General features: G+C 37.4%; 1 protein-coding gene across 2 annotated transcripts; it reads right to left on the reverse strand.

The window, feature by feature from the left end:
* Window positions 1–7,252: 7,252 nt before the first annotated feature.
* COL15A1 (collagen type XV alpha 1 chain) lies at window positions 7,253–201,089 on the reverse strand. Of its 2 annotated transcripts, XM_072604714.1 has the most exons (39): window positions 200,742–201,089; window positions 200,569–200,651; window positions 136,558–137,105; window positions 129,587–129,661; window positions 127,281–127,361; window positions 123,022–123,277; window positions 118,728–118,840; window positions 116,358–116,495; window positions 105,948–106,001; window positions 102,902–102,979; window positions 101,092–101,202; window positions 99,220–99,345; window positions 95,732–95,794; window positions 93,651–93,686; window positions 93,019–93,150; window positions 88,100–88,168; window positions 83,941–83,976; window positions 83,732–83,824; window positions 77,539–77,604; window positions 73,855–73,890; window positions 71,654–71,707; window positions 69,120–69,188; window positions 67,201–67,236; window positions 62,617–62,670; window positions 62,454–62,513; window positions 51,302–51,370; window positions 51,147–51,188; window positions 40,731–40,776; window positions 38,285–38,374; window positions 38,013–38,062; window positions 37,787–37,888; window positions 29,867–30,011; window positions 25,237–25,301; window positions 17,922–18,050; window positions 17,453–17,512; window positions 14,341–14,400; window positions 13,704–13,889; window positions 9,315–9,430; window positions 7,253–8,457 (listed from the first exon to the last, which is right to left on the reverse strand). In XM_072604714.1, exons 1-39 carry the CDS (start codon window positions 200,750–200,752, stop codon window positions 8,244–8,246), a joined length of 3,852 nt encoding a protein of 1,283 aa, XP_072460815.1. In that variant the 5' UTR covers window positions 200,753–201,089; the 3' UTR covers window positions 7,253–8,243. The 2 variants fall into 2 exon arrangements, with proteins under 2 accessions (XP_072460815.1, XP_072460824.1); XM_072604723.1 differs by lacking the exon at window positions 105,948–106,001.
* Between the last annotated feature and the right edge of the window lie 63,236 nt (window positions 201,090–264,325).

The raw sequence follows: 264,325 nt of genomic DNA on the forward strand, positions 1-264,325 counted from the left end.
TTTTTTGTGAGACAATTAGGGTTAAGTGATTTGTTCAAGATCACACAGCTAGTAAGTGCCAAGTCTCTGAGGCTAGATTTGAACTTAGGTCCTGACTCCAAGGCTGGTGCTCTATCTAGTGTCACCTAGCTGTTCCTAAGGTTAATTTTTTTTTTCTTTGGTGGAGGGGGAGGTGAAGAGAAAAAGGAAATGTCACATTTCTTTAGTTTGAGCTTCCAATGAGAAACCTGGGGGGAGAAGATACCAAAAACCTTTAATTGGATGACCTAGTTATAGCAGCACCAATTCCATACTTGCAAACACATTGGCAATACTATGCATTTTTTTTTGTAAGTGCCATCTGTATAACTTAAAACACAAATAGCTTCAACTGGAAAAAATATATGTATGTATAAAATAAAAACCCTAAACCTATCTGCCTGTTATATAAAACTATGTCTGTTGTTGAGAGAGGAAATTGGAGAACATAAGATAAATGACCCTAGAGTGTGACAGAATCCTTCACGGAAAAATTTGAAATGGTTCTGGCCTCTCAGGAAGACTGAGTAACTAGTGATCAAAGATCAATGGGAAATAACTATCCTGTCACCCAAGAACTAAGGAATGGCCTTGCAAAGACTAGAATTTCTTTCTGAAACTGTTCTGTTCTCTAGTTTAAGGTAAGTGGCCAGTATGAAATTCCTTTCTTTCTCCTCAAAGCATTAATATTTGCTTTTCTGCCACACCCTAAGAATCATGAAACTTTTCCATCTGAATTTAAACCGAAACCTTCCATATGGTGTTATCTTCCCCATTAGAATGTGAACTTCTTGAAAGCAAGGACTATCTTTTCTCTTACTATCCCCAGTGCTTAGCAGAGTTTTTTGTACATATAAAGTAAATACTTGATAAATGCTGTATTCATTTAATCTCAATTTCAATCTTCCTCTTTCTCTGTTTTTGTTTTTTTCTCTGCTACTCTGGTGTCTGTCTTTTCTTCTCTCCATCTCTTAGGCAAGATAACATTTGTGTAGATCTTTGCATAGTGCCTGGCATATATATAAAAGCTAACTATTATTATTGTTATTATTATCCACTTCTATTTCTCATTGTCTCTTTGACTCTCAGTTAAACAAGTTAATATTTTATTGCTTTAATTAATCTTTCAAAAAAATAACTCAATCAATTTTCTTTGTGCCTTTAGTTCTGCTCATTTCTCCTTTGATTTTATCAATTTCTTCTTTTGAGCTAATTTAATTTGATTTTCTACATTTCAACTGTAAACCCAAATTATTACTTTTTTCTTTGTTATTATTTTTGTTGTTGTTAGGTAACTAGGTGGCATGATGGATAGAGCTCTGGATCTGGAGTCAGAACATCCTGAGTTCAAATATGAGCACAGAGTCTTATGAGTTAGGTGACTCTGGGCAAATCACTTTGCCTCTTTTTTGCCTCAGTTTCTTCAACTTTAAAATGGGGATTATAATAGCACTTATCTTGCAGGATTGTGAAGATTGAATGAGATATTTGTAAAAAGTATTAGCACAATAACTGGTACATAGTAAGCACTATATAAATGATTATTTCCTTCCCTTCCCCCTATTATAAGCAGTTAGCAAATAAATTTGCCTCTAAGAGTTGCTTTAGCTGCATCCCATAAATGTTGATATATTGTCATACTATTGACATTTTTAATATCATTTTTGTTATTTCCATCATTTAGAGTTTGAGTCATATTTTAGCAAATAATGTCTTAATCTGCATTAAGGCATACTTTTTTTTGGACGCAATCAGGGTTAAGTGATTTGCTCAGGATCACGTAGCTAGTAAGTAAGTGTGTGAGGCTAAATTTGAACTTAGATCTTCCTGACCACCCATCTAGCACTAGATTCAGTATGTCACCAACTGGCTCTAGGGAGGCTTTCACAAATGATATTCTATAGTAGACCACATGTTAAGCCACATATAAATGTCCAAAAGGTACTGAACAGTGTATTTATTATTTGCTGCCTGTAGAAAGGATTTGATTTAATAGAATATAAGTCTGCTTTAAGGATTCTCCTAAAACAAGGTGTTTACCAGGAATATTAAGTACATGCAAAAAAATTTTCATAGATACAAAAATAAATATAGCTTTATTCAACTACCCTTTAGTTAGTAACATAATCAATTGAGAGTTGATCCTTAGTTCTTTGGAATTATGGTTTGATCAATATTATTTTCTGAGATCACATTGAGATTCTCATTCTGTTTTGTTAATATGAGCATTTTATGTTCTTTTGTAAATAGTCATTCATTTCATTAAATTTTCAATTTTATTGACATATAATTGATACAGTAATTTCTGATCACTTCAATTTTTTCATCTCCATTTGTTCTGAATTGTTTTTCTTTTCAAAAGTCTGATTTTTCTTTCCCTTTAAGCAAAACTTATATTATCTAATGGTTGACCAATTTTGGGGGGCTTTTATAAAACTATTGGTTAGTTTTATTTTTTAAACTGAGTAGTCTTTTTGTTTCAAATGTCATTTATCTCTAATTTAAAATGTCAACTTTTAAAAAACCAGTTTGGGGATTAATTATTCATTGATTTTCTAGGGTTTTATAGCTGTATATTCAATTAAATGAATATAAATTTCAGGGTCAGACATTTTCCTCTAAGAATTGCATTAACTGTCCTTTAGCTTTAGCGTACTACATATTTTGGTATGCTATTTCATTGTCACAATTTCTTTAATATAATTATTATTTCTATTATTTTTCTTTGACTCATTCATTCAGAACAGTATTATTTATTCTCCATTGAGCCTTGTGTCCCTTGTTCTCATTTGTCTCTTGATTACACTCTTTTTGTATAAAGGTCTTGAAAAGATGCATTTCATATCACTACCTTTCTTAATATATTTCTAAATTCTTTATGCAAGCATATCATGCTAAGATAGTTATAATCCCCCAAAGTCCCATTTATTAATTTTAAAAGACCTACTATAAAATGATAAAAATTATATTTAGAACCCTAATGTGTTATTTATCTTTCTGTTAGATTATAATTCCAAAAAAGTTATTCTGAGGTCACCAAAAACTCTTACCTTACTTTCTAGGTCTTCTTATATTTCAGTTAGCTTTTCCTTTAAGAACACTGATCAGAGGTTCCCAAACTGGGATACGTGTACTCCTCATGAGGTATAAAAAGCTTGTCAAAGAGAGCATAGGGAATATTTCATAAATAACTTTTATCCTTTTGAAATATTCCAAGAGTAGCAGTTTTACTGAAAAAAATCTTTTTGGATTCTAGAGAGAATTTTGAGGAGAAGGAAACAGAGTAGGAAAGGGAGAGAACATTATAGTGCATTTGAAAATGTTGAAAGAGACAAAAGAGTAATTTCTACTGATCAAAACCAAATGGATGGTGAGAATATAAAACTCTTAATAGTAAGTCAGAAAAAAATTAGCAATGATTGCTTAGTGAAAAATTGAGGTCTACAATAATCAGAAATTCCAAATTGATTTCCAGCTAATGAAGTTACACAATTGTTGGTGTATCCTTAGAGAAGTATATCCCATTATTTAAGTGCTCTTAAGGGTCAAATTCTGTTTATAACAACTTATCTCTGTGAATCAGATTTCTTAGTCCCAATCTCAATAAAATATAAAGAAATAAACCAGAGACTGAATATGAAACGCTGCTATCTGTTTTAAAAAGAAAACTGTTAGATGATAAGAAACAAAATCAAGGGTCTCACTAATTTATTTGACTGCATTAAAATAAATATTTACAGATTTATGAAACTAAAATGTTATTATGTACCAAATAAAAAAATTTTTAATGATTTTTTTTCTATGTGCATATACATGGTAAGCTCTGAAATTTATTTCCTTTCATATTGAAGAAAGGATATGGAAAGATTTACTGAAAGTCAAAGGGTGTATTGGAAAAAACATGTTGACTCAACTTTGAGACTATGCTGTTTAGTGCATATATTTTTAATACTGATATTGTTTCACTATCTATGGTTCCTTTAAGCATAATATAATTTTCCTATTTGTCTATTTTGACTATATATGTGATATGTATATATGTATGTATTTTGTTGAGTCTAAGACTATTGATTTAGCTGAGGCATGATAAATTGTACTCAAACCCTTCACTGAACTATGAATCTTTATATTTTAAATATATTTCTTATACACAACATGTTGGTGGGTTTTGCTTTCTAGTACATTGCACAACTTTCTTGTTTCATGTTAGATAGCTGCAATCAAAAGCAACTAACTTGGGGGCAAAGGCTTGAAAAAGCAATCTATGATTCATTGATCTCCCCCCCAAAATTATTTTAAAAACCCTGAAATCCATATTTCAGGAAATAATCAAATAAAATTAATAGAAATCATCAGATCCAGATGGAGAAAATACAAATCAGTAGAATTCAAAGGTTACCACTAGGGAGGAATTCTAAATTTAAGTTACCCACAAATTTTATTGTCAAGCTCAAACTCAGAATTAAGAAAAAGATATTAAAAGTGACCAGGAAGAGACAGTTTGCCAAGGAAAAGTCAAGATTATACTCTTCAATAATGAGAAAAATGAATTACTGGAATATAATATACTAAAAAACAGAAGGCAAACTCTCAATAATAAATTGCCTTACCAAGTTGAGCATAGTCTCACAGAGGGGAATGCAAACTGTGAGATAAAATAAAATACATGTAATTCCTTTTGAGAAAACCAAAATTGGACAGAATCTCCGAAATTCAAATGCAGAAAATTGAGGTAATTTTAAAAAATTCAAAAGGTCTAGGTAATTAACAGAGTTTAGATAATGAAAGAGGGAGAAAGGGCCATAGTTTCCCTCTACTCCTATCTAAGAGTGATCAAGGTAAAAAAAAAAAAAAGGCAAGATCTAGCCTAGGTTTTCAAAGGCAAAACTAGTCCTTCTTGTAATTTGGGCACTATAAGTAAAGGTCATTCAATCATAAAAATGAGGGGAGGAAAAGAAAGGGAAACTCATCTTTTCCTGGGCCAAAAAAGGAATAGCTAAAAAAAGAAAAAAAATAGCAACAGAAATACAATAAAGTAAGTAAAGGAATGGAATGTGATAGAAAAGGAAAGGAAAAAGAAATAGAACGTTAAATTGAAGTGGGGACTTTCATTGAAGAAAATGAAACTGATTACAGGGCTGATTAGAAAGTGAAAACAGGTGTGGGTTGAAGCAAGACTTGGTGATTTGGCTTTATATTGGAAAGTGAAGGGGAATTGGAAGGATAAAGACTGGGATCAGATGGTTCCATGCAATGAAAACTACAGATACCTAGTGCTGTTTGGTTGTTGTTTTGTTTTAGAAGAAATATAAAAGGATTTGATAGAAGGAAAAGTAAACATAGCAATAAAAATAAACATGAATGGGATGAACTAGCCTATGAAACAAGGTGGTTGCACAATGTACTAGAAAGCAAAACCCACCAATTTGATGTAGATTAGGTGGGAAATTGACATACATACTTCAAATATCCAGAATGAGTCCAGAAGATGAAATGTAGAAAGTGGAGCAAGTAGTAGACTGACAGTCAACATATGTACCTTGTCTTTAAAAGACAACCAGACACATGGTCACATCTCCCGCAATAAGCTTTCATCGTAGTTATTATTCTGAAAGCTTTTTCTTTTGATGTCCATAACCAATCATGACCAAATACACGAAATATCTAATACACCTTCCTCTTTGTCACTTGTAACACCTAACACAGTACTAGGCATATAGTAGGAACTCAGTACTATTTGCTCATTGATTTTAGGTAGACAATGGAGTGAAAGAGAATATGAAGAGACATTATTGGAGAAAGGCATAAAGAAATGGACAGGAGGCACATTATAGGTAGAATCCACCTCCTAGAAGAAGTGGAAATCAACCAATAAGACGAGCTAGAAAGAATATAGGGAGTAAAATGGTAATGAAAAAGATGGATTTTGAAGGAGTCTTTGCAAAACTAATTCAATTTGCTCAAATATGGGTCAAGCTCAGCAGAAAGTAAGAGTTTATGATATGAATAATAGGAAAACAAGATAAAGAGAAACAATTTTAAGAGACATACTAAGAAAAGGATTAGATATTACAATGTAATGGTTAGGGTTTTGAATTTGGAATCAGGAAGATGTGGATTTAAATCCTGATTCTCACACTTTTTAGCCACATGTTCATGGGCATTCACTGGGTCTCAGTTTTTTCATCTGTAAAATGGAAATGATAATAGTAACAGCTGTAGAAACTACTTCACAGAATTATTGTGAGACTGAAATAATGTAATTTACGTAAGGCATTTTGCAAATTTTAAAGTGCTATAAAAAGGTTAAAAAAAATTGCAATGTTAGAGGAGGATATGAGGTTTAATTAAAACAAGGGCTTCTTCTTTCAAAATGTTACCAGGAAGGATTCTTTGATGGCTCACTAACACCCTATGTGAATTAGTCTATCAGATGTTTTATTCTGGGCAGCCTAAGTGAAATGGGTACCGTGTTGACTGACTGATTGTTTGGATGGAGAAGGGGAGGTACTGAAGTGAAGAAAAGGAAGTAAAAAGAGGAAACGTGGGGTGCCTAGGTAACGTTCTTCATCATTTCACTTTTCTACACAGTGCCTGTGAAGGAAGCTGGCATTGAGAGGTCTACGAATATGTGGGTAGTTAGTTGCAAAGACATTTTCTAGGAAGACAAGTTAGAGTAGAATTTTCAGGAGTTTTTCTTCCTCCTTCATCGTTCTCTCTTGCTTTACAAACTGACCTTTGTTTAGCAGAAAACCATCAGAATTGGAGATATCTTTTTCATCTCAGTGAGTCCTAAGAAGGGGAAATTCCAAGAGATTTGGAGAAATGAAATATGGCTAAAGGTCATGAGATATTAGAGTCCAAAAAATTATAATGTTTACCAGCATAGGGTGGGTATAGCACATAAGAAAATTGGAAGTATCAGTAAGAACTGGAGTAAATATATAATCAAAACAGATGATGGACTAGTCACACTGTGAGAATAGGGAATAAGTGATAGGCAATCCATGTGTTCCATTGGTATAATTGTGATATTGGGAGAAATGCTCCCAGTATGTTGGGGAGTCCTCACAGGCAGAACTTATGGGACAACATGGATAGGACTCACAAAGGACAGGTGGGCATGGATGGGTTGTGAGCTGCATAGATGAAAGGAATATGCACCTGGCGAAGATAACAGATCTATTTGTTTTTGTCCTGTGGGATTCTTGAGCTCTACAAGTACACAGTTCCATGTGGTTTGAAAGCCCCTTGAAAATTTATTTCCATATCATAATAATGAAAATATGATATTTGGAGAGAACATAGGATAATCTTGGAAAATGTTTTTATGTTAATTCAGATGGAAAAATAAAACAATATTTTATATATCTATATGTGTATGTATGTTTACCAGCAAAGTAATTTGCATGAAAATTCTCATTTCGCTAAAAGTATTACAATTCAAGAGTTGTCAAATACAAGTCACAAAATCATTTTTTAAAAGGAGGCAGGCAACATCTATTTATAGTCACATTTCTCATTCAAGATGCTTTGGAATTTCAACTTTTCCAGCAAGTCAGTTCGGTTATGGTACATGAACAAATGCCACACTAAGCTATGATTATTTTAAAAAGTAAGCCTGCTAAAATATGATGGCAAATTGGTAAATCTGCTGAAGAAAATGAACATTTACTGATAGCATTTAAGAATAAAAGTTAATTTTTAGGGTTTTTTCCCCTTTTTGTGAACAATGACAATTATAAATGATGGATGTATGATAAGGAATGAAGCATTTGGTTCACATATAACTTAAAATGGGATAATGTTTCTAAAATTTTGTTAAAGAAAACATGAAGAGTATCTGACACTCAGCGGAGATAGTTACAATGAGAAAACAACTTTCTTGAGGAGATAGTGGCATGAAAGCAGCTGTGATATTGCATGGGCGCATTTCTGTGCTTACATTGATTTGCACACTTATTGATGTGTGCAAGGATGTTTTCTTGTCACACCACTTGGGGAATCCTTGCAGATCCTAGCACCAAAGTATAAATCAGATTTTGTCTTTTATCTGAGTTCTTTCTATATTTTTAGTACTGAGTGTACTGAGGTATGTTTTCTTTGGTTACTTTAGTTATAAATGTGCAATTAAAAACACAATATATACATCATTAAAAATCAAATTTCAGTGTCCACTTTTTAGGTAATAAAATTGTAGATTTCTTCAGTAGGGTAGATGGTCATCATTTTCTTACATCAGTCATAAAGCTGTTTTCAATACATAAAACAATGAGCTTATTAGCACAACTATAGGTTTTTTGATCCAAGATTCTTCCTGTGCTCAGTGGCGATGCATTTCCTGTTACAGCTACATCTGCCGTTCTCCATGCTTCACAGTAATTGCTTACCAGTCGAATTCCATTTGTGTTGGAGCCATGCCATATTACCTTCTGAGGCCTACAGGAGAATTTTGTATGGTTATTTCTAGAAATGGTGCTTTATCAGTGAATTGACATCTTGAAGGCTACAGCAAAGCTATATTAAGTTCTCTACTATCCATATGTATGTATGTATATGTATACTCTATACATGTACATATATAATGGATTTATATGAGGATTAGCAATTTTCAAAAGGGTAGCATTTCATCAAATACACAGAACTAAAACCATGTTGAATACACTACATTTTGTTCATCTGAATATAGGCTTCCCAAGAAGAAAGACTGCCTTAAATAAAGAGAAAATAGTTTTATACAAAAAATTAAATCATTATTAAAAATATTTAATGTGAAACATTGTAAAAACATTTTTATCAATTTATTTTAAGATGTTTCAGACATTTTTAACATCATGGTGCTCTTTGTGTCACTTAGTTACTGTCATCTATGGTAGTAAGATTATAGACCCACTTGAATAAAAATTATGAATAAAATGTAATCTACATTAGGACCAACATGGTGATTTTTTTTTTTTCCTTTTAATCGAGTTACTTTGAGATCTTGCAGTATTTAGCACGGTGCAGAGAAAAGATATTTAAGTTGGTAACTGAGGGTTTGTGTTCAAATACTAATTCTACTATTTACTATTCCAAGTAAGCCATTGAATCTCTGGTTCTCAGTTTCCTCATCTGTAAAATGAGGAAGACCTTCAACCCTACAGTTCAAAATCTATGACTGTCTTTATCAGCATCACTTGTCCTTGTACCAGACAAACTCCAAAGTGCTAACTGATAGATCTGTCCAATTGATTGAATGCCAGATAAAATAGCATTTAATGTATTTGTTAGGGCTTCTCAGTATAAAAAGCACTTACCATGATGGGTCTGTCATAACATTCCGGCCATCAAAGGAATATATTGGAACGTGGTTATTGAATTGACCTCCATGGCCAGAAAAAATGGACTCCCAGTTATTGAAAAGTACTTCTCCCTACGGAAATCAAAACAATATTTTAACATCTGGAGCTTAACTTTGAGTTTTAATAGCATGGTATAAGGATTGAATAAATTTTCAGAAGCTCTCAAGGTACTCAGAATTACAGTATAGAAGTAAACTATGATCTGTTTCTAATAAGATTTGGAGTTATTTAGATCTGAAGGATGCTAGAGGGTCCTGTTTGTCTAAAGTTGTTTCTTTCGCCAACTTGTCATGATGTGGCTTCGATTGCTCCCTGGAAGGCTTACCTGTTTTGCTCTGATAGAGCCTGGAGTGACTCTGAAATGCTCTCCCTCCTCAGCTCTGCCTACTGGTTTCCCAGGATTCCTTCAAGATTCAGCTCAAATCCTATTTTCTGCAAGGAGTCTTCCCCTCAGCCTTCCCATCCTCATTGTTTTCTCTCTTGAGATTACCTTCTTGTACTCCAAATATCTCTTGGAGGTATACAGTATTTCTATGCTGCAACTTTCATTAGAATGTGGCCTTTTTGAGAGTGGGGGCTGGGCATTTGCCTTTCCTAGTATCTCTAAGTGCTTACTGGGCACATAATAAGTGTTTCATAGATGTTTATTTACTGACTGACTAAAAATACATACCTTGTTAGCCACTAACTGTTCATACACAGTATATCCTCAGGCAAGAGAATAAAGAATTCTCCTACTCCTCCCCACTTCCCGCACTTACTCCTTATTTGTGCTAATTTGTAATTTGTGTTAATTGCTAAACTCTATCTGGTCACTGTTTGGGCCTGGATGGCTTAGAGTGTATGGAAATAGAAACTGTTTCTATTTTGGCCAGAAATCCTGAGAGTCTTCCTCTCCCAGATTGATTTTTTATTTTTGACTAAGTAAGAGAGATCAACCTTTGCCTCATTTCTTACCTAGCCTTAATCCCTGATTGGGCTTTTCCTCAGTCAAAATTAGACCTATTAAAGCCCTTTAGCTTAAAAAGGCCCAGGTCTCCCACTGCTTCTGGGGACATCACCAGTCATTCTGATTGATCTGGCCACTGGACCCAGATGGGTCTGGAGGACAAAGTGAGGCTGGTAACTTTGTACATCCCTCCCTCACTTAAATCTAATTCATTTGTGTGTCATGGCATCACCTCCCTCATCTCAGGGTCCTCAGGACAAAGAACATCGACAGGAACATCTTCAGGGAAAAGAATAAAGATTTCTCCTACCCACCCATTTCTTCCCTCTCTGTGCTAATTTCCTGGACTTTGCTTCTCCATCTGAACTTGATGGGTTTTGAACTCTTTTCCTACAGTACTCAATAATAACAACCCACATAGATAGAATTTTAAAATTAACAATGAACTTTCCTTATAACAGCTTCTTGAGGTAAATAGTTTGTGTTCTCATCCTCAGTTTACAGATGAAGAATCAAAGACTCATAGAAATTAAGGGACATGCCCAGTGTCACATGCTAATAAATATTATATCTGAGACTTGAACTTGAGTTACCTAATCCCATTATATTCCACATTCCCTCACCATCTAGGCCTCTTGGCTATTCAGATGCTTGAGATCAATATGATACCATGGTCTAAAGAAACTCTCTAAACTCCCTTAACCTGTCCCATCTTGCCCTGGACCTGCTATGACCACAGACTTTCATTTCTACCTGAAATCCCCACAACTGAAATCATTCCTTTAGGCTGGTTTTCTTCTGCAGCTCACTGTTAAAATGATCTTACTAGATTACTAGGTTACTAGAGATAGGAGTGAGGGGGAAGGACTCTGAGTATCTCTCCTGATTTTCAACTACAAATGAGATACATTTTAGTATAGGCTATTTTTAAAAATCACATTAGCATTATTTTGGTAGGCACAGAGATGATGCGGTATAGGAGAACATTCCAAAACAATTACTTTGCAGTAAGTGGCGCGGCCCATGAGCCAAAGGTTTGGACCTGGTATGTGGACTTGTGGGCAATAGAAGGTGGTGAATGCCAAAGGCCAATTTGGTCTTTTTTGTTGTTTGGCTTAGGACAGGAAGGAAGGATGAAAGAAAGAAAGGAAGGAAGGAAATATTTATAAAATAATATGTGCTAGGCAGTCTGCAAAATACTTTACAATTTTTACCTCATTTGATCCTCACAACCCTGTGATAGTGATGCTATTATTATTCCCATTTTACAGTTGAGGAAATTAAGACAGGCAGAGGTAAAGTGACTCACCCAGGGTCATATAGCTAGTAAGTATATGAGGCCAGATTGGGCCACTGCACCAGCTAACTGCCTCTTGTGCCTGACCCCAGAATTCAATAGTGAATTTGGAAAGGGAATTTCAGGTCATTCCTAAGATTATTTTTTGCATAACTCCGAGGTGGGGACTGTCTTATTAAGAGTTATATAACCTATATATTTTTGTGCCACCAAATGCAGGCAAATTTGCTATTAAAACTGGAGCTTACTGGCCTCCTTGCTCCTACACAAAATGGTTAACATTTTAAGTAGAGAATTTTGTTGCAAATTAGTCCATTTAAAAATGTTTTTTGTTTATCTGAATTTAAAGTTGATTATTGTTAAATGATTTAAAAAAATAAAACTAGAAATTTAAAAAAAACTGTCTGAGGGGCCACAAATATCTTTTTGATGACAGAATGGCTTCTTCTACCCTTATGTAACCTAATTTAGAGTCAACTTTTACCCTCATATTGATTGAACCCACAGAATGGAATACAGTATGCATGGGAAGTACTTTCTGGCAAAAAAAATGAGTACTATTGTTCATAAGATCATAGATTTAGAGCAAGAGGGGACCTCAGAGATTTTTGAACCCTATTTTAAATGTAACCAGGGCTCAATCCCATTTGCGTAAGACTCTTCTAATGGAGAGGATGGAGGATTCTCTACTCTCAAGGCCTGCCTGAAAGTTGCCTCTAAGGTGACTTCTTCAGGATTCTGTCTCTTCTCTCAGAATTTGGAATCTCTGTCCTGTCTCAAAGCTAGAAGTTTTATGATATCTCCTTTCTCAAGCTCTTACCAATTCTTCCCTTTGTAGCATCAGTCATCATTCTTTACCAATGAGGAGAGTCTTAGGTAAATAGGCTTGAACACCAAGTTGTAAACAGATGAGGAAACTGAGTCTGAAATAGCTTTAATGATTTGCCTGGTATCATATAGCTAACGAGTGTTTGAGAGGGATTTGAACTCAGGCTTTCTGATTCCATGTTCAGGGCTCTGCCCACTATACTTTACTACCTAGCTTCTTGGTTTCTTTGGGAAGTTCTTGAAAAAATGCCTTTTCACTGGTGTTTCTCTTTCTTGTGAAACATCTCCACCCACCTGGGCTGTAGCACCTAGGTCACAAGGCTGGGGCTAGTCCTCAGAAAAACTCAAGGGGATAGAGGTGTTGTTGCATTTGTTGCTTTTTTTATTTTGGTGTGCCACCCCCAAAGGGAGTCAGGGTGTCTGTGATCATGCTTGGAGTGTGAATTTACCCCTTTAAAGATTTTTTTTTTTTAACAGTTCTTTTGCACTGCTCAAAGAGCTCTGAATTCCCACTCACTCTCCTACTGAGGCGTAAGGGGCCAGAAAGGGGACTGGCCAGCTTCCTCAGACAAGGTCCCAAGAAACACAAAGCCCATCACTAAATTTATATAAACTCTACCATCTTAAGCACTGTGGCTTACTTTGACCTATTTTACTCTTTCCATTCATTCCTTTGTCCTGAGTTGAAGTAAGGAAGGAAGACTGGCTGAAATACCAGCCAAACTGGACTCTCAGCTATTCTCCGATTCCGTCCTCCATCATTCCACCTCTGTCTGTACATGTTGTCCAGACTCCATGCCTGCCTTTCATCTCCTCTCATATCAAATCCTCTTTCTTTCAAGGGCTTACTCAGGTGTCCCCTCCTCTACAAAATCTTTTCTGATTCCCTGAGGAAAATGATTTCTCCCTTTTCGGATTTTCTTATAGCACCCTACCTAGATAGTACTAACCTATTATATTCTACCTTGCATCACACTTATGTATGTGTCACATTCTTCTCTTCCCCATTTTCTAATAGATTATGAACTCCTTGAGGACAGGGACTGTAATTTTTTTCCTATCTTCATATTTCCAGCATCTGGCACAAACAAGGTGCTTGGTCAATGTTGAATTGAATTGTCCAATTAAATTTGGGATTTGGGTACAGGTTGAGTCGGGGGGGGGGTAGTGCAAGAGAAAAAAGAGAAGAAACTCTTTGGGACAGAGGCTTTAGGGTTTAGCGGCAAAAGATTTCACAGAAACAACAGGCAAAAAACAAGTTCACTCTTACCTTAAGGTTAACTATTGGTAGGCTGTAGCTGTCTGCTTTTCTCACAACTGTGAACAGATCTTGTAAATGGGATGATAAGAAGGCTCTATAAGTGGACAGTAAACCGGCAGCCTGGGCCTGCTGGAAGCACTGGAAATCAGCTCTAATGTCTCCAGAAAATGGCATATTCAAAGCAACTAGGCGGAGCTGAAAACCCAAAAAGAAATTCGAGTTTAGAATACACACACCTGGGCTCTGGTACTTCCAATCACATTTTTAATTCGTTTCAAAATGCAGGTCAAGTTTTTGCTCTTGATTGTGAGATGCGGAATTGACAGAATGGGCTATGGAATCATCAAGCTAGATTTCCTTTCAGAGTCCTCCCTCTTCACAGCATTTCAGTTCTGACTTACAATATCTTCATTATTTATTCCAGGCTCTTCATGGCCAAGCCTGGCATTTGCATACAACCAGGGGTGACACTATTGAACTGATTTCATTTATGTTTTAGCAGAGGTGTAAAAGGGGAGCCATGCTGAATTGCTCATTACATTTCTTCTATTGTTGGAAAAGGAATGGAGCTATTTCAAGATGGCAGTGGGAGAAAAGCTATGTCATGGATATACCAAACTGACAGTTCTTAAACACACATACTTACGGCTGGTTTCTCATAATTGGCATTTGAAGCTGGAATTGGTGGAGGTAGAGGTTGCTGAAACTGCCATTTAAAAGACAGAAATAAATGCTTTTGTATCATCATTTTGTCTTAAATATCTTTTAAAAGTTTTATTGATTTTTAAAACAATTTTATATTAATCATTTCCCCTTTATTCTGCTTCTCCATTCCCATTAAGTCAACAGATAATGCTTGACTACATCTGATAGGTTCCTCCACATTCTATATTATTTATAGGAACAGGTATATCACTTGCCTAAGACCCTCAGATGGAGGTGAGATTTGAACTCATATTTGAACTATGGAGTTCACATACTTCATGTGATGGCCACACTGCCTCTACTGTCTTTATCTTTGTACTCCTAGTGCTGAACAATAGTATGCATTGGAACCCAGTGGCAAGACATAGGTCAGGACAGCTGGTGATGGTCCTGGATGCAATGGGAGACAGTCTCCTTTTTAAGCCAAAGTCTTTCCCAGGTCTCAAGTTGTCTGAGGCAACACCCACTCAGTGATTAAAGTCAGTAAGAATTGAGGCAAGTCTTGCTACTGGATTCCACTGATTCTGGAGGAGACAGTGAGGCTGATGATTTTGCACAGCTCTGCCTCCATTAAAGCCAATTCACTTGTGAGTCAAGACATCACCCTCCTGATATCATTAGTCCTCTTTGAGAATGAAGAATGAACAATGACAAATAAGCATGCACATAACAAATATGTGTTTAATTGAATCAAATAATGCTGTATCAATACTAGTTTCTCTTCTCTAGATTTGCTCTGGTTTGGCACTGACTCCCTTAAAATGTAGTTTACAGAACTGAGTATAGCAGATGCGAGTTGATAAATACTTAAGTAAATGAATGAGTGGCCATATAATATAAATGTTCCTTTGGGACATAGTGCTCTCTGGACTTAGCAATTCATATTAAACAATAATAATAGGGTAGGGGTGGTTGTAGAAATTTAAGATAATATAAAATTGGATATATCATAGTAGTGCCAATAAACACTGGATAGACAGATTTATAACCATCTCAAACCCATCTCCAAATAGAACTCATCAGCTTTTCCTAAAAAACCTTCTCCCACTTCCTAATTTCCCTATTACTGTTATGCGGATATAAAGAAAGACAAAAAACATGGTATGTGCCCTCAAGAAACTTGTAGCCTAATAAGGGGACCACTACCCTTCCAGTCAACCAGGCTCGCAAACTTGGTGCCATCTCCAACCCTTGACTCACACTCCCTCCACATATCTAATCTGTTGTAAAATCTTGTCATTTCTGCCTTTAAAGCATCTCCCATAGATGTTCTCTGCTCATACAACTCCCACCACAGTAGCACCTTTCACGGGACTATTGTAATAGCCTTCTGATCGGTGAACTCCCGTAAGTTTCTTCCCTTTCCATTCTATCCTTTACTCAGCTGCCAAAGGGATTTTTCTAAAACACAGGTTAGACCATGACATCTTTCCCTACTCAATAAACTCCAATAATTCCCTGTTATTCCTAGGATCAAATAAAAAATATTGTTTGACACAAGTTGGTCCCTTCTTATCTGTCCACTCCTTCATTTTACAGCCTTCTATAAACTCTGCAATACAATTATGCTGGCTATTCGCTGCTCCTTACACACAATTTCATATCTTGACTCCATGCCTTTGCATTAACTGTTCTCCATGCCTGGAATGCTATCCTTCCTCACCTTCCATTTCTTCGCTTCCCTGGTTTCCTTTATAACTTAGCTCAAATAGCACCTTCTTCAGAAAGCTTTTCCTAGTCCCCTCTATACCCGCTCCCTTCCCTCCCCCCCAAACACTCTTCCCCCTGAGATTATCTTCTATTTTTACTTATGTATGTTATGTACTTACTTTATCTATCTATCTATCTATCTATCTATCTATCTATCTATCTATCTATTCATTTACTTTATGTACATAGTCATCTGAATATCATCTTCCTTGTTAGATTCTAAGCTTCTTGAAGGCACAAACATCTTTTTTATTGCCTTTCCTCACAATTAATATAATATCTAGTACCCATTAAGTGCTTAGTTAATGCTTTAATATCAATGAAAAGAGATGATGCATATAAATCATTTTGTAAACCAAAGCACTACATGAATATGAGTTATCAGGGAGATGAAGAGGAATATAAAACTTCCCCTGTGTGGAAGGAGTATAGTGCACTAGGATGAGGTGATGAGAGGCAGCACTGGTGTAGAGGTTAAAGGGCCAATCCTACAGGCAAAAAGACTTGCATTCAAGCCCTGCCTCTGACACATATTTGCTGTGTAACCATGGCAATTAACTTAATTTTTCAGAGTCCCAAGCAGTACAGTAAGTTACAGACAGCTTGCTGCTTTACATTGGTAGAGTGAGGTTTCTGTGCCAGAAGTTCTCTATACCAGTAAAATGACAAATTCTGATACTGCCCCTCCCCCAAACAAACAAGTAACTAGTTATAGTGGAAAGAACTGTAGATTTGGAGTCAGAAATTCTTGTTGTTGTTCAGTCATTTTCAGTCATGACTTTTCATGACTCCATTTGGGGTCTTCTTCACAAAGATAGCTAGGGTAGCATGCCATTTCCTTCACCAACTCATTTTACAGATGAGGAAACCGAGGCAAGCAAGGTTAAGTGACTTGCCTGGGATCATACATCTAGAAAATGTCTAAGGCCACATTTGAACTCAGAAGAAGAATCTTCCTGCTTTTAGGCTTGGCTATCCATCCACTGCACCACCTAACTTGGGCTCTTTTCTCTATTGCCGTTCTCTCTATTACCTTGGGAAAATAATTTTTATTTTTTTGTCTCAACTGTCTTATCTGTAAAATGAAGGGACTGGATTTGATCATCTCTTAGGTCCCTTCCAGTTCTAATATTATTTCTTCAAAGTTCCAGTTCTAGGTGATTTGATGGACATCAACTGTCCATGGCACATCTAATTCAATTATTTTTAGCTATATTCATATCCACATTTTGCATAATCAAATAAGCCATAAAGTAACTAGAAAGACTGCAATTGGGTGACTCAGTGTTTATCTACCTATAACTACATTTATATCTATATTATTACCAACTATTTAAACTTACATTGCTGGAAAATGCAGGAGGTGGTGGGCTATCAGCAGGAATGGGAATAAGCTCTCCAAGCTGAAAGAGAAATGATGAAGAAAATAAAATACAAAATGAAAACTATACATACACATGCACTCATATGACAGTGATAGGGAACTGTGATTTCACTGGTATAGGGAAATCCTAGGAGAGGAAATCCTTCCAACTAGACAAATCAGCCCTTTCTCTTCAATGGACAGCCTTGGTGCATTGTCTAGGGTACTAAAATATCAAATCATTTGCATCACATAGCTATTATGTGTCAGAGGCAGGATGTGAATTCAGTTCCTCTTGACTTCAAGGCTAGTTCTCTATTCGTAAGACTATGCTACCATTCTATTAAAAAGGTTATACATAAAATTCACAGGAACAAGCTTTTCCTTTTAAATGATAGGTATTATAACTACTTCATTGAACAGAAAAGGGCAAGTATAAAAATAATTACCTGCAATTTTTTCCATCCATTTCTTACACGTATAAAAAATTCCGCACTTTCACTTAAATAGATTAGTGTGCCTTCTATCACCAAATGAGCATTTTGCATCATACTTTCAATGTTTCCGAATGTTGTTACCTGTAAGACATTGAAAGAAAATGTATTCAACAATAACAACCGCATTCATCTATAAAATTTGAGATTATATGTGAATGAATAAATGAAACAAACATTTATTAAGCAATTACTATGTTGGAATTCATGTTGTAATGTGGGAGATAGCACATATGGAGGGTTTAAGCTGCAAGGCAGATGGAAAGGTCCTATATTCCTTTGGGTGCAGCAGCGAAGGAGGTGTTAGTGCCTTTTCCTTAATGTCATTTCCACTGATAAAATCTCATCAATTTCTGATATTATATATAAAAGTACTGGACTTTAGTAGTAGATTTTTATTTCTGCTCCAGAGATAGTGAGGTACTATATACTTATTAAGTTCTATGAACAAAGTTACTACTGAACATTTGTAAACATGTTAAAGTTGAAATTAGCGAGGATAGTGAAATGATCAGGGAAATGCAACAGAGGTGAAAAACACGAAGAAATAGGAAAAGAAAAATATATTTAGGGATATAAGCCTAAAAATGGCCTATAATAGGGAAGAGAGCAGAAGGTATTTAAATATTAATTCTCAAAGACCTAGAAACTGTTGCTATCCTGGAGGAAGCAGTTTAAAGTCAGTTATTATGCTTTCCAGGCCTATTATATATAATTATATGCCATTCAGTATTTTTCTGACCTAAGCCTACAATGGGAGGTAAAGGAAGATAAGGGACTCTTAGTAAAACTTTTCACCCTGTACAGTAATTATGATACCTATTATAGGATCTCTTTCCTGAGTCACTCATTTGGTAGGTAGTGTTTTCTCTCTCTTTCTCTTAAAATAATTTGTATTAATTTATCTCTACATGTGTACATGTTAACCAACTACTCCCTTACCCCCGCCCCCATGTGAATTCTTTGAGAGAAGAGACTGGTTTTTCCAGGGTCAGTGTATGTATGGGGGGGTTGGCTTCATCTCCTTAGCAGTAGAAGAATAGTTTGCGCCTAGTAGGTGATTAGTAAATGCTAAATTGAACTGAAGTTTTGGAAAGGACATTTAAGTTTTTAAATTCAGCTCCACTGATAGCTCATTAAGTATATGATTTAATTTCCCTTTCTATTTATTCATATGCAAAATGGTGACAGAATTGCCTACTTTTCCTACTTCACAAGACTATTTATTATATGGATCAAAGGAGATATTATAGCACTACAAAAATACGAGATATGATGATGATAATGATGAGGAGGATGTTTCATAGAAACAGGTTTGGGTGGAAGAGCAAGCAGTTTTGGCATTTTATTGAGTGGGAGATGAAAACAAAGCAAGCCCTGGAAAGGTGGGGCTAGGATATAGAGTATTGTGGAAAGTTAGAAGATCGTGACCTATAGATAGCTCTCCCTTACTCTTTCTGTCCTTAAAACAAAAGGAGAAGAACACTTAGACTAAATTAATAGAAATATAATGTCTGCATTACATTAGACTATGTATTGGGCAGATGCCATTTCTGAGTTACTGTTTCCACTTTAAGATACTAAATTATAAGCAGGACGTTGGATTGGATCCAGAGAATGTATGCTATATGATAGATAGCTTAAAGAAGTAGGAGCATGGAGCCTGGAGAAGAAAAGATGTAGGAGAAATATGACTGCTGTCTTATTTTAGGGAGAAGCTTTATCCTTTTTTGCTACAGAGAACAGAATTAGGACCAACAAATATAAGTTACATTGAAACAAATTTCAGTTCAATATGAGGAAAAACTGTCCAGCAATAGCACTGTCTGCCTTTTGAAACTAATAATGAACCTGTTACTGGAAGACTTTAAGCAGAAGATGTTATCAAGAGGATTGTGCATCTGGTAGAAGGTTAGACTACGTGGATAAGGACATTTCCAACTTTGCCATTTTATGATTCTAAAATCGTAAAATTTATGATTTGCCTCTTTTTCCATTCAATGTTTTTCTTTCCCTGTCTCTTTGTTGATCTGGTTGCCAAGCCCTTTTTTTCCCTCTATTTCCTCATGACGTGACGTTTTAATAGGATTCAAGTGTACTTTTTCATATTATTTTACATATTGGATGAAGTTCATATTTCCTTTTCTAAATTTAGAAAAGTCAATAAGCTTTTCTATTTTTCTCCAAATGTGTCTTCTGCTCCCTCCAAAATATCCGTGAGCAAATTAAACTGTAAGGTACTTATTACATTTTTCTATGGGACAATGATTATTCATCAAACAAATTTATACAGAAAGTATAGGATAGATGTATTTAAACTTAGATATCAAGTTTTGGATCATAGAATCACAGTTTTGGAGCAGAAAGGGAGCTCAGAATTCACTTTATCCAACCCTCTCATCTTATTGATGAGGCCTATACAGGAGAAATGATTGTGCTCCAGTTAACACAGGTAGCAAGTTAGCAGAACTGGCATTTAAATTCCAGGTCTCTGATTCCAAATGCAGGGTTTTTTCCATGCTGTCTCTCAAGACTTAAGCTCACAGAATAGCAGTGATTCAAAAGTTTTAAAAAAAAAAGCCATCATCTCTGGCAGCAAAGAAAGTATGCCTGAGCAGCAAGGCAACTTGAAACTAGTTAAGAAGAGCCAAAGACCTGATGAATTCATCTGCTATTTTGTTTGTTGACCTCAAGGGAGGATGCATCACTACAGCGATGGCTGCTCTGCAAAAGTCAAGCCTCTGACTCCAAAAAAACCCCAAATCAAACCAAAACAACAACAGAAACCTGGCCGCCCTTCCAGAAAAATATAGGAGAAGGAACCAAAAATGAAAAAAAGGAGATAGAAAAGTCAAGCAAGAAGAAAAATAGGAAATCAGAGAGGAAATTGTGCGCCAAATACCAGAAGCCCTACACAGCAGAAGCCTGGGCAAAGATTAGAAATGGGAATTGAGGCAGCAGGCGTTCTGACAGAAGAGGAAAGAGGAAGCTGTGAGATAGAATTTTTTTTTTTAAGCCAGAACAGCTCGGCAGTATATGTATGGGCATACCTGAATACACCTAAGTAATCTCTAAAGATATCACTAAAGAGTTCTTCAGTATCTAGGGATGGAGGTTTTTAGTGAAGGACACTACAATCTTATTCAGTACTATAGTTTCAGAGAACAAACATCATTCCATTCTGGTGGCACCTTGCTGAAGTCATGCCAAACAGCCTAGTACAATGATTTTCAAGGGTTCAAGGGCATTCACTGAAATGAAGAAATAGACTAGACCAAAGCAGATTATATTTGTGAAGCTTTTTAAAATGTATGTACACAAAATAAATGACACAATGTATGTACAAACAGAAGATCTGACTCGTGTTAATTAGCGGAGGCTATGTAACTCTAATCTAGTGAAAGGCAAAAGAGTAGCAGGTTGAGTTTTTTCCAAAACTACAAAAGAAAATGGAGCTTCAAAAGGGCAAACATAAAAGAATCGTTAAGGGATCAGTACAATATTGCTTCATTTATTCTATGGCATCATAGGATAGTAGGATTAGAACTGAAATGGAACCTTGGAGAACACTGAGTCCAACCCTGCTCATTTTACGGATGAGGAAACTGAGGAGGTTGAGAACATTTAAGTGATTTTCCTAAGGACATAGTGTCTAAGGTAGGATTTGAATTTGGGTCTTACTGACTGCAAGCCCAACACTGGTGTTCCAATCAACCATCTGGCTGGTTCTTATAAGAATTCTTGGACAAATTCTCTACTGATTCTGCTGGGTAGGGAAGTGATCTAATTTAGGATACCTAGACCAGATTTTATTTGCATTGTTCTATCAAAAGATCTGAGGGCAAGTCTATGGCCAGCCCCATCCGAACTGAGAAATCAAAAGGCAGCAATAAGGAAATGTAGGACTGAGCCATGTATATTTTTGGAAGGGTGGTTTTGCCACTTCAAAGTGAGATGGCGCTGGAAAGCAATCAACCAATCCCCAAACTTCAGGATAATGCTGTGGCTTTTTAAAGAGAACTCATTTGTGAACAAAGTTTATCTCTGAAAACTTTCATAATGCTGATGAAACTGGTCTCATCTGGAAATGTTTCTCCCATTACAAGTGCTCCTCCTGAGTTTAATAAACCGAGTGAGAACAAATCAGCTGTTCTGTATGCAACAGATGTTCCTAAAGTGATTAGAAAGTTTCAACGTCCTAGAGCTTTTAAAGTTGTACACATTTTCTTCTGGCTCTTACAATGTAAGTCAACAAATGCATAGATGAACCAAGATTTCTTTCCTGCTCCTCCTTCTCTTCCTCCTCCATAGTTTTTTGGAGGTCTCTAGTTCATGATCATTTCAGGCTTATATGAATGATCCCATCTGTAGAAGGCAGAATGGCTGGTAATTAACAGTAGGGAAGCTAGGGGGTGCAGTGGATAGAATGCCAGGTCTGGAGTCAAGAAACCTTATCTTCCTCAGTTCAAATCAGATCTTGGACTCTTACTAGCTGTGTGATCCTGGGCAAGTCACTCAACCCTGTTTGCCCCAGTTTTCCTCATCTATAAAATGAGCTGGAGAAGGAAATGGCAAGCCACTCCAGTGTCTTTGCCAAGAAAACACCACATGGGGTTTGGACACAATTAAATAACAAACTAGTAGTAAGAGGCAGTGTGGTAGAATGAAAAGATTGACTCCAGTCTCAGAGCAGCTGAGTTCAAAGTCTGCCCCTGATGCTGCCTCTGTGACTTTAGACAAGTCACTGAATCTCCCCAAGTCTTAGTTGCCTGGCATAAACAATGAGGATTCAGACTCAATGACATCTGAGGTATTTTCCAGCTCTCGAGTGATGGGTGTATTTTTGCTGTCTTCCCATCTCCCAGTGTTACAGAGCTCCTTTAGGCAGGGATTGTTCTCACCTTTCTTTGTCTCCCTGGCACCTAGCAAGCCCTTAATAAATGCTTGTTGACTGATTGACTGAGTGTTTCTACTTATGGTCCAGAGTGTTACGCGAAATGTCATTAACAGAAATTGGTTCTTTAGGAAATTGATTTATTACACAGACACTATTCAAAAATATTAATCTCATTGTAGCATTTAAGATATAATTTTTGATGTTTGTGCCTGGAGTTAAAAATAGAACATTAAAGAGAGCTTGTGTAAATTGAGATCTGGTGTCATACCCAGAGAAGTACCTTAAAGAATACATAGGTTTAGAACTATGTTCTCCTTATGAACCTCAGTACAAATTCTTGAAATAGTGAGTCATATCCCTTCAGAACCAGTCAGCAAAGTTAACACAGGGGAGGTATAAGGGTGGACGTAAACTGATAAGAAGAATGTTGACGATGTAGAAATCATAATGTTTTGTTTGTTGACACTAAACTGAAGGATGTTGATAGCAACATGAAAGGAGAAGCTTTTCTGCAGAGAGAGAAGATTGCTGGGGAAAGGCTGCTGCAGCCCGGGAGCCTGTCAAAAGGCAGAAGAACCTTGAGAAGCAGTGTAGCAGTTAGAACAAAAAACTAGGAGTCAGAAGACCCAGATTCACCTTCTGGACTCATTTACTAGCTTTATACCTTTGGACAGGTCACTCAACGGCAATGATCCTTACTCTCAATATCCGAGAAATGGAAAGAGCAATATTTTTCCTGTCTTCTTCATAGAATCAAATGAAATAATCTATACAAACTTATGTGGTAATTGCAAAGATCTATTAAAATTATTATTCATTATGGATATAAGACCAAATCCTTCTTTGTGTTATTCAGTTTAATGTCATTTTTTTCACAGGCTATTTCAGGGTAGGTCTGTTTTAATTTTTTATTTATACTGTGCTTAAATGGAAATTCCAGCAATTTATTAATTGAAATAATATTCTACTAAGACATAACAATGTGTAAGCCTCATGGTCTTATAGCAACAGAGTGATACCATGGTACATGGTTCAGTGCAAAGAATATTGGTTTTAGAGTCAAAGACTTGGGTTCCAATCCTGTCTTTGACACATACTACTTGTGTTACTCTGGGAAAATCAATTCATCCCATTTTTCTTATCTTTAAGATGGGGGGGGGAGGACTCAGTGGCTTCTAATGTCCATTTCAGCTCTAAATCTGTGGCCTTATGACCTTCTTGGACCTTAGCTTTCTCATGTGTAAAATGAGGGCGTTGGTCCATAAAAGGATTTGTTCTATGAATTTAGATTTAGTGAAAGGACCACACTTGAGGACCTAGAGGGCCACATGTGGCTTCAAGGCCATAGTTTCCCCACCCCTGACTAGACAGATCACCTTTAAGCTCTAAATCTTTGATCCTGTTTGCCACCAGGATCCTGTGGATCTCTCTCTCTCTTTTTAGAAGTCCATTATCTTCTTTGTCTCTACCTCTCTGCCACTTCCGGTCCGTGATATAAAGATGGCTAAGTTTAAGAACCATTACCATAACCAACTGCAAAAATGAAACAGAAATGGCAGTAAGAAACCTACATCACAGAGATATGCATCTCTGAGAGGGGTGGACCTCAGGTTTCTGAGATACATGCACATTGCCAAGAAACACAACAAGAAGGAGCTAATGAAGATGTAGGTCAGCAATGTCAAAGCCATCAAGGCTCAAGAAGACACCATCAAGTCTCTGAGCACCAAGGCCTCCAAGGCCAAATTCCTTAGGACCAAGATCCCCAAGGTCAATGTCTGGCACACCAGCCCCAAGATAGCCACCAAATGTCTAGGCTCTAGGTTTGGCACCAAACACCCTGACCCTAGTATCACAACCCCAAGGTTGCCAAGCCCACTGACTCCAAGGTCATGAAGTCTGATACCAAGGTCACGAGTTTGATTCTAAAGTCATGAAGCCCAGAGATTCCAAGGCTGCTAAGCCTATTGACCTCATCAAACCTGCTGAGCCCTCCAGCCCTAAGGGTGTAAACCCAAAGATGCTCTAGTTCCAAATCTTCAAAATAGATTCTTCAGGACAGAATGATTTGTTTAAGCCTCAAACCAACCTTTTTTCTCAGGCAGGGTATGATTATCCACTATTTTCTACAAATAAAGGATATGGTGAGTCACTAAAAAAATGAAATCTATTATCTCCAGAAATCGATGAGATAGCCAGGAAATAAGTCACAGTCACGAAAAGACAACTTTAGAACTGTGGGAACTTAATTTTCTCATCAAGTAGAGGCATATTCTTGACATTCTTCAATATAAATCAGTCTCAATATAGATTCATTGATTAAAAAAATTCAAAACACAGTTTTTCTCTTTGATTGCATAAATATTAACTGACCAGGTTTCTGGATCCTGGAAGTCCTGGTTGGCCTGGTGGGCCAGGTGGGCCTGGAAGTGCCACAGCTGAAATAAAACAGAAAGTTTATATTACATTTCTGTCTGTCTGTCTCTCTTTTCCCCTTCCCTTCTCTGCCCCCACCCCAAGTATTTAATGAAAATTAAATTGACTGGGCCAATAAATTAAATAAATTAATAAATGAATTAAAATTAAAATTGGCTGGGCCTCATGGGATTGACATTTGTCACGTTCTAACTGAGCATGCTCCGTAAGATGTAACTATCCCACCAACATTTTGCCAGTTTTTTCTCTTGGAGGGAAACATGAACAGTACACAGAAAAATATCTTAATGGCCCACCCCGAATTAAATTGCAAACATTCAGAAAAGATTATTTTCTGGATAATTGTCAACGAAACTTTGAGAAAACAACTTGCCAGTACTATTAAAACTTATTTCCACATCATGCTGATGGGCCTGTTAAATCTGTAATGAGTAAATGTAATGACTTGAAGCCAGGTCAAATAAACCATCTGAAGGAACTGGGAATGTTTAGTCTGAAGGAGAGAACACCAGCAGGAAGAATGACTACTGTCTTCAAATTTCTGAAGGGTTTGTACATGGAAGAAGGATTAAAGCCAGCAAACTTTCATTAACTCATTACTTATGGGCCAGGCATGGGACTAAACACCAAGATACAAAGAAAGGCAAAAACATGGTTCCTGTCCTCAAGGAGCTCATATTCTAACGAGGAGAATACATTTGAACAATTTTATGCCTACAAGGTATACCAAGGGGAAAGGACTTTTTTTACCTGCTTGTTTGTCTGGTGAGTTCTTCCTCAAAACGTCCATTTGAGGAAGTCCCCTGCCTCATGTTTACTTCTAACCTGACTCAGACCCTGACTCTGCAGAATACTTCTCCATCTTGTTCACCTATTTCCCCTCCTTGTATTTCTCTATTTGAATGTAAAGCTCTTGAAAGCAGAGACCATTTTTATTGCTTGTGCCTAGAACGTATGAAATATTTAATGGATGATCTCTAGCTCTCTCAATCTCTCTTTCTCTGTCTGTCTGCTCTCTGTATTTCACTCTGTCTCTGTTTCTCTATCCATCCAGAAGAACCAGTGGATAGAAGTTTCAGCAGCAGCGACAGAATACAAGAAAAAAAAATTCCTTGCAGTTAGAGTTAGTGAAAAAAAAAAAAGACCAGATTGCCTTGGGAGGCAAAGAGTTCCCTGTCACTAGTAGTTTTCAACTGGAGGCTGGAGGATAAGTTATTGGGGATATGTATGTGTCAAATAGTCATATAATATAAATACAAAATGAATTAGGGGAGAGAGGCAATAGTAGCTGGGGTGGGGATCAGGAAAGGCTTGATGTATAAGGCATCATTTCAACTGAATTCTGGAGAAAGAGGGTTCTAAGAGTCAGAGGTGAAGAGGGAATGCACCCCAGGTGTGGAGGAGGAAAGCCAGTATGCAAGCATGGAGAGAGGAGAGGGTGGATCATACGTGAGGACAGCAAGGAGAGCGGCTGGCTGGGGATGGTGTAGAGGAGATTCTGAGCGCCCACCGAATGGCCCATGCCATGACTACTTCTTTTTTTTTTTTTCTCTATCATTCTCTCCCAGAAACACATGGAAAAGACCTGCAGTTTCCTTCCTGTTATTAATGAGACATCTATACAGCAAGGGAAGGTAAAAGGATGGAGAAGTGTGGTTATCATGGAAAGGCTGTCAGATTGCTTTCTTTACACTTCTCTGGCTCTTGCCTTCTGTTCCTTTTTGGGGAAAAAAAGGTGAAGTAGGGTTTAGGACATCAAAAGCTCCTAGTTTGATTAGTTAGGGGGATAGACAGAGCATTTCCAACTGAGGGGACACACCCAGATGTGAGTAGTTGCAACAGAGGTAAGGAAAACTCACATTTAGGGCAGATGCCATTTTTTAAAAGGTGTGGTTTGTTTGCATTTTTTTTTTTGTTTTATAAATAAGCACTGGTCTCTTGGCAGGAACTCTTTCATACATATTTTCCTAGGCTAACATTGCTTGAGCCTAATACTGAAGACTGTCACGGATACGAAAAGGGGAACTGGGTGTTGAGGAAGAGAAGGGAAAGACAGTAAACACAGTCTAGTGGCACCCTGCATTTTGCCTGGTGTTTGGGTTCAGGGAAAAATAGTAGTGTAAACAAAGCCCAGCGCATGAACTCATCTTTTTCTCAAGGAGCTGTGGTCTAATCTCCTGGGATTATTTCTGTCAAGGGCATCGCCATCCTGCTAGTCCCCCAAATTCATGACGTTTCCCTGGACTTGCCACTTTCCCTTCACCTCACATATCCAATCAACTACCAAGTATTGTTGTCTATCTCTACAACATCCCTTGCATCTGCCCCTTTCTCTCCACTCATTCGGTCACTATGCTAACTCAGGTTCTCACCTAGATTATTATGGCAGCCTTCTAATTGGCCTCTCAGCTTCAAATCTTTCTTTGCTCTAATACATCCTCCATCCAATTGCTAACATGATTTTTCTAAACTATAGGTCATTGCACTGCTCAGTAAACTCCAGAAGCTTTTGAGTATCTACAGCATCAAATATTCTCTTATGGGCTTGACTTTTAAAGCCCTTCACAATGTGACCTCAACCTACCTTACTAGCTTTACCATACAGATCATTCCCCTTCTCGAACTCTATAGTCCAGCTAGACTCTTCGATTTCCATACTTTCTCACTAGCTTTCCTCCTCCATGCCTGGAGTGCATCCCATCCTCACTTCTGACTCTTAGAACCCTTTGTCTCCTTCAGAATTCAGTTTAAACACCACCTTCACCTCAAGCCTTTCCTAATCTTCCCATCTGTTAGTGTCCCTTTCCTTGAACTCCTTTTGAATTTATTTTATATATCCATATGACCCTGGACAAGAAACCTAGACCTCCTTCATACTTAGTTTTCTTATAGGCAAAATAGATATAAGAGCACGTACCCCACAGGATTGTTGTGAGAATTAAGTGAGATAACATATATAAAGCACTTTGAAAACATTAACATGCTAGATAAATGCTACTTATAATTATTATTATTTTAATATATGTGTATGTTATCTCCCCCAATAGATGAAGCACTTTGAGGGCAAGGACTATTTAATTTTTGTCTTTTATCCCCAGCACCTAGCATAGTGCTAGCAGATAGTAGGGTCTTTTACTCTGTTCTTGGAGACAGTTGGGGTTAGGTGACTTGCCCAGCGTCACACAGCTCGTAAGTGTCTGAGGTCAGATTTGAACTTGAGTCCTTCAGATTCTAGATTCAGTATTCCATTCACTGTACCACCTAACTGCCCATAATACTCTTAATAAGTGACTGATGGGTAGATATTAGAAATTAGACAAGAAATTTGTTCTTTAAGTTCCCTTCTAACTCTAAGATTCCCTTAGCTTATGAAGTTAGGGAAGTGTTCATTGAGCATCTACTCTGTGTAGGACACTGTTCTGTGAGGATATGCAAGGAAATAACACAAACAACCTTTACTTTGTGAGAAGTTAATAGGAGAGCCTGGGTAAAGTAGTAAATAGAGAGCTGGCCTGGAAGTCAGAAAGAACACAGATTCAAGTCATTGCTCTCATACATATTGTGTGACTCTGCAGAAGTCCTCCCAGCGCTCCTCGGGCAACATTCTAAAGCAGAGAAGTTCCCCTTACAGAGAATAACCAATACCAAAGAAATCAAAGGCTGGTCCCTGGCCTCCCTACCAATAAAAATTGTCTGATTCGGGTAAAAAAGTCCTAAGCGCTAAACAATTAGATGATAAGTAAATATGTAATAACTCAAATGATGTATAGACAAATTCAACAGGAATTTGAAAAAAAATCCAAAAAATTGTATTTGCATAGTACTTTACAAAACCCCCTGCTTTTCTCAAAATAGAAGGAGCTGAGCAGTATATAATTATGTTGTTTAGAAAGTCCTAGTGCAAACTGCACTTCAGCCTTGAGCTCTGAGCCACAGTTTGCTGAAGAGGAAGTGACTGGGTCATCCTTGTGGGTTACTTAATGGTTGCTGTTACTTTTGTTTATTATTTTCATTTTCATTTTTCTTGCTGTAACTTAAAGAAGGGTTATCTAGATACAAAGGAAGTCTAGGACATCTGTAAGCTGCTAAAAAAAGTGGAAAGTTAAGAGGATGTTCTACATTTGCTGATGTGTGTATTCACATATATGTATATGTATGTGTGTATACACACATTTGGAGAGAAAAAATAGGCAAAAGATTATATGTTGTCAGTGGATCCATGCTATACTAATGTTTTTCACTCTAAACCAACTCGAATCTGAAAATTAATTGAAATAGCCAGGGAAGATGTAAATTTTATTGCCAATATTGGCATAAAAATATGAAATTATTCTAAGCTTTATGTATCTGAAAGTCCTTGGAGAAACTTTTTCTCACAAAAATATGACTGTCCATGATAGAATGGACTATTTAATCCACCTGTAACTATAAGAGTGACATTAACAAAGACAAGATAGGCAGAACATCCATTTACTACAACACGCATTTATTAAATACCTATTGTGTGCCAGGCACTGGAGATACGAAGACCAAATGAACCATGTAAGAAAAGATTACTTTTACTAACCTGATCCCAATATTGCCGGAGGTCCTGGTGGCCCTGGGGGTCCTGGAGGTCCTGGGGGTCCATGAGCTCCATAACCAGGGGGCCCAGGCAAACCTGGTGCCCCAGGAGGGCCTCTGGGCCCAATGACAGAATCACCTTTCTGGCCCTAATAAGGCAAACCCATAGAGACAGAGGAAAGGATACAATTAATCACCTTGACATTTTGACTTTTGAGTAACTGTTAAGGAAACGGTTTTGAATTTCTCACTTAAAAACCTACCTTTCCCACAAGAAACATGATATTAAACATTCATTAATGACCTCATGAAATTATTTTTTCTCCACACTGACAGTGGTCAAGCACCATCCCAGGTACTTGTATTAATTAGTGCTTAACATGACTGTTCAGAGAGTCTGAAGTAACAGGAGGGATAGCACATGTTAGCAAGGAAATCCAGTTAAGCTGTTATGTTTGCAAAAGAACAGGATCACCTAACATGGAGGCTCCTTGCTTCCCCATGTTTCCTCTAAGACATGGCGGGGTGAGTAACCTCCTTTGGTTGGCTACGTAGCAGGAACTGACTAGATTGAAGCAGTTGCTCTCTTTCTTGGGCATTTCTTTCTGCTACATCCAAGGAGTGAACATCCCAGTTTACCCTTGGGTATCACTGTGAACTGAAGTAGGAGGAGGGAGGAACCTTCCCCTTTCTTCACTTTTACCCGGGTTCTGAGAAATGGGCTGGGTGTTTGTTTTGCTTTTATTTGGTTTATCCTTCGTTTTAGAATGAATCCCACCAGACTGGGAAGTTCAAGCTCTAATGACCCTGGGGCCAGAGTTGCAGTCCAGGTGGTACAGGCAGATGGGCCAGTAGGGAAGCCCTAAGAAGTCAGAGTGCCTGAGATTGGAACCCAAGTTGGTTTGGGGGCTTAGAACTAGGAAATGAGCTATGCTATTTCTATACATTTTTATTATGCCTTTTGAAGTAAACATTCCTTTGTAAAAGCTAATCAGACAGTGGCTACATGAAACCAGGCTACAGGGGACCACCCAAACCCTTAGGGGAATGGCCAGTAGTAAGGGCTGAAGTGATTTTCAGAGAACCTCCACACCCTCAGTCCCCCTTAAGGGTATCAGAGAACCAGGAAGAGGGGGGAAATGTAACACACCTGGCTTCCAGGCAGTGGAGACCCAAGTGGTCAGTGTTGCATGTTATGGAAAGAAAACAGTAAAGAAAGAGGAACAGAAAGCAGTCCATACACACTAATTCTAACTTGGCAAGTGAAAGCAGCAACATTTGACAAGAACTGAGACTCACATTCAATAGTTAGGGGTTTTTTTGGTCTACACTTGCGATTTCATCGGTATAAGAAATGCCAGACAAAGAAATTCTCTCTCTCCCACACTCACTGGTTTGTGATTTAGAACTTTGGAAGTTTGCTGGAATCACTGGAAGGTTAAGTGATATGTCCAAGGTCTCCCAGACAGTACGTGTCAAAGGTAGAACTTGTCCCAAGCCTTCTGATTTGGAGGTCAGCTTGCAATCCATTATGCCACATTATTGCATTCCACTGTTTCTACATTATTAAATGAACATTCGTAGCTTTTGTTTCATATAACATTGGGGAATAATGGATGTATTTGGTTTCACATATAATTACAATCACTTTTGCATATTACTTCGCTTGTTTTCATTTTTCGTATAAGCTTTATTTTGTTCTTGTTCAAATCTATGAGTGTTTACACACTTGTCGCTAGAAGTTAAAACAATTAATTAAAAAAGAAACTGTAGCATTCCCTTAACCCCATCAGAGAATGATGGATAGATTTTTTTTAAAACTTAAAAGTTCACTGCTGTACAATAGAAGCTCTTGATTTAAGAGTCTCCTTAAAAATAATTGGCTTAAGAAGGGATAATCATATCCCACTTTAGGGCTAAGCAAAAGAAGAAATACTTGTAATCTTTAGATTTTGATTCCTACCCAGGAAGAGGCATTTCTCATATGAAACTGTTAAAAAAGGAAGCTTGGGGAAAACTTTCTCCAGGTAATTTATGTACCAGTTAAAAACCTGAAGCATCCACAAGAGTAAACAATTACATGATCCTTAACCTGACAGCAAAGAGAGGAATGAGTCAGCTTCTTCCCCCTCCCCAACTTCTTTTCATTCTCTGTGAAATCAAAAGGAGCTATTGGGAGAAACCATCCCAGTTATCAGCCTGTTTGCCTATTTATAAAAGAGGTAATAATTTATCTGTCAAATTACATGAGTTGCAGACTCTTATGAACATTTTATTTACTTATCAGCAATATTAGATGTCAAAAATAATGGCACGAAATGAGAATGTGTAGCAATGCATCTATTTAATAATATACTCTTCAGTCTTTACTAAATTTAAAATAGAAACAGGGACAGGATTTTGAATACTATTGGAAATAAGTATGTTCTTTTCAATCTGTAATTAGATAATGCATACAAATACAATGGAATCGTGGAAAGATCTTTGCTTCCATCAATGTAGGGATCTTTTGGGGTGGAAAATTCCAGGCAGATACAGAATGCAATCCATCTTTGACTTCATAGATAAATCCTAGGAAGTTACCAGAGGCACATCAAGGTTAACTAGCTTGCCTAGGGTCTTGTATCCATTAAATGTCTGAGGCATGATTTGAACCCGGGTCTTTGTGACTTCAAGCCCAGAACTCTATCCATTGTGTCACACTACTTTGATAGATGATAGATAACTATGCAAAATTATTTTATAGAATTTTAAAGACCAGTCATTCTGGTCATCTCTCCAGATATCATGGTTTGCACAGACTTGAAGAGTCAAGACGCTTACATTGCCTATGAAAGGAATGAAGTGACTAGAGAGATGGTCATGAAGTCTTGAGTTCAGGACCTACTTCTGCCTTGTTTTGGCAAAGTAACCCTTGGCAAGTCATTGGACACCTCTGAGCTCTAAGCAACTGTCCAAGGCAACAAGTTTCAGAAAAGGCGCTAACCAGTGCTGATAGGAGCTTCCTCATCTACGAGTTTGTTAGACCAATAAAATCACAAGTCAAGACTCCATCCCCGATACTGTCCATGATTTCTTAAGATATAACACGAGAACCACCAAAATACATATTATGTAATTTACAAGAAATTACAGTTTTATGTGAAGCAACCAAATATCACTGAATTTCGTGAGAAGCAATCCCACTAAGGGGATTGTAAACCTCACACATTACACATTTTCATTATGCTAACCATACACGAGCTATCTTAAGATGGCTAAAAGGAGGTAGTGTGTTTAATTGGGCAGCTAGGGAAGCTCACAAGCAAGTGGTTTTCTGCTGCAAGGAATCAGTATGGCAACACAAAAGGAAAGGCACAGTTGGATAATGTTAAATTCATTTCACACATCTATACTAAATGTTTGGTCCTCATAAACTCAGTTCTCAACTAGCTAGAAGTGTAGAGGAAATTCATGTTTCAGATTTGGGTTGGATTAACTGACTTCTGAAATAATTTTTAGCCTTAAAATTCCATCAGCTCTCTCAGTGGGGGTCTTGATTACTCCTTAGAACTCCTGGACCCAGAACCAAAAAAAGGCTGTGAATATGTGGTATTGTTCATCTGGCAGCTTGCTCAGTGACAGGTTTAATAAAGAATCCACTTTAAAGCAATTGACAGAGAAAGCTTCTGCCTGGAGGTCCATATAATTTTGGATAGACTGGGGAACTGGGCATCCCCTCTGTCCTGCCTTTGAATTTGTGCAGAAGACCTAGGCCCAGGTGAAGTAAAGAAAGCGCAGGCTTTCACTCGCCTGAACTCTTATTGAAGAGTTGAATTTTCTATTGGAGAATTCAGCCTGGACCTACAGGGTGCCATTTTTCTTAGTTAATTGCTGGCAGCTAGTTGCTATTAATTATATTTAATTGTTAGCAGGTCATATGGGCAAGATGGAAATTTTCTCATAAGGTTTTCAGCCTGAAAGTCATGTTAAGAGGCCATAATACTCTCTATGTATGCAAGGATTGTTCTTTTAGTCCAAATTGTAGCATATTGAAATTACCTGAGATGCTAATATTGGGGCTTTCAGAAATGGTCCCACATCTGACGCCCAGTTAGAGGTGGTAGAAATGGAAGTAATAAATCTTCTATAATTTAGATAGAGATCACATGGAGTTGCCAATGAGTCAACTTATTTCTCATTAGCGATGTAAGTAAAGTGAGAGGCGATAGGAGGATAACTAAGCTGTGGAGAAGATCCAAGGTGGGAGGAAGACCAAAAAAGTCATTTAGGGTCTAGCAGAGAATGAGTTGTCTCAAAGGCAATGATAATAATAACACAAATAACTAATACATGTGCTTTAAAGTTTGTAAATCACTTTACATATGTTAGCTCATTTTTCTTTTTTGATCATGTGGTGCAAAGAAATCAGAGAGACAGATGGAGATGGATATTCCTTGGCAGGTTCAACTGCCTTTTAACAACCCTAGGCAGCTCTTGAATCCTGTCTGCTTGGTGCTTAAAGGGACATGAGCCTTAGTACCTGGCTGGATTTTGATGACTCTGCCCTAGTGCTGATCTGATCTGCTTAGTGAGTGAGTATAGCTCACTCTAGTCAGTGGCTGAGAAGACTGTGTTTCCAATTCCAATCTATGCCAGTCATTTTCTTGCTAACTACCCTGCTGCCCTGTATGTATGTACCCTTTTGGTATTGTGGAAAGAACCCTGGCTTTGAAGTCGAAGTAGCTTGGTTTCCCTTATTAATCGTGCCTCTGAAACTTGTTGCCCTTGTGATCTTGGGCAAGTTAATCTTACAAAGGCATGGTTTCCTCATCTATAAAATGAGGTGATTGGACTATATGGCCTCTGAGGTCCTTCCTAGCTCTAGCTGTAGGATTTTACGATCAATCCCCTGGTCTGAGGACAGTAAGAAAATCAATAAGAACTTTGCATATGGAAAGAGCATGTTAATCAACTACCCTATGCCTCCATTGTGACTTCCCAGTCATTTTCCTTGGTCATCACTCCCTCTATATGTTTTTCCTTCTTTTATATTGTAAACTTCTTGAGAGTAGGGACTATGTTTTTTTTTATATTTGAACCCCTACATTTAACTCAGTGTTTAACATATTAAATTTAGCACTTATTAAATGAATTTCATCCACTCATTCCTGCCAGCTGCTGCAGCAGTAATTGGGCATGCCACTTATTTGGGGCTTAACATATACCACCTAGTATTGCCATATTCTTTATCTATGAGGCCTATAAACTTGTTGTGGACAGAGACCCATCTTATCTATTTTTCCAGAAAATAGCATGATATCTTGTGTGTTGCAGATATTCAAATGAATATTTGATGATCATGATTATATCTTGAATTGTAAGTAACTGTAAAAGTTCCTAAGCTATGTGACTCATCCTAAATTATATATGCACAAATTTTGTGAATACTTTTACAATGTTAATGTTGACATTTTGAAACTAAAAAGGTAAACCACTAACTTGATTGTTTTATATCCTCCCAATCCTGTTTTCTGCTAGATTTGGTAACGTGGACCCAGTGTTTGGAAAATGATTGCTCCTTTTCAGTTACCCTCATTGACTGGGCACCCCTCAACTTTTCTATCAAGTTCCAGTCCATACCCAAGCAGGGATCTTCTGTATATAATCCACAACAGCATATTGTCCATTCTCTATTTGGTAACCAATTTGTGGGACCGTGCTGGGTGACACACAGACAAGGTAAACTACCATTCTAAGGAGAGTAGGAGGAAGGAACTCAACAACTTTTTAAATGTTAACATATAGTATGGTATTTATGTGTTGCTCCCTTTAAAATGGGAAGGGATAGCAACATTTTCAGCAATTTGGATCCTGTTCCATTGCCATCCACAAATCAACCTATATTTGTTGAATTCTAATTAAGCTTAGCACTGTGTTGGGTCATCTCTTGCTTTTGCTACATAATTGGCCCACTTCCTGTTAAGACATACTGTGGAATGTGTTTTTTAGGCTGTGAAATAAGTCATTACCGACAATATGCTACAGTCAGTCTTCTTATACCCACTGTGTATCTTTTCATTGTTCGTTGTATCATCTTTAGCTTGGGCTCTTCTGAAGCCAATGTACTACATGATTTATGACTATGGGCATCATTAAGGAAAATCCCGATACTCAAAATATGGACTTTTTAAAGTTGATGAGCACCTTGAAGCACTGAGATTCTGTGCAGCTTCTTTGATATGATCCTGCCCTGTCTCCTCCTATTCACTTCTGGACTCATTTTATTGTCTATACGCAGTATCTGTCCAGTTCATAACAGAAAACCATAGATTCACTCGTTGGGGTATCTATCTATTCAATTGCATCTCATTATCTGAGAAATATGTATTTCTTATCTACTTTTTCTTTTTAATGTGGATTTATGCTATCAGTAGCAGTAAATTTGAGTATTTGCCTGCACCTACAGATAATTGCCACCATTCCTTTCTAGAGCAAGTGAATGGCATTCTAAAAATATTATTTGACGGTTAATCTTTTGCAAGTTTCCCACATTCAGAATTTTGCTTCAGACTCTACGGATCTGACGGAGACTTTTGGATGGCCCAGAAAATAGCAATAAGAATAGAAACCAGCTAGCAAACCTTGGTGACTAAAGGACTGGATAAAGTTAGAGGCAATGATAAGGCCTAGTAAATTACATAGTAAGTAGTCAAAAAGAGGAAGCCTATGAGTTTTGGTCTAGACTCTGCTGTCTAGTTTCAGTTTGACGCAGTTATTTAGCCCAGTTCCTTTTGGGAAAATGATTCATGTTTTATATCTAGAAATTCTATTTAACTATGAAATAGTTACTTATATGGTATTGAGTGCTCTTACCCCCACTTTTTCTGCAACTAGTCTGACATTATATTTGAATCTTTTTTAATCCTAATTCACTTTCTTTGGGTTAAGGTGTTTTGTTTTATTGTATAGAGTTCTGATTTGGGGTTTATTGGTTCCCTCAAATTCAATAATCCTAAACCATTTGCCCTTTTTTCTTAAACCACCATTTTTCTCAGGGTCATGGTACATTGTTGGAAATCAGGGAACACCACAACTTCAGAAGAAGAAAAATTTCACAGGACACAAAAGGCAATGGAGAAATATGGATAAAAGAGCCATAGCATATTACCAGGCCTTGGTTTGTATGCTGGAAGTGATCCAAAACATATCACTGAAGACATGTGTGACCAGAAGAGGAGGTAAACTAGTCAAGTGATGAAACTGAGGGATAGAAAACATTGCACTGAGTCCATAAAATAGTCAAATGAGGATTGGATTCAGAATTAGAGGGTGTAGGTTTGAAAGTTGACTCTGCAAGTTATCTGTATGACCTTGGTCAAGTCATATAGGCTGTTCTGTGCTGCTCAGTTGTTTTTCAGTCATGTCCGACTCTTTGTGACCATATTTGGGGTTTTCTTGCAAAGATACTGGAGTGGTTTGCCATTTCTCTCTCCAGCTCATTTTTCATGTGAGGAAACTGAGGCAGACAGGGTTAAGTGACTTGCCCAGGGTCACACAGCTAGCTAGTAAAATGTTTGAGAGCTGGATTTGAACTCAGGAAGAGTTTAAGTCATGTAACCATCTATAAAACGAGGGGACAGTCTCTAATATTCCTTCCAGCTCTAGATCTATTATCCTATAATTCTATGATATTAAGAGAACTGTGGTGAAATTTCTAGGCATTAGGTAAATCCTCTATAGAAGATTTACAGACAGACAAGGACACGGAACAAAACAGCAGGGACTGTTATCTGCACAGACAGAGAAAATACTTCACACTGAAGAGATTGTGAATCTATTTAGGTCTTGACCTAATTTCTAATTATTGCTAATGCAATATATAACTTCCAATGAGAAAATTGACTTCATCATGGGAATATGATCTTTAAGGGATATTACTTACCATTTGTCCAGGACTTCCTGGCAGTCCAGGGGGCCCAGGCATAAAAAATCCACCATTGGAGTCTCCCTTTTCACCTTTGATCCCTTTGTTTCCAGACTCCCCCTCAAAGAAAACACCATGAGAAATTTAAGGATAAAGAACACAATGAGCCAAAACTCATAAGCCCAGTAACCCTTAAGTAATGGTAGTTAGGTAGAGGACAAATATTAAATGAAGAACTAAGTACCTTCATTCTATCCATAAAGTGTTTCAAGTATGTAACAGGAATTGGGGGACCTGAAAGAGAACATTGAAAAAGGTTAATTTCTATTTCAGAAATACTTTAAAAAATCTCCCAGTAGGTAAACATTTTAATTTTTTTAGTTGTATGTCACTAGAATGTAATGTCAACCTTGACATTAAGGGTTAATAGTGATTGCAATCGCAACCCTACCTCAGTTGCATTTCTCAGAATATAAGAGGAAAATAATATAGTCTAAAAGAGAACACGTAAAATACCTGGTGGTCCTGGTTCACCGTCATCTCCTTTTTCACCCTTTGGGCCTGGTTGCCCAGGTAGGCCCCAGGAGCCTTTTTCTCCTTTAACGCCTGACATTTTAAAACATACAGAAAATGATTTTAATTCTTTATGAAATGGTTACAGAATATGGTGATGTTTTCAAAAAGGACATCCTAAGCAGGTGCCCATGGATTGAGAGATGGCTTAAAAATTGCATTGCATGAATTTCATGGGTTATTACTTTGACATTAGAAATGACAAATATGAAGAATTCAGAAGCTAAGCCAAGAAATCAATATAAAATGACTCTAACAATACAAATGAAAAGGATAAAGAGACTGAACAATGATAAGAATAACAGAATGACCAAGTTTATCCTGCTTCCTCTTACATACCCCCAGATTAGAAAATTCACTGCCCTCCCTTCTTTGCCATGGGAGGGGGGGGCGTAGGAGGGAGAGAGAGAGGTCATAGTTATGGAACATTGCATAGGTGGATTTTCTGATTTGATTGATAGTGTTGCTAAGTTTTGTTGAGCTACCTTTTTTTTCTACTCTATTTACATTTTTTTGGTTTTTGTTATAAAAGATGGTCCGTTAGGCTGGGGAAAGGTGGGCGGAGAGAAGGAGAGGATATATTTGGAAATTTAGATGACATGAAAACAAAAGACACCAATAAGAAAAAACCAAATACATATGTATATGTATGAATATATATATTTGGTTTTTTATTGGTATATGCATATACACACACATATATGACATACAACCATATATATATCATATATATGATATATGTGTAATATATATATAAACAAAGATTTCCTTGTATGTGAAAGTCTGGATTTACAAAAATAACTCCCCCCCCCCAAAAAAAAGATTGAGTGTGATTTAGTGGGGAAAAGCACTAGAAAAATTCTGAATTCTTAGTTTTGAATTCTAGCTCTATCACTTGCTATGTGAGCTTGGCCCTGTTACGTTACCACTAAAAGTTTTAGTTTCTTCATCTAATTTGCAGAGTTGTTACAATTCATGAAGTAATGAATGTGTGCAAAATGTTATTATTATTGTTGTTGTTACAAGTAAGTCTTCTCTTTACAGAATAATTCTCTAGGGGATCCTTTGCTATAGTCAGCGTTCGTAATGCATAATATGAAGAATTACAAAAGTTCGGTGTCCGTAAAACTTTTCAAGCACACTATAGAGACAGGTAGGGAGACTATAAAGACATAGGAAGGACTACTTAGAGGTCATCTTGACTTTGCAGATAAGGAAACTGAGGTTGGAAGAGATGAAATGACTTGCCCAAGGTCACAGAAAATGATTTGTCACAGAGCTGGTTTATGAATCCTGGTCTTAGGACTCCAGCTCCTATATTTCTGTAAATGGAATTCTCAGTCATAGTTTCCATTTTCATTAAAATTTTTAGTTGTTCAGAGAATGATTTATTTTAGGTCATAGATCCATATAAGTGTTTATCCATGTACAGAGCACAAAAAGGAGGAAAATATTACAATTTGCATTGAACAGTGTAATTTCAATACTTCATTTGGTTGAACACTAATGTGAGTTGACTTGCAATGGAATTCTTTTGGAGGAAATATTCATGCTTTAGTTTTGAGGTAAAGAATTTTGCTTTTGAAAATATTCAACCATTTAAAAATTTTGATGAGTTAATGGAGTACACTTATGTCTAGATAAACTTAAATGAGTTCATTCTGCTTTATATTCCGAGATGTTGCCACCCGATGAGTAAATGCCCATTGTGCCACTTTACCTGATGGGGAAAGAATAGACTTGGTCCCTTGGACCCTTTTAATTGTAGGTTGCATGACAACACTTAGTTTATTTTCCTTAATATTTGTTGCTGGTATATTTTCAATTGTCATTATCTCCCATCTCCCTATTATCTCTGTGCCTTTGCAAAGACTGTTTCCTCCATGCCTAGAATGTACTCCTTCATTTTTCACTTCTGCCTTCTATAACCCTTAGCTTCTTTCAAAACTTAGTCCTACAACCAGTTCCTATGTGAGGGCTTTTCCTGATCTTACCAGCTGTTACTTCCAACTTCTCCCATCATACATGTACTCTCACACATGTGTATATACACACAATGTTTAGAGAATCTATACAAATATATACAAGGGTAGTTCAATACAAAGAAATTTGGAAACAAGAGCACTTGGAGGGGGGGAATCAGGAAAGGTTTTCTGTAGAAGGTAGAGCTTGAACTGTGTTTGAAAGAAGAGAGGAATGTGTTGTAATTGCTTGGAAATGTTATGTGGTTCCCTCCCCCACCCCCACCCCCACCAAGGAGACCTTTGAAATACATAGCCATTCATTGAATTCCTTCTAGGTGCATCGAACAATTAGAAACGCTTTTTCTCTTGGCTATTGAAGGCAAAAACATACATGATAAATATAAAATGAATCAAAGAGTGAGTACCATGGAAAGTTATTAGTTCTGAATTCCCAGGATGAGTAGGATTGACCTAAAGAGAGAAAAGAAGGAAGCACTTTACATTCAAGATAGATTAATTTAGCATACGGTTATTGTACATCTGATCTCATGTAGAGGAGTAGATTAAGTTCGACAAACATTTAAAACTTCATTCATGTCAAACTAAATGCCATTTACATGCACAGCCAACTTCCTAGTTTGGGTTCCTGTGCTAGATGAATCCTCAGGGACTCATCCAGAAGCCTGCAGTCTCAGTCACATGCAATGCTTTCGGTAAAAGGACATATCATGCAACCTGGCTCCCTGTGGCATCCAGGCTTATTGCTAAAGGGTTTGAGAAAAGGGGAAACTGGAAGCTTTTAGATAATAGATATTTTTTTAAAAAATCAAATCTCATCATTTCTTTTCTTTTTTAAATGAACTGGATATAGCTGAGACTTCTGTCAATCCTTAAGAATTATTCATCAAATTATTTAGCACTGTCTTCTTCATCTTGACAAAGAAAGAAACATTTGGAGATAGCTATAACTTATCTTCTTGATTGAGCCCATGGTTTTCTGTTTAGATAGCTTTCCACTCCTTTTTTTTCAGAGTAACCTATATACTATGGATTGGTTCTGGACCAATGAAAAGCAACCAGTCTGTGGAGTGGGAATATATCCAGAAATGCCAGTACGCGAGGCAAACCTCTTTTCTTCCTTTCTGCATTATATTTTAAACCTCCATAAAATTCTCATTCTCTCATTGTCAAAAATCTTATATCATTCCTAGACTGCAGTGAGTTTCTAAGATGAGACTTTTCTGAGTCAATCAGCATCTACAAATAACAATGCCATCTTTTCCTTCAAGAAACATTTTACTATTGCCTTTTTATTATTTACTGTATTTATTTAATGTACTTCAAGTATTCAATGGCATTTACTTCTCCTGTACGAGTCTTGAAGGGAGAAGTAATCTATGATATTTGCACCATCACAAAATGCCTATCTAAGTAGTTATATTGGATATTATATCAAAGTCCATTAAATATATCTCCTCCCACTCATCCTCTTCCATAAAAGCCCTAGTGGCTATATTCAGCTCCCTCCTAAATTTGGATTGCATGGTTAAACTCAGAGAGGACCCTCAGCCCTCAGTTCTCAGGGACTCCCATACTCCCTTTGATCTTCTTTGTCAGTCAAACCAAAGTCAAGTCAAGTCCTGCTTGATTCCTGTGTACAGAAGAAAGCAATGGAAGCAAGAAGGGGAACACCTATTCTGATCCTACTTCATACCAACTAGGAGATATGGTTGATAAAGTAGACGCAATGGGAACCATGTGGAAAAGTTACCATGTTACTTTAGAATTTGTGGTAATCAAAAAGGAACCATTGGGCATAGATATACATATTACCCTGGACTTAAGGGATTTTTTTTTAACTTCAGAAAAATAATAGGAATGATTCCACATCCTGAGAGTCTAAAAGGAAAGCTAGTATAAGGAATATAGGAAGCTCTCAGAAAAAAAATATGAAAGTAGAAGCAGAAATGACCACAATAAGAAACAAAGAAAAGGAAGAATTATCTCATGAATGTAAGGACTGAACATCTCATCCAATGATTTGGATTATAAAAAGGATCTTTCTGTGTTCGTCCTTCATTTTCGAAGCAGTCCGTAACATCAGAGAAATGATGACATGACTTGCACTTGACTTTGTTTTGAGTGAGTGAGGGTTGTGCAAGGTCACTAGCCTTACTTTCCCCTCCTGAGCCTTCTGGATCCAGTGATCAAATATTCATCAGGATGACTGGAGAAGACCCAGGATGCAATGGGAGACCTTGGCCTAATCAGGTACTCACTTAGAGTGAGGTTAGGCCACTCAGTGAATAAGCCTCTCTAACAAGTAAATAGGGAATAGCCCCTTTAACGAGCAAAAGAAAAAAATAAGTAAATCAAACTGGGAGGGAAATGGGTTTTACTGGCTAGATTTTTGCTTGAACCTAAAATAATTTTACCTAGACTAATAATATTTAGAAAGTGACTAGATATAATTCTATCTCAGTACCTCCTTTCAGAGGAGAGCAGATTGATCAGCCTTATAGCCTCCATCATCTGTTTCCTTTCTTGGCAGGAATTAAAGCCTTCCTTGGAAAAAAGAATGAAAGAGACTCTAGGGACATCTATTCACACCTCCCTGCATGTTCTATCTCAATAGACTCATATGCGTACATATAACCTATACAGACAACACACAGACACACAGACATGCATGCGTACACGTGACATCAGAAAGAAATTTAAATTCATTTTTAAGTTGCAAATGGACAGCTGTCCTCTTTCTTTCCTTTCTCTTCTGTAGAACACTATTCCACTCTGTAGCATCCCAATAAGGGTTGGTCACATTTTCCCTTCTCTATCTTGGATTTTGTGAGTTTTCTGTTTTGCTTTTCTTTTCACTGAAACTTTGTTTTGGATTCCTTTAGGAACACTTCTCATTGGCCCCTAACTACCTGGATTGTGGAAAGGTATTCAAGTCTTTTCACCTTCTTCTTCAGGAGACCAGTCTACACTTGGAACACAGAAAATAGTAATTTAGCTGTGGTAGAAAGGCAAATATCAGAGGTAGCTAAGTGGTACAGTGAAAAGAGTATGGGCCTGGATTCAGGAGGATCTGAGTTCAAATCTGCGCTCAGACACTTCTTAGGTGTGTGACCCGTGGGTAAGGCATTTAACCCCTTTACCTCCAAAAAAGGGAAAAGAAATGCAATTATTTAATTGATTTAAATAATTGTATCAATTTCCCCCTGTGCTCCAAATTCACTTACTGAAATCTGACCCCTTTTACTTCTAACTTTTGGGTTCAATGTTCTCTAGAGCTACAAAAAAGAAAAATAAAATCCCCTTTTGATATAACTTTGGTTCATCTCTCTCCCCACCTTCATAGCAAAGTCCCTAGTATTCATTCTTGTTGGGTCAGGGTGAATAAAGCCATCTGCCTCTTCTCTGCTCCAGAATGCAGATAATATGTCCCTACAGAGTCCACAATTCTTACTGTGTATTCCTAGGTCTGGAGATAAACATAGGAACTGTGTTTCATTTTTATTTTCAACTCCCAACAGGCCCCCAGGCAGCTAGCATCTAGTTCAGGCTAATTGCATTAAACCTTGAAATTTGGGCCTCTTTCAGGCACTTAAAAACACTGTAGGAGGAAGGTTGGAGTAGGTGACTATTGTCCTGCATTTCTGCCATCAGGACAAAATTTCCTGGCCTCATTTTATATAATTTGAAGTATTTGCCTCCTCCCTTTTGAAAATCAGGACAAATCTGTGACCATCTGCAATCTTCTGCTATCTCTCTCATTCTCGATGTTTTCTCATTAAATTTCTGATGCTGGTTCAGTAATCACATCTTCATATTTTTTCAGTATGTAATTCATCTAGGTCAAGTGACTGGAATTTATTTAAAGCAAACAGGTCTTCTATTTTCCCTAATCTTATGTTTCAATTTCTTTATAATCATCTTTCATTTGACTTTTTAAGTATGAAGATTATTCTTCCAGACAGGAAAAGGTAAAAGCAAAGTAGATGTGTTTCTACTTTATTAATATCATCCACCCAACCTCAAGCAGTGAACCTATCAACAACTTCATTAGATTTAGCTCTGAATGGCTTTTGAGTATTTAAAAATTCAAATGTATTCTCAAATAATTGAAGTATACCAACCAATCAATAACAGATCAATAAGCATTTATTAAGCCATGAAAGAGATATGACAGATTTCCAAAATTTCTGAGAAAATTCTGACTAACAGCAGTTATCACTTGTGTGTGTGTGTTCGTCCTTCACTGCCAAAGAAGACCATGCCATAAGAGAAATAACGACATGACTTGCACTTGACTTTGTTTTGAGTGAGGGAGGGCTGTGCAGGTCACCAGCCTCACTTCTCCTCCAGAGCCATCAGAATCCAGTGACCTGGTCTGCCCCCCAGAAGACCTGAGTTTAAATTCTGTTTCAGAAGCTTACTAGCTATGTGATTCTAGGCAAGTCACTCAACCTCTATTTGCCTCAACTGTTTCAACTGTAAAGTGGGGATAATAATAACACATACCTTGCAGGGTTCTTGCAAGGCTCAAGTAAGATACTATTTGTAAAGCACCCAGCATAGTGCCTAGCATGCAGTAAGCACTATATAAATGCTTTTTCCTTTTCTTCCCACCCCACCTCTGCTGGAGTGACTGTGTAAGAATCTTCATGGGTGAATAACTCAAAGCAATAGAACTCATTTGAATATGAGCTGTGATTTGTTTCTGGAAGGCAGGTTATAACTATGCTTTTATAAAGGCAACTTGTATTTCCTATCTCTGATGTGCTCTTTGTTTTTCTGACAGCACATATGTAACTAGGTACACTAAATAAAGACTGACATTTAGTTGTTTATAACATCTTGAGATTGTCTTTGATGGAGATGGCCTGATGGTAAAGAAAACCAGATGTTCTGAAATATCAGCTAAAAATTGCCAGAGATGTTAGATGTCTGCTTGCTTATCTAGCCTCAGAAACAGCATTATTATCAACTGGCACCTTTAAAGAATCACCGAATCTCAGAATTGGAAAGGATTTCAGAGGCCATGTAGTAAAGTTCAAAGTGCAACAAAAATCCACTCCATAATATGCTAGATATATTTATATATCTCTTGGTATGTATGTGTATATCTACATCTATCTCTAATACATTTATATATCCTATACACACATATACATACATACATATCCAGTACTGATTTGTATCCTAGATATAAATCTAGTACATAGTAAACATATATCTATCTTCAGTATATTTATATATATCCAATATATTTCTAGATATCAAGTATATTTGTATGCATTCAGGATATTTGTATATTTTATATATGTAAATCATTATATTTACATACCCAATATATTTCTACATCTTCAGAATATTTATACATATATCCTATATATACCCAGCATATTTATACATATGCATACTAAAGTTACATATATATCTAAGTATATTTAGATATACATAAGTATACAATCTACATCTATATATATATATATATATGTCCAGCATTTTTATATTATTGTTTAGTCATTTTTCAGTCATGTCTGACTCTTCGTGCCTCTTTCTGGGACTTCTTGGTAAAGATATGAAGCAATTTGCCATTTCCTTCTCTGTGCATTTTATGCATACACAATATACTTATGTATATCTTATATACACATACATATGCATACATATATATCCACTACATAATACTGAATATTCCTCCATAATATACTGGAGTGGGGGAGGGGGCACTAGCTCCCTAGGCAGCCAGTTCTAATTTTGGGTGGCTCTGGTTGTTAGGAATTTTTTCATTACATTGGGCTGAAGTCTGTCACTTTGCAATTCCATCACTGCTCCTAGTTCTGCCCTCTGGCACTGAAGAGTTCAAATCTCATCTCCCTTCTGCATAGCATGCCTTTAAATATAGCTATTATTGCAATTCTATCTTCTTTTTTCTAGGTTAATACTCTTGATTCCTTCAACCAGTTGTCATATGGCATGAACTAGCAGTTTTTTTAAACTACATTTGTCACATGACTGTATATTCGCCTACTTATTATCAATATCCTTCCCAAAATATAGTACCCAGAACTGAATACAATACTCCAAAAGTGGCAAAAGGGCAAAGTTCAGTGGGATCATCTCTTCCCTTTATTAACCCAGATTGGACTGATTAGTTCTCTATGCAAACACATAGGTCTCCTTAGCCCATTTTCCCCTTTCTTTTCCTTATGAATAATGTGTCTTCAGAATTTGATTCTTGAGAGACGACTTCCACATAGAATTTTTCCTCACACAATCTTCTCAATCTTTTCTCAGTATCCTTTGAAATCTGTTGTCTCAAAATATGGAATACGTGACAATTCTTGGCTCTTCTCTCACAAATTCTACGATGAAGTGGTCACTTCCCTGCAATATTCCAGTCATCTCCAGCCTAGCAGATAGTTTTTGCTTGCCAATGAGAATCAATCCAGAATAGTACTTCTCCCCATTTCTTTCTTCACTTTTTGAAGGATAAATCATTTTTAAGGCAAGCCAAGAAATCATTAGCTGCTATGCTCTTGAAAAAGAGAGCTTCTAGTAGGTTCCAGTGAGTCCTCAATCATCACTCTATCATGCCTCCATTTCAAGATTATGATCTATTTCCCCAACTCTTCATTTCTTATTTCAGACCAAGTGATCTGTAATACCTTCTGATGACAATATTGCATTGGTTTCTGCCTCCTTTGTTTTTTCACCCAAATGCTTTCTACTCACTTTCCCTTCTAATTTCTAGATTTCTCATGTGGGAATATATTCTTAAAATACAATTCCACTTCTCACCCTCCTCACCCTTGCCCCATCTACTCTATTGAATAAGGTATACCTGTCTGAGTCACATTGTAGGCACATGTCCTAGTAGGTCTCAGTGCTACCCACGAAATAAATTTATGTTAGACTCTCTAGTTTACTTTGTTATCCATACTTTGTGCATTTAAAAAAATTATTGCTTATCAATTTTTAGATGCCATTTTCTATGAATTTCCAGGCATCTCTACTGTTAATCTCCTTATATCACTGCTACTCTGTATGATGAGTGATACATAGGCAATTTCCTTCCTCCCTCTTCATTTTTAGTTTCAATTTGATTTTCAAGACTCCAAATAACTACTTTTTTTTTAGCCAACACTTGTTAAATGCACTCCATCCCTGTCTAAGAACCTATCATCTTATTTTAAGCCATAGTCCAGAAATACAAAATCTGTTCTCAGATAGAATCTTCTTAACCAACTGTTCACTTCCCAAATCTGCCTTTCTGTTCTGAAGCATTTGGTCTTCAATGGGTAGCAAGGATGAAAATGCCACCTATGTGCTTAAAGTCTTCAGTTTTTTATGCAATACTTCGTAATCCTTAGCTATGCATTCTAAATTCCTTCTGGTAGTATTGCTTGTACCTAAGTAAATTGTAGAAATGGACAGTAGTTGTCAGATGTGACAAGCCTGGGGATGTCTTTTGTTACATCCTGGATTTACATGGTGGAAAGCTAGTAAACCTCTCAGTGTAAGGTTACCTTGTTATCTTTTAGCTTTTGGGGATAATCATATAATAATCTGTGCCTCAATTCTAGTCACAGAATTAGGTGTCAGGTAAATGGGCAACAAAGAACCATGTGACTGAATTGAAATGATGACTTTTTATTGTAAACCTGGGTAGACGTCTTTTTTTCAACATCAACCTTCAATATCTCCCTAATGCATTTGAATAAGTAGCTACAAATTCCTTTAACTAAGAACCCATAAAATTGTTCCACAGTGTCAGAGAGTGCCTCAGGAGAGAGAACATTCTTCATCGCTGGTGGTCTTTAAGCAGACTCTAGACACAGTGGTGTCAGGCTCAAAATATGGATCCCTGTGGGCCACATTATTGACTTAGAAAATCACTAATGAACATTATCTACGTGGCATTACATTTGTATTTATTTTGTTAAACATTTCCCAATTACATTTTGATGAAGTACAGGATAGATTTGGGAACTCTGGTCTAGATTATCATTTGTCAAAATATTCTAGAAGAGATTTCTGTTCATATCTAGTTTGAACTAGATATCATGTAATATCCCTTCTATTCTGAGATTCGGTTATTCTATGCAGTTAAAATAAACTGCACCAGAGGTGTCTGACTCATGTCCTGTGGGTTGCAAAACTCTTTACTATGGCTTGAACCAGATTAAAATTAATTGAGAAATGTTTAACAAAATAAATAAAAATATAGCACAAATTATATTAATTTGTACTTTGCTTAGTCAATGTTCTGCTACAGAAATCTGTTTGTTTCTGAGTTTGACACCACTGAACTATATTCTTCTTGACTTGCTATCTATGAAAAAAAGAATCTAATTGGCTATATTTCTCTCTTCTAGACAAGAGCCAAAAAAAAAAATGAAGATGGGTAAACTTTGCTTTTTATAAGAAGCCTGAATTCTAACCATCTGAGTTGAGATCTATTTTTGGGTAAGAAAAGTTCATGTTGTAATTCACAAATCCCATCTCTTACCTCTTAAAATCAATCTGTACTGATGTCATCAAATACATTTTCTAGCTTTGATAAACACTTCAGTTTTCCCAAAACATCTCTTTTCCACTTCCTGACCCTAAACTCTACTTTCAGGGAATCTCCTTAAGTAGAACTTCAATGGTTTACTAGATTTCAAGCTCCTTACTCATTCATATCCTGTAAGGGAGGGAGGAAGGAAAGGAATCTGGATCCTAGTACGTAATGGATTATAATTTTCCCTTTCTACCATGACCAGCCTTGACAATAATCATTCTTTAAAAAGTCATAAAAATAACTGATTTCAACAATATTATGAGATAGCTGATTCAAATAATGTCATCCTCATTTTACAAATGAGGAAACTGAGGTAGAAAAAGGTAAAAGTGACTTACTCAGGATCATACAACTAGGAAATGCCTCCAAGCTGAGATATAAACTAAGTTCTCCTCATTCCCAGATCAGCATGTTTTCCATGCTATGTTAAGTGATACCATTAGATTCAGGAGAGAATGGTAGTATTAGGGAAAACATAGGATGGTGTTGTGGTTAGGCAAGCGTGGCAATAACCCAATATCTAGTTTTGACCTAAATATAGTGATAATGTAAACAATACACAAAATGTTTATTAAGTACCTATCAGGCACAGAGCTTATTGTCTTGCTAAGGCATGGTCTAAAACATTAGTGGGGTATCCAAAACTTAAGTTTGGATCAGGACCTAGAGGGCTACATATGGCTTTGAGGCCACAGGTTCCCCACCCCTGGAAAATTTATATATGGAGAATTGTATAGCTTGAAACAGAAGGATTTGTTGTTCAGTCATTTGGGGTTTTCTTGGCAAAGATACTGGAGAGGTTTACCATTTCCTTCTCTAGCCTATTTCATAGATAAGGAAACTGAGGCAAACAGGGTTAAGTGACTTGCCCAGGATCATATAGCTAGTAAGTATTTGAGGCCAGATTTGACCTCGTGAAGGTGAGTCTTCCTGACTCTAGGCCTGGTCCTCTATCCACTGTGCCATCTAGCTTCCCTCACTGAAGGACGTGTGCTCTGACAAAGCAATATACCTTGTAGAAATTCATTTTCCAGAATAATTTGCTGTGAGCATCTATGTTACTATGAACAGGAAAACATGCGTGTATGTTTAAGAAGACCCAGGTTGTTAATCTACCCATATTTATTGTGAAAACCTATCTATCATTTGCTCACTGTTCTTCATTTAGACAGGGTTTGGGAGAGGTGGTCACCTCAATGGAAGCCCAAGGAAGTAGAGCTACTTGCCATAGGTTGAGTCAAGGAGAGAGAGAAAGAAAGAGTGAGAGAGAGAGACAGACAGACAGAGAGAGAGACAGAGACAGAAAGACAGAGAGAGACAGAAACAGACAGAGAGACAGAGAGAGAGAGACAGAAAGAGAGAGACAGAGAGAGAGAGACAGAAAGAGAGAGACAGAGAGAGAGACTGGAGTCACTCCCTTTCTAAGATCCACTGACTGCTCTTTTAGCACAAATCCTTTAGCACTGAGCAATACAGACCTAAACCTACACAGTTCTGGCCTCTAATGGAAAAGAATTTCTTCCATTTATTAAACAACCCTTGGTGGTATATATTTCCCCACTGAGGAAGTCATGGATTGTTGCATTACGGAAGTATTGAGGACTCAAAATGGCCCCTTAAGCCCTGTGTCCTTTCCTAAATTGTTTGGAATTTTAAGAAGTATATGCCTGTGACAAGGCCATTCATTCAAATCACTGACTAGTCTGTAAAATCAAACAAGCACTTTGCTATTTGATATATAGACAATCTTTACTATTTAACTGGTTTATAGATTTTTATAAATTCAAAGCAATGAGATAGAACCACATAGCCAAGGTTTTTGTCTTATTTTAATAGGGAAAATGCTCCAAATTTGTGACCATCCTCCCTAATCATTTGATTTGGCTTTCTTCATGATGGAAAGTAAAAGGAGGCAGTACAATGAACTGTGAGATTTTCCTTTAAAGCCCCTGATGTAAAATATATCTGCTAAGATTTTTTTTTTCTGTTGGTTTTAAAACCTTTTTTTGGCAGTACTTGCACATATATAAAATTATATATGCATAAATGCCATTTTATATTATCTTAAAAGCTTCCTGCTGCTTAAAGATACATAGTGGATGCAAAACATTTTTGAGGTAGACTCCAAATCAGAAAAGACGGTGAAATAAAACGTAAGAGGACTGGGCTATAAGCATGGAGCATGCCATTTCTACATTCTTTGAGGGGGGGATGCAATTCATGCATGATCAATGCCTGTGATTAAACAAGGCACTCCACTTACTGGTGTTTTGCAGTGAGGTCTGGGAGAAATTGGGAAAACCGTCTGTTTGAGATGGAGAGGAAAGATAATTCAATCAATGCATTTAAATACATAATGTATGTCCTGCTATGATAAAAGCCAACGGAGAAGTCAAGTGATGTCCTGGAGGTACTCACTCCTTTGATGTTAATTACAGCTCCAGGTGGTCCAGGAGGCCCTGGAGGTCCAGGCAAACCAGGTGGGCCCTAAGAGATAAAACAAAAGGAAGATGGTTATTCAAAAATCTCTGGGAAGGGAGGGGGTTTGCTAAAAAAAGAAAAATAACAAACAAAAGGAGAGACTTTGCTTAAGAAGGATCAATGAATATTCCTATGACTACAGTTTTAGAAGACCTGAGGAACTGACCTTGGACTATGGCCATAACCTTTGAACTGGTTTCTCTGCCTCCTGTCCTCCATACAGCTGAAAAACTGACAATCCTAAAGAAAAAGTCTGGCTATGGCATTCCTTGATTTAAGAAGTATCCATGACTCATTGTTCTCTCTAAGAAAGGATCATAGAATTACAGACCGAGAAAGAAACCTCAGGGGACATTCAGTCCATCCCCCTCATTTTACAGATGAAGAAAGACTCAGAGCCTTTCCAAAGGTCACACAGGTAATAAGTGGCAGACGTGAGATTTAATCACAAACATTTGATTTGAAATCTACTGATTTATTGAACATGTTGGATAGAATACAAACTCCTTTTCTGATATTTAAAGCTTTCACCATCTGTCCACAAGCTATGGCTTTCAAAGCCTTCATCATCTATCTCCAACCTTGCTTTGTAGATTGATTTCATGGTAAACACTCATCTAGCTGAGTTAGTCTAATCCGTGCTCCCTGTATGTCACTTTCAATCTCCCTCCCTTTACTATACCTTTGCACAGATTATCTTGTCCTCAGTGTCTGGAATGAATTCCCTCTTCACTTATGCCTTCTGGAATTTTTCGTTCAATTCAATTCAAAAGAAAGCATTTAATTAAGACTCAACTCAAGTGCTACCACCTCCAAAAGACCTTTCTTGAGCCTCAGTTTTTTTGTACTCTTTCCTCACTATGAAATTTATTTGTATTTACTTTGTATTTATTTTGCAAAGATTTATCTGAGTCCAAATTGTTTCCTTCCTGTAGAATGTAAACTTCTTGAGGGCAGGGACATAAAAAAAATGCATTTGTATCTCTAGTACAGTTCCTGTTAACAAATGCTTTTTGAATGTCTAACATGGAAATATGTTTCGCATAACATCACCTGCTTGCCTTCTCAATGAATGGGGGAGGAGCTGGAGGGAGAAAGAGAATTTGGAACTCAAAATTTTAAAAAATGAATGTTAATAAATGAGTGAATGAAGGCTTGTTGAATGAATAATTAAATGATCGAGAAATGAAGGTCCCTTGGGAACAATTCAAATTGTTAGGCTTGGGTTGGTCCAAACTTGGCTAGCTGAAATGTTTTCGGTTGTGTGTTAAATGTGTATTAAATGTGAACAGTTACAAATCTGCCCAGAACAAAATTACGAATTGTAGGTTTTCATTTTGGAAAAAAAATAGGCATTTGAAATATAAAATCTATGTTCAACAAATTTCACTGAAATCTGTTAAAATAACTAAAATATGGAGTAAACTTCACTGAAACCTGTTAAACATGATCGAAAATATGGCTATTGCACAGCTTTTATCAGTTTTCATTTTGTTACAAAATGTTCAGAAATTATTTGTTTCTTAAGCTCCATTGATATTTCCCCCCAACCCCAACTATTTATTTGCCTCAAATCTTGAATTCTTGGCAAATATATGGTATTATTTCTAATATCTATCCATTTCCTTGACATGTATAGTGGAAATTATTTTGATAAGGTCCACGTTTATTCTGTTTCTTTATAACTGCACAAGAGGATTGCACTGACAAGAATAAATGAAGAAAAGATTAAAGGAAACAATTCATTCTCTAATAAAAAAAACAGGAAAATTCAGTTAATTTTTTTAAGTGATTGGTTTTTGGAATCAAAATCAATTTTAAAAGGAATTTAGTGCAAGAGAATTTTTGTTTAAAGACAACTTACATCATCTATCTATCTATCTATATAGATAGAGACGTCTTTATCTATCTATCTGTATCTATCTATCTATCTATCTATATATATATATATATATATATATATATATATATATATATATAGATATAGATATAGATATAGATATAGATATATGTTTAGAGAGGACATAGAGGTAACTTCCGGTTTAGGATACCCCAAAGGTCAATGAGACTTTTACCTAATGGTTTCTGGGGAAACCTCGCTTTTCAGACCAGGGTGTGGGTGTGTCTGGAGAGGGGAAGATGAAAAAGGCATTGAGCAACAGTGGCCTTGGGCTCCTGGAAACACAGCCTAGTGACCCAGCATCATGGGAATTTCTGGAGTTGTGTGTGGGAGTGTTTTCACATGCATAGGATGAGGGGGAGGGCAGAGGAGGGAAATAAGGGAACAGGAGAGAACAGCAGTGACCCACCAACACAGGAAAAACTGTTTAGTACCTTGGCATCGTGGGAATTTTGAGTGGTTTTTTTTTTTTTGTTCATTTTATTTGTTCTGTTTGTTTTTGCAGTGCCTGCCTCTAATTATTTCTTATCTAAAGATCATAGGGGAAGACAATAAAAATTCGTGTAAACAATTTAGTCAAATTTATGAGAAATATTTTTTGCAGATGAATTAACCTGAAGAAACTGATACAGACTCTAACACATAGGGTTCCTTAGGGAAGTAAGCTGACCTTGTAAGTGACTAGTTAGCTAGTGCTCACCAAGGTCAGTCTGATAAAGAGTAAGAATAACTAAGCATTTAAATAATGCTTGTCTGAGATAGAATTCAAACTCAGATCTTCCTGATTCCAAGTCTACACTATCCACTGCACCCATATGGCTTTCTAGGTAGGAGAAAGTAGTAAGAAGGGATTTCTATAAGTGTTTAGGGCCTCTAGGTGTTTTACTCTCTGCTGTTGGTTTGCTGGAGCAGTGGTCTCTAAGGTGGGAGATGAGCCATACCATACAGGGGGCCATAGTTTGATCCAGAGGGGTGGGTTATCAGAGAGGGGAAAGATGAGTCACATCCTCCTTCCTTCCCCCCAAACCCTCCACCCAGTTGTGGAATTGTCTCCAACATTAAGTATACTACTTCCTTCAACCCAATCATTCACCTACCATATTTGGCTTTCCATGGCTACATTGAGCAAGGGCACCTAAGGACAGGAAGCCTGCCTATGTTGCTGCCCAGACATAAACAGACCCTTTATAAGTAGTATAACTAAATAATGAAGTCCAAGGCAGGAAGTGTTGGATGGTGGAAAAAGTCAGGAGATGTGAGTTCTAGTTCCAGCTCTGGAACTACCTGTATAACCTTGGGCAAGTCAATGAACTGTTGGGGGTCTTAGCATATTCGTCTTTATAATGAAGGTGATAACCATATTACTAATTAAACTCACTTGAATGCCAATGTCTATGAAATTAATAAGTATATTTTGTTATCCAATCATTTTTATTTAAATTTAATTTTATTCTAGAAACAGAGAAATATGACCCCCCCAATAAGATCCAGTAAATCCCAATTTCAGGGGATCCATAGATATACCAACAGAAGTTTCAGTCAATGTATCACCTTTGGTATATGAAATTAATACAGACTCCCATACTACATCCCACCCTGTGGTCATTTTAAGGGGGTAAAATTCTGAATGTATGCAACTTAAAACAGTGTATAGATCTTCTACCAATTTATTCTTTATAAATATAAATGTTTTCTAATTTTGATGACATTAGGCAGAAATTAAAGGACAATAGACTTTTAAAAAAAGCTACAAATCAGTATTACTTCATGAGAATCCTTCTCTAATGCTTCATTATGCCATATATAACATACATACATATGCACATATGTATATGTACACATATACATATATACATACATACACATATGTGTGTATATATATGCGTATATGTACATATATATATATGAAACAGAGCATAAACAAAATCAAGCAAAATCAAGTATTATGAAATTGGAAAGATTTCATTGGGCTTACCAATGGACTGCTTATCTGTTATCTGAAGACCAACTCAAGGCAAGTCAACAAGTATTTATTAATTATTGATTAATAAGGCCTAGTCTCATCAAATTCAGACACTGGGTTGACAGTGATGGAGTTTTGGGTTACAAAAATTTTCAAAGATTGTCTACTAAGTTGGGAAGGAATTGAGATTTCTATTAGTGGAGGTTGGGGAGTGGGAGATAGGAGCAAGGGAAGGGGTAGGATAGAAGGGAGAATCCCTGAGCAGAATTCCTTGAAATACAAATCAGCACCATCAATGTGTTCTTCTTCACATTTAGAAATCTGCCTTGATGTGTCCACCTGTCTACAAAGGTCAGATGGCACTACTAACATTATGAGACCTATGTAAAACCATTCTAAACCACTAGGATTATTATGATCTGAACTAAGCAGAATAAATAAACATATTCAAAGAAGAATTAGCTTGTTGCCTTTCCAAGCCATTATAGAATCATAGGATCATAGATTTAGTGCAGCAAGGAGCCTTAGAAGCTATCATGTCTAATCACTTCATTTAACAAATGAAGAAACTGAAGCACAAAGAGGTTAAGAGATTTACCCAGACTTACTCACCTATTAAGTATCTGAGGTAGGATTTGAACTCATGACTCCCTGAGTCCTATAGGGTCTTATCCATTATGCCATATTGCCTTCCAAAATGGAGTCCTTAAAGTTTAGGTTCTTTCTAATGGGTTCATTGGTTTATTTATTCTATCTAGAAAAATTGAAAAGTAAATTGACATTCTCACTCTGAATCATACCACTTCAGAGTGGGCTGACTATTCAGTAAGTTTCTAATTCGTTCATCCAACAGCCACTTATGTGCAAAGCACTAGAAAAGGCATTAAAGACGAGATGCATAGAAAATGAAGCCTTTGTTGAGCTTATAATCTAGCATGGAAGATGTAAGACATGAACCAAGATGTGTTATTACAGAGGCAGTGTGATACCATGGAAGGGACACTGGTTTTGGAGCTTAAACCCAGAATTCCAACCCTATCCCTGGTATTCTCTAGTAGTGTGGCCTTGAAAAAAATACTTCCTTTTTCTGGGCCTCATTTTCCTGATTTGTAAAAGGAGAGTGTTAGACTAAATGATTGCTAAGGTAGGGTTTAATGAGGGTCTTCGATAGGGTGATGGCAGTAGCAGTAGAGATGGGAGTGGGATGGTGGTAGACATATGTGAATTTCTCTTTTGGGCATATTAAATGATCTTAGATTCTTTAACAACAACAACAATGATAATATAAAATATTATAATGATATAATAAGGAATTATTATTACTACATAATTACTATATAATGATAACAATGAATAATTATTATAGAATTATAGAGATATAAATATATTGCCATTATAATAACATTCTTATAATTATCTAGCAATATGCCATATTAATGGACATTAAATATTATAACTGCTATAACAATATAATTGTTTTGCTCTATCTATATTATGTGATTATAATATCTATTATTATTATTAAAAAATCTAAGGTCACTTAATGTGTCCAAAGGAGAAATTCTCATCTATCTACCCCCTTATTTCCACCTGTATTCCCCCTGCCAACACCCTATTCAAAATAACAATAATAATTTTTAAAATTTATATAGTTCTTATTATGTGCTAGGCATTCTACAAATAGTACCTCATTTGATCCTGAGAACAACCCTGGGAGGTAGGTGCTATTACTATTCACATTTCGCCAATGAGGAAACTGAGGAAAACAGGGTTAAATAACTTTACCCAGGGTCACACAGCTAATGAGTTTCTGAAGCTGAATTTGAACTCAAATTTTCCTGACTCTAGACCCAGCATTCTATCCATATAGCAAGAAAAAAAGGGTTGAAAGTTAGCATGGTGGAGATCATTCAATGTATTAATCCTGAACTAGTGTTATCACTGAGTGTATTATCAAGTAAATTTGACACAACATTAAGAACCTTGAGGTCTGAATTCTTATTAAAGAAGCATAACCTATGAAACATGTTTAAAATAAAACTTCAAAACTTGCTGAACAATTATCCAGCTATAATGAAAGCTGTTAACCGGGTTCTTGAACTTGAAGTAGAATTCAGTTAATATATGTTAACTAGGTAATGGGAACCTAATGAGCATTACCTTATTTTAAGTGAGTACCTGAAAAGGCCTTAGCCTAAAAGGCCAAGGTCTCCCATTTCATCCTGGGCTATCTCCAGTCATCCTGATGAATATCTGGTCACTAAATCCAGATGGCTCAGGAGGAGAAAGTGAGGCTGGTGACCTTGCACAGCCTTCTCTCATTCAAAACAAAGTGCAAATCATGTCATCATTTCTCTGATGTCATGGTCCTCATCAAAAATGAAGGACAAACACAACTAGGTAATGAAGGTATTTAGCAAGGTATATGACAATTTCAATGACTTCCTGGGTGGACTTTAAAAATGAAAAAGCATCTTAGGATAATGGGAAGCTCTTTGGGTTTGAAGTTTGATGACCTGACTCTGTGACATCCTGGCTGTATGACCTAGAGTAAAGCACTTAAGCTCTGTAATTCTCACTTTCCTCCCCTGTAAAATGAGAGTTGGTTTAGATAATTTCTGAGCTCTTTTCTGCTCCTGGGTTTATATTCTATGAAAGTAGGAAAGAACAAATGAATTCAGACTATTAAAATCATCCTTTGAAAGTTAAACCTAATGTAAGATAACAGATTTAGAACCAGAGGGAACCAGAGAGATCATCAAGATCAACCCCCTTTATTTCAGAGATGAGAAAAGAGGCCCAGAGAAATTAATTGGCTTGTCCTAGGTCATATAAGTAATAAGTAGGAGACCTGGAATTTGAACCTATATCCTTTGACTTCCATCCAGTACTCTTTCTAGTAGACTATTAAACCTTACATACTTTATAGAGTTGCTGGAGTAACTGAAATCTTCAGACACCACCTGGGATCAAAACGTTGGTTTACTATTTGCACTGTTACTCGAGTACTTTTTGGCACAAAATTTACTGGAGAAGAATCATAGAATACTAGAACTATAAAAGATCCTGGAACTTGTTGTGATTAATAATCTCAGTTTTGGTTGGGATTTATGAAATCAGAGGTACTTTCCAATTTATACATCAATAATCAAACATTTATTAAGTGCCTCCTGCAAGCCAGGTACTGTGTGCTAGGCACTGGGGAGAAAAATCAAAAATGAGATTGTCTTGCCTTCAAGGAGTTTACATTGTACTGAGGAGAGGTTAAATATACACCCAGTAAGCAGAAAAGTAAATGTAGTATGTATGCAAAATAAAATAATGATGAAGTTGGGAGGCAGAGGATTGAAATAATTCACCAGATGTCACTGGTCCATTAAGGACAGTTAGGACTCAGATGAACACTTATGATTTGAGTTGCTAAATCCTCTCAAAAGTTGCCAAATACGTTGTAGTAACTTAGAAAAGAGTGAAATTTACTTTTAAGGGAATTGACTACTGTTTTAAATTGGCTCAGGGGGTTATAATATGCTGCATGTTATCCCAGTTAGAGCTAATTCCCTGAATGGGAATGTTGTAACCTCAGGGAACCTGAGCATAGAGTCATGACAGAGTCAGGAGGGCAAAGAACCGGTGATTTTTTTTCTACCAGAACCAGCAGAGGGCAGCAGAGAGCTGCCTGAGTCAGGGTATAAATGAAGGCCAACCTTGTTCTTACTGTGGACAAACTCTTGACTCCAGTCATGGTAAAGCAGAAATCAGTAGCCTAGGGATGCTGGGGATCTGGATAGCTGGCAAGAGATGGGGTATTGCTCTGAGTCAGCAAATCCAATGGGAAGGTCCAAAGAGTGAAATCTGGCCCAGGCACAGGCAGAAGCAGTGACAGTAAGTTATCAAGTGGCCAACAGGATTAGAACTGACGAAATTCCTGCAGGTGGTCTCTTGGCACCAACTACTCTGCTCTTTAAAAAAGGATGTCTCTCAGCTGGCTCCTGATACACAGCCAGGTTCTGACAGGTAGTAAATAAGGCCCTTTCCACTGACCTAGAATAACTAGATTATTTATGTTTAGAATGCAATCCAAGGAGAAGAATGCCAAAAACCAAACCAGTGAGTTGCAGCAAAAGAATAAAAAATAGCGATCTGGCAAAACTAACCTATAAACCATCAAAGGGAAATTAGGCATTGGAGTCTGGTGACCACTTTAATGCAGACATCATGGTTTTAAGGAAGGTAAAGAATCAGATTATCAAAATATAACTGGGAACATGGGAATCAAGAGGAGGTGGGGAATTACTGAGGTTCAAGAACTACTAACCTGGAATTGGGTAACAAATTTAAGTCAGGCCACCAGTAGATAGGAGAATACCTGGAAGCACTTATTCCTTGATTGTACCTGGGGATACATTGTATATACCTAGGATAACTAATCTTTACTCAGTATCCCTAACAACTGAAACATCCAAGCAGTCAGTTCATATTGCAAATAAATACACACTCTGAAAGCAGAGGGAAGATTTTCTAGGGTTTTTTTGTTTTTGTTTTTTTACTGTGTTATACCCAATAGGTGAGGCAAAGGGGGCTTTGCTATTAGAAAGTTCTTCTGTCAACCTTTGGGTAATGTCATTCCTTCTACTCCCTCCAAAGAAATACAGAACCATGGGCTTCTCTGTTCTGTGTTTGGGAAGTAGGTTCAATAGATCCATTTTCTTCAGACACTAATATGTGACCCTGGGCAAGTCATTTATCCCTGTTGACCTCAGTTTCTTCATCTGTGAAATGAGCTGGAGAAGGAAATGACAAACCACTCTAGTATCTTTGCTAAGACAGGGTCATGAAGAGTCAGGCATGACTGGAAATTGAATGAATTTCGTGAGCATGTGTGGAGTTATTTGAAGGTCACGGACAAGGGTTTCTGAACTTTGACAGCTTTCATAAGACATCAAGGAGAAGGGAGTTAACTTTATTTTACTGGTGCTCACTCTGAAGTTTATCTACATTTTGATCCAAGAAGAACTTGACTTTTGTAAAGAATAGGATCTTTTAAGTTCTCATGTTATTCATCGGCAAGTTCTTCTACTAGACTACGTTCCTTGAGGGGAAGGGCTGAGTTAAAAAAAAACAAAACAAAACACTGTTCTTATCCCAAGAGAAGGGCTGGGTTAAAAAGCAAATCACTGTTCTTATCCTTAGAATCACTTAGTAGACAGAAGTATGGCCTTGGATTATGGAAGACATGGATACAAGTCTTGCCTCGGACATGTACATATTTTGTTGCCATAAGTAAGTCACTTAACCTCTCAATGTCCCAGGGAACTTTCAAAGATTTTTAAGTTGTAGATGAGTTGTCTACCTGTATCATGTGGAAAAAGTTTTGGCATTCACAGTCCTCCCCACAACCTTCCTTCCTGCACGGTATAAACCCATGACTGTGTTAAGTTTGAGGGGACAAATATGTGAATACAAATGCATATATATGTATACACCCACATATCCCTTTAAACCTAACACAATATACTGCACATACTAGGCATTTAATGTAGGTTTGTTGAATTAATCAGACTCATTGAGCACATCCAATTTGTAAATCATTGGACTAGAGTCCAGTGGGTATAGTGGGAATACAAAGAAGAAATGCTTAATCCCTGACCTCAAGGATCTTAGAGTGTTGATGGGAAGAAAGGGCATATGTTCCTTCAAATGCCTTCTTTACCACAACCTTGCCTAAACCCTGGCCCATCTGACCAAGTTTTTTGCTGAAATCACCCCTCAAACTCGCCCTACCACCATTATATGGGGAGAGGGCATTGGAGATCTATTATGGGGTCGTGGAGGTGGCATGGTGATAGGGTGGTAGGGCTGGACTTAGGAGACCTGAGTTTGAATCCAGCCTCATTCACTTACTAGCTGCACAAGTTCCTTAACCTCTGACTGCCTCAGGGTCCTGATCTGAAAAGTGGAGGTCATAATAACACCTACTTCCCAGAGTTGTGAGGATGAAACGAGATCGTATTTGTAAAGCATTTTGTGAATCTTAAAGGGGCTACACAAATGCTAGTTATTATAATCACTTTGAACAAGACAGTCCCAGAAATATGTTGAGAATAAAAAACAGAATGCTGGGGGGTTGGGGAGGAGTAAGAAAAATCAGGAGACAGACACAAGCTAATGTAGACCACTGGCTTAAAAAGTTTGACAGCTAAAGGGATGAGAGGTAAGAAACAGTTTGAGAGCATTATAGTGTTGAGTGAAGGATTTTTCAAGATAGGGGAGATCAGAGCATATTTGAAGATAGAGGAATAAGAGTCAGTTTTGGGGGGTTGTTCAGTCATTTCAGTCATGTCTGAATAGGGTCTTCTTGATTCCATTTGGGGTTTTCTTGGCAAAGATACTGGAGTGGTTTGCCATTTCCTTCTCCAACTTACTTTATAGATGAGAAAATTGAGGGAAACAGGGTGAAATGACTTGCCCAGGGTCACACAGCTAGTTAGTGTCTGAGGCCAGATTTGAACTCAGGAAGACAATTTCAAGTTCAGTGTTCTGTCCACTGAGCCACTTAGAATTCAAAGGGACTGTATAGAGAGGGGGTATTTGATGAAATACAATTTTGGAGGGAAGGGTATGAAAACAAGGGGAAGATCATTGATTTAAAATTGGAACATACCTCAAAAATCATCTGAAGTACAATTCTCCCTTTTTACAGATGAGGAAACTGAGACCCAGAGAAAGCAAATGATTTATCAAAGTTTACACAGAAAGTAAATGGCCCAGTTGCTATTAAAACCCAGATTCTCCAACTCTAAATCTAGTACTTTTCCACTTCTCTGTTTTAGAAAGTAAAGATACATCTTTTCTGAGACAGGAAGAAATAAAGACAGGCTTGATGTAGCTGTAGAGATATTCTGAAGTGGAATAGAAGGCCAGTGGGGGAAATTGATCTCTTAAAACTTTAATCTTCTAGGTAGGGTAGCAAGAGGAGTTGTCTGTGAAAGGTGAGGCAAGAAGGAGGAATTAGTGCTTGAGGAGTACAGAATAGGTTTGGAAAAATCTCTGTGGAGGAATAAGCTGACGAATGAGCAGGGGATGGATAAAGGCATTGACAGGCAGCAGTGAGGGACTAGTTGAACTGACATATCATGTCTTTGAGACAGAGTCCTTATTCCTTAATGACTGGCTCAATGAGGTAAAGTCTCATCATGTAAGAAATAGCACCCACAGGTACTTACTAATAAAACTACTCCACGTTCTCCTTTGGCACCTTTTAGTCCATTTAGACCAGGCCTTCCCTGAAATTTAGAAAATAGTGTTTCAGCATATAGTTTAATTTTAATTATATCTACATTCACAATAATTTTCACAGACTTCAGTTTGTGAAATACTAATACTTACTGGTCGCCCTGGGAAGCCTAACTCTCCCTTATGTCCAGGTGGTCCTTTGGGCCCCTGTGGTCAAAGTAAAAAGTATTGTTGGTTAAGAACAGAACTTACGTTTTGTGACACATTACTCACCTACAGAAACTAAGGCTGACACTTCACATTTACTAAGAAAGAAAAAACCCACTAGACTCTAAGAAGTTAGTTATAAAAAATGGAAAGGATAGAGGATTGTCTTCGAGGGTAAAGAAGAGAAAGGGAGCTAAAGAGAAAAGAGGTAATGAATTGAAAATGGAAAATGTGAGGATACCCTCTTGGGACATGAAATCCATTCCAACACACACACACACACACACACACACACACACACACACACAAACACAACGTTATTGACTGGGTTCTCAGGATCAGTAAGTTTGACCTCTGGTCCCAAAAATAGTACAGGGCATGAGATGCTAATATCCACAATTCTCAGCTAATTTAAAAGTTGTAAGTAGTTGAATAAAAAATATAATTGTTTCTGATCTGTGGTTTCATTAATATAAGGAACTTTTGTGTATGGAAACCCCCTTCATTGATAGGTTCATGAAGTCATCTATAACTTTCAATTTTAGACAGTTGCCTGGTACCCAGAAAGTTTAAATGACTTGCCTTTAGTCATATGGTTAGAATATATTGGTGGTAGAAATTACACCCAGGGCTTCCTGATTCCAAAGCTAGTCTTCCATTTACTATGCCATGCTGCCTCCGTGAGATGGAAATTACCCAGTACCTATTCTGAGATAACACTGATTTAGACTATTCATAAATTTATTACATTGAAAAATCATACATAATTCATGAAAGATGAACTAGTCTACCCATGATCAATGCTCAGAATACAAATCACAATTATATAAAAAGCTAGTTTAGATAGACATTCAATCTGAGGAAAATTTCCAAGACAAAACAAGCAGTTACTGGATAAATGTGGAGGCCAAGAGTTTCCTTGGGCAAAAAATTCTTTGCTCTAGGAAGCACAAGCAAAATCTCAGAACCATGTTGAAGCTTCTCATGATGGTTGGAATCATGGCACATGGTCTAAATCATGATGGAATGGCGAAGGCGGGTTAGTTTTTAGTTTGTTATAGTTTGAGCAGCTGAGGAACTTTTCACCTTATGAAAGATTTACCGGGGTCAAAGACTTGGGCTAGACTAAGAGAAAGAAAATCATGTGGTGAATGTTACCTCCGCCAAGTTCCAATAAAATGAAGATATACCAGCATTTGGAATACAAGCATGTGGATAATTTTTTTTAAAAAAGCTATTTCTAGCTTGGATCTATTTCCTTGGATGTTTTGTCATCAATGCAAAAGGTATCTAAATTCAAAATCTGCCTCTCTATCCCATTTGGTGCCTCCAATTTGACACTCCCCTCCCCTACAAGTCACTTTCCTATTTCTATTAGACAAAAGGTAAAAAGGTAGTATATACTCCTTATCTCCCCTATTAGATTAGAAACTCCTAGAAGGCTAGCACCACTCTTATTTCTCTTTTTATCTCCCTCAGAGCCTAGCTCAGTGCTTTGAGTAGTGCTTACTGTGTTATGATTTGATTTGGTTTGAATTACCTTGAGATAAGGTAGGAGAGGTCAAGAGTATCAGTTGGGAAATAACCAAAACTTTGGCAATTCCATGTTGGTATCAAGGTCTCTTGGCCTCTCCATTCCTCCAGTGAGGAGAAATCTTTTCTGACTGCTCTTTCTGCTTCAAGGCCTGAGGATGGGTGAGTAGCCTCAGAACACGCTCTCAGAAATTTGGCTGTAGACCAAAGTGAAACCAGCTCCCATCAGTAGCCACTAAACCCTTGCTCAAATGATCATCTTAGAGTATGCCTCCCATTCCCTTTAGCTACACAGAAGTTCATGCAAACAAACATGAAACTATAAAGATGGCCTGCTCTCTAAGGGGAAAAAAAAGGACTGACCATCTTAGAGCATGCCTCTCATTCCCTTTAGACACATAGAATTTCATGCAAATCTATAAAAATGACCTGCTCTCCAATGGGGGAGAAAAAGGACCAGACCTATCTGGTTCTGATGGGAACTGAAAGCATCAGCACACAAAACAACATATTCACAATAAAAGGAAAGAGCAGACCCAGCCACCAGACCCTGCAGAATGGCCTTCTGTATAGAATGTATTTAGCTGTGGAGATAGAACTCTGCACTTTCTACCAGACGGCGGTCTAGTTTCTTTCTAATTGCCACTAAGATATGGCAGATGGCCTATAGTGTAGCTTCCTCACTTGAAGACTAGAAGGACTTTCCCGCTTTGTTTAGTTTCTACATATCATCTTAAGTCTCAGTAGCCCCTGTGATAAGTTACCATTCCCCCAAATCCACGAGGTGACCTTCCCTGCTTCCTGGTACACGTATCTTTTCACAGACAAATGTGGGCATAATTGTTTCTATTGGAAAGTAGCTGTCATGATGAGATTGTACGTCCGAGTACTCAGCCAATGGGGAAATGGATGGAGAGGGGTTAGGGAACTTGGGTTAGGGCTATAAAAATCTGCTTCCTGTGACCAGTGAGGGTACTCCCTGACTACTGATGATTGAGCAATAAGGGCTGTGCCCTTTCTCATGAGAAAGAATAAAGATCTTTCCTGATCTCCGATTCAGACTTCGACATTTATTGAGGTGGTGATCTCTGCCCCACACATGAGAGCTTATGTTGATTCCTCTAGAAAGGAGCCCTGAGACCAAGAAGTTTGAGAACTTCTTATGTATTGCAGCCATAGTATCCACAATGCTTAGCACTGTGACTGGCACAAAATAAACACTTAGTAAATGCTCTACGTGTCTGCCTGCCTATCCATAGGTGATAGTCATGTGTTGGCTTTTAATACGGTGAGACAATGTCTCTTTCTCTCTCTCTTTTCCTCCAACAGTCATCATTTAAATCCTTTAAGGAAGCTAGCGGACTCTGATCCCAATACTGGCATTGAGACTCAGGCCAGACTAAAGGTCCATAAAGCAGAGGTCAAAGTGTCCACCCCTTTTACCTCTGAGACCTGAGACCTCAAATCCATTCTTGAGTAATTCAATCAATGTCATCTATGAATATGACTAAAGGATTGGAAAGAAAGGCTCATTTGGAGGGAGGCACAGGAACATAGTCAGTCTACTCTCATAGAAGAGAGTTCATCGAAGTATAACACCCCTCCTCCACCCTTACTGCCCCCCCCCCCCCCCCCGGCTGGACACACACAGATATGGATGACAGTAGGGGATCAAAGTGGCTATAGAGCAGCAAGCAGAGAGAAACAGAGAGAGAGAGAGAGAGAGAGAGAGAGAGAGAGAGAGAGAGAGAGAGACAGAGACAGAGACAGAGACAGAGACAGAGACAGAGACAGAGAGACAGAGAGAGACAGAGAGAGAGACAGAGAGAGACAGAGAGAGACAGAGAGAGACAGAGACACAGAGACAGAGAGAGAGACAGAGAAAGAGAGAGAGAGAGAGAGAGGGAAAGAGAGACAGAGAGAGAGGGAAAGAGAGAGAGAGAGAGAGAGAGAGACAGACAGAGAGAGAGACAGAGAGACAGACAGAGAGAGAGACAGAGAGAGAGAGACAGAGAGAGAGGGAAAGAGAGAGAGAGACAGAGAGAGAGAGAGACAGAGAGAGAGAGGTTGGAAGCAGAGAGAACAGATAAACTCACTGGAGTGAAGCTTCAAGCAATGCAGTAGAGCAGAGGCTGGCTGACAAATCAGCCCAGGGGATGGCAAGAAGGCATGGGGTGATGGTTTGCAAGCAAAGGCTTCCATTGGGCTCTGAATCTCAGGAACTGAGGGAAAACACAGCGACAGTCCACACTGCCATAGCTGAAAATCAAAGGGCAGTGTTTAATGTAGAAAGGCCTGGTTGGTTTTTGCTCTTTCTCTTTTTCTCCCTCTCTTTTCCTCCTCCTCCTTCTCCTCCTTCTTCTTTCTCTCTCTGTTTCTCTCTCTCTTTTTTCCTCCACTCTCTTTCTCCCTTTCTTTTCCTCATCCTCTCTCCCTCTCTTCTCCTGCTCTCTCTCTCCCCCTCTCTTTTTCCCCCTCTCCCTCTCTGTCTCTCTCCCCCCTCTCTCTGTCTCTTTCTGTCTCTCTCTCTCTCTCTCTCTCTCACACACACACACATACACATACACACTCACTCTTTTCAGCCCCCATACATACAGACAGTGATCACTAGCAGAAATGTTATCTCTGAATAAGAAGGACAGCATTTTCTAAGTTAATATTCAATCCCAGCAAAAGGCTGATATTTAAAAGGAATTGCCTAGCTTCTTATTCCACTGGCCTTCTGCATGGGCCTAGAAGAATTATTTACAAAACACATCAGCTTTAGGAGATGCTAGTCCTCACTGGGGATGTTTGCATAACACAAGCATTTATGATGGAAACAAAAGTAAAGACCAGTGAAATTTAGCACCTGCTTGAAGTATTAACACTCCTGATGAACATTTAGGTTGCAACAAACATATTCTTGGGTCATTGTGAATAATAAAAGGTCATAAACAATTCAGCTACATGGAGCATGACGTTTGAAATACTGTCATACGGAATGTTTTCTCATACCATTGGCCCTGGTGGTCCCTGCATTCCAAATTCACCCTGAAAAAAAATTTTTGCGTTAATCATTCCACTTCATTCAGCCGGCATATATTAGGCATATATGATGAGTGAGGTACTGGCCTAGGTAGGTGCTAGGAATACAAAGAGAAACCAAAAAAGGCCTTGTCCTGAAGGAGCTTACATTTCACTAGGGGAATACAGTATATGTTCAGATAAGTATGTGCAAAATAGCTGTATCAAGGTGAGAGGAAATGCAAAGTAATGGGCATAGGGCAAGGTAGGGAGATCAGGAGAGGTCTACTGGAAAAGGTGGCATTTGAAGGAAGCCAGGGATTCCACAAAGAGCAGGCAGAGATCCAGGAGATGGAACATCATTGGCCTTTTGCGTCATGAACCATCAAATGGGCACATTTGGCAGGACAGTAGAGTGAATGAAGGGGAGTGAAGTGTGATCAGTCTAAAGGCTAGAGCCAGATGATGAAAGACTTTGAAGGCCAAACAGAGGAGCTTGAGTTTCATCCTAGCATCAATAGGGAGCCATTAAGGTTTCTTAAACAGGTGCAGAAGACTGTTGTACCTCCATATTATAATTTTTGCAGGATATCGATTTTGTAGAAGGGGGGATACATTGGATAAGAGAAATACTGAAGACTAGGAGTCAGATGAAGAGGATATTATAATAGTCCAAATAAAAGGTGATTAGGCTTTGACCCAGCCATACCACTTCTAGGTCTGTATTCCAAAGAGATCATATAAATGGGAAAAAAGACCCAATGTACAAATATATTTATAGCAGTTCTTTTTGTGGTGTCCAAGAACTGGAAATTGTTGGGATGCCCATCCATTGGGGAATGGCTGAACAAGTTGTGGTATATGAATGTAATGGAATACTGTTTTATAAGAAATCATGAGCAGACAGATTTCAGAAAAACCTGGAAGACTTATATGAACTGATACTGAGTGAAGTGAGTAGAACCAGGAGAACTTTGTACACAGTAGCAGCGACAGTGTGCAATGGCCAATGCAAGGTTCTAAGACAACTCCAAAAGCTTCATGATGGAAAATGCTGCCCACATTCAAAGAAAGAGTTATGGAGTTTGCAGATAGAAACATACTATTTGCTCTCTCTCTTTTTTTTGTTTTGTTTTGTTTCTTCTTTCTCATGGTTCATTTTATTGGTTATAATTCTTCTTTACACATGACTAATATGAAAATATATTTAATATGAATGTATATATAGAGCCCATATCAGATTGCATGCCATCTTGGGGAGGGGGGAGGAGAGAGAGGGGAGAAAATTTAAAACTCAAAAGCTCGTGGAACTGAATGTTGTAAACTAAAAATAAATAAATTTAAATTAAAAAAAAAGATGATTAGGGCCTGAACTGGAATGGTGATCTAAGAGTGGGGGAGAAGGGATGGATTCCACAGATGTTGAGGAAGTTAAATCAATGAGAATTGGAAAGATGGGAAAGGGGTAGAAAGGGTAAGAAAGAAGAGATGATGATGACTATGAGGCTCTGAATTTGGGTGATGCCCTTAACAGAAATAGAGAAGTCAAGAAAAGGGGGTAGGTGGGGTGGTTTGGGGCTAAGATAATGAGGAATGTTTGGAACACTTTGAATTTGAGATGCCTAGGTGACATCTAGGTGGAGATGTCCAGCAGGAAGCTGAGGATGTGGAATTGTTGCTCAGGAAACAGATGAGAATGGATGTGCAAATTTAGGAGACATCTTCATAAAGATGATACTTGAACTCTGATGAAATCATCAAAAGACATGAGGGCCCAGGACAGACATCAAAAGGGATGTGGCACTAAAAGAGACTGGGCAAAATTTTCTTCAGAGAAACTTTAAGGTACCAATGAAGGACAGTCAACGCAAATGCCCATAAAAAGTCAATAAATCTGGTGAGACCTTTACCTTTATCCACATCGACTTGTCAAAGGGAATATCTCCAGCAAGAATGGTTCCTGGTTCACCCTTCTCACCCTGAAATGCAGAGAACTTTCTGAGGAAGCCATTTTGGTCATTTTAAAAAATATTTACCCTCACACAGTTCACTGAACCAGTGGCAGCCTCCAATATGCTTAGCATCTTTTCTTTTTAATTTTATTGATGTGTTTTGCTTCTACATTACAAACATTTACCTCCATGAGAGGTCTCCTGAAACAAAACAACACAATTATGCAAAACCAGTAAGATAATGACTTCATCTGTAATGAATACTCCACATCTGTAATCACCCCACCTCTGTATTTTAAAAATTGTTTAAGAAAAAAAAAACTTGACAGAAATTTATTTTCTCTCCCTCTCACCCTCTAACAAATTGAAAGAAGAAAGAAAAAATTCCTTGTAGCAAACATGCATAATGTATGATGCTATTTTGATTTTAAAAAATTAAAAAAATTTCTCCCAGAGAGCCTTTAATCTCATGTTCATTTGAGGAAGTTGGTTTTTTCCACTTGGCTGCATAGAAATGGAGGAAAAGACATTTAAGAGTGGCCTTGCTTTCTGCTTCATTTTCTTCCTTTCTACCTTTCTCTCCTACTTAGCATTAGTCTTCAATTTGATTTTAGGCAAATTTGATAATGGTGATTTTAAATGTCTACCATTTCCCTCCTGCTCTATTTATTGTTTGTTTGAAAATACCCGACTTAGCAAACAATACTTCAGATTCTGTTTTCTTCTGGGATCATAGATCTAGAGCTAAAAGGAGGCTTATAGTCCATTAAGTCTATCCCCTACATTTTACAGAAGAGGCGATTGAGGCATGGAGAGGTAGATAATTTGCCCAGGGTCACACATCTTGTCAAAGTCAAGTAGAATTGGAACCTAGTTCTCCCTGATATAAAGATTAAGACTCAATCCACTCTGCCGCTTGTCTTTCCTAAGAATTAGTGTTTTGACTCACCAGAGTTGATTATGCAATAGATGATATCACAAGAATTTATGCCACCTAGGGGTATTGTTCAGAGAGAAAATTATGCAAGTTTTTCTCCAGAACCTCTTAAATAACCTGTTTACGGTCTTTTTTATTCTGTTTTACTTCCCGACTCTCCTTCCCAGGTGTGCATGGCTTTCATAGGTTTCTCTTTTCTCGTCCTTCTCAAAACTTAATAAATAATAACAATAAATGTTTAATAAATTTATTATATTTGATAACTTTCATTATAATAAATATTATATTATTAATAAATATTAATTGATTCAAAACCATTGTCATGAAGGGATTTATTACTAGTCATACTAAGATATAAATGGAAAATAAAGCATAATGTATTGTTCCTTTCAGGGGTATTTGCATTTCAGTTAAATATGATACAAATCAATAAAGATTATGGAATTTAAGTAACCAATTGATGTTGAAAGGCAGCGTAGTACAGCAGATAGACAAAGCAAGGGAGATCTGAATTAAAATTCCACCTCTGACATATACTAGCTGTGTGACCCTGGACACCTCTCTGTGCTCTAGGTAGTTTTATAAGTTTCAGAGAAGGTGCCAGCCTGCATAAATAGAAGGAGATTTTTCATTTGAGAGTTCCTGATACAAATGAAATCAGAGAACCAGTTAAAATCACTAAATTAATGACAAAATTGGTAGGGGAGGCTTTGGGGGTCAAGGTACATACATTCTTTTTATAACTATAATCATACCATGACTTCTTCTAAGGTTGACTCTTCTGCTATCCCATAGAATAACAGTCATACCTTCCTTCCTTAGATGCTAACTCCCTCCTTTCTTCTCCCTCTTTTTCCTTTTGGCTTTCAGAAGAATGAAACTAGCAAGGAAGGAGGGCACCTCTATGCATTCTGGGCATTGAGAGTATTTGAAAGCATGGTAGATGCTTGCCCAGGGCTGCTTCAGAAGCTAGCAAATTCCCTGTCCCTGTAGGAGGCTATGGGACCATTTTGCAATGATACTTAAGAAAAATTTGTGCTTCAACTTGACTAACGTGGAAGTATGTTTTGCATGACTGCACATATATCAGATTGTTTGCCTTCACAATGAACAAGGGAAGGGAAAAATCTGGAGCTCAAAATTTTAGAAAAATGAATGTTAAAAATCATTTTTACACATAATGGGGAAAATAAAATATTAAATCACTGTGGGGGGAAAAAGGAAAACAAAGAAGAAAGATTTGCCCATAAAGTAGGAACTGGACTAAATGATTTCAGGAATCTCAATGCCACTCTTCTATGAATTTATAACCACAGTGCTATCAAATTCTAGACAGGGCTATAGTAAATGAACATTAACATTCAAGGTAATAATATCTGGGTAAATGACTTCATATTTTGTTACTCATTTTATTATTCATTTGCTTTCAAAACTGTAAGACCATTAGCATGGTAAGATTGGAAAAATGGAAAATAATAGATGATTTCAACTAATTTTGGATTATTTCACAAATTCTTGAGAACAGTCATAACTTCTACCTCTATTTCCCTCTTACCTTTTCTCCTGGTAACCCTGGAAATCCAGTGTCACCTTTTGGTCCCTTTGGGCCCTATAAAAATATAATAAAAGAAAATTAATATCCTTTATTTAGAATTAATTTGTCAAAAGCAAAAAAAAAAAAAGATTGCTAGCCATACGGAAAGTCTGGGAAAATTATACTATTATATTGATTTTAAAATGGATTTTGGAGGAAAGAGGTCTAGACTAGGAATTGGGAGGGACTTCAATATATATTTGATATTCCTTCAAATACCCAATCTATTCAACTTCCATGATCAGTTCCTCTCTTCTTGCCATCACCCATAAATGTTTCACTTCCCTATTCAAGAACTCTGAAATTCCTTTATTCAAACATAATCTTTTATTATTCCATCACTATCCATATTTTATTGTCCCTAAACCTGGTCTCTTAATCCCTTAGGACTTTCCTAGGCTATCACCCCTGGTCTGGCTACATTCCGTTCCCCATCTTAACCCTTTGGTGAATTATTTCAACTTTATATTACCCTCTATTATTAAATCACTTGCCCCCTTGTTCTATTTTCAAACACAGAGCTACAGAAAGTTAGGAAACTAGACTTAGTGGACTGGAGCCTACTACAAATTTATGTTATGCAAGCTCAACTGAGCCTTCACCCAATGGAGGAGATTCTTTTAACTCCTCCCTTTGCAATTCTCTATCACTCTAACTACAGAGGCTGTTCTAAATCTTCTCTTCTCAATCCTCCCACACCACCCTCTCCTGCCTTCCCACTCACCCATCATAGGCTCTGATGAAGAGGCAGTCTTCTCCTGGTCAAGGCCAACCCCTCTACCTAATCCCATCCCCTTCAGCAGATTGTCTTCATGACTGTCCTCATTCTCTCGTTCATCTTCAATTTATCCCTTCAGTTTCCCTCCTGCTTCACTCTACTCTCATCATCTCCCTCCCACCCTTTTGCTTATCAACATGAACCTCACTATTGAGGAGATGACTTCAGCTTGGATACTCACACTCCTTTTTGGGGGGCACCTAACCCTTCTTTGGTCCCCTTCTGTTCCTAAAACCTCTCCAAGAGCTCCATCCCTTTCTCCAACTTTTCGTTTCCTTTCAAATAAACATTTGCTCATTCATTCTAAACCTCAGCTTTCATGACATTTTTATAGAACACTGCCACTTTGTTGTTTTCATATCATTAGAACGTAATCATGTCACAAACTTAACTGGAAAGTACCTTAAAGTACTTTGGTGCTACCTTAAAGAACTTTAGTACTTAAAGTACCTTAAACTAGTCAGACCCCTATCTGAATTATCTTTCATGTTCTCTTGCCATTTCTATGCTTGTCTTGGATTTCAATTACATGGTAACCTGAGTCCCACTTTCTTCATTTGTAAAATGGAACTTTCTTCATCTGTAGTGCCTGTCTCGTAGCGTTGTTGTGAGGCTCAAAGGAGCTAATATAGGATGCCCCCAAAGACTTAGGGCATATTTAAGCTTTGATAAGCTTATTAGTTGAATAATCCAAATAATAAATATAATCAAATCACATAACTTAATAATAATTTGATAATATCATTAAAGCTTAAATTTGCCCTAAGACTCTTGGGACATCGTACTTATGTAAATCACTTTATAAATCTTAAAACATTAGGTTGAATAAATGCCTGTCCGTATAGCTATCATTATTAATGGCACAGTTGATAATGTATATAAAACATTGAAAATCTTAAAACCCTAGAAAAATATGATTAATCCTAAAATATTATATAATAAATACACATATAGTATGTTAATTATGTATGTAAAATGCATGTAATGTGTGTAAAGCACTTTGCAAAGCTTAGAACACTGTATAAACATTGTTATTAACCTTTAAAATTATACAATAAAATGTGTTATTAAATAGTTAATAAAACATGCAAAATATAATGTATAAAACACCGTGTAACGCTTAAAATCTATGTGTTAATATTAGCCTTTAAACAGTATATAATAAATATAGATTGTATAGCTCATGATGCATGTAAAAGACATATTGTAGCACTTTGCAAATCTGAAAACATTATGTAAAACATTATTAGCCCTTAATATTATAAAAACATTATTACATAGTTAATATTATGTGTGAAGTATTTCCTAAACTGTAAAATATAAGATGAAAGCTATTGTTATTTTAGTTAATTATTAGTTCCAATTTAAGGACCATAATGCTTACTGGGAATCCTGGCAGACCGGGCTTGCCCTCTGGCCCCTGTAATACATCAAATCAACAGATATATCTTGCAGAATTTTTATGGACTAAGCTGCAAAGTCATTCTCATTCTGTTCATACACTTGATTATATCTTAAAAAAAAACAAACTATTACATTATTGCCATACTCAGAAATGTAAACAGTAATCTTGTCAACAGAAGCTAAAAGAAAAGTAGTCCGGGGGGTGCAACATGAGTACAGAGGATAATACAATTATATGCACAGTTTACATCAGAAGGGATGGGTTATCTTTTACTGAGTGCTGGCCATGACCCCAAAGAAGCCTTAGGAATGGGGTTCCCTGGTAATAAGACCTCAGAGGTGGGAGTGTATGAAGATAGGGAGTCACACTAGACTGAAGAGGCTTAGGGAGGAAGCACATGGTTAGAAATTCGTAGCCTTAAATCAACTATACAGGACTCATGAAGGAAGATGCTATCTACCTCCAGAGAAAGAACTGATAAGTAAATGTATGTATAGTATGATTTTACATACATACATATGTCTATGTGTAAGTATGTATGTATATACATGCATATATATGTATATATATGTGTATGTGTGTATGTATGTGTGTGTGCTTATTTGTATTCTCTAGAATAAAATGGGAAGGGAGGGAGAAAAATATAATAAAAAGTACATAGCAGAGAAAAACAGAAAATTTAAAAGGAAGCACAGAAAAGCAGGGTAGCTTTGAAACAATGTGTAGGACTCATTACATATTTTTTTTTTTAAGTAAACAGTCTGAAATGGAAATTCATCATTTCATATTGAATCCTCTATGTTGTGCTATGTACGTGGAAATGCTCTTTTTTATTTTGTCTTTTTATATGTAAGTCCAAGATAAATAAAACTTTTTATAAAATTTGTATCTGTAAGTCAACCTCAAGTATAAGCACCTCTGTGTATAAGCTGGATATTAACACTAATTAAAGAGTCCAATACCCTTTGGGATGCAAATTGGTATTAAAGTAGGTAAGGGATCTAAATTACTCTAATAGCCACAAGTGGGATTGGGGATAGCCCACTTTCCACATGAACATGAATATCATTTCTAGCTTAGCTAAGAAAGTGATCATGATGTGAAGGAAGTTAAAGATGAATAAGATTAATTCATGATAATCGAGCTATGGTGATTCAGATCTGATTGTTCACTGTCAAATTTCAGAGATGCTTCTCAAATTACTTTGGGGATGCTATATGACACAGAGTGAAACTGTCAGATACGAGTAACAGTCCTTCAACTCTCTTTTCTTCCTAACTACTGTGTATTTAACCACCTGGTATTTATTTTCTTCTCATACATGTACTTGTTTTCAATTATAATATGAGTTCCTAGTTTTTTGGTTTTCTGAGGAGAATTATGGTGATTGGTAAGAAAAAATAAGCACCTCACCAAAGGTGGTTTTAAAAAAAAGCCAAGAAGAAAGAGGTAGATTTATTTTTGAAGAACAATTAGTATGATGTCAGTATTTGCCATACTGTCATGACACTGGTCACAAAGACTCAAGAAATGAAAATTTTCTCTGATTGTCTCAAGGATCAAGAGCCTTCATGATCACCAGAAGAAGGTTGCCTTTTGTAAGTTAAGCTGATTACTGAAGATATTTAGGGTCAAAAAATGAATCATTTCCATGGAAAAATGTTACTGGGGACAAGATGTACTCCATTATAAAAAAAATAGCAGACAATGTTTGAAACACATGTTGAGGTCAAAACTGCTGATGGCTACTTTCTCCACATCTTTCCTGCTGGCCTTAACAAGGACTACAACAACCACTTCCATATGACTTCTTTTGCTTAGTACCAACAGGTTTATCTAATTTGCAAGAAAATTATGGCAATCACAATTTGGTACATGTAAACAAATGACTTGAAAGAAGTTGTCAATAAACTGATTCCAGATAACATTGGAAAAGACATAGGAAAGGCCTCCAAGACTATTTATCCTTTCTGTAATTGATGTATTGTATTTGGTTAGGGCAAAAAAAGCTCAAGTTTGAACAGGGAAAAGTAATGGAATTTTTATGGGGAAGGTCGTGGATCTTTAAAAATTTTCTAGAGATGAAATAAGCAGGAAAGCTGATGAATACAAGCACCCAATTCAAGAATCTGTCTAAAATGACTTCTAAAGGTTGAAAAACAAAAATTTATGCCACAAAAACAATAAAAGAAAGAGTACGGATATCACCACCATCTGAAATCTCCATCATATGTTAAAGGAGAGAAGTTATTGTATGAAATGGTCTTTTCCATTGCTTTTAATTCTCTTATCCTGTAAATGTATCTTTTCTTCTCATTTCATTTCCTGCTGAAAAATTCAGCCAGATTTTCAGTCATTCAACTAGTACTTATTAAGAATATACCATTTTTCAGGCACTGTGCTGGTTCGCAAGAATACAAGGACAAAAGTACTCTCAAGGAATTTATTGGTCTCTCTCATTTTAAAATTTGCTCTTTAATAGACACTATATACCTTTTTAATGATGGTCAATGGGTACTTTAGGGATATTTCCATAAAGACAGATAAGACATAATAATATTCAAAAGAACTTGCATTTTGAATAGGAATTGGAAATTGTCATTTAAAAATGGAGCTATTTTTACATCCTTCTTTCCTATTTGGGTTTGTCTAATTTTTCTTTTTCACTATACCTTGAACTTCTAAAAGGAAGTTTTTACAAACTAATTTACTGATACATCAGGTTAAATAACCTCTCTCCACAGAGATTATGAATATGTTACTATATTTTAAGAGGGATCTTTAAAGAATGTGATAAGACTGACAGTTTAAATGTGACTCTAGAGTTTGATAACTGTGATAGCTGGAGAGACACTGGATGAGACATAGAGATAAGGAGCTAAGAGAATTTTTTTCTTGAGAAACTGAGTTAACATTCAAGGAAAAACAAGTTTAAAGAGGCATTTCCTGAGAGCAGTAAATTTCCCTCTTATCTGGCGAAGAAACAAGATGAAGAGAATCCTTGAGTGATTTTGGCTATTATCCTGAGAAAGCTGAATGGCTAGACTGTGTTTCCAGTATTCAAAAGTCAGCAACAGCAGCAATGATTAAAAGTGAATCTGACTTTCTCACAGTTGATAGATTGCAAATAATTATTTCTGTTTTATTATTTGTTATACTGTTAATAAATTATATAATAGTAAACCATAATGGCCTAGCTAGAAAATTAGGAAATCTGAAATGTGTGTGTATATGTGTATGTATATACACACATAAACTTTTATATATTTATATATGTATATATATACATATATACGTATATATATGTGTGTATACATATATGAAAGTTTATGGGAAAAGAAACTTATTTGTTTAATAAATAATATTTAAAAACTGGAATGGGAGCTGAGTTAAATGATTAATTAATGAGAAATTTTATAATCTTAGTAATTTATGAGGAAATATCAGAATATACTCCTTGATTGCCTTAAAGTCCAGGTTAAGAATATGGTAATAAGCCAAGTATCAGATAGATGGGATAATATTCTCAATTAGGCCACATTGGGGTGATCAGTCCTAAAACTGTTACTTTTGAGTGTCACAGCTCTTAAATCCTGGTATATTATGTTGAGTATTAGCATCTACATATGAATGCTGAATTTGGAGCAGTTTTTTTATACTTACCGGTGGGCCAATTAGTTCAGGAAGTTCAGCAATATTCTCCATTCCATCAGTGCCATTGAGAATTGTCTAGGAAAGAAAAGCAGAATGGATAAGAATATGGTACATTTTCCTTTTTTTGTTAATAAGAATAATGACTATTTATATTGTGCTTCATGTTTTGTGAAGACCTTTACACTGACTATCTCAGTATCTCACTTCAAAACAACACTATGAGGTGTGTACTATTATAATCCACATTTTCAGGTAAGAAAATGGGGGCCTGGAGAAGTTAAATAACTTACTCAGGATCATAGAGGTAACAAGTACCCAAAGCAAGATTCGAACTAAAGTCTTTCTGACTCCAAGTCTAGAACTCTATCCAATATGCTACCTAGCTACCTCTTTCTGTTTTGTCTATGACATTGTCTTAATTAAATTCAACTTTACTAAAAAGAAAACCACCTTCAACAATAAGTTATATTATAACTTATAATTATATTTTATAAGTCACTGCCAATTCATAGATGCTGCTTGATTCTTTTAAACAACTCAGGTATTCCATTTTCTTAAATTTCTTCTCATCAATTTTTAAAATTCATTGTTTTTTAATTATATATACATCCTGATTTGTGTAAACAATGAAGCCTATGAAGGGGTCTCATTGTTTGAATTCTCACCATATGACATTATATGTAAAATATGATCATTGTTCCAACACAATAGAAATGTGTAATGAAAAATTTTAAAATAAGTTCCCATCTATTTGTTAATGTAACAGAATAGCAAAGGATAAAAAAAAGTATGTTTCTGATTCATTTATGATGAAATAATATATTTACAGAAAACAGTTTTTTAAATTACATAACTACTGAATATCATACCTAAAGATAAACCTACACTGATAATAAGATGAAAGCATCATTATTGTCATGTCATTTAAAATATATTAGCAACTTCAGGTGAACTGTCTCTTCTTTCTTTAAATCTTCATATTCACTGGTAGGTACAGAGAGCTTCATCCACATCTTGGCAAATTTACATTTTCACAATCCCGTACAATGAACCAAGTAAAGTTGGTTGAATCAGCAATGCTTTAAACTCAATATTGTTTTCCTTGCAATATATTTCAATAGCTGGGCCAAAATTACCGAAAGACCAACCTTCAAAAATAGTTTTAATCACCCATGGTTTCTTATTTGATTCCAAAGAACTGGAAGTAATTGTGACCTCACAGCATAAGGATTTCAAGACTGATAAGCAAGACTTATTTTATTGTGTTTGTTTAAAATGCCCTTCTGCATTATCTTCCAGTAAAAATGTTAGGTGATCCTTAGACACTTTAAGTCCACTTTGAGTTATCCCCCATGGTTGATCAATGTATCCCTTTCCTTTTATTACTTTCTTTAAAACCTCAAGACATTTACCTGCCATCTATAATGGTCACTTCTCTGGTAATAACAATATAGTAATATCATAGTAATAATAGTAGTAAATAGTAAACAGTAAGATATTAGTACTAATAACTTGACATTTTTGTCTAAATGGCATTCTTTTTTTTTTATTATTTTTTAATGTTTAACAATCACTGCCATACAATTGAGATTTTATCCCCCCCACACCTACCCCCCACTACCTCCCTCCCTCCCCACGACTGCATACAATTCTGTATGGGTTCTACATATACTTTCCTATTGAGTATATTTTCACTATAGTCATGCTATGTAGTCAGACTAAAATAAATGAAAGAAATCATATAACAAATCAAAACATGATACACAAACACATACACATACACAAACATGATCTGCTACATTTTGTGAATGACTTCCATATTTCTTTCTCTGAGTGTGGAAGGCATTTTGCCTTGAGAACCACCTTTCGGATTTTTTTTTTTATAAGAAGTTTTTGCGTTATTACAAAATTCCAAGTCTACCAGAAAAAACTCTGGCGCACTGTGGTCGTTGCTGTGCATAAAGTTCTCCTGGTTCTGCTCCTTTCACTCAGCATCAGGTCATATAAGTCCTTCCAGGCCTCTCTGAAGTCTTCTTGTTCATCATTTCTTATGGCACAATAGTACTCCATTACATTCATATACCATAATTTATTCAGCCGTTCCCCAATTGATGGACATCCCCTTGACTTCCAGTTTTTGGCAACTACATAGAGTGCTGCTATAAATATTTTTGTATATGTGGGACCCTTTCCCATTTTTATGATCTCTTGGGGATATAGTCCTAGTAGCGATATTGCTGGGTCAAAGGGTATGCACATTTTTGTAGCCCTTTGGGCATAGTTCCAAATTGCTCTCCAGAATGGTTGGATGCGCTTGCAGCTCCACCAACAATGAATTAGTATTCCAACTTTCCCACATCCTCTCCAGCATTTATCATTTTCTTGTTCTGTCATGTTTGCCAATCTTATAGGTGTGATATGGTACCTCACAGTTGTTTTGATTTGCATCTCTCTAATCAATAGTGATTTAGAGCATTTTTTCATATGATTATAGATATCTTTAATTTCTTCCTCTGAAAATTGCCTGTTCATATCCTTTGACCATTTATCAGTTGGGGAATGATTTGTATGATTATACATATGAGTCAGTTCTCTATATATTCTAGAAATGAGGCCTTTATCCCCGAGCTTAGCTGTAAAAATTCTTTCCCAATTTACTACATCCCTCTGGATTTTGGTTGCATTGGGTTTGGTTGTGCAAAAACTTCTCTCAGTTTAATGTAATCAAAGTTATCCATTTTGCATTTCATAATGCTTTCTATCTCTCCTTTAGTAAAGAATTCTTCCCTTCTCCATAGATCTGATAAATACACTATTCCTTGCTTCTCCAGTTTATTCATGGTATCAATCTTTATACCTAAATCATGTACCCATTTGGACTTTATTCTTGTGTACAGTGTCAGGTATGGGTTTATGCCTAATTTCCACAACACTGTTATCCAGTTTTCCCAGCAATTTTTGTCAAACAATGAGTTCTTATCCCAGAAGCTGGGGTCCTTGGGTTTATCAAACAGAAGGTTGCTATATTCCTTGCCTACTGCATCTTGAGTGCCAAGTCTATTCCACTTGTCTACCTCTCTGTTTCTTAGCCAATACCAAGTGGTTTTGATAATTGCTGCTTTATAGTACAGTTTGAGGTCTGGTAGCTCTAGGCCACCTTCCCAAGCATTTCTTTTCATTAGTCCCTTTGATATTCTGGACCTTTTGTTTATCCAAATGAATTTTGATATTATTTTATCCAGCTCTAGAAAATAATTGTCTGATAGTTTAATTGGTATGGCACTAAATAAGTATATTAATTTAGGTAGAATTGTCATTTTTATTATATTAGCACGGCCTATCCATGAGCAACTAATGTTTTTCCACTTACTTAAATCTGACTTTATTTGTGCAAAAAGTGTCTTGTAATTGTGTTCATATAATCCCTGGGTTTGTTTTGGCAGGTAGACTCCTAAGTACTAAATGGCATTCTTGATAGCAGTTCTGAATTCGTACATCTAAAGGATCATCCATTTCTGTCACTTTAATACTTCTACTCCTCATAGTTGTTTGCAAACCACAAAAAGGATGATTCAACTTTATCTTTTTCGTTTGTTTCACCTGCGTGTTGTATGTCATTCTGTACCATAGACGTAGGCATTCCAAAATCTTGTTTTCTTTAGTTACTTTGACATGGCCTTATGTTATTCAATTATAATACATTTTTGTTTCAATGTAATAAAAAGTTTCTTCTTTTCTGCCTACTTAAAATGTATCCATCTGAAACATTTTCCTCTTTGTCCATTTTGTTAAGGCTTCTAAAATTAACATGATCCCATTTACACAAAATGTTAGACAAGTACAGATTGATGTTAGATCTTAAGCATGTTAAAATTCTCAACTAACTCACACATGTCACATTAACCAAATTTTGATTTGCATTAAATGTGACCTGGCATAATTCACACTAAATCAAATTTTGCATTATTCAAAATTGTATTAATCTTGACCTAGCTGTATTTTGTTTTTGTCTGTTTCATCTCTTCATGGTGGCTCCACTTTTACTCCTTTAATATTCATTGTTAGCTTAGAAATTTTATTTATCTTAATGTCATAAGATAGAAACCATTTTGTAAAATATAAAGATATATAGATATCAATACATATGGAATTATTTATAATTGTATCTATTCAAATTCTTCCACTTTACCTACTTCTTGGCACATTTGCTCATTTGAAATTAATGAGTAAACTCTTTCATCCATTCCCACTCCATGTCATTTTTCCAATTTATGACTTTATACTTTAATAGAGGATAGAGAGCCAGACTCAGAGTCTGAAAGATTTAGGTTCAAATTCTGCCTCTAACACATATTGACTATGTTACTATGGGTAAGTCGCATAACCTCTAAATGCCCCATGGCAATCTCTAAAATTATAAATTGCTGAGCAAGGGACTGATGGTATATATTGGTGGGGAAGCTTTCTCACTGGGAGCTCTCCAAACCAATAACATTATAAGTCTTGTTCAAATAATACCTTAGACATGTTCTGTGAATGGTTTAAAATTTGATTCTGAGACAACATATCTAATTCTCTCCTAAATATTCATCCATTCATTCCTTTATTAAATGGACATTTATTAAGTATATATTATGTGCAAGTCACTGTGATGGGTATAGATTTCTTGGTTACATTTTTCCATTCTATCTTGGAGATTTGGGTGTTTATGGGATCACCTCTAAGAGAACCGTTCTCACCAGAAATGTTCCTTAGATTATGGTGAATCAAAGAGATTACCCCAGGGCTTATGCTTTGTGGGCCTTTGTACCTGATAGCTTAGCAATGGCATTCAGAGGTAGTTGTTGGAAGAGAAGGGGGCTTATTTTTCAGTTCAACAGATCACAGAGTTATTTTCCTTTGTCACGTCCCTAATTCCCATTGCTACCTATAGTAGAAAAGCAAATAGGGTTTCCCTTACCCACTTCCACAATAGCCCTTCAGCAGCCATGATGTAAACATCATTCTTTTATTTTTATACATCCCCCCCTTTACTTCCTTTTTGTATGTTCATCTTAATTTCACTTTCTCTAGATGCAATGATCTATCATTTTCTTGGACCTTACACTTTCCAATATGAGTCTAGGATTCACAGCTTCTTAGGGATAGTGTTAGTTTTCCTTGACCTGGTTGTATAAGGATAACCAGCACTGAAAAATCAGCTTTTGATTCGATTCAAAGTCAAATTGAACATTAACTAAGCAGTTATAATGTAACAGACTGCTGATAATGCATGCTAAAGATGACAAAAAAATTCTTTTCTTTTTCCTGACTTGGGAGAAAGAGGATCATTTAGTCAGGTAGTTCTTAGACATTTTTGTGTCTTGGATCCCTTTCATGGTCTGGGGAAGCCTATGAACCCCTTCTCAGAACCATGTATTACAAAGAAAAACAAACATAAGAGAAAATAAAGAGGTAATTTTTCCCCATCTAAGTTTGTGGACTCCTCCCCTGTCTTTCCCAAAATCTATCTAGGCATTCTTGCACTCCAGGTTAAGAAGTCCTCAGAGAAGAAAGGAAAATAATGATGGAGAGAAGGCAAAAATAAGTCTTCCCTTTTTCTGGTTACTGAGAGTGGTAGGAATGCTAATCAGGGAGTATTAAATTTTATTAAAGATGAGATGAGAATATTATGGTTCAATAAAGGACAGTGTATAGTATCATCTATATAATTCTGTTCGGGTCCCTTTCTTTCCCTTTCTTTTATGATTCTCACTTTCTGCTGCTTCTCACCCAACCTGTCATGTTCTCTACACTATTCTGCTTTCTTTATAGCTTATCTCCTCCCTTCTCTCAAGTGTTTTTCAAGGCTGGTCAAGCTAGGCAGAAGATCCAAAGCTCAAGGATGGAAATAGCTGGCCTGGGTGTCTTTGTTTTTCTTCTTTCCACCACTCTATTACCCCAGAAAGAGTGAAGGGAAGTGGAAGGGAGAGAAAATACGTGCAATACATGTATGCTAATTTTTTAAAAATAATTTTAAAGAATAGGCAGAAAGATCCTGAATAACAGATGGCTCCAGAACGTCTTCTTGCCAAAGGTAGAAAGCCCATGCTCAATGAATACTTAATCAATGAATGAATCAAAAAGATTTTTTTAAACCTTTGCTTACTTCTGTATGTATTCAGTGAAGGAAAACATTATGTGAAGAGGCTGAGATACTCACTGTGGTCACAGCAACAGTCCTTCCTGGTGGTCCTGGTGGCCCAGGTGGCCCAGGTGGCCCTATTAAGCCACTTCCGTCACGTCCCTTTTCACCCTGGTTCCCAAAAGAAAGGATGTCAGAAAAAATAGCCATTGAATTCATATTTGCATAATGTAAATCAAAATGATAACTGGAATTAAGTGTAACCACTTTGGGACCTGTGAACTTACCTTAGGCCCTTGGTCCCCTTTTTCTCCTTTTGGACCCTACAGAAAATGAAAAAAATAAATTTATTGAAAGCTTCTCTGAGACCTGTTATTCTTTCCTCCTCCACCCCTCTGTTTCAGTCCTTTCTGGAATATTGGAATGTCATTCAAACATCTAACATGAGACCTCCTCTTTACAATTCATTCTACTCACACCTGCCAAAATAATCTTCCTAATTCATGTGTCTATCCAGTTCCCTCTTGAGCTCAAAAACCTTCGATGAGTCACCATTGCCTATAGGACTATCCTCTTCTGTGAGAAAAATGCTTTGCCTCTTAGTACTTTCAGGATGGTATTACTAACTAATGATGAATATCTGGTCACTGGATTCAGATGGCTCTGGAGGAGAAATGAGGCTGGTGACCTGCACAGCCCTCCCTCACTCAAAACAAAGTCAAGTGCCAATCATGTCATTATTTCTCTGATGGCATGGTCTTTTTCAGCAATGAAGGATGAACATAATATAAACAACTTAAGCCAACCTGTATATAGTGTATGTACTTTTCCAGGTATATTTTCTATCTCTGCCCTTCATGGAGTCTACACTCCAGCTAAGCTACTTGTTTGATGATCTTGTCTTGCCCCTTCCCATAAGACAATTTGTGTGACCTCTCTCACACTAGAAGTAAGTAAGCAAAACTGGGTGGCCACTTTCCCTAGATTTTGGCTTCTATTTCGAGTGGAAAGTTAGACTGGATAATATCTTCTAGCTCTAAGATTTTATGATCTATTTCTATGGTTCCATGTCCATAATAAATCATCTTTGATTTTTGCTTATCCTGTCTACTTTTTTTGCCTTTGTCAGTTTTTGCCTTTTTTTGTATTGCCAGAACTTAGCACTGTATCTTGTACACAGCAAGTGCTTAATAAATATTTATTGATTTGATATGTAGTGTCTCTGACATCTCTTCCTTTCCATTCCTTTATCACCTCAGTATAGATCTTCATAGCCTTATGCTAAAATCATTGCAATATTCTCTAAATCAATCTCCCTTCCCAATGTCTTTCTTCTTTAATCCACATAAACATTGACCTAAATAAATGTCTCCTTCACAACAATTTCATCAAATATATTTTTATTAATTAAAAAATCTAATGGCTTTGCATAGTCTCTATTGAATTGAAAGGCAGGATTTTGTATTTAAATCCATTATATTTCATCTTGTTAATTTTGTCTCTTTGTTGTTCTATAGAAATCTTTTAGCAATTGGATATTCAAGGCTATCCACAACATAGCCTCACTCTCTCTATCATCCAATAGTTCTCACCATGAGCACTCACCTGAAGCTCACTTTGTTTACTTGCCTTCACACAGATATGACATTCTTGTCTCCATCCCTTTGTTCATGGTGTTCTCTTTGTTCTTCCCGTTTTATCTGCCTCTATCCCACCCCATCCTCCAAGTCTAATCTCTAATTCTAGCTTGTGTCATGACTTTTCCTCTGACCACTCCAGCCTGTAGTAATTTCTGAACTAGAATAACACAATTTCTGTAAGTCATTTTGCAGATGATCCAAAGATGAGAATAGTTGATATGCTTGATGATAGAAGTAATAGTAGTGGTATACGTTTTATAACACTTTAATATGTACAGAACTTTTGAAATAACTGACAGGGAAGAAATATAATAAGAAAATAAGAAAAATAAATATAATAAACTAAAAAATCATAGATTATGGTTCAGATAATCAGTTGTAAGATAGAAGGGACCTGGAAACAGTTTTTGTTTGTTTGTTTGTTTTGGTGGTGGGGGAACATTAGGAATGTGACAAATTCTGCTTTTCTCCAAGCTTGGTTCTTCTAACTTTAAATATGGCTTGTGCCCAGGAACTGAGATATTCAGGACCAGCTTAGTCTTTGACTTCCAGTGACTGGACCATTTCAAGACCTGCCTCTTAATCTCTCCAGCCCTAGTCAGTAACTTCCTATCAAAACACCAGGGAGGGAGCCCGCTAACTCACAAATCACTGTACATTGTTGAAGAGCACTGTCATAAATGACTTCTATACTGGTTTTTAATTGGACCTGTGATTTCATCAGCATAGGGAGTTCCTACTTAGAGACAACCCCTATCAATGGAGATCGCAATCTCTTCTCTTTAACTTACAGCCCCTCATTCTGAGGCACTGAGAGGTTAAGCAAATTTGCTCTAGGTCAGTATATGCCAGAGGCAGGATTTAAAACCAGGTCTTGGTGGCCCCAAGGCTGGCTCTCTTTCAACTATATTATGATACCTCTCTCCTTTTTCTTTCTTTTTAAAATTTTCTTTATTTTATTTTTAATTTATGGGATAAAACAAGCATTTTGATAACACAAAACTGCAAATTTATTATGTACAACTTGCTATTTCTTTTAAATATATAATAAAGTTATCATGTAAATTTCTTTCCCCCTCCCCCTCCTTTTTCTTTTATTAGAATGAAATCTGTAACTTTCATTCTGTGGTTCTAGTTTGACTCTTTGGAGCCACAGACAGGATGTCTCATTTCCCTTCTACATAACAGCTCTTTTAAACATTTGAACATAAGGAATATGTTCTTCTAAAGCCTCCTTTTTTACAGACTAAACAGTATCTGAACCCTTGGAGTTCAGGACTTGGCCAGGAGTGAGAGGCATATATTTACCACCCTGAAAAGGGAGGGATCAGTCAGCAGATAATGACAAGGCAATGATCCTTCTCTGTGAAAAAACTTCATATCCTATGGATGCCTAGAATGACTACTTCCCTAGGGAAAGATAAGGAAAGAGTTAGTCAAAATGACCAACAAAGGGTATTGAACTTTTTACATGGATCTTGAAGGCATGATGGTAGGGATCCCTTACCCATTGGATGGAATGGCTGTTCTGCTGGGGGGTGATGAATTGTTACAAACTCAGATGCAAAAATTATTCTTAGCCACTTGGCAGCAGTTTTATTATCTCTGCTAGAGACAACTCTGGAGATTAACTTCTTAGTTCAGAAGCCCTACCTGATTGTGAGGTCCCTTCTTAGATCATCTCTTCTGTGTAGTTAGAAGTAAGGAACCCCAAAGGAGAAAGAGAAAAAGAAAAAAAGAGAAAGAAGGCCTGCATCTACCAGGACTCAGGAAAATGATCAGATCTGATCTGTGAGTGTCTGATCTAAGGGGCATCCATCCAGGTCAGTTATCCAGGAGCAGTTAAAATAAGCACTTAAATTTTACTAGCTCATGTCTGCTTTTCAGGAGACAGATACATCATAGATACTTTCTTAAACAGTCCAGACTATGAGCTTGGGAGTTGTTTCTGAAACTAAAGGGTCAGATCAAATGACAGGATTGTTTAATTAACATTTATGAGCCAGGGATATTTATAAGCAATTCCTGATAGTTTTTTCCCTAATTACAAAATAGCTCCATGATGGTAGAATTATCAGGAAAACAACTGACCAGTATTGTTGTGTATGTATATAAGTGTGAGTTTCTTGATTGTCCACAAGCCATATGTACTGTTTATATGGGTTTCCCTCTTGCAGAAGAAGAGATGACAATGGCCAATAAACTTGGTTTTGTAGTTTATCATGAAAATTTGGCTTCTCTGCCTTATGGAGGTTATAAATCCCTCTTGGCAGTTAACAGTGCCTACATCCTTGTATTATGCACTGCCATTCTTCTTCCAATAATATTTAATAACCTCAATAAAAGGGCAAGTATATTAAATATGAGAGTAAACCCTGGGAAAATGGAAACTAAAAACAGAAGCACTTTGGTTCACTGAGTACAGTTTTCACCTTGAAAAGAACTTCATTTAATTCCTACAGCGTTGTAATTTTTTTTTTGGCTCGAGTACCTTTTGGACAATCTATCCATCATAAATTAGAAGGTACCTTTCATTTAGGACTTCAAAGTTCTATGGATTCTTATCCCATAAATAATAATAGTGCCTTTATGAGGTTGTAGTAGGCATTATGGAAATTATGCAGATGGGAAAATAGAGGCATAAAGTAGACAAGTTATTGACAATAATTGGTTAAGGTTTTTCCCTTCTCTCCATTTTTCCTCCTCTCCCCAGCTTCCTGTCTCTAACTCTCTAGGACTATGCACCGAGATCCTATTTCTGAAGAGATTAGGTCACTTAGAATTCTGATTTTAAAAATAAACTTACACTTGGTGCTGTTGGTCCTGTAGGTTTGGGTTCACTCAACAATCTAATGCTTCCAGAGCCTTCTATATCCTAGGAAAAGAGAAAGAATGATACATAATCAAAAAATAAAACCTACTTATTCATTGTAACTACAATTTTTCAAAAATTATCTTGCCTGGGATGGCTAAACCATAACAGGCACCAATTCTGGTGCCCAGTCCTGGAATGTGGAGGGCACATGGCATAGTAGATAGAGAGCAGGTCTTAAAGCCAGGAAGACTTGAGTTTTAGTTCTCCAACACACACTAGTTATGGGACTCTGGGTAAGTTATTTAACTTTTTAATGCTTTAGTTAATTCTATAAACTATATATTAGAGAGGAGATGTGGCTCTGCATTGGCAGAGAGAGTTTGTTGCTTGTACTAATGAAATCAAAGGTCTAATTCCTATTCTCACTCAACTGAATCATCCACCAAAAACTAAAAACTGGGATATTGTTGAAAGATAAGGACAGAAAGGTTGTTGGAGACAAACTGTGGAGAGCCTTGAATATCACATTAAAAAAAAAGTTATTTATTTGATAGGTACAGGGGAGCCCCGGAAAGTTTTAGAGCAGACAAGTGAGATGTTGAGCCCCATGGACCCTGGGAGGGGTGTATGCATGCTTGTGTACATGTATGTGTGTGCATGCATATATGTGCACAAGCATGGGCATATGATATCTAGAAATATCACTAATATAAAAATAAAAGGCAACAATACAACTCATTAAGATAAGGGTGACTAGGTCTTTGTCATGAAGAAATGATTGGAGAGGGGAGAGAGACTAGAAACAAGCAGTTATAACCAGCTAAGAACCTAACTGCCAACATGAGGGTCAGGAATCATTTTCTTCCCCATCATATATGGTCTATACTGGCACACAAAGGGAATACATAGCAGGAATATTTATGAAAGAAGAAAAGCTCCTGCTTCCAGTGGTCAATTAGATTGGCTGCTAGGTACCAGAGTGAATAAAGCACCAGACTCGGAGTCAGGAAGACCTGATTTGGAATCTTGCTTCAGACCCTCACTAGCCATAGGACTCTGTGCAAGTGACCTCTCTCCTCTCAGCTTCCTCTCCTCTCCTTTCGCTTGTAAAATGAGGGGGATTGGATTTGACCTCTGACCTTCCTTTCAGCATTAAATCAATGATTCTATGATTGTGGAACCCTTTGACAGATTTGGAGGTTTTTTTAAAAAAAAAAAAGATAAAGATTCAGACCCAGCTAAGGCCATTGTTGCAAAATTTACTGTTCCCGGAAGAATCATCAGATGTGGGGATGTCTCTCTGAGTATGCCTCAAGATACAGATCTGCGGAAAGCTGCCCAGAGACGGTGTGTTATGTCTGTCTGTTTCCCCTTCCTCTCATGCATTGTGTATGCTGGGGATATGCACAGTACCTTCCTTGTGGCTGGGAGTCAGCCAATAATAGAACACGCAAGTCTGTGACTTTGAGATTTCAAGTTGATAATTTTGAGCTAGAGGAGTCTGTGGGATGGATACCTGATTGGAGATAGCCAATGAATAACTAAAAACCCAGAACGACACCCAAGTAAGATATAAATATCAGATATGTATATTTAGGAGTCATTTACATAGGCACAGTAATTGAAATGATAATAACTCATTTATATTGATTGTTCAGCCTGAATGTCAGCTATCCTTGGCAATATCATAGTTAATAACAATAATTGCTAGTGTTTATGTTATTCTTTAAGAATTATGAAGGGCTTTATCTCATTTTTATCTTCAGAATAACTCTGAGAGGTAGGTGCTATTATTGTCCCCATTTTTCAGATGAGGAAACTGAGGCAGAGAGCATAAGTCTTACCTAAGGTCACACAGAGAGTTAGTGAGACTTAAGCTGGATTAAAATTCAATTCTTCCTGACTCCAGGTCCAGCTCTCTATCCACTGCACCACCAAGTTACCTTCTAGGTGTTTTGAAATGTGTATGTATGCATCATCTTTGATATTATGTCAAGAGCACTAGAAAAAAGCTCCCACTAAACATATTAGGTAGTCCATCTGGGGAAGACATATGGGGAAGATGGGAAGGTATGAGTGGGTTATGATATCCATCGGAGGAAGGAGTTCCCACATTGATGACATCTCATTCTATCATGTATTGAATTCTCCTTGGGATGTCTAAAAGCTGAAGGTATCAATGTAACTCCAAATATAGGGACTGGGCAGAACTGTAGAGCAGGATTAGATGCATTGAACACTCTAGGTAAGGGACTGGAAGAACCTCTTTCACTCCAAATAAACCATTGGATCAAACCTTTGTACCAATAAGAAGAATCATAGGACTCTGTAATTAATGGAAATAATAATTAATTAAAATAGTATATAATAATTAATTAAATAGGACTCCATCTTAGCTAGATAACAAAGTGGATGGAGTATTGGACTTGGAGTCATGAAGATTGGAATTACAATCCTCTTTCAGACTCTTGTGCAACCCTAGGTTGTCCTTTAAATTGTTCCAGCCTCAATGTCCTTATCTGTAAATTATGGATAATAATAGATCTACCTCTCAGGGTTGTTGTGAGGATCAAATGAGAAAATATGTGTCAAGCCCTTCCCAAACCTTAAAGATCTACATAGATGCTAAGCAATAATATTATTAATAAAATAATTAAGCAAACAGTCCTTTGTTTAAATCTAGAATAAGCAGAAGTATATAGATGAGGCAACTTTTTCCAGCCTCTCCCCACCTTCTCCTTCCAATTTTCTTCCTTCCTTTGGCAACACGGGGGCCATTTGGGTGATGTTTCTGATTGTGATGATATATACAGAAGTCAACAACAATGATAACAGCTAGCAATAATATTCAGTTAAATTTAATATACATTTCTTAAGTATCTATTACATGTGAGGCACTATTCAAAATATTGGAGTCCAAAGACAAAAATGAAATACTACTAGTATTTACTTCTAGTTTGAAAATACTTTTCTTAAAATAATAATTCTGTGAGATTGGTACCACAAATACTATTGTCCCCATTTTTAAAATGAAGAAGCTGAGGTTCAGAGGTGTTAAATGATTTGCCCAAGATCAAATGTAGATAAGTGTCAGAGGCAGGGCTTGAACCCAGATTTTTCATTCTATTACTCTACAGAGGAAGGTGTCCTGGACAGCCCCTTCATGGCTCTGTCTCTACCTAACCCTTCTACTCATATGTTCCCTGTACTATTTTGTCAGACTAAAGTGGAGAACAAGGTTTGCTTTCATTCTGCTATAACCTTAATCAAACCTAGAGGATGGTAATTAAAAACTCTTGTCCATGGTACTACTGGATAGAGGTTATTAGTCACAGAGGACTCATGGGAATAGTACCCTGTTCTTAAGTCTAATCATCATATAATAGCAGGCTAAAGGATAGATGCCCAGGGAGAAGTAGAGGAAAAGAAAGGAAATAATTCTCATGTCTGCATTACCCTTGCAAGGGACATACAAAGGAATTGCTTTGGATTTAAGGATGCTTCAAGGATTCTTGTTTTTATTCATCTGTATCTTCCATCCCCCAATGCAGTCAGGAGTACCTAATTCTATGACTGAGTAGACAATTTCATAAGTGGTTGTGTCCAAAAACCAAACACTTTATGACCTCATAGATAATATAGTGACAAGTCTGTCTAACTTTAACCAAGCTATTCCTCAGATGAGAGACATGCAATCCATCAGTAGGACCACAGTCGAAGTTCATCTAGTTTGGTGCTACCACTTGGAGCATGAATTCAATTGCATAGCCTTGGAGAAACCAGAGTCTACCTCCATGCTCCAAAGGGTCATTAGAAGAAGACTTCAATATCCTGTTACATAGTACATAATTTAACTAAGGGACCACCACAATAATAATAATGATAGTAGCTAGGATTTATCTAAGTATTTCATGGTTTGCAAAGCTCCTATCTGATCATCAGAACAACTCTGGGGGGTATTATTAGCCGCATTTTACAGATGACAAAATTGAGGCAGACAAAGGTTAAGTGACTTGTCCAGGGTCACATAGCTAGAAAGAGTGTGAGGGAGAATTTGAACTCTAGTCTTCATGATTTCAAGTCTGACACTTCATCCCCTGTACCACCTAGTTGCCTCAAGCTACTGTAAGAGAATAAGGTGCTTATTCTCATAAGGCAAATGAATACTTACTCCTTTTAAAGTCATTTTTCATATCTCAAATAAGCTGACCAACCCCCCAGATAGAAGTAATTTAGTTTTGGTAATTGATATCCTATTTCAACTTTAATCCAACTAGTTTCTGGGAAGGCTACAGTGACAGAACCCACAAAAAGTGTTCTCAAAGATTACTTTTTCTATACATAACAGTAGTTAACTGGTGGCACAAATAGTTGACTGGCAGATTGTCAATCTGTAAATGAAGAAAACCTAATGGAGTCTGAATAGCAGAATGTGTGCAATTAGTTTCACAAAAAAAAGCAATGGTATTAGGGACATCTCATGTGAACACAGATGAATGGAGCAGAGCCAGAGCCTTCTGACAGTCAGATCATACCATAATCCATGAAGCAGAATAGGGTTAGGTGTGGGGAGGGCTCAGAGATAAAACGGGAGTTAATTTGGAGTTGACTTCAGGCAATGGGCCTAATGTTGGCATTAGGATTTGGGGACATTATAGAATCTCATATACGGTATATGCTTAATAAATTATTGAATTAGTTGATAAGGTCTTAAGATTATCACAAAATGACTAACTGGAGCTTTGCTATGCAGGATGCACCTATACTAGGAGCAAGACCTAAGAAAAATGAAGTCCTACTCGAGTCAGTCCTAGTATACCAAAAGTGAGAAAAGAGAGTGCATGAAATCAGTCTTGTTTATTAAATTTCATCATTCCTTCATGCATATATAATTAGAAAAGAAAGATTACCTCAAATCCAAGTCCCATTCCACAGCTGGCTCCAGGGGGCCCAGGAGGACCAGGGAGGCCAGGGGGGCCAGGCTCCCCAACAACCCCATCTTTCCCTGGGGGGCCTGGTAACCCTCTTTTTCCAGAGTCACCCTGGAAGGCAAAGATTGATTGAATTGAAAGGAGCTTAAGTCAGTTGTTGAAACCATATAACATTTGTCTGGCTTGAAAAATAATTCCTTGACTTAGTTAAGTTGATGAATTATGTGATAGCTCTTTCCTAATTTTATAGAATGTCTGAATTGTTGTTCCCATGTTCACTGGTAGATATACTTTTAAACTAATTTGAATACATTGTGGAAGAGATGGCAAGGAAATTGTAGAAGTATTTCTGACAAGTCTACCATGGATCCTGTCTGCCTATGTTGTTTATTTTCAGTGCTTGGGATGTCTTTCTATGCTACTCTACATGGATGGATTGCATTTTGCATTATTATAAGGAACTCCTCAATCAATGAAATCACAGATTCATCTGAACATTTGAGTCCATTACATTTGTCATTCACATTCATGATACACATGCAGTTATATCATGAATATATGAAAATTTCATAAAATATCAGAATTAGACTATAAAGATGTCCCTCTTTTACCTTTTCACCAGTGGGGCCATTAGGACCTTTTTCACCCTGAAAAATAAAAGGAATTTCAATTAAGTCAATAATAATGAAAGAGTGAGCTGCTACAAATCTTTGAAGATTTATAACTAACTTCCCACTCGATGAGGACCATCCACCTTTACAAACTCTCTGAAAAAGTCATCCAATTTCAGATTCAGCAATGGGGGGAGGAAAAGGGAAGGAAACCATCATTTATTAAGCACCTACTATATGCCAGGTACTATGTTAAATACTTTATACATTTTATCTCATCTGTTCCTTTAACAACAACCTTATGAGGTAGGTACTAGAATTATCTCCATTTTACAGTTGAAAAAACTCAGGCACACAGAGGTCAAGTATTTATACAGCTAATGCATATTTGAGACCACCTCTGAACTCAGATCTTCCTGACTTCATCATCAAGAAATGCTGGAAATTCAAGGTAATCCACCTAGATGTGGTAGAGTACAGTAAAAAGAACACTGGATTAGGACCATGGACCATAATGTAGAGTGTTGGTCCTGGTGTCAGGAAGATTTGGATTCAAATCCTGACTCATACGTACTAGTTTGTAATCATGGGCAAGTCACCTAATGTCCCTGAGCTTGAATTTCTTCATTTGAAAATGGGGAATACCCCATAACACATATCTCACAGGGTTGCTGTGGGACACTAGGGAACTCATATATGTATGGAGATTTTTTTTCAAACCTTAAAGTGATATAGACATGTCAGATAATGTCATTCAAGTTTCCTGTTACAAAATGACTGAATTTAATAGCAAGTCACATTTATTTAGCTCTTTATGGTTTATGCAATGCTTTCCTCAGAATAACCTTGTGAAGCAGTCAAGTACTATTTTCTCTATAGTAGAGATGAGAAAATTGGGACTTATGCAGATGAAAAGACTTGCTCAAGGTCACATTGTTAGAGAGAAGAGTCTGCAGATTCTTCAAATTGACAACTCTTTTGTATTCACTTGTATTAGAAAAAAATCTCTTCAGAAATCACTTAACGTTAACTTTTAAATATCTTAGTACAAGGACATAGATAGGACGAGAGATTTAAGGCTGAATGAGAACTTAGTGATCATCTAGTCCAGAGTTTCTTAAACATTTTCCACTCACTACCCCTTCAGTGCTTCTTAAACTGTGGGTCACAACCTTATTTCTAGTCTAATGTCTTAATTTTATAGAAAAGACTGTGCTTCAGAGAGATGAATTATCTGGGGCAAATAGTGATGTCAGGAGAGAGAAGAGAAAAAAGAGAGGAATAGAGAGAAGGGGTGAGAGAGAGGAGAGTGAGAAAAGACAGTGGGGAAAGGAGAGAGAAAAAAGAGAGGAGAGAGAAAGAGAGAAGGAAGGAAAGAGAGGGAGGGAGAGAAAAGAAGAGAGAGAAACAGAGAAAAGAGAGGAGAAAGAAAGGGGGAGAGAGAGGAACAGAGAGAGAAACAAAGAGAGGGAGGTATGGAGAGAGAGAGAGGGAATGACAGAGAAAAAGAAAGAAACAGAGGCAGAGAGAAGAAGGGGTAGAGAGAGAGAGAGAGAAAGAATTGGAAGAGAGAGAAACAGAGAGGAAGGAGGGGGAGGGAGGGAAAGAAGAGAGGGAGGAGACAGTATGTGCATTTGGGAGGTAGAAAGACAGCATTAAGCTCATATAAGGGATATTTCTTTTATAAGAAAAAATATGGTATCTCTGAAATACAAAAGAGTTCTACAAAATCAGATTTTTTTCTTTCTTCTGAAAACTTTAATTTTCATGAAAATAGAGGTGATTTAACTTTTGAGAAACCACATTCAGAACTTCCATATATAGGAAGCATGGAATAGAGTTGATAGTACCTCTCACAAGTAATCTCCATCTGCTCTGATCTTATATGGTGTTCTTTTGGTTTGTATTGCCTACACCTCTCACTGTTGCTAAGAGGAAGGCATTTTGTAAACTTGAAAGCCTGTAGAAATATGAATTACTATATCTGTTATTACAGGCAAGACGATTGCCAAATTCCCAAGATTTGGAAGCCTCCTTTGTTTTCTGCTTTACTTGTATCCATCCTTTCATCTTGATCTTACCTTTTCTCCTTTCATTCCTGGAAGACCAACAGCTCCATTAAGTCCTGGAAGACCATCAGGACCCTATTGAATCAAGACAATTTATGAGACCAAATCATCCCTTATAAAATAAATGAATCATTATGATCAAACCTCAGGCTTCTGAGATCAGTTAACCTGCCAAGGTGTGTGATGTCTTCAAACGTGTATTTTTACGTTTTACCTATAGGGAACTTAAACCTAGAATCATTAAATCACCGTAAGAGACCTTAGCAATGGTATGTAGTCCAACAGACGAAGAAACAGATCTAGAGAGGTTAAGAAATTCATCGCAGTTCACCTAGATAAGATGTAGCTAAGTTGAGATTGAAACCCAGGACCTTTAAATACAAATCTAGTTATCTATCCACTATACCACACTGCTTTTTCTACTCTGTTTTTTCCACAATAGTATCAGTCACATTTAGAGTAGGTGGAGCCACTGGCTAAAAGGTTTTAATTAAAAATATTGCTTTGGTGACTATACAACAGTAGAAAAAAATGGTTTGGAGGCAAATGTTTGTGAGATGGATAGTTCTCTATGATGAAAACAGCTGATTTAATAGATCTATTTGGGTACTGAGCAAACGTGGAATCTCAGGAGAAAAACCTTGAAGTTGAACCTTATCCATTTTTTTAAAAAAGAAAATCACCAATTCCTTATAAAAATAGTTGTCCCTTTGGGATCTGCTATATCTTTCTATCAGTTCCAGTTATGACTCAAACTCAAGGGACCCTTCCAGATGGGGAAATATAGTCAATAGAAATTGGTAGTCTTAAGGCAACTTAGTCTTTGGCTTTTATTTTTAAAACAAGTGAAAAAAAATCTTGAATTTGGGGTGTCAATAATATGCAAAAACAATTCACAGACTGCCCCCATTTTTCTCCCTTTCAGAACATTTTGGATCTTTGTCATAAACACCGTCAGCTCTCATCCCATCTGTAAATGGAGTACTTTCTTGCTGCTTTTCAACTCATTTCTGCTTTTTTTGGTTGTGTTGCAAAATAGCTTTGCTTCATTAAAAAAAAAAGTCCCATTATAAAATACCAGGTCATGTGGCTTCAGATGCCAGTGTTCATTAAAACAGTGAATCATGTGATATTAGTTCACTCAGAGTTGATAATTAGGATCAGTTGGGGAAGAAGCAGTACCAGTATGTGTTGCTGGTATAAAAAATGGATCATAAGCTCTGATTTAAAAAGGTCAGAAAAGAAGAGATTGTTTTGGAAAATTAGAAAGAGCTGTATAGAAGCTGGTTGCTCTAAAAAGTAAGAATGTATGGATAAACTGTTGGGATTCTTCTGAGTCAGTATTTTGCCATGTAAATAGGAAGGAAATATTAATATGCTGGTTTACTCTGGGATTAGGTTCTCGAGAATTCTGAATAAACTGGTACTGATAACACCAAAGTCAAAGAGAAGCCGAAGAAAATATGTAGAGATACAAGTAAATAATTGAAACTGGAGTCTAACGTTGTGGTGTACGATTGTGATGGAATACATGATGAGAAAGAAAAACCTGAGAACACTTATATGAACTGATGCAAAGTGAAGGGAGTAGAACCCGGAGAACACTGCACACACAGTAATAGCAATTTTACAATGATAATCAGCTGTGAAAGATTTAGCTATTCTGGTCAACACAATGACCCAACATAATTCTGAAGGACTCATGATGAAAGATGTTATCTACCTCCAGAAAGAGAACTGATGAATTTCTGAGTACAAATTAGAGTATAATTTTTTTTCAATTCCTTTATTTTATTTTTGCTTTTCTTTTTGCAACATGGCTAATATAGAAATATGTTTTAGATGATTTCTCATGTATAATTGATATCATATGGCTTACCTTCTCAATGGGTGGGGGAGAGGCTAGAGGCAGGAAATTTAGAACTGAATTTTTTAAAAAGTTTGTAAAAATCAATAGATAATCAAACTTTAAAAAAGAAGCTGGAGTTCAATCACAGTTGACAACACTCTGTCCTTTTTACTCAGTTCTTTTCACTTACTGTAGATGGTATTACATAATTGTGAAGAAACAAATTCGTTGATCAGTGAGAAATATTTGGAGTGTTATTAAAAAGAGGGAAATGCCTACCTCTTTAAGACTGCAGACACTAGCCAGGAGAATATTTATCCTTGTGTTCTAAAGATAGACCAATCTGAAAACTGGCAGTTGAATAGTTAGGGAGGAAGGCATTCTGGGTTGGCAAACGGACATTAACCTGAAGATTTTATAACAGGGTGAATATAAGAAAAACCAAAATGAAAGAAAAGCAATACGAGTATTCTAGACTGGGCTAAACTGAGGGAATTAATTTGAGGCATATGGAATCCTAGAACGTCAGAGCTAGAAGGAGCCTTGGAAATCAACTGACTGAATCCAAGGACACTGAAGTCAATGAAAGAAATTACTTGGACAATGACAGTCAGTGACAAAACTGGAACCATCAGGCCAGGGTTCTTTCCAATATACCATAAGGCCAAGAGAGCTCATCAACAAACTTAAAATGCTCTATTAATCTGAATAACAAAGTAAATTAGGTAACAAGTAGAAAACTAGTAAGAGAGCAGCTAGCTGCCTTTGATCAATGCAGACAAAGCGCTGAAAAAATTGGTGAATTGGATTGCTGGGCCAATATTAGTGATATCTGAGAAAGTATGAAGAAAAATTGAAGAATTACAAAAACAGAAAAGATCAAGTGTCCCAATTTTCTAAAAATGGACAGGAATTGAGTCTGAAAACTACACGCCATGAATTTATTCCTGGAAAAATTCTACACTACAATATTAAAGGGATAGTCAGGGAACATTTAGAAAAGGAAGCAATGATTGCAAAGATCCATCGTAGATTCATCATCAAAAGTCATGGAAAAAATAACCATATTTCCTTCACTAATAGAGTTACTAAACCAGCAGGGCTAGAGCATGCTACAGTTAGAATTTTAACCTGGATTTTATTACTGCAACTTTTATTTTTATTAATATGAGTTTGATAAATGCCAACTGATATGAATTTTCATATACAAAGAATGGAAAAAGAGAATTATATGTCATAGATAGATCTCTATTACATATAGCTTGTACTTTTAAAAAAGCATAGGATAAATCTGACACAGTCTCTAAGCTGCCCTGCTTGTCTGTGTGTTCTATGAACTTCGTTCTGGTCTTTGCATTCTTAATACTTAAATGATATTCTTTTCTTCTCAATTTCCTTGGTATCACCAGTACTAGCACTCCTCTCTCCCCCAATATGTTCCCCAGCCATCATAACAAATGGACGTAGTTAAGGAGAATATATGTTGACCATGTTTCATTCTGAACCTGGATCAACCAATTCCTTGTCTAATGCTGTCTTCACAGAAGCTGCAAGCCACTCTATCCCTTATTTTTACCAGGCCAAGTCATCTAGAAATGACTTAAGGTGTTGAATCAACTCGAAGAATGCATGTGTGATTTCTTATACTTACTGGAGGGCCTGGTTCACCAGATGGTCCATCTTCTCCAGGTGAACCAGGGGGTCCTATATATATTTCAGCTCCTGGTTCTCCTGGAAGACCTGGTGATCCTGGTGGCCCGGGTGGTCCAGGAGGGCCCTAAAAAAAAAACCCAAAACAATAAATAATAGTGGAAAGTTGCTCATCAGTCATTTCAGTCATGTCTGACTCTTTGTGACCCCATTTGGGTTTTTTGTGGCAAATTTACTGAAATAGTTTTCCATTTCCTTCTCCAGCTCATTTTACAGATGAACAAACAGGGAAAAGTGACTTGTCACAGGGTCACTAGTTAGTGTCTGAGGCCAGATTTGAACTCAGGAAGATAAGTCTTCCTGCTTCCAAGTCCAGTGCTCTATCCGCTGTGCCACCTAGCTGCCCCTGTTAGGGAGCATTGACTAGTAAAAAGAAAAAAATCAATTAGCCCAAATGGTCAGGGAATGAAAAGCTCTGGTTAATTACATTTTAACTTTCATAAAGCCAGAATTTTTGTTTTAGCTATCGTCAATGAAAATCTTTCTAAAATGTGGTGGTTAACTACAGGGATAATCAGAAAGTAAAGAAATAGGTGGGGTAGAAAAGGCAAAGAATCTGAAATGTGGCCTTGTACCTGGGATGAGAATAACTTTACATTACAACTCTAGCAGCCAGCTGAGCTTGTGATGAGCAGGGGGTGGGGTCGGGTAGTTCAGGGTTGTCAAAGAACTCCAGTGAGAAGCTAGGACCGGAGGAAAGTCAAAATTGTAGAAAGAGATTTGAAAGTTCTTTCTGAACTGAGGTGATAATTTAAATTCCAAGAGTTAATATGGGAGTTTATAAAAAGAGAAGAAAAAAAAGCAAAAGACTAAACCTTGATGAAAACTCACATTTAGAACACAGGAGAAAGATGAGATAAAGAGTGAGAGAACAGTAATAATATATAATAATTATATATTAATAATTACTAATATTACTAATAGAATGTTATAATAAATATATTAAATATAATAAAAGTATATATTAATGGTATTAATAATATACAATAATAGTAGTAATAACAGCTGTAAAAATAGCTACCATTTATAGAACACTTTAAGGTTCACAAAACACTTTACAAATAATATCTCATGCTATTCTCACAATAACCCTAGGAGGTAGGTGATATTTTTGCCCCCATTTTGCAGATGAGGAAACTGAGGCAGATTGTAGTTAAGTGACTTGACCAGGGTAACACAGCTAGCCTGAGGTCAAATTTGAATTCATGTCTTTCTGATATCATATCTTTCACTCTATCTACTGCACAACTTAGCCACCCTGAAAAACCAGAGTAATATAGCATCTCAGCAGATACAAGGAGAGAGAAGATTCATCAGAAAATAGATTTACAGCTGCATGAGAACTTTGAGGTCATTGAATCCTCATTTACAAAATGAGGAAGCTGACACACACAGAAGATAGGTGATTTGCTCAAAGATATTAAGCGTCAGAATAAGGATTAGAACCCAGGTCCTCTGAGGACACTGTTCTTTCCACTTCACTGTGACAGATCCAATAAAGTTTCAGTGAGAGAATAGGTTAACATTGGCAAATACTACAAAGAGGACAAGAAAAATGAGACTTGGTCATTTCCTGGAGATATCTATTACAAGAGAGTGGAGGAGAAGAAGCCAGATTTTAAGAGAGTAGGAGAGAGAGTAGATCATGAAAAATTAGCCTCCTCCATTCGAAAAATTTGTTAGGAGTGGGAAATAGAAACGCTGACAAGTAATATGTCCCATATTTTTATCAGTTAAACTTTCATATACCACTATGGCATAAAGGCTTGGTTTAGTCAATCCGTATTTGTGTCCAATATGGATTCATACTTACTCTTAGCAATTCTCCACTGCCTTCGAATTGAACAGAGCTAGAGTCAGAACCAGAACCAGAACCAGAGCCAGAACCAGAGCCAAAGCCAGAAGCATCAATCTCCATTATACCCTGCGACCAAGAGAACGCATTCTTAAAACTTGGTTTAAATCAGCACTTTCTAAGACTGATTATGTTTCTGAAAAAAATACTTTGGTCATTTTAATACTTAGAGAACTATCTAAAGAAGCCAGAATTTTAACAAGAACTTAGTGACAATTTACTTAATAACAATAAAAAGTATCAATCTGAAGCATGAAAAGGGATGCAACTCTTACTCTGTTATTCAGTAACCATTAAATTCCTACTATGAACAAGTATCTATGGGACACCATGGGAATATATTAGATTATAAAATGTGGCTCCTACTCATACCTCCTCCCAAGAAATTAAGTCTGGAAGTAGTTTCAAATCAGAGCACCTTCTCTTCACTGGAACAAGACAAAATGATACATGATGCCACAAGACGATCCCTACCGACAAGGTATATTGAGGAAGTCTTCATGAAAGAGAAAGCATTTGAACTTGATTGAATAGTTAAGTCACATAGCCAGGAATCTCATTGGCAATACTTCACTTCCCACAGAAGTCCTGGTTAGATCTACCTTTGTTTCCTCTTTCTAATTCTCTAATTTCTATTTCTACTTGAGAAAAATGATTATTTTGCTTTCATATAGATAATCAATTATTAAAATTGGGGAGTTTTCTTCTCTGCCCTATTTCCTTGTTCAGTTTCTCAAGAACAGGGCTGATGGAAGATAGGATTAACATTCTCCTCATTCTGGGTATTTCTACTCCACTCAATTGACTCAGGCATGATAGAAGGACACAGATTTTTTGCCTACATTGCCTAAGGCTGGGAGTAGTGAGCATAGGGATAGTCTCTCTGACCAAGAGTGAAATGTCACTCTCAGTTCCTCATTGGAATGAGCTCACTTCTCCTTGTAAAGTCCACATCTCATTAATTGTTAATCAATTGATTGCCACTATCAGGAACACCCCTTTTTCAAAGGCCTATTAGCTATAAGCCCTACCACCATGATTATCTTTGGCATTCAAGAGTTGAGCTTTAATAAAATGCTGCCAATATTAATAAAATTATTAATAAAAAAATTAAATCACCCAGAAATTATGTCTCTTGAACTTTGAAAATGCCACACACTTGATTTGTTTAATATCCTTTAATGTGGAACCTTGTTAATCTTAACACCATCTGGAAGTCTGAAAGTATTATCACCTTGCCTCCTTCTTGTTCTCATGTAAGCATTTAATAAATGCTTTATCTATCATGTTTATTTCTTCCCTTAAGTACTTTAATAAATTATTTTCCCTTATGATAAATATATTATCCTTTCCTCATTAGATTTTCCTGCTAAAGTGTTCAATGATTTGATTTTTCATTATGAATTCCATGAACATGATCTCAAGAAGTGAAACAACTTACAGTTCCTAAGAGATTGTATATAATACATAAACATAGATATGCATAAATACACATGTATATATATTTATAAAAGTATATTTCATCCTCAAAACATTTAAGAAAAATTAAGCAAGTACTGAAACTCTATGAATAGACATGCTAGATTCAGACTATATATGTATCTTTCTTTCGTATATATATAAAATACGATATGATATAATATAATCTCAAGGAGCTATAGTCAGTCTTAAAGGCAGATATGTGGAGTTGATCAAGAAACTCTTCATTCTTCTCATCGTTTAGTTTCACAATAATTACTGTAGAATACAACATAGATCAGAACCTCACCAATGTTCCAGGAGGCCCAGACGGTCCAGGGGAACCTGGAAACCCAGGAAGACCTGGCTGCCCTTCACCAGGATCACCCTAAAGTGAAAGAAAGTCAATAGAGTTTAGATTTCTTACACTTTCTCAGTCTCTCAGTTAGAAATTCCATCCATCTTCAAAAAGTGACTAGTGTTTAAGATATGACAGATCCTCAGGCAAGAATCTCTCCTAAGTTTTGTCAGTTCTGCCTACTTGACCACCTTCCCTCAAACCTGACGCAGACCCTTATCATCACTTATTTGAATACTTATTTAATATTTAATACTAAACATTTAAATACTTAATATTTACTTAATATTTAATATTACTTAATACTTAAATACTTATTTGAAAATAATAGAGAAAAAATGGATAAAAACCATAATGCTAGACTGCTTTAGGGCTGTTCATATGAGATAATATGGACTGAGAGCTTCTTTCATGGTACCCCCTTAACATCTCAACTCTTGCCCCATATAACTTTATTCTCCCCCCTGCACATTGCTTTGTTATACTTCTTGGATTTCTACCAGTTAGAGATTCATTTGTGTTAATAAGCAAGAGCAGACAGGGAGATCAAAAAAGTAACAATGTCCAACTTCATGCATTTAAAAATTTTGGCGAGGGCTACTTATTGATTTACTTACTATTTATTTAGCTAACTAGCTATTTATCAGAGAAAGGGAGAAGAAAGCTCTATTTCTTTTCCTGCTTTTTTAGGGTGAAACCTTGACAAAGGCTATCTGAACACCTAGCTATATTAGAATCAATCTTCCTCTTTGCTCTCTGACACCAGCATGCTGAAGCCAGGCTAAGACTATTGGCCCAACACAAACAGCCACATTATAGGTTAAATAAGTTTTGGTGAGATGATCAGGTAGTCTACTCACTGCTTTTGTCTTTAGGATCTGGAACACATTTTCTCCCATAGAAATGAAACCCCTGCTTACAAATGAACTTTTGACAAAACTGGTTTGTATGCTGGGAACTCACTAAAGTCCTATGAGATGGGAGCTTGTGAGCTTTTGTTGTAAAGAAAGGACTCCTTCATCCTGTACATGCACAATTGATGATTTGAACCAAACGCTGGGTTTTAAATTTTTGCCTGTTCAATTCCACTTTGTTGGCTTTACTTTGGGGGTCCCTTTTTTGGGCTCATTTAATTATGATTGTTGAGATTTATTTCGTAGCGTCTGGTTTGTGGTTTTCATGACCCTTCTAATTATGTATATAAGGATATGTTTGTTTCTTAGAATTTTGAAACTGCAAGTGGTATCTTTCCTCACTGGAGAATGTAAATGAAATAGTATTGCTTGTAAGAAAACATATGCATACACGCATTTATATATCGCTATATTGATCATTGAGGACTTTCTCCCCCTGCCGCTCCATTGTTGGGATTTCATTGTATGAGAAGTTTTATTTCCATTCCCTCCTTTGATTCTCATTTGAGAGAGCAACCCAAGAATGGTCTCCAGGCACTCCCCAGACAATTTAAGAGGCAGTACTGCTGGGAAGACCCTTCTGCTCAGAATAATTGATCATCCTGTAATCTTAATTGCTTCTTGCTTTCTTCTGTTTTGACCCCCAAATCAGCTGAGGTTGCCCTCTGTTTCTCCAGTTTTAAATTCATAGATATGTGTCTATCTGGGCCCAAATATCTCATAGCACTGAGGATTGTAGATCAGGTCCTCCACATTCCCCTTATTATTTGAACTTGAGGAAATGAGGAAACATTTCCATCTAATACTCTCATTTCACTCAACCGGTTGCTGTGTTCAGAGATCCCAAAATGTAGGTCTGAAAGCAGAGGAAAGAGATAATGCCTCCCTCCCTACAAATCACCATCTTCAACCAGGATGGGCCAGAAACCACTGGAAAGTAGGGAAGAATCCCTAACACGTCAGAGAGATGTAACTTCTACACAAAAAGGAAAGCTGGGAAGCCATCTTGAGTGTGCTGCTAGATCATCACCCCCATCTAAGTGCAGTTATGAAGGATCACAAGCATTTAACTTCACCTTCTCCTGCCAATTCTAAAGAATGCCCTGTAATGTATCTTTTTGTTTGGACACACAAGTCCTATGTGTGGGTTTGTTGTTTCTGTTCCTGTCCAGGGCAAACACTAAATTATAACATAAATCTCTCATTTGGGGAGGAATTTACCACCAACTATAGGAATTGAAATGGGCAGGAGAAACTGATCAAGTCCTCTTCTCATTTTAAAACTCTTTTACAGAAACTCACCCCAAAAGCTCTGCTAACAATTGTTTCAGTGAGTGACTCTAATTTAATTGCACAAAGATGTTCTCATCCTATTTCTTCTTTGTTTCCCTTGTTTGTCCCTTGTTCTCATTCTTGAAGAGGACCATGACATCAGGAAGGTGATGCCATGAGTTGTAGTGAATTGGATTCAAGTGAGGGAGGGCTGTGCAAAATCACCAGTCTCACTTTCTTCTCTAGGAGCCATTTGGGTACAGTGGCAAGATAAAAATCAGCAAGACTGTAGATGACCCCTGATGCTGTGGGAGACCTTGGCCTTTTTAAGCTAAGGTCTTTAATAGGTCTCCATCTGACTGAAGCAATGACCATTCAGTGATTAAGGCTAGGTAAGAAATGAGGCAAAGAATGGTCTTTATTACCCAGTCAGAAAAAACAAAAGACCCTCAGAATTTCTGGCCCAAACAGAAACAATTGCTTATTTAGTTCATTCAGAATAACCAGAGACCAAACAATGACCCTGTGGGTTTGGGCTGGGACCTTTTGTTGACCCAATGAGAGCTAGTGATTTAGGTATAAGGCATGGTCCTTAAGAAAGTGAGGTTTCAGTGATCAAAATTGACATTCTTTTGGGCTGAGGACCTTCAGGTAAGGGTATGATACCCTATGTAAACAGAAAGAGAGGAGAGGAGAGTAGGGAAGGGGAGGGGAGGGGAGGAGAGAAGTTGATTAAATTGACATTTTAAAAAGTTCAAGGCAATAAACTCAAAGCAAGTTCATTTTTCAACACCAGCTCCACGTACACGTACCTTTTCCCCTTTAGAGCCAGCCTGTCCTTTAGGTCCTGGGAGCCCTCTTTCACCCTGAAACCAAATTGCTTTATTAAAATGTTGATTTCAACCCAACCAATACCTGTAGTGCTCATTAGTAGAATAAGAGAGATAAAATTTCAGGTCTGGTCTTTGGGTGCAAAAAGTAATAGTACCTCATCCCTCCAGAGTGTCACCCTTAGGAGAATCAAGGCAATTAATTTACAGGGAGGGCAAATTTGGGGGCAAGAAGGCATAACAGCAACAAAAGCTCCAAGTTATATCGTGCTTTTGTACTTTATGATGTGCAAAATAATTTCTTCACTGTTATCCTGAGAAATAGACCGTGCAAGAATTAGTATCCCCAATTTATGGCTGAGGAAATTGTCATTTAGGGTGATGAAGAGACTATATGGAAATCACGTTAAATGGGAAAGCAAGGATTCCAATCCAAACTTCAGAGGCACAGTGAAAAGAGCCTTAGGAATCAGAAGACCTGGGTTCCAAACCTAATTCTATCTGTTACAACTTATGAAAATTGATCACATCACTATCCTCTCAGGGCTTCAGGTTTCCTCAGGTATAAAAGGATAGGTTTGGATTAAATGGCTTTTGAGTTCTCTTCCAGCTCTAAAGCTGTTATCCCAGGATTTCAGGGAGCTAGAGCTCTGCATTTGAAGTCAGGAAGACCTAAATTCAATTTTTGCTTCAGATTCTTCCTAGCTGTGTAATGCTAAGCAAATCATTTAACCTCATTGAGTTTCAGTTTCCTCATCTGTTAAATGAGAATAATAATTTCATTTTCCTCATACAATTCTATAAATTACTAGTTATATTTATTGTCAAATCTAACCTTTTCTGTGGTATAACCAAAAAATTTCTCAATGGTCAATTTATACATTTTTCATCTTAAACTCTCTAGGAGAACATTGTGGCTATGGAAAGACTCTGTCATTCGGTCAACTAGCATTTATTAAATTGCCTACTGTGTGCCAGACTTTGTGTTAAATGTTAGCTTGGTAAAATTAAGTTCTAATTATCTGCACTGCAGAAAGCCCTAAAAATATAATCAGTGTGCTCATGCATTTACACTGCTGAACAAAGCACATTGTGGGAGCTGTAACTGTAACTGTTGTGGACAACAAATTATTGAGATAATAGAATATAAATTTATATCTTGAGTTCAAAGGATTCATTAGATTTATAGTGAGTTTCTTTTCCTATAGGAGAGTGCAATGGAGGTTGATTAACAAATTTTTGTTGTTTGGTTGTTTCCGTTGTATCTGCCTTTTCATGACTCCCTTTGGGGTTTTTAGGTGTCAGAGACACCTGAGTAGTATGCCATTTCCTTCTCCAACTCATTTTAAAGATGAGAAAACTGAGGCAAACAGGGCTATGTGACTTGCTTAGGGATGCACAGCTATTAAGTGTCTAAGGCTGGATTTGAGCTCAGGTATTTCTCACTCTAGTTCGCTGCTGCCCTGATTAACAAACACCTAACTTTAATAATTCTTACCACAGTTACATTTGCCTGAAGAAGTATCCGGGTGTGGGATATTGGAGGGGGGAGGAGGGAGAAATGATAGATGGCTGGAGAAGGGACAAAATAAAAGAGTAAAAACTATTCCCATCTAAAGGCGTTTTGGGCAAACCATTTAATCCCTGGACCTCAGTTTTCTCATTTGAAAATGAGGGTGCTAGAAGCAGTCTCTTTGGTCCTTTCCCACTCTAAATCTATGATCCCATAAGAATATAACTCAGAAATGTTGGCTTATTATTACTATCATTACTGTATACTTTGGATTGAGTAGAGTTTGTGTGCTTTCTTCAGTATATATCCATATAACAGAATCAAAATATTGCCATATAGCCGTCAAAAAGAACCTTAGGGAAAGATGAATCCTGGATTAGCAGAAGACCTGGCTAGTCATCCCTATAGGGAGTGTGGAATAATGAGATGTCCAGCACCTTTACTCACACAGATATATCATTGATACCTGGCAGGAATACTTGAGGATCCAGGGCAGAGTAATGACCACTGTTGGGCTCTATTATTAATCTTTTTCCTGATCTTTCTATTCCTGAGAAGCCCTTGCCATATCTCCCACACAATCCCTTACCTGCAGATTTATAGCTAAGGCTCTGCAAATGGGCAGTGGATCTATTTAGTATCATACTGACCATTGTTAGTTTTGTAAGTTTGTTATCTACATAAGTATACTGTCAATCTATCAACAAACATTTATTAAGTACCTATTATACACCAGGTCCTGGAATAGGTGAGGGCTGTACAAATATTCTCTCACCTTCATGAATTCCATTTTTATATCTATAATCCTAAATAATTCAAAGCAGTCTGTTGACTAAGCTAAATCCTCCAACTTGGAGAAACCATGACCATCTGAAAAGTCCCAGACAGTCCTATTCTGCTAGGAATTTAATGCAAATTTGTGTATCAATAAAACCAGAACACAACACAGAATAAAGTAGCATTTTTATGTCCTTGCTTGGCACTAACATTTGTTCAGTTTACAGAATCATAGAATATTAGAGTTTGAATCTCAGAGATCACTTGACTTTTACTGATGAAAAAAATGAGGTAAATCAACTGTCCCAAGGTCAAGCAGCTAAATCTGTGACAAAGGTGAGACTAGATGCCAGGTCTCCTGATCATAGACTTTGTGCCTTCCTTTCAAAATAATTATGCTACCTGAATTGCCTGAATTTCATAGTTTAGTGAATTCAAACATTTTAGCAACTATATTTTATTCATCTGCCCTTTATTTATTCATTCATTTTTTGCAGGACAATCAAAGTAAAGGTTAGGATCTAAAAGAAGTGATTTTTTTTCTCTTATATTAATAACCAATTATTAAATTAATTTTAAGTTTTTCCCTTCCTATTTCCTCATTCAGAAACTAACCCATGTAAGCTGTTGAACCAATCTTAAGTATGGCTATACATATACATATATACACATATGTAGATACTTACATACACATACACATGGATATCTATACTCATACACATATATACACATATATATATTCATATGCATCTATGTAAGACTATACTATGCTGGTTTGTCCTCTGTTTCTCTGAAGGTGGATAACATCTTTTTTCATTGTTAGAGACAAACTTGACATACAAAATAAAAGTTATTAAAAATGGTGTTCAGAGTAGGGATGGCCTATGTTCCTTCCCCCTGAAGGAACGAGTAGCTTCCAGCATGACCACAGGAAGGACTATGACCAGGTCAGGATGAGGCAGGACCCTTATAGAATTCTGAACTTTGGATTTCCTGCGATACTGTCCCCTGGCCATGTGACTTCATATTCTCCTCTCTGATGCGCCCTTCCTCACACAGCTCCATGGGCCTGTGCATTAGTTTCTGACCTCTAACCTGTCCATGCTAGGTCACAACCCCCCCATCAAAGTGTGGATATAAAACTTACTTCCTGTTTTCCCACATCACTGATCGAAGTCTTTTCATATTTTTTCTAAATCTACCAACTCATCATTTCCTATACCACAGCAGTATTCCAACATTATACTGTCTAGTTATTTCAAATAGTGTAAAACAATATTGATTAATATGGCTAACATATAGAGTAGTTTCTCTATTTTTCTCTTTGCATTAAATCTATTTTAGATTTAACTTTGCCCAAGAGCATGATTACTGCCCCTGCTTTCCCCCCTAATAAATTCTATCCCTGATCTTTATTTGATTTTTGCTTATCTCTAATTTCCTATCCCTCCTAACCCCTCTATTTTTACCCATGACCTTGCCCTCCATCCTTTCCTTCACCCTAAAATCCCTCTCTTATCTTTTCTAACCTCATCTCAATCCCCTTAGACTTTTATTTCTTTCTGAATTCAGAAGACTTATATATACATATATATATATATACACACACATATATATGCATGTATTTATTCCCTCTTTAACCCATTCCTGATGAGAGTAGTATTCCAGAACTACCAGCCCTCCTCCCCCATCTAATTCCTCTGTATTAGTTCTTCTTCTTGCACCTCATTTGTTTAGGATAATTACCCTGTATACTTTTTCCTACATGGCTTACTTTTTAGTATCACATCATACACAGCTCTACCTCAATGTTTCTTTTGAACTACCCAATTACTAATAACAATCTTAGACATACAATTTACATTTCCTTGTATAACAAGTAAAGAGTCTAGCCTTGTTAAGTCCTTTGTAGTCTCTTATTTTTGATATTAACCTTATATTTCTCTTGTATCTTGTATATTAAATTTTCTATTGATTTCAGATATTTTTTACAACAAAATCCTAAAAGTTTGACAATTCATTGAATATTCATTTTTTTCCATTCAGGATTACACTTAACTTTGCTGGCTAAGATATTTTTGGCCACAACCCCGGTTCTTTTGGTCTTCAATATAGAGTATACTAAGATTTGCAGTTTTCTAGTGTAGCATTTGCCAGATCTTATGTGATTCTAACTGTGGCTCAGACATATTTGAATTGTTTTCTTTTTCTTGTTGCTCACAATATTTTCTCCTTGAGTTGGGGGTTTCAGAATCTAGCTATGATATTCCTATGCTTTTCCTAGTAGGATCTCTTTCAGGTGGTGATCAGTGGATTTTTTTTTTCTATTTCTACTTTTCCTCTTAACTAACTTAACTAACAAGTGAGGTTGGTGATGTTGCACAGACCCACCCCCCCCTTCCCTCCAATAGAAGTCAACTGCAAGTCATGTCATCATCTTGATGTCATGGTCCTCTTCGAGAATGAAGGATAAACACAACACCAATAACAACTAAACTAACACTTCAGGACTTTTTATTATTTCTTGGATTATTGTATCAAGACTCTTTTTTTTGATAATAGCTCTCAGGCAGTCTAATTATTCTTATGTATTCTCTTCTTGAACTGTTCTCCAGATCAGCTATTTTTCTTATGAAATGTTTCACTGTTCATCTATTTTTTCATTCTTTATATTTTGTTTTGTTATCTCTTGGTCTTTTATAACTTCACTGGCTTCCCCTTGTCCAATTGTAATTTTCAAGGAGTTGTTTTCTTCCTTAAGATTCTGGATCTCCTTTTCTAGTTGGTTGACTTCCTTTTTATAATCTTCTTGGTTTTCTTGGATCATTCTTTTAAATTTTTTTTTCCCTCAGTGTCTCTCATTTGATTTTTAAAGACTTTTTGAAGTTTTTCTATGGATTCTTTTTGCACAGGTGACTATTACATGCCACTCTCTGGGGTAGGAGAGGTTTTTTATTTGGCTTCAATTTCCTCCTCTAAAGATGAACTCTGGTCTTTTCTATTCTCATGGCAATTTTCCATGATTGGGTTCTTTCTTCTTTGTCTGCTTATTTTTTCTTTTAATTTGTAGCAGCTTATTTATTTTAATCACCTCTAATTCTGGGGTATAGGCGATGGTGTCTCTGACCTCAGATCTTCCTTCAGTTTTCCCCTCTGGCCTGGGACTGAAACCAAAAACTTTGCCCTCTTATAAGTACCCACAGTCATGGGCATCTCTGCCCCACTGCTTTTGCACTCCCTAGGTAAGTGCTGGTTCCTTCCTACCCAGGGCCATCTCTCAACAGGACAGCTGGGCTTGGTGTCCCTTATCAGCAGAGTTCCCTCAATCTTCCCTTGATCAGATACCTGACTCCCCTCACTGTCTGGGAGGTGAAAATATCTGTGGCTGGGGCCAGGCTACCTGCCAACCTTGCTAATGCCAGGGCTTGCTGCTTGCTGTTTCAGTGGAACTAGCCTGGAGGTGTTTACACTTCCTGGGGACCAAACTTCTGCATCCTCCCATGAGAACCACTGTTCTGCCCCAACTCTTGTTTATTTTTACCATTTTACATTCCTCCTGAGGCACTATTTTATCATATTTGTGGAGGAAATCTCCACAGGAATTTTCTGACCTACTCTACCATCTTCCCAGAATCCTCTTTTTCCCCTCTGTCTTGAAGGAAAGCCAGGGAGATAGGAGGCAGAGATGCAGAGAAAATCCCAGGCATGGAGAACAGCAATTAAAAATGCCAGAAGAGGAAATGGAGTGTCTTGTGCAAAGGAGGACAGTGTTCTTGATTGCAGAGTATTTTTGGGGAGAAAGGGTGGAATTAGAGGGTAAGAAGACTGGAAAAATTGGGGGAGAGGGTTTATGAAAGTCTTTGAATGACAGAGGATTTTATGTTTAATCCTAGAGGTGGTAGGGAGCCATTGAAATTTATCAAGTAAGTGGATTGGGGACATAGTCAGACCTGCTCTTTAAAACCATCTTTAAAATTGTGGCAGCTGAGTGGAGAATAGGCTGGAGAGGAGAGAAACTTGTGGCAGGGACCAGCTGGTTATTGCAATAGTTCAGGCATGAGATAATGAAGGCTTGCACCAGAATGATGGTAGTATCAAAGAAGGAGAGGAGATATACCCAAAAGATGTTACAGAGGTAAAATCAATAGACCTTAGCAACAGATTGGGCACAGGCAGTGAGAGGGAGTAAGGGACTGAGGATGACAACTAGATTTTGAACCTGGGTATCTGGGAGGCTGGTGGTACCCTTGGCAATAACAGGGAAGTTAGGAAAAGGGGAAGATTTTGGGGAAAAGATAATGAATTCTCTTTTAGACATGGTGAATTTAAGAGGTCTAAAGGACATCCAGTTCAAGATTCCATGTTGTTGAATTTTTTTTTCATTAAAAATGTTTTTTGTTTACATCATCAAAGTAAGACCCTCTTGGACCTTACATTCTCACTTTCCAAATATTCCCTCCCTCCCTCCTCCCCCACCCTCACCTTTGGCTTGTAACAAAATATAGTTGAACAAAACAGACCAATACATTGATGAATCTGAATTTCCATCCTCCCCACCCTTTGTAATTCTATACAGATTCCTGTATCTTACATTCAAGATATAAATCCTCTGTATTTGAGGCAGTGTGAGTTGTTTTTCATACACCAAAGGGAAAGAATCAGTTGGATAAGAAAGGCTTTGAATAGAAATTGAGTTATAGAAAGAGCAATGGTTGACGTTCTATGCATTCTTAAGTGATTGGAGTTTCTCAGTTCATTCATTCTCACCAATACCTTGACCTTAATGTGACTTATCTATCAGCTTTTTCATCAGCCCATTCAAAGCACTTCAGTAACCCAACAGACAACATGTCCTTGCAAATTAATGTTTTTCATTACTGCTGGAAGTAATTTGCCTGCTAACAGGATTAGATTTTGGTCACTATAAAATCCTTTTATGGTACTTGACACACAAGAGAGTTGAGAACCTAATATCACAACCAAATTGCTTGGCAAAAGTACAACCTTGGGTATGTCAAATCCTAGAAGAAAGCAATCTAACATGTACCTCCTAACCAAAAAGCACTATTAAATAGTCATATGTGCTTCCTTTACTACTTTTGCATAATTGAAATGCAATTATTTTAAAAATAAAAGTTTTATGTATTTCAAGAAATGTACCATAAGCTACAGTTTTCACATTGCTTTAATCAATGATAAAGCAACATAGGTTGAGAAAGAATAGTGGTCACATTAAAAAGCATTTTTTTTTTCTTATGCAATTGTTAAAAATCTGAAATTTGTCCTGAGAAATGGAATGAATGAGATGTATCACATCAGGACCCATGAACAGAATATGTTTTGTGAAGAATTTGTTTAGGGGACTGGATCTTTGATTTCATCATTATGGGAAACTTCCTCTTGTTGAGGGACTTCTTTATAACTGCAGCTCTGTATCTTCTGTGGGATTATAATCTTACAGAGTCACCTATAGTAGTGAAAAATTAAATGACTTGCAGGGTCATGATCTAGTAAGTGTCTGAGGCAGGATTCAGGCCCAGATCTTCCTAACTCTGAGGTTAGCTCTATCCCCTGGACTAGAATATTGAGATGAAAATGATTTACTTTAAAAAAAAAAAAGATTCCCTTTAGTAAATTTTTAAAAATAGAATCTCATTAGTTAATGGATCCATTTATGTTAAATAAAATACCCTTCTAAATAAGTGAAAATGAGACCTATGTGTATGTTTTTAATAGGTATGTCCTAAAAAGAAATGTCAGCTAGAAGAGAGATTATAACACCCAAAGGGAAAAAATGTCTCTATTTTTTTCTCCTAGCTGTGACCTAGCTATTTTAAAGGTGTTTGGATTTTAGTTCTGTTTATGGACCTTAGGGGGAAGAATATAGTCAAATAGGAAGTTGTGAACAGAAATGCAGGCTGTCTGTCACTTGTATTTCTTTCTCTCTCTAGTTTTGTCACCATGGATAAAGTACCTTACCTACTGGGTCCATGGTTCCCAAACCTCTCCCCTGGGGGCACAAAGGCAATACTGTAGAATGATCCAAGAGAATGAGATTGCAATGTGTGGTTCAGAAATAAACAAACATGAATAAGGCCATATCAAGTAATCCTCTCCAACTGGACTATCATTAACCATGAGGTTGGTGTATTAGGTCAGTCCTTTACATTTGAGTTTCCTTTTGTTTCTGTAATTATAGTTCCAAGGGTTCCAAAAATGTTAACTGTTCCCTTATTAATGAAAGACTCAGATTTTCAAAGCTAACTACTGGTAGAACTTTTTTCTTTCCTCTAAAGATATTCAAATGTAGATGGTAATGTCATTCATTCACTCCCTCAGTTTGTTCATCTGAAAATAGTTCCTGAATACCTATCAAGTGTGTAAGTATCCCCCCACCCTGCTCCACCCCCCCCCCCCCCCTTAGGGCATGCTCAGCCAGAATTGCCCAAGAAGTGTTATGCAAACTTATTTCTAAAGGAAATAATGGAAGCAAACAATATTAAGTAACAAAATAGACATAATTTATACTGGCAGTAGACATGAATAAATGGTCCTTGAGGGACCCACTAATTCTAAGATTCTTGAGTCTATGAATTCATATTTACTCATTCATGCCACCATTCTGGTGGAGGCCCTCATGACTTCTGTGCCTGGACTATTTCCATAGCCTTCTGGTGGGTCTGCCTGTCTCAAGTACCCACTCCAATACAACCCTTACTTTGCCATTAATGTAATTTCCTTAAAGTGTAGGTTCAACCATGAAGCCCCCTACTCAGTAAACTCCAAGGGCTTCCTAAAGCCTCCAGAATCAAATACAAAATCCTCTTCTTGGTGTTCAAAGCCCTTCATAACCTGACCCTCTCCTACCTTTGCAGTCTTCTTACACATTACTCCTCATGACGTACTCTGATCCAGGGACATTGGTCTTTGCTGTTCCTCCAATAAGACCCTCCCATTTCTCTGCTCCAGACATTTTTCTGGTTGTGGTTCAAGTGTGGAATGCTCTCCCTCTTTCATTTCTGTCCCTTGGCTTTTCTGCTTCCTTTAAGTCTCAACTAAAGCCCATTCTCCTACTGAAAACCTTTCCCAAATCTTCTCAATTCTAGTGTTTCTCTTTTACTAGTTATTTCCTAATTATCCTAATTGTTGGTGTATATATATATGTGTATATATATATATGTATATATATATATGTTCATCATTCATTAATTCATTCATTTATTGATTGATTGATTGATTTGTTTGTTTGTTTGTTTGTTGTCTTCTCCTTCACATTGTGAGCTCCTTGATATCAGAGGCTGTCTTTTGCCTCTTTTTGTATCCCCAGCACTTAGCACAGTGGCTGCCCATAGTAGGCATTTAATAAATGTTTATTTCTTGATTAAATGATTGATTGCTCTGTCTCAAAATATAGCTGACTGCATTTTCTTTACTAAGATGAAGACAGTCAACTTTAAAAAATTAAGAATTGCTCCCATCCTATAACCTTTGGTCTATCACACATAATTGCACACACGTAAACACACACACACACACACACACACACACACACGCATCACAGCTAGGTGGAGCCGTGGATAGAGTACAAAGCTTGGATTCAGGAACACTTATCTTCTTGAGTTCAAATCTCTCCTCATATACTTACTAGCTGTATAACCCTGGGTAAGTTACTTAACCCTATTTGCCTCAGTTTCCTCATCTGTAAAATAAGCTGAAGAAGAAAATGGCTAACCACTCCAATATCTTTGCCAAGAAAATCCCAAATGGAGTTGTGAAGAGACTGAACTGAAACATGGAGATTTGACTGAAACAACTGAACAATGTTGTCTCTCTCTCTGTGCGTCTCTCTGTCTCTCATTCTCTGTCTCCCCCCCCACATATGTTTATATATATTTATATATGGTGTTGTTCTGCATACACATATATGTATATGTATATATACATGCATATATCTTTTTATATATGTACACACATCTTTATACATACACACATATACGTGTGTATACACATATAGAGAGAGACAGATACAGAGAGAAAAGAAACACATGCTTTTCTCTTGTTAAACATTATTCTAGCCAAAGGAAGTATTTGATGTCCCTTACCAAGATGTCACCACTTTCAGGTTGTGCTGTTGGCACAGGTTGACTTGGACCATAAGTTGGAAAGTTGTTTTCATCTTCTTTTCCAGGAGATCTGATAGGTGCTTGTGTTCCTGTCAAACCTTCTTCATCTGTTGTATCCTGAAAAAAAGAAGTAATTACCATCACTTAACTTACTTAGTGTGCTGCCATACTATATGGATACAAGTCAGAAAATATCAAAATCTATGAAGAATTCAAGTTAAGAGTTACAAACAAAGAATTATACATGAAGAGTGACATAAAATTTACTATCTAAAAGGTTTGATTAAAAAAAAAAAAAGAAAGATGAGCCCATCTGATCCAGTCACATAGTGAGAATAAGGTATAACCAGTGGGATTGATTCAACGTCAAGGGCCCAAGTGTGTCGGCTGGATCCTTTGTGACAGATTAACAGGAGATACACACAAGTCACATGGGATGGGTAGGTATAGATAGATTGTGAACTGTATTGTGAAAAGGAATGCCTAAATTGACAAGATCATAGATCTAACATAGTACTGAAGTATAAGCTGCCATGATTCCAAGTCAAGAAAAGTCAGCAAGCATTTACAGCAAACACTGTGTGCTAGTCACAGTGATAATGAAATTAATATAAAGTTGGGACATATCTAGCAATTTCCATTTTAATAATAGCATGATTTTCACTTTATTCTCATAATATCTCCTCATAGAAGGGAATTACTGGTATTATCATCTTTTTCAACAGATGGAAAAACTAACAGATACATTTAGGGTCAGTCTTTGTGTTGCCACCAAGTGGATTGTCAATTTTTAAAAATTCTAGGCCAGCTACAAAGCAATGGAATACTTGACGATTTATTCAGTGGGTCTACTTGTGCACTTATAATAACTTAGATAAGTGAACTAACAATTTTAAATTTCTATTTTCTTGGGGAGGCAGTGGTATTAACTTAGTTGAATAAGTCTCATGGTAATCAGTTGCTCATTGGTAAGCCTATAGCTCAGTAGCTAAATCTACCAGGTAGATGACTCAAATCCCTGGCCCTGTTTAAAATGAGCTAATTTGGTTGAGAGGCAGTGGAATATAGTGGGAAGAAAGTTGACCCTGGAGACAAAAGGACCTAAATGCAAGCTACTCTGATACACTATGGGACACTGGACAAATCAATTAATCTCTTAATGCTTCAGGCAACTCTTTAATACCCTAAATTACAGAAGAGTTGATGATCTGTATTGGTAAAGGGAGTTCCCTTATCAGGAAAACCTAGGGCAATGGTCACATGTCCTAGAAAAAAAAATAATGGCAATACATGTTCCTGGTTCCAATAGATGTTGGTAATTGGAGGAAGGGATGAAACGGGGAGGATAAGAGATCATTATAGATCCACAGCATTAGATGAAAAGTTCATTGGAAAGTAAAGTGTTATATGAAGTTTGATGAAGGGAAGTTTTTACTCAGAAATTAAATTATTACTCATTTATATAAATCTATAATGGCTAAATTGTAGATAAAATTACAAATCTGGTTAAAAATTGTTATCTGTTTTGTAGTCAAGAGAGAAACAGAGACCGAGAGAGACAGACACAGAGAGAGAGAGAGAGAGAGCACAGTATGGTTCCTAATTACTCTGTACTGTACTCAGTTCAGAGTTATAAACAATTCTTTAACACCTCCAAAGATCTATGCTTTTCTGGGCATGGATACTCACTTCCCATATCATCACAGATCGTGTTTTTAAATATTTTATCTATTGCCTATGTGAACTGCCACAGCCTCAAAAACTTCATCACTGGTGGCCAACCTTCTGGCAATGATCACTGCACCTCCCTCTCCCCCTCCTCCTTTCCCTCCAGTATTGCCCTCACAGAGGTGCTCCATGTTACATCACTTAGCCCATAATTGGAATTTTTCTATTTTAGTAGGACCTTCAGAGATTGTGCCTCACTAGTATAACCTTCCAGAACTGAGACAGAGTCATCTACAGGTCATGAGGAAGCATCAGAGTAGGCTATTAAGGGAACTATGAGCAAATAGACATAATATTTTGGTGATGTATACTTAATAAAAAGTCACTATTAAGGCTGAAATAAGCAAATGATCCACCATCTTTTCCCAGAACACAGAACACTAATACAACTTGTTGAAAGGTGAAAATTTCAGTCAAACAACTTTTTTTGGAGGGGGAGGACTGATGGTTGTGGAGCCAATTATACAATATCAAATAATTGGTTTAACTGGTTTATCAAAATGACCAGTCAATTTGGCATCTAATGGCCTTAATTTAGTCCCTAACACTTCAATCCACATGATCAACACTGACAGGATTAATGTTTGCCTACTGAATTGACATATTTAATTTACTACTCACCTTTTCTCCACTTATTTCAAGGAGTTCTTCATTTCCTGAACCAATCTCTGCTTTTGGATCACCGTCAGTAACATTGTCCTTTTCTTGTGTGTCATGAACAGAATCACCAGATCCTAAATTGAAGGAATGATCATTCTATTATAGTATACAGATGAGATGAAAGTGAGATTTGACATCCCCTCTGGGATATACATTCATTCATACACATACCCTCTCATGAGGCTCAAAAGGTCTAGTGGGCTGGTTAGCCCTGAGGCTGCCTGGGGGCTTCACTATCCACCACTGGTTTTATTCTTATCCATAAAAGGCTATTGACCACTAGAGAGTGTTTGTGGCCATCTGTTCCCCATTTTATCAGTTCTTGTTTAACTAGTGAAAAAGCGAGACTTGGGCTATAAGGGTATTTTTGCTGCTTAATCATAGGATTTGGGAGTTGGAAGGAATTTTAGAGCTTATCCCTTCCAACTACCCTATTCCACAGATGATGAAACCAAGGTCCAAAGAGGGAGAAAGTGATTTGGCCAGGGTCACATACTTCTAGGTCCAGCAAATATTTCTTCTCACTAATTTTTCTACCATCTTTTCCCAGAGCACAGAACACTATAAGTTGTTTAAAGGTGAAAATTTCAGTCAAAAACTTTTTTGGGGGCAGGGGAGAGGATGGATGGTTGTGAAGCCAATTACATAATATCAAATAATTGGTGTAACTGGTTTGCCAAAATGACCAGTCACCTAATGGCCTTAATTTAGTCCTCAACTCTTCAATCCACATGATCAACACTGACATGATTAATGTTTCTTCTCACCTAGAAGACACCAAATCAATTACCCTCCAAATCTCTGCTTATCTTATTTATTCATCAAACATTTAGTGAGCCTGTGCAAGATACCAAGGAAGCCTCAAAGATTAAATAAAAACTAGTCCCTGCCTTCAGGGAGCTTAGGGGGAAAGGGAATTTAAGTGTATAGATAAATCTTAATCAGACTGGAATGTAAGTGCTTGCAAATGTACAAAGTGCTATAGAAAAGATGAGAGAGAAATCCATTCTTATTGAAGAGCGAGACCAGAAGCAGGGAAAGAAAACTTCATGGAACAGATCTTATTTGAGCAAAACCTTGAAGGATGGTAAGCTGTTACTAGGGGAAAATGGGAATAGGGTGGATTAGGAGGGGTCAAGGAAGGTCTATCCAGGAACAAGGAACAATATCAGTATGGTGTGGAGATGGAAAAATAATAATGACAATAATTTATGCAAGATATCACAAAAATCTTTTTTTTTCCCGTTTACCTTTTTATGTCTCTCTTGAGAACTGTGTTTGAAGATCAAATTTTCTATTGAGTTCTGGTCTTTTCATCAAGAAGGTCTGGAAATCCCTTATTTCACTGAATATTCATCTCCTTGCCTAAAATACTATGCTCAACTTTGCTGGGTAATTGATCCTTGGTTGTAGTCCCAGATCCTTTGCCTTATGGAATATCATATTCCAATGCCTGCGATCTTTTAATGTAGAAACTGCAAGGTCCTGTGTGATTCTGACTGTAGCTCCTCAATATTTGAATTGTTTCTTTCTGGCTGCCTGTAGTATTTTCTCCTTTACTTGATAGTTCTGGAATTTGGCAATGATATTCCTTGGTGGTTTTAGTTTGGGGTCCCTTTCAGGAGGTGAATGGATTCTTTTGATGACAATTTGCCCTCTGGATCTAGAAATTCTGGGCAATTTTCCTTGATGATTTCTTGGATAATATTTTCCAGGCTCTTTTTTTTCATCATGGCTTTCTGGTAGACCAATAATCCTTAGATTTTTCTCTCCTGGATCTATTTTCCAGGTCAGTTGTTTTTCCAATTAGATATTTTATATTTTCTTCTATCTTTTCATTCTTTAGATTCTGTTTCACTGATTCTTGATGTCTCATAGATTCATTAGCTTCTCCTTGCCTGATTCTAATTTTTATCAAATTGTTTTCTTCAGTTAACTTTTACATCTCCTTTTCCATCTGTCCAATTGTTCCTTGTAAGGAGTTATTTTCTCCAGTTAGGTTTTGTACTTCCTTTTTCATTTGTCCAATTTTCCTTTTAAATTCTTCTGTGATTTCTTTTTTCATATTTTTAAAGTCATTGGTCAGTTTTTCTTCTATTTCTCCAATTTGGGTTTTAAAATCCTTCCTGAACTCTTCCAAGAAGGCTTTTTGTGCTTCAGACCAGTTCATATTCCCTTCTGAAGTTTTAGATGGGGGTACAGTCTCAATGTTGACCTCTTTGGTATTTGTGTTTTGGTCCTTGTCTCCATAGAAAGATTCTAAGGTCTTTTCTTTTCTCCTTTGCTTCTTACTCATGATAATAATCCTTTTCCTGACTTTTAAAGTAGATCTCTGCTTTCTGCATCTGTGGCATAGGGAGCTCTGTCCCACAGTTCTTGTGCCTATAACTTGAGGCTTTGTGTATTGCGGCCTCTGGTTCTTTCAGCTAGAAGCTAAAATACTGCGGCTTACCTGGTGCTGAGCTGGCTGGTGTTGGAAAACCGAGGCCAGGTGAGTTCTTTTCGGGTTTCACCACATTTACCCTGGAGCTAGCTCGTTGAGTGTTGGGGAGGGGTGGTCTGGTCATGAGAGGTCTCCTCTTCTAAGCTGGAGCATAGGCAAATTCAACAGTCGGTGATCCTGTCTGTGCTAGTGTCTTTCTGATTCCCCTAGGGTGCTGAGGCTCACCTGGGGTCCTGGTGTTGGCAGTTGGTGGCTTCACCCCCCCGGGGGCTCAGGATCTTCTCCCTGTTTGTTGAGATGGGGCTGTCTTGGACAGCTCTCATCCTGCAGTAGTCCCCTTCCACCATAGCAAGAAGGACCCTCCTTATCCACCTTCCTAGCCTCATGTGCTAAGAGTCTGTTTACCCCTTCAGCTGCTCCCACTGTTCCAGGGTTTCTTTCTGGGGAGATATTCTCTGAGCTCATCAAGGTCAACAAGGAGAGGAAGATAGTAATGAGTAATCACTCTGCCACTTTGGCTCCCAGAACCACCACAAAAATCTTAGTGAGGTTTTAAGTTACTAGCTTATAGCTTAGTAACTAATAGCTTAAAACTTCACTAAGACTTTGGAGATACTTTGTATCAATGCTAGATACTATTATTATTATATCACGAGGGTTGTACAAAAGTCTTAGTGAAGTTTTAAGCTAAGAGCTTTATGTTCTTGTTTAATAACTAACAGAGTAAAACTTCACTAAGTCTTTGCAGACATCTTGTTTGGGTGTTAGTTTTTATTATTATTGCTATAGTATCATGAGGATTGCACAGCACTCAACATATGTTAACTCATTTGATCTTCACAACAACCCTATAAGGTAGATCCTATTATAATCTCCATTTTACAGATGAGGGAACCAAGGCTGAGAGTCTTATGTGACTTGTCCAGAATTATTCTAGCTTTGGATATAGAATTTGGACTAATGTCCTTAGACTCTAAGTCAGGGCTTTATCCACTACACTATCTAGCAGCTTGGTCCTATGTGCATGGAGAAAGCAGGGGACAGATAAGAAAAGGCTGGGAAGATAGATGCAGATAAGATAGATAGAAGATAGATCCAGAAAGTATAGGGTCTTGAAGGCCAGACTAAGTATAGACTTTAATCTGTAGGTATTGGGGGAGAACATTCAGAGATTGATTTGGTTATGATTTTATGGAAATGTTTCCAAATATATTTTCTTTTCACAACTGTATCTCTTTGTGGGACCTTGGGCAAATCATTTAACATTCTTGGGGTTTCAACTTTCTCACCTGTAAAATGGGGGGATTAGACTAGATGACCTCAAAGGTCCCTTTCAGGTCTACATGTCTGGGCTTATGCTCCTTTGGTTCCTACTTTCTATTTCTCTAGGTATCTTCATGCATTAAATTCCAATTTGAGTTCAACATATTCTATCTCCAGGGAAGTCTGATAATATCAGGATTGAGTCAGAGGCCAAAAATCTTGAACAAATCAATTTCCCTCTCAGAGACTGAATTTTGCCATTTGTAAAATGATGGGTCTAGGTTAGATGGTCTCTAAAGACTCTTCCAGCTCCAAATTCTATTAATTAATCATAAATTAATAATTATTAAAAATTATAATTTTACTAGCTACAAATTATTACAAATTACTTAATTACAAATCCCGTAATTGCCCTCTAAAAGAATCCCAACTGATTAAGAGTTTGAACAACTATATTTTAAATACTACTAGATTTCCATTTGTCAACTGAGCAGAATTCTTTGTAATAAAGAAAAAGCCTCAGAGCACAAAATGAGTTAAGGAACCAACCTTGTTCTGAGTTGCTGGAGTCTGTGTGACTGGTGTTGGTGATCTCAGAGCTATCCTCAGTCTTAGGGCTATCCTCAGCCTTAGGGCCATCCTCAGCCTTAGGGCCATCCTCAGCCTTAGGGCTATCCTCAGCCTTAGGGCTATCCTCAGCCTCAGGACCATCCTCAGTCTCAGCATCACCTGAGAGCTCCATTTCCTTAGACTCAGATGGTGTTGTTGGAGGTGCTTCTACTGGCTCTGATTTTGTTTCTTCAGGCTAAAAAAAAAATCTAAAATTATTTTCTTAACCATAGTTAAAGGAAATGTCTTTGAATAGTTTGGAAAAGGAAAATACAAAGTGCCAAACAAGCCAAGAATAAGCTTGTTCACCTTCAAAGAGGGAATATCAGAAAAGAGATTTTTATGAAGACCTGGAACAATTGAAGATAGACTTGATTTTCTTCCAGAGAGTCTCATTTAAGAATCTGTTTTTTTAAAAAAATATATTCAAATGATTGTTAATGTCCTATTTACCACTGCAAAAATTGTCTGGCTATAAAATTAATATTTAGAACCAGATGGCATCTTTGGGAATAAAGTAAGGCAATGCCAGACTCATCTACCTTATTCTACGAAGCAATGTGTGGGAATGTGCTTTATAAATTATAAAGCATCAATTGCAGAAATGTTTTGTTGCTGTTGCGTCATTTCAGTTGTGTCTGACTCTCGGTGACCCTATTTGAGGTTTTCTTGGCAAAGATACTAGTGAGGTTTGCCATTTCTTTCTCCAACTCATTTTACAGATGAGGAAACTGAGACAAAAAGGATTAAATGACTTTCCCAGGGTCACAGTAAGTGTCTCATACCTGAGACTGGATTTGAATTCAGTTCCTCTTGACTACAGGGCTGGCCTTCCACTCACTGTGCCACCTAGCTTTCCCTTATAGAAATGTAACATATATTTGTTATTATATAATTTTTTTTTATTAAAAGGAGTTTCCTTACCCCAAAGCTCCATATACCAGTGAAGTCACAGGTCCATTCCCTTTCCCTATCCCCTTAGGAATCAATACCCTTTTAATAAATATTTGTTGACTGACTCACTCTGTCCAAATAGGGAAAGAACCCAATGGCATAAGGAAAGTCATAGTTGTAACATTAATGTTATCCTCTGTCCTTCAGCTACCTCACCTCACATGCCCATCAGTTGCTAAATATCATGGTTTATATTTCCATAACAGCTCTCACATTCAAGATTGTGCTAGCAAATGTTTAACAACCGGCTGTCCAAAACATGGTGCATTCCTAAATTTAATCTACATTATTAACATTTTCTCAATCACTTTCCTAAGTCTAGATAATAACTCAAGCCCCGATTTGTAGCATTTATCTATTTTTGTGGCATAAATACTCACACTGAAAATTTAATAATCAGCTATCAAGAGGCAGTAAGAACCAGCTCCAGTGCACCCCTGTATCCAAGCCCTTCTCATGACTCACAAAGCCATACCTTGGTTCAAATCCTCATCACCAGTTTCTTAGATTACTGCAATAGATTCCTACTTGGTTGCCCTGACTCAAGTCTCTTCACCCTGATCTACCCTCTGCATAGCTGGCAAAGTAATTTTCCTTAACGGAAGGTCTGATCATCTTACTCCCCCTTTCCATTAATTCCAGCGACTTTCTATTGTCTCTAGGATAAAATATAACCCCCCTGTTTGCCTTTTAAAACCCATCACAATTTGGATAGTCCAAATATCTTTCTGGCTTCTTTATATATTACTTGGCTTCCACTGCTCTACAGTCAAATGACCTGGCCTGTTCCTCATACATGTCTCAATCTCCCATCTCTGTGCCTTTGTTGTGGCAGTCTGGCAGATCTAGAATGCATTCCCTCCTCATCTTTGCCTCTTAGAATCCCTTCTTTCTTCCAATATTCAACTCAAACACCAGTTAAATGAAGTCTTTACTGATCCTCCAATATCCTAATGCCTTCTCTCCCAATACTACCTTCAATTCACATATATGCATGTAAAATACAATGTCCATACACATGTATGTGTGTATATATGTATATTCTCTGAGTGTCTGCCTGTATCTCTCTTTCCCACTCCCTCCCACCATCCCTCTCCCCTCCTGAACAAAAGACCTTGTCCCCATTATCACTATATGCTGACATTAACTTTTCTTCTGGGTTTCTGTTCTTTAAAACAGGGAAAAGGAATGCCTTAGAAAACATTTATCAAGTAGCCATTAGCCAACAAGGACTTGGGTCAGTTCTCTTATAAGGAAATTCCTGTAGTAATCTACTAAACTCTGGATGAGTTCCCATTTTACCCCAGAACCACTTTCCCCTACCCTCTTGAAATCGGCAAACTTCCACTGGAGATTTCCACTCTTCTAAAGGTTAGACAGACCCAGTTTCACACTCCACCCCCAACCCCAACTGATTTCCATTCAGGAAACCACTAAAAGTCATATGCAAACTCACCATACAAGGGAATCAAGGAATGGAACCCTATACTACCATGGATAGGGAAGCTACTTTGATCCCTTCATCTCAACCCAACATTCACAAATTTACCCAATGATGCCATTTAATCTCTGTCTCTCTCCATCTCTGTCTCTGTCCCTCTCTCTGTTTCTCTCCTCTCCCTATGCCAACTGCAGTCTCTTCATCACCCCACCCCCAGTCCTTGCTCAAACGCTGGAGGTCCTGATTGGAAGAAATCCCATGGAAGCCATAAAAATACTAAGTACTTTTTTTCGATGAGACTCAGTAGCCCTAGAGCAGGAATACAGAAATCAGATGATAGGAATTACACAGGAATAATGATTCACAGGCATAATGGAAGATGGGAGAGGGGGAAAGGAAGAGGGGAGATAAGGAAAGATTTCTAGGGTAGTAGCTAGTGAAACATGAAAATGGTAAATGATGGTTCAAGGCTGGGGAATGGATCCAAAGTGGGAAAGATGAGCTAAGAGAAAAGAGATGGGAAAGGAGACTAAAGGTCACAATTAAGGCAAACAATGTTTAATGCATGTGAGAAAGTCTGAGAAATAGAAGGACAACAGGTTGTGGTCAGAGAGTGGAATTTCAGAACAGCAGGCGGTAGTGATGCCTTTTTCTTCCTCTTTTGCTATTGGACAAAGGCACAAGAAGCAATGAGTGTGTTTGTCAATCTATCTCTCTTAGTTTTGACCTGGAATGTCCTTGTGGCCTTGTCTCAAGGCAGGCCCAATTAGGCCCAGGAGTCAAAATCTAATTCTGTTATACTTATCATGTGTGTCTGTATCAAAACATGTCCTCTATTTATAGAAGTTGTTTTCATGGATTCTATATTTATACTGAGTTAAAAAATTTTCCCTCAATTTCCATATTTTTCCAAGTCCCCATTAGAGAACAGATGAGAAGACTGAACCCTTCTCACATGAACTTCTTTCCTCTCTTTTTATTGTTACCATCATCAACTTCTGTTTTCTCTATACCTTTGTTCATAAAGAAGGATCCCTACTACTCACTAAAGTTGATTCCCTTACCTGTATCTTTAATCTCACTTCCTCTTGCCCTCTCCAAGACCTTGCTCCAGTGAATGTCCTCTTTCTCATGCATTTTCTGTTTTACCATTGACTGTTTTCCATATGTCTACAAATTTATCCAATGCTACCCAATCCAATAAAATGACTTTCCTTGGTTCATGCATCTCATCCAGCTACCATCCCTTCTCTCTGTTCCCCTTCACTACTAAATTTCTTTAAAAATAATCCATACTTGAGGTCTCCCTCCCCACTATCTCACTGCCTACTTTCTCCTAGAATTGAACTTCCTTCCCCAATACTACTGAAACTACTTTTTCAAATAATTCATGGCACAAGGGACATTTAAGCTGGGCTTTAAGGTTGTGTAGAATTTTGACAGCCATTGATGGGCAAGACTTTCCAGATAGAATGACATAAGCAAGAGAACAGAAGTGGGAAAGAAGGTACTTGGTACACAAGACTTTCGTGTGAGTGATTTCAGTTCTGTTTCTTGGACCTGATTGCCTTTGGCTGATATGACCATTTAGGATCCCACTGTTTAATCACTACGCCTGACATGTAGTACATGCTTGATAAATGCTTATTGACCAACTGACAGTTCAGAAATGAAGCGGGAGAAACCCCTAGATCCTAAAGTATAGTGACTCTGTCAAGGTAGAAGAAGACTTGCATCCCAGTCAAAACTAACCATTAGTGCAAACTAATGATCTATCAGTAAAACAATTAATTCAGCCACTTACAGGGGCTTGAGTGTATGTGATAGCTTCTTGTATTTCCGCAACATCTTCTGCTTCCTGAAAACCACTGGTCTCTCCAGATGCCTAGGCAAAATCAAATCAAACTCATGCACCTCATATATCATATGAAAGGGAAGTAATTAACATGAGATAGTAGCTATATATATATATATATATATATATATATATATATATATATAAAAGATTAAGCCTGATTAAAAAGCAATAGCTTGCTTGGCCCTCTAAGGTGATGTACTATTAAAAAGTTGTTTGTTTGTTTTTTAAAAATTAATGTAAACAACTGGTTTGAAAGAATATTTCACTTCTAAATCAATTGTGTTTTTTTTGTATTGAGTTATATTCTGTAAATAAATTTAAAAAGATTCAGTGCCTTTTAGTTCAGTTTTTATTCATTCTCATTTACAGAGCATAAAGGATTAATTAATTTAGGTTAATTCTTACATGAACATTGTGTATTGTATCTGTTATGATTTATACTAAGTCCAGGATCTAGTTGCTCATTTTTGTGGCTCTGAGAAAAATGGATGGAAAATATATTATAGCTAGCCATCAGCTGGTGAAGAATTTAGAATCCTAAAAAAATGCAGAGGTCATATGGTTCAACCCCATTTAAAATAAATAAACACCTACCATAACATTCTTGACAAATGGTCATACAACTTCTGCTTGGAGACCTTTAGGGACAGAAAACTCATCACCCTCCAAATCCAAAGCAGCTCATTCAAGTTTCAAACAGCTCAAATTCTTAGTAAATTTTTCTTCATATTGAGCTGAAATCTCCCTCTCTGTAATTTCCAACCACTGCTCCTTGTTCTATCCAGTGGAGCCAAGTAGAACAAGCCTAATTCCTCTTCCCCACGACAATCCTTAAACAATTTGAAAAATGCTATTATTTACCCCCTAAGTCTTCTCTTCTGCAGGCTAAATATGTCAAGAGCCTTCAACAGATCCTTGGGAGGTATATTTTCAAGATACTTGTCCTCTTTCGGATATACTCCAGGATATTAACATCTTCTCTAAAATGTAGTTATCAGGAGTCTACATGCTTAGCTCTCTTTGGCACCACCATGATTTTCTATTGATACATCATTTCCTCCTACCTATTTGGAATCAGGGGAGGCATAATAACTTATCTTCTATCTCCTATCCACACCCCATTATTTCTCAATTCTAGCAGAACAACAAATCTTGGATAAGGGATAGTAATGAATCATGTAACTGGACTAAGGAGGCATTTTTCTGTTTTTAATAAAACAGGAAGTCCTTGATTCAAACTGAGTTGTTCCTTAAAAGCTGGTAACTTTCCCTATGAACAATCAAATTTGACATAAAACTTGGAATGCTGTACATTTTTGCCTCCAAAACTCAGGAGATGCTGAGAAGTAGATTATAAAGACTCTAGTAAGAAGGCAATGACTAGACGGGAAGTAGTGAGAAGAAAGACTTAAAGTTACACAGGTTTTCTGCTTGTTTGCTGTTAGGTTTTTAGCCCTCTCCCCCAAGAGGAAGGAGGAAAAACACCTTACAGTGGTTCTTTCTTCTTTTTGACAGATAGAGCAGCAGTTGGTAGCAATAGCCTTCTTTCCCTAAGAGGCAATGGGTGTCTCTCTGGCTGTCTTACTTTTGACTTGGGATGACCTTATGCTATTGTCCCAAGGCAAGCCCAATTAGGCTCAGGAGATATAATCTATTTCCATTTTATTTACAGTATATCTCTATCACTAGGGCTACTGCTACAAAATGTATTCTCTATTTATAGAAGCTGTTTTCACAGATTTTCATGTTTTAACTGAGATAGAAAAATTTCCCCAATTTCCATATGTTTGCAAATCCCCATTAAATATATGTGTTCCCCTCTTGAAAAAAATTGTTTCTGTTTATTTGGTGGGGTTCAGCCAGCTTCATATCCTATGTTTCACCGCTTAAAGATGCTCAGAGGCTCTGAGTTAGAGAGGCTTCAGTGTGCTCCCATTCATGGAGCAATATCCACCAAAATTTAGCAGACAATATAGGCATAGAGTCTTCAAAGTTGGTAGTGTCCTATCTATAGTGGCCAGAACTGGATTCATAAATCAATAAAATCATTCAAGTCCTGAAAAAACACTCCAAATAGAACTTGGGCCAAACCATATGCACAATTTTTAGAATGTTTCAAATTTTTTAAAATGTTAATGATTACACCATGGAAATTGATCAACTAAAAAATCAACCTTTGTGGCAACAACTTGATTAGAGTTGAATTAGAAAATCTAGATTAGAATTGAATTAGAAAATCTGGGAGTACTCACATATGGGTCGTCATCTTCACATTGGTCTTTGGAAGGATGGGGATCTGGTTGAATGGTTAACTGTTGTATTGAGCCCTAAATGAAAAAAGAATTGGTGAATGACGACATAAAGGAACCATAAGGATAAATATAGTTTCTAATTCTAGCCTCACATAAGAAACATCTAAAAGATTTACATGAATTCTTACATGATTTACTTGGGCCAAAAAGATGTTTTTGCTTAATTGTTTTCTTTGTCACAAGGGAGAGTTTAATTTGGAGGGAGTGAGAAATAAATGCAATGTAAAAAAATGACGTACATAACACATATTTTTAAAAATAAAATTAACTTCCCAAGACACATGAAAGAAATTTCAAAGTATCTAAAAGCAAGTTCTATGATGCTAAATCTTGCACTACTTAACCAAAGGATGATCAAGCAGGCTGCACAGGACTCATGTCTTCCTTGAGAGTATGATTTTATGTGTATATTATATACGTATACACACACACACACACACACACACACACACTATATACACACACTTAGGGGAACCTATTAGGATAATTTATGACTTCATTCAGGTTTTTTAAATGCCTTATCAGGGTTACAATACTTTGCAATTGCTATTAAGGAGTGATTTTGAAAATTTGTAAACATATCCTAGACTTTTTTTTAGATTTGTAAATATATCTTATTCTGTTGATTTATCATAGTGTAGAGCTGACTTTGTGTCCTCCATAGCTTTGCAAACACTAGAAGTACCTACCAAGCTAGAAAGGTTTTATTATAACCCTTGAAAGAAGCTATCATCCAGAGACTAGTCAAAAGTTTAACTTCTAGATGATACGTACACACACATACATCTGTGCATGTATGTATATTTCTATATGTATATGTATGGATATTTTCTATCTGCATGTATATACATATTACACATACACACACACACACACACATACACACACACATGACCTTTAGACTTAGTCTGTTTTGCCCAGGCTAGAAGTACCATAGCCAGTCACAGTCCTGAGCCCGTTCCTCATCAGCACAGAAGCTCTTGATCTGTTCAATTTCTAAGTTGACCAAGTCCACCCACCCCTCTGTAGGTTGTCTGATGGCTTTCCACTCCTGGGGCCTGACCTTATTAGTGCTAGACTTAGTGAGAACATTGATCAACTTTAACCCTACTGCAGCTCAGAGCTCCCAAGCCCAAGCAATCCACCAGCCTCAGCCTCACAGGAGAAGGACTGCAGATATCCCCCACCATGCCTGGTTATATATATACATACATACATATATATGTGTGTATATGTCTTGCATATACTTCCTCCTCTACCACTGCAGAAAGCCAATTATTAAATATTTACCAAAACACTCCTGACCTAAGTCTTCCTGTCTTTGAGGCAACCTCTCTATATACTATACCATGTTGCTTTTAGCCTTTCAAAATAATATGAAAATAGATAAATAAAAACTCATTCTTTGTCACCTAGTCATTTTTAAGTCATATCTGACTCTTTGTGACCCCATTTGGGATTTTCTTAGTAAAAATACTGTAGTAGTTTGCCATTTTCTTCTCCTACTCATTTTACAGATGAGGAAATCAAGGCAAACAGGGTTAGGTGACTTGCCCATGGTGACACAGTTAATGAGTATCTGAGGTCGAATTTTAACTCAGGAAGAAGAGTCTTCCTGACTCCAGGACCAGCATTTCATCTATTAGCTGCTTTATATTATACATTTATACACACATATTTATATATGTTTGTATATATGTGTACTTTCTACACTATATTCATATATATATACATATAAAATCTCATTTGAACATAATATCTCATTGAATAATTAGTTTTATCATTATCATCTCCATTTTGCATATGAGAAAAGAAAAGATTACATAACTTGTCTAGGATCAAACTGTTAATAAACATCTGAGGCAGGATTAGAACTCAAGCCTTCCTGATGCTGTGTCCAACACTCATTCGATCCACTGTGCCACATGGCTTCTTCTGTAGCTTGATGCTGCATAGGCTCCCAGTACTTATGATCCAGCTGATTGTCTTCTGTTACTTCTCTACCTACCCTACTTTCTTGCTGAAGTTGTACTCAAAAGACAACTTAAAATAACTTTCAAGTTTAAGGCTTTTTTCTTTTTGGCATGCCTCAGCTTAACTTTGTCTATAGCCTTGCTATCTGTCAATCTACTCTTTTGTATTCATATTTACTTAAGAGCTTCCCTTTTGTAGATTCACTTTCTAAAAGTGAGTCCTTAGTCATAGTCACTCCTTTAGCTTCCTCTGGCTTTTCTTCCTCATTGGAATTATGATTGCGTTGCCACAAGTTTCAGATTCTCAATTTTATCCCTCTTGAATCCTTCATATACTTGAGTCACAATAGAAGTATCCCTCTCTTCAGACTGTTCGACCTCAATTCTGTTCATCTTTCTGTATGATTCTTTCACAATCTTTAAATATTTGTTCAATCCAACCTTTGATCTCTCTCCACATTCTCCCAAACTTTCTTTAGTTGCAAAGGCTGGATCTGGGCAGTAGTAGAGTCAGACCTTACTTTCTTCACTCCTACTCAGACACCCACCTCTATACAAAATTCGATTGTTTCAGTGACAACACTTAGAAGCTGACTCATAGATTGCTTGTTTTCTGGGGTGCTGATACTATTTTACCAAGAAAAGCAGGATCTGGTCTCAATTCAAGAAGAAGAAAATCTCAGCTCTGCTGCTCACTACCTTGGATAGTTCACTCAGAGGCTGCCTGGCCTCAGTTTCCTCCTCTGTAAAATGCTGGAACTCAGATAACCTATAAAACCCTATGCAGCTCTAGATCCCATAAGAGTGAGAAAGAATATAAGAAACCTCCACTTTTTGTTCTTTCTATTTTGTGGCATCTCTCTTTAAAGGTTGCCTAATGAATATCCAACATCCTTGATTCTCACTACCTAACACTTGAGTCCTTATGAATATCAAATGAGAAAAGATTCTGAACCCTCTAGGGAATAACACTTATGCCTGTAAAGGCAACCACACTGCACACCCAGGATGGCTGCTGGCACAGGTTCTTAGAGCTGGTTTACTAGGAAAGATAGCTTTTTAAGGGGTCAACAACTTTCTTTTAATTATATTCACTAGTTCAGGGGAAAAGTCAGCACCCTGAACTTCAGAGAAAATACAAACTGAGAAAATATAAGCAGAGAAATAAAGACCAACAGACAGGGCTCTACTGCCTGAATCAAAGTAATACTGCTATACACTTCACATACATCTCTGGATCGAGAGCCTTTACATGTGAGCAGTCAAGGGATCTGAACAAACGGCCACTCAGAGTCTCAACCAGGGAATCACAAGGTCCTTCCAAAGTAAAATACTAACAGAGTATGTATACACTTCTGAGAGCCCAAAGGCATCACAACCCTTGTGACTGCCTAATCAGAAATTAGCAAAAGGTGTGAAAGCCTTCTGTACTGCCAAGGGTGACTATGAATATGCTGGTGTAGTTCTGAATCGCAAAGTATAACACTCCCCATATAGAAGGCATAAGAAAACATTTATTCAGGCACCAGAAAGCCAAATCCCAACACCAGAAAGTCAAATCCATCATAGTAACCAAGAAGTCAATACACATTAACACTGCAGGGGACAAGGCCATTCCCAAGCCTTCCTTAGCCCCTCTTGCCAGGGCTTCCCCAAAACAAACACTCACAAGATTAGCTGTGCCTGCCTTCCTCCTCTTTCTTTTCTACCCTAACTGCTCCCACGAATTTTCTCCTAGCTCAGCTCCACCCTTCCTGTTCCACCCATTCAGCAAGCTTCTCCCACAACATGTAACTTAGGTTTCCACATGATTGAAGCAGGTCACATGGGACTACTAATGGGTGAGAAAGATCTTCAAATTCAGCAAAAATACATTAACAATACACCTTCCTACAAGCAAGCCTCCCTAAGTAAGCTTCCCTTAATGGGCTCTAAGTGAGAGGCCTGTTAATGAGTGGGAAGATTTTAAATCCCATTAATATTACAGTGACACAGGTTCATAGATTTAGAGCCAGAAAGCTTGGGGTTATTTTACAAATGAAGAAACTGAGGCCTTAAGGAGGTTAAGTGATTTGTCCAAAGTCACCCAGGTAATAAGTGACTGAGTTAGGATCTGAACCCAGCTATCCTGAAGCTAAATTTAGAACTCTTTTGGTCGATTATATTGTTATTATTCTTCTGATTTCTCTGTGAATTGGACTGTTTTGGTGAGTTCTTGAAGATAACAGCTCATGTGCAGTCAGGATACACTGTTTTGGGATAATTGTAGAAATAGCATGAGAGAGGTTTTGAAGTTTCTTTCGAAAAGTACATGCTGGGTATTGTTTCCAAAGCTGTCAATAATATATGCATGTAAGAAAACCCCTCTATTAGATTATTACTTTTATGATATGGGAAAGGAAGTATCATAGACCAAAGCTGGATGGAACATCAAAGACTCTAGTCCAATAATCTTAGTCAATCAATAAGTCAAAAAACATTGAGCACACTGCATAGCAGGCACTGTTCTAAGCACTGGGGGGAAAAGAAAAAAAGGGAAATGGTTTCTGCCCTCAAACAGATTACAGTTGTATTTGGGGAGGTCAGATGTGTGTAACTTGGGTATGTCAGGGTATGCTGGGTTCTCCTCTGAGGGAGCCATGCCAAGATAAGCTCAGGTTATATGTATATATGCATGCATGCATGTGTATATGTCATCACACACATATACATATGTGGTGCCACGTTGCAGGGGGGTCAAGAAGGATGAAGATGGAAAAGATGCTGTTAAATTTGGCAATTAAAAGATCATTTCTATCTTTGCTGAGAGCAGATGACAAAACAGAAGCCCAAGGAGGTTAAATGGACATATGAGAGGCTGGATCTGAGTGGGAAGGGACCTCAAAGGCCATCTAGTTCAACTTTTATTTTGCCAATGAGGCAACTGAGGTACAATACAGTGTTTAACATTGTCATTATATGGGGAATTGCCAAAGAAATGGTGCATATTCATGCAATGGAATATTATTATGTCAAAAGAAACAATGAATGTGAAAAATGCAGAGGATCATGGGAAAACTTTCAAGAGATTATTTCCATAATCTCTAGAAATAATCTTTTCAAAAAATCATCTTTTCAAAGATTATTTCAAGAAATAAACAGAAACAGAAAAACCATCTATACAATAGCGTAAAATAGAAATAACAAGAACAAAAAAAGATCGGTATTGTATACTGTAATTAAAGTCACCCAACATGACTCTAGAGAAGACAAAATGAAATATACTTCCCTCCCTTCTTTGCAGAGGTGGACAGCTAAGAGTATAGAACATTGCATATTAGGTTGATTTGGTGGTTAATTTTGTTGATCCGCTTTTTTCTTTTTTTTTTAGTCTTTGTTACAAGGGATGTCTGTATAGATAGGGGAGAGGAAGGGATATATCTGGAAATGAAAGTGATGTTAAAAACAAAAGATCAGAAGAATTGGGCTTTTTTATGATTTGGAACCATAGAAGCCATGTGTATATATATTACAGTTTTGGAGGACAAATCAAGAAGAGGAAATTTCAGAAATAGTAAAGTTGAAAAGAAATGTCAAAAAAGAAAGGATCAAGAAATTAAATATCAGGAAAATTTCTAAGAACTATAGAAATCAAGTAAGACTGTAAATGCAAGAAAAAAAATCATAGAATTTCAGTATGGAGAAACTTCAAATTCAACTTATTTGGGTGCATCAACATTAAACCTCAAAGCTGTATCAATAAAGAAAAAAAATTTCTTCAAGCTTCCAGAAAGAAGATTTTTATGTGTAAACATTCAACAATAACTCACCGGGCTTTCATGCCAAACAAGAAGTTACCAAGTTTATAGTAATCCAATATATATAAATATAGCCTGTCATCCTAGAATTGGTTTCTCAGAAAATCTAGTCATTCTATTTAAGGGTAAACAATAGATATTGGAAGCCAAGAGGATCTCAAAAATATTTCATGAAGAAAAATCCCCATTTCAAGATGGACTCTGGAGACTAGTTAGAAGAGGTATCCCAGAGAGTTAAGTAGATAAATGATACTTTAAAAGGACTTAATCACAAAGAAACATGAAGTCCTACTCCAATGCCTCTTCAACCACATTGATTGTTCCTGGAACAGAGAAAATGTCAATTCTTGGTGTTCAGCTTAGTAGTAAGGAGCATCTATGGATTTAGCTAGACAGACCCTTGAGGAAAAGATACATGATCTCGTACCTGGTATGTCCTTGAACCTACACTTAACTGGCATTCTGCTAAGTTTTTGAGGAGTAAACACAACCACAGAGAAATAACACAATGCTAGCATATTATTGGTTAAATTCCTGAATAATACATTTAAAGAAAGGAGAAAAAGGAATTAAACTATGAGTGGGAAGTGACTTATTCAAAGTCACATAGGTAATAAAGAACACAACTTATGATTTCAGGTCCAGAATTCTTTCTACTACTTCAGTGGATCCTTGATCTCATCGGTATGGGCACATCTGAATTCACATTTGAACCCACACACAATCTACATCCTAGATTCGGAGATGGAAGAACTTAGATATTACCCAGTCCAATTACCTAATAGAAACTATGACCCAGGAAGTTTAACCTAATCCCCTTTTCCCATCTTAAAGATGGAGGCCAAGGAAGTGAAATGACTTATCCACAATCACACAGGGTGGATCTGAACCCAGGTGAATCAACTCCAGACTTGTTATGCCATTTTTTGTCTCTTTCTCTTTATAAATCCTTCATAAGGGTCTACCTGATGCCCCAGAAGACTTCCTCTGGTTCTTTTCATTTGCTTCTTGTAACCACATTTACTAAAGTGCACTTACCTTCCAAGTTATTGGAAACCTAATCCAATATAATTCAAGGATATAGTTATGATGCTTATTAATTAATTTTACTTATATGTGACTATGTCTCTTTGATACTTACAGTGAATCTTTCCAGCCCTGTGGCTCCTGCATTTCCAACAAATATACCTGAGCTGGACTCAAATCTCAAGGCTTGGGAGGACCTCAGAAACTGAACTCGGTTATGTTCCTCACAGTCTATAAGAAGAATTACATCTCCTCCTTCAATGATAACTGTAAACCGGTTCCATTTATTAGTCATTACTGGAACTTTAAATGAGGCAGCCTCTTGGGAAACATGGGAGCCAGGCTCAGTATAATACAGTATTATCCTCTGGGTGCCATCCTGAACTTGTGAGAGCCTTAGTCCCAGGTAAATAATTTTCTGAAATGCATCTGTTATTGCAAATAATACACCTCCATGGTTGCTATCAGGCTTTACAATAACACTGATTGCGAAATCACTGTAGAACGTCTCAGGAATTAAAGTTCTTGTTGGTCGGCCAATGTTAGCACCTGGTGCAAAACTGTAAGCTGGAAATCCTCCATATCCAGTGATGAAGGAGACAGATGAAGGCAGCGGGACTCCAATTAACTCTGTGAGATCGAGATGGCCCTTAGATCTTTGTTCTGTAATAAAAGAGAGAAAGAAAGTTTACTTTTTCCAAATATATTTTACTATATAGGAAAGAAATTCTAGAGATATCCTGGAATAGTAGAGAGATGAGCTTACAGTCAGGAAGAGCCAAGTTTAAATCCTGCTGCTGACACAAAAGAGCTGAGGGACTGTGGTCAAGTTACTTAACCTCTTTGTATATCAGGATTCTCTACTACAGCATAGATGGGCTGCAGTCTGTGTTAGTAAAGGAGGTTACCCATTTTATAACATTACTGATCATTTCAGTCAATCAGCAAATATTTATTATGCACCTATTATATACCAGACAGTGGGAGTTAAATGAGGGTATAAAGATAATTTGAAGTCAGGTTGTGCTTAAAAGCTAGATGGAGTGTGCGTAATTTATTCTAGAGGTAATACAGATTCATTATAGTTTATGAAGTAGAGGGTTGATAGGCCAAAGCTGTGATTAAGGAGGTCACTTCAGCAGCTATATGTGGAGGATGGATTAGAATATGGAGTGACATGAGGCAGGGAGATGAGTCAAGAAGTTATTGAAATAGGTCAGCCAAGAGCTGATGAGGGTCTGAACTAAGGTGACAGTTGTGTGAATAGACAGAGAGGGTCAGATATGAGAAATGCTGTGGAAGCAGAAATGAAAAGATCTGGCAACTTCTTAAATATGCAGGTTGAGGGAGAGTGGGGTATTGAGAATAATATTAAAGTGATGGAGACTGGGAAATTGGAGGTGTGATGGTGTGTTTGAAAGAATAAAGGGAAGTTTGGAAAAGAGGTAAGTCTGGGAGAGATACAAGTTCTGTTTTAAGTATTTTATATTTGAAATATCCATGAAATGGGGTGTCCAGTTTGAAATGTCCAATATGCAATTAGTGAAGCCAGAGCTGAAGTTCCAGAGAGAGATGAGAGCTGGGTCTATAGATTCATAAACCATCTGCATAAAGATGATAATTAAACCCATGGGTATGAACAAGTTGTGGTATATGAATGTAATGGAATGCTATTGTGCTATAAGAAATGATGACCAGGAGGACTTCAGAAAAATCTGGAAATACTTGTATGAACTGAAGCTGAACCAGGAGAACATTGTCCACAGTGACAGCCAGTGTGTGATAACTGACTTTGATAGATTTAGCCCTTTACAGAAATGCAAGGACCTAAAACAATTCCAAAGGACTCATGATGGAAAATGCCATCCACATCCAGAGAAAGAACTATGGAGTCTGAATGCAGAGTGAAGCAGACTATTTGCTTTGTTTTTTTTGGGGGGAGGGGTTGTTTTATTTTATTTCTTTCTCATGGTTCCTCCCATTCGTTCTAATTCTTCTATACAATGTGACTAATGTAAAAACATATTTAATGGGAATATATATATATGTAGAGCCTATATTAAATTGCATATCGTCTTAGGGAAGGAGGGAAAGAAAATGTAAAACTTACGGAAGTGAATGTTGAAAATTAAAAAAAAATAAATTAACTTAATAAAAAACCCATAGAAGCTAATGAAATCAACAAGAGGGACAGTGTAGAGAGAAGAAAAGAGAGTCCAGGACAGAATCTCAAGTAACACTCTTTCTACTATGCTAGATATTACATGGTTTACACCACCAGATGAGAAAGGGTGCCCTGGACCAGGAATGGTCTTTCTAAACGTGAGGTCCTTACATTTCTTTGAATTCCCAAAGTCTAGTCACCTCTATTTCCATTCCACTTCTGTGTCCCATCCTCATGCTTTTATGGGCATAAGCTTATTGACTGATAGATTGCAATGAAAATAACAACAGATTTGGAGTTTGAGGTCCTGGGTCTGAATCCTGGCTACTCTTACTATTTTGTGATCTTGGGACATAACCTCTTTGGGGTTCAGTTTGCTCATCTGTAAAATAATGGGGTTAAACTAGATAACCTCTCTGGTCCCTTCCAGTTATAAACCTAGTATGTGTTCATAATTGTAACCATAAGCTAAAATCAATGCTGAATTATCAAACCAATCAGATATTGTTGTAGCTAGGTCACAGAATTGTAAAAATTGATTATATTAATGGACAAGCAAGAAGCCACAAGAGAGATGCTAAAATCTGGCAGTCAAACTAATTACAACAAATGTATTCGTTTGTAAAGAAGTTATTTGTGAAAAAAAAAAAAAACCAACTGCTTTTTACACAGTTATCCACACTTAGCATAGTGGATGGAGGCCTGAGCTGTAATGACCAAGCTCAGGGTGGTGGTCTGAAAGGCAATGACCAAGGTTGCAGAGGACTTTCTTCAGCCAGTAGGCTATAAGGTAATAACTTCTTTTACCATGGCAAGGCCATGAAACTGCCATATGGCAGATTCTTTCCAAATGTTTGTCTGTGCAATGTGTGTTTCCTTTTCATGGAAAGTGTACGCAGATAGTCAATTAGTGAGAGGTCTATGGCTCCATTTCTGGTGGCCTAAATTTGTTCTAGGATACCAGCTTCTTATAGATATCACACAAATATCCCGTTTTATTTGCAGCAATGGTGATTCCCTGATTTTTCCCCTCATCCACTCCCAAAAATTCAGTTTTCAAATTCTACTTAACCCATGCATCAGTGAAGAGGGAGTCTGACAAATCATGAACTCCCATTTGCAACTTCAAAAAGAAAAAATATCCCTCAAATGGAAAGAATTGTTTTAATTTTATGAAGATGATGTAAATATTAGTTACCAATTTCTAATTTACAATATGTTAATTAATCAATGATGAAATGGACTGGATCAGTGATTTCTTTGATACAGGGAATGTCTGGGTGAGGAATCTTTATCTACCAATGCAAACAGGCACGTTTTCTGCAACTTATATTCTCAAAGGGTTGCCTGGAGTTCCTGAGAAATAAGCAACTTACCCAGGGTCATATAGACACTATGTGTCATGTGTCTCAAACCCATGTTTTCCTGGTATCAAGACCAGCTTCCACAATGCCAATGGTTCCTAAAGTTTTTGTTCCACAAATCTCTTCAGCAACAACAAAAAAAGTTTTGCAAACCTCCAGGATAATTTAATATACCACTTGTAATATTCCTTTAGATTTTTGTATTCTTTTATTTAAGTACTTACAAAAACTACAATAACTCTTGCTCAAAAAAGGTCCAAATTAAATTTACATAATATAATTAATAATTATAAAAAGAAAAAAATGCACATGCTTGTCTTCACAGAGGAAAAATACATTTGTAACATAACTGGGCAATTATTTACTGCTTTGGGTGGTATTAAAGAATTCTCAGGATATACCCCTTTCACCATCATTATGAAAACTCACTAGGTTTCACCCATCAAAATTTACCTTCCTTTGGGCAGAACATCTTCAGGTAAGGGCATGATACTCCCTGTGGTGGTAGGAAAGGAGAGGAAAGAAGAGAAGGAGCTGAATTGCCTGGTTGGAACTGGCCAGTTGGGTCCCCACTGGGGCAGCTTGGACTACTCACAGGTTGTGGTTTGTTCTAAATTTTTGAAGAGGACCATGTGATCAAGAAGATGATGCCATGACTTGCAATTGAGCCCTAAGGGCAAATCACTAAATGACAACCACCACATTGCACCATGGGAAGTCTCTATCCTAATATAAATTAATTAAATATAAATTGGGAAACATGGCAAGATAAATACAAGAGAGACAGTGTAGAATGAATGGATGGAGAGCTGGCTTTCAAGCCAAGAAAACCTACATTTAAATCATTCCTCTGACACGTGGGACCTTGCGAAAGTCCCTTAACTTCTCTTTGCTCTACACAGGGGTGAGGTACCTGCAGCCTCAAGGCCACATGTGGCCTTCTAAGTCCTTGGGTGCTGCCTTTTGACTGAGTCCAAGTTTTACAGAACAAATGCTTTTATTCAGGGGATTTGATCTGTGAAGTTTGGATTCAGTCAAAGGGTTGCACTTGAGGACCTAGAGGGCAACATGTGGCCTCCAGGCTGTAGGTTCCCAATCCCTTCTAGGGCAACTCTTAAGTTACAGTTAAGGTGCTAACTTACTTTGGTAGAGGGAGTTTCTTTACCTGGAAGTTCTCTATACCAATAAAGTTACGGTTTCAGTCTCTATCCTAAAAGTATAAGACAGTCAGTATGAGTTAGGGAGGTGTGGCAAGTAAAAGATGAAATGACTGAGGGAACAAAGATTCCATCTTCCAAGCGTATCAACTTATTAAGTAATACATGCTAATTGCCTAACAAATTGGTTTCAAAACTCCTCAGTTTAGGCCTGGACCTCAAATTCAGACAGATTTTTTTCATAAAAAACAATTTATCAAATAAGACCAATTAATTAAAAGGAAACAACACATTAGGTATTCTGATTTCTAACTGGAGGAATGATTAAGCACTTTTTAAGTTGGGAGGAGGAAAATGAACAGATACAATTCCTTGAATTCAGAAAAAGAGGTGTCCCACTGCCCGCAAGTGACTTGTACACAATCAAAGGAACATGAAAACAATAACTGATTGATTAGTAGGGACTAGTTTTTGGATAAAACATATGGGTTGCAAGAGATGTATAATTGTGAGAATTATCCTTGTATCCTTGCATCAGTCTTTGGATCTGACCAGATTTCTGTATAACCTAGGTCCTTAGTTAAGGGTCTCTAAACAATAGAGATGGCCCAGTTTCCCTGCTAGGTAGGGCTAGGTTCAAGCAATGCAACCAAGTTTTCTCTCAATTCCCACAACTGAATCAAGTTTTCTCACAGGACAGAAGCTGGATTGGACCCCTAGTTGAAGAGAAAGGAAAGGGAGCTTGCTCCAGAATTGAGCCATAAGATGGAGTCAATGTGGTTCACTCAATTCCCACAACTAACCATTTGCTGTCCTAATCCCCTCAATTCCCTCAGAAAGAATGTACTAGCATTTGGGAAGGGGAGAGGGGATCAGAAAAAGGCTTCATGTAAATCCTATCAGAAAGCATTGGCCTATCCCATTATCAAAATCATTGTCATAAGAAACCAGTGAAGGGGCCACCTGGAGAGACCTCAAAGACCACCAGTGATCCCAAGACCACACAATGGCAACTCCTGCTCTTTAAAAAAATGGCAGATCATTTAGGTGTGGTCCTGGCAGGAAGCAAAAGGAAGAGACAAACAGGAAAACAAGATGACTTCTTAGGTTTTTCCCAACCCAGCTACCACGTTATAATTCCATGTGGTTGTCATTAAAACCTCCTAAGGGCACAACAGGAATGCCAAGTCTTTTCCTGTCCAGCCGGCCACCAGGAGAGCTTTGAGACATTCTCAGACACAAGGACAGCATAAAGGAACTGTTTAGGGAATAATTACTCCAGGCCACAGTTAAAAACTCCTCCTATTCTGATCTGCCCTGTTGCTGAGACTTCTATCTCTTGAACCCTGGCTCCTGTTACCTGGTGATGATTTTCCTCATATTGACCATTGGATGAATCTCCATGGCAACAGCCTGTCTTTGAACCTGACCAAGAACCAGAGGACCAGAATTTTGCCTGAGACTCTTAACTGAGATGCTACCTCTACTCTTCCTGTATACTCACACCAACTAACACCTAAAGGGCCACTCTTCAGCAGTTTTCTCCATTGGGAAATTAGATACTTTGCAAATAGAAGGAATTTAAGTTACAGGGAAAAAAAGGAGCCTTTGTTTGTTATCTTATCTGTTGGGCATCTTAGCCATTGCAGGTTATTTTCCCTAACATTTCTTTTTTATTTTGCCCTTGACAACAACCGCTGAAACAACAAATCTCTGGCATTCGTGGGCTGGTTGTCTGTGTGCCAGGAAACTTGCTTGGAGCTCAAGTAGAGAATGGAGGCCAGGTCTGGTTTGTGTGTGTTCCTTTCCAACAGCAGAGACTCAATTAGAATCTCTCTAGTCACCTTCTCACCCATACAGATTGCGTTGCTGCTTTTCGGGCATTTCAGTCATGTCTGAGTCTTCATGACCCCACTTAGGGCAAAGATACTGGAGCAGTTTGCCGTTTTCTTCTCCATCTCATTTGAAAGATAAGAAAACAGGGTTAAGAGACTTGCCCAGAGTCACACAGAGCCTGAGTTCAGATTTGAACTCAGATTTTCCTGACCCCAGCATGGAGCTCTATCCTCTGTAACGTACGTGCCCATATCAACTCATATTTTGAGTCTCCCCCTTCTCCCCCATTTGCTGTAGTAGGATAAGAAGATTTATATTATATAGTTCAACCCCCTCAGCCTAGATAAGTGAAAAGCCTAGATAAATGAAATGATTTGTCCAAGGCCTTTCATACAAATAGTAAATAGGAGAGTGGGGATTTGAACTTCATGTCTTCACTGGGAAGTGATCTCTGATTTGATTTTCTGAGGCTACTCTGTTAGATGCTTCCTTTTCAAAGACCAAGCCTTAAACCAATTTGCTCTGGATTTCAGAGATTGGACAACAATAGATCCCTGTCCATGCAACACTTAATGGCTACTTTTTGGGCTCTCCTGGTTCAGAGTGAATGTACATAGTAACTGTTTCTCTTTTGGTCGCATCCTTGAAGGCCTCCCCCTCCTGGTTTTTGTTTTGTTTTGTTTTGTTTTTTTAAAGGGACCATTCCTTGATTCACTTTTAAAGAGATCCATTGACTGAATGGGTGTTACCTCACCCAAAGTGAGAACCTGAAAAGACCTTAGCTTAAAAGGGCCAAGGTCTCTCACTGAATCTTGGGTCATCTCCAGTCGTCCTGATGGATATCTGGCCACAGGACCCAGATGGCTCTAGAGATGAAGGTAAGGCTTGTACAACCCTCTCTTACTCAAATCAAAGTCAATTGCAAGTCATGTCATCATCTCCTTGATGTCATGGTCCTCTTCAAGAATGAAGGACAAACCATACAACCATATGAATTTTCTAACTTGCATGATGCTTCTCTATGAACTTGTATTAATACTTGACTCAATTATAAACTCCTTGAAGGCAGAGACTCTCTCAATTTTTTCTTTGTAATGTCAGTATCTTACACATAATAGTCATTTAAAAATATTTGTTGCATGATTACTCAATTCCCTCATTCTGAAGTAATTTCTCTTTCCTATAAAGTTTCATAATACCTTATCTATACTTCTCCTAGAACATTTTTCATATTTGATTCAGTATTGTCATTATTTATGTCTATGTCATATTTTTCCTACTGGATCAAGAACCATGGGCCTCATGTATTTTTGTATCCTTACTCCCCTGTCCCATGTCTGCCTACCACTGTCTTGAATACCACCTTGTAAAGGGTACTTAATATATGCTGAATGAATGAATGAATGAATGAATACTGAATTACTGGTCATATAGAGGACAAATTGCCATGTGTACATACCTGCTGACTTTTCCACGTGGCAGGGAAGTGCCCAATAAATTCCTAAGCATAATACAGTATGTGGCAAAGAAGCCGATTTTGGTTTATATTATATTCTCCTTCCCATTCCCTGGCATATGCATGGGCTGGTTGGCTCAGAAATACCCTATTTGTGCTCTAGGAAACTTGCCCAGTGCTCAGGCAGAGAAAGGAGTCTGGGTCTGGTTTGTGTATAATACTGTCTAACAGCAGATACTAAATCTGGATTTGTCTACTTGCCTACCCACCCTTGTATGACTATGCAGTATATACAGCTGTGCTTGGCAAATCTTTCATTTTCTACTTTTCATTGTCATGGTTCATAAATTGATAATGGAATCCCCCCTTTTTATTGGATAATCATAATTATAATTCACTATTCTGTGGAGATTTGCAAAATTTGCATTTTCTTTATAACAACCCTGTGAATTTGATAGTGCAAATATTCCTATCCTCATTTACAAATGAGAAAATTGAGACTTGGGGAGATAAAGCAACTTGCCAAACCCCAACCAGAACCAAGGTCTTTTAACCCCAAATTGAATGCTCTTTCTACTACACCAGAACTGGACCTACAGACAAAGCAGGAATCTACCTAGATGACTTGAGGAACACCACAAGATCCCCTTTGTCCAAAGCTCTCTCTTCTAATTGGCTTCCAAAGCGCCAGACCTGGTCAACATCAGAGATATTTTTTTAGATTGACGCATTGTCTTAAGGAGCATGAGTTCACTGCATGGCGGAATACTGAAAAGACAATCAGAAGAGGCTTCCTTGGGTCCAAGAATTGTTTCCCCAATTTCCCCTCTGCAAACAACTTTTGCCTGAAAGGGGAGAATCTTTTAGATGCCCAAACCCAACAGGCAATTCCAGAATTCATCTCATTCTCAGGTGGATGAGTATAAATCAGTTCTGTTTTAAAAGTTCCTCCAAGGCAAAGATGGCAGTGGAAATTCTGAAGGGATTACATTTTAATGTATGACATCATTATATTTTTTCTGTGGGTCTGATGTCTGTTTCCTTGGAAACTGGAGGAATAATGATAATAAAGAAATGGCAACTGAGAGGAGGCATGTTAGGTCAACTTTTCTTTCCATAGAGATGACACCAAGTTGAGAAAATAAGGAGAAGGTAATAATTTTTGAGCCTCTGTACCTTATTTCCATGTGTCCAACCTTCATTTCCATGGAAACTCTGCCCATAGCCAATAAGGGCTCCTGCTCCCTCCAGGTTTCCTGAGAAATTCTGCATTAGCTTGTAAAGTTACAACATTTACCAGGAGGGACAACATACTCTTGGGGGAAGTTAGAGAATTTTTTTTCTGCTATTCTTTTCTTAATTGACTGAAGCAATAACTTCTAGTAAACAAACTAGTTAGTTCTTTATAAGCAATTTGTGTACTGTTCTCCTGGGGGGTATTCTGAGTCATATTAAAAACTACTTATAAATTTACTCAATAATTACTTATTAAAGACATGCTACATTCTAGGCACTAGGACATTTGCCTTCATGGAGTTTAAAATCTAGCTGGGGAATTAGACATATATGCTTAAAATCCATGGTCTCAGATGTCTACATATAAATTTATAGTAACATAGGTCAGCTAGATGGCTCAACGCATAGAGTATTGGACCTGGAGTCAGGAAGACCTGAGTTCAAATCTGGCTGCAGACACCAGCTATGTGGCCTTGGGCAAGTCACATAAGCTTGGTTTTCCTTAATCTACTGGAGAAGAAAATGGCACACCACTCTAGTACCTTTGCCAAGAAAATGCCATGGACAATATGGTCCATGGGGTGATGAAGAGATGAAAATGACTGAACAACAAAGAGTTAATAATGACATTAACTGCAAGGGGGCAGATATGACCTTACAGGAATCACTGACACTTGGCTGTGATGGGATCAATGAGAAGAATGGATGCCTGGATTCTTTATTCATAAGGAACAGAATAGATTAAAAATGATGGTGGAGTAGCTTTATATATTAAAAAGACATAGCTATGAGGAAATCCATGTGCTGAAGGGGGGAAGCATGATAGAAGGCATTTGGATGAGGATCAGTTTAAGAAGAAATGGGAATAATATTGTTATGTAAGTATACTTGAGACCACCTGGACAGAAGGAAAAAAAACTGATGAGATCAGGAAACATGAATGAATTCTATAACAACAACAATGCATAGTAGTGATGGGAAAGCAACTCTCTCAACTCCTAATGGCGCACTCTCTGTTATAAAACAGAGGAGTCGACAAATTCTTAAACTTCCTTGAGATAACTTCATTAAGTAAAAAGTATAGGAGCCATGAGAGGAATTCTTATTTGGGATCTGACATTGATTAACAGTGAGGAGCCACAGGATCTGGAGTGAGGAGTGACCTTACAAGTCATTCAGTTCAAATCCCTCTTCTTATACTTCAGGAAACTGAAGTCAGGAAAGCTTAATAATTTAAATGCTCTTTGTCCTCTGTTCTCGAAGAGGGCCAGTGACAGTAGATGATGTCTTGAGTTGTTCATGAATTGGATGTAAGTGAGGCATAGCTGTAGGTTAAATCATCAGCCTCACTCTCTCCTCGAGTCATCGAAGTCCAGTGGCAAAACAAAGGTCAAAGTGACTGGTGATGGCCCAAGATGCCATAACTCTAAATAACTTGCCCAAGGTCACACAAGTAGTAAATAGCAGGGTTGCTGTTTACACACTAGTCCTCTGAATCCAAATTCGGTGTATATAACACTATACAGCTATTCCTGTTTATTTAAAAGGTTTCAGCCAATGAACATTTATCAAATGTTTGTCTCCTTATTGATGGAAATAATGAAGCGGCCATAATGAAATTAAGTCAACAAATCAAGTGAAGAAGCATATATGAATTACCTGCACAAAAACAAGGCAAAAACAGTCCTTGACTTCAAAGAACTCACAATTTAATGGTCATAGATTTAGAGGACAAATACCATCCTATTGTCTAAAATCCTGTAGGGAAATGACCTTAAGACCATGGAGAGGTCTCTTTAATGAAATTATTGTAATACAAGCACAACTGTAATGAGAAAAGGGATCAAAGCAATGCACATGGAAGTCTTCAGTGAATTTCCATTTTTAAAAGTCAAGTAGGTTATAAAAGCAAGGGTTTCAAAAGATGAATACACAAGAGTAACAAAATCCTAGAACACTGATAAATGTTCAGGCCAACGACAACTCTTAAAAACCATGCTCAAGGTAGTGTGTGTTCATCCTTCACTGCTGAAGAAGACCACGCCATCAGAAAAATGAGGACATGACTGGCACTTGACTTTGTTTTGAGCGAGGGAGGGCTATGCAGGTCACCAGCCTCACTTCTCCTTCAGAGTCATCTGAATCCAGTGACCTGATATTCATCAGGATGACTGGAGATGACCCAGGATGAGGCAATTGGGGTTAAGTGACTTTCCCAAGGTCACACATGTGTCAAGTGTCTGAGGTGAAATTTGAACTCAGGTCCTCCTAACTTCTGCACTGGTGCTCTATCCATTGCACCACCTAGCTGCCCCATTCAAGGTAGTAGGAAGACTACAGAAGGGATAGCAGAGATCCTTGGAGGGGTTAGGCCTATGATTATGAAGATTAGACATTTAGAGCTGGCAAGGACTTTAGAGGGCAAGTCCAGAAGCCTCATTCTGCAACTGAACAAAAACTACTCAGCTCCTAATTTACTGTTATGTTATGCTGTGTTTTCCCAAGCTAAGAGGGGGTAATATGTGGATTGGAAGGATTAAAAAAAAAAAAGTTTAAGAGATGATACAAACCCAAGATTAGTGTGAGGGGTATCCCTTAATGAATTCAAGTCACCCAAATAAACTATTTCCCTGGGTCCTGAAAGAATTGGTTAATGTTTTTGCCGAGTTTGCCAAAGATCATTGAAAAATCAAGGGTTTCACAGGACTGAAGATAGGCAAATATTCTGATTTTCAAATGGGGAAAAGGGTGGAGTCTGTAAACCAGTGAAGCCAGTGAATTCGACTTCAATTCTTGGCAAAATTTTAGGACATGCTATTAAAAGCACAGTTTATGAACATTTAGAGAGGGAAACGGTGATGCCTACAAGCCAGCATGACCTCATCCATGACAGATCATGCCAGACTAAATTTCCTTCTGACGGTTACTAGATTGGTAGATCATAAAAATCACATGGTGTACCTGCATTTCATAAAGGCATCTGACAACATCTCTCACACTCTTTTTGGAGATACAATGCTGAGATCGAGGCTAAAAAACAGTATATTCAGGAGGATTCCATAGTTAGAGAATCCTCTGTACCAACCACTAGGATTAGTGCTGAGATATAGATATGCAAAAGCAGAGATAATGCTTACATTCTAATGGGAAAGACAAGATGTGTGAGGGGTGATAGCCGGGTAGGGAACTTGGTCGTAAAATTTACAGGGATGTTGAGTAGGACCACAGCGAAGTAGATTGATTCACTCCATGACAAGAGAAGAGTTGAATGAAATTTAATTAGGATAAATTAGCACATACTTGGATTTTTAAAAAGCAAACTTCACAAGTATGAGAAGGAATTGAGAAAGTTTACCCTAGACAAGAGAAGACTTTGGAGGGACATGAGAACTGTCTTCAAGTATTAGAAAGGTTACCATACAGAAGAATGGTGAAACTTGTTTCACCTGAGAGTAAAAAATTAGGGACAATGAGCAGGTAGAGTTTTCAAAGGCAGAACCTTACTCTACATGCAAGAAAATTTTAAAGGAGATATCATTTAAGGTCTTTATTTTTTGTCAGCAGTGCTATCATTCTCCCAGGCACATAGACTTTCCATCTGAAATTGTCTTTGACTCCTCCTACTTCATGAGATCATAGATTCACATTATTTAGAGATGAAAAGACCTTAGACAGCTAGTCTAATCTTGTTTTACAGATTACCAAACTGTGGACCAGAAAAGTTCAATTCCTTAAGGTCACAGAAATAGCAAATAGCAGAACTGGGTTTTGAGCATGTATTATTTGAAGTGGTCAACGGACTGGTTGGCTTGGTTTATTTTTTAATTAATCCATAAGTATTTATTAATTATCTACTAGGTGTTAGTCACTGTGCTGAGTACCGAAGTCAGGAATATAAAAGTGGAACAAGTCCTTAGCCACTCCTCACCCCCATCCTTATATTGCCCAAGCACGCACAAGCTAATAAGTGTCTGAAGCAGGTTTCAGACTCAGGATTTCCTGACTCCAAATCTACTTGGTGCTAGTAGATACAGTACACACGCGTCATTGCTGTTCAGATGATTCAGTCATGTCCGACTCTTCATGACCCCATTTGGGGTTTTCTTGGCAAGGTACTGGAGTAGTTTGCCATTGTCCTCTCTAGCTAATTTTACAGATGAGGAATTGAGGCAAACAGGGTTAAGTGACTTGACCAGGGTCATGCAGCTGGTAAATGTCTGAAAGCCGATTTGAACTCAGAAAGATGAATCTTCCTGACTCCAGGTACTGCACTCTATCCGCTTTGCCAGCTAGCTACTCCAGTAAACATATAGTAGGTGCTTAATGAATATTTAACTGAGAAATTCTCCTGTTAAAATAATACATGTATCTAAGCTGCTGTAATGGTCATAATAGAGTAAAATGAGGATGTAGTAATCCATTTGTGACACTGACTAGGGCCTCAGTTTCTTCACTTGTACACTTAAGGTATTGGACTAAATGATCTCTAAGGCTCCTTCCACTTTCAGTATAAATTCATTTATTTGATCAGCCCACATTCCTGATATTGAGCAAACTGAAATTAGCACACCTTTCTGCTAGTATAGGAATAAGACCTTAGTCAAATGGTGATTGGACATGAAGATACTTCTTTCCCTTTCATTAGACATCATACTGCCATAAAACTGAAGAGCTTTTACGTGTGAAAACTAACACATGTTGCTTTTGGATGAAAAGATTTCCCACAGAAGCTCCTTTTTACTGAGTCTGATGTTGCACTCTCTCTCTTCTGCTGGACCTCACTCTTGCCAGCGTATGCAGTATATGAACAAAACTTCTCTTATGTTGATTTTCTCTTTGGTGATTGCAACAGTTTGAATTTCTCTTAACCTGTGGAATTTGGGATAACTTCTCTGCATCTTCCCAGGATGCCTTTCTCACTTTCCCTTAGAGGTTATTCCCTTGAGGGCATGAAATCAAGATGCATCAGTTTCAGATCATCCCCAAACATTTTTTTTTAGTGTGTGTGTCGGGGGGGGGGGGGTTCCCTTTTCCTTTCTGGTCCTGAGGATTGGGAGATTGAAGAGTTGTTCAGCTATTTCAAAATTGGGGTTTTCAAACTCCACTTTTTTCACAAGGGAAGTAGCATGGTACAGTAAATAAGGTACTTGGAGTCAGGAAAAGTTAGGTACAAATACCTCAGCTTTGTATCCCTAAGCAAGTCACTTAATTTCTCTGGGTTTCAATGTCTTATCTGGTAAGGGGTAAAGGAACAGGGATTTCTTAGGCATTTGCTATGTGCTAAGAGCTATGCTAAACACTTTACAGATAGTATCTCATTGGATTGTCATAACAACTGTGAAGTAGATGCTATAATGATCTCCTTTTTACAGTTGAGGAAGCTGAGGCTGATTAAATGACGTGCCCTGCATCCCATAGCTATTAAGTGTCTGAGGCAGGATTCGAATTCAGATCTTTCCAACTCTGGACCCAGTGTTCTAGTCATTGTGCTACCTAGCTGGTGTTGAACTAGATGGCTCCTAAAGATCCTTCCAACTCAAAATCTATGTGTCTTTGAGCCTATGACTCACATTGATGACTTCTCATTGCATTGCACCAGACCAGAAAGGGGTACAGTCACCCTCTACTCTTTGACCATCTGCTCTGCAGCCTTGCCAACCATGCTAGCCACAGTAGATACCATGCCCTGGAGGTTCAAATCTGTGCTCTCCAGATCTTCTACCCAAGGGCCCCTCTACTCTTATTGGTGATTGCCTCTCCAAATCCTTCCCCTCTTCCCCAGTGCTCTCCAATTCTGGAACCACAATCAAGTCAATTCTGTCTTTGTCAGTGAATAAGAACATATCCATCTACTTCCTTATAGCCCTACTCAGCATTGATGCAAATGTTAGGACCAAGCTCCCTTACCTGACTACCAGTCCTCCACGTGTCCTATTAGAACATAAGCTTCTTAGGGGAAGGCATTACTTCCGCTTGGCACAGAGTAAGCACTTAACAACTGCCTTTTAATTCATTCCAACTACCTCCCTTTACAGATGAAAAAATTAAGTCCCAAACACAGAATTGGAACAATGTGAGGCAGCCAAGGCTTTGCCTGAAGGTGAGACAATCTGTGGGCACATTTCTATAGGTGCTTCCACCCCTGCCTGTTCCACGATCAGGCTCTCTCTACCCCCTCAAACTCTTAACCTACCAACCAAAGCTATGCTGTGTTTCTTCCCCTCTGTGATCACAATTTCAGCAAAGTAATAACCTGGGGAATCCCAGGATGTGCTTCCTTTCCTACCAAGATGCATCTCCATACCTCAGGTGAACCTTCTTTGGTCCCTCCTCCAATATGCCCCAAGTGAAAATTGTGTGTAATGGTTCTACCAGAAAGCTTGTTCATCTTGGGCAAGGTAATCCAGCTAGTGGAAGAACAAACACTAGAACCCAGATTTCTTTACTTCCAAAACTGGTTTGCACTTATCATTATATTTCATTCCCAGGACTATGGAAGAAAAAACATAGTTCAAAACTGGTATGATATGATCATGATGGAATATTACTGTACTATAAGAAATGATGAGCTCATTAGAAAATACAGATTTGCATGAAATAATGAGCAAAATGAGCAGAAGCACAGAACGTTGTAAACGGTAATAGCAATATTGTTTTAAGAATAACTTTGAGTGACTAAGTCATTTTGTCTATTATAAATGACCAGATTAATTATAAAGGACTTATGACGGAAGATGCTACCTGTATCCAGAGAAAGAATTGATAAATAGAAGTATTCATAGAATGATTTTATATACATCTCTATATATCTCTGTCTCTGTCTCTGTCTATACATATTTGCATCTAATGGAAGGTATTTCAAGGGGAGGGGCAGGGAAGGAAAAAAGGGCAAATATATGATAATTTTATTATATACTTAAAAGAAATAACAAGTTGTACATAATAGATTTGTAGTTTCATGTGCAAAAAGCCCCTATTACATATCTTAAAAACTTTTAAGGCCAATAGTATTTTATTTTTTCCAATTTCATTTAAAGATAGCTTTCAACATTAATTTTTATATATTTTATGAACTTCAAATTTTTTCTCCCTCCTTCCCTCCCAATTGCCCTCCCTAAGATGTCAACAATCTGATATAGATTATACATGTGTAATCATATAAACATATTTCCACATTAGTCATGAAAAACATTCTTTATGCCAAGAAAAACCTCAGTTTAATTCCCCCCCAAACCCTGAGTGAAATCCCTTAATGAGTTTGTAGCCTCTTTCTGGAGACAAGATTCATGCCCATGAAACGGTCATCAAACAGAAGAAACATCTAGTGCAGGTTATGTGATATCAGTGATGTGGTCAAAGGAATTCAGAGGAAGTGGGAGATCAGTTGACAACTAGAGCAGACAAGGAAAGCTTCAAGCTGGGGGCAGACCTTGAGCTAGGATTGGTAGTATTTAGACTAAAGGAGGACTTTGCAGTTAGAGTGAACAACATGAACAAAGAGGTAGCTGAAGGAGTAAGTATAATGTGTTTCAGTAAGGTGGGAGGAGACCAGTCTATTCTGGAATTTCTGTGGGGAAGTAGGATGCGACAAAATGATAGGGATCCTTGAATGCTAGGCAGAGGAATTTAGTCTTGAAGTAGGGCAGTACATAGGGAGACATTATAGGTCTTGGAATAGTGTGAATGAAGGAAGTATGAGAGCAGTATGAAAGGAAAATGGATCTGGTAGTAAGTAATATCCAGGAGAGAAGAGAGAGATTGGAGTTGACCAGTGTAGGACCAAGGCTAATTCTACATAGGTAAAATTGTGAAGGACTGAAAGTTTGTCCCTGGTAACCTTGTACCTATTTTCACTGCCCCCTACCTTAATCTTATGCTCCAAATCTCTCCTACTTTGGTCCAAAGGCCTTTCTTGCAGGGCATTACTCATAGCTGAAGACAAGGTATTCCTTACAGAGTATTGATATAGTAGAAAAAATGCTAACTTTGACTTCACGTTCTAGGTTCGAGTCTCACTGCTGCCACTAACTGGTCATGTGATTAGCAATTTTCCTTCCCTGGGGTCTTAGTTTTCTCAGCTCTTTAAAGAGTTAAGACAAGAGTATTGGACTGAGACATTTCTGACATTTTATATTTTAAGACCCTCCCAGTTCTAAAATTCTATGTTCTAAGGCCTTTTTCTGCTCTAAAATTCTATTTTCTGACTTTCTAATAATGTTATTTCCCTTCTATCTAATTCTGTTTTAGCTTCATTATTCCTCCTGAAAGTATTTACAGTATAAAAGAGAATTTTTTAAAAAGCCTCAAAACCCAGAGGGATGAATAGTTTTCTAATAGCAGAATTTAAGGCACATTAAGGACATTGGGGCACAAAATCTTTTGACAAATGAGTCCACCTTAGTACCTCTCAAATTACAATAAAAAAGACTTAGAAATAAAGTGGATACTCATCAGTTGGGCTGAAAAAGTTTTTGTTTATGAATGTAGTAAAATATTATTGTGTTATAAGAAACTATGAATATGAGGAATTCAGAGAAACATTGGAAGACCTATTTAAATTGATATGAGAAGTAAGCAGCCAGCACAAGGAGAAGGCTAATGCACAATGATAATGATAATATGAATGAAACTAACATTGAAAAGTGGCTAAACTCTGATAATTTGTAATGACCAGTCTTTCTTGGACTCAGAGAATATATGATGAGAAGCATTTTTCTCTCTTTTTAAAAAAATTTCAGCAGAGATTTGGAAGATTACAGATGGATAGTGTTGCAGACTCACTCCCTTTGTTGGTTCATTTTCCTTAGCAATTTTCTTCCCTAAGTGTAAAAGTGTATGGCAGCTGGAGATAATTAATATCACAGGCAAACTAGTTGTTTCCTTTTAGCTAGGCTGCACCTTCAGAATATGGGGAGCACCACTGTCTTCCAATTCCTCCCTTAGCTCACCATCAAGGAATAAGTTTTCTTGGGTCAACACCTACTATGTCCTTCACTCCAGTAGAAGAGGGAGCTCTTTGAAGGGAGTTGCTGAGAGAGGGCAATGGTGAGGGTTGGGGACTTGCCCTAAGCTCATTACTTCTGAGAGAAGCATTCTCCTCTTTACCAAGCCTCCTACCACTTAACTATGATTACTCACTGCTCAGGCATTATCTGTGGTTAATGTTCCAGATTTATGTATTTTAATTTTTTTGCTGCAATTCAGAAGCTTATAAATTATGAATAAATCAAAATTCTTTGAGGTTCTTTCTCAAGCCTCCAACTAGGATAGAAAGCTAGTATTGTACCTAAAATGCAGGTTCAAATGACAGCTCTTTTTGTATCTCTGTGCCAAGGTCAGACATTCACTTACTGGTTTGTTTTTTCTGTTTGCATTTCCCTGTTTGCAAATGAAATGGGGAGAGGTGAATCTTCATTTGTAAATAAAATGTAATTTAAAAAGTAAAAAAAAAGTTAAAATTTTATCAATCTGGCAAAAATTAAAATATCTTAAACAGAAATCAGAAAGGTAAATTTATAAAATAGAATAAGCTTTGGAATTAGCTTTACCCCCACTTAGGCAAAGAGGAAGGGAGGAAGGGGAGACCATATTTTATAGTGTAATAACTATTTTCCTAGATGGAAAGTTGTTAACCACCAGAAACTTACCCCACTTCAAGTGTCCCATTCTGTCCACCAAATCCAATCAACATTTGTTAAGCTTCTACTATGTGCCAGGCACTATGCTAAGTATTGGGGATATAAAAAATGACAAAAAAATAGTTCCTGCCAACAAGGAGCTTACAATTTAATGCAGTGAAGACAATGTGCAAATAAATATATGCAAAACAAGCTACATACAAGATAAATAGTATCTAATTGACAGATGGTAGGCACTAGAATTAGGAGGAATTGGGGAAGGTTTACAGTAAAGGATGAGATTTTAGTTGGGACTTAAAGGAAGCCAGGGAGGTCTGTAGGTGGAACAGAGGAGGGAGAGCATTCCGGGCTTGGGGGACAATCAGAGAAAATGCCCACAGCAGAGAGATGGAGTGTCTTGTTCATGAAACAGCCAGGAGACCAGTGATGCCGAGTGGAAGAGAATGGACAGGGGGAGTAAAGTCTAAGACTGGAAAAGTAGGAAGGGTTATGAAGGGCTTTGAATGTCAAACAGAACATTTTTTATTTGATCATGGAAGCAACAGAGAAAACCTGGAGTTTGTTGAGTAAGGCGTGACAGGATCACATCTGCATTTTAGGCAAAAAAAATTAATGGCTGACTGGAGGACAGGTTGGAGTGAGGAGAAACTTGAGGCAGACTGAGCCACCACAGGCAGCTGAAGTAGTCAGATTCTCAATCTTCAGCTTCCCAATCACTGGATTTATAACACACAAAACTCCTGCTGGAGCTCCTTCTGCAGACTTCCATTCAAAATTTCACATTCTGCTTTTCTTACTCTGTAACTACCAGTCTATATCCAGACTCACAGGCCTATAGCTATCTAGCCAGGTCAGAACCCACAATATTCTGTCCCTCCCAGATTAAGGGGAAAATTCTGGACTGCATATCCCATAATCTCACACAGCTAATCCTTAATGACTTCTCTATGCCTACATAGGTTCGTCTCCAAAAGCCTATTAACAATGGGGAAGATTACATGGGTGGAGGCAGGGTGGGGGGAGGGGGGCAGGGGGGGTAAGGGAGGTGAGGGGGGTGGGGGGAGGGGGGGAGGAGGGGTTACGGACACAATACATACCAGGAAAAGAAAAGAATATTTAAAAAACAAAAGGCATCAATAAAATGTAAAAACACACTCCCATAAATTTGTTTTTTTGTTCAGTCATCCTGTCTGATTCTTTGTGACCTCATTTGGGTCATTTTCTTGCCAAAGATACTGGAGTGGTTTACTATTTCCTTCTCCAGTTCATTTTACAGTTCAGATACTGAAGAAAATAGGGTTAAGCGACTTGCCCATGGTCTCACAGCTACATTAGTGTCTGAAGCCAGATTTGAACTCACAAAGATGAACCTTCTTGACTTCAGTAGGTACCACCTAATTGCCTTATTACTTCAAATCAAATATAAAATCATCTTTTAGGTTATCAAAAGCCTTTAGAACCTCTTCTCATCTTTCCAATCGCTTATATTTTATACCCCTACACATAACTCTAAAATCCATTGATACTGGCCTTCTTGTGGTTTGTGAATGCAACATTTCCTGAATGTGTCTTTTCACTATCTGTCCCTCATCCCTGGGATGCTTTCTCCTTAACACTGCTTCATGGCTTCTTTCAAGACTTAGCTCAAATTCCAGCCTCTGTAGGAGACATTCACATGCGCATTGCTAATGCCTTGACCCTGAAATTACCTTCCATTTTCATAGTATATAGACCACTTAACCTCAATTGCCTCATCCTGGGTCATCTCCAGTCATTCTGATGAATATCAGGTCACTGGATTCAGATGGCTCTGGAGCAGAAGTGAGGCTGGTGACCTGCATAGCTCTCCCTCACTCAAAACAAAGTCAAGTACAAGTCATGCCATTATTTCTCTGATGGCATGGCCTTCTTTGGCAATGAAGGTTGAACGCACACACACACACACACACACACACACACACACACACACACACACACACACATATAGATCTTGTACATACAATTTTTCTTTGCCATCTCCCCCATTAGAAATGTAAACTTATGCACAGTTTTTGCCTTTCTTTGTATCCCCAATGCTTAGCATGGTTCCTAGCCACATAGCAAGTGCTTGATAAAGGTTTGTTGAATGACTGACTGACATTCATAGATAGTCATCTACTCATAAGGTAGATTCTGACCAAAGAACCTTTCTAAATAATGGTACCATTCTAAAAAATGGTGCCATCTGAAAAGCAGAACATTTAGATGTAAAATGAATCATAGGTTTAGCCCTTTGGAACATTTAAGATTAGAAAATCTATAATTTGACATAGTTTTGTATATACATACAGTCAGTTTTCTACATTCTCATGTTAAATTTTTGTGACTTCAGGCATTCCCATGATTTTATTAGTAACCACATTTTCACTTTCATATTGGCAACCAAGGCTATGCACAGTCAGAGAAAAAATAAGAGGTGGAATACATACAAGTTTGTGGAGTAGCCCCTATTCTATCAGGAGCTTCACTGGTCTTGCTCACTGAACCATTGAGAGTAAAGAGCTTGCCATGTATTTGCTGCGTATTTTCATTATTTTGCCTTTTAAAACTCAAGTTTTGTATCATAATTATTCTCCCAAAGCCTAGTGCAAGTCCTTTGGACTCTATGCCCAAGTGTGTAAAGCCAGTGACGTGGCTTCATGCAGGAATGTCTGCAGCTGCTATTGGCCATGATTTTGATGTTAATGAATCAATGATTCATATATAGGAGTATTTATGGTACTGTAGCTATCGTGTTATGACCAGTGAATATTGTCTGAAATTAATGGGGTTTTTTTTATTGAGATGTTAGCACAAAACGTCACAGCATTCTAAGGAATTACTAGTGAGAAAAAACGTTTTTGCATGTTACCAATTTTATTTCATGTACCGCATTTTGTGGGTTATTTCAGGGTTACTATGTTAGGATAAGTGCATATTACCAGAATTAATGTTTTATTACAAAGAATTGTATGCAGAAAAGTGTATTTGCAGCAATCTCTAGCTAAAGATTACAGTTTTGGGTGGTGATGGGAACCTAATCCCCCATTTCCCTTAAGTTCTCATAAGTATCAACAATTATGTTTTTTACTTTAGTGTCTTTTTTTAAGTACTAAAATTTATTTTAAATTTAAATACAAAATGAGAAAAGAAAAAATTGCATGTACACATGCAATGTGTAGAACATATGAGAGCATTCAATAATATTTCATTCAATTTCCATTTCAAGAAAACCTATATAATAAATACTACACATCATTATCAAGCTTTCCATCTTTGCTTCCTTGTAAGTTTTCTTTTGTCCTCTGCTGTGCACTTTTAATTTTATTTTCCCCTCCCTCTAAGAAGGCTACAATTAAGCGTAGGTATATATATGTATATATATATGTATATACACGTATATATGTATATATATACATGTATATATGTATATATATTTCACACACATATACATGCATATACATAGCTATCCATATATACACAAATGCATATATGTAAGACCATATTATGCTTATTTCCATTTGTCAGCTGTTTCTCTGAAGATAGAGAGCATCTTCCATCATAAGTCTGCATTTTTCTAAATCCACCAGCTCCTCATTTCCTACACCACAACAACATTCCAACCCAATCCTATCTGAGAGATTATCTATGAGAGTTTTCCCCCAATGTTCTGCATTCCCTTTATTCTTGGCAACATAGGTTTTATTTCTATAGGGAAAACTTATCTTAAAATAATCAAAATTATCCATTTTACACTTAAATATGGTTTTCACCTTATAATATGGCTTTAGCATCATTTTCTAGGAACTTCACCACCATGAACGTTGAGGATTGACTGTACCTGATACATCCTGCCCAGAGATTTTTTCATTTCTACTATTTCTATTTCTACTATTCCTAACAATATAATACTTGAAGAAAAAGATTCAAACTGAGTATACATAATATGCTGTGCCTCTCCCTTCACTCGAAGCATCATTCTGCATATTTGTAACAGAAGGGCCACCAGGGAGTTGGAATAGCAACTGTCTTTTCCATCAAAATCGCAAATAAACTCCAAAGCGACACCTGGGTTGCACTTTCATGAAAGAATCCATTTTCCAAACCACACACAGGACAACATTTTTCTTCATGTCAGCTCCTAATTGCTCCATCACTTTTTAGGTTTTCATGTATATGTATATGCATTGTAGGCATTTACTTCACTGCCTATGCTAGTCAGTGAAGTTACTGTTTGCCATTCTATCGATCTAGATCTGTGTATGAAAGGATGTTTTTCTGGGAAGCTGCCTATGAAAAATACCTGCTCTGTTCTAACAATATGTTACTTCTGCAGTTATCCATCACCTACTTCTAGCCTGATGGGCAGTCAATGAGGAGATGCAGTGGACATTTCCTAGGGTTGTGATCCGGTGACTAAGGTGATAGACACCATTGAAATCTGCAGAGGGTTCACTCAAATTGGCTTGATACTTTAATAGTATAAAAAAGAAAGTATAGAAGATTCCAGACCTAATACAGAGCTTCCATATCACTCACATGAACTACTTCCATAGCCTTCTAACTAATTTCCCTGTCTCCCATCTTTCATTTTGCTTCTGTTTATTCAAGAGTTCTCTAAAATATGGTGCCCCAGAAAGAACATAGTTCTGCAGATAGACCCCGCCCACAGTGGAGTATACCTCCACTGTATCCCTCTCTTCATGTAACGACATCATTTCGGCATTGATGGATATCATGTGATACTGTTGACTTTAGTTCGCAGACAGTCCCCTCTTTTCATTTTCCTTGGCATTCATTGCAAGGCTCAACTCGCTTTGGGCATCAACACTACTAAAAATATTCTTGTAGAGCCCTGCCATTCTTTTATAATTATTCCCAGTCAATTGCCCTTTCTTTATTCTTCTATGTATATTAATCTCAGTCAATTGATGAATTCCCTCGGCAGCCATATTTATCTTTTTTGGACAGTTCCTCCCATTTTCTCATGAGAATTATTTGTGTTTGTGTCATCAGTGTTTTGTACTTGAAAGCATCTCCTCCTTCTTGAGCTGATTTTCCCTGCAGTATCTTGTGCCAAGGAATCTGCCTATTCTTTCTCCAAACTCTTTGAAATCTATTTCCTCTTAAAGTTTAGGGAATATACGTGACTAAACATTTACCTTCTTCCTCTAACTATCTCTTACAAATTCAAAGACAAAGCAGAACTTTCTAAGGTTCCAATCATTTTGAATATTTATTTTCTTTTTATAATCATAAATTTAACAGATATGAGCATTCAGTAGACAAAATAATTGTATATGAAACTGTGACCTTCATTGTTTGCCTTTAAAACTCAAGTTTTGTTTTCCCCAATGCATAGTACAAGTCCTTGGTAGTTACTACATATATTTAAACTTAAATTGATAGTAATAGAATTACCTTGTTTGTGTGTAAACTTCTGAACTTTCTTTTCCTTTCTTCTGTATTTTTTAAAATGTTTCATTAATAGTCTTCTTTTTTTAAATCCCTATAACTACCCACCCATTCCCATCAAATACACACACACACACACACACACACACACACACACACACACACACACAACTTGGGAACTAAACTAAACTTACAAACTTGGATCTAGTTCCAAATTGCTTTACAGAATGGTTGAAACAATTTACAGCTCTACCAGCAGGGTTTGATTATGCCTGTTCTCCCACAGCCCTTCCAAAAATAGTCATTTTCTTTTTTTGTCATTTTCACCCATCTGATGGGTGTGAGGTAGAAACTCAAAATTGCTTTAATTTGTATTTTTCTTATTACTACTCATTTGAAGCAGTCTTATATGATTATGGATAGCTTTCATTTGTTCATTTTTAAAAAATATTTCCTGTTTACATCATTGACCAAAATTTATCCGGAGGAATAGCTCTAGTTCTTATATATTTATATCAATTCCCTAAATATTTAGGATATCAAACTTTTATCTAAAAATTTTATAAATATTTTCCCCAGTTAACTGCTTCCCTTTTCATTCTTACTACATTAATTTTTTTTGTGCAAAAGTTTCTTCAATATTATCTAATTAAAGTCATTTATCTTTGACGATCATCTCTACCTTTTCTTTGGTAAAGAATTCTTCTCCTTTCTATAGCTGTGAAAGGTAATTTTCCTCTAATTTGTTTATAATATTTAAGTGATATATCTGTTGAAAATTCATCATGGTATATTATTGGTAAGAGATGTTGTCCATTTAAAACTAATTTCTATCAAATTGTTTTTTGGTTTTCCCAGTAGTTTCTATGAAATAAGGAGTCTTCGCCTCAATCTTTCGTGTCCTTATTTTTATCAAACGTTATGCAGCTATGTTTGATTGTCACTGAACCTTATGTACCTAAACAGTTCTGTTGACCATATTTTCTATTTTTTAACCAGTCCCATATAGTTTTGTTGATTACCACTTTGTAATATCGTTTGAGATCCAGCACTGCTAGACCTCCTTACTTCCTACCCTTTTCATTATTTCCTTAGAGATTCTTGAACTTTTGTTTCTATAGATGAATTTGGGTGGATTTTATTGGTAATTTTATCTACTTCTTTGGAAGTTTGAATGGCATGACACTGTTTGTAAATTATTTTATATCAACATTTTTATTATATTAGCATGTCCCAAACACGAGAAGTTACTATCTCTCCATTTTTAATCTCTATTTTTATAAAGATAAAGAATATTTTGTGCTTTCAGATCTGTTTACTTTTACAAAAATAAACAGTAGTTTGTATTTTCAGGTGTGTTTATTTTTGCAAAAATAGTTTGTAGTTTTGTTCACATAATTCTCAGATAACTTATAATGCTGAGTTATTTTGAATAGTTTACCTTACTGTCCTTTTTCAGTGAAATTTCTTGTGTTATTGCTTTTCTATTTTTAAGTTGCATGCCCAATTCATTGTTGGTGGTGTTTCTCTTTCGTTGATCAAAGTGTTTAAAGATATGGCTTTGGCTGAATTTTAAAAATTTTGGTATTTTGTCTCTTTGTTGTCATTTTCTTGGATGAAATTTTCTATTGATGTTATGATTTGTTCTTTGACCCATATTATTTAATCTACATTTAATTTGATTGCTAACATTTTCACTTCTTCAACCAGTTTCTCCTTATTGGTCTAATCAGGCCTATGATAACAACTTCTCCAACTTCTGAAGAATACACTTAACCTAGAAGGAAGAATTCCTCAGCTGCTTTGATTTTTTAAAAGAAATAAAGACAATTATCCAAGCAACAAGTGTCTGGATAGTGGAAATCTCCTGTTACCATTATATGTAATATCCATCCAGCTTTTTGATCTGCCTTCAGAATTGGTCAACAAATCCCTCCCTTTGGCTGGGTCATCTTGACTTCCATCACAATATTCCTTTTGTAGTAACCTCCTTTGATCCTTACCCAAGTGCTTTCCAACATGTTTTCCACCTCCAATTCATGGATTTCCAAATAAAAGTATAATTTTTTAATATGGAACACTACCTTATATATCCTTTTAGTCTAATTTTTTTAAAAAGAATAAGATATATACTCTTCCATTGTGGTATACTAGTATGGATAGTATACTAGTCATGGGTCACATACCACAAAGTTTTAATCATATTTAGGAAGTCAAACTTTTTAACGAACAAATAAGTTCATTAGTTTGCTTTATTACCTACACTCTGTGCTTCTGTGTGCAGACATCTGTACACAATCAAAATTTGTACAGAATCAAGATTTGCCAACATTCCTTGACACTAAATAGTCCTTTCCATGTTAACTATGATTTTCAACCCCTGGTTGACTTGCAAAATACACTTCAAACTATGAAAGTCACGTATAGACAGAAAGGCAGTAACTATGGGAACCCCCACACCAAGAGGATCAAGTATGGATGTGGATCAAACTTGCACATGAATAGTCTCTTAACGAAGCCCCTTTCTCATCATCCAAGCGACCTATTGGTTAGGACTCCCAGTCTCAGCACAGTTTCACCCAGTCTTCCCTTGACCTATGTTATACTAGAACCATTTAGATCTGCCCTTACACCTCTTAAATATTTACTTATCTCAATTAATTAATGGATTCCACATCAAACAAATTTTAGAAGCACAAAGTTACTTCTAGTCAACTTAGTCCATTAACAAGGATATGGTTTTAAGGAAAGATTATCTTCCATTATCTTGTATGTATACAAGATATATGTTATATTATATATATGTATACAAGATATATATATGTATACATATATATATGTATACAAGATATAATTCCCATTATATTGTAGCAATCTCCATGAGGAGAAGGACTATGTTTGTCTTTTTATCACCAGCACTTAGCACAGTATCTAGCACACAGTAAGTGTTTAATAAATACTTGCGGATGGATTGATGTATGGAGTAGCATGCCAATTTCATGTCCTTAAATTGATTTAACACCTATTTTAACCCTCCAACTTCCTTGAGTGGAGGAATGGTGTCTACCACTGCAGAGATACCATGATTTTCGAGAGGGAAAATATCAACAGTGTCCAGGAATCTCGCATTTCCGAAAGTTCCTTCAGAGAAGCAAGCAGGGCAGGTCTATCCTAAAACAATTGAGTTTAAAAGACATATAGGTATTCTTACCATACTGAATATGGTCAATTGTATATGAACTTCTTGATCAAACTTATTAAATATCATGTGTCTCCTAATGTTAACTTGTCATCAGACTGTGTTTCCTGTATTTCAGTGGAATCTCCATTGCCTTCAGGGAAAAATATAAAATTTTCTGTTTGGTGTCCAAAGTTGTTCACAACCTACCTATCCAAGTTTATTATGCATTACTCTCATCTAGCCTTGCAATTCCTCTTCCATGGTATTGTCTTCCTTATTTATACTTTTGCATTGCTTTTCTCCCATGCCTAGACTGAACTTCCTTCTCAACTCTACCTCTTAAAATCCCTAGTTTCTCTCAAGGAATCTTCAAAGGAATTCTTCATAATATCCTTGAGGATGATATTATCAGCTGGATGGACCATAAAAAAGTTAAGTGGATTCAGAAATTACCCAAAGAATACTCATTAATGAGTCCATAGTCCAAATAAGATAATGTAAATAAAATACTTTGCAAATCTTAAAGTGATGGGGGAAGGAATGAGCTAATCAGGGTCCTGCTCTACCTCCATCTCCTCCAGCACATAACCTACTGGAATATGTATGAGTTGAGTTTCCTTGGTCACTTTTTTTGGGGGGGGAGGGGGTAGCATATGTTCAATAGAGCAGCTAGGTGGTGCAATAGAGCGCTGGGCCTGGAGTCAAGAAGACATCTTCATGAGTTCAAATCCAGCCTCAGACACTTACTAACTGTGTGACCCTAGGCAAGTCACTTAACTCTGTTTGCTTCAGTTTCCTCATCTGTAAAATTGGCTAAAGAAGAAAATGACAAATCACTCCAGTATGTTTGCCAAGAAAACCCTAAATGGAATCATGAATGGTTAGACATAACTGCAAATTAACTGAACTAAATATGTTGAGTGCTGAAACATTTTGGAACAATGCAGTCAATTCCCTAGTCCCAGTGAAGGAAGCAAAAAGAAGGAGCCACATGAGAGGATGGCCTGCTGAGCCAGGAAGAGCAGTCTACTCAGTAGCTGTTAAGAGAAGTGACTTTGTCCTCTGGATTTCTCTTCCCATCTGCTGACTGGATAGGATATGTATATGTGGAAGCTCTCTCAACCATGTGAAGCCTGAGAGAATTTACATAGGAGAGGAAACCATGGCCTGAAGCTTTATGTCTAGACTATAATTTCCATCCATGCTAGAATTTTATATGTTTTCTCCAGCTTTTCCAGCACAGAAAGCATTTATTAGATGTTTGCTGAATGAATGAATGAACTACAGCAAAAAAAAAATTTATAGATATGCAGGAGGAAAGGCAGACTCTTCTTAGTTATTTCTTGAAAGCTTACCCAAATCTGATCTAGATAATGTGTTATGTCATTAAAAGAAATCTACTCAAGGTAATTAAGAGATCAGCTTGTGAGGCCTTGTTACAGCATTAGAAAATCAAACCCTAGCCAGCAAATAGAAAATCCCTTCGCTGTGATCCACATCTTACCCGGAGGTGTCTGGTTTCCTGGAATGTCTCTAAAAAATTATAAACAACTTTCTAACAGCATGGTAATACAAACTTCACATTTACCTAGCATGGAAAAGACCTTTGGTCCTGATTGGCCTTCTCAGCTACCTCCATACTCAGGGAGATCAGAATCTATCCTAAATCTGTCTTTTTCTTTCTTTTCCCACTGCCACCACACTAAAACAATCCCCAACCCTTCCCTTACCATACCCTTTGATTATTACAATAGCTTCCTAAGCAAGTCTTTCTTCTTTCATGTTCCTTACCACACCATTCTTTGCAGCAATAGAAAACAAATCTCTTTACACATGAAATTGGTGACTTTAACCCTTTGCCCAGTCAAATATTTGGGAGTGTCCCATCGGGCACATAACTATTATTTTACCTGGCATGCAATACTTCTATAATGTACCGCATTACCTTTACAATTTTATTTAATATTAATCTCCTCTATACTCCAGCCAAACCAGACTGCTTTCTACATCCTAAACACAACTTGTACTATCCTACTTCCATACGTTTTTTCATGCTCCTTCCCTAGGCCTTGAATGTCCTCTCCCTTTCCTTCACCTGTTCAATGCCTACCCAACTTTTAAACTCTAACTCAAAAATCACCTCTTTCATGACACCTTCCACGATATACTGTCAGAATAATCTCTCCACCTCAGAGCTTATATAAAGCACTGAGTTTTGTACTATTTAATATCAACATTATTTTGTATCAGAGTTAGCTTGTTTGCATTTTATTTCATCTTTTTTCCACCTACCTCACTGCTATAGATGGCAAGCTTTTTGAGAAGAAGGATCATCTATAATCTATCTTCTATCTGTTGCATTTCCCCCATTATCTTACACTGTGCTCTGCACTTAAGTAAGTACTTAATAAGTGTTTGCATTGGAACAAGTGGTGAAGTAGAGGCATCTTCAGAAAGAAAAAAATAACTACTGTTACTTTTGCCATCTCCTTCCATTTCCTCCCAGCTTCCCATTGTAGACAGAGCAGCTCAACTCCCTCTTCTAGGATTCAAGTACTTCTGTTCTCCTTTAATTGTTGTTGGTGAAAAGAAACTCCAAAGAGAACTGTGTGAACAGATGCAGAGTGAAGAGAGCAGAGCTAGAAGAACCAGATACACAATGACCATAATAGCAGAAATGAGACGACTCCAAAAGGCAGTTGAACTCAAACTGAATGCAATGACCATTTGTGGTCCCATAGAATAGGTAATGAAAAATTCTTTGTTCTGCTGGAAGGAAGTAGTGGGTTCTGTGGGTATGGAATGTTGTACACACTACCAGACACAGTCATGGTGACATTTTATTTCGGGTAATTATTTTTCTTTGTTTCGAGTGAAAATTTTATGGATGAGAAGGTTGATATATCAGAAAATGGCCCCAATGTGAGAAAGCAAAAAGCACTAATTAAAATTTTTTAATGAATATATGAAAAGAAAACTAGGGGGAAAAAAACTATAGTAACAACTATTCGCATTGTCACCCTATCAGGATAAAATTCACTCTAGCTCCCACTCACAGATTTAATCTCTGAAACACAATATTAGACATCTGATAGAAGTTGTTTGATGATGATGGCCCAGCATGCACATTATCATCGTGACTTTAGCAACCTACCATAATGATGCTTAAAAACACACAATGCATTTTACATATATGATCTTGTTTCATCCTCAGAACAACCATGTAAAATAGGTAGGTGCTATTACGATCTGTTTTAAGTGAGGCTTAGAGAGATCAAGTGACTTGCCCAGGGTCATATGACTAGGGAGTAGCCAAGGCTGTATTCCAATCAGTTCTTCCTGACTCCAAGTTCAGTATTCTATCCACCATGATATGAAGACTTTGTCCTTTTTTTCTCAACACTTCTCAACATATTTTGAGGATATGATCCCTTCCAACTCTAAGATTGTACAATTCTAAATTTAAATACATTTACACAGTACTTTATTCATACACATAGAATAAATCATTCTTTATAACCAAATTTTAAAACAGTCACTGTATTCCTGGCCCTTCTCCACCCACTATGCCCCAGCCTGAATATACTCACAGAATCAGTACTGAAAAGGACCTTAGTTGGAATCCATCTGGCCCAACTCCCCACTCGGTGTGGGAATCTCTTCCTTTATATCCCTGGCATGTGTATGTACTTCTAGTGAAGGTAAGCTGACTGCATTCCAGAAGTGGTTAGTTCTAATTATTTGAATGTCTTTAGCTCTTTGAGAGTGGTGGTTTTTAGTTGTTTGTTTTTGTATTCTCTAGCACAGCGACTGACACATAGTAGGGGCTTCATAAGTTTGCTGCTTGGTTAATTCTTTTTTATATTGAGAGGAAAGTAGATCCTAGTTTTGCCTTCTAGACTAGTACAGGACTAGTCCCTCCCTCTGCCATATGATGCTCCTTCAGATATTTGAAAAGAATGATAATTTCAGATTTCAGGCATAGCCAATGGGGGAATTTATTTTGCTTGACTGAGAATATTTATTATAAAGGGTTTTTTTTTTCTTTCAGTTTCGATGGGGAGAAAAAAGGAAGGAGACATTGGGGAAGGGAAGGGAAGCTACATATTGAATATACTATATACTTGAAAGAAGTAAGATGCGCATATGCAATAGAGATTCATAGTTTTATGTACCATGCTCTCTCTGTTCTACCATTATATGGAAGCACTCATTCTAGCTGATCTATGTTTGGTCCAGAATTGTTGTGAAAAAAATAAAAATATTAACAAAAAGCACAAGAAAGAATGATCACATCTCCCTGTTGTCTTCTCCAGGATAAACACCCTTCATCCCTTTAACAATTTCTCAAACTACATGCTTTCCTGCCCATGTTATTTGACAAGGTCTTTTCCAGGTCTCTGTAGTCACTTTCTTGTATAGAGACTATAGAGGATTTTGTTTCTATCTCAAAATAGCAGAAAAAAAAAGAACTCTAGATTCAATTCAACAAATATTTATTAAATGCCTTCTGCACACAGAACACAGTGCAAGGCACTGTGAAAAATACAATGGTTAGACAAGATACTACTTCAGCCAGTCAAGCTCACTTGGAATTTCAGTTCTTTCATCTATCTTGCCATGACCTGCTGCCAGCTCTGTATCATCCACAGGCTGACAAGCATGATTTGCCTCCATCTGAGTTACTGATAGAAAATGGTAACCAAGATGGGTCAGAGCTCTGAGTATTTCCAATATGCACATCCCTCTGGGGTGACCCCCATTCAATAATTAACGTGCTTTGGGCTTAGTATTTTGAGAAACTGTGGTATTATTTATCTCAAAATGATTGGTTTGGCTCCCTGCTTGTCTTGTTTCAATCTCAAGAGTTGAAATTGTACACTTAGCACATTTTAGGTTTTGAGATTTATCTGGTTGTTGTCCTTAGTCCTCAAAGAGGACCAAAATGACATCACCATTGTAAAGTGAAATTTCACAGTGTCCAACTATGGCTGATCAGACCAATGTGAGCTCGGAATGCTCTACCGCAGGTTGGGTACAGATAGTCCATTTGAATATTTGGGGTGGATATCCCAAATTTGCACATCCTGCATTTACTTTGTGCTGTCTCAATTCTGCTTTACTCAAAGAGCACAGCAGCTTTTCTTATGTGGGTACGCCATGCTGAGCAGTCCTGTGCCAGTGTCTCTCATGTTGCACGGTCAAATCCAAAGTTCTTGAGAGAGACCTTGAGAGTGTCCTTGTATTATTTCTTCTTGCCACTATGTGATCACCTGCCCTATGCAAGTTCTCCATAAAAGAGTCTTTTTGGCAAGCATACATTTTGCACTTGAACAACATGGCCATCCCATTAGAGTTGCGCTCTCTGAAGCATAGTTGGAATGCCTGGCAGTTCAGCTCAAGCAAGGATTTCAGTGTCTGGTACCTTATCCTGCCAGGTGATCCTCAGAATGTTCCTAAGACAGTTCAAATGGAAGCCATTCAGTTTCCTGGCATGGTACTGGTAGACTGTCCATGTCTCACAAGCATATAACAATGAGGTCAGCACAACAGCTCTGTAGACCTTCAGTTTGGTAGTCAGTCTAATACCTCTTCTCTCCCAAATCTTTCTTCGGAGCCTCCCAAATACTGAGCTAGCTCTGGCAATGTGTGCATCAACCTCATTGTCAATGGGTACATCCCTGGAAAGTACACTACCAAGATAAGTGAACTTATCCACAGCATTCAAAACTTCTCCATTGGGTAATGTCTTTTGATTTGTGTGTAAATTGGATTTAAGTGAGGTAGAGTTGTGTGAAGTCATCAGCCTCACTCTCACTCTGTCCTCTAGAGTCGTCATAGTCCAGTGGCAGGACAGAGTCAAGATGGCTGGTGATGGCTCAGGATGCAGAGGATGACCTTGGTATCTTCAGTGTCTAACCAAGCTCTAAGCATTCCCCATCGCCTGCTTTATCTGCCTTCAGGGCCATTTAGAACAAATTGTTCTCATTTGCCCATTCCACTAGATGAAGTCTTCACATGCTTTGGGTAGACATCCCCTTAACTCACCAATGGGATTGAGAACTCTTGGTTACCCTCAATCTGGTTTGACCCATCTGCTGAAACAATTTACTAAGTGTGGCCGCTGCATATGCTGCAGCTTCTTGGACACCCCTGAGATTAATCTAGGCCCTAGGTAAAGGAAAAATAAAGATCCATGGTTTCTGTCTTTGAATGTGTAGCACCTGCAGCTTTGCTGCTTCTCCTACTTTGATATTGTAGTCAGATTTTAGTAACTGGAGACTTGCCTTGTTCCCTATAACCAGCTTCTCTCTAGGCTGTTGTTGTACAGTCATTTTTCAGTTGTATCTGACTCTTTGTGACCCCATTTGGGATTTTCTTGCCAAAGATACTAGCGTGATTTGCCATTTCCTTCTTCAGCTCATTTTTACAGATGAGGAAACTGAGGCAAACAAGATTGAGTGATTTACCTAGGGTCACACAGATGGTAAGTGTCTGAGGCCAAATTTGAACTCAGGTCTTCCTGACTCCATGCCTAGTGCTCTATCCAGTATGCCACCTAGCTGCCCAATATATCTTTTACTCAGTACCAACTATTTGGAAGGTAGAGAAATATAACTGATCATCATAAGAGTTCAATTAACAATTCATTTATTCACTCCATCATTCAACAAGTATATTCTTGTATATTCTTCTACACTTGTAGAGGTCTTTGGCATTGTGCTGGACACTATTCTAGTTTCCTATATAGGCAAGTAATTTCTCCTTCTTCCCCAAAAGATTAACAATACTGGGCAGAGATGGTGTGTGTGTGTGTGTGTGTGTGTGTGTGTGTGTGTGTGTATGTGTGTGTGTGTGTGTGTGTGTGTGTGTGTGTGTGTGTGTGTGTCCTTGGGGTGGGATGGGAAATCTAAATTCTTTGCCTCTATTGGTAACTTGAAGCCTAATGTTGGAAAATATAACACTGGAGCCAACACCAACGGTTTTGTTTTTCTACCAATGCAAAGAGGCCAAAAATAACTGTCTAAAGAATATGTACTTGTGGATGGGCATCATTGACTAATGTTTTCTCAGAAGTTATATTAGCCATACTATTTTACAGAGCTTCTAAGGATTGAGAGTCTGAAAACCTGGGTTCAAATCTCAGCTTCGCCACTAGTTGTGTAAAAGTAGTGGCAAAACATTTTCTGTCTCTGGGCTTTAGTCTCCCCATGAGATGGTTGAAATGGATAAACGGTAAGGTCCCTTTTACGTTTGACGTTCTATGGTTCCAAAACAGCCTAACTATGTTGATCTAAAAAGGAAAGCTTTTATAACAAAGGAAGTATTGAAAATGGATGTATCTAGACTTCACTTGTTTAAAATGGTGGAAATATTATTTGATTTTCTCCATTCAATCCTAATCAAGAGACAAAAAGCCTCTGGAACCTGCTACTTTAAGACAGTGGTGGCCAATAATCCTCTAAATTTTAGATGCTTCATGTAGCTTTTCTACAGAGTTCTATTGACTTTATATAAAATTTATGGTTAATTGTCTGGTACTTCTAAGCTCAATAAATCACATCTGACGGAAACTCACCTAGGGGAGGGTTTAAGTATTGAAAGAAACAATGGTCTAGTGGCTAGAGCTCTGAACTTGGAATAGGAAAATGTAGATTAAAATTCTATCTCAGACACTAACTCGGAACAAATCACTCAGCTTCTCCGTGCCTCAGTTTCCTCATCTGTAAAATGAGAAGGTTGAAGTTAATGGTATTGAAGGTACTAGATCAGCCTCTGGTTCTTAGTATAGTTCCCTATACTAAGGGATTTTTTGTACGGCACAAAAAATTAAAGGTTTAAAAATTTGTAGCGGGTTGAACTCCCAGACCACTGTTAGTCTCCAGATGAAAGTCATCTCAGCATGTACCTCACAAAATCCCAGGGTCTATCCACATAGAGCCAATGTCAGGCTCCCTCACCTTCTCTCATTATTCTTGATTTGAAGACATATTTAGTTGTACTTGCCTTGGGTGATAAAATGGCTAGTTATGGCTCTCCTGAAAGATATCTTCAGTCATTGCCTCAGATTAGAGTGGGCTGGAGATACTAATATTTAGAACCCAACCAAAATTAACAGCTACAATTCAAACAAAATTAGTGCCAAACACAAGCTTCTGTCTCTGTATGTCTATGTCTGTGTGTATGTATGTGTATAGTATTCTAAATCTATGTTAACATTTTATAGAATTCCCTTTCTATTTATGGAACAAAGACTCTTTGAATCCATGTTGAGCCACTTGAAATCCTAAGAATTACATCAACAGAAATGAGTCACGACACCCACAACCGTTCCAAGTTCCATTTCTGGAAGCATTTAAGCAAAAAACGGACTCTTGGAAAATCAGCACTATAGAGGGAGGGCCTGTCAGGTGCTTGTGAGTGGAGCCCTGGAAGATTTTCACATTTTAGGTTCTTTGGGATTTCACACCTCCTAAACTGGGTCGATCATGTTGATGATTTCAGTCAGCCAGTGTGATTTTTAAGACATTGGTGATGTTAAGCTTAGGGAGTAAATGCTTAGAAATCAAGATTTTTATAATCTTTTCCTTTGAATGTGGGTTCTGGTTTCCCCTGCCCATGTGTGCTTTCTGGGCATTTCTCTTTTCCCATTTACTAGCTGTGACTATAGCTAAGTTGCTTTCCTCTCAGTGCCTCAGTTTCCCCATCTATACAATGAAAGTGTTGCATCTGATGGCCTTTATGGTCTCTTCCAACTCTTAACCCATGATTCTATAAACTGCACCCAATCTCACCATGACTATGAAATCTTTGCCCTAACTGGAGGGGAACGTGCAATCTTTTCCCCTATAGTGTTAGATCTAGTCATACTATAGGTCTTCCTAACTCTAATTCTTACTCCATCTACTCTGTCACGCAGTGTTACTGCTCACAATTCCTTTTAAACAACTAGAATACTGTATCTCACCATGCAAATGGAAGGAGGAAGATGAGAAGTCAAGTAAGAGAGGATTCAGCAGAATCAGTATTAGTTAAAGTTGAATTCACTGTAGAATTATAGAGAGAATCAGAAGATATAGAATGAGAAGGGACCTTAGAGATCATCTAGTAATCTTTATTTTACAGACAGAGAAACTAAGGTACAGAAAGGTGGTACCATTTATTTAATCTCAGTAAAGCAATAGAGCCTGGATTCCAAACCATCCTGTCTGTCTCCAGATCTAAGGCTCTCCTCCCTCCCCATTATTGTGTTGCATCGTACATTGAAAGTACTCCACAAATGTATTTAGTTAAATTGAACTTCATTGGCAATGGTAGCAGAGGAAGTGGTCAGTGGGGGAGAAGGGAGTGGAACACCAAAGATTTTGAGTTTGTTGTGGTCAGAAAGGGTGGGGAGTAGACGTTGCCATAGAAAGAAGTTGGACAAGAAGGGAAAAGAGGGATACTTCTTTTGGTTGAAAATGAAGAGTTTTGTAAAATGAAAGGTGGGCTTCTTTCCAACCAGCTTGAAACTTTGAAGAGGGCCCTACCACAGCTCCCTGCGGTTAGTAATGTGGCTGGGATTTTTGCCACCAACCCTTCTACAAAGAAGAATTATATCTATGGCAGAGAAATTTTAAGAAAAGAAGGGGTCCCTCCCCCAATGATAAGCAGAAAAGGGTTTGGGCTTATCTCATTCATTATTCAAGACTGAGACTCCCTCTTTTGCTGAGATTGGAAGTACAGTGGCTACTGAAAGGTCTGATACTTCTGCTGGTTAGCTCAGAAGATTTAATTTGCTCCATTCCAAACTGGACTAGTCTGTCCCTCCTTTGGAACTTGTTAACATCCAGGGCTTACAGTATAGGTCCTAGACTTAGTGTGTACACCTAATTTGCTTTAGCCCTACTGCAGCTCAGAACTCCTGGACTCAAGCAATCCATCAGCCTTAGCCTTCCTAGCAAGTGATTACATGCATAGCCATGTCCTGGAGCTCTACTCATTTTTAAAGACATGTTGGACTTTATTCATGTTTTTTTTTTTTCTTAATTGCCTCAAGGCTAGAATTCAGAAATTGTTATGAATCTAGGATCCTGTGGCTTTTTGAAATTTGATTTCTCACTTTTTCTGGTAGAACAGAGATTCAGTGATATTCAGCTGCCTGCATTTTAAAAGGTGTGAGATTCCAAATCTGAGGCTCCTTTGACAGGCTTCCAAATGACTTGAAAAGCTTTCATCTTTTGTCCACAGGCTTCAGAAAGGTTTTACATGCATTTTATGAAAAGAGGAGACAGTGGGAGAGCACCTAGCTGCCTCTGAGCAGGAGTTCATGTCCTTTAACTGCATCCTCAGGTACTGATAGAATTGTTGCATGTGATGGCTACATTACTGTCAGGGAACATGTGAGTTACTACAGGATTGGAGATGTCTTAGTTTTCAAAACAAAGGAAAGAAAATGGAAGTGGCCTTAGAGAGTTTTCTTGAAGATCAAAAGAGATAATATATGTAAAGTCATTTTGTAAAGCCTTCTATGAATAGATGGTTTTATTTATTACCTCATCCAGGGGGAAATTTACTCAAACATCCCTAACTTTTTATTGTCCAGTCTGACTTCTGAACTGGGTTGGGAAGAGATTGTCTTTTACCCATTGGTGAGCTAGCTTTCTAAGATGCATCAAAGTTTCATAAAATTCTTTTTATAGTGGAGGCTGTATATGTAGCTAGCTTTATCTATTTATATAGTCTTTCCTCCTGAGGAGTTTTTGTGTGTGTGTGTGTGTGTTTTTTGGAAGCAATTGGGATTAAGTTACTCACCTAGGGTCAAACAGGTAGTAAGTTTCTGAGGCTGGATTTGAACTCAGGTCCTCCTTACTCCAGGGCCAGTGCTGTATTCACTGGGTCATCTAGTTGCCCATTCTATCTATATCTTTATCTCTATTTTTATCTAGTCAGCCGCAGTAGTTCAGTCATTTTTCAGTCTGACTCTTTGCGACCCCATTTGGGGTTTTCCTGGAAAAGATACTGAAGGTGTTTGTCATTTCCTTCTCCAGATCATTTTGAAGATGAGAAAACTGAGGCAAACAGAGTTAAGTAACTTGACCAGGATCACACAGCTATCACACAGTGTCTGAGGCTAGATTTGAGCTCAGGAAGATGAATCTTTCTGATTTCATGCCTAGTGTTCTATCCACTGTACCATCTAGCTGCTTCAAATTCATTCACTCTGGATGTATCACCACTGGTCCCTTCTCTACATCTAGAAAGAACAATACTCTTCAGGTTAGATCTCCAGATACCATGCCCCCCCTCCTTAGGGGAGTAAATTCAGGCATTTTGGGAACATGATCCTGAGGCCCAGTGTGAAGACTCACCTAATTCACTACATCTTATCCTATACTCTGAAGACCTGGATTCAAGTCTGGCCTCTGATGGCTACTGTGTGATTTTGGGCAATCACTTAATCTCCCTAAGCCTCAGTTTCCTCATCTGTAGAATGAAGGGGGTTATACTAGAGTCCCTATTAGATATAGATGTCTGATCCTAGATGGCCCCAGAACATGCTTGACATCCATCCATCATAGACATCTTACCATCTGTCCTGGTAAGTGAGTGTACCCTTCCCCCACCTCCATCTCTTGCTCTGAAGATGCAGTTAATACAACAATTACTTCTGGAGAGAATGTGCCAACCAACCTTCCTTTGATTCCACTCCCTATTCTTGTGACTCTTCAGACCCATACTCCCTCTCTAGCCACCACTCCCCTATATGTGTTCTCTTACCCTAGTAAAATGTAACCTTCTTGAATTGAGGAACTGTCATTTTTGTAGCTGTAACCTCGATGACTAGGTCAGTGCCTGGCCCACGATTGGGCTGAATAAAGGCGTTTTCATCTTTTTTCATTCATTCATTCATTCCAAGTCAATCAATCAATCAAGAAATATCTACTAAATCTATTCTTGGCACTCAGCTAGGAAGAAGGAATAGAAAAATAAAACTCAAAGAATCCTTCCTTTAATATTAGCCAATAAGCTTGATTTTATTCTTATCAAAATTCTAGATCATACTATTAAAGATTTAGTGAACATTTAGATAGGGAAACTGATCACAGAGAGCTTATGTGGCTTCATTAAGAACAGGTTGTGACAAACTAACTTATTTTCTTCTTCTACATATGGATGAAACTATTACATCAAGGAGAAGGTATGATCATAGTTCACCTAGATTTTAGCAAGACATTTTATAAAATTCCTTCTACTGTTGTAGAAAAGATGGAAAGATGTGTGCAAGAGGACAATGAAATTAGGGGACTTCAGAACTGGTTGAATTATTGGATCCAAAGAATAATTAATTATTAATGGTTCAACATCAGTTTGGAAGAAGGTCTTTAGGAGAGTGCCCCAGGCATAGAACTAGTCTTGAGCTATTTAGTAGTTTTACCAATGGACTGAATAAAGGCCCAAACAGTATCCTTATCAAAATGTGCAAGTGATACAAACCTGGTGGGGACAGCTGACACAATGGATTTCAGATACAAGATAAAAAGAGAACTAGAAAGGTTAGAAATGTTGAGCTGAGTGGAATAAGAAGAAATTTAATAGGGAGAAATATGGAATTAAATGTGGCCTTAAATTTTATAAATACAAGATAGGATGGAGGGCATGGTAAGATAAGATCATTTCATTTGAAAGAGAACTGGGGGATTGAGTGCACTGGAAGCTCAACATGGCTCAATGATATGATATGGCAGCCAAGAAAATCCTAAATTCTATCTAGTGTCATGCTGTCATACCTTCTAGGAAAGAGGAGCTGATGATCTCTCTGTACTCTGCCATTGTCAAAAGACATATGGAATATTGTGTTCCTTTCTGCAAAAATATTGGTAAGTTAGAAAGCATTTAAAGTAAGGGAGTCAGGATGGCAAAGGCTATAAGCTTATGCCATGTGATGATCACTTGAATGAATTGGGAATTTTTCATTGGGTTGGGAGAAGACTGTGGGACAGGGCAGGGGAACCAAGAGAATTGACATCAAATATTTGGAGAGAAGCCATATAGAAGAGAAATTTGACTTTTTCTGATTTGTTCTAGAGGGCATAGCTAGAAGCAATGGATGGAAATTGCAAAGAGGCAATTTTAGACTCAATATAAAGAAAAGTCTCCTAACAATTAGGGCTAACCAAAATTGGGATGGATTCCCTAGGGAAACAGTGATTTCCCACTCTTTGAAGGTCTTTAAGTAAAGGCTGGATAACTATTTGTCAGGGATGTTGTAAGGACCCCATGGCAAGATATATTGGAGAAAGGAGGATCAAAGAATAGATTGGACAGTTGCTTGAGGGTAGATGAGATGACTATAATGGATGACAGGGAGAATGTAGAGTTGCTCAATTCCCATTTTTTTTTTCTGTCAAGGCAAAAGACCTCTGGACTAAAACAGGTTATGACGGATTAATCTCATTTCTTTTTTTGGTGGGGTTACTATAATAGTAGATTGAGGAATGTTAAAGAAATAGTTCACCTCTAAATCTTAGATTTTATCTCAGAACAATCAAATTAAAAAATGATTATGTTCAAAAAGTATCTAAAAAAACTAAGCAGACAAAAGATAGACATAGAAATGCAATACAAAGAGATTTAGATTTGGAGTCAGGAGACGAGATCATATCTTCGCTTTGACACACTTTCTTGTAGAATGACCTTGAGCAAATCTTTGAATGTTAGAGTCTGGCATCTATTCATTTGCAAAAGGAAAGCTTTCAACTAAATGGTTTCTAAAGGTTCTAATTCTGTCATTCTAAATCATTTCTCTGAACCTCTTTTCCTTACTCCCCCTACCATGTACTTTGCAATAGTGACACTGGTCTCCTTGGGATTTTTCACACAAGGCACTCCATCTCTCAGCTCCAAGTGTTTTCACTGGCTAACACCCATGCCTGGAATTTTCTCTGTCCTTGGCTTTATCTCCTGATCATGCTGCCTTCCTTCAAGTCCTAATTGAAATCCCACCTTCTACAAAAAGCCTTTCTTGATCCCCTAAATTAATGTTGTACTTGCTTTCTTTTGATAATTTCCAATTTACCCCGTATATATCTTGTTTGTACCCATTTCTCCCATTAGACTGTAAACTCCTTGAAAACCTTCAACTGTTTTATTTTATACCCTCAGCATTCAACTTAGGACCTACCATAAAAGCACTTAATAGATGCCTGGTGACTACTGGCAGACAGACTGAATGGATCCCAACATTTTGGAAATCAATTTGAAATTTCTCAAGAAAAAGCCAGTAAGGTGTTTGTACCTTTTGCTCTCGTGATTATGTTAGTGGGGGTCTGTCCTCCAAAAGATCAAACATGGGGGGAAAAGTTCAATATGTAACAAAATATTCAAAGCAACACTTTTTTTGGTAGTGAAGAAATAGAAACAAAACGAGAGACCCATGGATTAAGGAAGGGTGGTACGTGAATAAAATGTAATCTTGTTGTGTTATAAGAAATTACATGTTCTTTTGCTTTTCATTTCCCATGATAAGTAGGTTTTGTTTCTTTAAGTACAGATAGTTTTGATTCATTTCCTGTTTGTATACTGGAATTCTTCTTCCAGTGAGTATTCTGGGAAAGCCCTATTTACCTCCCAATTTTTAAAGAAACTTAGCAGAGGCATATCTGTAAGTATTTTCAGACTAGCTTGGTCTTTGATAACCTATCTGCTGGGTCACATCAAGCTACTGCTATATATTATGTCTCTTAATGAATTTCATTTATGTATTGTATATTAAATCCATGGTACACACAATTACTTGTTATATGTTGGTACACAAAAAGGTGTGTGGCACTGTTTTCATGATTTTAATTCATTCACGTTACTTTGATACTGCATTATTTCTATGCAGTGTATTAATTATAGAGGGCTTTGTAATAACAATAATAGCTAGAATTAATATAATGCATTAGGATTTTCAAAGAGCTTCCAAGCTTTAAAGCACTAAGGAAATGCAAGTTTTATTCATTATAATATTATAAACTTTTATTAGTGAAATGAATATTTGGAGCATGGATGATGTTACGTGGCACAATTTTGTTTTGAAAATATGGGAACTGAAGCAGTTAAGCTATCCCACATTTTGTCCCCATGTTTCAATCATATCTGACTCTTTCTTACCCCATTTGGGGTTTTCTTGGCAGAATAGTGGAGTGGTTTGCCTTTTCCTTCTCCAGATCACTTTACAAGTGAGGAATTGAGGCAAACAAGGTTAAGTGACTTGCCCAAGGTCACACAGCTAGTAAGTGTCTGAGGCAGGTTTGAATTCAGGAATGAGTCTTCTTGACTTCAGGCCTGACCCTCTATCCACTTTGCCACCTAGCTGCCCTTTGAAAGCCTTAGAGATCTCCTAATATTCAGTGTAGGTTCAGATTTTGGGGAAATAAGAACATTTTAAGAATATTACATAGGCAGGCGAAAGATTTAGAAGATTCTATAGCTAAAGAGAGAAACATAAAAGGCAATGATGCAATTCGAGAAGTTTTTTCTTCCTTTTTGTTGTATTACCTAAGGCTTCCAGCAGAAATGTGTAGCTGAGAAATTGACTGTAGTGATTTCTAGCTTAGAGCTTCATAGCAGTCCACAGTCAGAGGGAGAAGAGCTCCTTTAAGTCTGGATCGACACTAAACAAAGAAGTCTTTCTCCTAGTGAAATCGAATGTTTCTTAAAGTCCCAGAGTGTCACTGTCCCTATAGAACAGTCTAAGACCAAAATCCCTGTAGCAGATGGCTACTGGGGGTCCAAAGTTGACAGCTTTTGACAGGAACCATATCCCTCAGAAGAATAGCAGGAGGTCTGGGCTTTAGTGACTCCACAACTGTGGAATGCAAATAAGCCAGAAAAAATGGTAAGATTGATGGTCTCAGTGGCACAGTTTTTGCCTTAGTCCAAGGCTTCATTTGCCTTAATATAAGAAAGCCTGGAGTCATCTGGTGGCATTGTTTGCAAAAAATAACTCAATACAATGGATGCAAAACATCAGAGAAGACATATTTTATCTTTCCTGCTAAATATGCTCAGCACAAAAAAAAAAAAAAAAGGCCTGTGGTTTTCATCCTCAGAGCTGACTTTTGTCTTGCCGCTGAACTTGGATGACTCTGGAAGAGAGAATGAAGGTGATGACTGTGCAACTCTGCCTCGCTTCAATCTAAATCGCACACCAGTCAAGACATTGTCCCATGATGTCATTGGTCCACTTCAAAAACAAAAGACAGACAACAAGAGATTGCAGCAGAAATACAACTATGCTTGAGAAAGGATCCAACAAGTAAGTAGAGGAATTGTCTTGTCCTACTCCAGATCACCTCTATTATACTGATGCAGAAGCCACTGCCAATATTCTCTGAGGTAAGAGATATACTCCTGTCTATGGAACATTAGGTGGATAGGAAATCTCAGCTGGCTTGGGTCACAGAGAGAAAGTTTGGGAATCCCACCACAAATTCTGAGCTGGACACATATGGCCAAAGACAAGGAGGTAACAGAAGTACGCAAAATTATTCTTCTTAGAGAAGTAGAGGAATTTAAGTATAAAGACCTTATGCTAGAATATGTCCTTTGAGTCATAACTAGAGTAACTACCCTTACTTCCTTTCTGTATGATTGTATATTAGATGACCATACATATATGTACGTACTAGGAGAGAGAATGCAGCCTTGGTCCTGGAGAAGCTAAAATCATCTGATCCAGCTTCCAGTAAGCATGGAGGAGATCACCCAGGACCCCAAGGACAATCACACTGATTGTCACATGTCCTTATAAATGTATTCTACCTGAACTTATAAAATCCTATGCAGAGTTGTTGGTACAGATTGAGAATGGAATTACATTGCTATTTTGAACAACAGATCTAAGTTAGCACCATTTTTCCAATCATTCTATGAGATATTTGAAAAAACATACCTTTACCATCTGTACCAGGCCTTGGTGGATTGAGTATGAAATGGCTAGGTGGGGTAGTGAACAGAGCTATGGGCCTAGAGTTAGGGAGACCTTAGTTCAAATCTAGCCTCAGGTATCTAGCAGTTATGTGATCCTTGGGAAAATCACTATTTGCTTCAGTTTCCTCATATTTAAAATATAACAAAATAATAAAAAATAAAATTTAAAATATAACTAAAATAATAAAATAAAAATAAAATGAGGAAATTTAAAATAAGAATATCAATGACACCTACTTTGCACGGTGGTTGATCTCAGAGGGACAACTCTGAGGGACATTCCATCAAAATGAGTAAAGTGCTTAGCACAATGCCTGGCACAGATTAAACATTATATAAATCATAGCTTTTACTATTATTTATTAGCTATTCATACCTGGGCTACATCACAGTGAGACTGAGATTCCCTAAGGAAGCTGTTGGTGTCCACAGAAAAATAGGCACCGTGTCTCTGGTATGTCTAGACTCACCAACACTCCTGAATCTCAGCACTGACTGTAACTAATTCCACTTTATTCAAAATTTTAGTAGGATACTGCAAGCAAAAAGCTGGGATTTAATATTTGTACAGGTTAATTAACTACCCATGCAGACTGTTCAGAGGTTTATGAGGTTATAGGGAGAAAAGATACTAATGAATAATTTAGGAGCACGAACTTTTCAAATTCTAGTCTGAATCCTGAGATATTTGACTGAAGTGACTCCTGAGTACCAGGAGTATGGAAGTTTCCCCTGGCATTCAACCTTATTCTCTTTAGGTGAAACACACTTCAGCTCTATTGTATGTGTCCTGTTTTAATTCTTTGTCATTGTACACTTGTGAGTTAATGTGTTTAGCACTTCTTTTGTGTGGAGGAAATAAATAGCTGTCCCATTCCTGATTCATATTATAAATTGAGGACCTTTCTACTCCCTCCCCCTTTGGAGAGACTGTAGATATTAGCCAAGTCTGTGCTTAATATATTTTCCCCAGGTATATGGAATGGGAAGATAAAAGATTCATATCCCTCCTTTAGAGTATTGAGTTCCCTCCTAGTATGGAACCCAGTCCGTCTGTTTACACAGAAAGGGTGAAATGTCCTAGATCTCATGATACTCACCTTAGCAATTGCTTATTGATGGAGTTATATGTGTATATATTCTCTTTCCAAGTAGAATGATCCCCTTGAGGACTGGGTCTGTTTCACTTATGTCTTCCTTTCAGTACCTAGCAAAGGGTCTAACACATTCTAGGCGCTTAACAAATGTTTGGTGATTGACTGCTGGTTCAATATTCCCTTCTCTAGCTAAAATCATAAATCCCCTCTGCCTCTATTTTATCAAAGGGACTATTTCCTGGAAAGTGGCCCTAGTTCTGCCTGAGAAAATAGGCTCTAATGTAGCTGTTTTACCATGGAAATTTCTGAAATCCACAGCTGCCTCTGACAGTGACTCCATTTAGCTCAGGCCATTTCACTTCCCCACTGAAGCTCAATTTTCTCCCAGTGTGGAATGCAGGGCATTTTGCATCTTTCCCTAAGGCAATATTAATGAGGTGAGGGGAGAGAGAAAGGTGTTGTCAAAGTGGCAGGGATGAAGGAAGTAGTAGGAATGTAAGGCATTGGGGAGCAAAGCCTCCTAACCAGAGTAGGGAATGTAGCTTGTAGCAGAAAATTCATTTAATGTCATTTGAAGAAAAAAAAATAAGCAGAAATGGATGGTCATAGAATGCAGTGGAAAGAGATCTAGACTTGGGTCCAGAGATATGAGATTATATCTGATCTTTGGTATACTTCTTTGTTGTGTGACCTTGGGCAATTCTTTTTTTCAGGACAAAATGCTTTCCATATGTTGAACCATCTCCTAGAAGTATAGATAATAACTGTGACTCTTGCTCTCTATCACAACCCTTGGGTCACTTTTTATATAATGATCCCTTACACATGATAGTTCTTTAATAAATGTTAAAGTGTACTATTGATATAATGACTGTTATTATTATAAATAAGAGCTAATAATAATAGCTAACATTTCTGTAGGGCTTACTATGTGCCAGGCACTGTGCTAACTTTATATGACTCAACCCTCACAACTCTGGGAGGTAGGTGTTATTATCACCATTTTTATAGATGAGGAAACTGAGATAAACAAAAGTTAAGTAACTTGCCCAGGGTCTCATAGATAGTCTGAAGCTCAATTTGAACTCTGAGCTTCCAGACTCCACATCTGATGCTCAATCCTCTGAGCTGGTTAGCTGCCCCCAATATTATAATTGCTATTATTATGGATGAATTTTAGTCTAATGCAAAGAAAACTGAATTAGGAATCAGAGAAACTGGATCTTAATCTTGGCTCTGACACAGATGTGTGACTTTAATCATGTTAAATAACTTCTCTGGGTCTCATTTTTCTTATCCATAAAATGAGAGGGTTAGATACTTGCTCCCTAAATTTTCTCCCCTCTCTCACTCTAAACCTGTGATCCTATAATAATAAAATTACAGAATTTCCCCTTACTGTTTAAAATAATTCCTAGCAACGTTTTAGGTACATGAGGCTTGACAAGTGACCAGGACAAGAGGCACATGAATATGACAAGTGACCACATGTGTTACTGAATTCTGTTAAGGCTGATGGTGCTCTATCATTCCCACCATAGGGGGTGATGCTTGAGCCAAGAAGGGCTGATGCTAGGGAAGTACATCAACTTATGCAACCATGAAGCACCAGCTTCCTCTTGGGGCAGCTTGTGCTCAGCATGAAGAGATTCCAAGAATGGGGCTGGATGGAAAGTATTGCCACATCGGAGCTGTCAGATGCAGGCACACTCTGGCAATTCCACCTTGCCTCAGCCATGGTCCAGTCCCAGGCACTCCCTGCTCCACTTGGACTGGGAGCCTGGAAAAACATGGGCTGCAATGCCACCACCTCATTATAGGATTGTGCCCTAGTGTAGTTAAGAAACTGTGATCCTTCCTCATCTATGATAAGCTGGTAGGAGAGATTGAAAGCGTGCTTATGTTGCTCTCATCAGACTGTCAGCCCTGCCCCCAACATACCCAAGACAGGGGGTGGGCCCGACAATACTTACCCCATGTAGATTTTTACTGTCTTAAGAACAGTCAAAGCAAATGAAGAATGATGTGTCCCTCACAATGATTTTGAAAGAAAAGCATTATAAAACCCTACAATTATTAGGGACCATATGTTGTAACTGTTTCTCCAATGCAGAAATTTCCTTTGCAAAATGCCTAAAAGTGGTCACCTAGTTTGTTTTTGAACATTTTCAAGGATGAGGGACTTATTACCTTACAAGGATAGCCCTAATTATTAGAAATTTTTTTTTAAATTTTGAGTCAAAATTTGTTACCTTATAAGGTCCACCCACAGGTCCTAGTTTCTCCATCTAAAGTAATGGACACGTGTAATTCAGGGGTGGGGAACATGTGGCCTCAAGACTACATGTGGCCCTCCAGGTCCTCAAGTGCCACTCTTCCACTGAATCCAAATTTCACAGAACATATCCCCTTGATAAAAGGATTTGTTCTGTAAAACTTGGACTCAGTCAAAAGGCCACACCCAAGGACCTAGAGGGCCACATGTGGCCTTGAGGCTGCAGGTTCCAAACCCACCCCTGAGTGGAATCTCTCAAATGTAAGCCCTTCAAATATCTGAAGACAGCTATCATATCTTCCTTAAATCTTCTGTTCTCTAGGCTAAACATCCCTAGTTCCTTCCTAAAGACCTAGTTCTGAACACTCCCTCTATCATCCTGGTTCCTTTCCTTTTGAATCTCATGTACATGCCACAGTTTGGGACGGGGGAGAAGTGAATTTGTAGGGTCTGAGTCTCTTGGATTGCTTATCTACACTGCCTGAGTTTTTGCTCAAAGTAATGGCTCAATCCGCTGCTAGATAGATTGATCCTAAGGGATCCCTATTGCACTTAGATAATAACTATCTTGGGTAAGGGTCCTTTCTGCTACTCCCTTTGCCAATCCTGTACACATTTCTAAATCCCACCTCCCAGGAAAGATTTCCTCCCTAGGAAAAGGCTTTTGAAAACCACACTGATCTGTCCTTCCTTGATCTGTCTTAAGGTAGACTGGAAATAGTAGTAGCCATAACTCCTTGTCATTTACCAGTTATATGGCTTTGGACAAGTCACTTAACCCCATGTGAGACTCAGTCTTCTTATTAGTATAATGGAATCATAATTCTTTTCTGTCCTACTTCCCACTCTTGGTGTGAGAAACTATAAAATCCTTCATAAATGTTAGGTGTTATTATTTTGTGTTGTATTTACTCTAAGTTCAGCTCCTTTTCATTGCTGACAAGGATATTGGGGGATATATAACAGGCAAATGCCATAAAACGAAATCCTGGGTCTCCAAAAAAAATCTTTGAAAAGGATTCCCCATACCCACTGTTGACCAAAGGAATGACATTGTATTCCACTTTGTTTAGGGTTGGGTAAGGTGTAGAGCTGAAACCCTAGGGGACAACAGGAGCAGGAGCTCATGTTTCTCACTTGTGTGCTAATAATTTCACATACATACCATTACCCCCTCTAATGTAACAAAGAGACAATAAAGGGCAGTAGAAAGAACTTGGGCCCTGAAGCCAGAGAAACTAGATTCAAATTCCACCTCTCACACTTACTTTTGTAACCTTGAGCAAGCCACTTAACCTCCCTGGGACTCAATTTCTTCCTCTGTAAAATAAGGACGAGTTCTAGACTTATCAATATGTGGTAATACTAATAAATTCTATTGCCATTGAGGATGAAAACTGTCTTTTGCATCACTTAGCACCATCATATGAAGGTTCAACAACTTCTTTTTGATGAGAACTTTTATTTCATTCCATTTTATCTTACTTGTAACTATTGTCCAAGTAGCCTTTGTTTGCTTAAAAATAATGAAAGAGGATGGTCCTTTCCCTATTCTCCCCTAAAGTTTCCCCCCATCATACAAGGTCTGATGTAATGGCATTCTCATGGTCAACAGTGGGTAGGGAGAATCCTTTTCAAAATTTTGCTTGGGGACCCAGGATTTAATTTCATGGCATTGCCTGTTTCATTATCTCCAAATCCTCTCATCAGTAAAGAAAAGGAGCTGAGCTTAGATTAGGAATGCAATGTGAAAGTGGTCATTCTGGCAACTGAAAGGGACATATTTTTCCTAAATCTCTTCTAATTTGGCACGTATGTCCAGAACAAATCTTGTGAATGAGCCTCAAGACATCTAAACAGATGTGCATGTGTCCGGGCGCCAACACACAAGATAGACAGAAAAGTGTGAAATGAGGTCATGCGATTTCAGCTTGCAAGATGCGGATGCAAAATTTGTTCTTCACAAAAGCCATCGACAGCCGCCACTCACGCATTTGAGTGTGACAAATTTTGAGACAAAAGACGAGGCTATAAATGAAGTCATTTAGCAAATATGTTGTTTGCAGCGGTCCAAAATTATTGTTTATGCGTACTGACTTGAAGACTAAAGAGAAACAAAAAACTTCAGAAATTCATTCTACACCTGTTTCCAAATATTTCCATTCTCTTCAATGGTGCAGTGTCAAAGCAAATTGAGTCTGTTTTATATTCTGAATACAGTCCACCAGCTAGGACATCAGAATGAACTGGATGGTAACAGTGTTTGCAGCAGTTAATACCCCAAAGCCATATTTTGAAATATGCTATGTCTTGTTTAATTTAGGATGAAGTACAATTTGAAAATATACAAATATTCCTTTTGGGAATGGACGGTAGGCACTAAGGCTAACTGGAAGGGATAATTGCATTTTTCAGAGCATGACTCTGCCAGTACTGACACAGTTGAGTTCAGTCTGAGAAATGAAAAAACAGCTTTCTACTTTTCATATTTCCATCAGTCTGGGTGGTGCCATAGTGTAATGGGATGAGTGCTGAGTCTGGAGTCCCAAGACCAGGGTTCAAGTCTTGACTCTCACATTATGCTGAAGTCATTCGATCCCTTTGGGCCTCAATTTCATCATCTCTAAAATGGAGATGACATGTACTACCTACTTAACAGTATTGGGAGATGAGGCTTTCACAAACTTTAAAAGAGTCTCATGAATCAGTAGAGTCAAAGCATCATTGAACTATATAAAATCATAAAGGGCATGAATGTGAATTGGCTTACTTGGTTACCCCCTGAAAAATGGAACTATCTTCCCTAATCTTCCTGAAAACAGGTGATTTGGGGGGAAAATGTTCCTTTCTACAGAAAGTAGGAAATATACACAACTCATCCCAACAATCCGCTTGACTCTTGAGAACACAGCTTGACCAAAGGGAAAGAACCAGAACTAGTTACTACTCTTTCCCATAGTCCTTAGCACTCTGTCTATTGAAATTATTTTGTATTATTGTATTATTTTTACTTTGCATTACTTTGTACTTACTTGCTTCTGTGTATGTTTATACTACCCACAGTAGTGGATTGTAAATTCCTGGAGGTCAGGGATTATTTCATTATTGTTTTTATATTCCTAGCACCTAGCATTAGTATCTTATGCAGAGTAGGTGCTTGATAGATGTTGGTTAACTCACATCTTTGTCGAGTTGAAAGTATATTGGTAAGAATGAAGATTCCACTTCAGAGAGTTGGTTAGTGGAGAGTTCCTAAATTTTCTTCTTGGACATTTCTCACATTTTATCAGTGATTTGGGTGAATTTATAGCAACTTGTTTATCAAATTTGCAAAGGACATGAAGCTAGAAGGGAGAGCTGCTACATGAGATAACAGAATCATGATTTAAGATGATCTTGACAGCCAAGTGGAAGCTAATAAGATAATATTTCACTGAGATAAATAGGAAGTTCTCTACTTGGATTAAAAACAGAAGGAAAACAAATGGCTGCACTAGCATAGGACAGGGAAGATATGGATAGAAGGAAATTCCTGTGAACAAAAATCTAGGGGTTCCAATGGATTGAAAACTCAATAGAAACTAGAAGTATAACATGGCAACTGAAATGGCTAATTCAGTCTTAAAGTTAAAGCAATAAAAAGGAAAGTCCAGGAGGAGTGAGGATGGTGACAGTCCCATTGTACTCTGCCATAGCCAATCCATACTCCATTTCCATGTGTCACATTTTGACCTCTCAAAAGTCAACAATGGCCTCTTGCTTACCAAATAAATGGCTTCTCTGTTCCCATCTTCTGCAGTACTTGACTGTATGGACCTCAAAACTTTCTCTTGCCTTGGCCACACCATCTCTTTTACCCCTCTCTCTGACAGCTCTTTCTCAATTTGTTTGGCCCAACATTTCCTATGCATAAACATTCCCAATAAAGGGCAGAGGTTCAATCCTCAGCCTCTTTTTCTTTCTACACTTTTCTGCCTCAATGATGTTTCCTACTCCTATATCTTCTGTTATCCTCTCTATGTAGATGACTCCAAAATCTACCTCTCTAACATGACATCTGTCCAGAGTCTCTAGACCACACTCTCAATTGCCTTATGTATATCATCTGAATCCTTCACAGAATTCATTGTACTAATTGTAAAATGTCCTTGAATACAACAGATTCCCCTCAGCGGACCACAACTGCGGATATCCACAGTAACGGGTAAGAGACCAGTCTTACAAAACACACTATAAAAATACAGTAGATGAAAATGCATATTTCACAGACTGTAAATTTATTTCATATTTCTTTCTCTCATGTATTCTGTGGTTCAGCCTATTTTTCTACTTGCTCTCCTCTGAAATCAGCTTTCCATGGTCTTGCCTATTTGCCTTGTTTTGACCATGCTTAAAATGCCTTCCCTCCACCTCTAGAATTCGTAAAATTCTTTCATTCCTTCAAGGATTAGCTCAAGTGAAACCTCACGTAGAAGTTTTTCCCATTCTCCTCAGTTGCCAGTACTCTTCCCTTTTCTTCAAATTGTCATGAATATACTTACCTGTGTACACATAGTATCTCCTCAGTAAATTGGTTGTAAGGTACTTCAGAGCAGAGATGGGTTTTCCTTTTGTCACTGTATCCCCTGCCCTTTGCACAGGAGAAGAGTTTAATAAATACTTGGTGGATTGGATTGCTATGGGGAGTCTGTCATATGTTTTCACTGATCTCCAACTGCTTCCCCCAAAGTCCCTTTCTTAGACATTGGTAATCTCCTGATGATGTCAGATGACTACAAATCAGTGGATAGTGAATTACGAATAACCTGATGGTTAATATAAATCTGAAGAGTGACCCTCAGCAGGCTCTAACATGTTACTAATGCTCTGGACAAGACAAATGTATCAAAGGCATCATCAACGCCATATATAACTACAAAAAGGCTAGGTGGCCATGCAGTGAGAATGAGATGGCAGATGGACATCTGGAGAGGAGAGGAAAAAACAGGGACAAGCATTTATGAAGCAACTACTATGTGTCAGGTATTGTACTAAAGGGCTTTATAAATATTATCTCATTTGATCCTTACAACAGCCCTGGGATTTAGGTACTATTGGTACCTATTTTACATTTGAGAAAACTGAGGCAAAGGGAAGTTAAGTGACCACTCCAGGGTTGCACAGCTAGGAAGTTCCTAAGGTCAGATTTGAATTAAGGTCTTCCTAGTTCCAAGCCTAGTGCTCTATCCACTGAGCCACCATTCTGCCTCACACTGGTGTGTGTGTGTGTGTGTGTGTGTGTGTGTGTGTGTGTGCGTGTGTGTGTGTGTGTATTACTAAAAAACAAGTGTATAGCCTCTATATACTTTTTTCTATACACTACTGGGAATTGGCCCCTCTGTGGAGAATTTGTTGGAAAACATGAATACAAATTCCACATTGAAGAGGTAGAGGAGTTACAATCTGCATGGGAGAAGAGAATATCTAATTCTGTCCATATACATTATCCACATGATAAAACCTTGGATTCAGCTGGGCACTGATCCATCCATTTTACAGTGGAAGATACTTATGCCTCTTCCACTGATGTAAACAGATTGTCATTGTTGCTGTTTGTCTTTTGCTCTGGAAGAGGACCAATGACATCATGAGAATAATATATTATGCCTCATTTATAAGGGGCTCAGAAAGTAAAGCTCTTATGTCTCTGGATGACTATTCGTATAATAACAGATGAAATTTATATAGCATGGTAAGGTTTGCAAAGTGCTTTAAATACATATTCTCTTATTTGATCCTCACAATAACCCTATGAGGTAGATCCAATTATTATTCCCATTTTTATGCCTAAGGAAATGGGGACTTAGAACTTCGTAGCTGACTTATCTAGGAACATATAACTAGTAAGCATCTGACGTAAGATACAAACGGCAGTCATCTTGATTCCAAGTCTAGCATTCTATTCACCACATCAAACAAAATTCAGTATGTGTTGGTATTTGCTTTCTTTCAACTGTTTCTAAATATATTCTCTCCATAAGGCATGGATGGTGAACATTTCCCAGTAGTAAAAATACTGGAGTTTATTAGGGAAATCATGGAATTCTATTTAAATATAAAAATATTCCTAAGTACTATTTGATCATGTTGAGTAACAAATAATGACCACTTGATTGGGGTTGGGGTTGGGGGAACCCTTCCTCATAATAAGAGCTATCCTAAAGTAGAACAGGCTGCCTCAGAAGGGAGTGGGTTTTCACCCACTGGAAGTCTCTGACTAAAATTTGGACGGCCACTTGTCAGATATACTGAGGAAATCCTTGGTCAAGTCTAGACATCCACTGAGATTCCTTCCAACTCTCTGTGGGTTCCTGGAATGCTGTGTGTAAAGAGATTCATAAATTCAGTGGAGAGTTGGGGTTAGGTGACCTTTGACCTCACTCCCACCCCCCAAATTCTGGTATTCTTATGTTCCTTATGTTTACATAATTTCCTGTCTTCCCAAATACTCATTCATTCAACAAACATTTATTAAGTGCCCACAGAACACTGTATACCCACACGCCGGTAGAAATTCAATGACTAGATATTACATGAGAGGGAGCATGAAGTAATAGATAGAGAGCTCAGAGTGAGGACAACCTGGTTCTGGATTCAAATACTGTCTCAAATACATTCTTTCTATGTGTTCCTGGACAAGTTACACAACCTTTAGCAACCCTATACAATTCTCTATAAGTTAATGAATAGTTGCTGATCTATAATATGTAGAAGGAATTTACTCAGCAAGGAATTTCAGGATCCAGACAAGAAAATAAAGAATAATATGTTATTCCTGTTCACACTTTGGGTAAGTTGAACTCAGTTGGGGGGACAAAACATAAACAGCTAACTTTGCAAAACAAAGAACTACTTGGCACTTGACGGGGGAGGTCATGCTTAGAAATTGCATTACTAGTCATTTAAGTGAATTTGCAATGACTAAAGATGAATAGAGAAATTCCTTTTCATTTAATATGAAGCCAAAGGCATCAGGTTGACCAAAGGAAGGGATATGACAGAGAGCATTGCCCAAGAGTTTTATCTTGCCTAGGAGCCAGCAACCTTAGTCACATAACTCAGACTTTAAATCCTCTCTGGCATCAGATTTCTTTGTCATTAATGCCAGAATTCATTTATAAATATCAAAGAAAACTGAAACTGTTCACTTGGGGACTTATGTCTTGGGCACACTTATTACTGAAAATCACTGCTCTCCTACAATATTTGTTTTGTGGCTATCCCAGTGGAGCACATGGATAATGGCACTCCTAAATACCCATGGAGCTTCTAACCACATGGACACAATGAACTTATTACTTAGTTGCATAGTCTGAAAGACATGATCAGATGACCCCATTGTAAATGGGCATCGCTCTACATGAAAATCAGTAAGTAAAACCGCATCCTTGGCTTCAATAAAGCATAGATCAAGCCCCTGATGAATCAGAGCGGCAAGACCTATAAAGGACTCCTTATAAGGGACCTGACTCAACTGGTACCTGACCAAGGCTCCTAGGTTTAGAGTTTTTTTAAATTGGTTTTGTTTTGTTTTTGAAACTGAGTATATATTGTTGAGACTAGCAGCCACTCATGAACCTAACCCCATTGCTGACTGATGTGGAAGCTTCAACCTGCTTCATTTCTGACCAAGGCAAGTTCACCCTCATTAAACAGCCTGGTGGCCCCTTCTTCCTCAGGGCTCACCGTATTGGTGTCGAATTTAGTGGGGATCCCTGATTGGCTTCTGTGACTCAGAACTCCCCAATTTAAGCAATCCAGTAATCCCAGCCTCCCCTAGTAACAGGGATTACTGCTATCAGGTGCCACACCATCTGTAGAAACTTGAACATGGATTTGAACATTAACATCGACTCCCATTATGATGAAATATATGCTTCCACTGATGTATATTACCCGCGCTGGTGGATTAGACAAGTGGCATGGAATAGCCAAAAAGAATTTCTAATGGGATTGAAATATAACACAGAACTTTTTTTAACCGGACTTAACTTCCTAATTATGTTTGACTTGGACTAATACTTGAGCAGTTCGTGTTCCCTGAGCAAAAGTATCCTGGCTGATAGACAGAGAAAACAGTCCAGAAAATGGCTGGGAGGCAAACCAGCCTGGGAATTTCATATTTTCTGCAGATTATACATAAAGTAGATAATTAACATAGGGCTAATTGAAAAAACAGCTAGGTGGCACAGTGAATAGGGTTCAGGGCCTGGAGTCAGGAAGACCTGCGTTCAGATCTGGCCTCAGATACTTTTTAGTTGTATGACCCTGGACAAGTCACTTAATCCTTTTTGCCTCATCTATAAAATGAGTTGGAGAAGAAAATGGCAAAGCACTCCAGCATCTTTGCCAAGAAACCCCAAATGGGTCAGTAAGAGTTGGACACAATTGAACAAATTGAAAACTGACCATAAACCAAACAGAAATGCTCCAGACCTTCAAGAATTCAGAATTTCTTTGAGTATATTGGCAAATATTAATGATTACCATGCCTCAGGAGACAGCCTTCATGAGTTTTTCTGGCCAAAATCAATCACCACCTGTTGGCGAACCTCTCCAAATATATTTAGGTAATGTTTTACAGTTGGCAAAGCACTTGCTGTCCATGACTTTCTTTGAGTCTCACAAAACTCTAAAAGGTACAATAGCTAGTACAGGTATTATTAACCCCATTTTACAGATGAGGCAACTGAGGCTCAGACTTTCAGAGGGGAAGAGATTTTAACTTCCAAAGTAAAGACAGAGAAGATATTTGAAAGTGGATCTTACTGACATGGACCCAACAGAACCCTGACATGTCTACCACTACATCACACTGCTTCTTTTAGCTATCCTGGTCTTTAGACAACCTATCAATAGGTCACAGTCAGACCCCCTAGAGTTTGGTAGGACCTACTGGCATTCACAGGCCATTGGGATAATTTCAAAGAATTCTAAATGATCTTTATATCATAAGAAAGCATCACAGCAGGGTTTTTGTGGCAGAAGAAAAGAGTAAATTAGCTAAAAAGCATCACAAAAATAACCAATACAACTTATTGAAAGGATCCCTCAGTTGTGGCTTCTAAGATTCTTAGAAAGCTCTGTACAAACTGAAGGGAAAAGAGGAGTTTAATTATCATTAAATGCCAGTGTACAATTGGAAACCTCAGATAAATCAAGATAATTTTGCTTCTCAAACCGGTAGCTCATATCCTGATGGATGGGGAAAATTAAACATGAAAGGGAGCCACCCACTCAAGGCATGTAAACCTGAAATTAAATTTAAAAATATGTGTCACATGAAAAAGCTACACCGAGAGAGGCTTCTTATATGGAATATTAAGTAGTTCATCATGTTTGCTTGAGAGAAGAAAAGCAGTGATTTCTCTGTTGTGTAACAAAGACCAAATATTTGTCAATTACCATTTGGTATCATAACACACAGGGTTCCATATAATCAAGAGAAAATTGAGTGCAGGATTTGAAACACGTGTCTTCGGGATGGATGCCAAGCTGTAACAGTGTCTTCTGGAAGCTGTTTGGCCAAAATGGGTGATCTTAGCTTGTGAAGATGTTGGTTCCCTGAGCAAAAGTATCCTTAAAAGCTCAGGGCTTCCATTCAGCCAGTTTGTTCATCTATCACACCTTACTTCTGTACAGTTTTAGCCACCGCTAGGACCTTTTCTCTCCCTTTTCATTCTCCCCTGCATTCAAATTTCATGGAATCTCCTAAACAAATGTATACTGAAGGACTCAGAGAATGCACATTTTCTCACCTCCTTTACCCTAATAAGATAAAAGTAGCATACCTGAAAGAGTTAAGTAATCCTACCTAATTGCCTACTGGGAGATTTTTCATTATTTTTGAAAGATAGCTAGCTTCAGAGAAACATGGGAAGACTTAGATGAACTGATTCAGAGTGAATAAGCAGAACAAGGAAAACAATATACACATACAAAGGCTGCAACAATTTAAGCAGAATGATAAATAAAATGAAACTGAACACTGTAATTATAATGACAAAACTTTGCCCTGGGGAAGAGATGAGAAAAGGGGCTTCCTTTCTTTCCTTAGTGAAATGTATTATTATAACTATGGAATGTTGTTGATATTGCTATTACGTGGATTTATTGGTTGATTTTGCTGAACTGTTGTTTTTCTTCTAAATATGTGTTACACAGAAAGCCTAGGTGCAGGGACAGAGATAAAGGGAGGAGGTATATTTGGGAATTAATGTTTTGTAAAAGCAAAGATGCATCAATAATTTTTTAAAAATATGATTAAGGGGAAGTTGGAGTGTCTTACTTTGTTCTCAAACAAGTGGGATATGGTTCCTCAGAATGGTAGGTGAACTCTCTGCCAGATGTCAGATGTAGAAAGGACATTAATCTTGGGAATCACTGTACCCGAACATGGATTTTTTGAAAGGAACTTTCCTGAAGTTGTAAAACAACAGGTCTTTGTTCCCTGGACAAACTTTTTATGAGTTTAGAAGTTAGCACATGTGATGTAAAGGACCACTAATTTCAATAAAAAGGTCCTTAGTTCTAATGAGGCAATGCTATGCCATAATGGACCAAGAACTATATCTCCTGATAGATGGCATAAACCTGGAGGCCTTCTCTTCTATGGTGGCAAACACTTGGCCCAACAACTAAAGAAGATTTGCTGAGCAACAATGGACATGTACAATGGAAAGAGGTACTTGATGTTCCAAGGTAAGAGTGATATAGGACTGCCAGGGGAGCCAGAAAAGGGCTACAGGAGGTGTCCCATCTGACAACCCCTGGGGGGAGCAGCACGCTGGAAGATGAACTGCCTGGCTTCTCAGGACAGTAATCCTATGACCGAGAGTCAATAAAGACCTTGAGGAAAGTGTTGCTTATGAGAAGGGGGCAGGGAATGGAGGGTGGGTTCTATGTTCTCCAAAGGCTCCAATAGGCATTTGTTTTATATTCTTTCTTTCAAGATTTCAATAAAACTACCCTTCTTTCACTCTGTGAACTTGCATGGGGGATGTAAGAGGATATAGGGTGGTGTCACATAATGATTTGCCAACGTTGTCTGGGTGCTAGGAATGAGAGAACTGAGAATTCTCCCAATGTGACCTGGAACCTAGCTGTCTGGAGTCCTCAGACAGTGTTACAAAAGTCAGAAGATCCCAAAAGAGAACTCTGAGGCAATTCATCTGCTAATATCACAAACGTCAAAAAAGTTTTATGTGAGATGGACTTATACTCAGAGAGCATGGATCATCTTCAGCCTGGAAAGAAGGCAAAGATGACATTTTGATGAACTTAAAGCTTATGTAGGGGTTCCTCACAAGGTTCTTTTGAACTTTTAACCTTTAGGTCACAGGTGTGCTACAAATTTATTTCTGAATTTTTAAGCAGTATCTAAATGCAAACATTTACATCTTAAGAGAACTCCATGACACATACAACCTTCTTTTTTTTTTCTTTTCAGATTCTGTGGCGAATATAAAATGGCTGTTGTATACAAAATTCAACTCTGTCCTAAGGAAAATAGGTTCTACATCTATGTTGACTATTACAAGATTTCCTGTTCATTACTAGAAACAGCCAGATGTTTTCTATCTTCCAACTTCAACAAGTATTTCCCAAGCATCTGCTTTTCAAAAGGTATTATACTAAGCACTAGGTATAAAATGAATCCATTAATCAAAATGCATTTATTAAGTACCTACTATGTGCTATGTACTAGAATTTGAGAATACAAGTTCAAAGAATAAAACAATTCCACACTTGCAGGGAGCTTCCATCACAAAATTACAAAATGGAAGAGACAATTTTATCTATTTATAGAATAAATATGAAGTGAATAAATACAAAGAAATTCAAAGAAGTTAACTGCAAGATAGTTTGGGAGGGAGGGCATTCATCATTAAAGGATCATGAAAAGCTTCATCCAGAAGATGGTTCATGAGCTACATCTTAAAGGAAGATAAAAGATATGACAGTGAACCTGATCTCAAAGAAATGACAATTTAATGGGCTAGAAACAATGACGTTAGTACATTAAGATACAAAAAGAGAGAGAAGTGCAAGGGAGCTGTCCGGGCAAAGTGCTATCAGAAATTAGATAATGGAAAGCCCACTTTCACCTAGGATAATTAGGAAGACTTCAAAAAGAGAATGTACCACTTGAGTTGGGCATTAAACAACAGGAAGGACTTCAAAAGAGACCAAGGAAAGGTGACGTTGGTTATTGGGGATAGAAACAAGGAGACAGAAGAGGGAAGGGAAAGAATGGGATGTGGAAAGGAGTCTAGAGTGGGTGCAATGTGGATTAGAAAAGGATGAAAAAAAGATCTTGAAGGACATCAAATGTTAGCTTCAGCTGTTTATAACTTACTCCTTAGGGGAAAAGGAGTCACTGAATTTTAAGGGGAGGAGCAATATATTCTTAATGGTTTATTCATAGGATCATAGTCTACCAGCTGGAAGGGACCTCAGAGGTCATTCAGCCTAACCCATTGATTTCATAGGTGAAGACAGCAAGACCTAGAAACACTAATTGATTGCCCAAGATTACACAGTTGTAAGGAGCAGATCTAAGAGTCAAACTTAGGTCCACTGAACCATGTTGCCTAGAAAATGACATGAAGAATGAATTAGAGAAGGGTTAAACCAGAAGCCAGACAACCAGATAGGAGACTACAGCAACAGTAACATCAAGAAAAGACGAGAGCCTGAACTAAGGATAGTTGCAATAGGAGAGGAAAGGTGGAGACCAAATTGAGACATCTTGGTAAGGTTGAAATGGTAAGATGTGGCGACAGATTGGAAGTAGTGTGTGTGTATGTTTGTGTGTGTGTGTGTGTGTGTGTGTGTGTGTGTGTGTTTGAGAGAGAGATAGAGACAGAGACACAGATAGAGACAGAGACAGAGAGGGACAGAGTGGGAAATAGAGGAACAGAAACAGAAAGACAAAAGGATAGAGGGAGAGAGGTTAGAGGTGTCCAACATGACTGAGGGTTTGGAGTGCTTATCAACAGAAACAGGGACATTAAGGGGGATCATCATGTTTTGAGGGGAAGACAAGAAGTTATCAAGTTTATGGTACCACCTGGTACTTGAAATCCAGGAGAAAATAATTAGCAAGCAGGAAGAACTAATGGATCTTAACCTCAGAGGAGAGATGGGTAGAGATATACTATTCTATCCACTTGGATAAAAAAACAGAGCTATTTGAGTTTAGCAATAAAGAGGACATTACTGTCTTTGAAGACAGCTGTTTTTTATTAGAGTGGTTGAGAAAGAAGTCAAATTGCAGCAGGTAGAGGAATAAGGCAGTAGCATTTGGACTGTTTGGACAGTTTGGACTGTTTCTTCTAGAAGTTTGGCAGGAAAGGAGAAGACGGAAATATGACAACTGCTTTAGGAAGTAGTGGGGTTAATGGATGATTTTTTTTTAGAATAAGGAAAACCCAGGCATATTTGTAGTCTGAATTAAAGGAAGGAGGGTCTATGAAAGCACTTTCGGCTCATCAAATAACACTGAGGGAAGGTCACAATGAGGGTGAAGAACTGGTATAGAAGAAGTAAGGTATAGAAGAGGAGAACAGACAAGACACTGGGTAGTGAGAAAAATTTCAGGTCTTGGAAGAGGAAACATTTTTGAGCGATGTAAAGGGCTAAGGTATAACCATCTTCATGGGTAGCTGAAATAGAATGGAGTTAGAGGTCACAGGAGTTGAGACATTCAAGAAACTGTCAGGATCAATTTCCTAGAAAGGTCATTAGTGTAGATACTGAAATCTTCCCATATGATTTCAGGAGAAGAAATAGAGAGAAAGACTCTGAATTAGGGGCTAGCATCTTAGAAGGGATTCATGAGAATGTTATGGTACACCAACTTCAAAGGACATCACTTGTTAGATAATGGTGTCAGAGCATGAATGTGGAAGTGGCAATGGTCAGTGATGAACAAAGCAAAATGTTAACAGCACCTCCAGGCTGTGTGAAGGAAGGATAGAACTGAGATGAGTTCTGAAGATCTGAAATCCTTAAAAGTTCCAAATTTCAAAGTTTAAGAAGACAAAGATGTTATGAAGACCCTATGTAAAAAATGGGGCAGCTAGGTGGTGCTGTGGAGAAAGCACTGGGTCTTGAGTCAGGAAGACCTGGGTTCAAGTTTGATTTTATATGCTTACTAGCTGTGTGACACTGGGTATGTCACTTGACCCTGTTTGTCTCAATTTCCTTGCCTATAAAATGAACTGGAGAAGGAAATAGCAAATCACTCCAGTATCTTTGCCAAGAAAACCCAACAGAGTCAGATACAACTGAACAATGAAATATAAGAAAATGGTATCAAGCCTGAAACATTCTGAGAAAAAGCCAAAAAATTCAGGCATTTAGAGATTTTATAAAAAAACGTAATGTGATTTAGCAAGCCTTATGTTATAGATATTTTACAGGTTTTATTTCCTGGAAAGTAGCAGCATGGCATAGTAGAAAGAGAATTGCCCTCAGAGTCAAGATGAACTAAGTTCTGACCCTTAACAACTGAGAGATGGCAGGCAAGACACAACCTCTCAGAACCACAGACAATTCCCTAAGGCTCTGAGTTCCAGAAAAGGTGCTTACCTACCTAGGAAGAGGGAGTTTCCTCATTCAGAAATTCCCTTTATCAACAAATCCATAGGTCCCATCTCTATCCCTGTATCTTGGAATGTAGGTATCATGTCTTATAAATCTCTCAGTCTCCCCAAAGCATCTAGCACTGGGCTAGGAATAGTAGATGTTTGTTAAATGAATGACTGAGTCTTGAATTGAGTGAACAGATTCATGGGCTTGCTAAATTACATGGGTTTTTTTTGTAAAAATTTTAAATGCCTAGGGTTTTTTTTTTGTCTTTTCTAATTTTTATAAGGAAGTAACACACACTCAGGGAGTTTTAATAATTACCCAGGTTCACACAGTGTCAAGGCGTGGGATTTGAACCCAGGCCCTTTGACTCTAATATACTTGTCACCATACCATTCTGTTCTCAGGATAGAATAATTCCACATATTCACAAATGGGTCATTAGGGAAATTGTCCTAGAGTTATTCAAAATGGAATGGGCTGTCGTTATAAATAAATACCAACTTTATAACAGATTCATATACAAGAACCCCTCTCTGCCATTACCACTTTGGGAGCTTTTTCCAGGGGAGTTGCTATTCTCTTACATTCCCTCTTTCCATATCTATAGTCATCATCCCTTACCTCTCCTGGGCTGCTGGAGACCCCAAACGCACTTATGCTGTAGTAAGAGCAGTTGATGATATCCCCAATCTCAAAACCCACCAGTTCCCACTGAGTTGCTGTGAGAGAGAATTACTTTAGGATATTCTAAAATGAGTTTATATTCTAGCAACCTGTCTGAACTCTGAGAAGCAGCATTATTTGACCTACCAATCAGGAAAAATTCCCCAAAGCTCAAGAGCTGGAAATGTTCTCCCACAGAGGTAATCGTGTCCAACTTCTTCCTGAGCTGTGAATTTCCTCTACTACAACTTTAACAGGTGGTCCCCCTGCCTTAGCCAGAAAACCTCCAGTGACAGAAAGCTCCGGAGGCAGCCTATACTACTTCAAGACATAGTTTACTATAAGAAGAGTTTCTTAACAATTATTCAGAGAATAGAGTACCAGAATTATTCTCCCTAGAATTAAAACACATTGCCTCTTAGAAAAGTGCCCATAGGTAAGGCATGCCCCAAAAAGCAAAGCCTACACTGTGGGCAGCATAAAAAGGAAAATATTTCACATGTGGAAAGAGACATTTTTTTCTCCACAAATTTATTTTCGTTTTAATTCTTTCCATTTTACCCACTGAGATCACCTAATGGCATTCAATAGTCTTACTCATTTGAAGCATCAGTTTGGAGCTGGGCATTCATATGTACACCCCACCCAAACGGACATTCCAAGCATCCATCTTCATCAATCCTTATTATGACTTTTCCCCTCTTGTCTGCCCATCATCAATGTATTTTGTAAGCCTCAACATACTTTATGAACAGGAAGGACATTTCTATGTTACACTGGGATCTGCCAGTGAATGATTTCATAGCAAGCTCTCTTATGTACAAAGATCACTTTCTCCTTCTCCATTTATGTTAAGGAATGAAAAGCAGTTGCAGCCTGCAACTTTTACCAAATTCCTTAAGGAACAGCAGTTAGCAAGTCCCGTTAGATTCTCTCCAGTCACCATCCTGCTGTTTGGACATCATTGATTTCCCCTGATTTTCTCTAGAAATGCCTAGGGTCTGGGCATGGAGGGGGTAAGATTTCTTACCTTCCGTGTTCTGAGGGAGGATGCCAGCAGAAATCAGTGCTTGCCAGAGCAGGACAGACAAGCCCCAGGACCCCCAGTTCTGCCTAAAAGAGTTTGTCAAGGAAAAGGAATAGGTTAAGATGGAAAGGATATGACCAGCTGCTTTAGGAGAAAGAAGAAAACGGAACTTGTACCTTGCGAGCATTTTTGAAAAGTTTGCTGAAAGAGCCTAAGTGAACGAACTCTGGTTGCATGAGCTTGCACTTAGGGAAGAGAGAGAGGAAAAAGTCGCAACAAGTTAAATCCGTTGTGTCTTGGTCTGCATCGGGAGGAGAATGAAACAAAGGCAGCTCTCAGGGTCTCCGGCTCTTCAGTGACTCATTGCGATCAGCGCTGCAGCTCTGAAATCTGACTCCTTCCAGCGCTGCCTTTTAGACCACCGCCCTAACTCCTTAACTGTCTTTCCCACCTTATTCACTTAAGTGGGTTTTCTTCCTACCTTTTCCTCCTGTTCTCACTATAGTCAGGATATGGTGTGTTACATATACAGTCTCTCCACACCCTTTTTCTTCCGTTGACACCTTCACGCCCCTTTCCAATAAAATATGACCTTTGACATCCTTTTTGGATATAGGCAGCATTATGTAACTAACAGTGCATGGAATGCCAAAGTTTTATAGTTAGGCTTTAAAAATAAATTTTGCCCAGCTGTGACTTAGGTATACTTCAATCTGTACAGGATATATAAAGATCAAAGCCAATGACAAAATTGTCTAATCTAAATTGGAAGAAGAACATGAATCGGACCTTTGATTTCACTGGCATAGATTAGAGGCAGCAAGGGGTTATTGCCAGAGTTGACCTTAAAGCCAGGAAGATCTGAGTTCGAGATACTGCCTTTGACAAATACTGGCTCTGTCATTCTGGGCATGTCATTTAACCTCTCAGTGCCCAAGTAACTTTCAAAGACTAAAAGCTGCAAAGAAGGTGTCAAACTGAAATGATAAAAAGAGTTTCCTCATCTGGGAAGTCTAAATAAATTACTGGTTTTTAGGACTTCGATGGTATGAGCCAATGAAAATACATAGTGATCACTAGACTTGTCTCACTAGGTAATGATGTCCATGTAAAATGTTCTTATTTTAGATAGCTAGTTTTTATTTAAAATTTTGAGCTTTTAGATACAAATACAGCAGATTATTCTGTACCATGTGTGACCTTGGTCAAGTCACTTAATTGTTCCTTTGAAACTTAAGCTTTTCATTCATTCATTCAATCCAATCAATCAGTATTTACCTACTATGTGTCAGGTACTACAGTAGGTAGCAGAGATTCAAAGAAAAAGTATAACAGTCCCTGTCCTTAGGAGCTTTCTGAGAGAAACAGTTATAATTGCTAGGGTTTGTATAGCATTTTAAGATTTCTGTGTTATACATGCATTCATATACGCATACATACATATCAAATGAGATTCTATATATATGTATATAATCAAATGAAGACTAAATGAGATATGTATACATCAAATGATATTTATATGTAATACAAATGTGTATATATAAATTTCATCATTTGATTTTGTGTATAAATTTTCATTTGAAAATTTTCATATATGTATACATGAAACTATGTATACACATATATCAGTTTACAACTAATTAGAGAATTAAATTGTCAAAATCGATAAATACACACAAATATACAATGTATATATACATTTTCATATATGAATGTATAGTGCTATATAATCTGTTATGAAATATATGCAATATTATATAGTACATATCTCTATATAGTACTATATAATTTCATATAACATACGTATATAGTGTTTTTCAAACCATATATACACTATATACATGATATATAATGTATACATGTATAATTACACACATATATTAGATGCTGTGTATATAAATGCATATATACATACATATATGTTGTATGTGTGTATATGTATATATAATTACACACACATCATACATTCTATATATAATCTCACTAAATGAGATTATATATACATATACACATACATACGTTCTATATAATCTCTTTTATCTAAACATATACATACATATGTGTATGAGTATATGTGTATGTACACACACACCTACATATGTAATCTCTTTTGATCCTTACCACAACTCTGGAAGGTAGATATTATCCCTATTTACACTTAAGGATACTGTGGCAAACAGGGGTTAAGTGATTTGTCCAGGGCGACACAGCTAGTACTTGCCTGAGTTGAGGATTCAAACTCAGGTTTTCCTGACTCCAGGCCCATCTCTGGCAGCATCTCCTACAGAACCTAACTGATAAAACAACATCTATCTATTCATCTCTCTCTCTCTCTCTCTCTCTCTCTCTCTCTCTCTCTCTCTCTCTCTCTCTCTCTCTCTCTCTCTCTCTCTCCAAAATAGACACTAGGGAACTTGGATAGAAGGCACTAGTTGCTAAAGAAAACCAGGAAAGGTTCTGTGTGGAATGAGGCCATTGAACTGACCCTTGAAACAACTACAGTCTAAAAAGTGAAGTTGATGGAGTGTATACCAGGCATGGGTGGCAGCCAGTGCAAAGGTATGAAGCTGTCCAAAATTTTAACATTTCTATACCAGAAAATTATAAGATAAGGATTTGATAAGCTCTATAATTAAAACATAGCCTTTGCGAACCCAAGGTCATCCCTGGGCCATAATAATGCACTAGAGAACTTTATTCATAGTTTATGCTCAGTAAACGCTTGCTGAATTGTGTGGAATTATGAGAGAATTTGATTCTCTACTCAAAGTTGTAAACTCTGATTTAGAAGTTCCTTCCAGCTATGAACTTATTCATAGCTGTGTTCTCTGTTATCTCTCTCTCTGAACAGATGATAATCAAAGAGGTAGGAAGAAAACTTGTAGTTTGTTCTTCATTCTCAAAGAGGACCATGATATCAAGGAGATGATGACATGATTTGCAATTGACTTTGATTTAAGTGAGGGAGGGTTGTGCAAAGTCACCAGCCTCACTTTCTACCATGGAGTCATCTGGGTCCAGTGGCCAGATACTGATCAGGTCTACTGGAGATGGCCCAGGACGCAATGGGAGACCTTGGTCTTTTTAAGCTAAGGTCTTTCCAATTTCTCACTTTGAGTGAGGCAATGCCCATTTAGTGAATAGGCCCTCTTTAAGAAGTGAGTTAAGGGATGGTCCCTTTCACTACCGCCGCCCCCCCCCCCCAAAAAAAATCAAACTAGGAACTTAAATGGTGTTAGAAAAGCACCATGGTCTAATGGTAACGTTCTAGGAATCAGAAGATGGGTTCAGTGTCTGGTTTTGACACATTCCTTGTATTACTTTGAGCAAATCATTTCACCCCTCTGTGAACTCCAGTTTCCTCACCTGTAAAATGGGATGGGGAGAAGGGGAAAGAATGCATCACCTGCTTTGTACTCTTAAAGTTCTATAGAAATTTCTCTTCCCCTTCTATTCTCCTATTATTGAGTTTTATAATAAAAATGGAGGGGCAAATAGATAAACCAATTAAGAACATTTGAAAAATTGATACTATATGCAGTGTTCCACACCCATGGTCATATCCTGCCCCTCCCCTTGCCAAGTCTTTTCATCTCTCTTCCTTGGTACTAAGCTTAGTCATTATAATTTTGCAGCATTCAATTTGAACTATAGTCAATATGTAAACAGTTTTCATGGTTCTCCTCACTGTACTTTGCATTGATTTATGTAAATCTTCCAAATACTTTCAACATTGGAGTGCCATGGATTGCCAAAGTCCTTCAAATGGAGGGTAAGGCATTTAAGTTTGTAGGCAATAAGATGTCATTAAAGGTTTTTGAGCGGTATGAAGAAAAAGCAAAATGGAATGTGGGATGGATCAGAAGAGACAGAAAAATCCAGGAAGTTTATTGAAGTAATCCAGACATGAAGAGATAAAGTCTGATAGACACAGAAATTGACTTTTAGAGACATTTTGAAGAAAGAATGAAAAGTTCTTTGTAACTTGTATATATGAGATGAACTCGCCAGTCAATGAGCATCTATTAAGTATTCACCATGTGCCAGTCACTGTGCCAAGAGCCAAAGATACAAAGAACAGGAAGAACTCTGGGCCTGCCCTCAAGAAACTTATCATCCAATAGGAGAGACAGCATGTAGATCACTAGATATACACAAGATATATATAGGACAGATAAAATAGGGGAAAAGTCAGAGATTTCTCCAAGGACCTGGATGTTAAATATTGTCTTGTCTAAGTGTCTCATGTAGCTGAGGAAATTGAGTAGCTAAGTGACTTGTTCAAGATCACATAAGTAATAAGAAGCAGTCTGAATTACGATCCAGATCCTGTGATTTTTTAACCCTCTGCGTCTTCCCCAGCACCGAACTATGGCTTATCACTCTATCTATGCCTCTGTTTCACATAATTTTTCATATGTTTCACAAAATATACATTCAGGATTTTCAGGAACCTCTGAAAATGATCCATACTATGAGTTTAAGTAAACTGTAATTTTTACCTTTAAAATCAACAGAATTTTTTACTGAGGGACCCACCTTCTGCCAGACAAAGCACCTAGTCTTGTGCTACTTGCCTCATTCCCAACATCAAGGAGTTATGGAAACCACAAGAGGAAGCTGACCTTCAGAATCTGGCCCATAGCTTTTGCCCACACTGTTAGCACAACCTGTTGCATTAAGACTCAGATTTTGTACCAAAGAAACTAGTTCTTCCATTTTTGAATAGCTATATGCAGAAAGGAACATTCCTCTTGAACCTTATAGGTCTACTCATTTCAGAGTTAGATTAAGAAAACAAGTATAAGTGTGGTCCCACCCTCTAGAACTTGTGCCTGTGTCCTTCCTCTCCTCTGATTAATCTCTAGTTCCAAAGGCAACTTTAGGCCAAATTACAAAGTCAGCAAAAGTTGACTTGTGTATATTTTGGATCCCCTTCTGGGATCCTCCCAGTTACTTTTGCCCTCTCTCCCCCAGAAATTACTCTGCTTTGGGATATATTTTATGGACTTTATATGATGCAACTTGTTTAGATATATTTTGTTTATCTTCACGTCTTAATAAATATTTTTTATTAATTTATTTTTTTAATTATCAAGCATTTATTTTTTTCTCCTTCCTCCCACTACTGCCTGGGAAGAAAAAAGAGAGTGAAGCTCTACATAAGCTAAGCAGACTCAGGCAAAATGTATTCACACATTGGTCAGATCCAAAAATACATTTCTTATTTGGCACAGCGGTCCTTCTGTCATTTGGATATATTTTGTAATTATCTATGTATATGTTTTCTCCTAAAGAATATAAACTCCTTGAGTGCAAGAACTATTCTTTTTGGTCTTTGTATGCTCATCATTAGGAATATCATGGCATTGTGGGTAGAGAGACCAGTTGACTGACTGATTCATAACCCTATGAAGCAGATAAACAGTGGTAGGATTATTCTAGTATTCCACAGACAAGGAAACTAATGCTTAGAAAAGCTAAATGACTTGCCCCAGGTCACATGGCTAATCTGAATAGGAACTTAACTTAGTTCTTCTGACTGCAAGACAAATAGTCTTTCCAGTACCCCATTGCCTCTCTCAACTAAAAGGCTTTGACTCCTCTTATTTCAGGGTTTTAGCCAGCAGACTCCAAGGCAGGGATTTATTCCAGCACTAGAGAGCTCTGCCTACCTTTTTTTCCATGAATCTACAAGGGGAAAAAAAAACAACTCTAGAGAGGCTAGGAAACCCAGCCCAATTTAAGCCTAAATCTCCCTCTTCAAGGAAAATGGGAAATGATTTTTTTTCTTAGAAAAATTTCAGCGTTAAACATGAGCAAACATGAATGATCTAGTCTCATCACATATATATCAAATGATACTTTGTTTCTAATTTCCATCTTTTCATTCTTAGCTTTTGACATTTTTCCTCTTCAGGCACGCCAGTCATCAGAGAGTCATTTCGTGAAATGCTTTAAGACTGAACTTACTACAATAACTCAGCTCAAACTGAGTTCCTTCAAAATAAGCATGAGAGGTGAGAAACTTGCCAGAATGCAGGCATATAAGAAAAAACATTCACACAGATATCTTATTTTACTAGGGAATGCCTTACCCACAGGCAGAAAAGAAATTACATTGCTGCTCTAGCCTATGGCTGGTAAAGGGTATCATTCACAGAAAACATCCACATTGAGAGCTGCAAAGTTGTTCTTTTGCCAAACTTTTGAAAATTAAAGATCTAAATAATTTGCCATGTTCTCCTTTTTTTGGTTTAAAAAGGAATCTTCAACGATCAGAAACATATGAGTAAATACTTCTAAAAATCTGTACTTAAAGTGTTTTCATGGTTACTAGCTAAGACTTGAAACTACAGGTGTTGGGGTTAGTAGGGACCCTCCATTTTACTTTTCAATTCAATTAAATGAGTATTTATTAAGTGCTTGTTATTTGCAAAACACTGTGCTAGGCACTGGGGATAGCACACACACACACACACACACACACACACATAAATAAAAAATGGCCCCTGCTCTCACAGAACTTAAAGGTTCCTGGGGATATAATAACATTTACACAGCTAGGTAAATACAAGATAATTTAAGGGGGAATGAAAGCACAATTAGAAAGGGGAGGACCAGTGTCCTGGAGGAAAATGTACTGAACTCGAGCTTTGAAGAAAATGAAGGATTTCAAAATGAGTAAGGTGAAGAAGCAGTTCATTCCAGTCTTTCAGGCCAACCTATGCCAAGATACTGAGGCAAGAGATAAGATGCTAAGTTTTGGGAACAGCAAATATACTAGTTTGATGGGAATGTGCAGACTACAGAAGATATAATTCCAGATAGGGTCAGAGAGGTGATCTGGTACCAGACCAAGAAGGATCCTACATGCTCAACTCTATTTTATCCAGGAAGCAATAAAGAGAAGGATTTCTGAACAGGAGAGAGACATGGTCAGACTCATGCATTAAGATTATTTTAGCATTTTTATGGGTCTTAGTCTGGAGAGGGAGGAGTTGAAGCACAGAAGGCAATTTGGAAGCTATTGCAAAAGTCCAGGACAGAGGTGTTGAGAGCCAGAAACTAGAGTGGTGATAAGGAGAACAGCTGTGGAGGGAATTGTGGAGGTGAAATTGATAAGAGTTGGCAGCTGTCTTAAGGCTTGGGAAGGGAAAGAGAAGGAGAGCAAAGAATCTAACATGATTGACTCCATGGTCATGAATCTGTGTGATTGGAAGGATAATGCTGTTTTCTAAGGAAATAGGGAGGAGGAGTGAAAGATGAATTTGGGCATGATGACCTGTGAGGTTTCCTTAGACTCTCAACCCTCTTATCTTCCATGTTCACAGATAACTATAACACAAGGTAGAACAGTTTAAAGTGCAAAATAAATGTCACAGTGAATGTGTATTCCTTTTTTTAAGCCAAAGAAAACTGGTCTTGAATTATATGGACCTGAGAAAGTGGTAATCCGTTATCATCACCTGCTTGTTTTATTTACAGATGGTCATGTTGCTACTGGGACTGAGTGTTAATTAATCAGAGTTAATCTCAGTCTGAGAGTGTGTTCCTAAGGCCCCATTGATGTCAAGAAATAAAGACTAATGAGAGAAAGTATAGTATGTTCACAGTTTGTAAAAACCATATGATCATTGATCATATCATAATGCTCAGGTATCTGGACTTTTGGGCCAATGCTTTTCCCACTATACCATTCCTAGGTCACAATGCTGTTAGTGCAAACTCTTTACATTGCATCAATGTGCCTATTCTTCCACAGTCCCTCCAAAATTTATCATTTTCTTTTTTTTGTTATCTTTGTTATTCTGATGGTAGAATCTCAAAAAATCTTTAATTTGCATTTTTCTAATTAGTACTGATTTGGAACGCTTTTTAATATGGTTGTATTTTTCTCGACAACTGCCTGTTCATAGCCTTAGATGATTTATCAGTGGAGGGTTGGCTCTTTTCCTTAAAAATTGCAATCAGTTCCTTATGAAATCTTGGAAATAAGACCTTCAGAGAGTAGAGTTAATCTGCAAATATTTATAATGTCAAAACAAAAGACATCAATAAAATTGTAATAAAAAAAAAGCAAACCTCTTACACTGATCTTCAGAACCTTCTATGCTCTGGTCTCAAATTACCTTTTCAAACTTAACTCTTATTAAATTCTCTATATCTACCTGTGATCTGGCTATATATGTTTTTCTTCAGCTCATTTTACAGATGAGAAACTGAGGCAGAGTTAAATGACTTGCCTAGGGTCACACAGTTAGTAGGTGTCTAAGGCCAACTCAAACTCAGGTCTTCCTGACTCCAGGATCTGCACTGTGGCACTTAGCTGCCCTTTCAGATTACCATCCAACTATTAATGAAAGGCCTCCTACAAAAGAAAGAATTTAGGCTGAATCTTGAAGGAAGCCAGGAGACAGAGGCAACAAAGGAGAACATTTCAAGCACAGGAGACAGCCAATGGAAAAAGCAGAGAATTGGGAGATGGAGTGTCCTGCTTAAGGACCAGCAAGAGGGCCAGTGTTGTTGGACTGCTGAACACTTAAGAGAGTAAAGTATAAGAAGATTAGATACATAAGAAAGAGTCAGGCTGTGAAGAATTTTAAATGCTAAACAAAAGATTTGATATTTGATCCTGGAGGTAATAAGAGAATGGTTGGAACTTATTGGTGAGTGATAGGTGAAATTGTCACTCCTGTACTTTAGGAAAATCACTTTGGCAACTGACAGAATGGGACGGACATGGCAGAAAAACCAAGCAGAAGGCTACCACAGTTGTTTGGGTATGAGGTGATAAAGGCCTACCCCTCAAGGTGGTGGTTATGTGAGTGGAAATAAAAGAATCAGTGTGAGGGGGTGTAAAATGAAAAAAACTTAACGAAAGATCAGATGTGTGGAGTGAGTTCAAATGAAGAGTAGGGAATGATGCCCAAGTTACAAGCCTGGGTGATTAGGAACATTCTGATTATATCCTTCACAGTAATATGGGAGTTGGGAAGAAGGGGGAAGGGAGAGAGGTTGTTTGGAAAGATAAGAAGTCTATTCAGTCTGAGACACTGATAGGACATAATGTTCCTTGATTTTTATTTTTGTTTTATTTTTAATTTATGGAATAAAACATGCATTTCTGTAACATACTATGATAAAACAAGATTGTATATGGAACTGCTAATCTATTATGTACAATTTGCTATTCCTTTAAAATATATAACAAAGTTATCATGTAAATTTATTTTCTCATCTCCCCAGAGGTGGCAACCATTAGACACACACACACACACACACACACACACACACACACACGTAAAATCATTCTACACATACTTCTATCTATCAGTTCTTTCTCTGGATACAGATATCATCTTTCTTCACATGTCCTTTGTAGTTAATTTAGGTATTAATAATAGTCAAAATGATTTATTTATTCAAAGTTGTTATTAAAACAATATTGCTGTTACTGTATACAATGTTCTCGTGGTTCTGCTCATTTCACTCCTCGTTACTTTGTGCAAATCTTTCCATATTTTTTTAAAGTCATTGAGCTCACCATTTCTTATAGGGCAGTAGTATTTCATCACAAAATATGCCACAATCATATACTATTAGGCCTACTTCCAAAGACAATTAGAGAAAAAGGAAAGGAAAAACCTACGTGTTCTAAAATATTTATAACAGTTCTCTTTGTGGTGGCAAAGAAATGGAAATTGAGGGGATGCCCATCAATTGGGGAATGTCTGAACAAGTCATGTGGTGATTGTGATGTTCTGTGGTTTAAGATGTTCAAAAGGCAGTTGAGGCATGAGGAAAAAGAAGCCAAATTGAATAAAACACAGAACATGTTAATGAAAATAATATTATATCAATCCACAAACATAGGTTGAAGCCAGAGTGCTAGGTGCCTTAATCACACACAAGGAAGTTTGTAGCTTATTCTAAAAGAAATAGAGAACTTCTCTAGCAGAAGGTGATGCAATCTAACCTATACTTTAGGGATATCAATTTGCCCCCTCTGTGGAGGAAGGCCTTCAGAACAGAAAGATTGGAAGCAGGGAGAAAAATCAGAAAAGTGCTAGAGAAGTACAGGTGAGAGGTATGATGGTTGGCATGTGACTCAAAAGAAAAGGATGGATGGGAGAGATATCCAGGTAGAACCAATAAGACTTTGTATCTGCCCTGGAGGAGAAGGGATGATTTGGATAACTATGATGATGTAAAAAAAGAAGACAACAATATAAACTTTTTAAGAAAAAGATTTGGTACCAAATTGTATTTGTCAGAGTGAGATGGTGGAGGGGTGGGAGAGTAAAAGTTCCTCTAGGTTTCAAATTTGAATGACTGGAAAGATAATGGTACCTTCCATAGAAAGAGAGAATTTGGGAAGAGGAGGCATAGGGGAGGAAGATGAGTTCTGTTTTAGGATTATTGAGCTTAAGATATCTATGGGAGGTCCAAGACTAGAGCTCAGGAGTGACATGAGGGCTGTATACATAGATTTATCAGCATAAATATAATAACTGAACATCGAGAAGTGGATGAGATTTCTGAGAGAGAGTATAGAGAAACAAGAAGACATGGAATCTTTAACAGACACAGATACATAGGTGAGCAATGAATGATGATTCAGCAAAGGACATCAAGAAGGAATGGGCAAGTAGAGTAAGTAAATAAGAGGGGAACCAGGAACATTCTGTGCTACAACGAACCCAGGGAGGAGATGCTATCTAGGAGGAGAGAGCGGCCAGCAGTTTTAAATACCACAGAGAAATCAAGACAATAAGGTTGGCAAAAGACCATTGGATTTAACAGTTCAATGGCAAACTTAGAATAATTTCAGTTGAACAGTGGGGTAAGAACCAGATTTGAGGGGCTTGAGGAATGAATTAATGAGATGTGAAGATACAGAGTAAAAAAAAAAAAACTATAGGCAGTTTTTTTCCCCTAGGAGTTTAGCTTTGAAAAGAGAGGGGAGATATAGGATTATAACTTGAAAGGATGGTAGGGTCCAGTGAAGGTTTTTGTTCATTTTTTTGTTTGTTTTAGGGTAAGGGAGATATGGATATATCTCTAGACACTAGGAAAGGAGTCACTGGATACAAAGATATTGGAGGTAAAGAGAGAGGGAATGACTGAAAGAGCAAATTCTCAGTGGGATGGGGTTCAAGGGCATAAGTAGAGAGGCTGATCTTGGTTCTTCCTCTGAAACTATGGCAAAGAAGGGGAGACTAGTGAATGATAATGAAGGGATTTGAGGTATAGAATTAGGGTTAGAAGAGGAAGCCCACGTTGTAAGGTCTCAATTTTGGGCAGTAAAGTATGAAGGTGAACTCATTGAGAGAAAAATTGAACATGGGGTGATAGAGGAGTTTAAAGAAACAAAGAGAAGATTAGAAATTGCTGCCATGAGGATCAAAATAGGAAATTAATCAAGGAAGAGTACAAAACTGTTGAGCAGCAGTGAGACCACCAGTTGACATGAGATGGCCTAAAATCTGTAATGGACTTAATTGGTAGAGTCATGGGACTTTCCCCAGTAGCATTACAAGTAGGATCAGAGAAAAGAAAAAGGTAATCCCAGTAGAGGTTTCAGAAAGGATGAACAGAGAAAGAAAAAGAGAAGAGATTTGAGGCTGGAAGGCATGAAACTGAACATCTTGATTTTAAAGTGAGAAAAGTGAAGCCAGAGAAGCAGCAGTATAATATACCAAAAAAGCATGAATGATGAGGTTGAAATGATGAGGAATAGGTTAAGGAGTGAGGGACAAAGAGAGATGCAGGAATGATAAGCTATATTTAGGGAGGAAATTTCAGAGTTTGGGATCTTATAATCTTACCCCTATTTGTGGGTGAGATAAAGTGCCAATCCATGTCATGAGGGATGATGAGAATTTAGAATGCTGAAGTAGGGGTGATGGAAGAGACAAACCATGCAGGTTAAAGTCCCCAAGTAATAAGGAAAGGGCTTGGGGTAGAGAAGATTACTATAAGCCAAGGACTGAACTCCTTGAGAATGGAGGGAGAATGGTATGAGAGGATTGTCTTTCTCTTCCTTTAAAACAGTTCAGGATTTTCTTGATTCTTCCAGCCACTAGTGCTCTCCCTCCTAAACTTCATTCTATTTAACTACTTGTATTTATTCACTTTATATGCATTAATATATACTTATTACCTCCCCATTAGAATACAAACATCTTACAAATAGATTGTTTCATTCTTTTTATTTGTATCCCAAGTGCCTGGCACATACTATGCACTCAATAAATACTTGTCAATTAATTGACTGAACTGGTGAGAATGACATGTCTGGACGGCATGAACCTGAAGCAGGAGGTGTGTTCAGGGATATGACTGAAGGTACAAGAACATGGAGAGGGTCCCTAGAGATTCAGTGATTTCTGGTGGGAGCCATCTTTCATGACTGAAAGAAAGTGATAGACAGAGAACCAATATGGAAGGCAGATCGTTACAATAGAACCAGGCATCCAGAAGGTGCAAGGGGAAGATTAACAAGACTGGTTTGGGACACTGGAGGGGCAGGGCTGGTGGATGGGGATAAGAGAACATGGAGTATAAGCAGGAGATAGTAGCCTTCAACTCTGAGTAGCTTTCAACTCTGAATCACATAATACCTCATGCATCTAATCCCTTCTCTCCACTCACACAGCCACTGTCCTAATTCAGCCCTTCATCACCACTTCTTTAACTATCTTAAGTCTCTGCACTGGTTTTGATAACTTTGATTTTTCTCTTCTACAATTCATCATTTGCACAACTGTCAAAATATTTTTAAGAAACAGATATGACCATGTTACTCTGCTGCTTGAAAATGTTCAGTGGCTTCCTTTCTAGAATAAAATGGAAGCTTCTTAGACTGGGTTGTAGGAACTTCCATAACTTGGCTCTAATTTATCTTTCCAACCTTAATTGATGTCACTCTCCCTCATACACATTAACTTCCAGTCAAACAATTCCTTGAACTTGAAAAGCAGATTTTTACATCCATGTATTTGATCTAAAGTCTAAAATGCTTGAAATGCTCACTTCTTAGAATTCTTACTTTCCTTCAAAAGTAAGTTCAGATGACATTGTTCTCTCCTTTAATTATTCCTAAAGTTCTTTGTCTGGAACTTTTTCTTTTATCTTCTTTACTCTCGATCTGGTATTATACATGTCTGCATATATGTTTTATCTCTCAGTAGAACATAAATTCCTTTGAAGGTCTTTGTATCCCCAGAACATAGTAAAGTATCTCACACAGAGCAGTGTTTAACAAATATCTATTGAGAGCAGCTGCTTCAAGAGCTCTCAAGCCACAGATGTTAAGGGGGGTGGAGGTCAAACAACTGGTCACAACGAGATTACAGGGGTCTCTTTGCTAGCACTGAGGCAAGACTCTATTGCTTTGCCTATACTCAGATTTGGGTTACAGTCTCATGTCAAAGCACTAACACTAGCACACCAGGGCATGTGGCCACAGTGGAACAGGGACCCTCCTCACAGTTCCAGAGCAGAAAAGAGTGCTTTTGGTCACACACAGGCCAGGAGAGTAGCAAATGTACCTCTCCTTAGATCATACCACCTTAGAAGAACTGAAAACTTATAGATCCCTAGAAGTATCTCTGAAAACAGTTGCATAAAACTCATAATGCTTAGAACAGTGGACCCTCCACCCTGAAGCAGAATCCCACTTTAACAAAGAGTTAAAAGTCAAGAAAGAGGCTGGGAAAATGACCAAACAACAGAAAAAAATTCTGACCACAGAAAGTTACTATGGTGAGTAGGAAAATCAAAATACACCCAGAAGCAGACAACAAAGCCAAAACTCCTACATCCAAAGTCTCCAAGAAAAATATGAATTGATCCAAGGAAGGGCTCAAAAAGGATTTTGAAAATCAAGTAAGGGAAGTAAAAGAAAAATTGGGAAGAGAAATGAGAATGCTTCAAGAAAATCAGGAAAAAAAAGTCAACAGCTTGGTAAAGGAGACACAAAAATTACTGAAGAAAATAACACCTTAAAAAAAAAGACGACCAAATGGTGAAAGAGATACAAAAAGGAAATGAGTAGAAGAATGCCTTTTTCTTCCAATTTATTTATTTATTTTTAGTTTTTAACATTCATTTTCACAAGATTTTGAGGTCCAAATTTTCTCCCCATTTCCACTCTCCCCCCACCTCAAAACACGGTACATTCTGATTACCCCTTCCCTCAATCTACCCTCCCTTCTGTCACACCCCTCACTTCCCTTATCCTCATCTTCTCTCTTTTCTTATAGGGCAAGATCTATTTCTATACCCCATTACCTGTATTTCTCATTTCCCAGTTACATGCAAAAACAATTTTCAACATTCATTCCTAAAACTTTGAGTTCTAACTTCTCTCCCTTCCTCCCTCACCACCCATTCCCACTGAAAAGGCAAGCAATTCAATATAGGTTATATGTATGTAGTTTTGCTAAAGATTTCCATAAAAGTCATGTTGTGAAACACTAGCTATATTTCCCTCCATCCTATCCTGCTCCCTATTTATTCTATTCTCTTTTGACCTTAACCCTCCCCAAAAGTGTTTACTTCTAATTACTCCCCTCCTCTCATTTGCCGTCCTTTCTATCATCCTCACCATGCTCCACTTATCCCCTTCTCCCCTATTTTTCTGTAGTGTAAGATATATTTTCATACCATTATTCCCTCCTTAAGCCAAATGTGATGAGAGTAAGATTCACTTTTTCCCTCACCTCCCCCTTTTCCCCTCCATTGAAAAAGCTTTTTCTTGCCTTTTTTATGAGAGATAATTTGCCCCATTCCATTTCTCCTTTTCTCCTCCCAATATATTCTTCTCTGACCCCTTAATTTTATTTTTTTACATATCATTCCTTCCTATTCAATTCACTCTGTGCTCTGTGTATGTGTGTGTGTGTGTGTATGTGTGTGTGCGTGTGTGTGTGTAATCCTTCCAGCTACCCAAATACTGAGAAAAGTTTCAAGACTTACAAATATTGTCTTTCCATGTAGGAATGTAAACAGTTCAGCTTTAGTAAGTCCCTTATGATTTCTCTTTCCTGTTTAACTTGTCATGCTTCTCTTGATTCTTGTGTTTGAAAGTCAAATTTTCTATTCAGCTCTGGTATTTTCATCAAGAATGCTTGAAAGTCCTCTATTTCATTGAATTACCATTTTTTCCCCTGAAGTATTATACTCAGTTTTGCTGGGTAGGTGATTCTTGGTTTTAATCCTAGTTCCTTTGACTTCTGGAATATCATATTCCAAGCCCTGTGATCCCTTAATGTAGAATCTGCCAGATTCTGTGCTATCCTGATTGTATTTCCACAATACTTGAATTGTTTCTTTCTGGCTGCTTACAATATTTTCTCCTTAACCTGGGAACTCTGGAATTTGGGTACAATATCCTAGGAGTTTTTCTTTTCAGATCTCTTTCAGGAGGTGATCAGTGAATTCTTTCAATATTTATTTTACCTTCTTCTTCCAGAATATCAGGGTAGTTTTCCTTTATAATTTCATGAAAGATGATGTCTAGGCCCTTTTTTTTGATCATGGCTTTCAGGTAGTCCCATAATTTTTAAATTGTCTCTCTTGGGTCTATTTTCCAGGTCAGTTGTTTTTTCCAGTGAGATATTTCACATTGTCTTCTATTTTTTCATTCTTTTAGTTTTGTTTTGTAATTTCTTGGTTTCTCATAAAGTCTTTTGCTTCCATCTGTTCCATTCTAATTTTTCAAGAACTATTTCCTTCAGTGAGCTTTTGAACCTCCTTTTCCATTTAGCTAATTCTGTTCTTTAAAACATCCTTCTCCTCATTGACTTTTTGATCCTCTTTTGCCATTTGAGTTAGTCTATTTTTAAAGGTGCTAATTTCTTCAGCATTTTTTGGGTCTCCTTTAGAGAGCTGTTGACTTGCTTTTCATGATTTTCTTGCATCACTCTCATTTCTCTTCTCAATTTTTCCTCCACCTCTGTTACTTGATTTTCAAAATCTTTTTTGAGTTTTTCCTGGCCTGAGACAATTCCATATTTATTTTGGAGGTTTTGGATGCAGAAGTCTTGACTTTTCAGTTTTCCTCTGATGGTATGCATTGTTCCTCCTCATCTGAAAGGATGGAAGAAAATACCTGCTCACCAAGAAAGTAATCTTCTATTGTCTTATTCTTTTTCCCTTTTGGGGACATTTTCTCAGCCAGTTACTTGACTTTTCATTTCTTTGTTAAGGGGAGGGTATACTCTGGGGACCTGTAAGTTCTCAGTTCTTCCAAGGTGGAGCAATCAAAGGAGAGGAATTTAGTCATCTCCTGGCCTGTTCTCTGGTCTGTGAGCAGGATTTCCTCTCCAGAGCCTCCACAAACTCCACCATGCCAGCCAGCACTCCTCCTCACCCCAGGGATGCCACTTAGGGCTGAGATCCAGATCAGCTACTCAATTCCCCCAGGGCCTTTTTTCCAGGGCTCCAATAATGGAAGCTGCTGCTGCCTGGGGCCAGGGATAGACTGCTGTGCTCCCTTTTTTTGAAAGAGCTTTCTCACTGACCTTTGAAGCTGTCTTTGGCCTTTGTAAGTTGAGGAATCTGGGACCCACAGATGCTACCAGTGGCACCTTGAAGCCTGCTCCAGGCCTGGTCAAGGCTGGGCTGCACTCTGTTGCATGCCCGGTGCGATAGGTGTTTCCTGTTGGCCTTCCAGACTGCCTTGGACTGGAAATCTCTTTCATTCTGTTGTTTTGTGGCTTCTGCTGCTCCATAATTTGTTTAGAGTCATTTTTACAGGTATTTTATGGCCTTTGAGGGGAGAGTTTCTAAAGGTGCATCCTTCTACTCCATCATCTTGGCTCTGCCCCAGAACGTGTTAAAAAAAAACAGAATTGGTCAAATCAAAAAGAGGTACAAAGATTCACTAAAGAAGAAAAGTCCTTAAAAAGTAGATTTGGCCAAATGGAAAAAAATGAGATACAAAATCTCACTGAAAAAAAAAATTCTTTAAAAATTAGAATTGAACAAATAGAAGCTAATGACTTTATAAGAAATCAAGAAACAATAAAACAAAACTAAAAGAGTGAAAAAATAAAAGACAATGTGAAATATCTCATTGGAAAAACCAATTGACCTGGAAAATAGTTCCAGGAGTGAGAATTTTTAAAAACTATTATAGTACCTGAAACCCATGATCAAAAAAAAAAAAAAAAGCCTGGGCATCATCTTTCAAGAAATATTCAAAGAAAACTATCCTGATATTCTAGAATCAAAGGATAAAATAAAAATCAAAAGAATCTACCAATCACCTCCTGAAAGAAATCCCAAAATGAAAAATCCCAGGAATATTATAACCAAATTCCAGAGCTCCCAGATTAAGGGGAATATACTGCAAGCAGCCAGAAACAATTCAAATATCATTCAACCACAGCCAGGACAACACAAGATTTAGCAGTTTCTACATTAAAGGATCAGAGTACTTGGAATATGGCATTCCACAAGGCTAAGGATCTAGGATTACAACCAAGAACCACTTACCCCCAAAACTGAGTATAATCCTTCAGGGGAAAATACAAACATTCAATGAAATAGAGGGCTTTCAAGTATTCTTGAGGAAAAAAATAGAACTGAATGGAAAATTTGACTTTCAAATACAAGATCAAGAGAAGCATAAAAAGGTAAATAGGAAAGGGAAATCATAATAGACTTAATAAAGTTAAACTGATATTCCTACATGGGAAGAAGCTACTTGAAACTCATAAGACCTTTCTCATTATTAGGGAAGTTAGAAGAGATAGATAGATAGACAGACAGACAGACAGACAGAGATATATAGAGAGGTATAGGTAAAATAGGATAAATTACTTCACATAAAAGAGGAAAGAACAAGTTTTTACAGTGGAGGAGAAGGGGGGAGGTGAGGGGAGTGAGTGAACCTTACTCTCATAAGAATTGGTTCAAAGAAGGAATAATATATACTCTCAATTGGGTATAGAAATCTATCTTATCCTACAGGAAAATAGGTGAGGAAAGGATAAGGGGTAGTGGTGGTGATAGAAGGGAGAGCAGATCAGGGGAGAGGATTGATGTGTATTCATCCTTTGTTGTCGAAGAAGACCATGCCATCAGAGAAATAATGACATGACTTGCACTTGACTTTGTTTTGAGTGAGGGAGGGCTGTGCAGGTCACCAGTCTCACTTATTCTCCCAAGCCATCTGAATCCAGTGATCTGATAAATATTCATCAGGATGACTGGAGATGACCCAGGAAGAGGCAATTGGGATTAAGTGACTTGCCCAAGTGTCTGAGGTGAGATTTGAACTCAGGTCCTCCTGACTCCTGCACTGGTGCTCTATCCACTGTACCACCTAGCTGCCCTCAGAGGAGAGGGTAGCCAGAAGCAAAACACATTTGAGGAGGGACACAGTGAAAGGAGAGGGAGAATAGAATAAATGCGCAAGCAGCAATAGGATGGAGGGAAATACAGTTAGCATTAGTAACTGTGAAAAACCTTTGGAAGCATGTTTGTCTGATAAAGGTCTCGTTTTTCAAACATACAGCAATTTGAGTCAAATTTATAAAAGAGCCATTCCCCAGATGATAAATGATCGAAAGACATGAACAGCTTTTAGATGAAGCATTCAAAACTATCTTTATCCATATAAAAAATGCTATAAATCATGATTAATTGAGATAAATGCAAATTAAAGCAATTCTGAGGGACTCATACCTATTAGACTGGCTAGTAAGACATAAAAGGAAAATGGTAAATGAAGAGGAGGTGGGAAAAATTGACATTAATGCACCATTGGTGAAGTTGTGAAATGATTCAACCATTCTGGAGAGCAATTTGGAACTATGCCCAAAAGGTTATAAAACCATGCATACCCTTTGACCTAGCAATACCACTACTAGGTCTATATCCCAAACAAGATTAAAAAACAAAAAGGAAAAGGACCTATACATACATAAATATTTGTAGCAGCTCTTTTCTGGTGGCAAAGCGTTAGAAACTGAAGGGATGCCCATCAACTGAGAATGGCTAAATAGATTGTAGTATTTGATTGTGATGGATTACTATTATGCTACAAGAAATGATAAGCTGGATGCTCTCAGAAAAACCTGGAAAGACTTGCATGAGCTGATGCAAAGTGAAATGTACTGTGTACAAAGTAACCACAATATTTTAAGATGATCAACTGTAAATGACGTAGCTATTCTCAGCAATTCAATGATCCAAGACAACCCTGAAGGACTTATGAGGAAAAATGCTATCCATCTCCAGAGAAAACACTGATGGGGTCTGAATACGCATCCAAGCATAGTTTTTTAACTTTATTTTTCTTAATGGTTTTTTTTTGGGGGGGGCAGTCTGTTTTCTTTCACAGTATGATTAATATGGAAATGTTTTGCAGGACTACACATGTATAATATATATTGAAATGCTTGCCTTCTCAGTGTAAGGGGTGGGGTTGGGAAGAACAAAAAAGGGAATTTGGTACTCAAAGTTTTAAAAACAAATGTTAAAATTGTTTCATATGTTACTGGGGGAAAACAAAATACTGAATTAGAAAAATAAATATCTACTTAATTGAATTGCATAATAAAGTTGGGTAACACCTTAGAGATCATGTATTTTGACCTCATTGTATAAATCACTGAGATTGAGAGGGGAATAATAATAATAGAAATAATAATTGATATTAACTAGCTTATATAGTTATCATTTTTTCCTTACAATAACCTGGGGGGGGGAAGAGGATGGGTAGGTACAATTATTATTTCCATTTTACAGATGAGGAAACTGAGGCAGATAGAGGTTAAGTAACTTGCCCAGGGGTCACACCGCTAGTAAGTGTCTTGGGTTGAATTTGAACTCAGGCTTTCTTGACTTCAAGTCCAAAAACATAAAAACTTCCAGTTAGGTATATCAGCAGAGTACAGAGTATCTGAAAAACAGACTATCTTCCATAAAACTAGAGAAAAAGCTGTATTATGCAGAAGGCAATGATTTTCTTCCTCCAATATAGATATCAAATAACAAAGATTTAGGATTCAGACAGTTTTGCCTCTTAGATCAAATAATTCACACTTTTCAAACTTGATAGCAATGCTAAAGAATAATTTTGGAGGTGATAAAGATCATAGAAATGGATAAAAAGCTTTTGCTCTGAAACACAGATAATGAGCTTCCAGGTCAATGCTACTCTGTAGATCAATATAAATTCCAATGTTTTTCTTTGTTCAACAAATTAAATGGAATATGCATTACACATGGATTAAGTACAGTGCTTTATGGCAGGGAACAGGCATACAGAGACAGATACAACACAGACCATGATCTCAAGGAATTTTACATTGCAATGAAGGAAGGAGATACACAGAAGTAATTATGATATAAAAGAGAGTCTGGGTTAGGAATGTCAGTCTAATGTTTCTTTTGATAGTCTCATGTTAAGGGTTCTGTACTATATAGTTAAAAAGGCAGCTACATGGTAAAGTAGAGAGAATGCCAGACCTGGAGTCAGAAAGACTCATCTTCCTGGGTTTAAATATGGCCTCAGACACTTACTAGCTGTGTGATCCTGGGCAAGTTATTCAACTCTGTTGGCCTCAGTTTCCTCATCTGTAAAATGATGTGGAGAAGGAAATGGTAAACCACTCTAGTATCTTTGCCTCAGAGACTTACTAGACTCTGAACAAGTCATTTAGCCCTGTTTGCCTCAGTTTCCTCAGTTGCCTCTAAACAAATGGGATCATGACCCACAATTTAAGAAGCACTTAACCCCCTCATTTTATAGGAGAAACTGACATTAAGAGAGGTTAAGTAATTTGTTTAAAATCACACAAGTAGTAAGGAGGAGAATATGTCAAATCACTTCAGCATCTTTGCCAAGAAAACCCCAAATGGGGTCACAAAGGGTAGGACACAACTGAAAATGACTAAATAACAACAACTACATAATAACTTTAAAACAATTAGTTTCTGACACCATAATGTACAGTACTTCCAAGATGATCAAATGATCATATTCCAGTCAAGGTAGATTTTCCCATTTGAGTAGATTAGAACAATGAAATGGAGAATCCCCAAATAATTTCTATTGGGAGTTGGAATGAATTATGTGATTTTTTTGTATTATATTTACTGTCTTGATCATGTTTAATTCAGGAAAAAATTAGAGGAATTTGCATTGCTTGAGTGAACTCACACATTTTACTGACCAAAATTATAGGCAGTATAGAAGGTAGCTAGAAGAAAGGGAAAAGAAACCTGGGATTTAATTCATCAAATGGATAATCCACCCATTGCTCATTGAAAGCTCACTATAAATTGAAGCATAAAGACATAAAGGAAAAACTTTCATAAAAGCAACATTAAATAACTCATTGAAAGTGCTCCCCAAGTGTTCCTGCCAAAATTCTTTTAAAGTTTCATGCAAGACTAAGGAAAAGGAAAGATGCGTAATAATAACAACAGCAGCAAAAGTAGTAACTAATATTTATACAATAATTTTTTACTTGAGCCTCACAATCACCTTAAAAAGTATTTGCTATTATTATTTCCAGTTTAAAGATGAGAAAACGGGCAGACAGAGGTTAAGTGACTTGTCCAGGGTCACACACTTGCCCACAGCTAGTAAGTGTCTGAGGCCAGATTTGAACTCAGGTCTTTCTAAATCTAGGCCCAATTCACCCTTCCACCTAGGTGCCACCATCAAAACATCATTACACAATCAAAAATCTTACACAAGCCAAATTTTTTTTTATTTTTTTTTATTTTTTTAATGTTTAACAATCACTGCCATACAATTGCGATTTTATCCCTCCCCACCCACCCCCCACTACCTCCCTCCCTCCCCACGACTGCATACAATTCTGTATAGATTCTACATATACTTTCCTATTGAGTATATTTTCACTATAGTCATGCTATGTAGTCAGACTAAGATAAATGAAAGAATCCGTATAACAAATCAGAACATGATACACAAACACATACACATACACAAACATGATCTGCTACAATATGTGAGTGACTTCCATATTTCTCTCTCTGAGTGTGGAAGGCATTTTGCCTTGAGGTCCACCATTGGGATTTTTTTTTTTTCAGAAGTTCTTGTGTTATTACAAAAATCTAAGTCTACCAGAAAAAACTCTCACACACTGTGGTTGTTGCTGTGCATAAAGTTCTCCTGGTTCTGCTCCTTTCACTCAGCATCAGGTCATATAAGTCCTTCCAGGCCTCTCTGAAGTCTTCTTGTTCATCATTTCTTATGGCACAATAGTACTCCATTACATTCATATACCATAATTTATTCAGCCATTCCCCAATTGATGGACATCCCCTTGACTTCCAGTTTTTGGCAACTACATAGAGTGCTGCTATAAATATTTTTGTACATGTGGGACCCTTTCCCATTTTTATGATCTCTTGGGGATATAGTCCTAGTAGCGATATTGCTGGGTCAAAGGGTATGCACATTTTTGTAGCCCTTTGGCCATAGTTCCAAATTGCTCTCCAGAATGGTTGGATGTGCTCGCAGCTCCACCAACAATGAATTAGTGTTCCAACTCTCCCACATCCTCTCCAGCATTTATCATTTTCTTGTTCTGTCATGTTTGCCAATCTTATAGGTGTGATGTGGTACCTCAGAGTTGTTTTGATTTGCATCTCTCTAACCAATAGTGATTTAGAGCATTTTTTCATATGATTATAGATAGCTTTAATTTCTTCCTCTGAAAATTGCCTGTTCATATCCTTTGACCATTTATCAATTGGGGAATGACTTGTATGATTATACATTTGGGTCAGTTCTCTATATATTCTAGAAATGAGGCCTTTATCCCCGAGCTTAGCTGTAAAAATTTTTTCCCAATTTACTACATCCCTCCGGATTTTGGTACAAGCCAAATTTTTGACTTGATCACTTTTTCATCAATCCAGAGAAGGAAGGGAATTTAAAAGTCATCTACTCCAGGGCTTCTTAAACTTTTTCCACTCACATCCCCTTCAGCACTTCTTAAATTGTGGGCCACAACCCCAAATGAGGTCATAACCCACAGTTTAAGAAGCACTGAAGCCTAGAGTCATAAGAAAAAATGCTCTACATCACTATTGAGTAGAGAAATGCAAATCAAAACAACACTAAGGTACCACATCACACCTATCAGATTAGCTAACATGACAAAACAGGAAAATGATAAATGTTGAAGAAAACGTGGTAAATTTGGAACTCTAATGCATCATTTGTGGAGTTGCAAACCGATCCAACCATTCTGGAGAGCTATTTGGAACTATGCCCAAAGGGCTATCAAACTGTGCAGACCCTTGGACCCAGCAATACCACTTCTAGGTCTGTATGCCAAAGAGATCATAAAAATGGGAAAAGGACCCCCATGTACAAACATATTTATAGCAGCTCTTTTTGTGGTGGCAAAGAACAAAATTGAGGGAATGTCCATCAATTGGGGAATGGTTGAATAAGCTGCAGTATATGAATGTAATGGAATACTATTGTGCTATAAGAAATGATAAGCAAGTAGACTTCAGAAAAACCTAGGAAGACTTATATGAACTGATGCTGAATGAAATGAGCAGAACTAGGCAAATATTGTACACAGTAACAGCCACTTTGTGAGATGACTGGCCTCAATAGACTTAGCTCTTCTCAGCAATGCAAGGATCAAAGAGAACTCCGAAAGACTCATGATGGAAAATGTTTCCACATCCAGAGAAAAAACTTTGGAGTCTGAATGCAGATGGAAGCAGACTATTGACTCCTTTTCTTTTATTGTTTTGCTTTGTTTCTTCTTTCTCATGGTTCCTGTCATTAGTTCTAATTCTTCTTTACATCATAACTAATGTGAGAATATGTTTAATAAGAGTGTAAAAGTAGAGCCTATATCAGATTGCATGCTGTCTTAGGGAGAGGGAGGAGAAAAAGAGGGAAAAAAATTTAAAACTCAAAATCTTATCAAAGTGAATATTGAAAATTAAAAATAAATTATTATTTAAAGAATTAAAATTAAAATTAAAAAGATAATTCACTTTAAAAAAAGAAGCACTGAATCCCCTCATTTTATAGGTGAAGATGCTAACACCCAGAGAGGTTTAGTAGTTTGCTCAAAATCACACAAGTAGTAAGCATCAGGGACAGGATTTGGGAATAATTAAACATGAAATGGAACCATCTGTAATTAAGTAAGCTCATGAGGAAGAGCTGCAATGAAGTGGGTATTTAATGTGGGATAGTAGCCAATTCAACACTTTCATTAAACTGGGGGAAGGAGCAGTCACTGTCCCTGTTGTGTAAGAAATAGCAAACATTTGTTAATCACTTTTAATCTCATGGCCTGGGGTCATATAGTTACAAGCAAACCAAGTGGGGGATTTGCTCAACCATGACACAGATCTTGGAGACGTTTGCCAAGATGGAACAGTGCTGCACTGAAAAAGCTTTTTGACCCAGAGATTTAGTATTAGCTCTCTCAAAACTGTGGTCAATCTATTGCTTAGAACCTCAGGGCTTCTAATCCAACAAGTTTAGTCAAATATCAGCCTTTATTTTTTTAACAGGATAGAAGAACTTAATTTCAATGAACCTTGTATCGAGTTTTTAACTACGTATATATGTACATATTCTATTTACCTTATATATTTTTTAATATATTACCATACACGTACATGATGTCTCCCCCATCGATTGCAAATTCCCTTTGAGCTAAGATAGGTTCATTGTCTTTGGCAGCACCTACCACAATGCACAATCACCGTGGTTGATAATAAGTACTTAATAATTGAACTTTTAAATATAATTCCTTTGCAAATATTAAACATGGCATAAATGCTTTTTGCAAAGTATATAGACAGTCTAGGAGTGTGGCTCACTCTAAGCCTAAAAACGCATTTTGATGCATTCTTGGTTTGTGTAAGGGACCACTATGACCTCTTCCAACTCCTGAGCTACTTCTTTTTCTTCTTTCAATGCCTTGTTGTAAAATATTAGAGAAAGAAAAAGTCACAGATGGGGACTTCATAAAGTCCTTGTGACCTTTCAAATTTGAAGTTTTGAGTGTGTAAGGGATGTGCCTTTAAATTTATAATATGTAAGAGCAAGTATTTAAAGTGTGGGGAAACTCTACATAACAATTTTATGTACTGTATTCAGATGCTAACAGGGAGAAAAATGACTATTATAAAAAAACTAAACTCTGTGCTATGGATATGGTTTGAAAGCCCTTTGCCTCAGTGTCCTCATCTGTAAAATGAGGCATTTGGATTAGCTGACCAGTCTCAATTCTAAAACTCTGGATATCATATGATTGCTTGATATCCACTGTGGCCGAGAGGACATTTCCTGCAGAGAAGCAGATTTTTTTAGGTCATTCAAATCCAATGAACACTTACTAAGCACCTATTTTTATTATTATTGTTCATACTTCATTTTCAAAGAGGACAAAGATATCCCAAAGGAGACATCCTGACGTGCACCTGAAATGGTTTTAAGTAAAGTATGATCTATTCCTATAAAGCACTAGACACTGGAGATAAACCCTGACACCAAAGAGAAAAAATATTTTCCCCTGCATTTTGATCTAATGTGAGGTGCGGAAGGGAAAGGTATACAAAGGAGACTGAGAACCAGGCAAATTGCTATGTGGTGAGGGAAAGATTGGCTTTATCAGGAAAGGAGAGAGGAGGAGAGAAAGGAGACTGTGGAGAAGGGAGCAACAGAGAGGGCTCTCTAAGGGACGGAGGGAATTTTCAGCAGGAAGGGTGAGAAAATTCCATTCCAGGAATGGGAGCTAGCTAGAAGGCACAAAGAGGGAAGAGAATGGAAGGATGGTGATTGGTCTGGCTTAGATGAAACCTAGAATTTGTAAAGGGGAGTTGTATGAGATAACACTGGAAAGGTAAGTTGGAAACCAATTGTGAAGAGTTTTGAGTGCCAGAATCAAGAGTTTGTATTTTATTCAGTAGACAGAAAGGATCTAGGGAAAGTTTTTTGAATAGAGGAACTATATAATGTGATGTGATCAGACTAGAGTATAAGGAAGCAAAAGTTCTAACTGTTAATTCTTTGGAAGATGTTTGGCCTTGACCACCCCCAATTATGTAACCTTCTGGGGAGAATGTATGCCCTCTCTGTTTATTATGAGTTTCAACTGTCTGGGACCTCAGATTTACTCTATTTCAGAATAATAGTCTTGATGACCCTGGAATTCCAGTATCGCTAGGACCCCTGCGCTCCACTCATGCAGCTGCCAACTTTGTTCAAGAACTTATTACCTCACACTTAGATTATTGTTACAGTCTCCTAATTCTTCTCTCTACCACATCTCTTTCTACTCCAGTCTATTCTACACATTGATGACAAAATAATTTTCTTAAAATACAAATCTGACTACATCACTCACTTAATCAATCCCTGATATCTTCCTATTATCTCTAAGATAAAATACAAATAACCCAATAGAGCAATATACAAGCAAATCCATCCTATCTTATTAACTTCATTGGATATTACTCCCCACAACCTGACACTGAAATCCAGCCAAACTGGCCTTCTCTCTGTTTTTCACACTCAATACTCTATCTCTTTTCTCACTGCCTTTATGTTGGTCATCCCCCATGCCTGGAATGCACTCCCTCCCTCCTCACTTCCTTCTCATACTGTTCCTCTGTTCAGATACCATCTTCTGGATGAATTTTTCCTGATCTCCATAACAGCTAGTGCCCTCCTTTCCAAACTGCCTGGTATTTAACTACTTTTATTAACTATACATATATATGGTATGTGTGTGTGTATGTTTGTCCTTCATTGCTGAAGAAGACTATGCCATCAGAAAAATAATGACATGACTTTCACTTGACTTTGTTTTGAGTGAGGGAGGGCTGTGCAGGTCACCAGCCTCACTTCTCCTCCAGAGCCATCTCACAGAATCACTGAAGGAATTAATGAATGGAAAAAACATTTACTAAACACCTAGTGTATGCAAAGCATTGTGCTAAGGGCTGAAGATGCAAATAGGAAACAGTCCTTGTTTTTAAGAAGCTTAGATTCTAATGGGGGACACAAGCAACACATACAGGAGGTTTCAGAAACAAGTCACATGGGAAGGTCCCATAGTTCTTAGGGTGCAGCTGCAAAATGCATGGCAATGCTTCTTTGTAATCTTATTTCCATTGATAAAACTTTCATCGAAAAAAATTCATTTCTTATGCTGAACCATTTAACAGTATCAAGGTAATAAGACCCTTCCTTCCCAGTTCTTCAGTAGCTATGGAAAGTGTAGAGGCAGCAGGTACAGTGCCCACAGAAACAGGGGTCTGGTTGCATCTCCACAAAGATTGCTTCCCTGGACTATGGCTGTAGAGGCTAGTTGCAGTTGGAGCCAGTAGTCTGTAGGGTTCTGCCATTCCCAGGGTTCTAAGGATCAGGGTATTATTGTGCAGGGATAGGGGAAGTAGTTAAGGAGTTAGTTGTGATTGGACTCACTGGATACATACTACATCCTGCCTATCCCTATGGGTTCCCTGCTGTTTCGTGTCAGTTGGTAAACATGGCTCACTCCTCCACAGGGTTGCTCACATTGCTAATGGCTGCAGGGGAGCTGGGTTAGGAACTGAGCCAGCTGGTGAAGGCTGCCAAGCCAATTGTTAAATTTTCAGTATGAGCATTTACACTCCAGAAATCAGCAAATGCTGCAAGTGAGGGCTTGACTTATTGTTTTATTGGTTGTCTGTAAGAAAATGACAGATACAGATAGGTAGGTAGTGCAGTGGACAGAGCACTAGCCCTAGAATCAGGAAGACCCTGAATTCAAATCCAGCCTTAGACTCACACAGACTATGTGATCCTGGGCAAGTCCCTTAAACCTGATTGCTTCCCCCACAAAAATAAAAGAAGAAAAATGACAGACAAAATGTTATTAAGGCAGATTAAATTTAAAAGCATGTAGCATCCATGGTTTTGTTGTCTTTTGTTTGTCTAGAGAACTGGCTATCAAACCTTCACTAGCACATCCCTGTTTGGGGTAGGGATGGGGGTGGGAGGAGCTATGATATTCCAAGGATTCTTGGGCTTCTCTGACCCTCAAAGATAGTGCATCCACTTTTTGGTGGTGGTAAGCATGAAGATGGTGGGTCTGTTCTCTACAGGACTGTACCCCTGAGAAATATTTAACTGAGCTACAAAGAGGTTGAGTGATTCCCCTAAGGTCACCTGAAGACTACTTAGCAGAAGCAGGACTGGAACTCAAGTCCTTTGATTTCAGGGTCACTGAACTTTCTACTGTATTACACTGTCCCCTATATAGCTGGCAACATAGTGGAAAGGATAGAGCATTGACCTTGGAGTTACATGATCCTATAAGTTGAAGTCCCAGGTATACCATTTATTATCTGTGTTACCTAGGTCTACATTACTCTATCTCTTTAAGTTTTGGTTTCCTCAATTGTAAAATGGGGATAATAATACCAGCTTATCTCACTGAGCTCCTGTGAAGAAGCTACTCTACAAACATTATGTAAATGTGAGCCATTTAACATGGAAATATGTTTTGCATGGCCTCAGGTAAAGCATATTACTTGACCTCTCAAGAGGTGGGAGAGGGTCAGGAAGGAGGGAGAGAATTTAGAACTCAAAATTTTAAATAATAAATTTAAAATTTTTGTACATGTAATTGGAAAATATTTAATGAAATAAATAGAAAACATTCTTAAAGATTAATGTGAACTATTATTATCCCAGCTGATTTACTGTCCAGCTTTTCTGCCCTCTTCCATTCCTGGCTAGGTAATAGGCTATTGCATAAGAACATGAGCCCAATGCACCCTCCCCTTTCCTTTTCATCCTCCTACTAAATGGTTCAAATTTTATCTCACAAAGTAAGGGAAATATTGGGTAGATCACCTATTGAGTTCTACAGAGCCTCACAGAAACTAATTGGGAGCTAATTAATTCTTTAGCAACACTATCAGCTTAAAAGAGAGTTCACTGCCCAATTACATGTCAGTAAAATTGACAACTTAAATGAAATGGATGAATATTTACAAGTGTTCAGATTAGCAGAACAAAAAATAGAGAATTTAAATAGCCAAATCTCAGAAAAATAAATTGTACAGGCCATAAATGAACTCCCAAAGGAAAAAAAACAAAAACAAAATCCAGGACCGGATGGATTCAGAAACAAATTCTATCAAATATTTCAAAGAATAATTAATTCTGATATTATATGAACTGTTTGCAAAAATAGAAGAGATCCTGCCAAATTCCTTCTATGATATAAATACGGTCTTGATACCTAAACCCATAAAAGTCAAAACAGAAACAAAAAGTATAGATCAATATCCCTAATAAACACTAATTTTAAAAGTTTAAATAAAATACTAGCAAAAAAGATTATATATTAAGGTCAAGTTGGATTCATTCCAGAAATGTAGTTTTAATTTGACATTAGAAAACTATAAACCTAATAGATTTTAATTTATTTTTTTAAAAATCCCATAAAATCACATGATCATATCAATCGATACGGAAAAGGCTTTTGACAAAACTATAATACCTATTTCTATTTTCAAAAATACACTAGAAAATACAGGAATAAGAAGGTTGTTTCCTTAATATGGTAAGGAGGATTGATGTGAAATGTAGAGGCAGCATTACAGGTAATAGGGATAAACTAATGGACTTGCCAATAGATCAAGTAAAGATATGCATTCTCTATCACTACCACTATTTGATATAGTTCTTCAAATGAGAATGAGACAAGAAAAAGAAATTGAGGGAATCATCCTAGGCACAGAGAAAACAAAATTTTAATTTTTAGAAGATAATATGTTTTACTTAGAGAAACTTAGTTAACTCAAAAATGATTGAAATCTCTTCAGCAAAGTCACAGGATATAAAATAAATTCACATAAGTCATCAGCATTTCCATATGTTAAAAACAAAACCCAGCAGGAAAAGATAGAAATAAAAATTCTGTTTAAATATAAAATGTATGCAGGATATACATAGTATTTGGGAGTCTAACTACCAACAAACACATAAATACACACAAGAACTTTAGGAATGCAAGTATAAAAATACATTTTAAAGAGATACAGACCTAAATCATTGGAGGAATATCAATTGCTCATGGGTAGGCCAAGGCTCTATAATAAGAATGACAATATATCTAAATTAATTTACTTATTCAGTGACATAAAAATAGAATTACCAAAGGGTTATTTTATAAAGCTGGAAACAAGAAAATAAAATTCATATGGGATAACACATGGTTAAGAATGTCAAAGGAAATAACAGGGGAAAAAAAGAGAAGAAAGAGGCCTAGCAGTATGAAATATACTATAAAGCAATAATGATCAAAAAGATGTGGTACTGGTTTTTAAAAAGAAAGAGAGATTCGGGGCAGAGCCAAGATGGCAGAGTAACAGCATAGACTTGCTAGAGTGCAACCCCAAGTCCAGCCAAATTCCTGTAAAAAATGGCTCTAAACAAATTCTGGAGCTACAGAACTCACAGAATAATGAAGTAAAACAAATCTCCAGCCCAAGATAGCCTGGAAAGTTGCTGGGAAGTGTTTATCATGCCAGGCTGGGAGAAGAGTGCAGCCCAGTGTGGGCCACACCAGCACAGAAAGGACCTGATCAGGCCCAGGTGGACTGAATCTCTCATACCTGTGGTGATTTCCAGACTTCATGACCCCAAAATGCTGAGGACAAATTAGAAGATCAGTGAAAAAACCTGTGGGACCAGGTGTGAGAGAGTAGAATGGTCCTGCCCCAGCCTCAGGGTAGCAGAGCAGGGAGGGGATGAAGGAATCCCAGGCAGCCACAGCAGCAGTAAGAGAGTAGTAGTGACTGTTTCTGGAGCTCTAGGCCCATGGATTGTGGGGGGAGAGAGCACATTACAGAATACCCTTCACCCCCACTGGAAGCAGAGAACTAAGAAAATGGCAGGGGAAATGAACAAAAACTGAGAAAAAGAATCAGGCTATAGAATCTTACTTTGGTGACAAGGAAGACAAAAACAGAAGACAACAAAGTCAAAGCTCCTCCATTCAAAGCCTCCAAGAAAAATGTGAATTGGTCTCAAGTCATGGAAGTGGTCAAAAAGGATTTTGAATATCAAGTAAGAGAAGTAGAGCAAAAATTGGGAAGAGAAATGAGAGTGATGCAAGAAAAACATGAAAAACAAATCAACTGCTTGCTAAAGGAGACCCCAAAAAATGCTGAAGAAAATAACACTTTAAAAAATAGACAAACCTAAATGACAAAAGATATCAAAAAAGAAATTATAAAACAAAACCAAAGGAATGAAAAACTAGCAGACAATGTGAAATATCTCATTGGAAAAATAACTGACCTGGAAAACAGATCCAGAAGAGACAATTTAAAAATTATTGACCTACCTCAAAGCCATGATCAAAAAAAAGAGCCTAGACATCATCTTTCAAGAAATTATTGAGGAAAACTGCCATGATATTGTAGAATCAGGGTAAAGTAGATATTGAAAGAATCCACCAATTGCCTCCTGAAAGAGATCACAAAAAGAAAACTCCTAGGAATATTGTAGCCAAATTCTAGAGCTCCCAGGTCAAGGAGAAAATATCATAAGCAGCCAAAGAAAAACAATTTGAGTATTGTGGAAATACAATCAGGATAACACAAAATGTAGCAACTTCTACATTACTGGAATATGATATTGGAATATATCATATTGGAATATGATATTCCAGAGGTCAAAGGAGCTAGGATTAAAACCAAGAATCACCTACCCAGCAAAACTGAGTAAAATAATTCAGGGGAAAATTTGGTCATTCAATGAAATAGAAGACTTTCAAGGATTCTTGATGAAAAGACCAGAGCTGAATAGAAAATTTGACTTTCAAACACAAGAATCAAGAGAAGCATGAAAAGGTAAACAGGAAAGAGAAATCATAAGGGACTTAGTAAAGTTGAACTGTTTACATTTCTGCATGGAAAGATATAATGTGTACCTCTTGAGACTTTTCTCAGTATTTGGGTAGTTGGAGGCATTATACACATATAGACAGGGCACGGGGGGAGCTGAATAGAAAGGGATGATAAATAAAAAAATAAAACTAAGGGATGAAAGAGGAATATATTGGGAAAAGAAAGGGAGAAATAGAATGGGGCAAATTATCTCTCACATAGAAGAGGTAAGAAAAGCTTTTTCAGTGGAGCAGAAGAGAGGAGAGGTGACAGGGAAAAAGTGAACCTTATTCTCATCACATTTGGCTTAAGGAGGGAACAACATGCACACTCAATTTGCTATGAAACTCTATCCTTCACCATGGGAAAGTAGGGGAGAAAAGGATAAGTGGGGTATGGGGGGATGACAGAAGGGAGGGCAAATGGGAGGAGGGAATAATTAGAAGTAAACACTTTTGAGGAGGAATAGGGTCAAAAGAGAGAATAGAATAAATGGGGGGGGCAGGATAGGATGGTGGGAAATATAGCTAGTCTTCCACAACATGACTTTTATGGAAGTCTTTTGCATAACTACACTGTATAGCATTTATCGAATTGCTTACCTTCTCAAGGTGGAGAGAGAGGAAGGGAGAGAAGCTAGAACTCAAAGTTTTAAAAACTTATGTTAAAAATTGTTTTTACATGCGACTGGGAAATAAAATATAGAGGTAATGGGGTATAGAAATCTATCTTGTCCTACAAGAAAATAGAGGAGATGGGGATAAGGGAAGGGAGGGGAGTGATAGAGGTGAAGGGGAGGGCAGATAGGTGAAGTGGTAATCAGAATGCACTATGTCTTGGGGTGGAGGAGGGGAAAGATGGGGAGAAAATTTGGAACTCAAAATCTTGTGGAACTAAATATTGAAAACTAAAAATAAATAAATTTAAAAAAAGAAAGATCGATCAATGGAATAAATTTATACACAACATTTATAAGTGAACAAGTACAGTAGCTTAGTGTTTCATAAATCCAGACAGCCTAGCTACTAGAACAAAGACTATTTGACAAAAGCTTTCAGAAAAACTGGAAAAACAAATGGGTAGAAATTTGGTTTAGACCAAAAACTTGTATCATACACCAAAATAAGCACTAAATGTATACAAGACCTTGATATATATAAATGGTCACATCACAAACATTAGAAGGATCAGAAAGTTATGGACTGAGGAAGAGGTTGTGGGTAGACAAGCAATAGAAAGGATCACAAAAGATAAAGTGGACAATTTTAATTACATAAAATTGAATAATTTTTGTTCAACCGAGACCAATGTAACTAAAATTAGAAGGGAAAAAATTAATTGGGGAAAATATTTGGAGCAAGTTTCCCTGATGAAGGTGTCATTTACTATATAAGTATAAGGAACAGATTCACAAATACAAGTATAAGAGCTATTTCTCAAATGATAGTCGAAGGATATAAATGGGAAGTTACGAAAAAAAGATACTCAAGCTACAATAACCATATGAAAAAAGTTTCCAAATCACTAATAACTAGAGAAATGTTAATTAAAGTAACTTGAATTCTACATCATACCCATCAGATTGTCAAGGATAGTTGAAAAAAAGAAAATGACAAATGCTGGAGTAGCACCAAGTAAATAGACACATTAATGCTTTTTGGCAGAGTCATAAAACAGTCTTAGTATTGTGGAAAGCAATTTGGAACTATGAACAAAAAGTCACATAACTAGACATACCTTTTGGTCCAGAAATGCCTAGGTCAATACCCCAAAATAATAAAAGAAAGAGGAACAGGATGAATATATACCAAAAATACTCATAATAAGTCTTTTTGTACTGGTAAGGAACTGGAAACTAAGGGAGAGACCATCAGTTGGAAAATTGGTGAACAAATTATAAATGTTAGGCATATTTATATACAATAAGAAATGATAAAAGGAATACGTTGAGAGAAGCCTGGGAAGGCTTGCATAAATTGATGAAGGATGAAGTGAATGGAACAAGAACAATTTCTATAATAGCATCAAAAGAAAAGCAATTTTGAAAGACTTAAGAACTCTAATGACCAACCATGGCTCCAGAAGAATGATAATGACCTATGCTACCTGCCTCCTGGCAGAGAAATAATGGATTCGAGATGCAGAAAGAGATCCACATTTCTGGACGTGGGCAATGAGAGAATTTGTTTTGCTTAACTGCACATTTGTTACAGGGATTTTTTTTTAAGTGGAGGGGAGGGTTATAGGAAGAGAAAGAAAATAAATATTTGTTCATTGAAAACCAAAATGAAACAAAAGAAAACAGTTCTTTCTCATCACCTGTCATACAGGAGAAGGCAATGCTGCTAGTTTCAGAGTTCATTCTTATTTGAATCAAGGGTCTTTTAAGACCCTCCAGGAAAATGAACTCATCTATCAGTGAAGGCTGTGATCTGTGCTGCCAGAAGGCATAAATACCCTAGACTACCCAACTCCCATCCCAGCTCCACCCCATACTGCCAGGATTCCAGGAGGAAAAATCATACTCTCAAGCCCAGTTTTTGCCTTGAAGGGCAGAGTCAAATAAAAGATCCCCTTTTTCCCTAACCCCACTCCATCTCTTTTACAAAGCTCAGTTGTTTAGAACCCAGGCTTCCATACAGGTCAAATAACATATCGCTAATTATGATTCTATTAACAAAATCAGATTTGGAATACTGTTGCAAGTCTTTGTGGTCAGAAATTTATGCTCTGTGCTATTCTGTATCTTATAAGTTATTGGGGGTTTTATTATATTTTGATGTGATTGTTCTGGAAATTTTGCAGTGGCCTTTGTCTAAACAAATTAAAATACTTGATGTACTAAGTCAGTTGCTATTTTAACCTGATACTGATGCTCAAAAATAAATTAGAAAATATTTTAAAATGTATTTTAGTATATTTGGAAAAATCCATTTTGTACTATTGGGGACATGTATTGCACAGAAAGCCTCCTTTCAGAATAAATGTCAGACATTCTTTTCAGATGAATAAACCCACAGAAGGTTGCTAACCACAGCTCCACTAACGTCTTTTTCAGTTAGAAAGATTTATAATGATTTTGTCCATTCTAGACAAGACATTTTGGAACAGAGTTTCAAGAATCAAGCACATGTAGGGGTTTCATCAGAAAACTTTTCTTTTTCCAATTTGTGAAACTCTAAGCCTGATTTTCCCTTTCTTAGCCTGAACGAAGTGTCTCTCTCCCAGATCCTTCTTCTCTTTCACTTTATTTCCATATTCGCTATTACAGTTCCTTGGTAACCAGGAACTAATAAACAAAGTTCTGAGTAAAACTCAGAGCTCATTCTGTCTTTTAATATTCTCAACACTATTTATGTAGGACTATGTCACTTTCAAATTCATCCTCTCTTGCTTCTGTTTTTATCTTCTTAAAAAAGATTTCATTGACACTTTATTTTTATATCACCTGCATATTTCCCTTTACCCACTCCCAGAGAGCCATCCCTTATAACAGAATTTGTAAAGACACAAAAGAAGTAGAGAAGAAAAATTCAGCAAAACCAATCAATATGCATTATCTTTTTTAAAGGTTGCATTAAATGCAATTTTCTAAACCCATTAACCTGCAAAGGATCTAGGGGAAATATCTTCATATATATCTTCTTTGGGGGCCAGTTTTATCTTTTATAGTTTTACAACATTCAATTTCAGCTATTTTGTGGTGCTTGTTCTTTCATTTCAATGTTGTGGTCATTGCGTAAATTATTTTACTGGTTCCACTTAACTTTACTTTGCATCAATTCATTTAAAAGTCTTTCCATGCTTCTCTGTATTCATCATGTTTACAGTTTCTTACATTTCAGTAACATTCCATTATATTCATATACCTCAACCTTTTTAACCATTTCCCAATAGTTGGGCATCTACTTTGTTTCTATTTTCATTTCTTTGCTGCCACAAAAGTACCATTATAAATACGTTGAGGGGTGCTTTATGGCAAAGAATCCTTTGGAGTATGTGTCTAGCAGTGTATCAAAGGATACAGGGAATTTTATCTACTTTATTTGCATAATTCCAAATTGCTTTCCATAATGGGTGTACTCATTCACAGTTCAATCAGTTGTGCGTTAGTGTGCTTGTCTTGATATAACTGCTCCATCATTGACTTCTTCCACCTCCATTTTCTTTCACATTTGCTAATTCAATAATATGAAAAGAAATTCCAGGATTATTTTGATTGCATTTTCTTATCATTAGTGATTTAGAGCATTCTTTAGTATAGTTGTTAATATTTTGCAAATCTTTGAGCGATGTTTGTTCATATCTTTTAATCTCTTATTTAATAGAAATGGCTTTTGGTCTTATTTATTTCAAAGATCCATATAGCTTATATACCAAACCCTTATCAGAGATATAGGATATAACGATTTTTTGCCGGTTAATTATTTTTCGTTCTTGCTTCAGATTTATTCATTTTATTTGTGTAGAAGTTTCTCCATTTCATAAAACCAAAATTATCTATTTCATCTTCTGTAATTGGAATTATTTTTTGTTTGGTTAAGAAATCACCCCTTACCCATAACTATGCAAGGTATATAACCTTCTAATTTTTCCATGCATTATATTTAATATTCATATTATGTATCCATTTCGATTTGCTGTGGAATATGACATGCAGTGTTGGTTTAAGTTTATGTTCTGCCAGAATGCTTTCCAGCAGTTCCTATCAAAAAAGGAAGTTCTTTCCTAGGTAATTTATGCTTTAGGAGATTATTGAACAGTCAATTATTGAGTTCCATTATTTTAGACTCTCTAGTCTAGTCTGTCCTTTTGATTTGCCTTGTTCATGACTTTTAAAAATATGAATTGTCCATATTGGTCCCTTTAGATAACTTCCTCTTCTCCTTTGCTCAAAATGCTTCTCTTTACATATTCAAATTTTCTTTCTTAAGAGTTTCCTTCTTCTCCCCCTGCATTGATTTTTTTCTGTAGCTCATGGCACTTTTGTTTTCTCTGAGCCAATTGGAATCTATTATCCAAAAATCTACCCCATTTCAATTGAGTAATTTTAATTCATATTATGCCCAGCTTCCCCTTCCTTCATCATAAATTCTAAGATGGAACAACAAGATTTGCATCATTCCCATGGCAACAATACATGCATTCTTGGTGATAATTAGGTCTAGAATTGCAGTTTCTCTTATTAGTTTATCCAATTTATATTGGATATTATTAAAACAAACCAGAAATTTGTGAATTGCTTTGCTTCCTGCAGAAAGAAACCTCCAACAAATACCCAGAGGCAGTTAGTGGATAAAGTGCTAGACTTGGAGTCAGGAGGATACAGACTCAAATACTTATTAGCTGTGTGACTCCAGGTAAGAATTTATGAGAGGTATGATTAAACAGGTAGGGCAGGGTCATCTTGTGTAGGACTTGGAACACTAGACTGAGGAGTTTATAGTGGTTAGTTCTCCCCTATTCCATCATCAAAATACTTTGCTATTTGTGGTGTACAGATTCCACATTCATTTATCACTGTATCCATTGGTTTCCTCCAAAAGACTGTGAACTTCTTGAGGACAGAGACTGTTTTGCATTTGTTTTTGTAGCTCCAGAGCTCAGCACAGCGCTTGGAATATAGTTGTTGTTTAATAAATGCTTAGGGAATTGAATCTAATTTAGCTCAGTAGAAGGAAGGACTTTCCTATAACTAAAGAAATTTCCTATAATTAAAATTATGTTCCAAAATATAGTGAGGTTATTAAACTTCCCATCCTTGGAAATGTTCAAGACCTAGATGGCTATGGATTCCTATTTTGTTGTAAGTTTGACCAGATGACTTCCAAGTCTGATTCTATGATTCTGATCCTATGATTATGTAATGTGGCCCTGGAGATTTTTTTTTTTTTAGCAGGTGTCAAAACTATCCTCTTCTGCAGTTTCGGACCCTGTGAGAAAAATGCTTTGCCTCTTAGTACTTTCAGGATGTCGTTACTGACGAGTTTTGCTGTTGCACGGTCACTTGGTCCAAGGTGAAAGGCAAGAATTTTCCTTAAGATTCAAGTTGTTGGCTCTCTGCTTGAGAATACCCTATTGATTTATAACTGGATTTCCAAAGTTTTATCCAAAGTACATCCTCTATTTTTTCCCACTGAATAGTCTTTTATTTTTTTCCAATTACATGTAAAGATAGTTCTCAACATTCACTTTTATAAGATTTTGAATTCCAATCTTTTTCTCCTTCTGTCCCTCCTTTTCTTTCCTCCTCAAGATGATAAGCAATCTGATATAGGTTATACAAATACATCCTTTTATTGAAAGAAATAAATATAAACAAACTTTAAACAAACATCAGATCAGACCATTTAAAAAAATATTTGTCAAAGCAAATAAACTCAAAGGGTATCCTGCCTCACTGATTCTTAATGGTTATACAATTTTAGTAATTTTCCTTTTTAAATCTGGTGCTTGATTTTTAAGGGGGGGGGGCAAAAATGTTGTCTTCCAAACTGGCCACTTGTTTCTCAGCTTTAGCTTGGAAGTTTTGGCTTAGAAATCATCCTCTGACTTCCTCTTTCACAATCAGTTTTTGAGGTCATTTTGGGAGAGAATTTCAGTTCTACTCAACTATTTCCTTTCTCATCTCCGTTCCTTGCAGAAAAAAAAGAAACAAAGAAGAGATCCAGTGGAATCTTGGGATATCAATTCCATGGTTTCTCCTTCAGAGAGGACCTACAAAGTTTGTTTCTTCCTATTGGCCCTCTGACTGAAGCTGGGTCCAGTGGTCTGTTTTGCAAGTACCATATCATTAGCTACTTTTCAAGAATCTGTTTTGCCAATCCCTTTAGAACTGATTTCAGAAACAGGTGACATTTCAGAAGTACAAGACAGAAAAGGAATAAAAAAATACTGAGCAGGTCTTAACTAGCTTTTTATCACTAGTTTTATCACAGCATGATAGAAACCATGTGTGTAGCTTGGGCAAGGAACGTTAGCCTGCAAGCAATATGCAAAAGGTTTGGAGAAAGGAACAACTAAATGGCAGAGGGAAAAGTTAGGAGGCTGTTTCAGGCATGAAATTGGGAGAGTTTGGACAAAAGATAACCACCGGATGGGAAATAAGTGAATGAGAGAGACAATTTTTAAGTTTATTGATATTTTTGTTTTTATATCACAGTCATTTATATGTATACACACCCTACCCTCTCCCTCCATTTGAGTCCTCTCTGGTAAGAAAGAAACACAGCAGCATATACAGCATTCTGTTCCTGTAACCTCCCACTTTTCTACCAAAGATATGGAAATGTCTCATCATCTGTTCTTTGGGGACACTATTTATCATTACAGCTCTTCAGAGTTGGACAGCCTTCCTGTGTTACTTATACTAACTTCATTGTAATTATCATGCTTGTTGTCCTCTAGATTGTGCTTACTTCTCTATGTTGATGTTCAAACAGGTCCTTCCATGCTTCTCAAGAGATTTATTGGAAGAAGAAATGATAGTGTCTGATCAGATATTCCAACATCTAATAGCTCCCACAAGGTTGTCAACTAATAGGGGAATTGAGGAATTATTTGGTAAGCCTTAAAGTCCCACAGCAATGTCAATTATCATCGTCAATATCACCATCACCGTTACTCCCACCACTATCACCATCATTACACAGACGGCTAAAGGCAAAACTCACAGATGACTTTCAGGTTCTGAACCTGGGAAACAGACAGTACAATTAAGCAGGAAGTCAAAAGTCCTACTAACTTTTTAGCAAGTGATGGTATAGGAAGGAAGACAGGAAGCAAGCACTGATTTAGCACATATTATATGGCAGATACTGTCCTAAGTGCTTTACAAATATTATTGGATTCTCACAACAACCTTGGGAAGTAGGTGCCACTATTATCTTCATTTAAAAGTTGAAGAAACTGAGAGGTTAAGTGACTTTCCTAGGGTCATACAACTAGTTAAGTGTCTGACCCTGGATTTGAACTCTGGTCTTCCTGACTCCAGGGCATATGTTCTATCCACTGTGGCCACCTGACTGCTTCAGATAGATGTTTCAAAGCCCACATGTACCCCACAACACTTTCCAGTAAAACAGATTCAAATGTAATTTGGAAGTATTTAGAAAAAATAAATAAATAATACAATGAAACATAAATAATATTACATTTTAAAACTAAGTCAATATGTGGCCTTCAGGGATCCTTATGTTTGGATTAGTGGCCCTTGGATTAGTGGTTTGGATTAGTGATGAGTTTGTACTGCCGTTTTGGATCCTGAGGGTACCTGCTTGGGCCTACTTTGTCTTAGATTTAGCTACATTTTAGAAAAGTTCACTATTTTTCTGATAAATGACCTGGAAAAGTAAATGCTTGCCACCAAAGTCCTTGGCACTGTCAAAAGTTTCAGCATCAGAAAGTGCTATGATTTTATCAGTAGAAAAACAGTTTTTTAAAAAAAAGAGGCATGAAATTAACATCTGCTTTGCTGCTGTACCCTAAAGAGCATGAGACCTTTTCCATCTGCCTTGTAGGTGAAACTTCCCATATATTTTGTCTTCCCTCTTTGTAATGTAAGCTTTCCAGTTTTGTTTTTATCCCAAGTGCTTGGCACAGTGCTTGGCAGATAGTAAGCACTCAATAAATGCTTCATTCGTTCATAATAATAACTCCCAGTTACATGACCCATTTGTATTGCTAATCAATCAATAAGCATTTGTTAAACATTACAATGAACTTTATATACTATACATTGCTTCCATTGATCCTAGCCTATTTTCTGAGTTCCAACTCTTCATCAACAGCTGCCTATTAGACATTCCAAACTGGAATGTCTATAAGCATCTCAAACTCCACTCATCTAAAACAAAATTCATTATTTGCCCCCTAAAAACCATCATGCTACCAAATTGCCCTCTTTCTTTCTAGTGTGCCACCAGCTTCCAAGGCAATAGGGTTGACAATCTCAAAGTTATTCTTGATTCCTCAAACTCCCACATCCCACATATTCAATCAGCAACCAAGTTTGTTAATGCCACTTCCACAACATATCTCATATTCATCAGCTTCCTTCTCATGCAGGACTTTCAAATCCTCACCACCTCTTGCCTGGACTATAGAAATAGTTGACTGGCCTGCTGGATTCAAGTTTCTTCCTTCTCTTATCCATCTGCCAAACAGCAACCAAAATTATTTGCCTGGTCTGACTCTCACTCCACTACCCAATAAATCCCAATAGCTCCCTATTGCCTTCGTAATATAATATAATATAATATGAACTCCTCTGTTCATCACCTAAAGCCCTTCAAAGTCTGACTTCAACCCATCTTTCCATCATTCAACCAACATTGCTCTGTCCAATGTTGCTAAAGATCTCTTAGTTACCAAATCTAATGACGTGTTCTTAATTGTTATCCTGTTTGACTTCTTTGAAGCCTTTGACACTTTCAATCACTCTCTTTTCCTTGGGGCTTTCTTTTCTAAAGGTTTTGTGATATCACTTTCCCCTGGTTCTCCTCATACCTATCTGACTGTTTTTTCCCAACCTCCTTTGTAGGAGTTTCACTCAGGTCATCTTGTGTCTTCAGGGACCTATCCTGTGCCCTCTTCTCTTTTCCCTCTATTTTCTTTCACTTGGTAATCTCATTAGTTCCCATGGATTCAATAATCATCTCTATGCAGATGATTCTCAAGTCTACTTATCTAGCCCTAATCTCTCTCTTCACCTCTAATCTCACATGTCTATTGAACATCTTGATATAGTAGTCCAGTATACTTCTTAAACTTAAAATCTCCCAAATTAAACTCATTATTTTCCTCTCCTCCCAACTCTCACAAATCATCCCCTCTTTCCAACTTACCTGTCACCCTACAACAATCCTACCAGTCACCCAGCCTTACAATCTAGACATTAGATTGTAGGCAATCTAGGCAATCTATCATTAACTCATCACTCTTTTTCAACCTCAATATAGTGCTCAGGTCTATCATTTTTTATCTTAGTAACATCTCTCATGTATACCTCCTTCTCTCCTTTTATACTGCCACAAGATCAATGCATACCTTCATCACTTCATGCCTAGATTGTTGCAATAGCCTGCTGATTGATCTCTCAGCCACAAATCTCTCCCCATACCAGGTGATCCTCTAATCTTTTCAAGTGATCTTCCTAAAAAATGAGTCTGACCACATCACTCCCCTACTCAATAAACTTCAGTGACTCCCTATCTTCCCTATCATCAAATGTAAAATTTTCTCTTTGTCCTTTAGAGCCTGAGATCCTCAAATGCAGCGCTCTCTCCAAAATGTCATATTGCTTCCAATAAGCCAGATGCAACTAAGATGTTTGACAGAAAAGGAAAATAATAAATGTTGGAGGGGATATGGGACAATTGGGACATTATCGGTGGACCTGGTAAACTGAACCAACCATTCCAGAGAGCAATTCAAAATTATGCCTAAATGGCTGTAAAACTTTGCATATCCTTTGATCCAGCAACACCACTACTAGGTCTATATCCCAAAGAGATTAAAAACAAAGAGGGGAGGACCTATTTGTACAAAAATATTTTTAGGAACTCTCTTTGCAGTGGCAATGAATTGGAATGTGAGGGGATGCCCGTCAATTGGAAAATGGCTGAATAAGTTGTGGTATATGATTGTAAAGGAATATTACTACTGTGCTATAAGAAATGATAAGCAGGGAGATATCAGAAAAACCTGAGAAGACTTATATGAATTGATGCAAAGTGGAGTGAGCCGAACCAGGAGAACACTGCACAGAGTAATAGCAAAACTATGATGATCGGCTGTGAATGACTTAGCTATTTTCATCAATAGTGATCTAAGACAATTCCAAAGGATTTGTGATGAAAAATGCTATCCACCTCCAGAGAAAGGACTGACGGAGTCTGAATGCAAATCAAAGTATACTATTTTTCACTTGCTGTATTTTTTCATGTTTTTTTCCCTTTTGAGTGTGTGTCTTCTATTACAACATGAGTAATATGAAATATGTTATATATGATTGAACATGTATAACTTATATTAAATTGCTGTCTTAGGGAGAGAGAGAGAAAATTTGGAACTGAAAATTTTTAAAAATAAATGTTAAAAATTGTCTTTACATGTAACTGGGGAAAAATAAAACATTTTGTAAAAAAAAAAAAAAAAGAATAAATTACAAAAAAAGAAACTAAGATGTTTCGAGGTCTCATATCTACCAGGCTTCTCCCTTGTATTCCCCACACCCACATGAGTCAGGTTCTAAAAGCTGACAAAACCTTGACTGGTCCTTGGGTGGGGCAAAGCTCAAGTTATGTCTCCCATGAGTCAGCTTCCCCAGTGACCTCTAGCTGTATTGATGTGGCTTCCTGGGTACCTAGGGACATAAAAGTTCACCACCATGTGGAATAAGTACCCTTCTGACTTGGTAAATGCCAGGAGACCATATGAATCACCACACCCTACCCTGATGAACAGATTAATTTCTATATGAAGACTGGGGTTGAGAGAGGGGTTGGCATGCCACATCTACAGAAGCTAAGTGTTTCTGTATCTTTATTGTATAGCCATGCTATATTATGGTGATGGAACTTTTTGTTAGCTGCTCAATCATCTACAAGTGCCACATTTCATCCCAACATTGAACCTGAACTAAAATGGTGCTGCCATAGGTTTATGCCTAATACTAGGGCATAAGCTTATTTTTCTCTCTTAGTGAACCTTTGAATACCACAGAGCAGCGAGCTATTAAGTCTGTCATTCTTCCTATTTGAAGATAGTGCTACCGACAGTGATTAATGTCTAAGCCGAGGAGAAAATGAAAAGCTTGATATATGAATAGGAGTCCTTCTCTTGGCTCAGTTTGGTTTACAACATCAATTGCTGTCTTGCAGGTTCCAGAGTATCATTGGCAACTCTAGCTATTTGACTCACCATTTTTCCAAAGCTTTTGGGAAAGAAAAAAAAAAGTCAGCCTGGATGGCTGCCCACCCTGCTGGTTTGATACTCCCAGCATTCTACAGTCATGCCACATTGCTAGAGGTGATAATTCAGTTTGCTCCCAAAGAATTTCTTCTGCCCTCTTTACTTTTAATTACCTTCATGGAAGTTGGTGGGCTATCCTGTCATCTGTTCTGCACATATGTATAGCTCTGGAGGGTCATACAGCAATGAATGTGGTTTCAGTACCTGTCATATGCTTAAGACCCTCTCCAAAGCACCTCTGGAATTCAGTTCAGCCTATCCAACTCAGGTGGCTCCTACCTCAATCTGCTCAGTTTCCATGCAACTATAGGGTGACAGATCTTTAGCTAAAGGGGATCTCAGAGGTCATTTAGCTTAAACTCTTCACAAGACCCAGGATGTCCTATATATATCCATATGATTCATATACCCTTATACTCATAGATATCTACCTATGAGCACCCTCACTCTCCACAATGATGGCATGAGATAAAGTTGTACTATAGAACTAAAAAGAGCCCACCCACACTGAGGCTGTACTGCTCCTCTCTGTGTCAACAGGTCTCATCACACCCCCTACACTTACCGCCTTCTTATTCTCACCACCATGAGATGCTGACCCATCCCCTGACCCCTTCCCACACTCCCACTCACATATTTCACATACATACACACACACACACACACACACACACACACATATACACATAAGGAGCATCAGTACAATCATTCTATGTTCCAGTTTTCTATCCTAGCCTGTATTTTTATCTTTGTCCCTCTATGAGACTACATTTTCTCCAGTACACCAATCTCAGCATTAGATACGACACGTTCTGTGATGAAAATAGGGGACACTGGACTGTTCAATAAGAATTGTGGGTGATTCTATTTAATAAACATTTATTAAGAGCCTACTATACACTGAGTACTGGGCTCAATATCAAAAAGTTTACATTTTACTGGGAGGGGGAAGGATAAAACACATCCCCATAATAGGAGAGATGAATGCAAGATAGTTGGAGGAGGGAGAGAACACCAACAGCTATGTGGTGGTGGTGGTGGTGGTGGTGGTGGTGGTGGTGGTGGTGGTAAGGACCAGGAAAGACATCACAGAACAAGTAGTACTTGAGATGGGTTGTGCAGGAGGCTACAAATTGTATGAGGCAGAACTGAGGAGGGAAGGGGGAGAGTCTATATAATGGCATGGAGGCGGGAGATGAAATATATTTTGTGAAGAAGTCAATATGATATTTTGGCTGGAATGTAAAAGAGTATGAAGTGGGCGGATATTAAAGAGGGTACAATGATAGAAAGAATGCTGACTTTGGATCCAAAGTACCCTGTTTCAAGTCCCTATTCTGATAATTGCTGCTTGTGTGACCTTGGGCAGGTCACTTAACTTCCCTAGGCCTCAGTGCTCTCATCTGTAAACTGAGAGCATTGGACCAGACCTGAAGTCCCTACCACCTCTAGAGTTATGATTCTGTGGGCTAGCCCTTGCCTTCAAGGGGTTTATATTACATGGGAGTTAGGAAGGAATATGTATATGTAAAAGGATATGTGTGGGAATATATATAGTAGAAATATGTACACACACATACATGTATATTTATAAGGCTATTGATACATTTGTATGTATAAAAGTGTATACAATATGTGTATAAATAGCTAAAGAGATCTATATACATATTTGCATGTATACATATGTATATATATATGTATTATCTCCTTTTATATATACATCCCTTTCTGCCCCCTACATGATGTAAATTCCTCTAAGCCAAGGACTGTCAAGCTTTTGACATGCCTGACACATAGGATCATAGATCTATGAAAGTAACCTCAAAAGCCATCTAATGTAAACCTCTCATTTTACAGATGAAAACACTGAGGCCCAGGGAGTTTAAGTGATCTACCCAAGGTCATACTGGTAGTAAAAGTGTATGTATGTGTGTATATGTGTAATACATATAGATAAATAGATAGATAGATAGATAGACAGATACAGATTTTCATTCAGATAAAACTTGGCCTGATTGACTATTACATATACAAAGTAAGTATCCGATAGATTGGTTTTGGGAGGAAGGAGTTAACTAGCAGCTAGAAGGGATCAGGAAGGTTTCAGGCAAAAAAAATGGCATTCAAGCTGAGTTCTGAAGGAAACTTGGGATTCCAAGGAGCAGCAGTGTGGAAGAAGTCCAAACCATGCACAGGTCACAGGTCACGGGGCAAGCTAAAAGACACCATGATGAGAGTTGTGTGTGAAGAATTTCACAAGTGTGAGGAACAAGACCGTTTTGGCTCCACTCTACATGCAGAAAAAGGCATAAGGTATAATAAGGCTAGAAAGCTTGGTTGGGACCAGGTTCTAAAGGACTTTAAATGATGAACACTGGTGTTTGCACATGATCCTAGGGATAGTAGGGAGTCACTGGTATTTACAACATGGCAGAGTAACATGATCAGACTTGTACTTTTGGAAAATACACACTTTTCAGGATGGATTTGGAGTGGGGAGGGACTTGAGGTAGGGAGACTGATTAGGAGATGCTTAATGAATGCTTGTTGAATTAAACCAAATCAAATTAAAGAGGTGAGCAACTGTAAGCATAGAGATCAATTAGAAAATTAGTGGCATAGTCCAATAGAAAGATAATGCAGTCCCAAAGCAGATTAATAGCTGTGTGATTGGAGAGAAGAGTGTAGAAATATTATCAGTAAGACCTGGCAACTGAATGGAAATGGGGGATGGAGAGCAAAAAATGCAGGATAAATCTAAGATAGACAACATAGGTGACAGACAGTATGACAGGCCCTCAACAAAAATATGAACATTGTGAGTTCTGCTTCAGACATGTTTAATTTGAGATGCTGATGAGATATCTAAGTGACAATGCCCAGCAAACATTTTGAAATAGAATTAGAATTCAGAGAAGAGGGCGGGGCTAGATACAGTTTTGAAATCCATATGTAGAAAGATAGATTTAAACTTTGAATAAATAGTTGAATAAAATAATTGAATCCATAGAAGTGGATGAGATTACCAAGACAGGGTAATAGAAAAAAGAGTTAATAATGCCAGAATCTACATAGAGGTCAAGTAGAATGAAGACCCACAAAAGGTCATCAAAATGGTAGCCAAAATATCTTAGCAGCCTTGACAGGAGGAATCTCAGTCAAGTGGTGGGATTAAAAACCAGACTCTAAGGGAGTAAGAAGTAAATGAATGAAACTGTCGATAATCATGTGAAAAAAACATTCCAAATAACTAAGAATTAGATAAATGCAAATTAAAGCAACTCTAAAGTTTAACCTCACACCCATCAGATTGGCAAAGATGACAAAAAGGAAAAAGGCAAATGTGGAAAGGACTGTAGGAAAACTGGTAGTGATGGTGAAGCTGTGAATTTTCCAGCCAATCCAAAAAACAATTTGGAGCCATACCCAAAAAGTCACTAAACTATGAATACCCTCTAACACAGAATGTGAGGTAGAACCTCAGAGTTGATTTAATTTGTATTGTATCATGTAAATTTTTTAGTGCCCCTCACCATTAATTATTATGCAATGAATGCATAAATTAGAGTAAAATGCAAAGAAAAGACAATAACCCTCACAAGGACAATTATAATACCCTCCAGGGTCATTTCTCCCTCAATAAATATCTCATAGCCATTTTCTAAGACCTCTCACTTGGGATTTGCTCAGTCTCGTTTGTATTTTAGCTATTTGAATATTTGTCATTCCCATTAAACCTTCGACTCCTTAAGAATGGCATATCCCACACTTAGTATAGTACATCAGGGATATAACTAGGATGGGATGATCAAGGTTTTGATACAGGACACCAAAATTTAAAAATCTACATTAGTTAACTAGTTCATTACTATTTCATTAGTAAGGTCATATTTATAGCACCTAATTCCCCTTCTCACTCAACTGCTTGTCTTATTCAACCATTGTGACTATTGTCACATCGTAAATTACAAAGTTAATTTACAGGGAAAATAATGTGCTTGCTCAGGGTTAGGACATACTTTTTGCTACTTGCCTAATACATCATTTTTGTGCTACCTGGCCTAGATGGGCATGTTTCAGGTGCTCTGATTGCAAAAATTGCTAGAGTTCTGAAGTGCATTTTAAAAATATTGTTGAATGAAGGAGCTTCTCCAACAAAATGTCAACTGCTATTCATCCTTGATAATTCAACCTTGATTTTCCTTTACCCAGACTAAAGAGAAAATAACCTTCGATACACAATGAACTGTTTCTTAGAATCTGAAGCCTTCTGAAGCTATATTCACTCTGGCTCTTCTCCAGCAGCTCTTCAGAACTTGCTGATAGCCTTTGAGTATTTACCTGCTCACAACTTATCAGAAAGGAAACATTACTTTTCCTTCTTAACATTTCTGATTAACTTTGGAATGCCTTTTCTGGCTAATAATCCAATCTTTCCCCATCCCTTTCTGCAGGGAACTGGCCTTTGCTGCCTCCCTGGAGCTTTCTTTATCCAATGTGGTTTTGATTTTCATCCAGAAAATTGGCGCATGATACCAACAATTGCACCCTTTGCCAACTTTTCAACATTTGTCCATGTTCGGAAAATCTTAGGCCCATTTTTTCTCACATTTTGTTTCCTATCTTGCTCCCTTCCTGCATAGATCCCAAATTAGTACTGATCAGACTAAGTGTAACATTTTCTATCACTTTAGGATTATCTTGACTTCTGACATTCCTTTTTAGGATCACCCCACCCCACTCCTTACATCTCGCCCTCCTGTCTTCACCATGGCCTCTGCTGCCCTTCTCTAGACAAACAGTTCATTATTTCTCATTTTCCTCTCTTTATGATCTTGGTCATATCAAACCGAGAGAGAGAAAGAGAGAGAGAGAGAGAGAGAGAGAGAGAGAGAGAGAGAGAGAACATAGTATTTGGCACATAGTAAACACTTAATAAATGCTCGTTTCTTTCTTTCTATCATTCATCAGTACAGATACACACCATCCTCTATCCTTGGCCTCCTTCTCCTATTACCAATGCACTCCTATTTGGCCATCTCAATCTTGAGTTACCTTAACATCTTTGGGTTCAACTTGTGCCCCTTCCATTTAATTTTTTTTAATTTGTGATGTCACTTCTCACATTATCTAAGTGTTGAATTGAACATCACCCACATAGTGCAATTTTGTGGCTTTTCTGCTCCATTTTTCCAAAGTCAAGACCTCTCACACAACACTGGGCTAGGCAGTACCTCATACTCCAGCAGGACAATCTTAGAATAACAAATGAAGCAACTAGAACTCCAGGGAACTTTGCAGGATGCCAATTTATTTACTGTCTGTCAAAATGTACAACTGCATTTCTACACATTTTTCCATGCCTTAAAATGTGTGCCTGGGGGACACTTTACAGGAAGGACAGAGGATAAACCTGACAGTCAATCAAGGGGCCAAATAATGAGATTTTAAAAGAGAGAGAGAGAGTCCTACATGTTCAGGTTGCAATAATAATAAAAAAACAAACAGAAAGCAGAAAATATCTCCCTGGAGGAAAACTTAGACCACCAAGTTTTCCCATCTAATATGATGACACATAGATTACCAATAAATGGACTGCAACCCAAGCATTTTGCAATTTGCTGACCCTTTATTATATTCAAGTATGTCTTAATCATCAGTTTCTCCCTGACTCTCAATAGCCTCTATCTTCTGATATATTTTGATTATTTTTAATAATATTTTTTTTCTCTCTCTCTTTTTAAACAAAACTATAAGTTTACCCTTTAGAAGAGTTGACTTAACCTGAAAGTTTGAATGAAGGTCCTTGGGGATATGGAAAACTATCCATTTTATCTTTTTTATACCTAATACCTAGAATAGTGACTTACAGAGCATTCACTTAATAAACACTTGTTGAAGTGAAATGAACTCATTGAACTGTGGCAGGGAGGTACTATATGGACTCAGACTCAACCCTTCCTTCGATATTTACTGTCTGCCTGACCTTGGGTAAATCACATCCACTCTGGGCCTCAGTTTCCTCATCGACAAAATCAGGAGGTTAGACTAGATGATCTCTAAGTTTACTTCTAGATCTAAGTCGATAATAATCACATTATTTATTAAACTAGAGTATAATGTGGACAGGTTTGGTTTTAAAGTACTGGGGAAAGCTTTTGAATCCTGAATGAGTTAAGAATCACCAGGAGTCCAGAGACAAGAACTGGAGCCACACAAAGTAAAAGTCCAAAATGCCCTAGAGGACTGATGACTATCTACAAGACCCATCTCCTGCCAGAGAGGTGATAGATTCAAGATGCAGGATGAATCATTCACTTTTGTGTATGACATGTGGGAGAATTTATTTTGCTTGAACATATTTGTTACAAGAGTTTAATTTTTTTTAAATCTGGTTGAAGAGAAGGAAGGAAAAAATGAATGCTCATTAATTTAAAAAGGAAAGGAAAGGAAAATGATTTTGAAAGAAAGGAAACTTTATTTGACCTTCTGGTAATTTCACATGTAGTGACCTTTAGGCAAATTGTGTGAGGAATAGAAAACATTCTGCAAATGGAACTAAAAGAGAAGCTTGTGCAGCTTAAATATTATGGAATAGCCTTTCTCAAAATGAAACGAGCCTGAACCAGAGAGGAATGCAATAACTGAGAAGAGAAGAAAGAACCAGTGAGGAGATAAAGAAGGGAAACAATAAACACAGAATCAGTTGTTAAAATTAATGAGGTTTCCTAATTGGAGGTGGAAAAGCAGCTCAGTTAGAAATTATGAAGTATCATTTGAAGGCAGAAAAATATGGTGTAAAAAAATATCAGTAGACCAGAAAGAAATTAAATCATGAAACCAATACTGAAAGGAATAATCTAATGTGCAGTACAGATAGGTTAAATTGCAAAAGGCATGCCGACACCTAGAGACACTGCCAACTGCCTGCGAGGTTCAAAAGAAATACCTAACGTCAGAATCTAAGTGACTTAAATGAGATTTGGGAGCAGTGTTGTATAATTTGCAACTCAATTGAAAATTAATGAAAAGACCGAATGAGACTTCAGAGGAGGGCCACAATAAATTCAAGGCAGAAACAGAAGAATCTACTGGTTATTTACGTATCAAGATTTAATTGATGCTAGACCAGTGATCGACCTACGATGGAAGCATTTCACAATACTTTATGAGGCATCCAAACCCAAATGGCTATAACTAACAAGATTTTCTAAGCCCTCATTTATCGGGTGAAAATACCTATTTGAATGAGTTACAGAATCAACTGATGTAAAATAGATCAAGGAATGATCTAAGTGGGACAGAGAGGGTGGGAATCTTTCGTTGATTTGGAGGCAGCGAAATGTTTTGAGCCGCTGGATGAAGTGAGATGATGCTACACAGAAAATGTATTGCAATTTGTTGAAGAGACTTAATCATCACACTTGGTAGGGCTTGAGTAAAAAGCAAGCCAGTTGGGAATCAACTATTCTAATAGCAAACCACTCTTGTGGGGGAGCAACTTTAACCAAGCCTCCAAGAGGGAATTTCTTGGGGGTGTGGGGGTGGTGGAGGGAAGTGTCTCTGTTTCCTCACTGCTTCCTTTGATCAGAGGATGACCTTTAGAACTTTAAAAAGTCAGAGGATTTGGACTTCCCTTTGGAGTCCAAGCAGTGTCCTTGAAACTACAGAGGTTAACAAGTATACACATTAAAAGCCAAGGACAAATTAGACATATTAAGGACAGGCAATTTCAGGACTCTACAAGGATCCCATAAGAAAAGTATAGCTAAAAACTCTGAGGAGTTGGAGATGAGTTTCTAGTATTATTACTCAGAAGCCTCCACTGAGGTGCGCCCTAAAGATGAACAATTAGCCGAACTTTATTAGCTTTTAGAAATGTTCTCTTGTTGTTAAAAAATTAGTGATATCCAACTCTTCATGACCCCATTTGGGATTTTCTTGGCAAACGTAAATGGAATGCCATTTCTTTCTCCAGCTCATTTTACAGAAGAGGAAACTGAGGCAAACAGAGTTAAGTGATTTCCCAGAATAACATAGGCAATCAGTGCCTGAGACCAGATTTGAATTCAGGAAGATGAGTCTTCCCGACTCCAGCACCAGAACTCCCTCCACTGCATTACATAGCTGTCCGATTATTTACAAAGGCGATGCAGCCAGAACAATGAGTTCGGAGGATTCCCCCAAACTGAGGGCAGACTCTCACAAGTACAGGGCAAAGTGAGTTCAAATGTAGAAAGCTTGTGTGAGAAAAGAGCAAGCTCACAGCACTTGATTACTGAAAATTTCATTCTTGCTTCATGGAATCTTCATGAAGTTCCCTTTAGGTACAATTATTGATAAGAGAATAGTAGCTTGGGAGATAGAAATGGGAACAGCAGTTTAAGAAACCTCTTAGATCATTTTAGGATTTTAGGAGAACTGAGCGGTGCCCAAAAGACTGGAACAGACATGGGTAAAGATCCATGAATTTTGACTGGAGAAGTTCATGATATTGTCATTTTCAGTCATGTCCAACTCTTCATGACCCCATGTGGGACTTTCTTGGCAAAGATACCGGAGTGATTTGCCATTTCCTTCTCCAGCTCATTTTATAGATGAGAAAACTGAGGCAAACAGAGGTAAGTGACTTGTCCAAGGTCACAGAACTATTGTCTGACCATCTGAACCCAGGAAGATGAGTCTTTCTGACTTCAATCCTGACTAGCAAAGTTATTAATGCTGAGTGCTTCAATCACAATGGAAAAATAATTTTCACTTAGAGCCATAACCAGGATAAAGTAATACGGTATTTGCCCTGTGGTGCTAAAATTTATAGAATTTTTTAAAATAATGGTAGAGAACCCTACAATTTTAAAATTTCTTACATTTACATTTTGACTGACACTTTCACTCTTTTAGTGATCTTGAAACTAGTCAGTAAGAAAATTAAACCAGAAAAGTATCACATGGTTATCTTCCTCCCTCAGCTGGCTGCACACAAACTGAGCTCTCCTAACCTGTCCCTGCCCTGCTGCTCACTTCTCTCCCAGAACCTTCTCAGTGTTCCATAGTTTCCCATAGTGGATTTGAAGGTACTATCTAATGTTTTCCACCAGTGTTTGGTTTGAACTCTGTTTGTGGTAAATGCCAATTGCAAACAGAACAAGAGCACAGCCAGAACTCAGGAGTCAAAAGGATAATGGGGAGAATCTTGAACACAATGAAAGAGAATAGTCATTAAACCAAGGAAAGAGATATCTCATATGTGATCAAGATTGTCCAATGGCCAGTTCCATTTGATTGCCATTTTTTTAATATTGGGAGCAAGAAAACACATCCTTTAAAATGCAGCTGTCTAGGGAAGGAAACTATTTTGAAGAGAAATTCTTTCCCAGGGATCTCCCCAGGGCAGATTTCCAATGATTTTCTAGCTTAATTTTACAGATGCTGGAATGCTCGTTTCTTTGGAAAAAGCCATTGAAACAACCATCCTATGGTATGTCCACAAAGAAAAATGTCATCATGGTGGCACCAGGATGACAGACATTTTAGAACTGAACCATGTCAAATTATAATAGGATGAAAATTGTATTGAAATCTAATAAGGCATATTCTATTTATTATTTGAGAATGTTATAGAGTATAAGCTCCTTGAGGACAGGACTAGTTTACTTTTGTCTTGTAATCTCTAGCATCTAGTACAGGACCGGGCATATAGGATGTCTTTGATAAATGCTTGTTGCTGGACTTAGCTATGTTCATTGGAGGAAATTATTTATTCATCCTATATTTGACCTTCACTGTTGATAGCATTTTGAATCACTGGACAACACTTGCTTGAAGGTCAAAGCTATGTCATTCTGTTCTTCACCTTTGCCTCTTTGATTCCAAGCTTCCTTCATAGCTCAGCTCAACACAGCCTTCTTCATGAATCCTTTCCTAATTTTCTACCTTTAAGTACTAGTACATCACCCCTAATTGAAGTTACCTTGTATTTGTTTTTAATATATTTATAATAACAAATGCAATTTTCTCAAATAGAATAGAAGTTGCTTAGTGTAAGAACTGTGTCATTTTTGTTCTTGTATTTCTGCTTAGTAGAATAAATGCTTAATAAATACTTTTGAATGATTGATTGATTCTAGAATCTCAGAGCTGAAAGGAACCCTTAGAGGTCATCTCATCCAGCCAACATCTAAGGAAGAATTTGAAGTATCCCCAACAAGTACTCATCGAGACTCTACTTGAACACCTCCAATGATGTGGACCACATTATTTCCCAAAGTGGCCCCTTCTACTTTGGGACAACCTTAACTATCAGGAAATCTTTCCTTATAGGAGTCTGAAAACCACCTCTCTGAAACTGATTCCATTGCTCCTAGTTCTGCCTCATGAGACCAGGTAAGCCAAGTCTAATTTGTCTTCTACATGACCCCTTAAATTTTGGATGTGTGCTTCCTATAGAAGAAGCAGAAGCATAGGGTCTCAGAGCTGGAACTGAACTTAGAGGCTTCTAATATGGCCAGTTCTTATACAAGAATCCCTTCATCAAGAAGGAGATAAGCACAATTAGTCAGTCAATCAATTAGTGTTCATTAACCATATGCTAAATGACTGGTATTGTAGATACAAAGAAGAGTAAACACAGTTCCTGCTCTCAAGGTCCAAACATTCCAATGCGAGGCTCATCATGTAAATAAGTATTATACAAAATATATACAAAGTAGATGGAAGGAACCTTTGGAAAGAAGGGACCTACAGTGGGGGCAAGAGAGCCCTTTTAAGAAGGTGGGATTTGAGCTAAATCTTGAAGGAAGCCAGTGATTCTAAGTCAGAGATGTGAAGAGAGAACAACTAAGGCATCAGGGACAGCCAATGCAAAGGCACAGAGGTGGGAGATGGAGTGTCATGAGCAAAGAAAACCATGTAGCAGAATTGTAGAGTTTGTGGAGGTAAAAGAAGACCAAGAGGGCAGGAGAAGAATAGTTTATAAAGAGTTTTGAATGCCAAACAGTCAAATCCCTCTTTGATGGTACAGTCTTCCAAATACCTAAAGACAGCTATGTTGTTCTCTCTAAGACTTCATTTCTCTAGGACAAATATCTCAAATTCTTTGAACTGATCCTTGTATAACATAGGCTGTAGTTCCTTCACCACTTTAGTTGTCCTTTTCTAGACATGATCTGCTATGTTGTTGTTCAGTAGTTTTGGTCATGTATGACTTTTCATGAACCAATCTAGGGTTTTCTTGGCAAAGATACCAGAGTGCTTTGCCATTTCCTTTTCCAGCTTCTTTCAAAGATGAGGAAACTGAGGTAAATAAGGTTAAGTGACTTGCCCAAGGTCACATAGCTAGTAAGTGCCTGGGGCTGGATTTGAACTCAGGTCTTCTTAATTCCAAACCCAGGGCTCTATGACTGTACCACCTAGTTGCCCATCTACTGTGTCAGTGTTCTTTAAATATCACATCCAGAACTGAACACAGTTCTCCAGACATGTTCTGACCAACACAGAATACAATGGAATATCACCTCCCCAAGTTTGGACACTATACTTCTACGATGAAGCCTAAGGTCATATTGACTTTTTTTGGCCATTATATTATTCTGTTAATTTATTTTGAGCTTCCAGTCCACTAAAAACCTCAGATCATTTTTGCTTGAAATTAGTATAGAATCACTTCTCTTCCTGTACTTTTTCAGCTGATTGAGGGGAGCAGAAATTTATATTTAACCTGTTAAGTTCCTTTATATTAGAACCTGGCCCCTCATTCTAGCTAGAGGCTTTTGCTGCTAGACTTTCACTGAAAATCTTGGCTTTGCTTTTACCCAGATTTTCTACATCAGCCCTACACTAGAACGATTTATTCCATTTTGAGATTAAAGTGCAGTCAGAGCCACTCACGGGTGCTGAAATGCAATTTAAACCAACTTACTAATAAGAAATCAAAAGAATCTATTTAAAAATCTACAAGGTGAAAATAAAGCACTATTTCCCTCCTCCTCCTCCAGTGCCAGCATGGACAACAGCTAGATCAGGAAGGCATTACCCAGAGGGCAACAGGAGCTTGGGTGAAGCTTTTGCCAACAATTCTCACTTCTCTGGTCTTTTAGACCTCAAATAGTAAAGCTATCAAAGAACCGTCCTAAAGAACCAACCCAGCACATGCAACAGACCAACTTGGTATATAATGGAGCAGCAGAGCTAAGAAAAGGAGGGAAGGGGAGAAAAAGGGACTCTGATTAAGGTCATAGTCTTAGAGTTGGATAGCTTATAATGGTAGTGGGGTTTGTCACCCAAGGTTGCCTCACATATCTTTGGTACAACCACCAAAAACAGCAGTAAAATGAGCAGGGCATCAGAGGCACAAAACATGCTCCTTTCACACCAAATTGCTGATTTTTTAAAAAGTGTTTTTGAATGAAATGGACAAAAGACATATCATTCCACTTGTAAACTTGACTCCACTTGGATATAGATCTACTAATCCATTAGCTCTTTGGGTTAAATCATCTAATTAGCTCTGAATCCTGCTCTTTATAATATCATCTAGTTTATATCTCTCTAGCTTATCCACAGATTGCATAATGTGTGTTTCTTGAAGAACATAGTAGGTACTTAATAATGTGGAACCTCAGTCCCCAAACCCATTGGTATTGGACTCTCTCCTCATTGGTAGAGATGATTGCCATGCCCTGCTCTGCATGAAGAATAGGATAGATTTGGTAAGAGCAGGAGACAATGGAGCTCTTCAGCCTTGTCCAGGCCTTGTCAAGTTTCAAGTCTCCTTCTAATTTCTGGCTTCAAGAGAGAAGATGAAAGAAGCAAACCTACTTCAGGTTGTTGAAGAAAAAGACAATAGGAAGAAATTGACATGATGGAGATTGTTAGCCTGCCCCACCCTTCGTATAATACAAGACATTCATCTCCACTAATGAGGAGAGAGTCCTATACCATTGGACTTTTGGATGGGGTTACAAATGTTCATCAAATTGCATTGGGTTTAGAGACTTTGCCAAATGTACTGTTGAAATCTGAGTTTACCATGTTGAGGGTATAAATTTTAGTTGTTATTGTTGTTTCCCTGATCTGTTAGTCTAATAATCCTGTCAAAAAGGGAAATGAAATTAGTTAGCCAAGAGCTATTTTGGATAAGTCCCTCTGACTCTTAATGATTACTACTTCCCTTTCAAAATGCTTAGATGACACTTCTTTGTTAATGTCTTACAGAATTTATCTAGGGATCAAAGTCAAACTAAATGACCTAAAGTTTGAAGAATTCTCTAAGATTTTTTAAAGCCCACAGTCAGTAGCTCAGCAATCATTTCCCCCAATTCCTTCATCACATTAAGAGGTAGCTGGTCCAAGTCTAAGTTCTTAAACTCATTGAGGGCATCTAGGGACTCTTTTATAATTCCCTCACTTAACGCTGCTTTTTAGACCCTGTTAGTCATTTCTTCTTTATTGTCCTGAGTCTGAAGATTATTTTCTTAGGGAGAGAAAAGAGAAGCAAAGTTTTGGAAAAAAAAAACCATTAAAATACTAATAATGTATTCTGTGATTTAGGCTCGTCTGCCAGAAACAACTGTTGAAAATACACACACACACACACACACACACACACACACACACATTCATATCATTTCTAGCTTGGAAAGAGAGACATTCAAACTGGTATACTCCCCTGTGTTTTGACTGTGAGTGAAAAGATATGACTCTCTACCCTAGAAGGATTAGGTAACATTTTTAGACATCTAGAATAAGGAAATAATCATATGTTAAAATAGTTTGGGGTTGATATTCCAGAATAGTCATCATTCAGATCCTTTCTAGATGACTTCCTTCCTATGGTCAATATCTTAATTGAATTTGAAACACTGTCCTTTGGGGAGTCCTGACACCAATTATTACAAGTGGTGGAGAGAAAATCATACCAACTGCATATGGGTTAAGTTTGATTATAACCCTTACTCCATTTCAAAGGAAAATCTTAGCCTTTGTTCTTCTCAGTTTCCAAAAGGGAAAGACTTGGAAAGGGCTTCTGACTGGAGAAGCAGTGTTTCTTAATATTTCTTTTTTAAAAAAAACTTTCACAAAAGTAACAGATGAGCAGTTCTGCCTTTTCAATGTCATCCATTGTCATTGTCCCATCCACCAAACCACCAGTCTTGTCCTGTTCCTTACATGGTCTTCATCTTATCCCTAACATAGCTTCAGAAGGATACTTAGCAGTCATCGCCAGTCTAAGCTCATTATATACTTTAGCAACCCCAAAGCTATTCCTACAGAATTGTGCCACACTTCTATATTCATCCTGCTACTTTCCTCGCTCCAGTCTTCTGTACATAGCTTTAGAAAATCTAAGTTGGTCGATGAGTTCCCTGTGTATCTTCATTAGACAGTTTCTCCTTTTCTTTTTTATTGGATTCATTTCTATTTATATCTTCAGAATTTCACTCTTAAGAGTTTCTCATCTTTCCTGGACTGATCACCTTTAGAATTTTAGATCATTGGATACTTTCTATCCTTTATATAACTGTTCTTTGAAATCCAGTCTTCTAAAATCTAGGGTAACAGATTGTGTTCAACCTTACTCTATTTGTCATGACCTGAAAGGTGGATTGGTTGCTTTCCCCCAAAGTTCCCATTCTCTCCACTTCAGCAATTAGTTTCTTCTTATTGGTTAAAATTATTTTCAGAACATCCATTCTCCTCATCACTTCCTCTAGTTCATAAATAATAAAATTATGATTAAAGCAACTGAAGAATATGTGCCTTTCACAAAGTCGGGTTTCAGCAACTGTCCAGCTATTTGAAATCCTCCATCATTTATTATGCATTCATTCTCTGTTTGTGATATATTTCCTGAACATATAATTTCTTTCTTCTGGGTGAGTAATCTGCAAAATACATTCATTAATAATATCATTTCTATTTCTTCCTCCATTGATCTTTACCAAATATTCTTTACCATTCTCTTCTCCTTTAACTCCTGGATTTCCTTGCTTGAGTCTTCTTAATAATCTGATGCTAATTTTGAAAAAAAATGTGTCTTTCTTAAGTCATCTTCCAGTTATTAGTCTCATCCCAGAAATTCTCGTGGATATCTAGGAAACAGATTTTTCCCATTTACATTATGATCTCTAGTACACGGGCACTTTCTGTATAGGTATCTGGGAGTGTGGGTTTTATTGCTGTCCCCTTTAGACATTGTTACTGCTCCTCCCTGCTGACAGTCTTCTCATGTTATACTAGCCACTCTCTCTGGCATGTGACTTGGTAGATATGCAGGTCTTCCCCAACCCTCCACTTTCCTTTTCAGTTTAGATCTCTTGATCAGATTTATAAGACAATATCCAGAAGCCTCAAATTTTAAATATATTTGTCCAGTACTTCTAATCTCTGACAAATGTTTGAATTTACATTATAGGTGGCATTTTAGATTAGTTCAAATAAGATTTTAATGGAAATATAATTTGATGATTTAATTGGATATGACATACTGCTAGGTAATACATCTAGGAGGTGATATTGGTTGAAACTATTATCCTTGGCACATTTGTAGACAATAATTAATAGATAATTGTGCCACACCTTTGTAGCTGTGAAATTAATATTGAAATCTATGTTCCATGGTGGTCTTTATTTTTTTTTTAATGTAAGCAATATGGAATGCCCTAACTGGTGGTCACATTAATGGAGTGTTTTATCCATGTAGATAATCAAAATATACATTCAACTGGGATAGTATTATAGAATTGAAAGGAAAATTTGCTTTTGTTTTAGTGGCAGCTAGGTGGTAAAGAAGATAGAGTTTCACCCTCAGATACTTTTCTGTGATACTGGGTAGCTTACTTAACCATTGCTGGCCTCAGTTTCCTCATCTATATAATGGGGATAATAACAATATTACCTTCTAAAGTTGTGATGAGGATAAATTGAGATAATATTTATAAAGTGCTTTGTCAACTTTGAAGTATAATATAAATGCTAGCTATTGTTAGCTATTATCACTAAAGGTGTATATTTTGAGGAGGCAGCACAAAGTAGTGGATAGTGTATTGGGCTTGGAATGAGGAAGAGTTAGCTTCCATTCCTGTCTCTAATACTTATTATGTGTATGACCTTGGACAGGTCATCTAACCTTGATATACCTCAGGCAACTCCCAGTGATCTATCTACTAAATCATGGACCAGTTGCAATATGTGTCATCAGTAAGGGTAATTCATCATGCTAATGAAACCACAAATTATTCTTGTTGCATATTTAAGTGTTCTTTTATGTATATATGCTCTATATTCATAAGTTCTGGGTATTACAATTTTTTGAGAAATATCCTAAATATGTGCTATTAATGGTTAATAAAAAGATTTTAACAGACTTGGTGAGACTAAAGTGTAATACTTATATTACCCTGGAAGCAAAATCCCCTTTTTCAAATTTGAGTTAAATGATTATTTTGTTTACCGAAGCAATATAACAACTGCTTGATTTTTGGCTTTCATTAACACACACCAAGGAGATGCTACAGATTTTTCAAATAACAATCTTGGAAGAGATTGGTCATTGGCTAAAAACAATGAGTTTATATTATAAGTTAAAAAAAAAAAAAAGCCCAGAGAAGTTTACATATATAGGTGTGTGTATGTATATATTTCTATCTAATGTATAAATATATTATTTCTACATTAAATATTTAAATATATCATGTATATCTGTTATACATATACATATGTTTAGATATATGTATAGGTCATGTAAAATTATTGATGCTTAGAACATGTCAAAATTATAGTTTTGCTATTATATTAATAACCAATGATTAATCTTAGACCCAGGTTTTTTTCTCTTTTATTTTCTCAATTAGAACCTGTCTCTGAAGGACATAACTGATTGAGGAAATTTCCCTAATCCTTGGGAAACATATTCTTCCATCCTGGGCAGGAACCCATCTAACCAAGGGACTCCAAACTTCTGTTTTCAGTATAAACAGAATCTAATCTGGGTAGATTCTTGCCCCAAGGAGAACATCCCTGTCTTTTCACCCTTCCACTGGAGTTTAGCGTGACCCAACTTATGAAGGACAAAACCAACCAGAATGATGTGGGTGGAAATGGATTTCTTTGTCCAGATTGTTGGAGGCGGCTGAATCATGACCAAGCCATATTCTCAAGGGGAGAAGCAGAAGACTAGAAACCCACCTCCTCATTTAAATGTCCTCCAATCAAGGTTGATCTTTACTTGTCATTTTTTTGTATTTTTAAAGAAATTTAGTTTTCAGCATTCATTTTTATAAGATTTTGAGTTCCAAATTTTTCTCCTTCCCTTTCTCTACTCCCCCATCCCCAAGGCAATAAGCAATCTAATATTTATATATAATACATATATACACATATATTTTATACATGTATAATTATGTTAAACGTATTTCCATATTAGTCATGTTGTGAAAGAAGAATCAGAACAAAAGAGAAAAACCACAAGAAAGAAAAAATTTTTTAAAAAACTAGTGAAAATAGTTTGCTTTGATCTGCATTCAGACTCCATAGTTCTTTGTCTGGATGTGGATAGCATTTTCCATCATGAGTCTTTGGGAGTTTTCTTTTATCATTGTATTGCTGAGAAGAGCTAAGTCTATCATAATTGATCATCACATAATATTGTTACTGTGTACAATGTTCTTCTGGTTCTGCTCACTTCACTCAGCATCAGTTCATCTAAGTCTTTCCAGGATTTTCTGAAATATGCTGGCTCAACATTTCTTATGACACAATAGTATTCCATTATATTCGTATACCACCCTTGTTCAGCCATTCTTCAATTGATGGGCATCCCTTTAATTTCCAATTCTTTGCCACCACAAAAAGAGCTGCTATAAATATTTTTTGTACATATGGATCCTTTTCCCTTTTTTATGATCTCTTTGGGATATAGAACCAGACGTGGTACTGTTGGAACAAAGGGTATGCACAATTTTATAGCCTTTTGGGCATACTTCCAAATTGTTCCTCAGAACTGTTGGATCAGTTCACAACTCCACCAACAATGTATCAGTGTTTCAATTTTCCCACATATCTCCAATATTTATCATTTTCCATTTCTGCCGTATTAGCCAATCTGATAGATGTGAGGTGGTACCTAAGAGTTGTCTTAATTTGCATTTCTCTAATCAATAGTGATTTACAACATTTTTTCATGTAACTATAGGTAGCTTTAATGTTTTCATCTGAAAACTGCCTATTCATATCCTTTGATATCCTGATATCATTTTGATAGGAATTGATTATCAATTGAGGAATGACTTGTATTCTTACAAATTTGATTCAGTTCTCTATATATCTGAGAAATCTAGGCCTTTATGAGAAACACTGACTGTAAAAATTGCTTTCCAGCTTTCTGCTTTCCTTCTAATCTTGGTTGGTTTGGTTTGGTTTGCAAAACTTTTTACATTTAATTTAATCAAAATTTCATAATGTTCTCTATCTTTCTTGGTCATGGTTCCCCCTTTTCTATAAGCATCTTAAGACTTTCAGCTTCTTCACAGCTTTGTCTCTGATTATCGAGAGAAACCACTGATCATTAATTAGCTAGACTAATTAATAGTTTATTAATTATAATCATCAAACTATAATTAAAATATTATAATTATAGTATTATTTTAACAAATGATATTGATTACCCAGAAATTTTGTCTCTTGGGGTTTATCATTTATCACATTATAGTATTATGTGAAGTATTTTAACTGTACAACATGATCTTGATGATTTTAATGTTAGGATTTACTTGTGCATTACCTTTTAGAGCTGATATTTACATTAAGATCAAACTGTTTTATTATTATAAGCTCTCTAGAACTTAAAAAAAAACAAATGTGTAGGAAACAATAGATAGGAATGCTTTCTCCTCTCTCCTCCCTCCCCCCCACCCTCACCCTCCTATCACCTAACCCCTGGCCTGCATTTGGAGGTTGGCAAGACTAACTAGGGGAGGTGACACATGAGCAAGAATGATTGTAAATGTCATCAACACCTCAGGAAAATGTCCACATATGTAACTGTTGAAGAAACTTAGAAATTTTTCAATGTGTCTATTTTATCACATTAAGAACAATGTTAATAAGGAGAATTTTGACAATCACAGAGACCTGGGAAATGGACATGATGATTTCAAATGGAGAGAGGCAACAGCCTGAGGACAGAGTCAGGGAGGTGCCAATTATCCAGGAAGCTGGAAGTTTTTAGCTTAAGAAATTCAAAGTGTAGAAAATTCTAAATGTGTGTGTGTGTGTGTGTGTGTGTGTGTGTGTGTGTGTGTGTGTAGAAAATGGACAGAACAGAAGAAAACAGGGAGGCAGTGTGTGTGCATGTAAATATTTAATAACCAGTTCTCAAGGGAAAAATAAGAAGTATACATGACACAATTTTAAGTTTAATTTTCATTAACACTTTCTTCATCACTTTCTTAAGTCTAGATAACCAACAAAACAATAAGATAAACCCTGATTTGTAGCATTTGACAATTTCTGAGGCAATTGTACCCATGCTAAAAATTTAACTATTGGCTCTCTCAAGTCTATACAAGCTGATTCTAGAAAATCCTTGAAAGAAGTTAACAAAGAGATGAAGGGTTGTGGCCAGGGCATAAAACATTTGCTGGACAGAAAAAAGGCTAGCCCAGGAGTGAGGAATCTTCAGCCTTGAGGTCACATGTGAGGCCCTTTGACTGAATCTAATCCTCCCAGAACAAATTCTGTTAATAAAAGGATTCTGTGAAGTTTGGATTCAGTCAAAAGGCTGCACTTGAAGACCTAGAGGGCCACATAGGACCTCAAGACTGAAGGTTCCCCATCCCATACCTACCCCTTC

Source organism: Notamacropus eugenii, chromosome 1 (assembly GCF_028372415.1).
Source record: "Notamacropus eugenii isolate mMacEug1 chromosome 1, mMacEug1.pri_v2, whole genome shotgun sequence".
In the NCBI taxonomy this organism is placed as follows: Eukaryota; Metazoa; Chordata; class Mammalia; order Diprotodontia; family Macropodidae; genus Notamacropus; species Notamacropus eugenii.

What these genes read in the sequence shown, in the direction of transcription:
- COL15A1 (XM_072604714.1), bottom strand. An exon ending in GCAGTGGAGAATTGCTAAGA is followed by an intron (nt 99,346 to 101,091) that starts GTAAGTATGAAT and finishes TTTTTTTTTTAG; the next exon opens with GGCCCTCCTGGACCACCCGG. An exon ending in CCAATTATGAGAAACCAGCC is followed by an intron (nt 13,890 to 14,340) that starts GTAAGTATGTGT and finishes TTGGGTTTTCAG; the next exon opens with CTCCGCCTAGTTGCTTTGAA.